The sequence below is a fragment of the Eptesicus fuscus genome, chromosome 11 (genome assembly GCF_027574615.1).
Source record: "Eptesicus fuscus isolate TK198812 chromosome 11, DD_ASM_mEF_20220401, whole genome shotgun sequence".
Lineage (NCBI taxonomy): Eukaryota > Metazoa > Chordata > Mammalia > Chiroptera > Vespertilionidae > Eptesicus > Eptesicus fuscus.
The window spans coordinates 70274485-70562842 of NC_072483.1; the positions used below are offsets into that span (position 1 = coordinate 70274485).

Below are 288358 nucleotides of genomic sequence, written 5' to 3' on the forward strand. Positions count from 1 at the left end.
TAATGCCTATTTTAAAACTCCTTCTCTCATTGTCCAGAAAAAAGAAAACCAGGGGTGTGTACACATAGAATTGAATGAGAAGAAAAACAAATAATTGAATTGATATACTTTAAATGTCAGCCTGAGTCAAATGATCCGTTACTAACTGAATTTCTTTTTACCTCCCTACTTCAAATAACTTATTGTTTGCCTGAATTGAAGCCAGTTTATTTGTGCAGAGATAGTCAAGGTCTAAGAAAAAGTGATTCCACATATAAATAAGTAGAAGAGAGCTGATAGCAGAATACATGTTAAAGTTGTACAATGTATGTATTTGCATAAACTCTTGAGTTAGCATTCATTTTATATGAATTGTTCATTTTTTTTAAACATCGTATGTCCAGAAAGTCCCCAAATAATGCCAGTTGTAACCAAACCATGTTTATGAATCTCTCTTTTGTATTTCTTTATATTAAGGAGTTTGTTTATATTCAATTGATTTTAATAACATTAGTTTATAGTGGTTCTCAAGTAAAATATAATTTTCAGCAAAAAGCTTAAACTGTGTTTCTTGGGGGTTTGACAGAGTTTCCTCCTTAGTTCTTTAAGTAAATGGTCAAGAAGCATAATCTTTTGCCGGCAAAAAGCTTTTCTTGTTTACTAATTGGCATGAATGAGTAGGTTAAAGAAAAAAATATATAAATATGATTTCAAAAGTACTATTTTCATTATAGTATGCTAATAAAGTTCCATTATCTAAACAAGTATTTAAGGGTTTATATTTAACATAAAAATACATTATCTGTCACTTTAGACATCTTTAAAATATTCAAAGATCTTTTGAAAGTACAAAATAAATGTTTGGGATGTAAGTCTGCTTTAGACAATGATAGAAGAAAGAAAAGTTAGTTTCCCAAACTTAACAGTCTCATTATGTAGTAAATCATTAATTATGTTTATGGTCATTTTGGCTTCTTACAGCATTTCATTGCAATTACACGTTGTATTTCAGAAGGGGGGAAAAAAGGTTGTTACAGTATTTTTCATAAATTGGTTCTCTAACCAAATAATTATTTCTCTTTTAAAAATGGTTTAAAAATTGTATGAGTTCATGTTATTCCTATATAGTATCGTTAGTTTTTCATCATAAACAATTGTAATTTCAAAAGCTCTTTTAATGATCATAAATCAACATAGCTATTACATAGTAAGGTATTTAATGGCTAAAATATTGAATAGCTGTAACTTGAAGGTTTATATAGGTATTTGGAGTTAGAATGAGTGGAGACCACTTAACAAATGCTGTATTGAAGGCTTCCAAGTAAAAAGCATTTTACATTTCTTTGGAGTCATGGCTTTCATGCATAAAAAATAAAACAGTTTTGATATTTAACTCACATTCCCAATGCAGCCAAAACCATAAACATGATCTCCTCTGAATTCCCCCTGAAAGAGGTTCATCATCTCTACAAAATGTTTAATTCTAGGGATCTGGAGTTTTGCAGGACTTAACTGAGTGTCTTCCTCTCTTTCTCCCTCCCTCTCCCAGTCTCCAGGAGAATGAAAGTTTCCTCATGGTTTGTACTCAGCTCTCACATCCCCTTGTGGTGGGTGTCATGCCTGGTCAAGGCTGGGAAGAAACCTTTGACATCTTAAACATGTGCTGCTTGGCACTTAGTAGGTGCTTGAGAAATGTTTGTTAGAACTGAACTAAACTTTAGGTATAGTACCAAAGTTTCAAAAAAGTCTTGCTCCCTTGAGACCCCCAACCTTTCTTTCTTGTCCTTTTCCATCTCAGTGACTCCAAAAGACTTTTCCTATGGCTTGCTCTCATCCTTCTGATTCATCAAGATTTGAGCTCTGTGGCCATGTTTCCCATTCAGGTTGAAAGGCCTAACAAGAGTCCTGCTTCTTTGCAAAGAAATCGCATCAAAGCCTTCACACTAAAGGATGAAATCTCCAACAGGGCCCCCTGGGAGCTTTAGGAAGCCCAGCAAATGTTCTTGTGGGTTGCTATAAGTCAGGTAATAATCTTATGGTTGGGAACATTCTTGTTTGTTTGTTTGTGTCTGGCAAAGGTGAGCATTTCATCAGGCAAAGCTTTGGTTACTTATTACTACCAATATTAGACTTGGTTGTGGGAATATTGATTGATCACATCTTGTTACACTTAATTATTTTTGAGACTACTATTTTTGGAGACAGGTGCAATCCCTAGGTTTGAATGCAGTTGAGTCATCTAGTAATGTGAGTTGAGTGTGAACAATGAAAGAAGGGAAGAATTTATAATTCATTTCATCGCCTACTCTAGGAGGTGATGAAATAAAGCATTCTCTTCTCATGGAGTACACAAGGTTAATTCCAGTGCCTAGTTTCCTCGTGGTAGGAATGATTCAAGCTGAGTAAATTATTTCCCATTTAATAATATTAAAATGTTAATGCTAAATGGATACTATAAATGATTAATATTAAATTATTAACTATTAAATGATTCTTAATGAAATATTACTTAAGAGTAATATTTCATGATAATAACTGCCTACCTACTATATGTCAGATACTATACTCTAATGCTCTTCAAAATTCATTCCATTTTTAGAAGAATCACATAACAACTACAGTTCACAGATGAGGAAACCATATCTCAGAAAGGTTAGGTAACTTACCCAAAGACACACAGCTAGTAGAAGACCTGTCACAAATTAAACCAGGGATGTCTGTCTTGAAAACCCTGATTCTGGCAACGACACTGGGGGCTCCTTTTTATTGATTAAAAGAAAAAAAAAGATTGAAGTCCATCTAACTTAGCTAAAAATTCTGGCAGAATGTCTAGAAAAAGGCAGAGTGGGTTCACCTCATTCTCACCCTCTCTCCAGTCTTCCATGCATTCTCTTTATCATTGCTTATTTGCCCACAGGTCAAAGGCCCTTTTCTCATTACTTTGGTGAAAGTGGCCCTCCACTTAGCAGTGAAAACTCTGGGAGACTTGGTGCTATTTTAAAATGTCTTTAGAAATTAGAAATACCTTTAAAAGTCAACCTTAATTCAACTTAGCATTTAAAACATTCTTTGCAGCTCAAGTTGTTGTTATAGATATTGTACAAAAAGAAAAATTTGCAAATTATTTAATATGTTTCTTAAGCTTATGAGCATATATATTTTGATATGTCTCTTAATGGATTCAAGAAGACCTCAAATTCTTACAGCAGTTGGGGGAGGAGGACTTTTTAAAATCAAGAGTCAAGCTAATTTATCTTAAAAGTAGGTGATTTAGGTACTTCTTGAAAGTGTGGTATTCTGTTGCATGCTTATGACTTCACTGGACAACTGATTTGTAGTAAATGCTCTCAAATGTTTGAAAAGTCCTGAGAGTTTCCCAATAAAGTGGGAGGTTCTGCATTTGATGGTGCACCAGGGCCACCATCATATTTTCATTGTTACCCTATTTTTAGAAATAAAAAATAATATGTGTGTTAGATTAGAACACTTGTCCCCCAGGTAGTCAGAATGGACAGAAGAATTTTCACCAGCTCATTTCTGATCTTTGCCCAGAAATGCTTTCAAGAGGAAGTTGTAGTTCAGTTTTTCCGAGTTAGCATTTCCTGCCTCGTGGTTCCCCAGATTATAGGGCTGCTCTAAAGCCTAAAAAGGGATATGGAAAGGAAAATCGGAAGAAAAAAGGGGATGTCACTGAATGTACCCTAGCAAACGAGCCTTGCTTTCAGGCAGCTGTGGCTGGGAAGCCTTTGTTTAATATTCAGAGCGTATATGGGGGCGGGGAGGGGGGTGGATGGTACATGTTTTAGAAATTTTATTGTTTTTAAGGAGGCAGGCAGTCAATTTTCCATTTCAACCACACATACATGCAAAACTCAGGTTCTTGCAAAGAGGCAACCAGCTACTATTGTTTAAAATGTTTTAAACGGAATTCAGATGGCTCTTTTCTCTTCTGAGTCTGTGTGCCAAATGACAGAAACCAATACTCATCTTCCTTTCCCCTGAAACCCAGGAGGGCACATGAAAGAACCGAGAAATGCATTCCTTAAAGGAATCCGGGCATTTACTTTAAATAATTTATATACGCACATACATATACTAGTATATCCCCCGTGTGCATTTCCCCCCTTTTTACTCGTGTGAAAGCAGCAGTTACAGTAACTGAAATCCACATCCTCAGACTGTGACATTTCAGCAGGATTTGTACGGAGAAGCCAAAATGCCTGGAGCTGCGCAAGCTGTCTCTCTCTCTCTCTTGTCCACGGGTTCACAGCTACTGCCCAGCGCCTCGCGGAGCGCGCTCCGGGAAAAGTTGCCCATCTTGTTAGCCCGGGTCTGAGTTTGCACGAGTGAGTCACGGAGGAGACACGCTGTGCTACGGAGGCCAGTGACCTGAAATCGTGGCCCCAATCTGCTCTTTCGTCCGCACCGACTTGCACCCCTCCCTTGTTATCTAGGATTCCTTTTTTTGGGGGGGCAGCAAGTACTCAGGCAACCCCTGGGATGTTGACTAAGAGCTTCTCCTTGAAATATTTTTTCCGATTCCGTAATCCGTTGGCTAGAAGCGCGACAGGACAGGCCTACCCGGTTCTCTCCTCCGCCGCCAGCCACTACACCTAGCGGAGGCTGGGTGCGCCAGCAATGGGCGGGTAGATGAAAAGATACCGCACCCAGCACACCTCCTTTCTCCTCGCTGCGGGATGCCGGTTGCACGTTGCGGTCTTTGTCCGCTCGCCCTTGAGCGGGGGCCGCGCACTCCCGAGGACGGCCGGCAGGTGGCGCAGTAGGTTCACGATGAGCTGCTGCCAGGGAAAGGCCTCTGGCACCTCCCGGAGGTCGCCCTCCCTCTGGGACCCAGGCTCTGGAGGAAAAGCCGGCCCAATCCCGGAGGGAGCGAGAGGAGGCGCGGCCTGGGAGAAAGGAAGGAGGGAGGCCTCTTCTGAGATCGCGAGCCCTGCAAACGCCTGGAGAAATGCACCGAGCCGCGTTGGGGTCCAATTCCCGAGCTACTTTGCTGTCTGAGGACGGCGCTCAGGTGGCTGCGCCTGCGGCCAGGGTTTGGGGGACAGATCAGGGCCAAGTGGCGCCTGCGCCCCCGGAGAGTCGACAGTGACACCGGGGCACCTCGGCAGGGGCAGATGAGCAGATATCTGCGGGTCCCGCTGCCCACCAGCGTCTCCTGGGGCAGGGAGAACTGTCGGGCGGACCACAGAGTTGCCGCAGCCGCTCCGGGCAGCTTCCGAGTTCCCATTTGCGAAGTCCGGTCGGCGGTGGGCCACCACGTTCCCGCCTAAGCCCTTTGCTTCGATGACCTGCGTCTGGGACTTGCTAGGTCGGGTTCCAGGGACTCCCCCCGGGAAACACACAGTTGGCTCCCTGCCGGCAGGGCCACATCCCGGAGCGCCTGGCCGCGGTGGGGAGTCAGGACCGGGGTGAGACCTTAGGCGTGAGCGCCGGGAGGGGGCCACAGGGGCTTCTCCGTCGCTAGAAAGTCATTCGTTCCGCTCCAGAGCGGAGACAATGACTGAGCCCAGGCGCTGCACTAGACGATGGGGACCGACTAGGTCGCTCTCCAGGCATCTAGGGGGTCTGGGGAATGGGATCAATCAAGCCACGAAATCCCCTCCGAAGAGCATTTCATAAGGAGATGCGCAATACAGACACGAAGTAGGGCAGGGCAGCAGAGGGAGGCTGTGCCCGGCTCTGGAGTGCGTGTGCAGCCCCAGCCCCGGCGCACGGGACCAAAACGCTTCGACCCGCAGGAAAGAGCAACAGCAAAGAGGCAGGCCAACTTTATACTTATTTTATTACAATAAAAGGACCTTTGCCTCCTCAAACCGTCCTAGGGGGAAGAGGGGATTGCCAACCTTCCCTAGGGCTCCCCCCCGTCTCCCTCCCCCCCAACCAATTCAGAGACTTTCTAAGCTCCCTCCCCGGCCCAGGGGCTGGATCCCAGAGGTGAAGTCTGGGGACCCCGTCGCCTCCCTCGGCGGGGGTGGGGACCCACGCAAACCTTGCCCCCTCAAGCCCCGGGAGCCCCGAGGGGCGGGCACTCAAGGCGGGCTCGGCTCCGTGGGGGCGGGGCCAGGCCGCCGGGGCTACGCCACTATTGGCCGCGGGCCCCGGACTGGCGGGTGGGCGTCACGGGCCGGGCCCACCCCCTTGGCAATGTCTTCAGCCTGCTGCACTCCTAACTTAAGCATTTATTCCACTGGGATAGAAGCGGTAGGAGCAGCGTTGGCACCGGCGAACCATGGCTGGGATTTTCTATTTCGTCCTCTTTTCGTTTCTCTTTGGGATTTGCAACGCTGTCACCGGTTCCAGGGTGTACCCCGCGAACGAAGGTAAGAGTGGGGCGGCTTTTCTGCTGTCGGGGACAGAGAGGGGACGATCCGCGGGTGAATTTTTCCTCGGGAGCGTGAGGCCGGCGGGTGTTGGGGGCGGGGGGTGCAGGGGGGGACGGGGGTCCCCGTGTGAGCGGTGCTCACAGACCCGAGAGAAAGGAGCAGGGGAGAGGGGGTCCGCCAAGAGGAGAGGCGCGGGGCGGTCAAGTATCCTGACCCGGGCGGTGACCCGAGCTTGCGGCGAGACTGCCCAAGTTTGTAGCAAAAGGACAAAGTTTGTCAGCATCCGCGAGGCCAGTTCGAAGCGCCCCGAGGGGCTACACGGGAGCCAAGGCTGGGATTAAAAATAATAATTCTGTGGCCCACGCCCTCACTACCACCACTCCCCCCACCCAGCCCCAGCCGATGGGGCAACGGAAGCCTGGAGCCGGGTCAGGGCTTGGTGCTCCCGGGTTCCTAGGGAAGCCGTGCGAGCAGTGGTTTCTGCAAAGTTTCCCGAGCCCTGCGCTTCCCGGGACCGGGCTGCGGAGCCTCCTCTGCGCAGCAGTGGCGGTGCGGCTCGCCGGCCGCCTGTGACCTGGTTTCTAGCATCCGGCGTCAGTCACCTCTCCTCCCGCTGCGCTCCGCTCCCCGGGGTGCGATCGCGGGTCTAAGGGGCCCACGCTCCTCAGATCACCCCGCAGACCTGGGCAACCCGCCGGCAAGTTAAACGTACTCGAGTGTTTGCTTTTTGCCCCAGAACTGTGCACGGGGCTAGTTTGGGGAGAACGTGCGGGGGACCCACTGGACCCGTCTCGGCGCTCAGTGTTCGACGCGTCTGTTCGGGCATGCTAGAAGGATTGTGTGTGTCTGTGTCGGGGAGGTGGGGGTCGATCATTTAGTTTCTGGCGATCTCAGAGAGAAGCGAGTTGAGTGTGCCTGTATGCGTGCGTGTATGTGCATAGGTGCACGCGCGCGAGGACAAATGCGTGTTTGTGGCGCGTGGGTGCCCGCATGTCGGTGGAGGATTGTGTTTCTGTGCGCGAGTGCCCTGATGGTGTGCGCGTGTGTTCCGGCGAATGCGTTCATCTAGCCTTGCATCTGTCTCGCCTACTCTTTCACCCCTCCCTACCCCTTACCTCCCCCATTCCATCCATCCATTCATCCATCCATCCATCCAGCCAGCCAGCTCTTTATTCGTCCATCTCTCCGGATCCGTCCCTCCATCCCTGTGCAATCTATCATTTTTCCTGTTCCGAAGGAGGGAGCCAAAACCCAACTTAGCCTTGGCTGGCCAGCCGGTACCCAGAGTTCGCCAGACGAAGGCTTGGATAGATTCACACACCTGCCGGCAGACACTGCTTGCGAGAAAAGGGGCGCTCTCTCACCCTCCCTCTCTCCTCTCTCCTCCCTCCTTCCGACGTGGCTCCAGGTGCCACCGCGGCCCCTGCGGCTCCTTGGTCCCCAGGGTCGATTCTCTTCTCCGAAGCTGGATCCCGCGTCCCGCTGGCTACTTGGCGCGCTTGTTAGGACGTCCCCTAAGACTCACTGCACCAGATGCAGAGAATTTCTTTTTACCCATTTCTTGCTTTTTCTTTTGGAAGCAAAACTTGGGAGCCCTAGACACAAAAAGGTGCTGATGGAGCGATAGGCTGATGTAGAAGGGGGGGGGGGGGAGTCACCTCCCTCTCGAACCCCTCCTCCCCCTTAAAAATGAATTCATTTTGTTGCTTTTTATTCCCATCACGTTTCCTTTTCTCCCTTTTACCCTCCCTTTCTACTCCCTCCCTTTTTTTGTAAATTGGGTCTTATTGTTCCCTTTGTGTCCCTAATCCACCTTACATAAATCCAAATGGATGTAGCGGGCTTTTCTCTAGGGACCCAGAGGAGAGAATGAGGCCGGTGGTGGGGGCTCAACTCTGGGCGGGAGAGACCCAGGGAAGGCCCTACACTTTAAAATAATTAACAGATCCCAGGAATTCAGGCTTTTGGGGGAAACCTGGAGAAAGAGAGGCAGATTTTAACTCCTTGACTTCGAGGTGAAATGAGAGGGGAAGTGGTCAGAATACAGAGGCCTGGGGGTGAGATTGAGAGTTGGGGTGCCCAAGAGCAAAGGGAAAGGCTTCCTCTTCCCACCCCTCCCCCAGCCTGAAGAGCCAGCCTCACCGATCAAATTAATAACCCAGTGGTTCCTTTGAGTGGTTCCTTTCGACCCGCAGGCCTGCGGATCTCGGTGGGAAAGAGAACGTGGAGAGAGAGGTTAGGAATTGACTGCGCCCTTTTCAATGTCTTTCTAGGTGCCTAGGCCTGCTCCATCCTGGGCGGGGTTCAGCAGCTCCTAGCCGAGCTCCCGATTCCTAATCTTTGATGCACACGCTTAGGTGTAACACTAGCACATGAACTCTTCTGCATACCTAAAATTCAAACCAGTGACTTCCTCTTGGGTGGAGGAGGAGTCTCTGATTGTCCTCTAAAAGACCTGGGGAAGAGAATCATTCAGTTCATTTGCATTCTAATTCTACGCGTCTGCCATCTCTCCCACCCCCACCCCCCTTTGAAACTTTGATATTTAAAAAAGCAGCAGCGGATACCACTACCAAGGCCGATTTATTTGGTGGTGGTGGTGGTGGTGGGGAAGTGGTCGGGGGGAGAGAGCCTTTTCCTGACCCTCTGAGCACTCTCAGATAGAATTCACTTGTGGCTCTGTCACCATGATGGTGAGTTATGCGGTCATCTGAAACTTGTAAAAACAAATAACTCCAGTAGACACCAGACAGAGATGAATGCAGATTTTGCTCTGGAGTGCAACTGCCCTACATAGATATATTTATTTTTTGAATTGTACTTGAGATTCTCTATTCATCCTTTTTAGAAAATGAATCAACTGAGTCCTGGGATGGAATTTTAAATGCTCAGCAAGTTAAATAAATAAGAACTTGCAGATTTAAAGAGGGGAGAAGATCAAGTGAGTAATGATTATTTACATAAGTGAGACCAAGTTTAGGTTTGATCAGAGTTGGATATGCGCACCCTCAGCACATATGGAAACGCTCAGGCAAATGGTTTTTGTAGTATTGGCTTTTGCAATTGGAAATTAATCTATTTTTCTTTCTTTTTTGTAGTTACCTTATTGGATTCCAGATCCGTTCAGGGAGAACTTGGGTGGATAGCGAGCCCTCTGGAAGGAGGGGTAAGTTCCGAGTGGCTCTCTGCTCCGAAGGGTAAAAAAGGAGTGATTAGCAACTTTCTGAAAGTCCTAATGGCTTGATTCTTGTTGATTGTGGTGAGGGGGTCAGATTTCCGCCATGGCCTATGAAGTGAATTACGCTTTGTTGCAGAAATCCTATACTCCCCTTGGATAGGTCTGTCATGGTAGAACTAGAAACCAAAAGGGCAGAAAGGGTTTTCAAAATTAGGAGATCAGTGGAGGCATCAACGTAGATGCCTGTTTAAAACTAGCATACCATCAAAAAAGGCAATCTGGGCATCTAATTAGAATTGATGTCTACGTCACTGTGATGGCCATGAAGTCCTGACAGGGTTCATGTTAGAGCAACTGTTCTGTTTCCAGGTGAGGAAAATGAATAAGTAAAGATACTAGGGAGAAAACCCTGCTCATTGTCCCAGTCACAGGTTCAGTTCTGTGCACAAGCTGCAGGAGCTCCTTACCTTGCTGTCAGCACCACCTTAAGGCAGCTGCTGCCCTCTTGCACACTGAAAGCCTTAGGAACTCGTGCCCCCTGCACAGTACATGCAGCAAGCATCAAAGCTTGAGCATCATTGGGGCTAAATGTGAAAAGTTTAAGTATTTGGAGTCTTGGATTTTTGGTGCTGGGGAGGCTGCATTATAAGCATGAGAGAGAATGCACTGCTCATTTCTTCTAGGATTTGCCATCACTGCCTTCATTGGAAGATTAAGAGACTAGAAGTAGGTCAATGGACACATTCTCTTACCTCGACCTTACCCCTTAATAGCAGGTCAAAATGAATTCATTTTGGGGGGGAGAGGGGAAACAGTACAATATGTATCTCTCGTTTCTGCCAAATTGAGATAATTCTCAGGTTTTTAAAAAATTAAGCATATCAGCCCACCTCTACATTCTTGATAATCTATGACTAAGTCAAATAATCAAAAACAATAGAGATGAAAGGAAGATTGAGTCTTTACCAGGCAAAAATTGTAATGCCAGCACCCACTCTGGTGCTTCAACCATTGCATGAGCAATAAAAGATGAAAAGAAAATAAAGATGCATAGAAACTGTTATAGAAGATGGGTTTCAAAAATAAGATAAGAAACAATCATGAAAATGGAGAATTTTAGGATTTTTCCAAAGCAGTTCTCATAATCCATTTAAATGAAACGGAGATTGCCCTGCCTTCCTGTTTTTCTGCCTGAACTTGACTGTAGTTAGTTGGGTCTCTGCTGAAAAATTCCAGTCTGCCCTCAAAACCATTTTTTTAAAGGGAGGGAGAATGATTGGCAGGCTTCTGGCAGTGTAGACAGGCTGTATTCACCGCTGATTGCAGGCAATTGCCCTCATCCTTTGAATGCGAAGAAAGGTACAGCTTTATCTTGTGAGAGTCAGACTCTTGTTAATCCTATACCCTGGAAAGGTCACTGATTCAGGAAGACTTTCCCATGCTACACTAGAGCTATTGCTCTGTAGGTTGAATGTATTAGAACTGTCTGCTCGATTGAGGATAGAAGGTATCACTACTTGCATTAAAAATTTTTAATGAGCCTTATTTTTCTTACTGGTTGCTCTTAAGCTTGAAGAGAGAATGCATCAAGTATGACTTTGGATCTGACTTGTTAACACTAAATATACATGGACCTATTAAAAGCAAGGAGTGACACTTTTTTTTTTTTTTGTACAGTCTATGGTCTATCTAGTTTCTGGAAAGCTTTTACGGCAATTTAATATGCTGTAGACTCCACACCCACCCCCATTCCCCGAATTGCTGAAAAAGCACCTGGTCACTTTTTCTCGACACAAAACTTTTCTTGGTTGTCTTGAAGTCTTTTGAAAAAATAATATTATGCATACTGATTATTGTATAAACCCAGACTTTTATGGGCTGAGTGAAAATAGTTTTTTTCTTTCCTTAAATATTATGTGTGTAGTATTGTAAGTATTATTGTGAGGGGTTAGAAATGAAATTTTACTTGTGCATAAGAGAAATAGTCTTTCCAAAATACATACCAGGTAGTAGCCATTGAGATATATTAGGTACCAAATTATAAAATGTAATTAATCTCTAGATTTTGTATTTGAAGAGGACTTTATCAGTCTTAGAATGATGGATGAATTGGAAGTCTACTGAGTAGGAATAGATTGGCTTCAAAAGTTCTTTTTAGCTGAGGGGGAAAAAGTATATTTGAGTCTTTTGATTATTTTGAAACATCTTTGCTGGAAACTTTGGATTACAGTTTTGTCCAATAATGACCTTTATTTATTGTTGCTGCTGCTGTTATTTATTTTTTACTTTTTAAAAGAAAGCTTATTTGACAATGCAGTCAGGAACAACTTTCTTGTTTTTCCATCAGAACAACTAAACTAAACATGAAAATAACGGAAAATGATGGCTCCTGATGGCAACATTAGAGCAAAAACCTAATTTCTTGGCGGTGCTCATTTAAAGGAGTATATTGAGTTTCTGACATTGATTGTAAAATACAAAACTAAGGGGAGATTTGTCATTGTTCTGGTGAATTGATCAGTGTGTTTAGACAATCAAGTTCAGGCTGGAGAATTCACATTGCATCTGAATTATCCTGTATGAATTTTGTGGAGCTATCCCTATGTACTTTCATTTACATTGATAAATGTGTTTTTCCATATTTTCTTTGTTCTGAGATGAGAAACATGCTGAGTAGGTTTTTGTTTTGTTTTTGAAGATGGGGATCTATTTTTGCATTTACATGAATTTCCCCAAATAAGTAAATTACTGGTGATTTATTAGTTAGTGGGTAAAAAGAAATTTTAATAACCACAGGGTACTTATCCCTCCCAGTTCCCACTTTCATAATGGTAGTAGATGAAAGGGATAGAGAATTTTATGCATTATGGCCCTTCACATAGTAACATTTCCATCCATTAACAGTTTTTCCATGCACAGATGGGAAACCCGTTAAAAGATACAGTATGATTCTATGTACTCTCTTTTTTGGATGGAAGTTTAAGTGGAGCTATTATACAACATACATTTCTTAAACTATTTGTTCTTTTAATTATATTCATGTGTTAGATATTTAAGCTGACTTATACCAGAACTACATAAATGTACCACTGCAGATATTAATGAAGAGCTTTGTAGGACCCCCAAAACCATCTTGCTTCTTTTAGGATTATTTTTTTAAAGTACGGCGAGAGTAAAATGACCACTTTAGTCATAGTGAATTCAGACTGTCCCACTATGAGAATCTTTGTTAAGAAGTAGATTGCAACTCTACCATCCTTTTTAAATTTCTTGAGCTTTTAATCACAAATACTACTTACTATTATGCTTTCAATACCCTTAGAGTATTTGGAAGCAAAGTATGTATGCACTCTTGTTTACTTATGTGCACATGTTTTAAAAATAAGAACAATATAAACATTTAATTGAATGCACGCGCTTGAAAAGTGTCCTACCATTACAAATGACAGCGTATTTGAGAAATCCAACCAGGAAGTTTACTCTCTATCTTCCCTGGATTACCAAAACCAGAATGGTGAGATTTTCTTTCCCCCTTTAAAGAGTAGTGACAGTGCCAAAAGAAAAGAAAAAAAAATCCACTGACATTTTTTTAGGTATTAGAGAGCAAAGTTCTGACAGGAGCACCACTAATTAACTGATAATTGTCTTCCTTTGGCAAGCTTTCCTCTTCCTGCTCTTAATTTGCAGGTCTCTGTTCAGTTGTTGAAACAATACACATACTAGTTTTTCATTTATGAGTAAATTTGAACTGTTGCCACTTGAAATTGTAGCTGTTGTAATAGGTGAAATTGAGGTTGTTAGACCACCACAAGGAACTGCTGAGAACTCCTAAGTAATAAATCCACCATTGCCTCTGGATTAAAGCAAAGGAATGAAACAATTTAAAAAAGCAAAAATACTCCTGCAATAAAATACTGCCTTATCTTCTCCATAACCGGCTTTATCCGTGAGGACTGGTGCTCAGTAGTTTTCTTATTGGAAAAAAAATAATAATAATTGAAGTTGTATGAGAGTAAAATAGGGTTGACAGATCCTGGTGTGATGAAATGTTGTGATTGATCCGTTTTCTTCGGATCTTTGCAGTGGGAGGAAGTGAGTATTATGGATGAAAAAAATACACCCATCCGAACCTACCAAGTGTGCAACGTGATGGAACCCAGCCAGAATAACTGGCTCCGAACTGACTGGATCACCCGAGAAGGGGCTCAAAGGGTGTACATTGAGATCAAGTTCACCTTGAGGGACTGCAATAGTCTTCCAGGCGTCATGGGGACTTGCAAGGAGACGTTTAACCTGTACTACTATGAATCGGACAGCGACAAAGAGCGTTTTATCCGAGAGAGCCAGTTTGCCAAGATCGACACCATCGCCGCTGATGAGAGCTTCACCCAAGTGGACATCGGCGACCGAATCATGAAGCTGAACACTGAGGTCCGAGATGTAGGGCCACTGAGCAAAAAGGGGTTTTACCTGGCTTTTCAGGATGTGGGCGCCTGCATTGCGCTGGTGTCCGTCCGCGTGTTCTATAAGAAGTGTCCGCTCACGGTGCGCAATCTGGCCCAGTTTCCAGACACCATCACAGGGGCTGATACGTCTTCTCTGGTGGAAGTCCGCGGCTCCTGTGTCAACAACTCAGAGGAGAAGGATGTGCCAAAAATGTACTGCGGGGCAGATGGTGAATGGCTGGTACCCATTGGCAACTGCCTCTGCAATGCTGGGCATGAAGAGCGGAATGGAGAATGCCAAGGTAAGACGAGCCATATTGTACTTTTCATTAGGGCTCAGTGCACATAATTAAATCAGAGATGCGACTGAATGGAGTAGAGCCAGTAATTAGCAGCCCCTGTGGGATGTGGTGGGACAGAGGGGTCTAATGAGTAAGTGCTGTAGCTCCAGGTGGCAAGGCTGGGCCGGTTCTGAGCCTGACAATGTAAATGATGCTGCCATAATCAGCAGAAGGCCAAACATATTTGCTATCGGGCACTTAGATCTGAACTGGCTTGATGTGCCCTCGGAAATGTAAATGATCAAGCTGAAGAAATGAGATGGATTGATCCTTCTTTAAAGAGGCTGGACAGATGTTCACTCCATAGTACCGACTTGGTAAAAATGGTAACTATCTGGTTATGTGTATATGTACATAAACAATTTACATGCGAAATATGAATTGTGTTTTGCAAATCTCTGAAGCTGTGTGGGGAATGTCCAGTGTCCCCTGCCTTTTAGAGTGACAGTGTTTCAAGTGCATTTGTTCCACTGAGCATCCATCAACAGGGTCCCTAAGAGAAATTAATCTTGATGAAAGACCTTTCTTTCCCCCAGGAGGTGATAAGGAACTAGCAAGAGTCTTCTTATTTCATCTGTGGTCAGAGGCGATATTAAATTGTGATCCATTTGGTTATTGAGTGTTTGAAGAAATCTCGATGTTTTTATCATGTTAATTTCTATGCAGCAGAGTACTAAAGTGTGTTTTTTTTTTCCTCACCTAAAATACAGTGTATGCAATTCCTTCTTCCCTTATGTCCCCTTTTCTGTTAGAATACTGAGGATTTTGTAAAGTTTTTATTTCTCTTAAAAAAGCATTGTTTCTGAGTAAGGGATGAGAGTAATTCATTTGTATATGGATTGCTCATGTCACGTGTAGCTTAAGGCTTCAAAAAAATCAGTTATCCAAGGATTTTATTTTTGCTTGGTATTTATTTTTAGTGGTTATCAATAGTTTGCTGCTGCCAATCTCATTATGATTAGTACTAAACAGTGTAACTCTGGTCCCATCTAGGCAACAGATCAGATTAATCTTTTCTCGGGGGGATTGTTGCGCTGTAGACTGGATTGCCCATGGTTCACCTGATTTGGTGATTAAAGAGCCTGAAATAACTGCCTGCCAAACAATTTGTCTGGCATTTCAACCATCTTAATGACACGGTGGGATTAACTATGTATGGGGCAATCCACTCGACGGACTGGAAATCAACTATAATAACCTAGAAAAATTACAGTTTTGATAATTTGGTGTCATAGAGTTATGATTTCATAGTTTATACATTTCTAAAGTGTCATTCTTGATTTGCTTGCAGTTATTTTTCGGAGTAGCTAACAATGAATGTCTTTTAACTTCATTGTAAATAAAGCAGAATAAAGGCTGACTACCATTTCTGTTGACCTAGCGTGAAAAGGTAAATTTTTAAACTAGAAAATTTGTAAGTTGGAATTTAAAGGCATATTTTGCCATTTTGTTTGCTGTTGGCTTAGCAACTATAAGATAACCTGTACCAAAGTGAAACCTTGAAGTATATTTTAATACCAATTTTAGAAAGTATGAGTACATTGTTATTGGCATGTGAATTATAATAATCATAGAAGGAATAGTGAAATGAACTGGGTGATGACACCACATCACATTTTAGAGTAAATTTTTCTGCTTTCTCTATTTTTCTAAGACAGAATATGCACATCTTCACATGCCAAGATTTTTATATATATTTAAAGTATATATTGTCTTCCGTTTCCTGCTCAAATGGTCACATGGCTGGCATTAGAATCTCTCTGTATTAATGTCATTGATTTTCAATTGTCACAGAGCCCAATAACTCATCCGTTGCTTCATTGTGAAACTCCTTGACAGTTTTACAACCCAAATTAGAAGGAAAAGAGAAAAAGATGGAGGGGGAAATGAATGTAAAGTCAATTGAACATGTTAGTGGTTTGTTTTATGGAAATAATCTTGGGACTCTAGTTAATCATGTAGTTCATGGAAGGGGAGGGGCTCCAAGTTTTAGGTCTAGTCCATTTCTGAGCAAACTGTTCTTAACACAGGATCAGATATTTAATGGAATGGGAAGATTGGCTGAGCCATTTTTGAGAATCTTTGGTATTTCCACACCTGCTCCCCATGTATTTCCTTTGCTAATCATAAAGTGACTAACTTGCCCTAGCTGGTTTGGCTCAGTGGATAGAACATCGGCCTGCAGACTGGAGGGTCCCAGGTTCCAATTCCAGTCAAGGGCACGTGCCCGGGGTTGCAGGTTTGATCCCCAGTAGGGGGCATGCAAGAGGCAGCTGATCAATGATTCTCTCTCATCATTGATGTTTCTATCTCTCCCTCTCCCTACCTCTCTAAAATCAATAAAAAAATATATTTTTAAAAGTTTAAAGAAATAAAGTGATTAACTCTTTAAGAAGATATTTTTTTTGCATGAAATCTTGCACTTTGTGCTTTTTTTGTTTTTGATTCTACCAGTAAGAATCTCTGATGAATTTAGGAAGAAAGGAAAAACTTGAATGACAAAGGATTCTTAAGATTCCAAACTTGAGTGAGACTTTTTAAAGACTGCCAAAGTCTTAGGAGTAATAAAAATGATTGTCTCCATCCTTGACATCAGAGAAACATCCAAGTGGAGCTGAAGGAACATCAAGACAAGGAAATGTGTCTCAATTTGGTCACTTAGCTGTATGACCTTGAGCATGATTTTTAGTATGGTTTGTTTATCTATAAAATGGGTTGATAATAATTATACTATCTTCCTGACTTGCCCTGAGGACATGGTGTTGTTAGATTGGTAAAAATCACCTTGTAGATCATATAGTATGGAAACTGATGTAAATGCCAGCATTTTTGTTAATCCTTCTGCTCTTCCCAAGTCATAGCTGATGACTTTTAAAGGTGTTGAGCTGAAGTAGTAAAAGGGTATTCATCTCCCAGTCACTCTTGGAAGTCAAGGCTAAAAAGAGAAAGCATTGCCCTTGCCCTAACAAAGAATAATGTCCATTTTCACACTTCATATTGCAAATGATATTTGGAGAATGTCAGGTTTTGTTGTTGTTGTTTTGTTGTTATTGTTTTTCCTTGAAGGAAAGAGAACTTTCCTTTGAGTGAGAGAAAAGTGATTAGGGGGTGGGCCAAGAAAGAGGAGGTGTGAAGAGAGCTTAAGAAAGGATATAATGGAGAATTGGCAAGGCTTCAGAACTCTGGCAGCAGGTTCCTCCCCAATTGTCTTTCCAATGGGTATATTGTGGCAGCACAAATAGAAGACCAGGTGAAAGGTCACCTACTTCCTCATCCATCTTCCTCAGGGTCTGAGAGGTCAGAGTGAAGATTGATTAAGATCTTAAATGTTTGACAAAGGATCCCTGGCCAAAAATGGGCCGGGCGGGTGGGGGCCTGGGGTGTGCTGTTGTTTAAATCTAACCCTGGTCATCTGCCGCCGGAGTCCTCAAGGGACTGGGGGCAGAACTACACTTCCTCTTAGAGTTCTTACTTCCAAGCGGTACATGCTAATGGAGACGTGAAGAGCTGCCTCAAAAGTGTCCAGTGGCAGGGTGATGGTGGGCTTGCCCTCTGAAGCAGCCGCAAGTTCATTGTGCTCTTGAATACCATTTTCTGAAATGATTTGGCTCAGTCTCAGCAGGACAACAAAGAGAGTTAGTCACTCATCTGCCCTCTTCAGGAGAAGGGCACAGTGGTTTGAACTTGCCTAGTGATTGGGTGCAGGGGATGAGAAAATATTCGAGTTAGTCTAGTCACCCGTCCACCTCACATGGTCAGAAAAAGAAATAAAATCACATCAGACACCCCCTTTCCCCAACACCCACAGCCATTCCCCTCGGCAAAGAAATCTGCCAGATGTTTCACAGGGCTGTTTTCCTTCCTTCAGAAATATTAAGCAGAAGGCAGACAGGAAAGGATTCTTTATGAACTTATTTTTTGCTTAATTGAAAAGCTGAAAAATGAAAGTCACAGATTTACTCTTTGTGAAATATTAATAAGCAATATTTTCAGAGAATACACAGAAAAATAAAACTAATAAAAAGAAAACTTCCTTAGAGTCATTCTTAAGGACAAGGAAGTGGTCACAACTGTGACAAAATTCAGCCAGGTAGAAATCAAGCCTTGCTGAAATACACAATTTTGCATAAGTTGTTTGGGGTTATATATCTCTAGGACCTATATTATATGTCATTACATACATATGATGCCTTCATATCAGCAAAAGGTATCTTGTTAAAAGCTCTTTTGAGAAAGAACAGGACAAATGCTTTGATGGTTGTGAAATAGAAATATTTCAAATTTGTCCTCTGAAAAGAGAGCACTGTGTTACAAAAAAAATCATGATGACTTTGTTGTCCTAAGAACCTTAGGAGAAAGAAGTACTGAAAAGGAAGCATTTAAAATATAATTCAGAAGAGACACTGTTTTCTTTTTCTTTTGAATCGTGTCTTTAAGAATCAATTGCTTGAATCACATGGCTGCCTTTATCCTGGCTTTGAAGCATGGCTGTGGCTATGATCATTGAAAGATGCAATTCTTTATATACGAGAAGAATAGAGTTTAATTATTGTCTTTCTTTCTGTTGTGCTTTTTTATTTCTCTATCTTCATGTGACCAGGCTTCTTTTTTAGTGTGAATGAGGCAATGGTCTCTATTTTGGTTTCACCAAAGCATCACGCAGGCATTATCTCAGTTAGGGATTTTTGACTATGCTATTTAGGATTTGATGATTTATTTTAGTCTAACTGAGCTTCCCTGTACCTTTCAAAAAACGAATTCAGACAAAATTCTTTTTTTAACACATGATGCTTTAGGAAAAAGACTGATTAAATGGCTTTCCAGCTACCACTGTGCAAAACAGAGGCAGTTGCGATATGTTTGACTTTCACATCATTGAACTTTGCTACTTAAGGGTGTGTTTTTTTTAAGTTGATGAATTTAACATTACCAAAGAACTGCATACTTAACTCTTACTCAGACTTTTTAAAGTTCTTTTTGTTAATCCTCACCTGAGGATATTTTTCCATTGATCTTTTAGAGAGAGTAGAAGAGAGGGAAAGACAGAGAGAAATATCAATGTGAGAGAAACACATAGATTGGTTTGCCTCCTGCATGCACCCTGACCAGGGTTGGGGGTCAGGGTACGTGCCCTTGACCAGAATCACACCCGGGACCCTTTGGTCTGAAGGTCGATGCTCTATCCACTGAGCCAAGCCGGCTATGGCTTACTCAAACTTTTTATGGGTTACCACTTTTTACAATTTGACAAGGAACCCAAATATATCTTTATACATTTATTTAAAAAAAACAAAACAAGTGGAATTATTCTCTTAGTTGTCTTGTTTTTAGGATGCTTGACTATCACATTAGAGGATATAACTTTCCTTCATTCTTCATAATTGATGATTAAAATTCTATAGAATTTTAACTTTTCACTTATTGGTAGATGTTTAGGTTGTCTTAGTTTTTCCTGGTAATATTTTTAAACAAACACTTTAATTTGAAAATCATATCTTTATATTTGTGTTAAGATGTTGAATGGTTAAGCTTGCTTTGTTATTTTTCTGGCTTTATCCTGGGCAAGTGAATTCAGTAAAACTGTATCCTGAGACTGTAAGTGGAGGAGTGCAGTCCATTATAACTAGAGAAGTAACACCAGTGACTATTATGGAACATACTGGGGGCTCATGAAATGTTCATCGAATGAATGAATAAATAAATGCATAAGGAATTGTGGCCTGTTTCATATTAAACATTTATTTGGTGGAGTAATGTTTCATGGAGTCAACATGATATATCAGAATCTTTGCATGTGACTAATGTATTCAAGAGGTCCTTGTTTATCATTCCTACTTCAATTGGGTCTTAAGTATTGACTAGTACATCATGTTTATGAATCCTCTCTGCCTGAACGAACGTTCAGAAATCTCTGCAACATATGTGTGAACGTCTAGTTATTTTAGTACAAAATGGCTATGCCCTGCCTTTTTGTTTGAGACTTGAGTTTAGTTTCTAGTTGCGCTACTTACCCAGATGTATGGTCATGGATATTTACAAGCCCCCTGATCTCAAGTTCACATTAGCAAATTGATGGTAATAGCATGTGATTATTTATGACACACACATATAAACATGTATGCATAGAGTGAAGGGTTAGCCCAGTGCCTAGAATCATTAAATGCTTAGTACATGGAAATAATTATTGTGAATTTTATTTGTTATATAGAAATGTGGTGACAATATGGACTATATGATCAGTGTCTGTTCAACAAGAAAAGCAGTTTATTTAGGTGCAGAATAGAGGAGTTTTGTGTTTTGGAGGAGCAATAGTGACATATACTAGAAAGCAAGGGTAGGGGATGGTATAAAATGACTAATCTTGTCTATATTGATTCTCTCTTCCCCAAGTAATTGCAGTAGTGCAGTGGTTCTCAAAGTGTGTTCCAGCTGGGTTCCCCAAATCCCTTTCATGGGGTTTGCAAGGTGAAAACTTTCTTAACAATAATAAGATGTTATCTGCCCTTTTGCTTTCCTTCTCTCATGAGCAGGTTTTCCAGAGGCCTACCCAATGTGTGATATCAAATTGAATACAGAAGCAAATATGAGAATCTAGCTGTCTACTATTAAGCCAGGGAATAGATTTGTAAAGAAAGGAAGAAAGAAAATAATACCATTCTTGTCACTAATTTCTTTTGTTCTGGGAAATATAATTATTTTTTCATTAAAATGTTATTTGTGTTCTCATATAATGGGTTTATTATCAGTATTTTTATATCAATTAATAAATAATTATTTGCAGATATTTTCAGTTTCAACTTACAATACTACATATCTATAACTTTAACTCACATAAACAAAAGCTCTTTGGCCTCCTCAACTTATTTAAGAGTGTAAAGGGGTTTCAAGATCCAAAAATTTGAGAACCACAGCAGTGGTCCATCAGCCTGTTAGTTTCTCTGGCAGGTAATAAAGTGCGCTACAGTCTTGCTGCAAACACATTAAAAATTGAAATGAAATAAGAAAGCTCTGAAATCTGTTTCCAAATCTGAGAGATTTAGGTAGCTTAGAAAAGTGGTGTTTTATTTATTCAACCTTTTTGATGTTTCTATAAAATTAGACAGCAATTTATAGCTCCTGGCTTTTTAAAAACTGTTTATCTGTGTCCAATAACATGGCTCAGTTCTCTCTTTAGTTTTTTTGTGCTTGTGAGAAGGAATGATTATAGAAGGTCCCAGCTGTCTCCAAGACCCTGAGAGACTGTATCTTTTTCACTTAGGGCATAAAACCTTTCTCATATCTCCTTGCAGCTGGTACCTCAGAGCTGTTTTGGGGAGGAGAGCAGGTGAGGTCACTGGGTCCCATGATCTGGAGGGTAATTAATAGTCCCATGACTAAATGGACATTTTATAAATATTCAGGTCTATTTTGGCTTCCTGAGAACAACCGTGTTGGTACCCCTTACAACTCTCTTTGGAGACACCAAGCGTTTTCTGGGTGAATGCTGGTCCTCAGCTGTCTGCCTAGGGTTGCTTTTCCAGGCAGCAGATTCCTCATTTGCATATTCTGTATTCGCCCTCATGCAAAACAGCACACCCATTTCTCCCTTTCACAATGGTGCTGAGAGCTTCCTTTGGAAACTCCAGCCAAAATCTCCTTCTGTTTATGCAGAACCCAATGATTTAGATGCCATGCAAATTAATTCGGTTTTGATTTGAATGCTTCCAGAGATTGCGGGGGGGGGGGGGGGGGGGTTGTAGAGAGTGGACTATTTGCACAGGGCTCTTTGTGTAAACCCTACCCGCCCTCTACAGCCCTGATGTGGCTGGCTGTCACTCCCCAGCCCCTTGCCCCATGCAAAACAACCAGACTCCCGCTGCTCATTTTATTTTGACCTTTGGAAAGAAACCTAGCAGTTGGTGAATCCCTTGGCTTGCCTGTTTAGTGACAGCTTCAGCTGGAATCTTGATGTTCTTTCTGAGGTGGGAGGGAGGAGATGACACTATTCAGATTATGCTAGGAATGTTTAGAAGTGTCCCAACAAAGGGCTTAAAAAAACATTGTAAAGTAAAAAGATCAAATTCTTTGCAAAAGAATTGTCAGATCTCAGGAAGTTCCGAAAATAGGCTTTAGGTTACTAGCGGGCTTGAATACATTTCTTGATATAAGAAACTTTCAAATCTGTAGAGATTTTTTATGAGTTTATTTGAGCCAAATTGATGACAATTGCTGGGAAGCAAAAGCTCAACACAATGAGAGAAATGCTCTGGAGAATGGCAGTTCTGCAGCTTATTTTATACATTAGAATCAGAGGAGGCAATCTAAGGAGGGTTACATGAAATTCATTGGTGGTAGATTAAGGGAGCGGGAGAAAGCAAAGTGGGGAATCTCTGGGATTAAATTAAAAGGCAAAATAAAGAAACATACTTCTTACATTGGTAGGTACAGGATAGTTAATCATTAACATTTACAGCACATAGAGATAGTATATTCAGAACAAGATAACAATGAGCAGTTCTGTGGTCTGGTACTATGGATGTGCCCTGAAGGATCTGAAAAAGGAGGTTTCAAAAGTATGTTATCTTAGATGCAAAAAAAATGCAATAGACAGGCCCACGTAAGGTAAATTAAAGATTAGTCTTTGTTAAGGAAGCTATAGGCCTAGAATATAATTACCTGATATGACCTGCTTTTAATTAGGGATTTTTATGTTCAGACCTATGTGGTTACCCCTTAGCTTGTCAGGTTTAGTAGGTGGTGCCTCCTTTTCCCCCCACACATTCCTTCAACAAATATATATTGAAAGTGTAGAATCTACAAACCGTCATTGGTATTTTCACCATTGGTTTCTACATCTACGGAGGAACACATCCGTCTTCATAACTAGAATCACCATTGAAATCCTTTATTTTCACTTATATACCAGACGAATGTCTTTAAAAGGTATGTTACTGTAATTATGTTCCTTATTCCATATGTGCATTCACTTCAAATTGAATTCCTGTCTTCCCCTCCCACCCAGTGTTTCCAAATTTCCTTTAACCTTTGCTTTATTCCCCTAAAGTAGAAACGCAAGCACACTGCATATCTTACCCAACAAACATCACTCTCTGCTTGAAAACAGAAGACCTTGATCATATGTATTCTATAAACTAGAAGAAGAAGACTTTGCATGAAATGTTTTTGAAGTTCAATTAGTTTTGAGTTCAAGCTAATTTCACAGGGCAGAAAATGGGCATAGCCAGACTTCGAGTGTAATTAAGTGGAGGCAGGGTCAGGAAAGACAACATCTAAATGTGGAAGAGCTTTTGTTTAGCTCCACATGGTCTGACAAAGTTTGATGATGCTGTTCAAAGTCCATTTGGGATGGATTATTAGGATTAAAGAACAGCAGAAGGCTCTGTACTTGGTACATTCTCTGGTGTCATTAGTGGATGAGAAAATTCAGCTGCTTATCTGGCTCTTGTTTCTGAGGATGGATTTAAACAGACCCACACTTCTTAAAGGTGATCCTACTAACCTCTTCTTAATAAGTTACAGATCTCAAATTGCTCAAAATCCTTAAAATACCATTTGAAGTAAGTTGATTGATAATTATCATTTCCCCTATGTGTGCAGATATTTTCCTCAGCAGTACAAAGCTATGGTACAGTTTCTTAATTACCCAGATAATCCTATTTGCTTGTATTTTTAAACTATGAAGTGCTGGGTAATTATTCAATTCTTAATAGAAGGCAAATGGCAATGTAAACAATAATTAGGATGTGAGACAGACTAATGCGCTTCAAAGCAAATTGGATTTTTTTTCATACTGTTCAGCATGAAGTCCCATAAAGCTAACAATTTAGAAGCAAGGCAAAAAAGGTGCCATTTTGTCCATATTTTATGCCGTTATCTCTTCATGGCTTGTTTCTGTGAATAGCAGTTTGCCCCAATGAGGCTGGCTGTGCCCAAGCCAAATGTTTCGCTAACAATTGCCTCCCTGCTGTTTGACATTTGGCTGTCTTCTCCCAGGGCTCCAGATTGGTCCTTTGTCTGCTTCAGATCCCAGGGGTCAGAGGTTAACAGAATACTGATTTCCTCCCATAATACCATGGCAGGTAAATATGGGCCAACTTCAGGATCAGTTAAGACACAGCTCAGACAGGAATGCTTTTCTCCAGAGCCTTTGTCCTTAAGAACTTCCCTGATTTAAGACGCCAAGTTTCCCAGCTCTTGCTTCCCACCATAGATCCTTCATTATGAGCACTGCCTTTCCTTTTATGGGGCTTTTTCATTCACAACTAACAATATATCCCCAGAAACACATGGCCTGAAAATTATGAACAAATCATTGCTTTTGATTAATTAATTTTACCAACTTAAGATTGTAATACTTTACAATTTTTATCTAGTTAATTATGTCTTGTAGTCTTATCTGTACTGTATGTTTTATTGGGGAAATAAACTGATAACAAAAGCGTAGACAAAGATAGTTTAAATAATGGTGCTATTACCTCCCCTCCCCTTTTTTTCTTGTCTAGCCTTCATGGTGTGTTGCCAGTTAGAGGTATAATTAAACGAGCAATCGATTTTATTTTCCATTTTCATCATTTATGGATATGTCCAAGCATTCATCAATATCAATGTTATTAATGTTTTACATTAGTTAATTATATCAGTCTTAATTTTTTTCTCCTAAGATTAATGTAACTCAGTAGGCTCCTTTCTAATTGGTTATGATGCACATGTAGCCTTTAAAAGTTTAAAATATATTTCAAACTCTCAGACATCTTGTTATCATCAACTAATTTTAAGCCACTTTTCTATATATTAGCTCTCCCATTTCTATTTGGCCAACCTCGTTCACATTGCACTGTGAACTTGATGCTTAGATTCATTTGTTTTCAGTTTTTAAGTGTTTGAAAAAGACCTCCCCACTTTGAAAAAACAGTTCCCTTTTCAAGTGTCCAGCTTGGCAATGACTGAAGCAGCCCCCAGGCAAATTACCATGTTAAAAGAACAGATCAATACCATTCTGGCTCCTCCACCCTTCTTGCTCTCTTCCAAGTGGGAAGAGTTTTGAAGAACCCTAGGAGGCCCTTGACAGATGTGCCAGGAGACTTCAAGAGGGTTGTCAATTGCCAAGTGGGGAACATTGACAGTTTGATCTAGTGCCCAGACAGATTCTCCGCTGGCCATTTGAAAATGGATGCAAGAGGAATTGACAGCTTCAAGAAAGCTCAAGCAGTTCATGTAATTATGGAGAGGATTAGAAGAAAAGTGTTGGGAGAAATAAGAGATCAATACTAGGGCACGAGTTGACTGAACTCATCTTTAGCTGTTAGAGCACTCCATTTTGTAACATTTAGCCTGTGCATAGAGAAGAATATTTTATAGGTTTTTTTTTTTTAACTGTTATATAAGCCTATGCATAAGAAAAAAAAAAAAAGCAACTCCTCTGATTTTTGAGAGAGGACTTGTAGGTAATTAACAGTATAATGCTTCCAGTACTTAAGATGTGAAGGTGCTAATTAACTAATGGAGAAAACTGAGATTTCATTACTCTGTGTCTCTAACTGAGGTGTCAGCAAAGAAGTGCAGGTGAAAGTAATATTTGAACATTCAGGTTTCCATTTATTGCATTTTCTTAAGGAACTACCTCTGTTTTTTGTATTCTAGAGTCTAAATTTAGCAATATTGAAGGACTACATTAAAACAATATAAAAGTGTGTTGATTTTTAAGGAAAGGACCTCATGTTGATAGAGAACAGAATATTATGTACATGAATGAAAGGAAAACATGTTTTAAAAAAGGGTCTGAAACACAACCTGAGGGTCTCAAATGGTCTTACTTTTAGGAAGTTATATTCCACAGGGCAAAAATGGTGACTGTACCCAGTTAAAACAAGCCCAAGTACATAATTTATTCTAACCTTCATGAAGGATTCTGGGATTCTCATTCACAAAATGTTGTAGCTATAACTATTTTAATAATTTTTAAATGGGTACTTGATAATAGCCAGAGCTCTGCACGATGATTTTAGCAATTATACTGAAACTCTTTTTGAAAGTTCATCATTAGATCTTTCTTTTTTTCTCCTAGAGAAATATAAAGTAATTTATTGAAGAAAAGTAATGTCTGTCCTTATAAAGATCACAGCTATTATTGCAACTTTTAAAAATATAGTAAAAAGAACCCCTTTCCCAAAAAGTGGATTGTTGACATCTATAGATAATGATTGAAAAACACAAACCTAGTGAGTTTTCCAATGTTTTCCATTATACCTTCCAGCTAGTTATCACTGATCTACAGGAAAGCTATTGATTTTTGTATGTTTATCTTGCATCCAATATCTTTATTGAACTGCCTTGTGAATACTAATAGGTTTGCAGTTAATTCTCCAGGGTTCTCTAGAGAACTAATATGTTTGACTGCAAGCAATTATTGTTTCTCGCCTTCTAAAAATTAGACCTCTTATTTCTGATTTTTATCTTATAACATTTGTCAGAATTTTCAGACTAGCAATAAATAATAGTGTAGGTTGTGAGCACCTTTATTTTATGTCCAATTTCAGTGGACATAATTTAAGTGTGCTATGAGATATTACCAAGTTTTAAACATTTCTCAGATAGAACAAATTTTGAATTTTGTTAAATTACTACAAGTATTTCTTTTACTTTGTGACCTTTGTGACTTGTTGCCATTACATGATTTAATATATTAATAGATTTTTCTAATAATTAACCCTAAAGTCTGTTTGCATTTGTGGGGGTGGAGAGGAACTTATAAGATGGCGGTGAGTTTTGATAAGTAGATTATTGAGTTCCATTTGTTAATTGGAAATTATAATTAGGAGCCAGAGCTTTGGAATATAACTGAATTTTAATCTCAGTTTTTTCACTAACAGTGTGATTGGGCTAGTTACTTAACTTTAGTACTTTGGCTTTCTACTCTGTAACATGGGAATATGATACCTACTCCATAGGTATAGTTAGGATTAAATAAGATAATATATGTAAGTTCCACCTAGAAATTGAATTTATTAAGTGCTCAGTAAAATATAGTTTTTATTATTTTGTTTTGAAACATATAAATATCCAAATAATATTAATTTACATATTCTCTTTTTAACTCTATCCCTTTCTCTCTCCACTCCTATTTTTATCAAGTTTTAATATAATAGTCAATTTGTAAAATCAATTATGATAGTTTTCCATTTTTAATTAACATTGTAGAAAGTCCATGTGCCTGTGAACTAGCTTTTCTCTGTAAGTTTGAAAGATTTCATCATTAAAACTGACTCTGGACTGTGCATTTTTGATTTGGGTGCTTTTCTGTATGTTTGCTAGACTTCAGTAAAAAATGCACCATAGAAAGGAAACCTTGTTCAGTTGCTTTCCAAGTCACACAAATGGCTTTTTAGCCCAGAATAGTAGACATTTGCTTTGACTTTGATTTGGGCCATTCCTAGCCTCTGCTGACTTTAGGGTAAAAAGCAAAGATGCCACATTGCTGTCATGCATAATTACATTATTGAGATTTCTCATTATCTGTGTAGACCTTAATTTAACCATACAAGTCAAAGGTAATGGGAGCATTAGACCTGGAGTTAGTGCATAGGCATGGTTGAGCTATCATCCCTTAAGCATGAGCCTGGCTGTTAATGAGAATCCAGTTGAGAAAATATTTAATATTCCATCAGGGAAAGCTGCATTCCACTGCAGAGGGAATGTGGAACAGGCTTCAGAACTGCAGTGCTTTGCTCTCTTTCTCTCTTTTTAATGAGAGAGAAAGAGAGAACATGGAATGATAGGTCCACGTTTGTAGAAATATCTGGGGCAACTTTGACATAATAATTTGTAAATGTTTTCTATTGGTTTAGAGAATAGACAAGTTTTAATTTTCATTTCAAATTATTCTGTGGGCCATATCGGACAGAACGAAGACCAGAGGGCAGATATTGCCTCAAGATAAGGAAGAACTCTCCGATATTTTGAACTAGGCGTGAGTGGAGTGAGATGCCTTTTGAGATGATGAGTTCCATATCTCTGAGGCCAGTGTTCACCCTGCCTAATGACCCTGGGGAATCTAACAGCATCCCTGCAGTAAGATATCTCAAAAGGAGCACCCTTGTTATTTTGGGCAGGACAATTCTTTCTTTAGTAATATTTCCCAAATACTCTGAGTCTGTCCTGTGCACAGTGGACAAGCACATTGCAAGGCTAGTCCCAGGGCCCTAAATTCCTGTGGCATCCTCCAGCTCCTATGACAGGCTAACACCTCTCCTTTTTCCAAATGCCTCAGGAATTGATACTAATCTCAATTGTAAACTTCTAGTCTAGACAAACTGTAAGATCACTTGCAACTCTAAGATGAATATCTGGTACTCTATTTTAAATATTTTATATTTTCTGTAGGTAGGTAATCTAGGTCTAGGATCTTCTAGCCTAGAAAAGATGTAGAAGTTCTTCAAACAATCCCAGCTACCAACCTCTCTACTTTTTATTTTCTTTAAGTCTAAGTGTACACCATAGCATCTCAAAAATGATTTCATGTTTCCCAATAGACACCGGTTAAAGGAGATGGGGAATGTCTTTTAGAAGAAATTATTAATATTTTATAAAAGTATCTCTAGTGATCATCAACTAAGTGCTCTTGGCTTTAATTTCTTTAGTCCTAAAACAGCCTTATAAGGTAGGTCCTGTTATACCCGTTTTACAGTTGGGAAAATTGAGGCATGGAAAGGTGCTTCAGGCCATGTAGATTATTTAGTATGCTTAAAACCAGAGAGACTGGCTCCAGCCTCAGCATCTACCAACTCTATACTGTACTTTCTCTAGGGAAGAATTGTTAGGAAGAAAAAAAATCTCTCCCCAGAGTGTAATACTGAGCAAATTATTCATATTTTAACTCTGTATCAGAGCAGAGAAGGAGGTTACAAGCATAAACCCAAGTTTACAAAAGACAGCATCAGCGCGTTCTAATAAAAGGACAGCCCAACCCCAGATGATAACTTTTTGATTTCATAATGCGGTGCAATAAATCCAAGGAAGTTTAGGAGGAAAATCAATCTAAAAAGCATTAACTTTAATAATCTATTATGTTGTACAAGTGTTTTTAAGCTGATTCAGTTAGAGTATTTAGTTGCAAATGTGTGCAGAAAAAATGGCAATGAAATCATTGAGAAGGCAATTCATTTATGTAAAAAGAGAGAAGGGGAAAAACATGGGGTCAACAATTACAATTGGTGGGATATATTCATTCCTTTAGGACCCACACATCCATCCTACCCTTTCTCCACTGTGTTGCTACCTTGTAGCTTCAGTGGAAATGGCTCACTTTTCAGCACCTAAAACATTACGTTCTGAATTGTTAAATTATATTAAATACAAAATATTCTTCTTCATTTTTTAAAATCCTAAACCATTAGGTTTTCTGTTGACTGCCACACAACCCTACTTAATAAAGGTCATTACTTTAACTTGACAATTACTACTTTTCTTTATACAGATGTTGCATGTAGGAAACATAATGTGTTTGCCCAGGCTGAGTAGTTACCCTTACAAAGTATATCTTTATAGTCCTATAAACAATGGAAACATCTTGGAGGCTATTTGTCCTTCTTTCTCAGCCTGATGGCAGGGTGTGCTAGTTTGGGTTCTGTTGCTGATCGAGGCAAAATCACAGGTCCTATACTGAGGTTTTGTGAAGTGGGGGACGTCTCTCTTCTTAGAGTTGGAAGGGACGTAGGACTTCTTTATTTATAGTTCATGCTTTTCATTTCACATATGAGGAAACTGAGGCTCAAATCGATAAAGTATAAAATAAATGAATAATGACTGATGCCTGAATCTGGAATTTTAGAGTCTTGCTTTCTTGCTCATGCTAAAGGGAAAGAAGCCCAGAAAAAAATGTAGATGCCAAGGCAAAGTAGTGTATGCATGTCTTTGAGGTTGGCCTTGGAGAATCATATTCCATGTAACTCAAACCTACTCAATGTGGTCCTTAATTGCAATCCTTAGGGCTTCAGTAAACTGTAACCCGCCCACCCCCTTTTAGACTTGAAATTCCTGAATATACTGTGTCTCTTTCTGTAGATATCAACACAATCCTAGGTCTTCATATCTTTCTATGCACTATTCCATTTACAAACAGTTTGTAACCTAAGGGAGTGAACAGCCATCTAAAAATGTTTATAATATGTGATAAATAAAATAAGCTTAGATGAGGACCTGGAGGAGGGAGATGCTAAGTCCCATTGGGGATGAGATATGAAGGAAGATTTTTGGAAAATTAAACAGTATTGAAGAATAGCTGATTTCAGCAGTAAATAATTCTTGTGGTATGAAACCTACCACTGGAGACAGTGGCCCGTGGCATATAGAGGATGTGTGAGAGGGAAAGTCTGAGAAATTTCTAAAGCTTCAGGCTTGGTTCATCCACTCTTAGATTAAGGAAATCTTGGAGGATGAGGTAATTTCGAAAGGATGGTGGTTTGGCATGGAAAGGATGAAGGATTAGTTTAGTTTATAGTTGCTAAATGTAGAATATATGAATGACTGAGGGTACTGGTCTAGGAAAGGAGGATAATCATATTCTTATTTGCTTCTCGGTTCTGAATTTGACTTTGTGGAGAAGTAAGTTTTGAGATGCTTTAGTATGATACGCTGGGAAGTATCTTAGTCTGCTCAGGCTGCCCTAACAGACTACTACAGACTGGGTGACTTACATAGAAATGTATTTTCTCACAGTCCTGGAAGCCAGGAGTCCAAGATTGAGGTTCCATAGGGTTGGTTTTTGGTAAAGTTTCTTTTCCTGGATGTAGACAGTTGCTTTCACACTGGCCTTTTCTGTGCATGTGTGTGGTGAGGGAGAGACCACTGGTGCTGGTGTCTCTTTCTCTTCTTATAAGGGCACCACTCCTATAGGATTAGGGCCCCACCCTTATAACCTCATTTAACCTTAATTACTTCCCTAAAGGCCCTATTTTCAAATACAGTCACCTTTGGGGTTTGGCTTTCAACATATGAATTTGCAGGGGGCACAATTCATTCCATCACAAAAGATAAAAAATGCATTGCTTTGTTTTACAAGACATGTGCCCATGTGGCAGGTCATTAAGACAGCCTTTGTATCAAACATAGTCTTCATGTCTTACAGTGTGTCTGCCTGTGTGGACTTCTCAAGAAGACAGTGTGACTTGGTGGCCTAGAGCTTGGGCCCTGGTGACCAGGGCTCTTTAGGGCCCTTCTAGGAGTGTGGATCTTGTACAAATTACTTAATGCCTCTACTCACTAGTCACTTGTATTCCTCATGGCATGGGAACATGGTGTTAAGCCATGTTCAAGGGGACTTATGAATCATGGTTATCTAGTTAAGGAAAAAACAAAACACACACAAGAAAACACACACCAAGAAAGTCATGTTGTTTGTAAAAAAAATGTAGTAATGTAAACAAGTAAAAAGATAAGCAAAGTCATCTATAATATCACCACATGAGAGCCATGCTTATCCTTTGGTTTCCGTATTTCCAGGCTTCCTTTGATGTATACACAAACACACACACACACACACACACACACACACACACACAGTATTGATCATGCAGCATGATCATAAACTCTTTCCAGATCAAGAAACATAACTTCATAACATTATTTTTAATGGCACAGAGTTTTCTGTTGCTTGGATATACCACTTTTTTTTCCCAGCTACCCTCTGTGATTGAACATTTAGGTTGCTTTCAGCTTGATGCTTTTAATAATATTGCCCTGAGTATTCTCACAGCAAAATCTTAAAATATAGCCTTCATTATTTTCAAATGATTGCTGAGTTGAAAGGTACTCGATTTTAAAGGCTTTGATACTCAGTTTTGAGATACATTCTTACCAAAGCCTGAAACAATGAGGAATAGCTCACCTCTAGTGACATTACATGTAATTTTCTTGCAATGCTCATTAGTGACATGAATTCCAAAGTGGAGCTAGATTTACTCATTTGCCCTTGCCTGTGAGAAAAACGTAAGGATTTTGCCAACGAAACCTCTATTTTCATTCTAAAAATCAATTAAGTTTTATGCTTGCTTAAAACAAATGTAGGATTTTTTGGCTACCTGTGACAACTATGGACAGCTACCCTGTAATATAAAGAATAGCTTTTAATATACAGGATTTTATGGTTTAGTCCCTTGATGAAAATTATTTCCTCTAAATTTACTGTAAGGTTTTCCTTTCCATATCAAAGGAGCATCACTGCTCTTAAAACCCAGAGAAACACTGCCTTTCAAAAAGACATTGTTAAAGTGAGCATGATGAGGCTGATTGCTTTATATAATTGCTTAGACACTGTTGTCTTACAATTTTACAGAATGCCTTAGGGTTTCACCAACTGGAAGGGAAAATGACTTCATGGACTATGCATGAACTTTAAAATTCCTACATGCACACAAACCAGGAGATTAAATCCCTGTAGGGTTGGCTACTTCTTCTTTATGGGTTAAATGCATTGATTGCTGTGTAATCAATTGTTTCTGTGACCCAATCATCGATACTAGCATTCATCTCCCAGGACCACTTATTCACTATGGAATAGTAATTATCTAATTGGGTGATTTTGTGCACCTTCCCCTTTTTAAAACAAATTAAACATTTTGCAAATTATTTTCCCAGTTGCATGGACAGAATATGGTAAAATGCGTTATCCTTTCTTTCCCACCTCTCTCTACTTTTTGCCTCCCTCTTTGTCAGTGAAAGAATCCTGCACACCTTGGTGCTAATCTGGAAGACCTTGTCATTTGGAAATAGGGTAGTCTCCATGAAGAGTGAAACCATGGATGTGTTTGCTTGAACTTAAAACATTCTTTCTGCCTCTGTCACTCATCTCTTAGCAGTACAGAAAATAAAATCCTACTCTTTAAATTTTTTTTTCCTATTAAATAAATAAACACATTACTCATTAAACTAATTCTGTTCATTGTAGACCATTGGGGAAATGCAGAGAAAGAAATATGTTCACACACAAATTGAACCTGAAGTCACATTTGGGAACATCATGACACATATTCCCTAGCTTCTTGATCCACAGGCCTAAGTACAGACTGATTCTACTGTCCTTGCGTGGCGGGGTTGGCCTTTTCCTTTCCACCACCACTGCCGACCGAGGAAATGGTTCATTGGTAACCTCAGGATCAGCTACTTGCCTGGTAGGGATTGGCTTTGCTGTTGTAGACTGCATTCCTGTCTTGCTAGGGGTGAATATTGGTATCTACATACCCATGGAGTTACAGCTTCCCACACACATTATTGGCCCAGACACTACAACTACTTCTGTCTCTCTTTCCAGCTCAGCATTCCAATTCCCACTGGGACCACCTCCTTTGGCTGTAACTCCGACATCTGTGAATGAACTTGCCCTTCCCTTCCCCTAGGCTCCTGCATCTTTTCCTCAGTCCCACAGAGTCTTGTTCTGAATGAGCAGGAATTTCAATGTGGGTCACCTCAGTGACTTCTAGTCCAGTACTTTCTTAGGACCCCCTCACTGCTCTGTTCTCTGCCTTCTAGCTGGAATCCCTAAGACGATGTCACAAATCAAGACTTCATTTCCAACATCATTTGGGATCCTGATTTGGCCCTACGTCAGTCTCTTTAGCTCTAGTCCTCCAGATTCGGATTACTTCCTATCTCCCTCTGTTACCTATGTCAGTGAGGTTTGCACATGCCTGGTTAGCCAACCCATCCAAGATAAGCAATACGCTTCATGCCATGGAAAGTGTTTAAGCAGAAACTAGAGGGAGTCTTTAGTAAGACAAGCTTCAGCTATATCCCTCTCTGCCATGGCCTTTGAGTACATTTGTGAACTGCTGTCATCATTCATTCATGAATTTATTTATTCACTCCTTTATTTATTTTAATAACAACTAAGTCTCAGTCTCAGTTAAAGGCTCTGAGAATTCCGAAGGCAACAAAGTAGGACCACCTTCAGATGGAGGTTGGCAGCTAAATCCAAGAATGCTGGAGACCTACCATATGCTTATTCTCTGAATGACACTAAAGCTCCAAATACTTCTTTTAATGCTGCATTCAAAGCAATTAAAAGTTACTCATGCAATCATTCATTGTTCTTGACTAAAACAATGTTTCATGGCATGATTTATTTCATTTATCAACAACTTTGTCTATTAATTATTTGACTTCCAAAAATTAAATCCACCTTAACATAAAAAATTGCCCAGGACTAAGCACATTTGAAAATAAGGTATTATATATTTTGAAGAAGCCAGTTCCCAAAAGTTCCTATGTTATAGTAATCATGTAAAGCCATCGAAGTGCCCACTTTCACGGATCATTTGCATGGAAGTCTCTGTAATTGTTCTTTGAAAAAAAGTCATGTACTTCAGATTCATGCAGACTTTTGTGTAAGTATAATTACTGCTCAGCCAAACTGAGGGCTGGGCATGTAGCTAGCACAAAATGAGTAATTTATTGAATTGAACTAAGAGCCCAAAACATACTGGACTGAAATAGACATCTGAGTAGGGTGATAGGTCTTCTAGTCTAAGACACAAATGAAAATGTCCTTAGGGATACAAGTCTACCTGTAATTTATTTCGACATTATTCTTGTGTGTAATGTTATTTTTGGCATGTTAATGTATTGTCAAAAAATTCCAATCTAGTGACATGACAAAAGCTATATTTCATTTTGGAATGTAGAAAGTGTGAAAATCAATTGCATTATATATCAATGACATGCAATAAAGATAACCAGTATATTCTTGGTAATGTTACTTTTTTAGACTGATTAACCGCCTAGAGCTATTAGATGAATTAATAGAGTTTTATTCTTACTATTATTATCAGTTGGTTTTGCTAAAGGGAGATAAAGACTCAATGCTCTTTTTTTTTTTTTCTAAAAAGAAAGTGATTTGCCAGAATCCACATAATTCTGATGATTAACTGCTTTTCTTGGCACTTGACTAAACCCATGAGTTTCTGTTGGCAAATAAAATAAGTGCTGAAAGTTGAAGTCACTTTCTGATTTAGTAAATAAACCAACAGAAAAAATCAGCCTCTATGGCATTCTTTAAATTTATGACCTATCCAGTATTGTAAGAGATGGTGACAAATACTAGTTTCTTACTGAAAATGCATGATATATTCCATGAGTGTGCTACAAAAATCAATGGGGTGCTTACAAATAAACAAAACTATAGTGACATTTTCTTTTTCCATTTGCTTATTCATTCATTCCTATGATCACACATGGAGTACCAGGACAGAATAAAACTGTGTGTACTATATTGTTTCGGACACTATAGGGGATGCAGAGGTAAATAAAATATAGAACTTAGATTCTGGTATTAAACTGCCATGTAGTATTGTATAGGTCATTCACTGAATAAGGGTATCCAACTAAAGTGGGAAGTGCAGTCTAAAGTACAGCAATGGCATGGGTTCTAATGTTTACCTAAATGTTTGTTCTACCACTTTAGGCAAGAAGGAGAAAGATAAGGAAAGCCTCAGAGTAAAGTTGATTTGACTGTTCTATTTAAAGGATGATTGGATTTATTTATTTAAACAAAGAAGAAAATAACAAATCAATTGTTTGAAGAGCAAAACACAAAAAAAGTTCCCTTGATTTGACATGATTGATGTTTTAGTACCTTGTGGATAGGTGATTTAGAATAGTAAATAAATGATGGTGTGTTTATTTTGTTCAACGCATGGTTGTTATCTCTCTCTCTCTCTCTGTGTGTCTCTCTCTGTGTGTGTGTGTGTGTGTGTGTGTGTGTAAGAATGACATAATATAAGTTGGTGGAAGATTATTGCTTTCTGGGCTTTTCTCTCTCTGATGATAACCCCAGTGGTTCCAAATATGAGTTTTCTATGTTAGAATCATTTGGGATACTTGCTGCAAATACACATTTTTAAGGTCATGTCCCCAAAATTTTGAGTTTTGAGTTTGTGATTTGAATTTTTAACAGATGATTCTGGTTAATTTAAGCTGAGAATAGCATTTGGACACCACTGGTGCACTTGCCTGCTGCTCATACCACTAAGACTGACTCTGGATGACACAGAACTAATAGTGATTAGCTGGTTCCCTTGCTAAATATAAAATCCAAGGGAGAAAATAGTGCTGCTTGTTTCTTTTTTTAAAAAAAAATTCAATTTAAGATTTAATGAATTCTAAGAAAAAGGAATTTAAGTATGTGTCTATTTAAATGCAATTTTGAGATGCAGAAAAAATTTTTTTAACTTGGTTGAAAAAGAAAGACCTGTGGATCTGAGAAAGCACAATGTCACACTCATATGGACCAATCAGGATAATCCAGATAGACAGAATTTAGCCAATATCACATTTTTTTGGTTGGATGCTATGAATAGTTTAATTTTCTGTAAAAAAAAAAAAAAAATAGATCATGTAGATGCTTAAGTGAAGAGCAGATCTGTCTACTGAAGAGGTGTGAGTAATTTATCTCTTTTCTACCTGAACTGTTTCTTGGGGGACAGGGGAGACAAGTGGTTGGAATACAACTACACGAAGTGAAAGGCTGTTCAGTTTGGTTATAAGGATAAAATTATCAACCAAATGTGGCAAACCTAGTAGAACAAAGAAGGATAAAAAAGTTATCAACTATTGACATTTTTAGACAAGCCACAAATTGATTTTGGATTCCAGGAATAATCATAGCCTAGAGGTTGTTTGTTATCTTCCTTCTAAAAGGGTAGAGAAATTCACATAACCCCACCCACAGCAACCAGACCAAGGAAGAAGAGGATTTCTAGCTATCAAGCACCTGCATTGCATTTTTTGAGGGGGGTTGGGGGAGGGAAATCCTTCCTAGGTGCCACTGTTAGAACTGGCAGCATTTGCAGATGAAGAGTTGGAATTTTCTGGAGTTAGTGTAGCATTTTGGTTAAAAAGAAAACTTGTTTAGAGCAAGGCTGGATGTGGATTAGCCAAGAAGACCAACAAAAGGGAATAGAATCAGGGCCATCACCAGAGCTGGGACCAGGGCAGAGGCAGTTTCCAAAACCACTTGTGGGTAACTGGACCACCAATGATTGGTTTATTAGTTAGCGGTCTGTTTTTGCACACACTCATGCTTTAGTAAACAAGATACCATTTATTCTCCCAGTGGGCCATTCTCAAATTCTTTTAGTTATCCTTGTAAAGATTTAAAATTTAAAAAGATCCATGCTATTATCCTTCAAGAGAAGTAGTTATATTGACATTTGCAATAGCATCTCTGCTTATCCAGGTTGGGCAGCCTAAATAATCACCAGTAGAGAACAGTAGGTGCCCTAACTAGCTCTTCTTATATGTATATTTTACTTACTAGATATGAAGCACATGGGGCTGTAGAGATGTGGGAACAGGGTAGGGTCTCACTCAGGGCTTTGCACCCACTCCTCTTGTGTGGCTCTGCTAGCTCCCTCACAGCATGTCCCCTAGTTGACCAAGAATTGGCAGTTGCCATGACATAGTCCTGTAGTAGAAGCTATTCTGGTTTTCATAGGGGACAGATTATTGCTCCAGTCTTTACAACCCCAGTACTACCTCACAGGAATATTTTTGGCAGTGTAATCACAAAACTGAATGTCAGAATGTCTGAAATCATACTGATTTTTTTTAGAAGAGGCACAATCCTTGCTGGTACCATCCTTGTCACATACGTTTTGAAACTTCATAAACTGGAACTTGTTCAGTGTGGTACAATATTTGTCTCAGAAGCTGTGTTGATGTAGGAGTCACAGATGGGAGTAGGGCTTCGTCATTTTTCCTTTGGGGGGGGGCATACCTTTGAATTTATGCTTTGAACACATCAGCTTTCCTTCTCCCTCAAAGTCATCAGCCCCGTTAGTCAAGAGCACTTCTGTATCCTATATTGACACACATGGGAAAAGTTCGAGGGGGTGGTCATGACAACTGCCTCCATTTCCTCTTTCAAGGATTAGTAAAGAGCTGCAGACAAAAATAGAGAAACCAAATCAAAAGAAAATAGACTAGACTTGTGATTTGTTGTAACATAGTTTCAACAACAACAACAACAACAAAAGCCCATGTTTAGAGATGTAGAGCTGCCATGATAGCATACATAGTGGGTTGATTATAATGCATGCACATCTAAAATGTAACTTTCTCATAGTTCCCATGCCAAGGCCATTGTGTGGCTCACATGAAATGTACTAGGCAACTTTGGTATGACTGCTTTCCCTTCCACTCTGTTCTCCTGGAAGCTCATAAAATGGCTCAGAAATGTTGGCTCCTTGAGCAGGAACTGGAAGTTAATAAACTGCCTTTATAACAAACGAGAAGGGCTTTGGTTAATTCACGTGCCTACTTATCAAATTAAAGTGGCCAACAATCAGAAAGACTGTTAAATCTCAGCTGATCAGTTTTTCTCATCTTTTCATAGGCTATATTTAGATATTTCTGTGACAATTGATCCCATGTGTGAAATTTCTCTTACAAACATCTTAATGTGTTTGGTTTGTCTTAGTCGATCCTCTGGAAAGAGCACTGGCCATCCCCTTGATAAAGGACAAGGATCAATGATGCAGCTGGTGGCCCTTGCTCCAGACACATTTTCCCTGGGAAATTCTGCACATGGCATCTCCTCATTAATTCCTCCTTTCATTCAGCTAACATTTGTCTGCAAAGACTCTGCTTCCCAGAGAGAAAAATCCAGCTGTGAACTTTGCACAAACACAAGATTCCGTTTGGGTTTGGACCAGTATAGGTATATGCACATAGATGGATGTAACTGTTATGCAATTGGTATTACTTTTCTTCTTGTGCATCAATGAAGAAAAATGATATCATTCAGCATCAGCCCTGAGTTAGAAGGCCAGTGTGACTCTGTACAGGAAGTAGATTTTCATATTTTACTTTTTTATCATGGTTCAGTCTTGAATGAAAATGTCTTTTGTTTTCCTATGTCTATTTGTGGTTACTCTGAAATTTCTGCCTAAGGACTGCCAGGAATTTTGTTAAAATTATACAATACAAAGGTTATTTGAAAGAGGTTTTTTGAGTCCCAGGCATACTAGCTCCTTAAGCTCAGAAAGCACACATGACTTTTGCAAGCAGAAACAGGTCTAATGCTTTGAAGAATGTAAGAAATGATCTGCATTTCAGAGGCACTGAAGTGGTTAATCTACTCATCTATACTAGAGTAATAAGCTCCCAGTATAAATATCTTTTAACTGGATTTTGGTGTTCTAATCTGACCTCAGAGAGAAAGTTTATTAACATCACTGTTCTAATGTTGTGGTTTCAGTACCAATCAGTTAGAAGCCTTGTTGGCCTTTCCTAGTAATAATTCTTGCTTGCTTTTGCTTCCTAAGTGCTCTTGAAACATATTAGAAGCAACTGAAGCAGTTGTACCCTAACTGATATTTTTAAAATAATATTTTTATTGAGATATAATGGACATAACATTATATTATTTTTAGATGTACATCATAATGATTTTGATATTTGCATGTATCACAAAATGTGATATCTAGTTAACACCGGATTCTTTTATTAACTTGAATGTCTCTGGGTACATGGGGCTGGTTATGTGACTCTAAATTAGCCTTAATATGTTCATCCCTAGGCCCTTGAGGTGTCAATTCTGTCTTCAGCTGCTTATATAGCTGGTATTTGAAGGACTTCCACAGGGAACTTGGGGTGGGAGGGTGATCACAGAATCACCTGTATCAGAGCACGAGGGAGCAGTGGAGTCTGGGCTGATTGTAGAAGGTGCTGTGATTTGGACAACCAAGAGAGCTGCCTTCCTGCAGATTGCAGTAACCTGCTGCAGTCCCCTTCCTGGCTACGGATCCACCCAGTGAAGCAGGAGAATAGAGCTCCTCCTATCCCCCATTCATCCAAGTCTTACTCATGGAGCCCTCAGTCCACAGCTTTAAGAATTCCTCGCCTAGCAGTGTTTGCTGGTGGTTGCTCTGATCCTGAGAAGAATGCTGGGGGTCCAGGGACCCCTTATCCCTGCCCCTGGGCCTCCCGCAGGGTTCTGCTGTGTGGCAGAGCTACCACCAGTGGCATGCTGGGCACAGGTATTCGCCCATCCCTACGCTCACCAGCCCACCCGCTGCTGTGTTGTTCCAGCCTAGAATTTGCTTCCAGCTGTGCTCAAATGTTTCATGCTAGAGAATGTGAACTGCCATCTCCTCTGTAATGCATAATGCTGAACGCGAAGGCAGTTAAAAGGGATCAGGCCTTTCTCTTCCCGGTTCTGATGCATGAGTCAGTCTCCTGGCCTTAATGTTGACACAGATCCCTAATAACGAGTAACAGCTGATGGCGACTTGCTGAGACATGTACAATAAGGAAAGAACTTCCGTATTACAAGATGTGGGCTTTGTCCCAATTTTTTCTGAAGAGGAAACAAAATAAAAAGAGGGAGGGAGAGAGAACCTGGTGCTAATAACCAGTTTGTGCAACAGTGTTCCTTTTTTCAAACCTAATGAGGTCCGATTCCCACAAGTATTTTGATTTATTGCCTGCTCCTACGGGCCTGTTTGCTTTGGATGTTTATTATTTTGATATTCAGTTAACATAACACTTGAAATCATTTCACTTTCTGAATCCGTTTTTCTCCCTTTTTATGAGTCGTTTGGTGGTAGGTCGGATTTCCTCCTGTGAAAACAGCACTCACGTTAAAACACCTTTTCTGTTTCCAGCCTTCTGTCTTCACCCAGAGGAAAATATACCAGTAGGTTTGCCCCAATGATGGAACAAAAGGTTGTTTGATTTGGGTCTAAAAGCTCCGTGTATTGTACCTAGAAACCTTTCCAGTTTCATGAGTCACGTTTAGTGACATGACTGTAGAGTTATGAAAAGTTAGGGTATATCCTTCAGTGCCATCTCAATTTTTCCTTTTAAAGACATTGTGTGATGACCTATGGGATAATTTTGAGTCGGAGATCTGACACCAGGGGCCATGGCAAAACATTAGGTCAAAATAATTAACTCTGCCTGCGGAATAATCAGCTCCCTCTCTGCCCAAATCCAAACCATCTTGGAAGCTTGTTTTAGAGGATAGGCATTCTCTGTTGGTACAAGTCAGCGTGTTTAGATGTGAGAAGGGTTGGCAGCCCTTAGGGAGGGGTGACTCTTTCCCAGAAGTCACAGTTCCTGGTGGAAAGAGGGAGCCATTGACTCAGTTTCTGCCCTGAGTTCTGTGGATGGTGGGGCCACCTTCACCCTCACAGGACAAAATAAGTTTCCTCCCCTCCCCGCCCTCCCCCCCACACCCCCCCACCCCCGTGGCCAATGTCTGTCCTTTCCTTTTTTCCTTAAGAGCCTCAACATTTCAGTGTGCTCATCGATTAACATTTTTAAAATCATTTCCCCTGTATTCAACAATGTAATAGACAGTAATTATAGAAAATTTAGAAAGTATAGTGTATTGCTGTGAGGAGCATTACCCATAATCCTACTGCTCAGAGAGAACCACTATTACTATGTTGGGTATATTCACGAGGTTTGGCTTTCTTTTTTTTTCTCTCTGTCTTTGTGCGTGTGTGTGCGCGCGCGCGCGCGCGCGTGTGTGTGTGTGTGTGTGTGTGTGTGTGTGTGTGTTTCTTTCATAAGGATAGATTTTTTTTTCAATGCTCTGTGCTTTTAATTTATTTGAGCCTGCAAATGCTAATTTGATTCTTTATCTGGTTGTATCAGAGAGGCCTATCTGACAGAGGCTAAGAGTGAGCATACCTTTAGTTGTGTGAGCATTTGCAAACTATTTTACATTCTTAGATGTAGCAGATTTGGTGATGGCACAGGACCAGGCGGCCAGCAGAAAGAAGGAAAGTTATGCAGGTGGCCCTCAGAGGGACAGGAGCTAGTGCAGTGGTCGGCAAACTCATTAGTCAACAGAGCCAAATATCAACAGTACAACGATTGAAATGTCTTTTGAGAGCCAAATTTTTTAAACTTAAACTTCTTCTAATGGCACTTCTTCAAAATAGACTCGCCCAGGCCATGGTATTTTGTGGAAGAGCCACACTCAAGGGTCCAAAGAGCCGCCTGTGGCTCGTGAGCCGCAGTTTGCCGACCACGGAGCTAGTGGAATGGGAGCAGCACTGGCTTTGGCATCAGATCAGGTTCCTGCTTTGATAGCTGAGTCACCTGCTAGAAGCTCAGTTTCCTAATGTGGGAAATGGGAGAGCTGCTTTTATGGGTTGTATTGATGACTCAGTTCATAAATGAAGCACTGTTTATGCAAATGATTTGCAATCAAGCAAGGCAAGAATCAGATAATGTTATTATAATGAAAAAGGTATTGAGATTGGGCCTTGGTGATTCAAAGGGAGTAAGGGAAAAGCGAACAAAGGTGGCTGGGTGTTGTAGGTGGGTAAGCAGGTAGAATGTTTAGTTGGCTGTTTGATTTTGTTGTCGTTGTTGCTAATAAATCTAATGGTAAATGTGTACTTTCTGTTGAGGTGGTTATCCAACCTGGGATTAGGATTATTTTATTTGCTATTTTATGCTGGTCCTATCTTCTTTTGTCTGTGTATTTTTAACTCAATGAGTACATTCTCCTGTAAAGCTAATATATTTGCTCTCTCATCTAAGAGACCGTTATCAGACTTTTATTAGGGATTACTGGCCTTCCTATCAGGAATCTCACTGCATTTACCCAGGAGTGACCAGGACAGGCCAAGCTCTGTTTTAAACAACAGATAAGGTTTGTATAGTGTGTGTGGAAAGGGAGGGGAGGGGAAATAGGGACTAGTTGGGTCGGGGTGGGGCTTGGGAAAGATATATAAACACCTTTAATATGTGAAAGAATTCCTTTGTCTCTGCTCATGAGCCTAGGAATTGGGGGGGGGGGGTAGAACATTAAAAGAAGGGGTTTGCAGGGCAGCACAGTGAGCTCTGGAGACCCATTGTCTCAGTTCAGTTACTTAGCAATGCCACGGGGTGAGTTCCTTCATCATTTAGTGCTTCAATTTTCTCTTCTATGAAATGGTAATAACAGTATCTATGTCATAAGGCTGTTGTGGGATAAATATAAGCCATTCATATTTTGTGTTGAATCTTTTTAAAAATGTATTTTTATTAATTTCAGAGAGGAAGGGAGAGGGAGAGAGAGATAGAAACATCAATGAAGAGAGAGAATCATTGACAGGCTGCCTCCTGCATACCTCACACTGGGGATCGAGCCTGCAACCCAGGCATATGGCCTGACTGGGAATTGAACCATGACCTCTGAGTTCATAGGTCGATGCTTACCACTGAACCATGCCAGCTGGGCCTGTGTTGAATCTTTATGAGGGATTTGAGGGGGTCCTAAGAAAGCATGGGCTTCCAGGTTCTGAACATACCTGAGGGTTGAGCACACCCCGGTGGACCTCTTCTGTTGGGGTAGGGAGGCCAGCATACCAGGCTGTAAATGTCTGAGTGCGAATGAGGATGGAGTCTCAGGTCAGACTATGACCCCCTCAGTCTTGTGGGGCTGAACATTGTCCTGGAGATGGTGAAGGTCTATTCAAGGCTTCCTTTGAGGATTATATCTGTTCATTGCAGCCACCTCTCCCCAGGGTCCTGGTTTTGTATTTCTCCTTTTCTGTTCCTTTCTTAAGTTTTTCTGGGAGAGTCTGGGCAGGTGTGCAGGTGGGCATGCTCATTGATCAGAAACACTTGTCATTAAAGAGTAGAATGTCTTTATTAATAAGAATCCTCTGAACCATGAGAAAATGGGGATGTTTAATTTACCCGATTGCCTCATTATTCTAGCTTATTCTCTTACACTGTCTTGGTTTAAATACTGTCTATTAAACACATTAACCTTGTGTTTTCACTGATCAACTCTACTTTCCTCAGTTTCTTTAGCTTAGTACAGAGATAATGTGTTTCCTTATTCATAAGTTTGTTTTAAGTATTTAGTAAGATTATGTTTGTAAAGTGCAAAGCCATAATCATTCAATATATATTAGCTGTATTTATATTTAGAATGTGATAAACACCAACTTGACTCTCACTTTGGCCATTTAACTAGTTGGAAGCTTTGTTGAAACACCATTTGTCATGTAAAAAATAAAGTGGGAAAAACAGTGTGTCATTCAGAGTTGTGAAGAGGATCATATACTATGTCAGCACTATGGGGACACGGCAACTAAAAGTACTCGATCGGTGCAACAACGTGGATGGACCTAGAAGGCATTATGCCAAGTGAAATAAGTCAGACAGAGAAAGACAAATACCATATGATTTCACTTATATGTGGAATCTAAAGAACAAAATAAATGAACAAATGAAACAAAAACAAACTCATAGATACAGAAAACAAATTGATGATCACCAGATGGGAGAGGGTTGACCAGATGGATGAAAAAAGGTGAAAGAGATTAAGAAGTACAAATTGCCAGTTATAAAAATAGTCATGGGGATGTAAAGTACAGCATAGAGAATATAGTCAATAATATTGTGATAACTATGTATAGTGTCAGGTGGGTACTTGACTTATCGGGGTGATCGCTTCATAAGGTGTATAAATATCTAATCACTACTTTGTATACTTGAAACTAATAGTGTACATCATCTACAACTGGAAAACAAATTAACTTTTTAAATTACCCCAACAAATCAATAAAATAAAATATACACTTTAGGTTGTAAAATAATAAAATAAAATAATAGAAGTACTCAATAGGTTTTTCTTCTTTATTTACTCCTAGCAACGTCTTTTCGGGGAATCTGAATGTCAGGAAGAAACACTTCTAAGTAGAGGTGATAGGCTCCATGCTTATGTCTCCTGGCGAGGACCTCCGGGCAGCCTGTAGCAGTGTATTTTGAGTACTACACCCAGTACTTGTGGCACTGTCTCATTATTCCTCACATAATGTCGCATTTCAGTGAAGAAGCTACAACTGAGAGTTCAGTGTCACTTCTCACTTTGAAGTGGCAGCCCTATCATTCAATGAAGCCTATCTGACTTCTGGTCGTGTGCCTAACCACTGGGAAGCTCTGCCTCCACTGATGAAACACTGGAAAGGTGCCCCTGAGCATCCCCACTGTCGGAACTAATGAAACTAAATAAAAGACATATCCCTTTCTCACCTCCCTTATCTTGTTTCACTGGGAAGGTAATTTACGGAGCAAAGATAACTTGTTTTCCTCCACAGCTCCGATATCCAGACCGCGAGTCAGAGAATTAACCTTTTAAGTTAATATATGTATTGTACATTGAGTCTAGTGCTAGTTTTCATCCATCTAAATGGTAAGTTGCACGCAGCATAATGGATGTCCTTTCTGTGTGCACATTGCAGGGATGGATGGCTAGAAGCTGCTGTGCCCCGAGGCCATTGTGAATGCCACGTTACTTGACAGATTGGTCTGGTTTACATCATCAATTTTTACCACATTCTTTTATGAAATAGAAATTTCTATCATGAGCATGTAATTTGGTGTGAGTATTGAAAATAGTAAGCTCTTTCAGAAGGCTATAACTACATATTTATAGACTTAGGAAATGTAACTCCCCCTTTTTTTGTTTATTTCTAGTACTTAATCCAGGTAACTGAGACAGTAGATAGGACACTTTTGGCAACTTAAACAGTTATAAAAATACGATTATCATTTGGAAAACTTAATTTCATGTCTCTGAATTAGGGAACACATACTTTAAATATGAGCATGTTCATTTGAACTCATTGGTGATAGTCATTCAAATGCGATCAGATCAAATCTAGGTTTTAGGTGCTAGTTAAGATCACTTTTGTGACAACTGATTCAGTTTGTGTTTAGTAATCTGAGTTGACACTTGAGATGTTGAAAATATTAAGAATTCCCAGTATGTGTTTGTTATATAATTTATTTCCCCAGCTTAAATAAAGCCATTGTGATATGTTTAATATTTATGTAGTTGGTTAAGCATTTGGGAAATTCTGAAAGGTCACTTTGTAGGACTATACTTCATTGTCTTTTCTAGTTTGCCCTTTCATTTAGCACAGGCTTCATTAGGGATGACAACTGTACTTTGCAGGTAACATTTGTTCTAATGTGATACTGGCTATATAAGGCTCAATATATATATAACATCTTAGAGACCTACAGAGATTTAACATGGATTAGCTGTTGCCCTGCATTCTCATCCTTACTCTCATTTTAACAAAAAAAACCTGAAAAGATAGGCAAGCATTGGAGGAATAATATCATACATTTAACTTACCACTTGTCTTATTGATTGCATATAGGTGATTATGCTTTCTCAAGTTTCCTTTTTTTCTTCTTCTTCTTTCATTCAGAAGTCTGGCATTAAAGTGCACTCAGGCTGAATTTGATGGCTTTAATACTTATCTGTTGTGGAGCACTGGTGCTAAGGAGCAGCGCTAGCATCTGACACAGGAGTGGCCAGAAGTCTGCTCCGGAGTCTCCTTGCATCTGACCTTCAGCTCATCACTTCATAAACATTTCCTTGCCCTCTCTGCAAGTCAGACATTGCTTTGGTGCCTCAGTTTTCTCAATTGAAATATATATTTCTTCCCTCCCCCTCCAAAACATTTTTAACCACTTGGCATTTTATATATATTTAGTTTTTTGTTTCTCTTCACTCCCCTCTCTGTCCCACCACCAATTTAACTAGGAGTTTTGATTTTTCCCTAGTACCTAGAACACTGACACTAGGACTAAGTACTTAAAAAATATTTATCAAATAAAGAAGTCAATTGATAATAGTCCTTACTTCTTAGAATTGTTGAGAATCGACTAAAGTAATAAAAAGTGTACATAGTCCCAATAGTTACTTGCTATTCATATTACCCAAGCAATCAGCCAGTGTTTCTGTAAGTGTTAGAGGCCTGTTGGTGATACTAGGGTTCTCAAATTGTAGGTGGTGATAGATAGTTAAAATTTTAATAATTAAGATTTATTTTTTACTATCTTTAACTTATGGCAAGAGATATTGGCTTGTGAGTTAAGATATCAGGAACATGAAAGGTAAAACATATAAAAATACAACACAAGTCAATGAAATGTGGGAGACTCTGCTACTGCCTTGTTCTAGGGTGGGTGTTTATTGGGTTTAAATCCCTGTAATAAGTTTTGTGGTAACAGCAATCTGTTATCTGGATATTTCTAGACTAGAGGCCCGGTGCACAAAATTTATGCACGGGAGGGGGGGGGTCCCCTCAGCCCAGTCTGCACCCTCTCCAATCTGGGACTCCTCGGGGTATGTCCGAATGCCGACAGTCAGACATCCCTCTCACAATCCTGGACCGCTGGCTCCTAATAGCTTACTTGCCTGCCTGCCTGGTTGCCTCTAACTGCCTCTCCCCGCTCCCCACCAGCCTGGTTGCCCCCACCCCCTGCCAGACTGGTCGCCCCACGCAGCCTGCTGTTCAGTTGTTTGGTCGTTCCTCACTAACCCCCCTGCTGGCCTGGTCATAGGCAGCCATCTTGTGAGGGTGTGAGGGTTAATTTGCATATTAGGTCTTTATTATATAGGATTGGTTATTGCATAGGTATTATTAGCTAACTTTTTGACTCATTGTGATTCATCTCATGGACCAAAACTACAGTTTAACTTCCATCTATATCACTCCCCTGGTACTGTTCTGTACGGCTGGCAACATCTTTGACATGGATTATCCAAGTGTCTGCCTGAGTTTCATTCTCCTTGATATTCTCTTTGACAGTTTGAAATTCTGATATCCCTTGGTTTTCTTCATGAACTTTCCTGGTCCTTCCATGGTGAATATAGATTTTGATTTGTGCCATTGCTCACTGATACTCTCAGGTGCCTCACCCATGTAGTGGGCATAACTGGCAATGTTCAGGTCAAAAGCAAATGATGAGGGTTAAATGAGATCACATAGTTAAAGTACCTGGCCAAGTGCCTGGTGGTGGTCAGCAAATGCTAGTCCCCTTCTTACTCTCTGTTCTCTTGTCTATTCTGCCTTTTTAATTTTTTTTTCTCCAACTGCCTTTGAAGTATGGTGTTTCCAAGATTGCTGATTTTTTTCTGAATCTGCAGCTCATCTACTCTTATAACTCTTGTGCCCTTTACAGATGTTTTCCAAACCTCTGTCTCTGCTCATGATGACCTCCAGACCTGCATTTCCAATTACTTCCTAAATATCTCAACTTAACTATCTCAGATTCAATGACTGCCTAACTGCCCTCACCACTTTTTTCCCTAACCAACTCTTCTTCCTCTAGTCCCTATCTTGGTTGTAGTATCTCTACTTTCTCAGGCATTTGGTCTGGAAACCTTAAGGCCAGTTTCAATTCCACTTTTTCTATATTCAGAAACATCTAATCATTGATTTGCTCTTGGGTAGAGCTTTCTTCATTTTCTCATAGAGCGGAAAGTTTGAAAGTGAAGTTGGCTGCTTGAACTTAGGTTAAGCAATAGCTAGTTGATTGACATTCACATTCACAATAATGGGTCACAGAATGTGAAGGGTTAAAAATATGGAAGGAATTTTTGCAAGATGTCCCTGGATTAGCAGTGTATAGACCAGCTCAAACCTTGCTGTGTATAGAATAACTAGTCTTTTACAATCTCTATTTTCCAAATAAATGCAAATATTACAGTGGTTAATGAAATGCAAATATGCTTTAAAGAGTTATTGAATTATATTAGCCATTTGTCATTGTATAATTTTCCAAGTAATGCATACTAAAAATGCAAGCATTGAGGGGGGTTTCATCAAAATATTGTGATATTGTATTATGAAACCTGGGTTTCAAGAACAATTGACTTTCATTTGTTCAGAGTCACCAATGCAGAGGGGGAAAACATATTACAATTGAGCTTTCAAAAATAAGATTCTTGGGGAGAGAAACTGTAACAAAAAGTCTTGAAACACTTTACTAGTAAGTTTAGGACTGCCACTATCTAAAGAGAAATCTATTATATTCAAGATAAGATAATGGGCTCTGAGTGAGTGTATGTGTGTTTGTGTGTAGCATAAGTCTTGTCCTCTGTGTTTACCAGTTGCTTGCTAGAAAATAAGGAAAATAAATACATGTGCAAATAAACAGAAAGATAGAAGAAGTGCTATGTACGCAAACATTAATTTCAGTTCTGATTCTCTAGTGTAGTAATGCTTGATAGAAGAGGTGGTGGCTGGTTTTAGGCTTTGAAGAGAGGTTAAGATTTTATTACTCCAAAATGATTGAAAATGTGTGAATGATCCAAGTGAAAACAAATGGTAGCCCATCTGGTTTGATTGAAGTGTAGGACATTTGAGGGGCAAGTTGGGACTAGACATGAGGATCTTTAGTTTCTCTATGTTTCTGTTTGAATTTTATGATGTACAAATGGGGGCCTTTGAAAGATTTTAAACACAGGCATAATGCAATTAGCATGAGCATCCTATTTTCCTTAGGACACAAAATGGGTATTTACAAATTAACCTTATATGTAGATAATGGCCAGTAAAGAGGAATGGGAGCAGAAACTGCAGAGGCAGAAAAAAAGATCTTGACCCAAGAGCTGGAACTCTAGGCTGTGCAGAGGTGATCTGCTTTTGTTGAGTTTAGAATGTTCACTTTGCCTAGCATTTGAAAGGTTACAGTGGTTTTTCTACCTCTAAGCACAGGCCTTTTAATATTCTTTTATCATTAAACCTTGGAAGTCTCCCTTCCTAGGGGATAGTTAGTGGTAGGATTAAATTGGAGTAGCAGTTGCCAACAGCATTAGTACCATCCAAGACCACAGTATCCTCAGTGGGATGTCTTTACAGCTGGAGCAGCTGGAGCAGAAATAAGTTCTTTTGGGTTGGCCTGAAGAGCTGAAGAAAAGGAAATGCATTTTCTCAATGTCAGTGTCCTTTTCTCTTCTCCACCTCTCTCTTTCCCTCAGTCTTGCTGTGAATCACCATCTCTTTTCTACCTCACAGTGCCTTGGGATTAATGTCAGCTCTGTTGTTTGTGACTCAAGGTTCACACACATCTCAAGTATGATAAGGAAATCTGGGTTTCCTTTGTGGCCATAGGACCCTAGTAATTTTATTATTCTAGTATTCTCAAACCATGGATCATATTTTGTTATACTTTGTCCCCTTTGATGCTTTAAAAAAAAAATTTAAACATTTAAAGGCACCATAGCTGTTACACTGCACTATGTTTTGTTTCAAACATATGCCTGCTTTGTTAGTAAAAGAACCTGTGCCAAGAGAATTGTATGTGGGAGGGTGTGACTAACTTAGCAAAGGGACTTATCTCTTATCCTATCAGCCTGAGCTCTCAAGTCTGCCTTTGATATGACTTATTCTTTCCCTTCCAGCCCCACCCCCTCCAACTTTCACTGCTAACTTTCCTTCCCAAATGTTTCATATCTAAATATTTTAGCTTTTCAAACCTTTTCTGCTCTCTAGATTCATTTGCTTTTGGGTGATCTGAACCACTGGTTTCCTACTCTTCTAATGACAAGTACTCAAATGTAAAAGCATTAAGATTCTGTGTCCCTACTCCTCCTACCCCTTATGTATTGCATTCTCATCAGGCCTTCTTGCCTGCCTGTGTTAGGATTGTCCTGTTTCCCTTCTGGCAACTTTCAGCAAAGTCTGCAATGTTCCCAGATTGTTTGAGGTTGAAATCTAAGTCCCAAAGGTCAAGAACCATAGAAACAGGAAAGTGAACCAGAAATGATCATTGTAAAACTCGGATCATAGCCAAGGGTGGTCCCAGTTGCCTCCTGTGTCCCGACTTCTAGAGATGGTCATCAAAGTTTAGATGTTAAAGTTAACTGTCATCTTTTATCCATCAATTTACTTACTCTACAAATATGTATTGAGTGGCTACCATTACAAGATAACTATACTCAGTGCTAGAGATTTCACAGTAAACAGAATAGGCACCTTTGCTGCTGCTCTTGAGCTAGGAATGTATTTTACAGGGGAGAAGGCCAATAAACTCTAAAAACACCATTCATTACTGAGTTACAGTTGTGTAGAAGGAAGGAAAAAAGAGGGTCTGTAAGAGAGGATCATTTCTAATTCCGTTTCTGCATTTCTTACAAGTTGGAGAGGAGGATCATTTTGCACTGCAGGTTAAGGACTGAGCTCTATGACCACAGGAGCAATCAAAAGAAGATCAGGAAAGGAACCAGGTCAGAAAAATTGACTCTCACTTTTCAGTGTTCCTGGAAACCAACTAGCTAGCTACCTGCAGTCTCTTAATTAGGTCCAAGTTGGCTCTGTGAGGAAACAAGAAAGTAAAAGCCTCACTCAAGTAACAACAGAGCACTGCCCACACCAACAGCTCCCTCATGTCAACTCAAAACCTAATAACTCTTCATTTATTTATATTGCTGTTGACAAATTCTTGTCCACTGTGCTCTCAGTTCCGGTTTGAATCACACTCAGGAATCTGGCCGCTTGGCTGGCTCCCTTGAGTCAGTGGCTGCTGTTATGCAGCTCTTATCTAGGTGTGGCCCATTGCAAGTGGTCAGAACTCAGGGCTCGGTCATCAGCCTGGCAATGCTGTTGTGTTAGCAGAGGTGGGAGGTGTCCTATAATTAGCAGTGGACACTTCTTGGCTTGGTCTACTCAGGTGGATCTAGACTTGACTCATTTTGAAGGACAGAGCCATGGGGAAAATAAAAATGTGCTCCTTATGTCACTTGTTTGGTATCTTAAGTCCACTTAAAGGGACATCTAGGCCGGGAAAAAGCAAAGTTAGTCCTTTATGTCACTCACTTGGAATCCAACCACTGATCTCAGCTCCACTGCCTCCACTGTGGTCCAGGGGACCATCATCTGGCCCATCTCTTTCAACAGCACCTAACTGGTCACCCTACTTCCATTAGAACTTCCTACCATTATGCTTGACTAGCAGCCAAAATGGTCTTTTGAAAAATCTCTAGCAAATTCCATTGCCACATTGAGTTTAAACCCTATATCTTCTTCCTACACTGTGGACCCTGCTGGCTGCTTTAAGCTCAGCCTTGGTATTGATCTTCAAACATTCCCCAGAGACAGCACTGTTCTTTCTGTCCCTCTAATGCATGTTCATCCCAGGGCCTTCATCACTTTCTCTTTTACTTAAAAATGCTTTTCCTATGTAAAAGCATTTTTGCCGTCCCTTTCTTAGCTCAGGGCCCAACTCATGTGTCATCTATGAAAGGCCTTTCTTAAGCACCTGCTCTATGCCCTTTCCCATCCCCACCCTCAATCCCTTTCACATCACTGCTTTTGCTCCCCTGTTAAATTATATCCCTGCCACTAAAGCGTGTACTCTTCAAAAGCAGAGACCTTGTCAGTCATCCCCTCCCTATGCCAGGCATATGTAGGTGCTTAACAAGACATGTGGAATGAGGGAACACCATGGAGAAAAGGCATTTCTTTGGTTCTCTTTTTTGATTTTGTAAGTGGCAAAAAGAACATAGGAGCACGCAGAAATCTCTGCTATGACAGATAGGAGGAAGTTCAATGAAAAGTTTGCAGTTATGAATTTATTGGGGGGGGGATTCTTTAGGTAGACCCATAACTCATTCCCTGTTCATGGTTCCATGGCCGGTAAGAGGCTGAGCTCAGATTCTCAGTTCCCCAATGAGCTCACACAAGTCCTGGAAGGAGAGGCACAACTTCTGGACTAATCTGCTGAATATCATTGGAACCAAACTCCAAATGACTTTAGTGGTTATTAAAACACCTTTGGCTAATTCAGAATCATTGAGTCTGCCAGATTCTGGGAAGAGTAGAGGCTTAGAATTTTAGAGATTTAAAAAGAGATTTTATAAATTATTTAGTCTGTTGTCCTGCGAAGAGTCTGAGGCTTGGAGGCCTTCAGTTGGGAAATGCTGGGCCTGGAATCCAGGTTCATGTCCCACAGAGCCTGGCCCCTGGGCAGGCCCGCACTTGGTCCATTTCCTGCACCTACATATGTGTGCTATGGATTAATGGTTGTGGTTTTGACATACCAAGTGTAACCTTGACATAGCCTTGAGGAAAAATGCTTCATTTTGTTCATAGAGATGATCATCCACCTGCCAAATGGTTTTCTCCCCCTGGGAGAAGTATTTATGACTTCATTCCCTCCCTTCCACCACCCGCCCCCTTTTTTTTTATTTCAAATCCAAACCTCTTTCAGAATGATCCAGCCTCAGGGCTAGGGAAAAAAGTTTCCCATTCTAATAAATAAAATGCAGGTTTTCTCATGGTCTCAGCTTTCCTGACATAGAAATGATCTACTTTTGATGGCTGGCTGAAAGTATTTTTTAATGATTTTCACCTGCTTTGTTATGTACAGCAAGGAAGAGTAATTAGCACAGAGATTAAACCATTTTCCTAAATCCAGGGAGGCTACATCTTGTAAATGGAATCCTAGGAAAAGTTTTCTATTTTCCATGTTGTTTAGATTATTTCTGAAAGTTGGTCCAGAAGTTTGTTTTGGATGAGTAAAGATTGTTGTACATCTGAGATGAATTTAGGATATGTGAATGATTCACGGGATTTTTGTTTTTGATAATAAGCCTGGTTTGTTCTGCTTTCTTTAAATGGGTCAGCTCCCACTGCCATCCCATCCATATTTTACAAAGGGGAATCATTCCACTCTTTCTTTCTTTGTGCCCCACACTGTGGGAACATGTCAGCATCCCGGTCTTGTTTTTGTTTTTAAGAATATCAATTTTCATCACGATTGCTCGTGTTTGATACCTGGGATGAGATACAGACAAACGAGCAGATTACGACTTGATATTTCCCCTGGCATCCTTGTTTGTGATTTATAATTTATACCTGGAAAAGATTTACCGGCCTAACTGATAATCCTTCCCAACAAAAGATAAACACACTTAAAGTCACTGGTGTGAAGTCAGATGCACTTGAAAGGGGCGAGGAATTCACCTGCAAGCACTTTTGGCACCTTGCCCTTTCCCATGAATTCAAACTGATGACAGAGAAAGCTGAGGCTGCCAAAGCTCTTTCGCCAGGAGAACCTCCCAGAGCTGCTGGGGGGGGGGGGGGGGGGGGAGGGGGGGGAGAATCAGCCCGACCTGCCCAACAGTAAGGAGGACCTAGAGACTGGCCCTTTGTGTTTTGTAAGACATCAAATGGAAGCAAGGAAATTGTCCCAGTGCTGTGGAGTTCAGATCTGTAAATGCACAGCTCTCCTCACTTCCCATGTGTCCAGGTGGTCCTGGTGAAAACTCACAGGTACGCCATGACAAGTTGCCAGGCCAGCCTTGTCAAGGTGGGTGTACATGAGCATTCCATGTCACACGGCATGTTTCTGCTAGCAAGTAAAACTGCTTTCTTGGGACAATGATTTATCAGCCGGACATGTTCAGAATGCATTAAAAAGGTTATCAAATCTCCCTAGCTTTCGGAGGAGTATAACTGAGTCAGTGGGAGAGGGTATGTTGTGACTAGCACTGGTGTATATAATAATGACGTTCTCAATGTCATCTCAGGCATTTGGTCTTGCAGGTTCTTGCTCTGATCTCTCAGATTGCCTCTACCTCACCAAAAACAGACGGTGCAAATTTCCCATAAATTTCACTCGGTCTAGACTAGGACTCTTCAGGGAGCTCTTGGGGAATTTTTATTTTGTTCTCTCAGACATAAGCAGTGTTGGGATAGTCAAACACATGTAATATCAAATGCTGGCAGATAGCTCTATAAAATCATTAACCCACTATATGAAATTCCAAAAACAGATGTTTAACCTGGTCACACCCATTAAAATAAGTCACTTTTTAAAATCATGAGTATTCAGAAACACCTATTTCAAAGAATTCTTAGTAAATATTATTCAAAAGGTAAACAGTGAAGGGACCCCTGATCACAAAACTCAGCAGAGAATCATATTGTGCTGCTAATAATAACTGCAACGTTGGGGAATTCAGTCTTGTAAAGATTTTTTTTTTTTTTTAGATGTTCAGGCCCCATCAACATAACAAAAAAGAAGAGGGGGCATTGAGCAGTTATTACTGCAGTTGCTTCAGCTGCATAAATCATGATTTGTGACAACTCAGGCTATAAAGTCATCGGGATGACAATGACTAGCAATGCAGCCGGAGTTAATCAAATAATTATTTAACACTTGTCTCTCTTGGTCTGGCCCCAGCTCCAGAACATATTTCATTCTCTCCCAGTCTTTCTTACAACCTTTAATTTTTAATAGAGAAACTGAGGAAGTATAGGATGTACTTAGAGTTAAGAAGAGAAACTCCAATTGAGCTGGGATCTCCCTAAAAAGAGGGTCCTTCTCTATATCAGCTTGGTCAGTATCCGGAGTGGCCACCACAGTGATTTGCTCCTGGTCAGCAATCACTATCTGTTATTTTAACTTCTGGTTGGAACCAGCTTCCTGGCTAAACTCTTTTTCCTCGGGAGTTTTCCACTCAGGGATCACCTACTCTGTCAGATGCTGGTTTTCTAGTTAGTTCCTTCTACAAGCAGACAGGCTGGGTTAGGTGTGTAGGATAGATCCCCATAATTGTAGGCAAGAGAGAACTCCTTAAGATGTCATGGTGAGCAATGGTCTGCTCCCTCCCTGAAGGCAACAGCTTCGCATTCCCCAGACTCTCAAGGCTTAGTATGTGCTCAGTAAGTACTATCATTATTACTATTATTAGTTTGTAAAAGCTTAATAAATGTTTGCTAAAATATGAATGACTGAATGAATGCATGAATGCATACGCCTCCTAATAGACAAACTTTTTACGTAACGATGCTAATTGCCTAGACTCTAAGGTTAAATTCAGATGGGGTAGTGCGAGGAATAAAATAGAACAGCTGCTTCCTTTGTTCAGTGCTCTGGCCTGTTATTTGCAATCAGTAGATGTGTAAAGAACCAGTAGTCTTTATGTACCCCAAGCATCAAAGGGTGAAGAAGAAAATAACGACTCATCAAAAAGCCTGTCCCTCTCAGAAATGTCAGAGACAATCACGTTTGGTGTGAATGGTGAGGATTTCATGTCATCTCTTTAGTTGAGATTCTATCAGGGTTGAGGACTGATAGTTATAGGGCAGCATACACTTAAATCTTTCAAAAGTATTCCCATATATTTTCAGTAATTTTATATTAAATTCAAGGCAGGGATTAGGTGTTTTTTAAAACATGACTAAATACTTTCTGCATTTAATTCATCTAAAAGCGTTCATTTTTCTTTATTTTTTTTCTTTGTATTGTGGTCATTTGTGATTTTTTTTCACATGCGTTTCCTTTCCTAATGTTAACTTTAACATATTCAAAAGGCAGAAAAACTTAAAAATTTTGTCATAACCTTAAAAATATTAATGTAAGTCATTCAATCAAGTTCTACTCAATCTACTCAGATTTATATCTTCAATAGGATCGATCAACTGAGAAAAAAAATCAAACCAGTATTTCTTTAATCTCAGAGTTTACCAAAGAAAGTCATGATCATTGATATGTGATATTTAGTATGAGATAAAGAGAACAAATACCCACAGCATATGTAGCACTCTGAGAATAGATTGTTTCCCTGAATTAATTGTTTTCCAAGGCAACTTTGAAATCCATGATTTATGTAAAATTTTTTTATGTAGCAAATTTTCAATCTCCTAAGTGGGAGAATGAGGATTAGAGTAAAAATCAGGAATCTTTATTTAACAAACAACATATTTTTAAAAACACATGTTGTTATTACAGTTTGCTGCCTTCTATTTTAAAATTGTCACCTTTATCAAATTGAAATAACTTATTTATTTCCAGCAATGATCTATTGTGATTCATTACAAATTCATATTTGTCCCATTTTAGGGAAAATTGTAATGATCACGCTAAATAAAAGTCCCTAACCATACTGTGGTCAAACCGGGTAGGGGCTTTAGATCAGAGTGGATTATATCTTTTTCAAAGATACTGACGCCCTTCACTTGTCCTATCAGTCAGTTACTTACATCTAAATTTGGAAGCATAATTGCCTTAAAAAGTCCCCCATGAGGAAGAACCCCAGGCTTACCAGCCGAAAATTGGAGGTACAAAGATTAGAGCTGGCAACATTCATTCCCGTTGGTACCTTTATGCCTGTAGGGAAGAAGACTGCTTTTAAGCAGAATGTCTGACAGTGGAATTAAACCTTATTAATATGCTGAGTCTGCTACTTGCTTTGCTTCTCTTCCATGTTTTATTGAACTTTTTTCTATTCTGTAACTTCTACTGTTTAAGTTGACTCTCTCCAGATTCACCAAAGAGAAATAGCTCCTCTGATAATTAGATTGTCTATTTTCAAGGCAAGCAGGGAAAATAATAAGTTATTTCTCCATTGCGTTCTTTTTGTTTGTGTTCAATAATTTTTATGGAGTTAATTTAAATTTAGCAGGCTTTACATGAACTGCTTCGGGAGGATTTACTGCATCTTATGTGAAAACTGTCGGCATCTGACATTTTAGAATTACCCACCTATTTATGGGATTATACTGCATTCAGTTCTTGAAAGAGCAAGTCAATTTTAGGCATAGATTTTTTTGGAGGTGTCATTTTTTTTTTACCTCTGCCTGGCTTTGTGAAAGCTAGCTCTGAGGTAAGAGAGGACACAGTGGGAAGAGATGGAGTGTAGAGGATAGTAGAATTGAACTGTGGCTTGCTCAAGGAGATGGTTTGCATCATAAACTGTTGGTGGAAAGAAGAAACCTTGAAAATGCAACCCAATAATTTACTTAATTTAGAAATGTGTTCACATATTTTTAAAATTAAAATAAAATTTTACTTGATACCTAGCCTGTCTATGGTCCTTGGAGGACTTATTAAAAGATCAATTGCTGGGCCCCCATCCAAGTCATTTCATGTGTACTGAGGTCTGAGAATGCCTGCTACTCTGACTAGGAGCTTAACATCCTCATCTTCACTCCGGTGACTCTTTTTTTAAAATTATTATTAACTGATGTCCCAAACTAGAGCTTAGGCCACACCAAGGATGACCTAAGAGCCCCGTTATGTCTTTCAAAGTACTTCAATACTTCTGATTTGGGATAGGGAGTAAACCTAGGTCCACTGGCAAAGGTTAAGGCAACATATGTCCACATGAGTAACAAATGCAAAGTATTTCAACTACTATTTTAGTTCCATAATCTTAGTGGCTCAGAAACAACAATCAGTGTCATTCTTTTATTTCATAGATGAAAACAATTAAAGTTTAGGATTCCCAGGAAAGGAAAAATGTAATGCTAAAATTAATTATAATTTATAATTGCAAAAATTTGAAGTGCCTAAGAGAAGTTACTCCCAAAATGGACTAGAATGTCCCCCAAATCAGGCTACATCATTTAATCAAGAAAATCTACTTAAAGGTGGATTTACTTTTTATAGTACTGACTCAAATCAGTTTTCCAGAGAGATGGCTGATGGAAAGTTGACTCTTTCGCAGCAATGGTAAGAAAGCACTCTTTATTAAACTTTGTCATTAAAAACTCGGGGGTGGGGGGGGTGGGCACTGTAGGGTAACAGAGATCCAGGAACCTTGGATTCCAAACTTGATCCTCTGGTTTAGAAGAAAGGGTGGGCAAGTCATTTACCTTGAAAATGAATATGTTGGACTAGATCAAATGTCAGTAAGTATGGCCCCCAGGCTTGCCACCTGTTTTTTGTATGGTCTCAGAGCTAAGGATGTTTTTTTATAGATGACATTTGCAATCAATTTGATAATAGGAAATACTTTCTTTCAACCCCAATTAAGTGAAATGTTATCTCTCCAATTGGAATTCCATTTTCTCATTAGTAAATCTGTATTATATAAATAAATAAATAAACCAACTGTACTTAATTACTATTATATTTTAAATTCCATCAATACATTTTTTGGTAAATGTTAGACTTTTATCTTCTTTCTTTTTTTTTTTATATATTTTTTATTGATTTTTTACAGAGAGGAAGAGAGAGGGATAGAGAGTTAGAAACATCGACGAGAGAGAAACACCGATCAGCTGCCTCCTGCACACCCCCCACTGGGGACGTGCCCGCAACCAAGGTACATGCCCCTGACCGGAATCGAACCTGGGACCCCTCAGTCCGCAGGCCGACGCTCTATCCACTGAGCCAAACCGGTCCCGGCTTATCTTCTTTCTTTTAATCTTTATTGTTGAAAGTATTACATAGGCCTTCCTTTCCCCCTCCGCCCCCCCCATTAACCTCTTCCAGCCTTCTCCCTATTAGACTTTTATCTTGTTATGCAAATACCTTCTTAATATCGTGGGTCTTACTCTTGGACTGCAAAGCCTAAATTATTTACTATCTGGCTCTTTACAGAAATATTTGTGGCCCCTGGATTAGGTGATCCTTAAGGTCCCTTAAAAACCCGATTTTTATTTTTTCTCAAGGCATCAATAAAACCAGTTATGGAATGTGAATGACTGGGACAATGTGGTTTTCCCAGTGTTTGACCCTGTTTTGCTATTTGTGAATGGGATAGAAACAGGTGGACCCAAAGCAGAGCCTCATTTCCCTTCAGCAATTGTCTATCTTTAACCTGTAGGATTCAAAAGCAATTGAAGAGGTCTGTAAACATAGTAGTTCAAGCTGCACAGCCTGGGGTAGTAAAGCAACCCTCCCTCTCTTGGGCAACTCTGCAACCTCTCTGCCTCAGTTTTCCCATCTGTTCTATGGGGAATGTTTGTTAATGTTCACAGCTTCCCCAAAGGTGGCTGAGGATCCCACATTTTTACAAAAAAACCTCAAAACAGAAACCCTCTGACAGAGTGTCTTCTTTTCCCAGAACTTATTCTTACATCATTTGTAAAATAAACAGTCTAGCAGGTGAACAATTAATCAGAACTAATTCAGCTACAGCCATTAAGTGACTTTGGTATTTCCAAAATAGATTCCTAAGCATACTGAAAATGCTGTACATCAGAACTCCAAAGGCAGAGCTCCCATAGTGCCTGTCCATTCACTTGAGGTTGGAGGGAACAAAGGCCAGGGCCAACTGCTTCCTGAGGACAAGTTTGCCAGAATGGCTCAAATTTCCCCTGGAGAGCCACTGTTGGAATTTCAGCTTTGACTTCAGGAGAATCTGTATTAAAATGCAAATTTGTTACCTAGGAATGTTAATTGTTAACCCATTAATACCTATTTGTTAGCACTTGAACTCAAACTAGCCTTTTTTAAAATATATATATATATATTTTTATTGATTTTTACAGAGAGGAAGAGAGAGGGATAGAGAGTTAGAAACATGGATGAGAGAGAAACATCAATCAGCTGCTTCCTGCACATCCCCTACTGGGGATGTGCCCGCAACCAAGGTACATACCCTTGACCTAAATCAAACTTGGGACCCTTCAGTCTGCAGGCCGAGGCTCTATCCACTGAGCCAAACCAGTTAGGGCTCAAACGAGCCTTTGCTTTTCAAATTAGCTAGAGCTGAGAGCAGTACTTGAATAGAAGCAATTCTCAGCCTGAGGTGGGCTCAGGGTGAGTTTTGAAGGTCCTTGAGTTCTGGGGACACATCCCCATCAATGTGAGCATCATCATTTGCAAGAGTGCCTAGGTACACGTGTGTGCACAAACACACACAAGCCCAGAGGCGACTTAATAGTCTGGACTGTGGGCCGGATTGCCCGAAAGAAATATAGTGCACCCCACGCTGATAATTTTAAATGTTTTAGTAGCCACATTAGAAAATGTAAAATGAAAAAGGTAATATTAAATCTCATGGTATTTTATTTAACTCACCATAGTATCCAAATACAAACTAAATTTGTCTAAAAACAGACTATAAAGATAATCAGGTACTATCAATCTTTCTGTATTTCTTTCAAAAGGAGAAAAGTGACCCTAACATCTATATAGGGTATGTTTCAAGAGTAAGTTTAACTAGTTCCTTAAGTTGGTCCTTACATCTCATGTAAGTAAGTCATCTATGCACCAAGAAATCCTGAAGATACTATATAAACTTAGGAATATTTTTTATTTATTTTTTTAACCAAAAGTAATTATGTTTAAGTATTCCACAAAGAAACTTCTACAGAAGACCATCCTAAAATACAGGGTGGGGCAAAATTAGGTTTACAATGGTTCATATGAAAAATAATACAATAATTAAGAAATAATAATACAAGAATGAACTCTGTTTAGAATAGGCACAACTATAAACCTACTTTTGTCCCACACTGTACAACTGCCTGAGGGTAGTGGGTGAACTAATGAGAGAAAATAATTTTTCTTTCTCCTCCTCATCCTCATTTAGCTTTTTCTTTTATTTAAAGTCAGCAGAAAGAACGAATTAAGGCAAAACTAAAGAAAATGGATTCAAAGTTTGCCTTGTACATGTGAACATATCTTCCCACGGTGGCATATTTGAAAGGCCAAGTACAACCATCTCATCTAGTGAACCTTCCCCAGCAAAGGGGCAGAAGGATGGTGTCTCTTGGGTGTGCACTTTGGCTCGCTACAAGCTTGCTTGCCAAAGCATTATCATTCAAAAATTTGGTGTAACTGTTCTCACCCACCAGAGAATGAGAGAAAATCATAGCATGTGTCAATGCTTGCTGTACCAAAGATATCTTTCACTGGGATTTTCTTTACAATGAAAGATGTACTAAAATTTTTAAGATGCAAAGAAGTGGTGAATAAATATGGGATGTACTTACACATTTGTGCACCAAATGCTGGAGGGCTGTGAACCAACCACTCAGAGCAAAAAAAAAAAAAAAAAAAAATGTACTGAGCCATCAGTTTAGTAGGTCATTTTGAACGTAGACAGCAAAATGTCTGTGTGCATGAAAAACTACTACTATATTTTCAGAGATCCTTTCTAAGAATCCTGAAATATTAATAACATGGTCTTAATGTACTTGAAGACAAAAGAATGTGGCAAGGGTTGCTGAGAATAGCACAATGACAATTTGGTATTTTCAGCTTGTGCTTATAAAAGCAAGAGGAAAAGAAAATAAAAATAGTCAGTGTGTTTAAAGAACAGCAGCCTTCAATTTTACAAATAGGTATAAAACCATATTCTCCAATTGAATTCACATATACATATTCTTGATAACACACTACTAGTAATACTAGCTTCAAGGAAATGTAGAAAAAAATATATAAAAATCCAAACTAGTTTTTTCTTAAATTAATATGTCCATAGGACTAATTTTTGAACTTTAAGAAATTAAAGACATCCTCCACTTTGATTTTTTTATGAACTATGGATTTTATTTTTTGATTGGATGTAGTCTTCCTGGAATGGAAGTTGAAGAATTAGCAATGCTCCCCACCTCTTTTTTTCTTACAAGCTTTTGAATGAGCCATGTGTCCCATTGCAATGAATCAGTCACAGGCCAATTTTCATTGTCAATCTTTCACTGCCATTGTGAGTTTTAAGATTTTGATGCCTGGTGAAATGGGGGTGCACAAGGATTAGTCAGGAACAGGGAGAGTTTTCCTCCAACATCCAGATGTGAAATAATAAAAGCAATGCATGCCTTCTTGGCCGTCCTCGCAGCCCGTGACAGGTTGCCTTTGTGGGCTGTGGCTGAGTGAGTGACAGACAGGACCCAGTGGGTTTGTCCCAAGTTCAGGGACTTGTGGTGTTTGATGTGGGACGGACAAGCCAGTGCTTCTTTCTGCCAAACCTGGAGTTTCTGATTTTAATCCAAACCCTAGGGCCATCATAAGCATGACCAAAAGCACCTTGCATCTTGAACCCTATCTAATTATGTGGACTGTATAAACTCGAGACACATAAATCTCAGTCACTGGAGCAACTTGTTTTTCTAAGATGCTCCGGTCCAGTGAGAGATGAAAGCAAATAAGGGAGAGATTGATCTCCGAGCGCTTTTATGGTCGGTGCGCCACACGTCATAAACTTCTGGCTCGTTAAAGGAAATTCCATAAACAACTTTAGTTAATAGCGACGAAGGAACTGTGTGCCTTTCTAGAGCTTCTGCTAAACTCCCTTTCCACTTGTGATTACAAGAGCACGATTAAGGAAATACCAACAGGATGTGCAAGAGGGAGGAACAGCCTTCAACTGGAAGCCACACGGGTGCTTGATGGATGAGTAATGAGACAAGGGAATGAGGCCATCTCTGCTCAGAGAATCAAGCAGTTTTGTGGACCTCTTTGTCTCTACTCATTGGAATAAAATCTGCTAGCTTGCTGTCATGGTTGGTCTCTTTTGGTGGGTCAGGCTGATGGAAACTTACCTGATGGGTTCTTCTCCCAACTGGTATTCTTGATAGTATAGAAACATCCTAAGGAGGCGATAAATGAAAAGAATTCAGAGTGGATCACATTGGAAAGATTGTGGGTAACTGTCACTTTTATTTTTTTAACCTCTGGTCTTTGAAATAGCTTTATGTTTAATGGCCTTGTCACTGTGGGTTTAATACTGATGGTGTTGGTCAATTTTTATTTGAGATTGAGACAGATTTGGGAGGTGATCGTGAAGGGCATAGGGAGAAAAAAGGGGAGCATGGCTCTATTAATTATTTTTTATTGTGAGGTTTCCCAGAATTAGTGGGTTTTTCCACATTAGTGAAAGCAGTCTTCGGTGTCAGTGTGATGATGTTTGTAAAGATGAAGTCATGGAAAGTGTGTCAGGTGCATAAGGAACTATATGGCCCATGTTCTCTGCACCAGCCCCTTGGTGGTGGTGGTGGTGGCGGGGGAGGCGGGGAGGAGTGAGTTTGTGGAGAGAGGGAGGGGAGTGTTGAAAACCTGGGGAGGGTTTTATTAATTTGAAAATAAACACAAACTATCTTCTGATCTTAAAAAAATTTTAACATGTTTTATTTCCAGAATCTACCATTGGTAGTATCTAGAACTTTCCCCTGAAATTGTGACTCAAGTCTGAACAACTCTTCTTTTCTTTTGTGCTCAGTTGTTTTTGTGGGTCTTTTCCCTTTGGTCCTCTCTGTAGCTGTAATTAGGAAATAATCAGCAACCCATTTTTTTGTTGGCACTTGGCTACACTTCCAACTGGTTGGTTCAAGACCATGCTCTCAGATTTCATAGCATGTGGCAAAGAGTGCAGGCTTTGGGGGCAGGGCATTTGGGGTCAAAGCTGGCCCCTGACATTTACCAGATGCATGGTCAGGCACTGGCAATTTACTGCTCAAAGCTGGTATTCCTCATTTCGAAGGTAAGGCTAATAAGAGTACCTATGGAAAAGAGGCGTCGTGGGATTGAACATTGTGCATATAAGCAGGGTCCCAGCACACAGGAAACACTGGGGAAACTTTAGCTGTGATTTTATTGATACTACCATTTTTAAGAACATTTTTTTTTCCCATGGGGCTCCTCTGCCCTCTGCCCAGAAATGTTAATGTCCCTTAAAGAGTGACTGTCATCCATGCACGTTTTTGGTTGCTTTATCTACATCTCGAGCCAGGCGATCACTAGTGATTAGCAAAAATGTCTCCCTTCTTCAGAATCAAGGAGGTGATGCTATGCTTTGCTATATTAGCAGCGGTTTACATTGGTTTGTTTTTCTTCTTTCCTGTAGCCTGCAAAATTGGATATTACAAAGCCCTCTCCACAGATGCCACCTGTGCCAAGTGCCCACCCCACAGCTACTCTGTCTGGGAAGGAGCCATATCCTGCACCTGTGATCGAGGCTTTTTCAGAGCCGACAGTGATGCTGCCTCCATGCCCTGCACCCGTAAGTTGTGTGATTGTCTCTCGTTTATATAATAGCAACAGCTTTCATTCCCACCTAGCGGGGCATTGCCAGGTCTTCTCCCAGGATAACTGTGCAGGGGGCAAATTACATCAAACAGCTTCTTTTCTTAATCATAGCAGGGGAAATGATTATGAAAAGAAAGGATCTTTCTCACTGTGCTGTTGCCTTCAAAATGCACAGCTGCCAACAGACGACTTTGCAGAGCAGAGATTGAGCATTCAGGGGTCGTCTGACAGTGTAATTAGAGATGAGGTTGGAATTTATAAATGGCTTTACTGGCTCATGGAGGACTCAAGGAGAAGCTTGACAGTGGCAGGGAAGCGGGTATAGGGCAGGGCTCCGAGCATGGGATCCCCTGCGGACAAGAGGTTTCAGTTCTGTGTGATACTGATGTCATAGCTTGCGTTGTCATTGCTCTTCATCCTTCTTTCCTCAGAGTTTTGTATTCATAGCAGTTAGGCTTGGGTCCTAACAAATGCTTGTTTAACGCTAGGCACTCAGTAAATGCTGGGCTAATGAATGGATGGGATTGGCACCTCGGTATGCTGGGGAGTAGAGAAATCTTTTCTCACACTTTTATATAGGCAGTGTTCCCAGGTGTGGGCCTTCCTTCTGTGTACACTCTGGGCTTCTCAGACCCTGCAATGGCTGTGACCTCGACCAGAACAGGGAGTGGTGTGCCCAGGTATTCCACCCGTGTGCTTCCACTGCATGAGTCTGTCTGTGTGCGGAGGGACACACCTGGGGGGCTGGCACACAGGCTTTCCTCAGGTCTTGGCTTTGTTTCCAAGCCTGCCACTTAGTAGCCGAGTGACTGATTGTTTAGCCTCTTAAGTCTCACTCTCCTCATCTGTGGAATGGCGTCAATAGTAAATAGTACCTCCCTCACGGTTGTTGGTACTGAACACTCTCATGTTGTTTACTTACTATGTAAAATACATAAATGATGCTACTCCATATAATTTAGCTTTTACTGCCATTATGAATTATTTTGTTTCTTAACTGCTATAAATTCCATCTTGGCTGCCTGGAGCCACCGTCACTCAAATAAAAGTACTTTCTCATCGGGGTGGGCAGTAAGGCCAGCTGTTTGGCCATTGTCCAGCCCAGGCACTGCCTTTGAAAGGTAGGGGAACAATTTCAGGTCCAGCCCAAATTTGTACGAAAACTGCCATACTCTCCTGAGTTCCTGTTATAACCAGAGACAATGCAACAATAGCAACAACAACCACTTATAATTATGCCCAGGTAATGTAGCAGGCACTTTCAATAAACCTTATCACAGGGCTGATATTATAATACATCTATAAGATAGGGATTATTTTAATTTCCTAGAGGAGGTAACTGCCAGCTCGGAGATGTTAAGGAACATGCCCAAGACTCCACCCAGCCTGGTGGAAGGGCTGGACAACCAGAAGACTCCCATCACCCCCATTTACGGGGAGGCCCTCTTGCCAGCTACCTAAAGTCCAGCTCTAATTTCCACAGGGAAGGAATACATGAGGGCCATTCTTAGGTGTAAGTATACATGGGCAAAGATGTCCTTGTTGTCTTCTTTTTCTGTTCCTTCCATGGACTAAGTATTTTCTCTGAATGGGCATATACATTTGATATGCTTAAGTCCAAGCCTCTTTTTCTTTTCCCAATCTAAATATTCTTATGCTCCATTGTGTGATTGATTTAATAGTGACTCTCTTCCTTTATCCACACCCACAATCAATTGTGGGATTTTAGAGAATGAGAGCAAACTTAAAGAGAAATATTGTGGGCTGACAGTATGATAATTATCCTTAATTTGGATCAAGGAGTCCACTACCTATCTTCCCTACAGATAATGCCTTCTCTAGGTTGGGGTTTGATTATGTTATGAACTTCACAAAATTCATCTTTGATGGCAAGGTGGATGGGCTCTTCCTCCCAGGTATTTGTAGTCTTAGGATGCTGACCTGTTAGCTAGCATTCTAGGGAACCATGGGCGAATCCCTTAATCACTGCAGCTTGCTATATGGAAGTTCAGGGAGATCCTAGTCATTGCCACATGCCTGAGCTACTAAAATGTTTGCTGGGGGAGAGAAGAGTTCAACCAAAGAACTTATATGCATACTGGTGGCCCAGTGCACGATATTCATGCATGGAGGGGGGGGTTCCCTCAGCCCATCCTGCACCTTCTCCAATCGGGGACCCCCTTTGGGGATGTCCAAATGCCGGTTTAGGCCCAATCCCTGTGCTGGCACCCAGGACTGTGGGGCGGGCAGCTTGTCCCTCTCCTGGGCCAGAGGCGCAGGTGCAGCTGCTGCCACCCAGGACCCTGGAGCGGGTGGCTTGTCCCTCTCCCAGGCTGAAGCCTGGCTGGTCCCCATTCCTCTCTCCCCAGTGTTGAATGTCTGAGCCATTATGGCATGATGGCATGAGGGCGTGATGACTATTTGCATATTAGGTCTTTATTATATAGGATATGTATAACCCATGGACACAGATAATAGTGGGGCGAAGGCCCGGGAAGAGGATGGAAGTGGGGAAGACAGGGGTCAATGAGGAAAAAAAAAATAGAACCTCTGTAATCTTTCAACAATAAAGGTAAATTTATTCTTTTCTTTATTGTTGAAAGAATTACAGATGTCCCCTTTGTTGTTGTTATCCCATTGATCTCCTCCACCCCGCATCCACCCCTTGCAGGCCTTTACCACCCTATTGTCTGAGTCCATATGCATATAAGTTAGTCAAAGTGTAAGTGTGGTAGGTGAGCCCTTGGAATTTTATGTTTCTGTAGGAATAAATTGTTAGCTTTATCTTGAAGATGCAAATGAGAAAAAGCAAATATTGATTCTTAGCCTACGGGTGAACCAAAATGTTTAAAAACTAAAGTAGCTCTTGTATTTTTCAGAGATAGTTTTCAATAACATAAGAGAGGAAGACTGGTGGTTTTTTGTATCATTAATAAAATGCCTGTTAAAATACCAAAGCAACATGTGATCTTTTTCTCCTGATCCACTCTCTTGTAACTCCTACACTTCACTAACCCAAACGTGCAGGATTATTTCTAATGCTTATTGCATCTCTCCGAGCCATGTTAGGAAGAAACACAGTGCTGATCTTAACACCACCAACTTGTGGGTTTATTTACCCTCTCCAATCCCCAGTTTACTCATCTGTAAAATGGAGTTCTTACTATCTACCGGTGGGGTGGTTTTAAACATTAAATAAGAAAATATTTGTACTGGTCTGGCACCTGGTAGGGATCTAACAAATGGTGGCCCTCTTCTTTTATGGCAGCTGGTCACTTCCTCCCCCAAGCTTCCTCCATAGCAGATTGCCAACAACTGTCCATGCCTCTGTGATGATTTTCTCACTGACTGCACAATTAAATGACCCAACAGCCTCACAGCACTCCAGAATTTCAGGAGTAGGACTCAGCATCAGTATTTTTAGAAGTTGTCCCCATCATTCTACTATACAGACAAGGTTGAAACCACTTCTCTACAGAGTTGAATTTTTAAGTCCTTTTTAAAAAAAAAAATTAAATTCAATGAACATTTACTGCATAAGACTCATAAGACCTCCTTTGAGATAGGGATAATCTGGGAGGTCACTATATGTTGCTAACAGGTATACTAGTAAGTTAAGCAGCAAAATTAGAATCTATTCTCTTCCTGATGAATACAGGGGACCTGCACTGTCCAATTAATAGCCCCTAGTTGCACATGGCTATTTAAATTTAGAGTCAATCACATTCAGTTTAAAATTCAGTTTCTAATTTAGGTTTGCCACATTTCAAGAGCTCAATAGACACATGTGGCCAGTGGCCACCATACTGAGCAGCATGCCTGAGTCACTGAGTTATTTCTGTCATCTCAGAAAGTTCTGTGGGACAGTCAGTGCTGCAGCAGACATTTCAATAGAGAGGAGACAGTGGGAATTTCTCAGAGAACCTCTTGTTCAAATAACCCACAGGATAAAGCCCTCCCCCCCACCCCCAGCTTTATCAGATTCTCTTGACAAGATCTGGGGATGTGGGAAGGAGCCTAAACATCAGGGATCCTTTCAAACAGATTCCAGCCACTAATGAGTCCTTACCAGTTGGTTAAGCCAGGTGACAAACCCAATTCCCTTGTGCTGACAGCCATGGCAATCAGGCACCTTCTTTGTTCATGCTGCTGCCTTTAACCCCCGCATTCTTATGCAGCCCTGCATTTACTGATCACTCACTGTGACGGCACACTAATGAAGAAATAAAACACACGGATTGAGACTCATTCTTTCAGCCACAGAGAGACTCTGCTCTATTGGCTCATAAAATCAAGTTTTTGTTCACTTGGAGCATGACTAGACCAGGTGAACACATGCGGCATTGGCTAATTTAGCAGGAAACGCCTAAGAAGTTCTGCACACCATACATTGCTAGAGAACTTGAGAGAATTTAATGATAAAATAAACTTTATCTTTGGGGAGATTTCCCACGGAGCCTCTGGGTGGGTTAAATCAGTGTCTGCCTGAGAGATAGACAACGTTTCAATGGAGGAGTCATCTGAATATTTTCAAGATAATCCGCACCTGTTAGAACAATACCTTTTCAATGTTGATGTGCATGGAAAGCACCTGGTGATCAGCAGATGTCAGGCCTGACATTCTGCTTTTCTAACAAGTTCCCAGACGCTGCTGAGGCTGCTGGTCTGTGGACCACTTTTCCATTCTAAGAGTTAGATCCTCCCTGATGGATGGCAGGAGACAAGGGACCCTCTCTTCCATGCCTGTAAATTTCAGGGCTGCTCTTCCGCTCAGTGGTGACTCTCTGAAGATATTTCCAGGGTTCTGAACATTCTTCCTTAATGGAAATCAAATACTTCATTTATCTCCCACATGAAGAAAATCCATCTGGTATGGAGTTGCATAATCCAATACACTCACTGTGGAGCTTCTTTTGTTTGTGTTTTCTTCTGGAGTCCCCACTAGGTTACTGTCAATGGGAATGGTCACCTGGGACACGTGGACCAGTCGAAAAAGGCAATGGGGCTTTTGGTGACATTGCTAGCAAGGCCGACACCCAGACATTGATAGACACAAGGATGTCATTTAAGTTGATGAAGGGATTTTGATTTCATAAATCATTTTTTAGGAGAAATTTCAGTGTGATTTTAATTAATGAAGTTAATGTTCTTTAACTCTGCAGATAACCAGCCCTTCCCCTTCAGATCTTGTTCACTTTCCCTTTTCTTTTCCCTGTCATCAGGAATGTTGTCTGGCGATCCCAGTGTTGGGGATGTCAGCTGCATGCCTATGCAGGAGGACTGAGTGCCTTTTGTCACTTAGTCTCTTGTTCAGTGATTATAGTGAGAAAGGTCTTCCTGCCCCCTTCCCCGCAGGAGGCTGAACCAATATTACACGTAAAGTAACTTTCCAACCCTTTATTGTGTCTTAAAATGTACCTGGGAAAAAATGCCTCGTAGAAGAAGTAAATGGGTTTTGTGTATCTAGAAAGAAATAGCTAATTTGTTATTTTGGCAACTTTACTTCTGAGCACCATTACCAGAGTGGTTTTGCGTATTTTTCAATTGGAAATCTGCTCTTGCGCTGCTGGGTACTCCTTATTTAACTTGTTTGATGAAACTTATTTGAGCCCTGTGATCGGGAGCACTCTGTAAATAAGAGATTATTATTTTAGATTGCCAACTTAAAGGGCCTTCACAAATCTGTCTCCAAGTAAACGGCCTTGAATAATTCAGTCAGCTGTGCCAAACAAACAAAGAGTGGGTGATTGATACTTAGACGTAGCCTAAAATATTCCAAAATTGCAGCTTTTAGGACAATTTATACTGGAGTTGCTTAGAGCTAATGAGGGCAAATTTACCAAGATCTATGACGAAAGATCTTGATTTGAAAAAGCTTTTTGCAGGTTTAGGTTATCAAGCAATTGAATAGCCTAGCTCTGAACAGCAAACATCACTTACTTTGTCTCTACATTTGCCTTTTTAAATTGAATTTAGTGTGCCAATGTATTTCCTTCAGAAAGTGTATTGTTTTAAAATTACCATTTCAGTTCTATTACTCAAAGCCTTCATTTCTAATGCTTTCTGACAGTTATCAACATAATGAACCATAATGAAATGATGAGCAATCTTCAGTGCAAACCCAGTGTGGATCCCAGTGGTTCTGTGACTGTGTTGTTAAAATTTGAATGCAAATTAAAATAACATCGTCCTTACTTGTTCCCAAGGTCAGGAGAAGAGAGACTTTTTTTTTAAGTGCTTTAATTTTGGAAATCTCACAAGCATTTTCAAACAAACCCTTGAAGGTATGATGTTCAGTTTAATTCTTTACTCCAAAGATTTCCATGCTTAACAGTCTGGCTGAGGGATTTTGGGAGGGATGTCTAGCATGTGGCTTTGATGTTTAAAACCATAGGATAAAAGGCAGTCTTCAGTTTCAAGTAAACTCCTTTTTTTCTTCTACCCAAGAACATATTTCTTTTTTGCTTTAAAGATGGAAGTAACTAATAATGTGAAGGGGAAGGGCATTCTAAGAAACTGATTAATGAGAGTGCAGTTAGATCTAGTGAAAGACTGGTTCGTAGAAGAATGAGAGTATAGGCTGATTCCCAAAGTTTTGTTAGTGAAAGTGTTTCAGAGGATCTATTGATTGATCTCTAACCATTCCATGTTGTATCATCCATGTAATCAATCATTGTTGTGAACATACTTTTATGAAAATTCTTGTCTCTAAGATTTTCAGGAAATTTGTTATTTCATGTTGATCAAATTGGCAATATACGAGTGTAGTTTCATACTACATTTCATTTGTCATAAGTCTGAAACTTAAATTGAGACATCAGCTCTCCTACTGCTAGATTACATGACAGAGTTCTGCTGCCTGTTAGCCAGTGTCTGTCCCCTGGACCTTTCAAACCGACCAAAGCAACCAAAGATGTTTTGATGATTTGGATGCAGCCTTCGCCGACCCATTCCATTTCCAGGCTGCTCCTTTAGTGAAATATCAGTTGTTCAAGGTCCGACATCAGCTAGTGAGTGAGCCACACCCTTGTCTCTTCTTTCTGAATTACCTTTCAGCATTTTGAATACTAATGAGAAAATACATCTAGAGAACCCAAGAACACAATTCTTATCCAATGACAATTTAGAATATAGATGAAAAGATCACCTGGTGTGCTAAGTGAAAGGAACTAGATGACCCAAAGCTGATGATCACTTGCCATTTGGTTATTTGCAAAATTTTGTAAAACTTTAATACAGATCAGGTATCATCTCATTGAATTAGTTGCTTTAAAGCAGTGGTATTGTAGTATGGTCTTTAACTCCCAACCTACTTCTCATTCTATAGGGGTTAATAGTACAATGTGGATTCAGCTGGAAAGTGCATAGGTGTGAGGAACACTAATGTATGCCCAAGTGAAAGGCTTAAATCTGCCAATGCCAGTTAGCCAGGTTTTTACATTTTTTTTCCACCACCATGAATAATTAAGAATGGCTTATTATCCGCCGAGCCCTGTCATTTCTGGATAACATTTTTTACACTATTCATAGAAGTCATAGAGCAGTTGTGCACAGCATGCTTCTATGAAACAGGGTCAATTATACATTTTCCTGAGATTCCCTGGGGTGAGAGCTGGCTACCTTCTTTGCTATCAGCATTTTGGTTTTCCTCTCATAGTTGATTTTTGTTCCACATGCTCTTTACAGCTCAGCAGAAGCTGAATAGGGAGACTCCTATTGCATAGATATCATTGCCCCCCACTCTCCTGTGACCATCCACCCAGGGAAAGACCTTTAACATAGATTCCCAATTGCATTCCTCTGTGGAAGTTAGGAACCAGGTAGAGAGGACAACCCAGCTAAGACAACAGCACCATCCAGAAAACAATGCCAGCAGTTGCCAGCATCAAAGTCAGGGAAGCTAGAGAAATGTTACTTGGGGTGAATTGAGAAAGTTGGGAGCGTTCCAGCTTGTTCTACAAAGAATTCATAGTTATGATTCCTTTTTTCCTTGCATTGTTTAAATCCTTGTGACAGTGGTTGTTTTAGCCCTGGAATCAGGGTTTCTGATCATAACTTTGTACTATTGGTTGTTAATTTTGGCAAGTTGGTTAATTTAGTTTCCAGTTGCTATGGCTAGTAAATACTTTTCTGTCAGATTTTATTATGGGGCTAAAATAAAATAAAGGATAAAAAGGTGCTTCCCAAGAAATTAGAATTAGTTCACAGGCTAGTTAATTCTAAATCAAAATACTTATGATTTAAATATATGTTACTTTTCTTCGTCTTTCATATTGTAGCTTCCTCTTGGATAACTTGGAGTTTTATAGAGTACTCCAGCCATGAACTAATCACCTTAAAAAAAAAAAAAGCAAAATTACTTCACCAATTAACCTAGAAAAGGAAAGACACAAAGGTTCCTACAATGGAGAATGGGAAAATACATAAACTAGAAAAATACATGGTGGCAAATTTTCAACAAGGAGTTACCTCTGTAGGAAGCCAAGAGTATTTCATGGCAGCAGTCATTGATCGATGGGTCCAAATGGTTCTGTGTTTTAATAATAGGCAGTTTTGCTTTGGCACACTGTTAAAACACAAACTGCTGTGATAAAAGGTTATGCTCTGTTCATATATCTCAGATGAGGTGTCCCTGAACAGCAGTCTTAATGTAAACTAACCCACGGCAGCAGGGCTGAGAGAAAGCAATTAGTGGGGGCAACATATACAACTGTCAGGGGGGAATGCATGGGCTTTATTTCAGTAAAAAACATATATACCCATTTACTCTGCCTTATAACCTGTCACTCAGCTGGGGAGAGATTAACAAAGGCTTATATGAAGGGTTGGAGGGTTTTACAGCTAAGGCTGAAGTATCAGTAGACAGCCCAAAAGTTGTACATGATTAATGAAGACTTAGGAAATTGAACTCAAGACCCAAGGTGCCTCTTCCTCAGAAGATGTGTCTTGGTTGCCTTGGCATTTTAGTAGGGTGACAGTAGGGCTTAAATAAATTGATCATTTAAGAGTTAGGTTTCTGCCCATACTCTGGGGGGATGTTTCTTTCCACATCCAGAATTAATTTCATGGCTCAGGCATTGAATTTTAAAATGATGATTAAAAATCAATTAAGTATTAAAAAGTCACCAATAGCTCTATATGAACCCAGCTACATTTGCTAGCCTTAGTTACAGACTTGGTTTTTTTTAAACCTTTTTATTTTATCAGCTTTTGTGATATATGCAAGTGCTAGGGAGGCATAGCATCTTTCATTCATTTATTCGTCAGATACTTAGTGAGCATCTACTATATGTTTGGCATCTTTGGAAGGACTAAATCAGATGAGAAACTATTTTCTGTTCTCATAGAGCTTCTGTTATAATGGAAATATAAATAATGAACAAGGAAATTTAAAATTCTCACAGTAAGGAAAACGCAAAAGATGACATAGTAGGGTAAAATGAAAGAAAGAGAGAATTTTACTTTGCATAGAGTAGTCAGGAATGAGGAGGGTGAGTTAAAGAGAATTCCAGGCAGAGCTACCAAATCTAAAGTACTCGAGTTGCATGTTTAAAGTTTTTCTAACAATGTGAGTTTTAAACTTGACTTATTCTTCCCTTGGTCCTGGAATCTGTTCATACTTTAATTTCAGTTGTTATAAGAAATAGGAATTTAAGGTTTATATGTCACATTGTCCCAACCTACTTCTAAATGCAATTATTATTACAGATTTCTACCATTTGCTAAAGTTCCAGTTACTCCTATAAGAATGAAAAAGTGCATATATCCTCACCTGTGAGTTCGGGGTGGAATACATAGGTTGCAGCTGTCCTGACCTAGACTTTCCATGGAACGGTTCACACCAAAGTCCTAGTTCACATCAGAGGCACTTAGGACTTTAGGTTCAGTGCTGGCTGATTCTTTCTGAATTGAAGGCTCATATAGATTTCTTGTGGATATGTAAACATTAGGTTGTCCTAAATGGGGCTCCTTTAAATCCTCTATAAGCCAGCACATGTGTTCTAGAAACTATTCAAAAATTATACTTCAATCTAATACATGGGAAGAAAGAACTAAGATTTGTGGGATTACTGGAATTTTCTTTCATACTTGGCATGTTGCCCTTTTTACATGTCACGTTCACTTATTTTCTGTAGGTAGTATGGGGTTCATTTCTGAATGCTTGCTTTTCCCAGAGGAGAGCACATGATAGGTTAAGGAAGATCAAAATTCTTTTATGATCTGACATGATGTAACATGATATTATATGATAGGGCTTTGCTTCTGCTGTAATTTGGCTATAGTTTTTTCTGGACTTCATACTGTCAAACTGCTGTCAACTGAATGCAAGTTGACATCCCACTAGAAAATCATAATTTCCCATTGTGGCACCTTACACCAGTGCCTACTGTGTGATATAGCAAGTATTTCACACCAGTGAAGTGAATAGACATTCATTAAATTTATTCACGGTGGTAAGAAATGCAGGGCCCATTTCTTTCAGAGCAATGAGAAACTCAAAAAATAGGCCACAATATTCTGCATATTTTATTGCTTTTTTAGTCAATGAAAGTAGGTGTAACTTGGCATTTAGAAGCCAGAGTTGTTATCTGGGCTGTATAAATGTTAAATCCGAGGTTCTTGGACTGAGCTCATCTGATAGGTTCCAGGTATGCTTGAAGCCCCTAGAATTAGGTGCAAAATTATGGATTCCTGTGAGCGTCTTCCTGGGAAGAGGGTGCATTTCTCCCATCAAATTCTCTGGGGCGGGGGTCGCAGGCAAAGTATGACCTGCAGGCAAAATTCAACTGTCCCGTTTTTGCACATGGAATGTTCTTGGAACGCAGCCACACCGTTTGTTTAGGTATTGTCAATGGCTGCTTTTGAAGTACAGTGGCTGGACTGAGTAGTTGCTACAGAGGCCATGTAGCCCATAAAACCTGAAATATTGACTACCTGGCCCTCTACAGAGAAAGTCTGTTGGGCACTGCTCTAAAGGATTCTCAAGTTCAGGGCTATTGCATTTCACTTTTGGTCCTGATAGTACAGCTATTATCTATTCCACTAAATTATATTTAAAGTGTGAAGGGCTCTTTAAACATGAGAAGTTTAAAATAGTTTACATACTATCCCCGTTCCTGGATGCAGGGAGAGAATCTTCAGCTTATATGTGAATTCCAAGGGGTTCTATAAATAAAGTAAAATATGTAAAGGAAGGACATTTGTTTTTCCTTAAATACACTTCAATTATTGATTGATTTGTATTTTAAAATGTCTTAATTTTGGTGATAAAAATAAAAGAACTATAGCTCTATAAAGGCTAATAAGGAATATGCCAGCTGACTTCTTAAAATGCTAAAATTGACCTCAGAGATAAAGTTTTTCATAACTTCATGCCTGAATATAGCATGACCTTCAGTCAAGATGGAGAAAGGAAAGTCATACTAACCAATCCCAAATGAATACAACTTTAATTGATGGAGCCTGCATTTTTAAAATTTTATTATTGATTTTTAGAGAAAGAGAAAGAAATACTGACCTGTTGCTCCACCCATTCGTGCATTCATTGGTTGTCTCCTGTGTGTGCCCCAACAGGGGATCAAACTCACAACCTTGATGTATTGGATGGTGCTCCAAGCAGGCCAGGGGTAAAGCCCACATTTTAAATTCCCAGCCACATTGGTTGAGTGGTTGGTTAGGGAGCTCTAAATACAAGAGAGGATGGAATGCCTGCCCTTACATCCTCCCGGTGCTCACATAATCCCCATTTAGCTTCCTTTAGTTTCTTTCTTTCTCCCAGCTTCCCTTCCTTCAACTATCCAGTGAAGTGTCAAAATTAACCGATTTTTGTTTTCTTTTTCTTCTAGAATAGGAGACAAATACTGGACTTTCAATATATATATTTATTGAATAAATGAATGACCCTACAATCCCTCTCAAAAGAAGTAATCACTAATAATATATTAGTTTTTCAAAGTGTTTTTAAATTATAGAAAAGAAGAAACTGAATTAAACTAATTACATTGAGATACTCCTTTACAGGGCTTAATGTTCATGAATCTGTACGTGAAAAGCTGACTAATACTACTTTAGCTCAGAGAAAGCTGTATTAATTCACACATTTAAAAACACACTGGAGATAGTTAGGCATAAATACATTTGAGGATTTTGTTAGCCTTCCGTGCAGTCATTCACTTATTCTTCGACTCGTCAAATATTTATTGAGTTTGCTCTGAACTACGAATCATGGTAGACACCAGGAAATGAAGACATCAGTTCTTCTCTGGGGGAGCATATAGACTCATGATAAGTGTCGTATTAGCAAACCATGTTCCAAACAAAATAGAAAATAGAAATAAAGACCTGAACTGTGGAGCAATACCATATGCAGATTGCTATCAGCCCTACATTCAGGCCAGTTCTGGGTAGCTTTAGAAAGCATAAAACCCTACTATTTACAATGACCCACAAGCTGCCTGATGCTGGTGTCTGCTCAGTGGACACGTTGGCAATACAAAGACTAGAAAATTAAAACAAATGCCACCTTTATTCCTCTCTGTGATACATCTTGTATTTGTAATTGGAGACTTATTTGCAGGTGGATATATTTCTGATGAGAAAGTCTGGTACCTTTCAGAAATATAATTGTTCCTAAATATCCAGATATAATACTTACATGAACAAAAGGGAAGATAATCTAAAAGTTATGATTTTTCCTTTCTGGATCGTTTGTATTTACTCAGAGAATTCATGTAACTTAGAAGGCCTGTTTCCTTTTTAGACATTTCTACAGGTGATTGTTTTAAGGTGCTGCTAAGTATTGACTTTAGACTGTATTAAAATCCCTACTTTTTTCTTTTGTCTTGAGAAGAGAATTCTTTCTTTTCTGAAGAAGAGATGACCCCTCCTTTAAATGGAAACACACTTCATATGTTATTATTATTTAAATGGCAAAAGGTAAAAAAGAAAAAAGAATCCTACAAAAAATATAACCGCCATTATGATTTTAATTTATAAGGTATTCTTCCTTTCCCAGTTCCTATGCAGGCCAATGTTATAATCATACTGGGTGGACATTTCTATATTCTCTCCCCCCCGCCTCAATTCTGTGTTGTAGTCTAATTTCTAAGCTGCAACTATCTATACTAATAAAAGGGTAATATGCTAGTTAGACTGGGAGACCTTCTGTATGTCCTTCGGACAAAGCATGGTGGCGGGGCCAAGGCAGAGGTGGTTAGGGGTGATCAAGCCAGGAGGGGAGGGCAGTTGGGGGTGAGCAGGCCAGCGGGGGGGCAGTTGGGGGCAATCCGGCCAGCAAGGGGGGCAGTTGAGGGCGATCCGGCCTGCAAGGGGGGGCGCAGTTGGGGGTGAGCAAGCCAGCAGGGGGGCAATTGGGGGCGAGCAGGCTAGCAGGGGGAGCAGTTGGGGGTGATCATGCCAGCAAGGGGGGACAATTGAGGGCGAGCAGGCAGGCAGGCAGAGTGGTTAGGGGTGATCAGGAAGGCAGGCAGGTGAGTGGTTAGGAGCCAGCAGTCCCCGGATTGCGAGAGGGATGTCCGACTGACGGTTTATTGGGCCTAAACTGGCAGTTGGACATCCCCTGAGGAGTCCCAGATTGGAGAGGGTGCAGGCCAGGCTGAGGGACACCTCCACCCCTGTGCACGAATTTCATGCACTGGGCCTCTAATGCTCATATAACCATCATTCCATATGGCAGCAAAACATAAAACATGTTCAGTACCATTCACCAGACCATTCATGGAGAAAACATTGAACTTGAATTGGCCTAATTTTTCTTCTTTCCTTGAGCATCTACCCAAGTATTCTTCCCAAAGGAAGAAGGTTGTTCTGGGCTGGCTACTACTAGTTTTCCTGCCAGCCCTCCAATTAGAAATCCTGAAGCATTTTTTTTTTTTCCCACGTGGCTGTGTTATATCTCTGAGGCCTGTGACCATTTAGTTTTCTGCTCCATTTCTTCTCTGTTTAGACACTGCCATGCCCCATCCTACATACTAATTACTGACTTTTTGCTTCTGTGGTGCTTGGTTCATTGTGTCACATTTTCCCATGTGAAAGTGGACCAGGAACCTTGGCAAGAGAGGTTAATGGATTTAAGAGTCACTCTCATTTAACCCTAGAACCTTGCAGCACAATGAGAACCAGTGGCTGACCTATTTTATAAACCAAGCTGTGGTTAGCTTCAGATGCAAATTAGTAAGGATTTCACCACGGTGGCAAGCTTCTATAGAACCTGAAAAGGACTGACGATACACACTCCCTCTTCCTACCTTTACATCTCAAACTTTGGTTGAAACTGCTGATTTTGTTGTTCTTATACCTTAAATGGGGGCCATATTGTGGAGTGGAAATAACCCCAAAGTGGAGTTAGTACTTATGGATGTTAGATTCTGCCACTAATTAGATTGCACAAACTTTCCATATTAGGTTCACTTCCTGGATCTCAATTTCCTCATCTTTACTAGTAAGATGAAGTCATTTGACCAAATGATCTTTACCATCCTATCTGGCTCTAGGAGTCTGTGATTTTAAAGAGTTCTATTTGTTTATTCAGAAACCATTTATTTGACCCTGTTATTTTCCAAAGGACTCTTAATACAAATTTGAAAATGTAATCAAGAAGAACACTGTTATTTTATTTCTGGATATTTCTGTGGGGTAATCTTACCTTTAACACAAATTTTGCCACATTGTTTTCCCTGTAAGGTTCACAGAACAGGCAAGGGAGCAGAAGACATCATAATTAGTCTCAAGGGGAACATAGGGAGGGCACACTTACCTTGTTAAAATAAAGTCTTCAATTAAGCTGTACAAAGAGAAAAGGAGACTGAATTGGCCTTATTCAGTATTATCACCAAAATTCTTTAGCTCTTCATCACCATTAGCTAAATAGTACTGAATATAACTCCTTGTATGTAGATTACATGCAACTCTATCTCAGAGGCTACTTTGGAACAGTACATTCTATTGTGGTCCTCGAGATAAACTTCTCCTGACTTCACGCAGGCCTCCAGGTAACTTTCCTCAAAGCAGTCATTACAGATAAAATAGAAGTAGAATAGATACAGTGAGCAAGAAATCCCAAACTTTCATTAAAACCCACTTTTGGCTCTTTTCTTAGAGGATCACAACGTGAAAGGAGAAGGAAAAGAGAGGGCTTTCTGACTGTCACATTGAATAAATATTTTTGATTAGAGTGCGGAGATGTCTTTTAAACCTTTGGAACCAGCTCAGACCAGGAAAATTACCTCTCATGTCTCCCACACTTATTTTTCTTCTTGAATTCTTTTGTGTCGTAACTTCTTGGCCTATAAAAACTAATCTACAGCAAGAGAGTCATCATTGTTCTATAGTCTTATCTATTATCATTGTTGTTGTTAAATCACCACTATCTGTTGGGATCAGTTGTTCTATTCCATCACCACCATTCATATTTCAGAAACTCTTGCATGTCCATTGGAATGAATACAGGTTCTCCCCCCGCCCCCCTATCTAAAAGTTGAGAGTTTCTGTGAAACCTTTCGTAAGCTGAAATGGCACATCACCTTAGGGCACGTCTTGCTAAGGGATGCACAAAGTAAATCAAGATAAAGCACAGATGCTGACAGACACAGTTCAAAGCTAAGGCAGCTTGATGCTTCAATGCTGAGTTCCTGGGGAAGGAGGTTGGCGTGCAGGGTGCACGCTGCTTCTATAACAGCTTGCTGCAAAACAAATGCAAAACACTATTTTCACCATTTTTTCATAAGTGCAAAAATCATTTTTGGATTTCTTTGCATTGGTGTAAACAGGCACTAATGTAGGTCTTTCGTAAAAGCAAAGCCTTGGCAGCCCTGGTCAATTCAAGGGCTGAATGTGTGGTTGGGTGCCTTTGTGCATTATCTGCCTCAAGCTGGGATGTTTCAACCACAGGACCTTCCTTCAACATCTTTGCAACCAGGTTTAACCAGTTCCAACTAATTACCCAATAAACAATTTAATCTTCCTCTATAGTGATGATACACTCAACTTATGAATCACCATTTATCTTCAGAAGTGGTATATATCTCTCTTAATTTAGCAGAGTCCCACAACAGCTCTGGATAGGGACACTGGAATACTTCTCACTAGAGATCAATTAGTATAGACATATTTTACCTAACTATTGAGTGCACTTACTGAAACATGCATTTAAGAGAAAAGTGCAGGAAGAGGTGATAGGATTGTGGGCTCTGGGAACTAGAATTGCATTTGCATACCCATTTTTCAGATGATAAGATCGAGACTGGGTAAGTTGTGATATTTTCCTGCCACTTCAGAGAGGAAGCCTGTACTTGGAGCTCATTTGATGTAGAGTGGCCTTATATCTCAGAGTGGCAGGCATTGCCACATTTGTTTGCACACAAATGAAAATGACACTCACACCTACAGTTTTCTATCCTATTGTTATTTTTTTTTTTTTTAAATATATTTTATTGATTTTTCACAGAGAGGAAGGGAGAGGGACAGAGAGCTAGAAACATCGATGAGAGACATCGACCAGCTGCCTCCTGCACACCCCCCACCAGGGGATGTGCCCACAACCAATGTACATGCCCTTGACCGGAATCGAACCTGGGACCTTCCAGTCCGCAGACCGATGCTCTATCCACTGAGCCAAACCGGTTTCGGCATCTATTGTTATTTTAAAAGATCTTTTTGCTAACTTGATTTCCTTTTTGCATTATTTGCCAAATGGGCCCATCTACCTGTTGAAGTTGCAGAAAACAGTAGAAACTGAGAGATTCCAAAAGGATCTTACAGTTCTTGGTGTGATGGTATGTTTTTTCTCTTTCTCCAGGCCCACCATCTGCTCCCCTAAACTTGATTTCAAATGTCAACGAGACTTCAGTGAACTTGGAATGGAGCAGTCCTCAGAACACGGGCGGCCGCCAGGACATTTCCTACAATGTGGTGTGCAAGAAATGTGGAGCTGGTGATTCTAGCAAGTGCCGACCCTGTGGCAGTGGGGTCCACTACACCCCACAGCAGAATGGCCTGAAGACCACCAAAGTCTCCATCACTGACCTCCTGGCTCATACCAATTACACATTTGAAATCTGGGCGGTGAATGGAGTGTCCAAGTATAACCCTAGCCCGGATCAGTCAGTGTCTGTCACCGTGACAACCAACCAAGCAGGTAGGAAGCAGATCCACCTTATTATATGATCTAAATGTGCACAGTATAGAGAAGGGGCTTGTGTTGATATCCATGAATGATATTAAAGTTCCACAATTAAAAGTAGAACTACATGGACCTAATTATAAACCTGTGAGCTGTGTTATAATACGAAAGACTCTTAGATGAACATTTATTCATTCAACAAATAAATTTGTGGACATTAACTGCATAACATACCCTGTACTAGGAGGAAGAGATTAAATTAAGACCAAGGCAGTGATTGAAACCAAACCAGATAACAGTCCGGTGAGCTGGGTCACTCCATGCTAGACTTCTCTTTTAAGGGATTTGGGCTGGCCATTTTAATCACAAGATCCATGGTTGGACATTAGAGCATTTACAGATTATTTAGGATTATAAAATTGATTTTTACTAATCTGTATTGGTACATTTATATTTGCTGTAGTATATTTATATTTTCTGTTCATGCTGCGTGAATTGCAGAACTATTACAAAATCTTGAATATCAGATATTTAAAAATGCAAAGTAGAATCTAGAATTCTAGGCTCCAGCCCCCGACCCACTCATCCCCATTCCTCCCCTGAAGAAGTTTCCATGCATCCTCATGCTAATTTTCCATTCTGGATTTCTGCCACATGTTTTCCATTGCCAGCTCCCTGTTACTTATTTCTGGAGAGTTAAAGGGAGCAGGAAAAAAACTGTAGTTTATCCTTTAGTGAGGCTCTTAAGAACAACAAACTTTGCCGGCAAAGCATTATAAATTGCCCACAATCCTATCACCTCTTCCTGCACTTTTCTCTTAAATGCATGTTTCAGTAAGTGCACTCAATAGTTAGGTAAAATATGTCTGTACTAATTGATCTCTAGTGAGAAGTATTCCAGTGTCCCTATCCAAAGCCATTATTTTTCCACTTTCCCCTGAACTCTCTAGAATAAATAAAAAGTTAAGACTTGGGGGAGATTTTGAACTGGAGCTGGAAAGGCAAATCTTCCCCAAAGGCAGCTTCAGTGATACAAAGGTGGCTGGTCTTTTAAAATATGTGGTATGAACCCATCTCCGGTTATGCTTTTGTCTTGTATTTCTGCACTTCCGGGTTGTGAATGCTATTTGTGGTCATTGGTTTTATTTTCCTATAAAAACTAGAATGATTTAGGACAGGGGTCGGCAAACCGCGGCTCACGAGCCACATGCGACTCTTTGGCCCCTTGAGTGTGGCCACAAAATACCACGGCCTGGGCGAGTCTATTTTGAAGAAGTGGCGTTAGAAGAAGTTTAAGTTTAAAAAATTTGGCTCTCAAAAGAAATTTCAGTCTTTGTACTGTTGATATTTGGCTCTGTTGACTAATGAGTTTGCCGACCACTGATTTAGGAGGTTCTGATGGCATCACAAGTACTCTGTGACGTCCAGTCTTTGATTAGTGCTCTTTCTGGGAGAATGCCCTGGAAAAGCCGCATGTTGATCCTGGGAAATGCATTGATGTCACTGGTGTGTCTGAGTTAGAAGGAGCCAACGAGGTGCAGAGTGATCTTTGCACACCCTGGAGAGTCTGATTTGTGAGCCAATCGATATCCTTATGTTCAGCCCTGAAGCACCTTTCCGGCTTTTCTCAAAACACATCACCGCTTCGTGTTCTTCACTGAATTAGAGCTAGGAATGGAGGCTTTGAGGCCTTAGTGTACAGGTGAAGTCATTCTCTTTGGCAGAGAACAGCCTCTGGGAGATGTGCTGAGGACAGGCTTGGCTCCCACAGATTTTGTGGGGAGACGTCTATGACTCTCTGTACACCTAAGGATTCAAGCCAAAGGATTATGTCAACCCCCGCCAGGCCAGAAGGGGCAAGGAGTGGGACGAAGACAGGCTAAAGAGGCTCCCCCTACAATGAAGGAAGAAAACTGTCAAAGTTGGACTAAAAATGTAGGTGTAATTCTTTTAGATCTAAGAGAAAGGTGGACAGGGAATTCCTCTGACACAGTGAGGTTGTTTTCCCTGCCATGGTGAGCAGTCCTGGCAGGAGGTTTGCTGAATAGGACAAAATTCCAGCTCCTTATTTTAATTTTCATGAAGGGTGATGCTGGGAAGCTGTTCAAAATTAAAAATAAATCTTTCAATAAGGAGACCTCCTATGTGGCCAGCCAGAAAGCTTTTGCTTAGCCGCGTTGTATATGTGCACAGCCCTGCCTCATTATCCTACCATAATTTGGGGCTCACTAATTCAAAATCATTGGGGTAGTTTATCTTTGATTAACAAACCCTTTCTTCATAGTAGGGCAGATTAAAATGTAGGCCAAAATTCTGGGTGAATGTAGCAACCATAAACGCTATCAAAGCTCTCCTAAGCATATTTGCACATACACAATTATATTCTAATTGCAACCATTTCTATTATTTCATTAAATTAAATTCCTAAGGAACCTCTATAGGCAATGATGTCTCACTCTATGAGGAATACACAGAATCAATGAATGTTAGCATTTACAACCTGGAGGCCACAAAGTTTTATGGCTCTCAATTTTGCTCAGTTTTCACAGGGTTCTTTCTCTCATCAGTAACATATTTAAAGAACAAACACAAAACCCTCTAGAGTTCCTGGTTTTATCATCACCACCTCTGAGACCACAGATGAACAGCTCCGTGAAGGTGAAATGACTCATCCAAGCTAATGTCAGAGCCAGTGACACTTGAAACCAGGGAGAGCTCCCTTCCTTTTAAATTATTACATAATTAATAGCACTCATATATTCTGCTTGGCATTCTCCCCATTTGTGAGAGCAGACTCGGCGAGGAGGTGTAGCTGTAACTGGGCTTTGATCCTTTAGTTGTAGAATGTGGTGTGAATGGGCTGGTCTTCTCACATGGCTATTTAAACTATTCTAACCTACATCTTACTGTGGAGTCTTAGGGGCTATTGACACCTTTTTCCCTCCCCTCCTGAGTTCAAAACTAATTGACCCAGAAGACAAGACAAAGGGAACTCAGAATCTCAGCTTTGCTGCTGATCAAGTGATGGAAGAATGTCAGCTTTATATCTGTGGTCAAAAGGGATAGCTAGCTCTAGTAACACTTACCCAGTGTCACCCCCAGACACTCCAGCCCAGCTGGCCAATTGTAGGCTCCCTTCCATATAAAGCTTGCACCCCTAAGTTTGCCCAAATGGTCACTTTGGGCAGTTAGGCAGTTTTGAGAGAGCAGAGTGGGTGGAGCTGAGACATAGTTCTTCTCCCAAATTCTCTTCATGAGATAAGTCACCCCACTCCCACCTCTATGCCAGGACCAGTGAGGGAGAGGTGGGGAGAGGATGGTGGGTGGTAGCTCCAACTGAAGTTGCCCCGTACAAAAACAAGGATAATGGATGTTCTCCTTAGAATGCCTTTTCAACATTACAGACCAAAAGGGACAGAGTGAGATTCCCCTTGAAAACTCTTATTTCCTTTCCTTCACTTTCTATCCTCTGGCAACTGCTCTGCCTTTTGTTTAGAAGGAGATGGCTCTGATGTTTATGAAAAATGGATAAGCAGACTGCTGGGTGATTTGTTTTCTAGATGGCTTTCCTTTGGTTTACTTTTACTTAAGTGGACCATCTCAGGCAAATAAATACAGCATGTGTCACTAGGAGAGAGAAATGCTGTATAAATGAAATAAGCTTTTCCTGGCCGAGCAACAGAACTGTGAATATTTTTGCTAAAATGCTGTGATGGCTGCCAGCAGATCTTAATATCAGTGAGCCTGGTTTTACTGTGCACCCCCAGACTCCCACACCCACCTTCCAGCTATGGGGCTGGACCATTCTCTAGGTTGTGTTATTTTAAGTCCTTATGAAATCCTATGGCTGATAATCTATACTAACCCCAAATTGTACCCAAGGGGAGTGATTTTTGAGTTTTATTTTGCATGTGACACTGTTCCAGATATTTCACAGTGAAATACATCTGCTAATCTCTCTTCAGCACAGCTGTGGTGTCCTAGTGACCAACATCTTGAAAACTCTGAGTTCACAGGAGTTCAGATAGTTGATGGATTATATAATTATTTGAACCTAGCTGATCTCTAAGATCTTTTCCAATCCTAAAATTCTGTGATTCCAAGGACATAGCCATGAGCTATGAGCATGAAGAAGTGGGGCTTATTTCTCTCTGATGTTCAGAAACTGGCTCTAAAGGCAATTTCAAGAGTGGGAAAAATTCCAAAAATGCTTCAGCAGAATTATCAGAATACATCTGAATCCTGCCTTCCCTTCACCCCTTTAAGCCTCACCCTGCCAGACAAAGTATTTACTTCGAAGGGCAAAACAGTAAGCTAGTTGGACCCCCACTATAGCTATTCCAGGCCCCTCTTCAGACATTTGGCAATGTCTGGGGACATTTCCGGTTGTCTCAACTGGGAGCAGGGCAGGTGCTATTGTATCTAGTGGGTAAAGGCCAGGGATGCTACTAAACATCCTAAAATGCACAGGACTGCCTCCACAGTAAATCATTATCTGGTTCGAAATTTCTGTAGTGTCAAGACTCAGAAACTCTGCTCTGGTGACATGTGTGAAAAAACAGAACTTGTGACTTCATAGCAGTACCCACCTTATAAGGGTTCTATGGTCAACCTGCCTTAGCTTGTTCCCATTGCTCTGGGCTGGGGAACCTCATGCTCTCGCATTGTTCTCAGAGGATAGGTAGTTAGAGAAGGCCCTTTGGGGCTTCTTGTGGAGAATCCCGGTTGCTTTGCCCTCGGATGAACTGGTGCTGCTTGTTAGACTGGCCTTGTTCGCTGGGAAGACAATTTTTAAAAACTGCCAGGAAACGCCTCACCAACAATCAAGTGGCAGGACACCTTCTCGTGACGCCAGCACCACACATAGTAGATGTTTGTTGGTTAACACATTTATTTACAGTAATAACAATCAGTGAACTCTGTCGAGGAGTGAGAAATTTAATGTAACCAAAATAATGAGTAAAGAAAAGAAAATAACTAAGAACAAGAGGCATACTGTCTTTTATTGCTCAACTGGTAAGTTCCCATTCTCTCCTTCTCTGCCACCTTTTAATTAGACCTATTATGTTATTTGAGTGATATAATGGAGAACAGTGGGAATTCTCATCCCTACTGGGTATAATTGCTACCTGCCTTCCAGATAGTAACAGGAAAGCTTCAAGGAGATGGTGGGAGAAAAGGAAGCATCTTAGAGCAACCAGTTAGGTAATGTGCTCTAGGCATGGTGGCCCAGGGTAAGGAAGGACTATTGTGTAATTATGCCTAAGGGTAGAAAGGAACATGAAAGATGCCAGGAAGTCCAGTTTGGCCTGATTTGAAAGGCATTGGAGCACAAAGTCAGACCATAATGGTTCTGGTGTGACGGACAGTGCTTACGTGGGCCTAAGGTGTGGTTTGAGATCACAACAAACAGAAAGAGACACTCCTGGTGATCTTGAGAATGGAAATGGGATATTAAACCCAAATGAGCTGTGGCTAGGACCAAGGCTTTTCTGTAAGCTTGAAAAGGAAAGGGTGGGGGGGGAAGCTCTGTTGATATTTTTGAGGCACAAATCTCCAGTTTCTGTTAGTGCCCTAGAGTGGGGTTGGTGAACTATGGCCTAGAGGCCAAATCTTGATCCTCCACCTGGTGTTGTGCAACTCACTAAGAATTGTCTATTTCCAACATGTTGAAAATAATCAAAGGTAGAGTAACATTTTGTGACATTTTGCAATTATATAAAATTCAAATTTCAGTGTCCATAAAGTTTTATTGGAACAAAGCCCACTAATGTGTGTTGTCTAAGGCTGCTTTTATAGGATAACCACAGACTTGAGTAACTTCAAGAGATTGAGTGGCCTTCACAGGGAACATACAGGGTGGGGCAAAAGTGGGTTTACAGCTGATCATACAGAAAATAATACAATGATCAATAACTAATGATACAAGAATAAACACTGTGTTTTACCTACTCACAACTATAAGCCTACTTTTGCCACACTCTGTATTAACCATCTCACTCTTCATAGAAGAAGCTTGCTGACCCCTGCTCTGGAATACTAAACAAGAAAGAGGAACAGTGAGAAAGGAGGTTGAAAAGACGGCGATGCCCTTGCTGGTGTGGCTCAGTTGGTTGGGTGTCATCCCCTGCACCAAAAGGTTGCCTATTTGATTCCCGGTCAGGGCACATGCCCAGCTTTGCAAGCTCCATCCTAGGTGGGGTTATGCAGGAGGCAGCTGATCGATGTTTTTCGCTTGCATCGATCTCTCTCTCTCTCCTTTCTTCTCTCTAAAAAGGTATAAAATGTTTTCTTCTTCTTCTTCTTCTTCTTCTTCTTCTTCTTCTTCTTCTTCTTCTTCTTCTTCTTCTTCTTCTTCTTCTTCTTCTTCTTCTTTAAGAAAAGATGGTGAAATGTTGGTATATGTTGGAACCGGCTCAGCAAAGGATATGGTGGACCAACATTTAGCTTAATCTCACAGCTGAAAAATTTTTGATATTTGGCAAGATCCCTTCTGTTTTAAAGGCTTTGAAAATATGAACAAGATTTCACAAAAATAATTAGATTTTCAATATGCCTTTGCTTTCTTGTACTGCACATCTTCTCCCAGTGACGCTTGGGTTAAGTGCACACTGTGTAGAACATGCTTATATCCTCAGGAGGCAGTGTTCGGGTTCTCTTGAAAATGTGCATTCTTGGCACTCACTGTTGATGGTTCCTACATGTTGGCAGCAATTTTCTTTTTAAGTAATAATATGTGCTGCTCTTTCCCATGTCTCCTCACCAAGATGATTCCTGGTTTGCCTTTGATCTCAAATGAATCATGTTATATTTTCTTACTTCCAAGAAATTTAAAGGCAAAACACATGATGAAACTAGTGAAATCTGTAAGTCAGAAATCTTTCCAAAGACATTTTAAAATCTTTCAAATAAATCGTACAGCAATTGCATTGAGAAGGTTTGTTGAAAAGTTGTTTGCACATCCTCAGAACAGCTGACTCTCCAACAACACAGGTTTCAACTGCATGGGTCCACTTATATGAGGGTTTTTTGTGTTTTTTTTTCAGTAAATACTGTAGAGATATTTTCTCTTTCTTATGATTTTCTTAATAACATTTTCTTTTTTTCTAGCTTACTGTACTGTAAGAATATAGTATTTAATACGAATAACATACAAAATATATGTTAATCAACTATTTATGTTATTGATAAGACTTCCAATAAATAGTAGGCTCTTAGTTACTTTTGGGAAGTCAAAAGTTACAACTGGATGTTTTATTGCAGGGGAGAGCTCAGTGCCCCTAAGCTCCCCCACATTGTTCAAGGGTCAACTGTAGTTAGTATGTCATTGTTGGGACAAGTCTCTAAAGTAGAAGCTGGTTTGAAAGTCCTTTCTGTGCCTGAGTAAACACACAATGGCTTCAGGGAAACCAGCCTGTGGATGTTCCCATCGAAAACTCTGATCCAGCCAAGGGCTCCTCATGTTGTTCACCACGCCTAGGAAATGTTCAATTTTAAAAAACATGTTCAATTTTTTAAAGGGAGTAGTCTCTTGATTCTAACTTTATACATAAACCAATTTTATGTTTATGGAATATTGTTACTACCCTCTCATTGTTATGCAGGCTCATTCATTATGAAAATAATTAAGAATACTATAAACCTGTTCATATACAATGATACAGGCTTCTGGTGTGTGGCACCAGGATTCGTGAATTTGTATTCAGGATGGGTACCACACATCCTGGTAAGGAGAAATAAATCAAAGCCTTCCAAAAGAACCTACTAAATTATCCAGCTTCAAGGTTGACTGAGCAGCATAGACAAATGTCTATAGAACCTAGTGGTAATTATTGCATATGAATAAAAAATGGGTTGCATTTCTTTTTAAGATGAGAATATTTCACTGTAGAAAAATGAAAGTTGTATTTATACACCCAGGACTGAGAACACTATTTTTCCTGACTTCTTCTCCTTCCCTCCTACAGAAATATGCACACAGGTTCATTTGTGAGAAGGAAAAATTCATTCAACAGCATTCACTCTAAACACTTGACAGTCTAATTCTTATTTGCGTTTTATTTCTGAGTTGTGCTTGTTACTTTGAATGCTACTGCCAACTTTTACACCCTCTGGGGAAGCCATCAAGGGATTTGAAAAAAGCAGTGCCCAACTGAGATGAGAAATGAACAGGGTAGGGCGAGCAAAGATTTTAGATGGACTTCTGAATTGTCTAGCTGTCGCTCCAACTGGCTAAATTAATTACTGTCTCCTCAGAGGAGTCAGAGGAGACTCTGGACTCCAGTTCACAATGGAGCATCAATAAAAAGATCCAGAGAAACTTTATCAAAGCTTCCATTAACCCCCTACTGATGTCTTTAAAGAGTTTTTTCCTTGAAACACCAGGAAAACCCAAGAGCCATGCTGCAGGACTAATCCTGCATTGAGAGATCTGAAATCTACAGGAACTAATTAATATTCTTGTCCATGTCATCCTGATAGACAGAGCTTTCTCTGAATTTCAGCGTTCATGTGCTGTTTTCATGTGGGTTGCCCAATAAGGGAGCATCCCACATATTGTATTTAGGTAAAGACTTGTGTGTGATTTTTTTTGTTTGTTTGTTTTGTTTTTTAGGTTTTACATTTTAATCTGTCAAGATAAGTAAGGTTTAGCTCTATCCATCAGCATTTAAAATATCTCTTTTTAAATGTCTTTCCCCAGTGTCTACATTTTGCCCCAACACACACACACACACACATACACACCCCTTTTTCATTACTGTCTTTGTCAGAAGAATGAAGTTTTCATAGGCTGTCTCAAAACTGAAATAACAGAAAAAAGAGAGATGATGGCAGACATCAGTGTGGTCTCATGCCTAGTGAACACTGTGGCTTTCATTGGGAAATGTTACTAATGATTTGGTCCCACACATAAAGGTCCAGAGTGCTGGACAGTCAGGAAAATGTCTGCCGATCACTGAAGAACCACATCTTGTATTCAATTCCTTCTTTCTCTATTCTGATAAATGGGTCCGTCGGCCCTAATGAACTTTACTGTGGCATTCCTGAAGGATCTTTTGTTGTTGTTGTTATGACAAAGCACAAGGACTCCCTTCTAAAACACAATCTATTTAAATTATCTTATGGGTGAAGTGGCAGTGATTTGAAATATTTGTTCTCTTTTGCTATCACTCTTGGAAGGAGAGGGGGGCAGAAGAAGAGGAAGGGTGGACTGCTTCCTTTTGCCTGGCGTCTTCCAAATGATCATCTATGTACATGAGTTTCTCAGGCAGTTTGGTCCTCACTGTCAAAAAGGTTGTGGATAGATTATTAAAAACATCTTACCTAGGAAACTTTTGTCAGTGACTAGTGCATACAAAGAAGACTTACATATGTCACTTCAGCTTCTCAGTGGGTGCTAAATTAGGGACCTGCCACCAACAGGCTCATTGTGCATAACAAGCTTGGACAAGGTCCATCCATTAGAACAAACTCTGAAAGGGGCAAGATCACAATGACTCCCTGGAGAGTTGGTATTGTCTAGATAACTTACTGCAAGCTGTAAATCTGCCTCCTGAATCAACCCTATTTTTTTTTTTTTAGCATAATAAGTGTTTATTTTGAGCATAGTAAGTGTGAAGGTAGATGAGCACAGAGCTTCCTCCATGTTACTTTATCAAAGCCAGGGTCACAACGTACAAACAATCACTGATTTTGAATATGCAACAGACTGAGAGCTTAATCAAGTGTTCCTTCCACTCTCCAAGATAATCAGGGACTTTTTAAAATCTGATATTTGCAGAAAACCCTAAGAGTTGCTGGGGGAGCCCCTCCTTGTGTGGGATTCCCCTGAGTCTGGTCCTGGTCCTGCAGGAGAGTGTGATTTGAGGAAACTTCTAGGAAGATGCTTTTGGAGGCTTGGGGATTCTTGGAGCTAACATCATTTCATTTCTCCCCATTTAAAATAGGAGCAGAATTGTGATTACAGTATGTAATTGGGATTCTTGTTTCTTTGTTTGACATTGAAAGCAAGGAATCGAATAGAGCCAAATATCTCCCTTGTGAAAAGTGAGAGTATCTTTTTCTAACCAGGAACAGTGGCCATAGAATTTAAAAACCACACATTGAGTCTGTCTCTGTTTTGCTTTTTAGATAGAGAGCAAGCAGACAACTCTGGTGGGGGGTGATGGGGGATTGGCAGGTGGAGGGATTGAGCAAAAAGGAAATAAGAAAGAGAAAGAATTCATGGGCACCCAAACACTGTGGCGATTGCAGGGGTGGGGGTGGATGGAGGTGGATAGGATATATGGTGAGAATAAATGGTGTTGGGAAAAAAATAAACACGTATTATTTTCACAGACCTTATTGTAGACATCAATGCTGAGTAGTCAGCTAATTCACGTGTGGCTCTAAGAGGCTGATAATATAGTTAAGGAATCTTTATGTAATAAAAAGTGTATTTCTTAGGAAGAATGATAGATGCAAAGACCTTTAAATCTCATTATTAACTCTTCAAGGGTATGACTTTAATTGTCCATATTCTTTGGATGGTGGCTTTTTCTCCTTCTCCCCACCTCTTTTTGTTTCAGAACACACACTGAATTCTTTCATAAAACTGCCCATTGTGTGCTGAAGCCCTTCTCCAGTGTCCTTCTTGGAGATCATACTAGGGGGCTATTTCTAAGTGAAATGTTGTTCTAATGAAATCCTTCCAGTATTTACAGATTGACTCCTGGGTGGAGCCAATAATACTGAATTTCACACTTCAACAAGTTGTGTTAAAGAAAGGTCCCTGTGAGATGCTGTGAACCTTCTAGTTAAAAAAAAAAACACAAAAAACAAGTTTGTTTTTCTAGTCCTAAAAAGTTATCACTTTCCTAATACGTTCTTTGTTATTCTTCAGGACTATGAAAGTCATCTTGAATTCTCAAGCACAGATCCAGTTGGAGACATCTATTGGCCTTCATACTATTTTAAAATTTAATAGCTCTGGTGTTTCAGCCTTGGTCTCATAATGCCTGTAGGAGTTTAAACTATCTGGCACATACAGTTTATGTATCTGGCTGATACCCCAAAATTTTAAAAAAATTAATCCTATGGTTGCAGATTCCCAAGCTTAAAATCCCTTCTCATAAATTATGCTCCTTCTCCTAACCTCTGTCATAGCTTTTAAGAGAATTGCCAAAAAGATAGAGTTTCAAATAGGAGGCTTGCAAGAGTATCATTTCATGGCCACATTTTTGAGAGCATAGCATGTGGTGACCATTTGTATATGAAGCATTTTCAAAATGTGCTGGTTGTAATTTAACCCAAAGGTCTTTGAATCTCTTCTCTCCACTTACAAGTCACTTCTTTGTGTTTGTCTACATAGCAAGCAAGAAACTGGACAGGAAATAATTGGCTACAAATAAAATGAAGGCTTCCTTAGGTAGTACTAAAAACCAGCTTCTCAGCATTCTATGGTTCCTGGATATTGTCCCCTAAATATTTTGATACCTTGTGTTCAGAACTTTCGATGACGTCTATGCAGTGAAACCAAATGGATTGAAATGGAGAGTCTTAACCTTTTGCACTTGGATGTCGAGTTTGACTCGACATGGTTAGCATTAGAATAAAGGAATCGAGAAAAAATCAGGCGAGTGCAAAGGGTTAATGCTTCACTAGAATGGCCTCCTCTCTATCTATCTCTGTCTCTATCTCTATCTCTATGTCAATCTCTATCTCTATCTCTCTATCTCTTTATCTCTCTCATCTCTCCTACTTGCAACATTCTATTAAACATCTATGGCCATCCCTTTTTTAGCCTTTGTTCTTTAAGCCAAACAAAATTTGAACTGGGAAAAATTCGGAGTCGTATAGAACACATAGATTTGCAACTAAAATTATATTAGAATGTTCCCTCTGCCTATCTCACCCTGTGGGTGATCATCTGCAGCCTATAATTTTATGCTTTTTACTCTTTGTCAGACATTTTTTATTTCTATCTCCCCCACTCTCTATTCTGTCTATGCATTTCAAAATGAAATAAGAAAAAACAAAGATGAATTACTAAAATGTAGTTTCAGAGATAAAAATCTCACCAGCTGGTGAAAATGCTTACAAGTTAAGGAGCTTAGATGATCAATTTATGGATACCGCAACTTTTTTTGAGCCACTGATGTGGTCCTTTTAAACAACCATTAGGAAAAACAGGTATCCTGTTCCAACTGTATATATGATGGGGAATTGGATGGCTCAGGAGATGACTAATGGGACTCTGGACCTTTCTGTCTTTAGGTCACCTCCTTGAATCTGGACTCCATCATAAGTGGTCCAAGGCCCGTCCATCTGGCAGCCATTGAGTGGCTATGGTAATGCACTTGGTCTTGGTCCAGGTCTTAGTCGACAGGTGTTCACATCATAAGTGACACTAATTGACTTCCTAGCCTTTCAACTTGGAAGACGACGGTGGACCATCACTGTGTCAGTGATGGAAGGGGTTATTCATTTCATACTCAGACTCCATTGAAAGCCAAGGAACTCATCACCTTGAGCTGGCACCAACCTGGCACCTTGCAAATATTGTACTTGTCTCTCATAGGTTCCATTAGCCTCATAAATAGAATAAAAAAAATTGAAATCTAATTTCAAAAGGCTTTCAATAACTTGGAATGGCTAATGCTGCTTTTCTGAGGTTACATAAGCATCGTAGATTGAGGCTTTTCTTTTCATTTTGTGTTATAGTGATTAGATGCCTTCTATGAAAACTATATGTAAGGGGGAAAAAAGAAAATTGGATTCTGGCTTCTATGATAATATCAGTCAGGCTATCTGCTTTTATTTTTTAATTTTTTTTCTTTGTTTGTTTTGGGGTTGGTTATGAGTGATATGCTCTTTGATGAAGAATTTAATAAGGCCATTTTCAATGCCCTTGTAAAATGGCGACCGCTGTGAAAAACTAACTTTGAGACTCTTTTGTTAACATGAATTTCAAAGCATGGAATTCAAGGAACTTTGGTTGTTCCAGGTCTGTGAATCCAGAGTAAGTTACCATTTATTCACTCTCACTTGGGGACATGACCTGAGGGTGACTTGCTTGACTTGGGGGAGATTTTTGGTAGTGTATTAGTAGTGGTAATATTTTGCCCCCTCAAGTTTCCTACGGTTATTTAATGGCATCTTATAAAACTACATAAATGATTCGGGTGTCCCTGTAGCAAGTGGCAAAATCACACTTGCATTAGTTATCACAGTTAAAAAGTCAAGATGACAACAGCCACGTTGGAGATATTTATTGAAGCAGATAGGCTCCTTTAGTGGCATGATCAATGTCTCACCTCTTTCTGAAAGGCTTTTTCAGGGGTAGGAAATTGTAATGAACAAGGTTTTTTATTGGTCCATTTCTGGAGCAGGCTTTTAAGCATTTCTGCCTGTAAATGAAGCAACCTGAGTGTGGAAAGTAAAAGGCAAGAGATTTAGTGGGTGCATCTATCATCCTGGCTTTTAGTGTATGTGATTAATACATCTTTAATTGGGGGCTGATCTAGACGCTTTGGGTGTCAGAAAGCTAAATGTTACAGCATTGTCTCACGGTTCCTCACGCAGCAGGACGATTAGCAGCTGTCTGAGTAACAAAGAGAACCTGAAGCCCACAGCACAGCTTTTATTTTCCAGATTTGGAATGCCTGAAGCTCTCCAGTGGAGTCGACAGCTAGAGGAACAGAAGCCTTAATTCACAGCCGCTAATCCTTTTCCTCTCTCTGTGCTATATTTCTGCTAAAGAGAACCTTTCCTTTACACCAAACTTACTCTAGATTATTTTGGAGGGCATTGTTGATCACGGAGGGGTTTACTTTGCCCAGACATCTTCATCCTGTCTAACCAAGACACCTACCAAATAATTTCAATTAAGAGTCTACACTAGATAGATTACAACATACTGAGGCGTATTGAGAAGATTCCTCTTCCTATGTTTATTTCATTTTTCTGTTGTTGCTGGCTTTGCTCCATCCATTTTCTTATCTTAAAGCACTTGTCTTTCTCAGGCTAATTCTTATAAATTGCCTTCCAGTGGAAAGACTTGTTTTCCTGTTTGCTTGGAACCGGCATTCTTATTTAACAGGAAATACACACTGGGTCCTGCCATGTTTCTGTTGGCAAGTGCTGGGCTCTCCTTGTTAGAACCTGCCAACAAATTTCTTAGCAAGCAAATAGAAAGTAAAACAAGCGGCTCTCAGACAAAACAGAAGACACACTTGAACTGCATCAGAGACACTTGGGTGCTTCTTAAGTCATTCTCAGTTCATTCTGGGGGACGTGGGTCTTGGTTTTGAGATGGACTGTCACTCACTTGTAATTCTACAAGTAATGGTATGACTGTACATGCAGTAATGCTAATTCAAGATAGTAGCTATTTTAAAAAGTAAAACAGTCCTTTAAGTAAGGAATTTTCTTTACTACAGAGAGCAAGGGTTACTGTATGGCTCAGGTATCAAGCATAGTGATTAAATAGTTGCCCCCCACAGCCTTAATTTACAAAAACTTAGATCATTCATGATACCTTTAGATCTATACCTATGGTGTTAACTAAAGATTTTTGTCTTTCTAAAATAACTTGAATACTTCACCTTTAGTATTCTTAGTTAATATTTGTATTTGTTTTTAATAGTTTTAGTGTGAAATACATACACATAGGAAAAATCAGGTTCATGTGTACAGTCAGTAAATTATTGCAAGGCAAACTTCGGGTCAAAGAATATAACATTGCTTACCTTTCATTGCTTCCTACTTTTTCTCTAACATCAAATACTATTATTTTATTTTATAATTGAATTTTTCAGTTTTAGATTATTCCCTTTTTAGCTCTTTAGGTAGTTCTAATGTGAACAGTGATCATGTCTAATTTACCTCTAGGTTTCCAGCAACTAAGAATATACATAGATAGATCTGTACCCAACACATTGCAGACTCAGGTTGCTCTGTTACTGATGCTGCTGTTGATGCCGTGGGAGAACAAGGCCTTTGACATTCAAGTCTCTAACTTCTTACCAGTGAGAGGCGAGACTAAGAGAGTAGAGGCTTTTTTATAGATTAGTGGTTGAAAATGTGGGTTCTAGGACCTGACTTTTGAATTCACCACTTAGAAGCTGTAATTTGGGACAAACTATACAAACTCTCTATACTTTATTTTTCTAATCTATAAAATGGAAATAATAATAGTATCTGCCTCATAGTTTTTTTGTGTGTGAGGATTATATAGATTAATCCATGCAAGGTATTTATCACAATGCTTGGCATGCAATAATTACTCAGTAAGTGCTAATTCAGTATGTGTGTTATCATAGACATGTGATATATGGAAGGAGGATCACATGCTTTTCAGTCAAGCAGACGAATTTAAAACTGAAATTCTATAGCTTTGGTTAAATTATTTAATTTCTGTGAATTTCCAGGTATGAAATCAAACGTGATAATTATAACTACTTCAGAGAGCTGCAAGGATTAAATGATTTTAAGGATGTGAAAGTGCCATGCAGAGGAAGCCAACAGCATCTTTTTGCTCATTCTTCTCTGTTTAGCTCTGATTCCCATGGCCCAAATTTTCAACCGCGTAAACTATTAACTGTGCAATGAAGACTAAGTGAACTCTCTTCTGAAAAGAAAACTCAACCACCATTTTGAGAACCCCACAGTCTTTACCCATTTAACATTAAAGCAAGCACAGCTCAGTATTTCAGCCCAGTGTTGTGTGATTCTGTTACAGTCCTTCATGTTAGCACACCTGTGGCTATGATTGTGTCCCTGCAAAGCTGCACAGTTGGCTCCTGCATTGCTGACCTCAGGGGCAGTACTCACCAGTGTGTCACAAAGGAGTGGATATCTGCTCACTGTGAATGCCCAGGAGCTGGAGTTTCTAAGAGGGAACCTGGAGTCCATTCAGGCAGCTTTAAACTGAAGCTCAATCTTCTGTAGGCCCCAATACTAGTATATTTTAGTTAGTTATTATATGAAAATGTCACTATAAGAACATGCTTCTTTTTTGCTGACTGGGCTTCACTTTACTTGAATGGGTCTTTGTTGTAACTCCAACTGTCAGTTAGTAGGTTAATGCAATAGGAAATTATTTCTTGATCAACTTGTATACAGTTAGTGGTGCTGAGGGGAGGGTCAGTGAGGGGCTTCCAAGATGGGACTGGGCACCAGCTGGCAGATTGTGGGCTAAAGAAAATGGAGGGTCCCAAGGGAGTTATGTTTATGCATCAGGACTAGAAGAAAATTAATCTCTTCAACCCACATTCCGTGGCCCAGAACTCATTCACATAAACTGCCCTGCATGCTAAGGGGTCTGGGAAATGTAGTCCTTGCCTGAGGAGCTCCATCCCAGGTAATAGTCTTTATGGGAAGGGAACTCACATCTTTGGACAGTTAGTTACATAGGTCAGCCCCCAACACCTTCAACTTCCTGATGCAAACACTTAACCTAATGGCTACGAAGAACATTATTTAAAATTAGAGGCCTGGTGCACAAAATTCGTGCATGGGGGGCTGGGGGTCGGGTCCCTCAGCCCAGCCTGTGTACTCTCACAGTCCGGGACCCCTTGGGGAATGTAGCAGTGCACCAAGCAGCAGGCGGCCAGGGAGGAACCCGAATTGGGGCTGGGCACCATGCCACTAGTGCTCATCCTGGCCCGCTGCACCTGCTGCCACAGAGTCAGGAGAGGCTCCCACTGTGGTAGCTGTGCTCGGCAGCTGTGAACCCAGTTTCTGGCTGAGCGGCGCTCCTTCTGTGGGAGCGCACTGACCACCAGGGGGCAGCTCCTGTGTTGAGCGTCTGCCCCCTGGTGGTCAGTGCGCATCATAGAGACCGGTTGTTCCGGTCATTCTGCCGTAAAGGTCGCTTAGGCTTTTATTATATAAATGTGGTTAATAGTTCTCTATGAAGGATTTATCTGAAACTATCTGCCACCCAATTCTCAGGAAAAATCAGTAAAGTAAGAGTGTCATTTAAGTGATTTGTAGTCTTACTCTTGAATCACTTAATTAAAGCATCCTTAGTGTTCCAAAATCAGATTCCAAATGTCATTGGGAACATGGGTCTGTTGTATCCTTCAGTAAGTGTTACTGTGGCCTGCTTTTATTATAGTATTTGTTTAAAACAGACCATATGTGTTGACCTTGGATATCACTGTGTGGGGAAAAAAGCACCCATACACCTTTAGTATAAGCTTAATTAATATTAATATTCCTGCATTTAAATATACATGAACTTCATTTAATTCAGAGCCTTCTAAAAATTTCAATTGAGAATTTGGTTCTATGTCTTTTGTTGAAGGAAAATAATTCCATACCGATTTTGGAACAATCAAGTTTTTCTGTACTTGCTGTTGATTGGTTGGTTGGCTTTAAAACCAATTTTAATTCTTGACTATGAGAAAATGTGCTTAGTTGTTTATTAATGATACATCAGTTGGAAACTGTGGGTGCAAAGCTGAGATTTTACAACATCAGTGACATATCCAAAGGAGGTGGATGGGGATTGAGTCATTTAATGCTTTTTACCTAAAAAATAGCAGAGGGCTATTGAACGTAGTGCAAAGTAGATCGTGTGTATAGGAAAGCCCTCTGTACACTGGGGAGTACCACAAAATACTGCAGTGAAAAAAATTGACTCCTTGCTCTTTGGTACCATAGGTAGTGCAAAGCCCAGAGAAATCCTTCCCTCCCTTTGGTGGGATATGGAAGAAAGCAATTAATATTAGCACCCAGAGTTCTTAGCATCTCTGTGACGGCAAAACCCTTCATCACAAGGATATCATTAGTGCTCTGAAGCATTTAATTTGGATGCTTGACAGAATTTTAAAATGCACAAACCTTTGATAAAGAGCAAATCCGAACTGTGGCGTTGAAATGAGAAAGAAAGAGGGAACAAAAACCACCTTAAGCTCCGAGTAATTAAATTTAAATATGCTATTTGCATTAAGCAGGGAGAAGTATAAACTGTGGGCTTATTTTTCCTATCAGTGGAAGACCCCCTCCAATAAACATCATCTCTTGAAATTCGGGTCCCAGGGAGGGGACATAACCCTGCTGTGGTTAAGAAGTCATCTTCCCTCCAAACCTTGGCCATTGTGTACGGCTGACATCCATGCTTTAGGTTTCTTGACTTCTCTAAAGGGCTTTTTTCACCCTTCCTTGCCCACAGGCCAGACACCTTTCTTTGCATCTGTTCCCTTCCTTCCTTATTCCCTCCACCCACCTAATCTGAGCCAGTAGTGAAATGCAGTCTAACTGTTTCAGCTAATTCACCCCTCCCCAGATGCCCCAAACTGTTGTGAATTCTCTGCTTGTGATGCTGGCCCCCCCCAAAAAAATAGTTTTATAGCCCAGAAGTGGCGGTTTGAAGTGCATCTGTCATCCCTTTCTTTTCTCCGTATCTCTTCCTCTTCACCATTCCACTTGGGTGTCACAGGGACCAAACTGCTGCAGTAAAATGACTTGTAGGTGTTTAATGGCAAGTCATTGAGGAAGTGAATAAAAGAAAATTACAGCGTTCACACCAGTGGGGAGCAAGGAGAACTGCTGAGCTTTTTAACCAAAGAAAGTTAAATTTACCATTTTCTTAAAAGGAGCCACCTCTGTTTGACATCAAAGCATATCCTGTAATTCTTCCTTGGGAAACGTACCACTGTTCGAAAGTCATGATCCAGCCCCTAATCTGTGCTGTTTCTGTTTATCGAAAGCACACACGGAGATAAAACCCGCATGTGCCTTCTGGATGCATTGTGGTCTGCTCTCAAACCAAACGGAACCACAGGCACACGGCAAATGGGGATTCCATTTGGAAAGCCTCCTCTGCTTCTCAGGGATATGTCGAATTTTGAATACGGAATCGTTTGGGGGAAGGGGAGTTTATCTTGGCATAGAAAGCTCAGATCATTTGACCTCCAAGCTTTTATGATTTTTTTTCTTTTACCCTCTTAGGTTTTGCTTCATCTTTAAAAATGATATTTTACTTATTTCCAATAGGTGGGTGGAGATAGTCTGTTTCCCATGCTTAATCTTGCTGCCCTTCCCCTGACTGCAGAGGGCTCTTTAGTCTATTACCCTGACACTTCAACAATAATGTCCTTTGGGTGGAATAGCTAATGGCTTCTCCTGGCAGTGACTGACTGAGCCTACATTAGTGCATCTTTGGAGAAACTTTGGTGTCACAGAATTCTCAAACAAGGGATGCTTGTGGCTCTTTCTGGATTTAAGATTATGATTTGAGAGTGGGGGAATCCCAACACCACTGCACCTTCACGGTTAGGAAGTCAAGAGAACTATTTGCACGTGCTCGCCAGATACAGAGAAGACATACTGAGTGGATATCAACACTGCACTCATCCAAAAAGAGTGGTGCCTCAAAATGCTACCTATAACAGGTGCAGTGAAGCGAGTTTTAATGTAAACTTACATTTGAATGACATTTTACAGGCTGTGTGTTCAAAACAAGTTCAGAAGCATCGTAGGTCCCATCGAAAACAGGCTCCAGTTATAATCAGAATCGTCATTCACTTCCCTCCTAATTGTCAATATCTTAGTTAACCTAAATAGAAAAACCAGATTCATCAAAGCTCACCTGAAACAAGTGCAGATACAAAGTTGTTTTAGGGATGACTTACTTCTGGTACTTTAGACTTAGAAAACCTTTTTCCTGTCCACAAAGAATATTTTAGATTTAGTTCACTTTTATGCACTTGACAAATTTATTGAGCACCTACTATGTGCCAGACATGATCTTAGATAGTGGGAATGTAGAGATGAACAAGGGCAAGCCCGCTCCGTATGGAAGGTACATTCGAACAGCTCACATGCTTCTATCTGGAAGGAAAGGGGTTTTATAAATGGAAGAACTGAGGCAAGGAAATTTGAGCGACTTGCCCAAGATGGCAACTAGTAAATATCAAACCTGGAATTTTCCCCAAAATCCTTTAAACATTGATCGCTTGTTCCAAACAAATGAGTAAAGAATACTTTAAGTATATGGATCAGATATGTTTTCATCTGCAGCTCATTCCTTATGTCCTGGATGAGTGCTCTGCCCTCACAGCACCAGGGTGCTAGTGATTTCCTGAAAATTCTAGTCATGTTTGCAGAAGCGCACCTCTGCTCAGCCCTCCTTTTTGCTTTTCTGCCACTGTTTGTCCCTGCGAATCTTGAGCATACTCCCCAACCTTTTTCTAAACCTTTCCAGGGTTCTTTCTGCAAGCCACACTGCATTTCTCCCTCTTCTAGTTTCTTGTCTCGGTCACTGTTTTCATTCAGCCAAGGGTAGACATCTATGGGCCAATGGAAGTTCTGCTTCAAAACCTTGAAAATTAGGAGCTTAACTGAATTAAATCATAAACATTTTTTTAAAAAGCTCTCCTTCGGTAGTTCTTGTCTCTGTGATTTTTACATTTATCACTCACCTTTCTTTAGCCACACTATTGTCAACAAGCATGACCACCTTTTCTTGTTATGTGTTATGTCAAAATTCTAGCCGTTAAAGAAGGCCTGTTTATGTCCACAAGCACAAAAGTTTCCTAATAGCAAACATCTATGTTATGAAGGAAGTCTGGGTAAATAGAAATGCCTTTCAATCTAAGATGCATCTCTCTCTTTCAGTAAGGATAGTTACCTCAGTCCTCAGCTTCTTCTTGGCTTTTCCTCTGATGCTGACGCAGGTACATTACATGTCTATAGCACCCACCTCTTTCTTCTCCTCATCACCATGAGAGGATGTGGATAAAAAGAGGGTTCGAAGGAACGGTCTCCTCTTGAGGTCTAGAAAACGGGTCCTCTGAGTTGACATTAAAGAATGTCTTCTCTCTGAGGCTATTGTAAAAAAATTTCCATCTGTGGTTTTGTTTTTTCTTTTTCAGTTAGGAAGAGTTGAAAAGATAAGATGGTACTTAATTTGATAAGAAACATTGTATTTGATACCACTTTGCTTGCCCTTCCCCTTCTTTGCCCTGTTCCATTGGTGCTCCTTAAGTATGTGCTTAGTGGGTGAGTCGGTGCTGTGGAAAAAAAGTGTGTCTATAAGGTCTCAGAATGTAAATCAGAGAAATGAGAGGCAAGCAGGACCTCTCCTCTGCTTGGTCTTTTCATGTTGACCAAAATTCCCACTATGAATTAGAATCGCTCTGTTGAATTAAGGCATTTATTTGTCAAAGCCCACACTGAATCACATATCTGGGATAAATGTTCAATCTGTTACTCTATCAGTCTATTATTTCTTCTTCTAGTCCTGTTAGCAAAGGGCAGAGCCCTGGCATACTGGGGCTCAGGATCCAGAGCATTTCTAAATTGAGTAGGGTTGGCAGAGTTTACCGAAGCGTGGCAGCATACCATCAGTGGCATCAGAGACGATTTTAGGGAAGACCCAGATGGAACCTTACATATATTGAATTGCCCTGTGTGAAAGTTAGTTTTTTTTTAAATGTCTTATTCCCTAGCTTATCTCTTTTGGCAAAGCATGGAGAGGCAAGAGTTGATAGTATTATTTAGTTGATAGTATTATTTTACTAAAATGTTATTTTCATTTTTATGGTTACTTGCCATTATTGCAAGTGATAACAGTAATGGCATTTTTCCTTTCAAAATATTTCCTTTCAAAGTAGTATAGTGTGTCAATTTAAGAAAAAATATGATTTAAATCATAGTACAAGATACAGAGGTTTGTGGCAGCAGTGAATTATATGGGTGACATGAGAAAACTAATTATTGGGAACCACTGGAGTAGGGAAATGCCATTGAGAAATGCCATTGCCAAAGGCCTCTGCTAAGGAAGCAAGCCACAGGCAGTCATCACTGGTAGGGTGATGGCTTCCAGATGTAGAGTTGGAGGCTGCCTTAGAAGCCTAGAAAGAAGGCAAGGCAAGGGGAGAGCCCTTACGTGGCTTATAATGTGGAGCATATCCCCGTTTTCTCTTCTCTCCGAAGAGGCAGTGTGGTGGGGCCCAGCTTTTGCCCAACTGGTGTTCTTCTTATCAGAGAAGGTAAGAAGTACTCTTCCCCAGGGAGAGGGGCTGCCATATTATCCTCCAATGCAGTGGCTTGTTTGAAGTACGTTTCTCAGTAGGACCTGCTCAGGGATTGCTTTTGTCACTGGCCCGATAAAAATGCTCTTCTGAAAAACATCTGTTCAGCAAGAACCTGGACTTCACAGCCACAGGACATAATCCTTTCTGTGAATTAGAGCTATTTATTCGACTTTCCCCTTTAACCCCATTTTCATCCGTTTATACGACAGCGAGTCACCGTGCATACACTCTGTGCATATGAATTTTCCAAGTAGGGCTGCATTAGAAATAGTCTGTTAGTTAATGCGGTCATATTGTTAACTCCCTGCCTGGAGTTTGTGGAGCGCCTCGGTTGAATTCATATTGTCTTTGAATGGGCACCGGGCACCCCTGCTCCAACTTCTGAAATGGAAATCAGACTCATCTCCCACATACAGCCGCTGAGTGATAGCCCAGCTAGAGGAACCATCTTAGTTAATCAGTGCACTCCAAGGGCTGCCAGGCAATTCTTTTCCGAGAAATCTGTTGATTATCGGGGTTTGACCCAGATCATTGCTGAGAGAAAGTTCATTTTGTAACTTCATGATTTTCTTCCCTCCTGCTTTCTTTCTAATGGCCTTGCTTTTCTATTTCATTTCCCAATCCTGAACATCAGAGATTAAAGAGCCCCTTTTTATGGAGTGTATGCTAAAGTGCTCTGTTAGGCAATATATTCATTACCTGGAGTGAAATGGCTTTTCACAGCCAGGCAGCCTTCTTAGCTTCCCTGCTAACTCTATATTTAAGAAAGTCACTCCTTGGGTTTTGCTGCGCAATGGCTCTGTGTCAACTAGTAAAGAAAGAGAAAGAGCGTGTGTGTGTGTGTGTGTGTGTGTGTGTGTGTGTATGTGTGTTAGGGAAGGGGAGCTTTAATACAGCTAATGAGCACATTTCCGTTTTTCATTTTCTTCAGATGTTCAGTGGCTTCCATATGTCTGCTGGGTCCAGTTGGGCATGAGTAACCTTGGGTTTGCCTTTGATGGAGGACATGTGAATCCACTGCATCTTTCACTAGTGTTTATGCCTGAGATCCAATCTGGAATTGCTTTGGAAGAGGAGGGGGAAGAGGAGGGCCAGAAAGAGGAGGAGGAGAAGCATAGTATATGTGTGACTGTCACTGCACCCTTAACAGAGATGCTGGGCTGTCAAATGACCACCTATCTCTGAGAGATGCTCCCTGCTGGACTGTGCCATCAATATGTCTGTCAGATATGGTCAAGTGGGTTTGAAGCTAGTCCCCGTTCCCTTTTCAGTTACTATTTTTTTCTCAAGTTAGGGTTTGGAGAGTGTGTGTGTGAGTGAGAGAGAGAGAGAGAGAGAGAGTGTGTGTGTGTGTGTGTGTGTGTGTCAGAGAAGAACATTAGAAAGACCCAACACTATGTTGTTGCTTCTCAGTGGCCATTTTGATGTTTTCACTATTTGGGAATAAAAAAAGATTATACATTAAATTTAGGAAGACCCCAATTCTCTGGTTCTACAGACCAGCTTCATTAGATAAGGTTGCTGACTTCATGACTGCTTGACTGCTTCCTCTGCTCCCTGAGATGGCACATTAGTACCATTGTCAGCCACAGTGGAGCTTAACAGCTGGCTGGAGCTGTGGCCCAACAGTGGAGAAGCAAGCATTAGTCAGATTGGTTTTATACATCTCAAATGTATCCTCCTCCCCACCCCCGACAACACACGGAGTGGAGGGCTGCTTTTGTGTCTTTCTCAGTGGAAAGGTTTGCTACTCAGTAGGCAAAAGCAATATTTCAACTCTCATAAAGTCGTTGCAGAATGTCATGTATGTCCAGAGAGAACATCATTGCTTTATTCGTGTTCTTCATTATTTGCATGGTTGTGTTCAAACTGGAAACTTTCACTGTAATTAAGCAGTATTTTTATTTATATTGGAAAGTATGTAAATTGTTTGCCTGTGGCATTCCCCTCAGCTCCCTTGGAAGAGTTGCAAATCCTCTTGCTGGTATAAAATTAAAGACCAGTAAGATGATACTCGAGTAGGAGATGCAGTTTCAGTGAGCTTAAAGGGAAATCTTCCAAAGGCTTTCAAAGGCTTCCAGAAAATCAGAAGCAGACAGCATTCTCTATACCTGCAGCCTTTTAAGAAGAATGGTTACAGGTGCTGTGGACGTGACGTTGTAGGCCCGTGGACTACCAGGCTTTTACTTTCAGAGATTATTTTTCTAGGACAAACCATGCACAAAGGGATACTGGAGAGAACCATTAAAATGGTGTATGGTATACTTTTGTTCAGGGGAAGAGCGAAATGGGGTTTGGGAGGAAGACAAGACAATCCTTTATACTTTTCTTAAGTAAAATGAAATTACTGACTGATGCCACTAATTTTTTTCCCCTGAAATAAACTGGTTTTTATTTTTCTTTTCTTTTGTTTTTCTCAATAGCACCATCATCCATTGCTTTGGTCCAGGCTAAAGAAGTTACCAGATACAGTGTTGCCCTGGCTTGGCTGGAACCAGATAGACCCAATGGAGTGATCTTAGAGTATGAAGTCAAGTATTATGAGAAGGTATTAATTGAATGAGCAAAGTTCTGCCCTCCCTTTTTTCTTTTCTTTTCCTCCTTCCCTCCCTTTCTCCTTTTTTTTTTTTTTTTTTGCATCTGGTTTTGGCCAATTATAAATCCTGAAATGCCGGTGAATCTCAAAGTCAAATGCATTTTGCTCATAATTAAATCCAATTATGAATTTTATGTATTAAGTTGGTTATCTTCAAAAACAGAAAAAAAGTACATTGCATTCTAATGTAACTATAATGTTTTCTTTCTAGTAATAGAAATCAAAACAGCTAGTTCTAATCTGTAACCTTCTATCAGGAGAGTGACTCATAAAAGATGAAATGATGATCTGCTTAAGTAGATCACTGCTATTCAGAATCAAGGTGTGGCTTTTGATGACTTTTAATAGAAAACCAGGGAAGAAAAATTATATTCTTCTGACTCTTAAAGTTATAGAAAGACATTATTTTTACAAATAGCTTTTCTCCCTTAAAGGACAAAATTCTGAAGAGAGCTATTTGCATTCGAAGTTGTCTAGAAAAATGAGCAATTGTCTTCTCTTTTTAAGGATAATCATTTATTGGCTTCCTTATTAAAAGCAGAAAAAGGGGCAGGGTTGTTGTTGTTGTTGTTGTTTTTTTTTTCATTGAAACCAGATTACAACATTTTTGACATTTTCTAGACAGAAAAGTAGAAAAAGACAAGGGACTTTCTTACAGTTATTTCTGTTAAATTGCTGTGTGTGGAGTGAGAAAAGCCATCAACCATCACCTAATTATCTTTTCTAAAAAAGATCATGAATAAAGATCTGAATGTGCTCAGTGTCAACAATGATCATACAACAACTCTACATTTCTTTCAACAGCTAGAAGTAACAATAGAACTTCTAACATTGAAGAGAATATAGTGTTTAGAGAGTTAATCAAACTCCGTTTTCTTTCAGATTCTGAGTAGATTGGCATGGCTCCTTTAATTTTGTGCCTAGATAAGTGGAGGATTTCTTTTGCCATCTTCCTCTATTTTATCTTTCCACAATGTAGGATCAGAATGAGCGAAGCTATCGCATTGTCCGGACAGCTGCCAGGAACACTGATATCAAAGGTCTGAATCCTCTGACTTCCTATGTTTTCCATGTCCGGGCCAGGACAGCAGCTGGCTATGGAGATTTCAGTGAGCCCCTGGAGGTCACAACCAACACAGGTAAGAAGTTCTGAGGTTCTTTTGACCATGCAAGGCAAATCCTATTACAGGGAAAGCCAAGGTGCTGTGCATCATTTTTGGTTAGGCAAACATTTTGTTGCAATGAACAATGCCTGTAACTTGGAAAACCTCATGCTATTTAGAGAAGAGCATTTTAAAATAATATTATTTGGCCTGTTTTTTTCATGTGATTGGAAAAAAAAAATGTCTGTTTTCTTTTGTTTGTTTTCAGCAATCTATAAACCATGAGAAATGAGATTGCTGAGCCAATTGAGAGTTGCATAGCTAGGAAATTTTCCTCCTGGGAAGACTGGAAAAGGGGCCATTTTTTTTCCCTTTCCTATTTATTTCTAGGAATCTTTTTAAATCAAGTCAGACCATTTTTTGTATGTGTGTATGTTTTTAAGCACATTTGGACAAATATATCAACTCTTTCAACATTGTGAGTTGGACCAACTGGTTAAGTAAAAAATATTAACAGAGGGTGTACCCATCAGTAAGCAGGTTACATAAGATATCTCCACATCCATAATTAACTAACCAAAATTGAGCCCACTTTATAAGGAGATGGTGGAGCAGAATTTTTAACATCAGTTCTAGAAAGTAATTATATTCACAAATTATTTTTTTAAAAAAAGAACGAAAACAAAAGCAGAGGAGAAAGTACTCCAGAATTAAATTGGTAGGGGTTTGACATCCTTTGGGATTATCCTAGAAGCCTTCAAGGAGGAAGTGGCCTTTAAACTAGACACCAATAGGAAGATTTTTGATAGTTTTGGGAGGTGTGGGAGGGAGAGGAACATTCAAAATTGCTTGTCCTTTCTGAAATTTCCCACTAAGGAATGCATCAGATTTTTATGTAAGAGTTAGGAGTAAGAGTAGAAAGGAAAAGAAGAAGAAGAAAGAAAAGAAAGGAAAAAAAAAAAACCACACCTTCCTGGTGATGTTTACCACAGGATTTAATAAGAATCTTTTGGTTGAATTTTTTCATGCAATTATGAAAAGAATGCCCTTGTCTCATTAAGGCTGCCTTAGAAAACGCTGTTGCATGAATACTTAACGAAGGGCAAAGAGGCTGTGAGCATTCTAAATGGCTTCAGACATTTGAAACTTGTGACCCAGTCAGCAGTGCCTCCCTCTTAGGACCTTCCCAAAGGTGATCCTTGTGTGACTGTCTTTACCAGTGCCTTCTCGGATCATTGGAGACGGGGCCAACTCCACCGTCCTTCTGGTCTCCGTAGCTGGCAGTGTGGTGCTAGTGGTCATTCTCATCGCAGCTTTTGTCATCAGCAGGAGGTAAGCACTTAAGCCACTCACTGAACCACCCTCCCTTCCCAGTTTTTGTGAGGGAGCTTTTTGTCCCCTCCACACAAAGCTGAGGCTTTGATTAGCATTATAAACACAACATTTGCATCTCAAGCCCCATTCTCTTTGCTTTGATCTCCCCACACCCCTCCTGGAGCTGCCTACTGTACCCTGGTGGGAGCTCTCAGAGTTGAGAGCCTGGAAAGACCCAACTAATTCCAGGAAAGCAAGCTGGCGGGAGACTTCTGGATACTCTAAGCTGTAAGGTGTTACATTTATATGTCTCTTAAACTTGGACTTACTGCCAAAGGCAAAAAAGAGAAAGCCATATGAACCTTGGGACCAAAATTTGTACTCTGCCATTTGTCAGCTAAATTACTTAACCACTTTGAGTCTTGGTTTTCCTTTTATTAAACAGTGGTAATGATATCTGCTTCAAAGAGTTATTGATGGAGACATTTGATAGACAAAGTAGATAATATGGCACACAGTAGGTGCCTCAGCATTTCCAGACAGTATCCATTGAGTACATTGTAGGCCTAGCATTATTCTTGGAAATAAATATAGAACAGTTGATTACTTAGTCTCTGTAACTTTACAATCTAACTTGAAACTTTAAAAACATAATCTAGAAAAGAAAGAACTAAAAATGGTTTGGCGGCATATTCCTTTGAACCAGTTTTTCTTACTGCTGTTGCCTCCATCTACTTATAAACACTGCGTGGAGCCTCTGGAGGAAAAGGGGTGGTGGGGGGACAGCTGCTCTTCTTCAACCTGTGCCCACATCTGGGCCTTCTCTATCTCCTGTGAGCAAAGCTGCCCCTTCTCTGATCTCATCCCTGTACCAACCACCATCTCACAAGGTGAGGCTTTGGGGAAAACAAACAAACAAACCCACAAAAAATGCACAACCTAAGAATGTCAAAATGATCCTCTTAAACATAAACCTTTCATGTTATGGGAGAGGAAAATGATACACAGAAAGATGCAGTACTTGTCCAGAGTCATGACACTGGCCTAGTGGCAGAGCTTCTCTGGGACCCCAGGAGCCATGCCAGGCTCTCAGGCCACTAGGCATTATCTCTCCCTGCCTCTTCTGTTGGTGATCTCCCTGATGTCACAAATATGCCTCTGGCTATTTCCAAATATGCCTTTAGGGAAGTGACCATGCCTTTCCCTCGCTTTGGTGATACATTATAATTAAGGTGATGACCATATAGCTTACTTTGCCTGGATATGGTCCCAGTTGCCACATGTATTTATTAATATCACTCTCCAAAATGTCTATTAGATAGAGATCAATTTTGGTCACTTTAACATAGTATAGAACAACTCCTCATGGTGTGTGGGAACCTACATTTGTCATCCTGCTAGTTCTTGTTGGTGCAAAGTCTGAACTAGATAAGTTTGATCAGAGTATCTCGTTCCATCCTGAAGAAGTGAAATCTACCACAGACTCTCATCCTTGTTGCTATAATGTACATATCCATGTATACATGTCTGATCCATTCTATGTGATAGTACGTCTTGGCCTTCGGAAACTTCAACTGGCCGGAACAGAACGTGAATTTCCAGTGTGCTTTGCTTCCCTGGCATTGATTTTGGAAGTAAATCAAGATGGACTGCTTTCTTGTCCATTGCCATTTGATTCTGTGTATGTATATACCTGCCAGGCATATAAACACTTGGGGAATGGTATGCATTAATATATATCCATCTGATAGTGGGAAACGGGGGGTCAGATGGGGGAGAATAAAAATTACAGAACGTTGCTTTCATTATTACATATTTCTGCATTTGAAAATTTCACAGTATATATAAACAACTTTTGTTATCAGAAAATGTAGATGTTTAAAAGTCTAAAAATAGAAAACCATTATTAATTACCTTAACTTCTAAAAAATATTTGGTTGAAATCCAGTACCATGTGATTCTCAGAACCATTTGAGACAGCTCATGTTTCCAGAAAGTGGGTCTCTTCTTGTGTCTCACCTTCTCTCTGGTATTGGTTGGAAGCATTTTCTAGTTGTAGTTCAAATTTCTTTGAGATTTACATTAAAAAAAAAATTAAGTTGCCCTGAATATAGCAGTCAAACCAGAGTCATAAGTCACCTCGTTATAAGTTTCTCTTGGATGTTCTTCTGCTTGGATGAAAAGGAAGGGAAATGTAATGCAGGAAGACAAGTTTATTAAAAGCCATAGCTCTAGAAAATAGCATCGCAAGCCTGATGACTTAATTTCCTCTCGGCTTTTATTGATCACTTTATTATTTAAGGCAGGATTGATAGCAGGATGCATCGGATTTCCAATTATGAGTCCCCACCTTAGAGAATTGAGCCTGTCGAGTTACCCAGCGATGATTCCTGTCCCTTCTTCCCCATTTAAAAAAAAAGAAGAAGTCACTTCCCTAGGCTGATAAACACTGCTTGGTGATTGGTCCTCAATGGATCATTTTTTAGAAAATGAAATGTCAACCCCTTGCCCTCCTATTGATTCTGCTTTAGTGTCGGCCATAAAGCTGTCATGGGGAAGGCTGCCGGGAGCCAGGTAGCGACAGCTTTTGCTGGGGCGGATGCACACTCAGCTGATTCTTCTTCACACGCAGGCATGTGCTTTGTCATGTTCCTCGGCAAATGTTGAAGTGGGACAAGAACAGGTGAAGAGAGAAGAGACAGGTCTTGCGGATAAAAGTCTGGCCCATGCTTTTAGTGAGAGTGCAAGTGAAAGATGGTAAATGGTACCCCCAAAGTCACACTGCTCTGTACACTGCAGCCAGCAGTCCAGGAAAGCAAAGATGAGACACCCTCCCCTGGAAAGTGATGGGGCTGCTTCTGGCTTCTTAGAGCCGCATAATAATGATGGCAGGATGGATGCTAGAGAGACCCCCTACAGAGTGATGCCCTTCCACCTGAACCCAACACTGCTGATGGCATCTGAGGGTTTTAAGATGGGCAGGGACCCACAGGGCGAGAGAAAGTCTGTTTGGTGCTAATTTGTCCTTTAACAAAGAGGAAACGGCCTCAGGCTCACAGCTGGTATCTTACTAGATTTTTTTTTTTTTACTAGTAATTGTGTCATTTATTTCATCACATTGGGATTATGCTAAGAAGCCTGAGCTTTAGGCAAGCCAAAGTAAGCTTCAATTTTTTTTTTTTTTTTTTTAATGAAAAGATCCACGTTTTTCTTTTGGCTAACTTGGATGTGTAAACATTTAGAGATCTTATTGATAGAGTCCAGCTACTAAGTTTGTAAACTTTATATATTTAAAATGATATGTTAGCCGAAACCGGTTTGGCTCAGTGGATAGAGCGTCGGCCTGCGGACTCAAGGGTCCCAGGTTCTATTCCGGTCAAGGGCATGTACCTTGGTTGCAGGCACATCCCCAGTAGGGGGTGTGCAGGAGGCAGCTGATCGATGTTTCTCTCTTATCGATGTTTCTAACTCTCTATTCCCTCTCTCTTCCTCTCTGTAAAAAATCAATAAAATATATTTTAAAAAATAAATAAATAAAATAAAATGATATGTTATACAAAGTACGTTGACCACGATATACTGTATGTTTTTACTGCCCACATTATGTTAAGCAAATTAACTTACCTTTTTCATAGGCGTCTTTGATTAGTATCATCCTCATCACTCCAGTGATATTTTAAGGATTCTGTCAGCTTTTTGGAGAAGACAATTGTACTTGCTAACTGGGTTGTTTATAAAGTGCAGCAGTTCTTGCCAAAACTGGTTTGGCTCAGTGGATAGAGCGTCGGCCTGCAGACTGAAAGGTCCCAGGTTCGATTCCGGTCAAGGGCATGTACCTTGGTTGCGGGCACATCCCCAGTAGGGGTTGTGCAAGAGGCAGCTGATCGATGTTTCTCTATCATCGATGTTTCTAACTCTCTATCCCTCTCTCTTCCTCTCTGTAAAAAATCAATTAAAATAAAATAAAATAAAATAAAATAAAGTGCAGCAGTTCTTGTACACCCCATGGGATGCTGTCCCTAGACTGCAAACCACAAATGCACATTCTCTTAGCAGACAGCCTCGTTTCCCCATTTGCCTATACGTACATATTTGTAAACTCTACAGTGCAACCACTTTATTGCTTTTTGAAGTGATTTTTGAAAAGACTATTAACAGTGACATTATAAAATGCAATGGTGAGGTCAGAACCTTTAGGATGAATGATGAAATGTGTTAAATTTTTCTTGACACACCACCCCCCCCCCTTTATATTAATGATTTAATTGGGTTTCTTCCAGAAACATCACAAATAGTATTAATTTGGGTTGCTTTAGGCTAGTGTGTCTTCCCCAAATAGTACTTTATTGTTCGAGTATGAAAATCCCTTTTAAGAAAGGACCAGAACACAGGATGACTCTTTTCTAAGATCAGAGATAAGTACTGGTGGATAATTGAGCATAACTGCTTTGATACTGACCTTCTGATGATTGCAAGTGAGTCTGGGTTTCCATTTATATTAGGGTTATAAAGTACCCCTTTTATCTGAATTAAGAAAAAGAAGTGAATTGACTTTAAGAAAAAATAAATGAAGTGTCTATGACAAAATATATGGGTGAGTTACACCAATGTTTCTTGTTTAGGAAACTGAGGAATTCTACCACTGCCATCTCGTATATCAGGAACTTGAGGACTAGAGAGGCAGTTAAACAATTAACTGAACCAAGGTCACACAGCTGGTTAGTTGCTTGATCCAGACAGAAATCCATTTCTAATGTCTTCTTAACTAGAAATTTGACCTACATCAAAAGCTAACATCGACAGTTCTATCATACCAAAATTGTAAGAGTCTGTCAGTGATGTTGGTAATAGTTGTAATCTGTGAATTAATGTCAAGTCTAATGCATACTATAAAGTCAGACATTGCAAGTTGGTTTTGTCTTCTTAGGAAGGTTAAGATTTTTCACTTTGAAGCCAACTGTTCAAGTAGTGCTAAACCAGTTACCATTCAGTCTGTATCTGCCTTTCCCTGGTGTCCTCATTGGAATATTATGATCACGTAGGAATGAATACATTTAAATGGTAGCCTAAATTGGCTCTGATGAAGCCATGTAAATTCATACAATTAGGGGGCAGATGGTACTGCAGGAACATTTCAAAACAACCTTCCTGCAGTCGTACGGTTCAATTCCAACCATTTTAAATGTTGCTTGTGAAGAACGTTTAGCCATCATTTGGTTCAAGAACAATGACAACTTAAGGAAGAGGATAAAGAAGGATGGCTTCTCTGAATCATCATGAGTGATGCCACTGAATGCTAGAAAGGGTTCTCCTGGACCCGGCTAGTTATAACTTTGCCTTATCTTCAATCTGCACGTTAGCTGAATACATTACTTACCCTTTACTAATTAGTTTTGGAACAGTGAACTACATCAATCAAATCCATCCACTTGGTCAGGGAAGTTAGTATTTTAATAAAAGCTGGGTTTTAGCTGGGCCCCTGCTCTCTCCCCTCCACTGTTTTGTTTGTTTTATTGAGGATAGTCAAGGTGCCAGGAACAACGCATTGGTTGGGAAGGCAGCGCAGGAACTCCTGCTGATCCTCAACAAAGTCTTTTAATACCCTTATTGTGCCTCTCTTTGACAGAAGGAGGGCTTAGCTCCTTGGCTTTCAAAGTTTCACCTGCAGAGGGGATGCTTTTCTGTGACTCCTGCGGTTGAAAGTTTCCATGTTTCCTTCTGGAGCATTCGCTTACCAACCACTCTCCTCCTTGCCCTTTTTTAATCAGCTTGCCCACATCTTAATAATTAGAAATTCTTCAACAAAGGTTTCCTTCTGCCATTCTGGTGATCTGCCTCGGAGATCAGTACGGAGTTAGCACATCTTGGGTCAGCCAGCCTGTGATTTCCTCCAGGCTGGCTGACCCAATAATACACTTCAGTGGGTTTGCTTTCTTAGGACAATAAAGGCCACATTGTCCTACCCTGAGACAAGGAGAAAGGGTCATCAAGTGACAAAGGTAGAGCAGGACCGAGGCATTTGAGTTTTCAAGGTATTATTAAAAAACTAATAGGCTACAATTAGCCTTTGAACAGTAATTCCAGTGTTTCTTTTCCAGCATTCCCTGTACTTTTGTAGGGTCCTCTCCTCCGAGTCACACTGCGAAGTAAAGAAGTTTTGCCTCTAATTTAATTCCCCCTCCAGGTGTAGGAGTCTGAGAAAAGGATGGACATGTCAGCCTTATAATTAATGATCCCTGCCATTTTGCATTTCCTCCGGCTTTGCATGTATTTAATGAATGTGCTAGATATGAAACAGATAACCCCACCCCTGGGCAGCTTGAGGCCCCTTGTTTCTATATGAACTCAGTTGGTACCAAAGCTCTCCTGCTCTATGCATTTCCCCTCCCCTGCCTCTTTTTAAAGGAGAAACGTTCCAATCAGTATTGGAGATCTAAAGTGGTTTAAAAGATATACTTGTAATTTTAGATAATGCTTTTAGGAGCTCTGATAAGATACAATCTCTGAGGCTGGCAGGATCCTATCACTTCCTTGGGACATAGCCACAAGGAGTTTCCCTGACATGAAATGTTGTTTTCATGGTCCCTGACTTAACACTCCTGTTTCCTTTAAAAGGGGAAGGGTGGGGAGAGGTTTGGAAGGGACTACATCTTTCTTCCTAATGTTTGGTTGCAGCATACTTAAACTTGTTTAGTTTCCTTGATGAAGAAGTGGATTTTGAGAGCAGAGTGGAATACAATTTAAGTGGATTTACTGATATAAAATGTAAAATTACTTATATTTAACTCTCATGTCATCGTATAACTTCATCTGCACTATGAGAAGTATGTGAAGTGTGAGCCGGATCAGGGCAGGCACATTCCAGTACTTGCTGAGAGGGTCATGGGTGAATCTCTTCTTGGCTGCCCCCATTCCCTCGTCTGTTCAGTGGGACTGAGTGTGTGTCTGTCTGCCTGATTACTTTCATAGAGTTATGGTGAAGATGCAACTAAATAGTGGATGTGAAGGCTGTTCCAAAAGTAAACTACAAACTAAAAAGGCAAGCTATTATTTGAGACTTAACTCTCGTAACTGGGTCTCTGTTTACTAAGCTGCTTCCTGCTTTGCAAACAGTTAGGGGAGGAGTAATGAGAGCACTTTGAAAAGTTAAATACAGTGCAACAGTGCAAGGTGTTATTATTTGCAAGGGAATTACACACACTGAGGGACATCTGTTGGCTCTGAGGGGCTGACTGTGGAGCTGGCTCCTGCATTACTGACAATGAGGAGAGGAATGCGGGTGAGAGGCCTGGAACATGTGACCATGATAGGGCTGCCTCTGTCCTTGCCTGGGCTGGTAGGTTCTCCCTTTACATGATCATCTGCCTTCTCTACTTGTTCACAGTCAGGAATTGGTTACCAGATTCCAACAGGACCTTCAGGGAACCTTTGTCACCTCAGAGCTTCAGTTTCCTCATATGAGAAAATACAAGATGATTATAAACTCCAATGTCAACTTGACATTTTTGACAGAAACATAAATGTACACATTGTATGCATTAATTTGGTCTCAACTTCTCAAACTGTAAAGAGCTGTAATAGCAACTGAGTTAATTTTTCAATTTCTTTATGTGATATTTATACACATATATATGCACACACATCCTATATAATAAAAGCCTAATATGCTAGGTATCCAACCTTTCGTTTGACCAGTCACTATGACGCACACTGACCACTAGGGGGCAGATGCTCTGACAGGTAGGTTAGCTTACTGCTGGGGTCCGGCCAATCGGGACTGGGCGAGAGGGGTCAGACACACCCTGGAGCCCTCCCACGGTCCCTCCCCAGTCCCGATCCTGCACCAATAGGATCCCTCAGCTTGGCCTGTGTCCTCTCGCAATCCAGGATCCCTCAGGGGATGTCGGAGAGTTGGCTTCCGCCCAATCCCCACAGGCCTGGCCGAGGGACCCCACTGAAGCACGAATCTGTACACTGGGCCTCTAGTACATATATAATGTATTAAGACTACTGGCTTAAGTTTTATGTATAACAAAGATTTCTGATCCCCAAAACTTTATAACAAAGCAGATCTCACTCCTAGAGGATATTTGGAAAAATAGTGAATGCCAACTGCAAGGCCATACACCATTTTTTGGAAAGAGAATTAAACTACAAATGGAAACTTCTCATTTTCACTTTGCAAATTTTCTACAAACTCTTGAGGAATGTAATCTAGTACAAAGAAAATATTTACTCTTGAAAGTTCCAATAATAATTGAGGATTTTGTATGCAGCAGCTGAAACCAATAACCACAAGACTATTGCTTTAAGAATATCATATAATATGATAATGAGTTACCTATCACATACTGAACATTATTACTATTTGATTTATGCAACATTCTTCCATGGAAACTATTTTAATTTAGAATACATATGTGGAACTTAGCCAATAAATTTATAATCTATCTTCAATAATATACATTTCTTTGAGAATTTGAAGTTGTAATTTTTTATAAAATATTTGCTTTATCACCTGAATTTAATATAGTGGTTAGGAGCAGAGGCTCTGCACTCTGACTGCTTGTGCTAGAAACCATGATTCACTAACAAGATGACAGGTTATTCACCTTGTTAGTTCACTCCCATAAACCTCAGTTTTCTCATCTGTGAAATGTGTGTAGTGTATCTGCCTGACATATTATGGTATCAAAAACTTATGTTCTTTCAGCTTTTGAAATTTGTTTTCTATTTTAATATTTTTTAATAGACGGAGTAAATACAGTAAAGCCAAGCAAGAAGCAGATGAAGAGAAACATTTGAATCAAGGTACAAAACATTGGATTAGAAATCATTTTAGTTTTAGACCATGTCTCCTGTTTTCAGTTTAGAAATATCTGAATAATATTCACATAGCTATTCCTATTATATTCCTTTTATATAATTAGCTAAATAATATACTTTGGGGTATCAAACTGAAACAGGTGAATGGGGATTCTTAAATTAAAGATGGGGGCTGGGGAAATTCCTTTAGAGTCTTTTTTTTCCTCCCCTTTTTCCCCCATCTTTTATCCTCCACTCTGAAAAGGTATTGGTCTAGCTGGCTTATTTTTGTAGTTGGATGTCAATCAACTGGTAACATTTTTTTTTCACATTCGAAGGTAACAATCTTGGAGAAGGAATAAGGAATTGAGCTGTAATTGCTATGCCTCCTCCCACGCTCCCCCCATATGTAGAATTCAGGACCATCCAACAGCCACATGTGCCAAAACCGGTTTGGCTCAGTGGATGAGCGTCAGCCTGCGGACTGAAAGGTCCCAGGTTCGATTCCGGTCAAGGGCATGTACCTTGGTTGTGGGCACATCCCCAGTAGGGGGTGTGCAAGAGGCAGCTGATCGATGTTTCTCTCTCATCGATGTTTCTAACTCTCTATCCCTCTCTCTTCCTCTCTGTAAAAAATCAATAAAATATATTAAAAAAAAAAAACAAGTGGCAAAAAAAAAAAAAAGCAACAGCCACATGTACTGTTGGATACTTGAAAAGTAGCTAGTGTGAAAGAGGAAGTAAATTGTAAATTTTATTGCATTTTAACTAATTTACATTTAGATAGCAACATGTGCTAATAGGTCCCCTATTAGACAGCACCAGGAGGTAAAAGGAAGAGAGAGAGACTAGCAGTAGGAAGAATAATCTTGAGAAAGATTTTCTTGGGTGGAGTATCTAAAGTTCTAAAGGCTATGTGGGGCTTGACAACTTTTTATTATTCACCTTGTTTTCTTTCTAAAACACTTTTTAATTTGCATGATGTATATATTTTTAAAAACAAAAATGTAAGTTTTCTGTGATAAGGACAAGACTGACAGGCCCCAAAAATCAAAGGGATTGGGACATTCATTGTCTTATACCCTCTGAGTGCCCCAAAGCTCCAGGAGCTCAGGCAGGGGAAGGAGAGGTGTGAATGCCAGCAGAAAGTTCCCAGGAATTATAGTGCATCCCCCAGCGGTTCCAGAGGTCACATTCTGAACTTTTTTGCATGTAGCTGTGGGATATGGCTAAATTACACTTTCTGGTATTCAAACCATTCACAGTTAGGCTACATTTCCTCAGCTAAAGCTTCCAGGTGAACTTCAATGTCTTTACTTTTTCCCAAAACAGAAAAAAAGTGGAGCTCCAATACAGAGGCTATATTCTCAAATCAATTTGCTGAGATTATCCCTCTTGTCCATTTTAACCTAGGTTTAATCTTAAACTTTGTTAATTGTTGGTCACATCTTTAATTAGTCCAGATATTGGGCAAAAGGGTGACACCATGTAGACAAGACCAGTTGAAAAAGAAAGTTCTTATTATCTCACTAAAGGAGGATAGCTGGAGATGGTGGGTAGGATACGGACAACTGATGAGGAAACAATATTCAGCTAACACATTCCAAATTTCCTTATAGAGACTCATTTTCTCCCTGGGATGAGTTGTTTTTTAAAAAATTTGTCCTTGAAGTGTGAAGATATTTCAGGAAGTCAGGAGAGCCGCAGCCTCTTAAGTAGTTAACAATTCTTTGTTTACCCACTAATGACAACCAGAGCAAGAATTTAAACATTGTCATATGTCTACACCAAGTCTATTTTATTGTGCTAAGAAAACGTTGCCTGTGCTAAGTATTTGTAGACTTAAGTTTATTAGTGGCTCCTGAGAAGTGTTTGGTCACTCTATCATGTGTCTGTTACTTAGGTGTTAGAACTTACGTGGATCCCTTTACATACGAGGATCCCAACCAAGCAGTTCGAGAATTTGCCAAAGAAATTGATGCATCCTGCATTAAGATAGAAAAAGTCATAGGAGTTGGTAAGTGTCTGTCTAATAAACCTGTTTTCTTTGTGGATATTAAATATCCACATATGATTATGTAAATGCATGTGGGTGTATTGTGTGTACATGTCTATGTGTAAATATCTGTGAACGTGACATTTCCTGGCTTTATGTAAAACACGAACACTGTGCCTGGCGGGTAATAAGCACTCAGCAAATGTTTGCCATTACTCTTTCATCCTGAATGTGTTTCTGGTCCACAGTCAATTCTTTTTCTCTCCCAAAGGTGAATTTGGTGAAGTCTGCAGTGGGCGTCTCAAAGTGCCTGGCAAGAGAGAGATCTGTGTGGCCATTAAGACGCTGAAAGCCGGTTATACAGACAAACAGAGGAGAGACTTCCTGAGTGAGGCCAGCATCATGGGACAGTTTGACCACCCGAATATAATTCACATGGAAGGCGTCGTCACCAAATGTATGCGGGTCACTCCCTTTACAAAGCCAAGTTAGAAGTTCCTGGCAAATTAAACACACATTTCTTTCCAGGGAAATGACAGATGGAGCAGCCCCACTGATTGCTAATAGGAGGAAATCAGTGCAGGACAAGTCATTAATCTTGCAGTCAGCTCTAAATGGGTCTATGGTTTAGGCTGATACCACTGGTTCCAAGGCAGCTTGTGTGAGATTTTAGGGAAATTAATATTGCAGATTTTGGGTATGCCTTGCCATCTTTCAGATCTTTGCTAGACCCAACTGACTGTCACAAGGTAGGCACCAGCAGATGGTAAGCACAATAAATTTTAAGTACTTTTCATATAAAACACAACAAAAACCTCGCCACACCTTGTGCTTGAGGCTTCAGTTCCAGATGCGGGGAGTGGATCTTGGGAATCTTTATTAGGCTGGGGGATTTGCTTGTCTGCTCTGCCTGATTTATGGCTGCTGCAGTTCAGCACCCAGTTACAGTAACACCTGGTTGAACTTTCCTTTTTTAGTCCATTAGCATTCCCTGAGCCTGCGAACCACGCTTCATTTAAAACACAACACAGCTCCACAGATGTATTTTACAAAGCAAACCCTGAATGCGTTGGTGAGGCTGGCTAAGACCAACTTATAAAATGCCACATGGACAACGCAGCCCAAGTGGTTATTACTGAAGGTGGCTCTGTTCCAGGAGCCGTAGTACCTCCTACAGTTCCTACAAGTCAAGGATCCTGTAAGCCTGGGGCTGTGTCTCCAGGAAGCCCAGGGTGCCTCTTACTTGATTCGAGGTGCCTGTGAAATGCATCCTCGGACATCGTGTACAGAGTGGCTGTTCCAACAGGTTGAAGGGAAGAAGGAAGGGTTGGTTAAAGATTAAACATTGGACATTAGACCTGAGGCCGAGGGGGAGGTCTGACACAGGGCATAAAATCTTTAAGAAGAGAAAAAGAGGTTACTAAAAAAGTGGGGAAGTATACACTAGTTCAGAGGTCCCCACACTTAAATATGCATCAGAATCCTGAAAAACGTGTCAAATCAGTTTCCTGAACCTCATCCTCAGGGCAAGTAAGGTCCATGAGTTCAAATTTCAAGCTGTAAGGTAAGCCAAAGGTGCATGCAGTTCCTGGGACCACACTTCCAAAACCTACGTTTGGCCTAGTGACCTAAGATTTACACGCTGGCTAAGCAGGTGGCCTTGACTCTTTCCTCAATATTTCAGTTTCCTCGTCTGTAAAATAGAGTTAACATAGAACTTGCCTCACAAGGTTATTTTGGATGAATTATTTAGGGTAGTTAGCATAATGCTTGTCACATAAAAAACAAAACAAACTCTAAACGTTAGCTGGTGTTATTATGTCTTAAGAAGTGCATCTTTCCCCATCTTCAGAATTCTTCAGAAAAAGGAACTTTAGGGAGAAGGATATACAGTTTTTCCAACTAAGGTGAAGGCTATAATTAGCATAGAATAGCTCTATTTGCTTTTTAAGATTAGTTTTACAGACAGGATATTTTTCTGTTGCCTGTGGCCTTAGGGGCTGCCCAGAGTCCTTCACTACTTTAATTAAAAGATAACATTCCGTCTAAATACTTCTGCAGGTCCAGTTTCTCAAAAGGAGGCTCTGTTCAGCTTGGGGTGTTTTTCCTGCGGCAGACAGTGATTTTCACAGCACCTCTGTAGAAGAGAGAAGAAACAGGGGATCTTTGTGTGAAAGTCCCACCGTGCCTCTAAAACCCACAGCTATTACAGCTGTAACTGTTATAAACGACTGGGTGCATTTGCATAATGCAGTTGTCACTGAATTAAAATGATTTAAAATTTCCACCAGAGGCGCTGTCCCCTCCCCCCACCTCTCCCCTAGCCACCCGCATCCCCCTCTGTTCCAGAGAAGGACCCGCCTCCACCCATGAGCCCAGCCTAGGCCAATTTTATAAGCCCCTTTGCTTCTGCAGATAGTCATCTTTATTTCTCTTGTAGAGCTCATAAAGATTCTGACAAATGGATACTGTTAATAAGCAGAAAAAGGAATGTAGAAAAATTGTGAAGATGGTGCCAACAGTCGGACCAGGGAGGTGTGAGGGTGAAAAGGTGGCCTGGAAGAGTGTGAATTCATTACCAGCAGTTACTTGAGTAACTTTTTAAATTGACAAGGAGACTATAAATTCTCTCTGCTACCCCCCTGTCTTTTGGATCCTCCACTCTCTTCTCCGCACCTCCAGAGGGTCTGGTGAAATGGAAGTAGGTGTTAACCCTCCACCAGGAGGGTCACCCTTTCTCCTGAGTTGACAAAGTATCTTTTGATTGAGGCAGGTTAATTAAAACTCATTTAGATGCATTTGTGTCTGTCTGGAAGACTGTGATCACAGATGTAGAGGGTAAATGAAGCTAAGAACTAAGAGCTTCCTTTTAAATTGATGACGAGTGGAGAGGTGGACAGGGACCACCCTCACCCTCTCCAGCCAAGGAGAGAGCCTGGAAGTGGTTTGACTCATCCTTCAGTCTTCACCACCATTCCTGCTTTTTCTGCCAGCTTTCCTTCATCACTTGAAAATAAAATCTCCAGGGTATTGGTTTCTAATCCAAAATTTTTGCTTCGGAAAGATTTCTTAGGACATCAAAAACACAATCAAAAAACAAATTGATAAACTGTACTTCGTTGAAATTAAAAATGTCTGTTCTTCAAAACTATTGCCTGTGAAACAATGACGTGTCCTTTTCCCCTCACCAGAATAGTCTATTCTGATAGGGGTTCTGGGTGGGAAATGTATTTGTATAGAATAATTTTGGGTGCTTTTCAGCGGTGACATATCCCAGCCCATTTTCCCTAAGTCCAAACAGTCCACAATTACATCAACGAAAGTGTGAATATTTTTTATTTATTATCAAACTAACATTTTATTTTCCTCTCAGGGAATTTTTTATGTTCTCTTTGCTCTAAACCTCCCCTTAGTAAAATATTGAGGATTTATGCCCCCCTCTTCCCACTCCCACAAATCCCCTTTAGAAAAAAGGAATTTCAGACCTTGAGTCCATTGCCAGCGATTAAGAAACTAAAGAATGGTTCTAATTTCCTAAGGTCCTCAGAAAGAAAACTAAAGTGAAATAAAAATGGTGTTTTCCTACTTCCCCAAACCTTAAAATGATTTTGACTTCTTTGCCAAAAAGAGAGAAAGAGAGGATGGAGTGGGGAGCAAGAATGTTCTAGTACTGAATTAAGATTGCTGTCTAGGATGAAATAATTTAATGAACTTTTTCTGTGATTTTGTTGTTGCTGAGGTTGGTGGCTTAAAGAAACAAATAGAGTAAGTTTATTTATAGAAAGGGGAAGATACAACCCCTAATCTGAGCAAGGCGAAGAAAGAAGTGAATATTGTTCATGCTTGATCTTTAAGATGTGTCTGAGCAATGAAGTCATCAACATAGCTACTGCTTTCTGAAACTTGAGTTTCTCCAAATAAGTAAAAAAAAAAAAAAAAGTTTCTCTGTCCATTGATTCCTTTAGCATCACACAAGTGGTTCTTCTGGGGACAAAATTAATTAATTATCCTAAAGATTTTTTGTTTTCCGCCTTTAAACAGGCCTGCTCATTTATCTTCTTCCCCTTTGGCTTGAGAGAGCAATTATCCATTCATGTACTCCCTGGGTACCAGAGGCCACTTTAGTTAAAGACCTTGTCAACAAGCCACGCAAAGGGTTAACCTTCCAGATGGAACTTAAACCTACTCGTCTTTTTAATATTTCATTCCTAGCTCTCCACAGCTGAGGCATAAGCTTGGCTTGTTTTAATTAAATTAGATCACACAAGACAGGTGTCTTGGCAGTAAAATTGTGCACAGCCCATTTTTATCTCATTAACTGCAGTGCTCATCAAGGGTTTGTGTTTTTCTTTCTCAAAACTCTAGGTAAACCAGTGATGATCATAACAGAGTACATGGAGAATGGCTCTTTGGATGCATTCCTCAGGGTATGTGACTGCTTTATATTAAACCCAAGAATGTTGGTATTCAGAAAACTCTTACAGACTCCTTGCATCCATTGTATTTGGTGGCATTTCTTAATTGGGCAAAGGAAGAAGGGGAGAAATAGAGAATGATGTGATTTTTAAAGACTATTAGATAATCCATGTATTTGATTTATTCTTGTATTGTGGTACTGTTTGAGTCTTAGATTCCTTACAGTTGGATAACTTCCATCTGTCACAGGAAGCAAACCCAGCTTCTCGGATATACCCACTTTACTAGTGAATTAGTGACTTTGGTCAAAAAGGCCCAGAAATAATGTTGAATTTGAATGCATATTGTATACAGCCATCAAAAAGATTCAAATAGAAATGCTTGGCCTAAAGCTAATGAGATTGTTCCCAATTCCTTTATATGCAGAAGAATGACGGCAGATTCACAGTCATTCAGCTGGTGGGCATGCTTCGTGGCATTGGGTCTGGGATGAAGTACTTATCTGATATGAGCTATGTGCATCGAGATCTGGCTGCACGGAACATTCTGGTAAATAGCAACTTGGTCTGCAAAGTGTCCGATTTTGGCATGTCCCGAGTACTTGAGGATGATCCGGAAGCAGCTTATACCACAAGGGTAAGGAGGATTTGCAACCTCTGGGTTTTCACTCTGATGAAACTATTCCACTCTTCTTGCTTTGATGCTTAAGCCCTTTGTGATTATAATAGGTTCATCATCCTTCAGAGCCATGCATCCAGTTTTGTACCATGTTTCCTAGACAGGGATTTTGAAACAACCTCTATATGTGCAACCACTTTACAAAGCCACAAAGTAGCCCTTCACTTATTGTATTCTTTTTACACTTAATTTTTCTTCCCTTTCCTCCCTCCTTCCTACCCTTCCTTCTTTCTTTATGGTTTTTTTTTCAGGTTTTCTATTTGGTTCTTTTTTATTGTTAAAAATAACCTTATTTTAAACAGCACAGAGCAATGTTTCTAGTTGGTTGGCTACCAGCTCTGAGAGTGTATATACAGGATTTATAAAGCATTTACACTATGCAACGTTTTCCAGTATCTAATGGCCTTCATTTTACTACTGGTAGATAAGCCAGGATTAGAGGGCAGTTAAGAGTTATCAGTATACAGTTAATGGCTGTGCTATCTTAGCTGGGCCATCAGAATATAAGATACTAATGGAATAAGCACAGAATCATAAAAGTTATTGGCCATTAGGGCTGACACTGTTAAAATCAACATGAAGCAGACAGTTACCAGGCATTTAAAGCTCACATTTTACATCTGCAATCCTAAGCATTGGACTGTTTTTGTTGTTGTCTGGTTGCTTATTGTTTTTTTCTTGTATTGTTCAGTTTCTTTGGTTCTAGTTTTGATTCTTACACATATCTTCTTTTGAATTCCAAGTGCATTCATTTAGGAAATAATGCATCTTTGTGAATACTGGAGATCTTTTATTTTGTCCCGGTAGTTAGAGAGAGAGAAATTAGGGGAGCCTTCTAGAATGCTACATTTACATAGATAAAACCTTAGCCAAATATTTAAGGAAGGCAGAGGCAGCACAAGTGTCCTGTATGTCACATGTTTAAATGCGATACACTAAGTTTTCAGAGTAAACGACAGTGAATCAGTGCAATTGCCAGTACAATATATTGTCCTGTTTATAGTAACTCTAATAAAGCAAACTTTTAAATGATGGCCTCTTGAACAGCCTAAGGGTATGAATTCAAGTTTAATTAATTTCCCTGGATGGAACCCTAGGAAATATGAAGCTCTATTAAAAAAAGACATTTGGGGCAAAGGGGAGGGGATAAAGCATTTTTAACTTTCCTGGGCACAATTGCTTTACCAATTTTGCAGGTGTTTTCTTTTTTAATTAGATGGTAACCAAAATCCTGCCCTCACTTTATTAAAGTCAATAATGGCTCTAGCATCTGCCATTATTTGGCTTCCTCCAAGAGCCCATTCAGTGTTCTCTTCTAGCTGTGTTGGGCATGTTTCTCATGCTGTGTAAGAGTAGGATGAGAATGTGAATGATAAAAATTTTCATTTTAACTTCTTAGTTCATGATTTTAGGAACAAAATTATATATTGCCTTTGTGCTGCTGGGTGACAGAATTTAACAAGAAGTCAAAAGGAATATCAGCTGCACATCCATTGCTATGCCATAGCTAACACATATCTCCTAAAAGCTGAGATTCCTTTTCCTCCACAACTTTGCCTCGAGCAGAGTGTAGATAATAGGTAGGCTTTTTAAAAATAATTAAACCGATTACTTGTTCACTTCCCCGTGACAAAAGAAAACATCTGAGGAAAACTGTCTCTACATGAAAGACTTTAGTTAAGATAAACAAATCTCTTGTTATTGTTTGGAGAGCTATCTCAGGAATGCTTTTGTCCTGCTTGGCAAACATTAAAGACATTCAGAATCACAAATGGCACATCAGTAATGTACTTTGGGAATAACTTATGGCTTGAATGTTCATAGGGTGGCAAGATTCCTATCCGGTGGACTGCGCCAGAAGCAATTGCCTATCGTAAATTCACATCAGCAAGTGATGTATGGAGCTACGGAATCGTTATGTGGGAAGTGATGTCGTATGGAGAGAGACCCTATTGGGATATGTCCAATCAAGATGTGAGTCTTTATGTTCTGAAATATATGCCTTAGCATTGAGATTCAGGAAGTTTCGCATTAGTGTATGATGGAGTGTGTGTTGAGCTTGAAATGATACATTAAACTCAGGATTCTTAATACAAATGTGTCTAGTAATATAGTTAAACCTTATGGTGGTAGATTTCAAGGACCAAAATTACCATAGCCCTAAGTGTTATCGTTTGGGAGATGGATCAGATAGATTTAGATAGATGCATCGAGTCGTGACAAGGAGCAATATTTGAACTTGGATAATTTCCAAATTCATACTGAAACAAAATTAAACTTTGAATTTGAAGAAAATGCAAGGATATATGAAAAACACACATTTCACATGTGATCAAATTGACATGAAAGGTTTATTGCGAGAAAACTAGTGAATATTTTAAAGCTGACAGAGTTGTAATTAGAGCTTGCCCCTTGAGGACTCTAAAATAAAGCTTCACTAAATGACCCTTTGTAAATTATGCACATCCCTTTAAATGTACCATCTGGACTACTTCGTAAGGGAGTATCCACAATGCCTGCAATTTTAGTAAAGCATTCAATAATGACACTAATAAGATTCCAGAGTAATAGAATTTAATTACAAACATCTCCAGTGAGAAAGGACCAAAAAAAAAAAAAAAGAAAGAAAGAAAGGAAAAAAACCCTTCAGCAGTGGGTTCCCAGAACACGTATTTGCTAATTCTGGAAAGGTTTTAGTTCTGGGGTTGGAAATCAGATCACAATAAAATGAACACTCTTTGAACTTTAAAAATTATTTTAATATATGAGGTAAAATATTAGCACAGAGTTTATAGATGCATGGTATTCAATATCAACAGAAATTATATTTTAGGAAAAGTCATCTTTTAAAACATTCTCTCTGAGGTGGAATGTTACCTGACCATCTGCCGTGTCCTGAAACACAAGGACTTGTGCAGCCTTGACAATTCAATGAAGAACTAGGTGTACTTAAGAAGCAGGATGCTGTTGCCTTATCAATAAAAGGATGTTCAGTGTAATAGAGAAGCTAATGAACTCCATGTCTAGTGGGGCAAAAAGAATTCTCTAACCAGATTAAGAGGAATGGTCGTGTTGACATTGGATTATCTGTAAATTGTAAAGGAAGGTTGGTAGCAGATGGGAGGAAAGACAGCAGCTAGCATAACTGGTAATCACAAGCTGGAAAAGGCTGTAGAGGTGAAGGGTGTACAATCTATTGTTTGATGTAACTATGCTATGCGTATACCTTCAAGTACCTTTCCTATGGCAATGTTTAATTTGGGGTTAGAGATTTTTAGAGGGACAAGGACAAACAACCTAAGTGAGCAAGTGATGTGTGTATTTACTTATTTAATTATTTTATATTTAAACTTTCCCCTTTTTTTCAATTGAGAGTCATGGCCAAATGCTCATAACAGCAGATTATCTAAAGATGTTAGTTTCCCTGCTCTATGTACTTTTAGAATCTGTAGTTTTGATAGTTTCTATATTATCCTATATAATAAAGAGCTAATATGCTAATTAAACCAAACATCGGAAAGACTGTCCAGATTACCTTCCTGACGAAGCCCGGGCTGCGAGCACCGAGGCAGCCAGGGCTACTAGGGCCGAGGCAGCTGGGGCTGCGAGGGCTGAGCCCCTTGCACGAATTTTGTGCATCGGGCCTCTAGTATTAAAATAATTTTGGTTGTTTTAAATTTTTAGTTGTCTGGCTTTATCCCTGAAAAATCATCTGAAGCTGTTTCTCTCTGCAAATAACATTGATCTAGCACTCATGTGTATTTGTGTTGGTGTTGGATTCTGAGTAGAACAGGAATCAATAGGAAATATAACTGGAAAATTACTTTTATGAGTAGAATTTGGCATATGGTGAATGAGTCAAAGTAGCTGTTGAAAATATGTCAAACTTATCAAGATTTTTGTTGGTTTTAATCCTCTGCCCTCCAAAACATTCAGCAGTAAACTGAGAAAATATGCTTTGCTAACCCACAAGTCATCTTGCAAGCTGGCAGTGGATAGGGAGCTAATGAAGGAGTATTAAACAGTCTGGGGGATTATAAGAAATTGTGTTATCCCGGCATTAGCCCAATGTTGCTTGCATTGTCATCAGTTCAATATAAAATGTTTTCCTCAAATCTAGAGTCAACACCATGCACATGGAAAGATAAAAGAAAGTGAGGGAATCAAGCTGACCTAATGTGATTATTGGAAATAAGTAGAATAATGTTCAGTAAGGTAGCATATAGAAGTCTACTTTAGGAGAACTAAATAAATACTAATACAACAGGATGTTGTCAAAAATACATGGGGAAAAAAGGATCACAGGATTTAACAAATCACCAGTTGATTGAAACAGTGTGCTGGTTAAAAAGACAAGAAGTCATATCGGTATGTAGAAACTGGACCTAACTGAACTGACCATGTTATGTTGAAGGCTAATTGTTCAGCAGTAAATAGACCTACCGCAGGGTGAATGCAGTGTGATCATTGAGATAGCTACAGCCACTGGTCGTTTCCTTAGCAACTATTGCTTTGGTAGGAGAAGGGCTGGAGTGGAAAGATTGATTTGAAACAAATAAAACTTTTTAAAAAATCCCCTAACAGGCAAAAGCACCTCCAGAATCTCATAGGATGCCCATAAACAAAGTTTATGAGTCGCCAAGAAATTATGAAGTAATTCCCCTCTTTAAATTTGGCATGAGTCATGCTGTATTGCATTACTGGGATTTATGCCATGAAGAAGGGGGGTTTAGAGAAAAGTCAATAAGAAAAATAAGTAATACCTGTGAAGACAGATTAGGAAAATTAGAATTAGAAAAAAGACTGTTGAATGATTTATTTATGTCTCACTAGACAGCGAGACCACTCTGAGTAGTAAGACAAGTATCATCTACATTTTAATTTTTTTCCTTACATGTGCCAGTGACCCCTTTAACATAGAAATGCCCTCAAAGAAGATGAAAAATGTTTTTGCTGTCACTTTTTAAAAAATATACCACACCTTTAACAGGATCAAATGACAGCCAACTAAGATGAAGAAAGAGGTACAGAATTGGCATAATGGTGTATTTTGGTCTCCCAAAAGTAGAAAAGGCTGGGCATCTAGAAAGATCTGAGAAGTGTGCTATTTCAGAGGTTGGCAGTGTCTTCTGGATTGGGAGGTCAGGGAGGTGGTCTCTGATTTTGACCCATTAGCTGTCTGAGCAAGAAGATACAGGCTTAAAATGATGTCAAGGGACTTGCATTTTGAAGGCAGCTATTAATACTTCCTAAGGAAGGTCTTTAACAAGGTTAGGGTCTCTTTTTCCTAAGAGTATTTTGCAGACGCTTGGGAGCAGAGTGGAGAAAGTCATTGCCCTGTGATTTCTGAGGGTCACACCAACACCATTTACTGATCTAATTGGATTCTAATCACCGGAACATTGATGCATCTTCACTTGAGAGCTTCAGGTTGGCTTGGCCTGCCATTTGAGAACACCTCATAGCAACAGCAGGCTTGCCTACCCGATTGCCAGCAATAGGCAGGTCCAGCTTGGCTTCTGTGAAAGAATTGGAGGTGTTCCCATGCTCAAGCTTGCTGGCAGCTTAATGTACAGGGAACTTGCCTATCAGGAGGGTGAACAGCTAACAGCTTGCCTGGCAGCTTAACATGTCATCCTGTTTTCTTCAATAGGTGATTAAAGCCATTGAGGAAGGCTATCGGCTACCCCCTCCAATGGACTGTCCCATCTCACTCCACCAGCTGATGCTAGACTGCTGGCAGAAGGAGAGGAGTGACAGGCCTAAATTTGGCCAGATTGTCAACATGTTGGACAAACTCATCCGCAACCCCAGCAGCTTGAAGAGGACGGGAACAGAGAGCTCCAGGTGAGCCATGCTTACTTAATAGTGATGTATGAAAGAATACATTAGAGATGGCAGGCAAGTGGTGACTCACGTTAATTCCTGCCTCTTAGTAAGAGGTCACTTCATAGCTCTCTGCAACTTGGGTGGTTTCTTTCTCAATTAGTGAAGTATTTATGGTAGTTCACTTCACCATTTTGAAGAGCCAAATATCTGTCAGGCCTCAAGGAATAGTTAGAAAAATAAATTAAAAACAACAACACAGCAACAGCTACTAAAGTGCTTCTTTTATGATGCTGGACATGGACATTTTGAAAGAGAGATGAAATGTACTTTTGGAAGACATTCAGGTTGCTAGATGCCATCTTTTGAAAAGGGAAAGGAATATTGTGCTTGTAAAAAGTAAGGATTAGAGGACAGCTCTTTGTGCATTGCAATTTTAAGTTGAATTATAAAGTGTTGATTGTCACAAGAGATGCCTTAGGTTTCAGTTCTTGAAGTTTTTCTTTTATGAGTCTTTCAAGAGTAGCAGGAAACAGGACCAAGATAGAAACTGATCAAGTTACAAAGCATGCAGACCACTGATTGTACCACCTGTAAAAGAGATAGTTATTTCATTGGGAAAAGGCAATTGAAGTATATCAGTCCAGAGAGAAGATAAAGATACTGCAAGTTCTATAGTTCAATGGGACCTTTTTTTTCACGGGGTTGAGCTTTACTGGCTTACGGTTCAGGATACCTAGCTACCAGCTCCATCGAAAAAGGTATAGACCATCATCCGTTAAATGACTTAAGAGACAGGCACAATAAGACCAAATGATTCAGGCATGCATGAGGTGAGGCACCTATTCATTTCCAAGTCTGAATTTCTCAATAGTGTCTCTTTCATCAAAAACTGGAGGACATTTTCTCCAGATATGCAAGCCCTTCCTGTCTTGACCAGCATTATGATGTTCTCTAGTCTTTCTCCTGAAACCCTAGCCTAAATGTTGCAGATGAAAAGGACTACACTTATTATTATAATGCATGAAAAAAATAATTTGGAGCAAACAGCAGAGGTACCTTCTGTTCTCTTGTAGGCTTTCAGATCCTTTAGCATTGGCCACTATACAAAGAGCTCAGTGGTCAAGCTCTTCTGCAAAAACATCCAGCTGAATTCACATCTTCCTCCTGCCAATTGGTAGCTATGTGACCTAAAACAAATCTAACATTTCTGGGCTAGTTTCTGTTCTTCTGTTCACTGAGAGGGTGAAAACAGATGGCTCTAAAGCCAGGTTTCCATGTAGCTGGCTTCTCCTATTTCTACGTTAACCTCAGCTTTTACTTCTCCAGCTCCAGAGCCCATGTGTTATGTCTGAGAGTGCTGAGGCCAGTGCTTGGAACTTCTGATAGCGTAAACTATTTAACTATTGATATTCTATAATGTGTGCTTAGCACCGAAGTTCAGGAAAAAATGAGTTATTGAATACACTTTTCTCGATGCTAATTTTTTTTTCACTGATGGTACTTGAATAGCTTTGATGCTTATCACCGCTTGCTGATAATGGGGTATAGTATAACATGATATGTTACTGAGCACAAAATTAGGCAAATGTCATGGTGTTCCATAGAGAGCACAAAGACTTCCAGAACATGCTTAAGAGTATCTGTTGGAGTGTATTGATATGGAGTGAGGATATTTTCATCCTAAGGTCATTTTGACCTTCTCAGGCACCTAGAGTTTACACGTTGCCTTTTAATGTTCTTGGCGTAAAGTTAGAAGCAAATGTTGCTCCTTGTTTGATATGAATATTTAAATTGCTAAACATTCATCACTGATGTATAAAATTCTGAGTGTTAATATTTGTTATTGACTCGAAATTGGGGGAATAATTAAAGCTTGATTATTCTTGCCATAAGAATATGTAAGCTTTTACTTATAAAAGTGGATATAATTGAAACAATGGACACAAAAGGAAGGTCACAAAGACAAGCTAATATCTGGGCTCAGAACTAACTGATAAAACAAGTCTTTGTTAAAATATTTACATAAAAAAGAAGTAATGCAAATAAAATTAACTGGTAAAATTAAAATAAAGAATGGAATTCGATTAAGTCTGCTATGTAGAAAATGAATGAAGGCATTATTTTGACTTAATTTTGTTTTTACAAGAAAATAATGTTTTTTGGTGAAAATTCAGTCATGATGATATACTTCTGATTTAAACACTTGTATTCAAACAACATAGTCTCAGAATGAAAGTCATGTCAAACTAAGGTGAAATTCATTCCATAATTTCTAGAGAAAATGGAACGTTAAGAAAATAAAACTTAAGTAGCAGTATTGCTATAGAGGTAATTATAGTAAGGGTGGTATAGAATACCCTGTGGAGGTCCACCTTGTGATTATTATGTATTTTGATGATGAAGATAACTACAAGTCTGTTACCAAATACTTTCCATTAATAGGTGATTTATTATATATCAATACTATGAAGAATGGCAGGATTCCTGCCTTGAACTATAGTTGTTCTTAACAATGACCTCATATCAAACACCTGGCCTGAGAAATGTGTTAACTAATAACTAAGTTAATAAAATGTTCTCATATTTTGTGGAAATGATTATTTAGGAGCCCCTGCAAGGGAATACAGAAGCACATTCCACAGGCTAAACAGTGATCAAAGTGGCCATTCTTCCTTCCAGTCTTGGCACGCGTGCTGGTCAGGCATGGGTTGATTAAAGGGGATTAACTCCCTGCTGTCCCAAGTTTTTTCGAATCTACCGAGACTGCCTGTAAACCTGGCTCAAAGCACGTTAGACTTGAACTCTTGCTGCATTCTCCTTCCATCAAGTCTGGCAGATTGAAGCTCAGTTTTCCTTACTCATACTTCACTAGGGTTTCCATAGTTGCTGCACTAAAGTCTATAGTATTCAGTGCTGGCAGGGACTGGACTCTTTCTGCAAAGACAATCAATTTCAGCCACAAGGGCTCCCCCAATCTTTACCCCAGGCTAGAGTGTTAAAAAACACACAACAGCTATGATTATTAATGCACTAAGAGGTTCACATGAAACAAATGTGGGCCATGAAATTAAGAACAAATAGGGCGATTGATACTTTTTTTAGAAGCTTTGTAAAATTGGGAGCAAAAATAATCACAGTGGCATTTGATGAGGGTTACTCTTGGTGTTTCAGTTCCTCTTGTCTGTCTCAGGCAATTTGACTTCTGAGTCTTGCTGTCTCACTGATAGCTCTGTCTACAATTTCTTGTTCCATTTCCAGACCCAACACTGCCTTGTTGGATCCAAGCTCTCCTGAATTCTCCGCCGTGGTATCAGTGGGCGACTGGCTGCAGGCCATTAAAATGGACCGGTATAAGGATAATTTCACGGCTGCTGGTTATACCACACTAGAGGCTGTGGTGCACATGAACCAGGAGTAAGTACTCAGCGATGTAACACAAAAGGGTAAATCTAGATTTAATAGTATTTTCCTGTTTTTGCTTTGAGCTGCATAATCATCCTACCCATTTAAAATACACACACACACAAAGCTGGAATGCCTTTCATTTGATTGAGTCTAATTTTACACAGCCTTTATAAAGCACCTACATTGTTGCATTAAATTGCTTAATTAAGCATCTTAATACACCTGCCTTGTTGTGCTGTATGAATTGTGGCTGATTCAGATGTGTGTCTGCATGAAGCCCAGAAGAGAGGTTCTCAGCCCTCATAACGTTACTTTCCCTCTGTTTTCTCCCCCCCCCTCAATCCCCCCTGTACAGCGACCTGGCACGAATCGGCATCACAGCTGTCACCCACCAGAATAAGATTTTGAGCAGCGTCCAGGCGATGCGAACCCAAATGCAGCAGATACACGGCAGGATGGTTCCCGTCTGAGCCAGTACTGAATAAACTCAAAACTCTTGAAATTAGTTTACCTCATCCATGCACTTTAATTGAAGAACTGCACTTTTTTTACTTCGTCTTCGCCCTATGAAATTAACAAAAACAAAAACAAAAAACCTATCTGCAGTGTTGCTTGGTGTACAGAATGCTGGAAAATGGGGCTTCCAGAAATGACCAGTGTCATTTGAATTCGACCTGGAACAAATTGTTTCTCAGAAGTACTCGGTCCATCGCCAGTTTGTAAAATACATGTACCTGTGCAAATAGGACTCCGCCTCTGAGTTTTGATGCTGTACCTGCTGCCAGACACTGGGCTTCTCAGAGACATCCTGATCCTCTCTCCATTTGGAATTACAACCGTAGTATTTTGTTTGTGGCATAAATGACAGTCCTCCTTCTTTCACTGGAATGAAGGCCATGCCCAGGAACATTGCCGAAGGACTCACTTGTAGCTATTAAGGCTTGGTTCATGTCAGAGGGAAGAACGCAGGTGAAAACCAGGTGGCTCATCAGTGCTGTTCCTCAAAGCTCAGGCCACCTGGTGGATTGTGATGCCATGAGGGGATGAAAAAGAAAAGGAAAGTGGATTTAAAAATAATAATAATAAACCCCAAGCACCCTACATCCCTGACTGGACAAATGATGTCTGTTTCTTTGGGCCTGAGGCTGTGCCATATAGTCGTATTTTGGGACTCTACAAACTTACCGTAACTACCTTACGGATAGTGGACTGTGACAATCTTGAATAGGGAATTTTCACACTTCCCTTCTTTAAAGAAGCAAACCCAAATCTCCAAGGTAAGGCAAAAACAAAATGAAAAAAAAAAGTAGTAAATTCTTCTCCGATGAAAACATTGTTTTTTGAAACTTAATCTTATTTGAAACATTGAGTAGAAAATAAGTTTTCAGTTCTACCAGGTAGTTTGCGGTTCTTCCAATATTTCAATCCTCTCTTCACAATGGGAGAGAAGACCAAAACCAATATGGCTTCCCTACTGTTCTTCCAGGAAGCAGTGAAATAAGAGCCATATATGATCAGGTACAAGAGGATGGACCCATACTGCTGTGCTTTCTCTTATACAGGGTTCCTCTGGCTGTTTGGTGCCCACATATTTATTGAACTTCTGGGTACCAGGCAGTAACCTCAAACCTTGAGAATCTTTTCCATTAGTCTTATTTTTATGTCCTGCTCATAGTCCTTTTATCAAGAAGAGTAGCCAGGGAGGATGTACCTAGATGTCAGTGGTGAGACATGGAACTCACCTTGAGTTCCTCATTATCAGAAAGTAACCTAATAAAAAACGTGTAAGATGCTTCTATTTTAATACTAACATTTTCTTCTTAAAACATATAAAATAAATGACTTTCTTCATTCCTAGAAGCCAACAACCTAACTTTTTTTTGACTAGACAAATTTTAACTTTTTTTTTTACTTCCATTGTTATCACTATTAAACAACAGCTTGGCTGATTTTAATAACCTATTTCCCTCTCCTTAGTTTTATCCTGAAAGCTATTTCTTATAGAGCAAAGAATGTTAAATTTGATGCTGTCAAATCATGACAGTTGAGTACAAAACCTTTTGCAACATGAGTTATGAAAGCTTTTCTGTTCAGAAAAAATAGAAATTTGTTGTTTAAACTGCTTCAACAATTTTTATTTCATCACCACTTTTGCTAAAGTCTGAGAGTTCTGGATATTCATGTTAAAAGTTGACAAATGTATATAATGCAGATGGGGGGTTGTTTGCTTTTCAAAAAGTTTATATATATATATATTTATATATATATATATATATATATATATATATTTAGCAAAGCTGTTGAGTATTTTATATTCAACTAGAAGCCTGATTCATGTACTGGTGGGGTCCCTTGTCCTGGCCTGCGGGGATTGAGCTGAAACTGATCTCTGCGTCTAGGGTACAGGTGAAGCAGATTCGGGGCCGACAGTGCCCCAGCAGCAACCTAACCCATGGCCAATTCCTTGAAGAATCAGGCTCCCTCCTCTACTGGTCAGAGCATCTGCCCCCTGGTGGTCATTGTACATAATAGCTACTGGCTGAATGGTCAGAAGGTCACTTAGATATATATATATATATACTTGCAGACTGATTCAAATAAGACAGCATTATGGCATTATCTTATAAGTAAAAAGGGAACATTACCTTGCCCTGGCCAGTTTGGCTAAGTGGATAAAGCATCAGCCTGTGGACCAAAGGGTCCCGGGTTTGATTCTGGTCAAGGGGATGTACCTTGGTTGCAAGCTCCTCCCCAACAGCCTGGGCCCTGGTTGGGGCTTTTGCAGGAGGCAACCAAGTAATGTGTTTCTCTCACATCGATGTTTCTCTCTGTCTTTCCCTCTCTCTTCCACTCTCCCTAAAAATCAATGGAAAAAATATCCTTGGGTGAGGATTAACAACAGCAACAACAAAATAGACCAGAGAGAGAAGAAGAGAACATTACCTTGCATATATTGAATAATTAAAACATTTTGCTTTCTTAAATTCAAGAACTTAAGACCTGAAGTATTTTTCTAAACATTGAACATACTCAAAGCAGAATATTTTAAAGGAGAGAATGTCAATTCTAATATATTCTATGCTGGTGTCATTTTACTTCCTCAGTAGGTATCTCTTTAAATAAAATCATTGGGCAGGGATTGAAAGAAAGGTCTATGAGACTTTCATTCAAAGGTTGCCTTCTGAATCTTAATTTTGATACATGAAGGATTTAGAATGCAGGCCAATGGAAAAGCCAACGGAGGACTTTCCAAGTGTCTAAAATCATATCCAGTAGCAATAAGAGTGTTAATGTCAGGACTTCCACAAAGTTACACATTTTATAAGAGTGATGTGAGCACAATAGAAAGGTTGCGTTGTTTCCTAGGGTGTGGAGCCAGACTCTGGCATGCAGACAGCTATGGATTCTAAAGCCAACTGAGATGTTGAGACTGGGAAATTCACTCCACGTTTCTTTCTAACTCAGTTCCTCCACCTGTAAATTACAGATAATGATACTTTAATAATAACTCCTTTCCTAACATGTGCTATTGTAAGTGTATATGAAATACTCTTACGTGGGACACACTGAACTTCACATAAGAGAAGTGTACCAAGTGTTATTCATCCAGCTCTCACTGTGAATCCAAATGTTTTATTGTGACACATCAGAGTGGAGTGAAATGAAGTTTAGTGGTAGGGAGCCACGCAGATGAAGCTTCTTCACTTTATATGGTTTTATAGTGTTTGGGGGTAAACGTATATCTACACAAAAAGTGGTAGACCTATTAAATTATTCCTGTGTTATATAGCCTTAGAAATTCATGGAATTTGTTTCTTTTATAGTGGAAAGAGTGAAATGCACAAGTAAGACTCCTTTGCAATGAAAGGAACTGGATACTAATGGCACTTTGATGTCTTCATGATTGACTCAAAGGAACAGTGCTTTGTTTATTTAGTCACAATGAAAGTCACATTTTTTACCAATGATCCCACATGGACCACATGCTTTGTCTGGTCTCTGTTCTAGCAATTTCCCTTGATAAAGGAGTTGCCTGAATTCAAAGGAGAAAAGAAGGTTTATTTTTCTGCACTCTTTCTGGCATCAAGTAGACATGAGCCTTCACCTTCCCACACTTCTCACTTCAAACATCCAATCCTTTTCACATACACAGTGTCCCCAAATAGCCCACTTAATATTATAAATATATTTATATAATACATATTTATATCTAGGTGTTGAGAAGAAGGGGTTGGCAAACTGAAAGGAGACATGTGTTTTGGGAACTACACTTTCTCCTAAGAATGGAATTTCTATTAGCAAAATATCATCCTCTACAAAATGTTTGCATATCCATATGGTGTTGGTTGTACTGCATCAGAGTCTTAAGATCATATTCATGTTCTCCTTTTCTTTCACATAAATGCATGCCTGCCTGATGAAATCCCTTCATATTCAGGTTGCAAAGATACATTTGATAGATTTACTGATTTTTCAGAGAAGAAACAGTAGGAAAAAGCAGACCTGGTCCTTTTTCTTTCTTTTTTTCCCATAACTGTCAAAATTATATTGACAAATGGTTTCTTAAAGACCTTGGTAATTATACCCTTACCCACATTTATAGTTTTTAATTGCTTAAGAAGTAATTTCTATACTATTTTATAAGAAAACTTTATTTCTCTCTTTCCAAACAGACTCAAGTATTTTCTACAAGTTTAAATAATGGTCATCTACTCAAAGAAACTAAATTTTATTTATCTCCTTCACACAATAAAAAATATATACATATACAAGCAAATAAATCAATGGTTTAATAAAATAAGCAAATTTGCCTGTAAAGATAGATTTTGGCCTTAAACCTTGGTCCTCACTTGAGGCCAACTGCCAAGCATGGACACTGGGGTGGGAGATATAGTCCAAGAAGCAATCTTGACAGTCAGTTGTTGCAAAGACAAGGAAATAGCTTCCTTTTGTTTGAATGGATTATTTGGCAAATGAGGAGCCTCAGTGATTTAATTATATTGTGCCCGCTTTGTTCAATTCTAGATGATGGGTCATCTGTAGCAAATTAGTTCTTGGTGAGCTTGAGCCCCCAAGACCACTGTCACTGTTGCACTGAACCTCACACTGTGCCCATGGCCCCAGGTTCCCTCTCTCTGTCTATTCCATGCATATTGTATTGATCTTTTACTAATTAAATAACCTCATTCATTATAAGTCACTTTCTTTTCAAGAAAAGCATCCAGTACTTTTAATTTCTGAGTTTGCATTTTTTCAATTGTATTGTTGACTACTGACCGATTAGCATGTTTCCAAATACTTAATGTTCCCAAGACATACAGTTTCCCACTTTGGAAAGACTAGATGCCAGTATCCAGGTTTTTACAGTACTACAGTTTGCCTTTCACATCCTTCACCAACACTTAGTCCTCGTCATCTTGCACTACTGAACCATACAAGTCATTTCAAAGAGGGGTTGTTCACACACTGCTATAGACATAGACTGTGTGGGCTTCTCTTCCCAGTGTTGCCACTTCAGCATTTATAATTATGAGAAGGTAGCGTAGCCTTTCTTTGCTATAATGTCCTCATCAATGTAATAGAAATAAGAACTGTATCTTCCTCCAAGTAGTTCTAATTAAGCTGCAAATGCACATAACTTTTTGGTTGTCATAGTTGCCATTTTTTTCATAAGAAGAAATAAGATTTCATGATCTCCCTCCTGGACTACTTCAGAGCCCTACCAACTTCCATATACCTACATTCTTTCTTACAATATTGGTTGACAACTGGCTGGCTGACAACTTTCTCTAAAGTCTTGTTCTTTTTTTTTCTACAGGGAGTAGATTCTGCTATCTTGGCCTCACAGCCCTTCCTGTTGATTACAAAGCCCACAGAGGAAAACAGAACACACCCTTCTTGGTTCCTTAGAAATGTGTTTCTTCTACTTCTACTATGCCAGTTCTGGAGCAAAGACACTAATGAAACAGCACCCAATACTGAAATGAATAAATCTATGACTTTCAAATCCCCTTTCCAGTGAAAGAAGCAGCAAACATTCACGGTTCGGCATCTGTTCTCCAGTTGCACTGAGGAATGTACTGTCTCAAAGCACCAGCTCTGCAGAACCCTTGTTCCCAAACTCCTTGTGGTTTTATTTATATCTATTTCCATATCTCATTGCTGTACGTCACTGCTGCATTGGTGTGGCAGCAAGTGACCAAAGGCAACAGGTTTTATTATGGACACCAGGTCAGGTGCCACCACACAACACAAAGCCAGTTCCCATGAACTGCCTATGATATGCATTGCTGAAGTAACATTTTACCCAGGGTGTGCCATTGCAGTGATATAAATATATTTTTTCCTAGACTAAATATGAGCGGACTATCTGTTTTGATGTGTGTAGATAGGTGTGAATGTATGTGGATGCGTGTGGATGTGTGTGTGTGTGTGTGTGTGTGTGTGTGTGTGTGTGTAACCTCATGCTTAGAACTGCCTGTGAATGTCGTGGAATGCTACACCTGAAGAGTTCTGGTTTTCCACCAGTTCTGAGATGAAGAGCCACACAAGATAGTGGACTGGAGACCATGCCCATTCCCTTAGAAGGAAACCCAGAAATGTTAAATGTCTGTATTTATGTTGTATTTTATAGCTGCCACACTAACCTTAATAAGTAATTATACAGCTTTGGGCAGAACATTTTCACCTTAGTGGTGGAGTAATCTTAGAATATAAATATAAACTCATTCAAGTGACAATCCATCATCGAAGTCACGAATTCTGATTGAACTCCTCATCTGAATCACCAGTTCCTTGATGGAGAGAGAGAGAAGGGGATGGAATTTGTCTGGTAACCCTAAATGGAATACAAGTAGCCTTTGTTTTCCTGCATAAATGAACTTGATGAATGCGAACAAATATATGCAATTCATATACTTTTGGAGATGAACATAGACATGTGTGTCAGCTTTGAAATGATGTGTCCTGGATTAATACTTTGTCTCCCAATGTCACAGAAAAATGTATGCCGGTGACTCTTGAGGTTAGCATAGATGGGATTAAATGGCCTCAAGCAATTTCAGGTTCCCAATTACATGGAAAGTTCTACAATTATTAATATAGAGCTAACTCCTATGGCCCACAAAAGTGCATCAGCCTTCTAGAATCTGAGGTCCACTGTGCAAAGATTCTGTTTTGATATGATATGTATACCAAACTCCAGCCAACATACTGCCATGTTTCATAATTGAGTGGCTGCCTTGCTTATTTTAAGCTATGGTTGCAGAAACTGTGGCCATTTATATAAGCTATAACATCAAATCAGGGAAAAATGGGAAACAAAAGATTCTGAACCCTATATTGTTGAATAAGTAAAAAAAAAAATCATCAAATATTTATTGCATTCTGACAGGGTGTATGGCATTGTATTCTCAGAACTATGCCAGAGTGACAAAGTTAATTCACCCCTTTTTGGGGACCTTAATATATTTTTAAAGGGATGTGCCTATGCATTAATGCCTGAAAATTATGTATAAAGAAATGAGGTTGAATCTCTGAGCAAGTCACCTTTCCCCAGAGGTAAGGACAGGAGGCCAGCTTTAGGGGCTGAGGCTAGCCCCATGAGTTAGTGCTGACCTAGTGAGCTCAGATCTACCATTAGGAAGCATTAAGCTGATCCCCTGCACCAAATCAAGTAGCTTCACCATGTGTCCACTGGCCCAAAATTATTTTTAACAATTTTATGAATAAAATGTTCTGGTGTGTTTTAAAAAGTTATTTTAAAGAAAGGCTGTGCTCACTACACTGCTGGTATGTGTGTGTTTTGAGAGCTCTTGTATTCAATCTGTGAAGGATATGTATATTAATCCATACACGCTTATAGCCTCAATATTTGTCTGAAGACACTTAAATTCTGACCAGTAAAGCAAAGTTCTAGAAGCAATATTTCACTTATTTAACATTCTCCAAACAACATCAAGCATTGATACACACTGAAGAGTGTATTTATTTTTTTTATCACTCCAAGTATGTTGGAATATGCAAGGACTGTGGTTAAAATTAGAATGTATAAGGCATATTATAATTTAGTTCATACTGAAAAATAAATTAACAGAACATTGCTTGGTTCATACATGTTCCAAAATTTGAGCAATCTCTTGAGTTAGACATAGACTTTCTATTTTGTTTTAATTTGTCAAGGTATTTTCTTCCCTTCATAAAACTTAGGTACACATAACTTATGTCATTTATTTATGGTCTTTTATACCTAGTTTGTAAAATTGTAAAATAGCAAACTAAATGCAAAGAGTTTGCATTTGAAAACAATAAAGTAGTTGCCATATTCAAACCTGGAATCTAGTTGTCTCTTCAATACTTTTTGGCTTAGATATGGTGGTTCTCATTTAATTAGTTGTTGGTTGTCATTTGGTTAAAACACAAAATCTTAGTAGTTACTGAGAGGATAAACAGCATTAACTTCTAAAGGGTCCTCACCCTTGACAACAACACATTAGCAAATCCGACTTAGATTCTGTGAGATCCTGTGTCCCATTGTAATAGGACTGACTTTTGGTTGGAATTCAGGCTCCACCTTTTACAGATCATGCAGTCTAGGGCAAGTTTCTTAACTTCTCTGTGCCCATTTTCTTTTTTGTAGAATGATGATAAAGACTAAACATGTTTAAAAATTAGCACAGTGTCTAACATCTAGCCAGAATTCAGCAAATGGTAGCTATTTTCAGGAGCCTTCTTGATCATATAAAATGTCTTCTCTAATATTCCCAGTTCTTTACCCTCTCAAACATCTTTGCTGTTGATCCAGGTGACCAGCTACCCATTTTTACCATAGGCTTTTATTCTGGATCATTGGGTCCTTAAATTCTGGAGGATGCATTAGAACTCCAAGAGTCCCTAAAACATGGTGCAAATGTGAATGATTATATGTATATTTGTGTTTTAATGGGGAGAAAGATCATAAATTTCATTAAGTCCCAAATTGGTCTGGGATACAAAAATATTAAGGCCACAGTCTTAAGGATGAATGTTCTCCTCATGAATGCTCTCCTCATTAAATAAACTATCAATTGACTAAGCCCCTGTTAATTGAAAATGAGATTCAAGACATAATAATTTATTAACTGAAGCCTTTAAGAGCAGCTGGCTTTAGAGAGTAGGGCCATGCTGTTCATTATTACCAACAGTGCTTTGAAATGAAAATAATCTTGATATGTCTTGTTATTTCCTACTTAAACACTTCTCTACAATCAACAATTTTAATATATAAAGTAGTTGACAACATATTTGTGATTTGAAAGAGACTGGGTTTGACATTCTCCCCCCCCCCCACACACACACACACTTTTTATTAAGATATAAAATCAACTGTATTAGGATTCTCCAGATAAATAGAACCAATAGGAAATATATCAATATCTCTCTGTATATGGAGACATATGTATATATTATGATACATAATATGTGTATGAGGAATTGGCTCATACAATTTCATAGGCTGAGAAGTATCATGATCTGCAGGCTGGACACCTAAAAAGCTAGTGGTGTAATTTAGTCCCAAGTCCAAAGACCTGAGACCCAACCAAGCCAATGCCCCAATGGCATAACTTGCAGTCCCAGTGCAGGAGAAGATGAGATGTTCCAGATCAACAGTGAGGCAGCGAAAAAGCTTGGGGATGCACTCAACTTCTACAGAAGCCTTTCCCTGACCTACCTTAGGTGCATGGTCCTCCTTGAATTAATGATACAGACAGGCTAGCTGCTCAACTGTTTTAGTTCTTCCTGTTCACACAAGACTATATTTCCCAGCCTTCAAACCCTTAAGTTAGGCCCTTGTGATAGGTTTCTGGCTAATAAGATAAAAGAGGTAGAGATTCAAGCCCCTTCCAAGCTTGGCCATAAAGCCTTCAACACAATCGTTCACTTTCTCTTCCCCTTATGTGATGGCCTGAGAGGCCACCTGCTCAACATGGTAGCCTCACAGGGAAGGACTTTGGATCCCTGAGGCACTGCTTGGAAAGATGACAGAAGATGCTCTGGACCTTTATCAGGCTGTGATGTGAGCTAGAAATAAACCTTTAGTATGTATGTTAAATGCTCTGAATCTGGAGTCATTCATTACAGAAGCTGAAAACAAAGGAATGCCTCTTTTCTCTGCATATATCTCTATTCAGGGCATCAACAAACTGGATGATGCCCATTGCAGTGGGCAGGGCAATGTACTGAGGCCACTGTTCCAGTTTGCTGATGATGCTACCACACATGCCATGGATAGCAGGTATATACAGCAGTGGATAGTTTTCTAAACACCACTTGCCCATTCCATTGTTAGGTGGCTTACTTTTGACTGATTTATCTCGATTATTTTTGTTAAGCTCTAGTGAAATGAACTATAACTTAAGTACAATATTCATCTTACACGCTGTGTTTTGTGAGAATTAATTTCCAAAGTCTACTTTTCCCTAAAAGCAGAGTGTAATCTATTATTACTAAGATACCACCACCTAATATGGAGTGAACGAAGAAGTAGTGATTTTCTTTAATTATCATTTTTGTGTTCTCAGCATAAAAGCCACGGACAGCACTTCTCAGATGCCATTCCTCATTTTGATGACAGCCTGTGACAAAGAGAGGCTAGTCATTAACTAAATAGAAACAAAAGATGGGTCCAAAGACAAGAGAAAAATGAAGTGAAGTAGAGGTTGAACATGATGTAACAAAGTGCACAGACTTCCATGTGAACCCTGCCTTGGCTACTCATTACCCGTGTGTCCATGGGCAAATTGCCTAATCTTCCTGAAACTCAGTTTACTCATCTTTAAAATGGGAGCAAGACCTACTTTGTCAGGGTCTTCTGAGACTACAATATAATCAAGTCTATGGAAAGCTGGAGCTGCAAACACAGATGTTTACATGGGCCAGTTAGGCTATGTGAATAAGTGATACTGTCCAAATGTAACCCAATAGAGTGGGTATTTAGCTAACGTTAGGTTGATAAAATATTAATGAGTATTAGTCAGTGAATGGTAGGTTGTGGCCAGGAGGGTTCTATGGTCACATAAGATGGAAAACAGTGGTTCATTCCATTATACACTCTTGGATTTTAATACAGCACATTAGTACATTAAAGGTTCTGGGAAGCTCTATTGTTAAAACAAACAAACAAAACAAAAAACAATTTCACTAGTTTAACCTAACATTTCCCAAATATATTGGAAGATAAAATCCTTTAAACATACATGGAATAAAAGTCTCTGAAACACATTTTGGACATTCCTTTGGGGTTTCAAATAGAAAACTAAAGGAGACAGAGGCAAACAAATGTCTCCTATATTGCATAACTTTCAGCTCAAGTTCCTGAATCCCAGTCACAGTGCACCTACATTCTAAGGCATATGCCACGCACAGTAGCAAGTCCTCATTCAATGTCATTTCATTATAATGTTGATGAGAAAAAAAAATTAAATCCCGGCTGGTGCCATTGTCTGCGTGGAGTTTGCACATTCTCCCCCAAAGAGCACTGGCTTCTTTACCCCTTTGACTGTCAAATTAAAAAAATGACAACAGCCAACACAACAATAGCCATCCAGTGTGAATGCCCTGTCTTGAACCATAAGTATATAGGTTATGTAATAGAGTTGCATCTTATTGGTCACCTCTCATAATAAGGTTGTGTCTGATTGGTTAATTATTGGTACCAGAACTCCTTCTGTACAAGTATAGGCACCTGGGGACTCTGGTTTCCTCCCACATCCCAAAGATGCACACATGAGGTGAATTTTGTGTTTAAATTGTCCCAGTCTCTGAGTGTGAGGGTGTGTGCGAGTGGCCCTGCGATAGAAGGGTATCCTGTCCAGGGTGGGGTCTCATGTTGCACCCTGAATTTCCAGGATAGTCTGTGGCCACCCTAGACCCTGAATTGGAATAAGCAGGTTTGAAATTCATTATCTTACATGTCTCTATTCATCTTTCTTAGATGTATGTAAAGTTCACATTAATTTCAATGTTTAATATTAGAAGTGTTTTAGATCTTTATTTAGAAGTTTGCTGATGTTTTGTGATCAGAAATATGCTGTAGAATTTAACTCTTGTTTATATCAATTTGCCTGTGGCAACATTGGTTTAGTTATATGTCATCACTTAAAGTCACAGTTTCCAAGAACCTAATGATAATGTTAAGTGAAGACTTAGAGGTTTACAGCTGCTTGGAGATTTGCATTTTCTAGGTTTGCAGTTGCTTAGAGATTTGCGTTTTCTCCATCGTGGTCTAGTGGCTTCAGTACTGGTTGGGGATAAAGCATGTGAAGTGTGGAGAATGGGTTGGAGAAATTATGCTACTAGAGACTATGAATATCAAGTCCTGATATCAGAGCCCCAATAGGAGGTTTAAATCATGAACTGAACCATGTGAGCCAAAATCATGACCTGGGCTAAGATGTCTGAATTCTTCCAGTCATGGTAAAGAACAAAATGGATTTTGACAATAAAAAAATGCAGAGCACACTTCCATCGACAACTTAATTAAGACTTGTAGCAATATTGTGGGCTTTGGCCTCAGTTATTTTACCCTTTCCTTTTGGAGGAAGTGCCTTGAGCCATCAACTGTTTGCAGTTGAATGGGTAATAGACCCCTGACATATCTTGTTTCTGACAATCTCCCTGGACATAATTCTTTGTTTACAGCACTGCTGTAGAAAACTTGATGAATACTTAGAAGAAACTAGAATTAGGACCTAAGGATCTAGTTAAAATCAACTTAGTAGAACATAGACATTGCTTTGTGTAGAGTTGGAAAATATAGCCATGAGAGAAAGTAGCTTTAACATACACCCAGAGAAACTATATATTATACACATAATATGTTAGAGGCAATTATGGCCTAGTAATCTGCAGTGTATCACTACCTAGCAATCAGATTGACGTATTCTAATGAGACCCATGTTGTTTGTAATCAGACTGGCATTGCTTATTCAGATCTCTATTCCATAAGATGCACTTTTAAATGGCTCAGATTGCACCAGATGCTATAAGAAATAGCATTCCATTTTATTCCATTACCAGCATTTTTCCCTCTTCCAATTAGCATAATTTAAAATCAGCCAGAGGCAAATGTGAGGGGCTGAAAAGCTGCAAAAAAGTTCAAGAAATACTTGATAGAAAAATGCAAGTAAACACACATGCACAACATTTTTTTGTGTGTGTAGGCAAGGGAACATTACAATTAATAGAGTTCTTATTCTCTTAAAATGCTCAGAATTTATTTATGGGACTTATTGAAATATTAGAATCACTCAGGGGGCTAATTGCCCTGTAGTTTCTTTTTGCTTATCTAGTGACTGACATAATAGAATCACCACCTCATTTACCATTCAGTTAAGGTTTAATTGAGTTCATCTTTTTTCCCCCCTTCAAAATGGCCAGGAATTTAAGAATCAAAATAAATGATAATTTGTAAAATGAGAAGATCCTCATAAATTGCCTCTTTAAAAGTTAGGTTCTGGTTGTTTATAAAACATCTGAAATTAAAACCTGAGCTAACATAATATATACTTTTCCCTGATGTAATCTACCATGATGTTACATTAGGTTCTCTTCCTAATAGCACCTAACAGACTTGAATTGAGGACCCAGGTTCTGTATGTAATTTGAGTAGGACTGATCCATGCTCAGCTGTCATTACTTACCCTAATGGGTCTGAACCAGAGTAAACCATCGACACACAATGACTGGTTCATAGGAGGTCCAATCAGAGAGAAATTTGAGACGTATTTTTCCATAGAATAGGACGCAATCTTTCTGGAACCCTAACTCACCCCCAAATGAACAAAAGACATAATTTCCTCTGGTAGCCATTCTGGGTTCATGAGAAAAGTCATCCTTAAGATGAAGGTGACACACATAGGTAAAGAGAATCTCAAAGAAACAGAGCAGGACCCAGTGGTGTCCTGGAGGCATCTTGTACCAAACGAGCTCATGAGAGTGGACTGTTAAATGTTCAAGAATCTTGTGAGTTGGTTAACTACATCATAGTGGTAGCTAGAATATGGCCATGGTAGGAGTATTTAAAATCACAGTAATGTGCCGAAACCAGTTTGGCTCAGTGGATAGAGCGTCGGCCTGCGGACTCAAGGGTCCCAGGTTTGATTCCGGTCAAGGGCATGTACCTTGGTTGCGGGCACATCCCCAGTAGGGGGTGTGCAAGAGGCAGCTGATCGATGTTTCTCTCTCATCGATGTTTCTAACTCTCTATCCCTCTCTCTTCCTCTCTGTAAAATATATTAAAAAAATAATTAAAAAATCACAGTAATATGCAAACACTTCTTTTTCTCCTCCTCCTTCTCCTCCTCCTCCTCTTCCTCCTCCTCCTCCTCCTCCTCCTCCTCCTCCTCCTCCTTCTTCTTCTTCTTCTTCTTCTTCTTCTTCTTCTTCTTCTTCTTCTTCTTCTTCTCTCCCACAGAATGGGTTGTTAAAAATTTACTGCTTTTCTGCTTGCCTCCAATTTAACTGTCTGAAATTTGTCTTCCTTCTGACTTTTCATATCAGAAGTCCAAAAGTCTCCTTCATTGTTAAGTATATTTGATCCAGATGATTTTCTATTGCTATTAACCGAAAGCATATTCAACATGGCCTGAAAAGTTATCCATAATAACAAGGGCTAACACTTATTGAGCCTTTACTGATGACCAAGAACTTTGCTAAGTATAAATTCACCCAATCTTAAACCATTCACCTCTACAAAAAAAAAAAGTATTTTTATTTCTCATTCACACATGAAGAAACTAAACTATAAAGTCTACTTGTCCAAGTTTCAAAGAGACCTACTTCTAGTTTTCCAAATGCACCAAGCCTTTTCATGTGTCGATGCCCTTACCTATGCTGTTTCCTCTTTCTATAGACTGGGTCTACCTAGTTAACACCTACCCATCCTTCAGGATCCCGAATTAGTGTTTTATGGAAGTCTTCATATTTTTAGTCTGAGCCAGTGACTCCTCACTTCATTCTGTGCCTACCTTGCTTAGAGTGCTTTTAACAGTGCAGAGTCCTTATTAGTTTTTGTTGGTGCCCATCAAAGTAGACCATAAGATCAATAGAATTTTAGAAATCAAGATTTTCTTTAAAAAATTCTTCCTGTCTATACCTTTATGTCTAGTACCGTGGCTGCCATGGTAGTTGTCCAAGCAATGCTGACTAAATTATTTGAAGAAATGAATGAATTCCTATAATTTGTCCTTACGGCATTGAAATTCAAGGAAATAATACTTTGTCATTACCCTTAGCACATATTCTTATACTAAATGCATGAATTATCATAAAATTATAAAAACTCCTGTCTTCTTCCTTCTTCACTTTTCTCATCTTCACTATTAGACAGAAGAATGTGTTGAGGGATAAAAAGAAGATATTCAACTTTGGTGTCAAATAAATGGGTTATAAATTCTAATTTCATAATTTGTTGACTGGGTCATCTTAGGTAAATTGTATGCTCTCCTATATGTGAAATAAGAATGATGTATAACATTTAAGATTACTGTGTGAAAGTAAATAGTTGGTATAAATGGCCAGATGCACAGTGATAGGCCTTTAAGAAGTGGTAATCTTTATCTTCATGTCCTATAACCTTAGCCATATTTTGCTTTTATTTTTCCTGAGAACTATCACCTAAAATTTAGTGTCTTATCTCTATTTACTTTGTTTGGATATTACAAATTACTACTTTATCTTACTAATCCTAATTATAAGTAACAATGGCCACAAACATTACTATGTGTCATGGTAGATTGAAAGCTAAAGTTTTCTTTAAGCTGAGACTATCAATTATGGGTTTGTAAAAATTTCATATTTTTAAGATCAGGCTATTATTTGTCTTTGGATCCCTCCCATTTTTTTTACAGTAAATCAGAATGTAACAAACCATGACTGTGAGAGAAAACCATGACTGGACTGATGTATACTTTGTCATGTTTTGTATTTTATTTTGAAAGAAATACTTCGGGGAAAAAAAGGTGTTGATTTTAGCAACTTGAACTAAGTAACTCTTGTGCTACATATGGTATTAAGATTGAACACAACTCTTGTGAATGTCATGTCTGAGCCTTTTGGCCAAATCATTTGTGATGGGAGGTGATTTTGCCCTTTATGAAAGGTTAACCACTGTCAATCATACTGAAAGAAGAAAGTTCTAGGGCTGGACATGAGCTGACCCTAGGATTGGTGTAGAGGCAATTTTTATTCCATGGGGCTTCAGGTGGGAAAATGAAAGTAGTCCTGGACTTTATGCAAGGGCAGCTCATTCTCACCACTGGAAATACACGGGTATTTCCAGTGGTGAGAATGAGCTGCCCCTGCATAAAGAGGCATGCTGGAAGACAGGGTGGGTATTGGCCTACCAAGGAGATCCAAAGTAGAATCTGGGCATGTGGGATGGGAGCAGTTGTGAGTTATTTTCTATAACCCTAAACTTCAGTTAAGCTTGTGTAAACCACATCCTCCCTAATCCTTTCCCAGGTGTGATATGTGGAATAGGGTTAAGCAGTAAGCTCATAATAAGATCAGGGAGGAGGCAGTGGGGACCTGTAATGAAGAATAACTATCCAGAAGAGGAGTGCTATCATGAGGATCAGCAGCAGCACAGAAGATCCAAGGAATACATGGGAGGCAGGATGCTGGGAAATGCTCAGAAAACTTCGAGGAGGTGATTTGCCAGGAGTTGGCTGGAAAGAGTTCAGATTGTAATAGTCTAGACATGAAAAGAAAATGTAACATTATGTTGTAGCCAAAGGCAGGTGAGGTTGGTGACTTGTCTTATTTAATTCCCACCACAATCAGGTTGCAACTATTACTACTCCAATTTTATAGCTATAGCTATAAAACTGAGAATTAAATAGATTAAGCACTTGCTCAAATTTTAGCTGCTTGTAAAATGGCTGTGCTGAGATTTGTACCATATCCGTTGTCCACCAAAGATGAGGTTCTTCCTATAAAACCATCATGCCTCTTGAAGCAATGAAATGTGTCAACTGGAGAAGAATGTGTGTCTCTGGTTAATTTCCTGTGACAATTCCACAAAGCAGACTTGTGAAAGGATTACTTTCCATTTGTTTCAGCAGTTCTTTTTTGGTGTAAAAAAAAAACCCCATCATTATTGTTATCTGTCCAAATGTCTTGATGGAGGAGTGGGATGTAAGGGAAATCCATGTCTTCACGAGAACCAGTAACATTTCACATCTTAAGTAAGACTTTTAATTCTCTGGTCGATAGCCTGAAATTGATTTTCTCCTAGCTATAGACCAATGTGATAGAAAATCTACTTAGTGTAATAGGCACTCTATCCTGGATGCTGTTGGAAAAGAATATTGTACAGTTTAGAAGATGTTAGATCTAGCCTGAACTCTGCCACAAAGAGCTTTGCTCATGATTCCTCATTCTAAAACTGGAACTTGGGCTTTCTAATCTCTAATATCTTTCAGCTCTGAAATCTAATGTATGCTTTATTTTTTTTGGTTCCTAGGTATAAGTTTCTGAATGCAAGAATGTTCATACACAGATACAGAAAAGAAAGTCAAGTCTAATATTTAGAGATTTGCCCTGGTGTGACTGTAGTCATTGTTATAATAGTTAAGTACATACTTCCTTGCTAGTTGGCACATGGCTTCTGTTCTGAAGCACCCTGAGTGGCTCCTTTTACCCCAACTGTTCTAATTATCCCCCATGCAACCCCATAATCACCAAGTCAAGTTTTTTTTTTTTTTTTTTGTATGGTTTAAACATAATTTCACATATATAAAGTAACAATAATTCTAAATAAAGACTTGGGCCATAAAAAAGACACTGAGGACAGAAAAAAAGAGAAAGGAAGAGAGATATTGAGAGAGAGAAAGAGAAAGAGAGATGCTACCACTTTCACTAGGGATAATAAGGTCAACCTGAAAATTTGATACCATACTAGACATGCATGGTCTCCTGTGTCATTCACTGTCTTCTTTCTTTTTTTCCTCCTTCTCTTTAATCCAAGAGTTAAAGGGAAAAAATTTCTGTATTCAGATTGGTCCTGAATCTTTTACTTAGGACTGTGAATAGAACAGAGCTTTGAATAGTTAGATATCTTTCATTAACAAATTAGATTTCCAGTACTTTGAGAATGGAAACACATAGAAAGAAGAAGAAAAAAAAAATCTTGTGTTAAAAGTGCTTCTTTTATTCATCCCTGTATTTAAAAATGAAGAAAACGTCTTGGATGGTAAAGAGGATGACACATTCACAATGCAAGATCTTTTACAGATTCACAGTCAGTGTTCATACAAACGGTAATCTAATAATGCTATACTACATTTAAGGACTATAGTAGCTTGTACATTTCTCGATATTTTAAAAGGTTTGCCCAGTCACCCTTCATGCCCTTCTGATCCAAGCATTGTTTGTACTCTTGCTTAATGGGAATTTAGGTGGACTAGAGTTGAGATCTTGGATACTAATATATACCTACTATAGTGTGGTTTTCCTTCTTATAAGTCAGTGGCATTGTTCAACAAGGCCTCCCCAAATGGCAAACACATGGCTCTGAGTTTTGGTTCTGATTGACATGAGTAACTTTCAGAAAGCTCTCTGAAGTTCTTTGAGGATCCATTGCTATTATTGACAGAGATTAGTATTTGATTGCTTTGAAGCCCACTTATCTTCCTTAGCTGATTGAAGATGTTGCTGATGTACTTTTTTAATTAGTTTGTGAAGTGGGTGGAGTTGGAGCAAAGTCAATTTCATCTTGCTAAGATTCAATCAATGCTAGCAGACTGAATGACTGTAGTTTATTCAGCTGATTGACCATGGGCTTCTTTAGAAGTTGTTTTCTCTTATTTTCAATTTTGATGATTAAAAAATGATTTAATTACAGAAGTCACCTCCATGTTGCTTAGTATTTTGGCATGAAATTTACTCCACTTTTCCACCTCATGTATAACTTGTAAGGTACACAATACAGGTTTACAGAATTCAATAATAGTTGCTGTTACACATTATAAATAAGACAACACAGTTTTCTCCTTTGATTTTTCATTCCTTTTCTGCACAAATACTGCACAGAAAAAGATTTAAGGAAAGAAAAGATTGCTCCAACCTTTGCAAAAATATTTACAGTTTACTAACTTTTGCTGCAATTTACTTTGTTTTTATGATGCATGTTTTACAAATCCTTTCACTGGTTAAACTTTTCTTACTGAAGTAATGAATAGAAAAATGGTGGTTCCCATTTATTTGGAGAATTATTATGACTGCTTGCCTGAGCATCAAGCTGAAATGCATACAAAACCATTTCACATCCCAAACAACAACCAACCAAATTTTGTTTCTGTCAAAATAATAGAAACAAATGGTTCCAAAGCAGAAATGCTGCTAGTAAACATTTTCATCAGAATCAGCACTGTGGCTATTAAAATTCATCCAAATTAAGTGTTTATTTTTTAGACAAATGCCTTCTTTGTAAAATATTTGCCAGCAAAGATAACACTAGCCCTGTGGGGTAAGTTTACTTATATGAAAGTCCTATGATTCATGAGAGCTTAATTATATAATTATGTACAGAAAACTTTAGTAAACTTCTCTCTAAAAAAAAAAGTTAAGTCTGCATTTTTAAGATTGTAGTAAAACTTGTTCTGAAGTTTTATTCCCAAATGCTATATTTTTAAAGGAATTATACAGTGTGACTCATGGAGAACATGGGGAGGTCACTATTAGTCAAATGTACTAAGATATCCCAGTTGAGCCCCAAACCATATGCAGGTCCTTGTTTCATTTTGATTGGTCTGGTCCTAAAGTATCAGAGGGGATAGAGAGGGTGGATAAACATTGAAAAGGATGGATTGATGTCTACCCCAGTGGCTTAGCCTGAGGGACTGATTTTGAGACTAGAAAGAAGGGTATAAGTTTGCTATTGCCACATAAAATCTGTTCATAAACCACACTAAAAAGCCACATACATCTCAGGCTTCCATGTACATCACATATACTAATATCCTTTTGGATAAAAACGAGTTACGTGGCCGAGCTCAAGATCAAGATTAGGGAAATACATTCTGCCAACCATGAGGTCAAAGCAAGTTACATGGCTAAGACCAACATCAATGAGGGGTGGGGAGTGAGTAAAATACTTCCTGAACAATATTGTAATCTACCACAAGAGGTGAAGCCAGAAAGTAAAGAATATGTGTATGTGAAATATTCATGAGTCAGTGTCCAAACAGTGCTATAGAACAGCGATTTTCAACGATGTGCCATGAGAATTTTTAAAACATGCGATTTCTGACTAGAGTAGTAAACTTCTCTCTTAAAAAGTTGTTAAGCCTGCATTTTTAAGGTGGTAGTTAAACTTGTTCTGAAGAGGAATTGACCTCTTTTCCCTTAGATAATCAAATTAAAAAATGACAACAGCCAACACAACAATAGCCATGTGGTGTGAATGAATCAAAATTATACTTTGTTTTAACAGATCGCCAAAAAATTATTTTTTGGTGTGGCACAGAATTTTAGAAGTTTATGTGTGCCACGAGAAGAAAATGGTTAAAAATTGCTGCTATAGACTGTAGTGCAGCTTTGCCATTCCTGAGGTTAAGAGTGGCCATCAGTGGAGAACTGATGAGCATGAGGGAACAGTATTCCTCCAGGGGCCTCTTGCCTATAGTCAGTGGCCAGGTACCTTGGTAAGATGTTGGAGGAGTGGAACAGGAGTGTACTGAGCACACGTCAGATGCTACTACCCCTGAGAAGTCTAAGAAATATATGGAGGCAAGGACTTTCAGGGGGCTCAACTCCTGAATAAGTAGGAGAATTGGTATAGATTAATGTATATATGTTGCCTTTGGACATCATTGTTTCATAAGTAGGAGAGATTAGATTCATGTTCTAGCTCCTTCCAAAATAAAGCCCAAATGAGTCTTATATTGTGAAGATGGAAAGAACATATTTGGCCTGAAACTGCATGTTCATGAATAGAATGACCTACAGAACTTACATTTAAACATATAGTGGAATGAATATGTGCACCCAGTTGTGTGTTCAGTCAATAATTAAACAAACAAAAGAACATGGAAACCATTTGAAAATATTCAATGTGGTTTTGCCATTTTATCCTGAAAAGCCATGATTCCTACCTGCTCCTCCATCTGTACCCTTTCCCTACTGACACAGGCATAGGGACACTATGACATTATAGTGGTTACCAGCATGAGCATGGGACTTGAGTATGGCAGACCGCTAACCTCTTACCAAAACCATTTCCTCTTCTTCTGGAATACACAGCTTGATTACATTTTGCAAGTTCCTTGCAGGTCATTGTGACCACATGACTAGTGAGGATGGGAACCTAGAAGTCCTAACCTTCTGGAAGTGACTGAGGTAAGCAGAGTTGTGAAGCATGATCTGATGGCCATGGTGGCCTTTTAGATGAAGGCGCATAATAAACTCTGCTTATCGACTTGTTTTCTTAGACTTGTTCTCAGGGTCAGGTGAGTGGTGACTTGGCTGTAGGCGGGGGGATCTTATCAGCAGCACGTGGAGTTTGTTGGTCTCCCCAAATGCCCCTGAAGGAGGTGCGGGGGTTTCAGGAGACACTCTGGAGGCAGTGGGTAGTGTCACAGTCATAAGAAAAACTGTTGGCAGACTCCACAGCACTCTGGAAGTCTTACTCAGATTCTTGTTTGCTGAGTACTAACTGTCTGCCCTATTACTACATCAAAGTCCCTAATATCCTTAGGATTTAAAATAGTGGGGCCAACAAAACGTGGCTTTACTCCTGGTCTCTGCTTGATCAGGAAGGGAAAATTGAGTTAAGACTCAACACTTTATACTTAGCTGCTTCTTTTTCCGTATCTTTTCTTAAATTAATCTCAAAAGGCTAAAATCATTTTCCTGAGTCTTCAATGATGATTAAGCACAAGTGAGTTGATTCAACTTTGGGAATGGCTCTGGAAGCCAGCTCGTGCTTCCTCACCTCTAGCAGAAGAGGCTGATGGAAGGGCTGTGGACCTGCGGCAGGACCATGGAGCCAATCATCCTCTCTCCCACCGAAGTGCTCCGTAGACCCCTCAAGGCACTCAATCATGCTCTGCGTTTCCTAGTCTATGAAATCTCTCCGGAGTGCCTTGCGGAATAAATAATTACTGGTTGCAAAGCATGAAATCCAAAGTGCTATGGAAACAGAAAAACAGAACGACCTTGTTGGTTGCTCAACTCCAGTACTTGGCAGAGCAGCTCTTGAAACACGACCCCACACAGGAATCAGCCAGGTTAGGCTGAGAAGTGATCTCAACTTGGGGAACAGTGACTTGCCCAGCCTTGTCCCTGACTCTACCTCCCTGACACCCATCCATCCTCCTTTCCCTTTCCTGGTCCAGCGAAGAGGAAAATAGATCTGATTAAAACATGCTTACATTGGTGTGGTTTAATTTCATGCATTTATTCTTTCACTTATCCCTTTAACACATTTATTGATTACCTGCTCCATTTGGGCTCTGTACTTGACCTACGTACAAAGTCAGAGGGTCCCAGCTTGAGCCTAAGCTGCATGAATAGGTCAAGGGCAGTGTGTACACCTATCTGAGCAATTGAGAGAACACGTGGGGTAGGCTCCTCAGGAGACTTTTCACTAGAGCCTTTGAGAAACCTTGGGAATGGAGCAGGGGAGGGAGCAGGACAAGCTTTGACCTCTGTTTCCAGCTTAGACTTTGTTGCCTCTGGACAGGATTTTAATAATATTATATATTTTGTATGATATATTTCAGCAATATACACATATTCAGTAACATGGATTTCTGTAAAATGAATATCTGGTTTTCAGTAACATCTGAAAGGTCATTCTTTGTGAGATATCATGGCCAGGAAGCACTGCTTTTCATGGCATACCTATGTATTTGATACTTGGAGCAGTTCACTTTTTCATCTGCATAACTCAACAAAATCACCTTCAATAATAATAATGTAATCACCATCATCACCATTTTATTTTTCATTCTTTAATTAATATCCAGGAAAATATTTAGTATAGGAACTGCAATTTGCAATTTTCACTACCTAACAAAACTTATAATTTGCACTATATGTCATTGTTTTTAAATTTCAAACACAAAGAGCCCAAGTGACCATATGGAATGATGAAGTTGCAGGAACTCAAGTTCTGTCTTTTCACTTGTAGAGTCACTGTGCTGTAATTATTTTGAACCCACTGTTTAAAGGCAGGAATATGTCGTTCTTGAGGAACTTAAGACAAAAACTGCACCCAGAGCGAGCGTTACTGATTTCAAACAATTCCTTATTCTTCAAATGAAATTGTAGTTGAGTCTTATTTGGAGACTGGCTGCATAACTAGGAGATCTTTGAATGAACTTCCTTGTAGAATACTGTGTTTATTAAAGGATAAGGAATGGCACTTGCTAATTTGAAGCATATATTACTTTTGCTGATGTTGTTTCATTATTAGAACTTAGTCATCACTGCTGGAGGCATTTAGAACTTTGATCAACTAAAGATGATTTTCTGGGAGTAGTTTATCTTTGTTAGGATTGCCAGGTGTAGTGATAGCAACAAGCAGATCAACATTTAGTTGGTTTATTATTTTAAATCTCTGCAGACATTGCAGCCAATGTTGCCTTCACCTAAGGGGGGCCACTCCCTTTTTCCTACCATTCCTGCTCTACTACTACTTTGAGGAATTCCAGAACAAAACAAAATGCTAACAGAAAGAAGATTCTTTCCCACGTGTTCACAGACCACTGTTCAGTTTTCCTACTGAGAGTGTTTCAACAGTGGTTGGCAGGGGATAACCATAGTGGACAGGGAAATTGATACCCAGAGGGAAGTGCAGATATGTCCACAGACCTTGGCAGGTCCACGATGCCTCCCAGACAGAGCAACACTATTGGAAATTCCCAGAAATACCTCCAGGTAGAGGGGCTGCTTTGCAGAGGTAGGACCCTGGGCCAGCATGTTAGGGCAAGAGCCAGCACTCCTAGGTACAGCCAAGGGGGTGGGACAGAAAGAAGTGCTGCTTTCAGAGAGTACACAGTCCAAGTAGGGCAAAAATCCAATAATAAACATTGTTACATAGTATAATATAATTTATTTTAGTATGCTGTATAATCTGATAAGCAGAAGCTAGGCAAATGTGTACAGGATGTTTGGGAAAGTTTCCTGGGAGAAATGATACCTGAACTGACTCTTAGAAGAAGAGCAGGAGATAGTGATCTTTAAGACTTAATTTTTTTTCTGTTGTGGCTGCATTGTAGATAAGATATCTGGGGTGGAGGTGCTCCCAAAGATCCCTTTAAATTAAACAAGATTATAATACCAAAGATTTATTGAGCATTCGAAGTGTGCCAGGTAGAGTGCTCAGTGAATTATCTATCATCTACTTTAATCTCAATGCAGTCCTATGGCATAGGTATCATTCTGACCTCACTTACCTAGGGGTTGGGGAAGGAGGGGAGATGAGGCTTTAAACAGCCAAACAATTTGCCAAAACAAACTACTAAGTGAGAGAGATAGGATTTGAATACAGTCTAACTTCAAGTCTAGGATTTAATCTTGCAATCATCTCCTGAAAACAAGCACAGGAAGACATCTGGGTAATTGTTCACTTGAAGCCCATGTTTTCCCCTCCCCCTAAGCTGTATGCAAGACTGGTCTGGCTCTTCTGTGCCTGCACCTGCCAATGTATTCCTCTGAGCTGTGGTTGCCCAAGACAAGGATCGTCACCGGTGTCCACCCTGATGGGTAGGGTGCAGGCTTTGTGTTCGAATTCCTTCTCTGCTACTTCCTGGCATTATGATCTTGAGTAAGTCATCTATCCTTTCTGAGCTCAGTTTCCTCATCCATAACACAGGGCTGCTAAGCCCTAGGTCTCCGAATTATTCTTGAGGTCAAATGAAAGCAGGTGAAAGAGCACCTGGCTCGTAGTAGGTGCTTCTTCACGGGGCTGCCTGACATGTCAGTATTAACTAGGCAGAGCATATCACTACCTGTTTCTGAAGGAAATTTAACTGGCATTCAATTTTTTTCTTCCACAGTGACACATTTTGAATCCTAAGTAAAAGACCCCAGGATTGCTATTTATTTTAAAAAACAAACACCTGTCATTGCTCAAATTAGAAACACTTGCAGAACCACGCTACAAAATATTTATAAATTCACAAATGTGTTTTAATTGCTGCTAAGTAAAATGAATTCAGCTGCAATTTTTCACTTTCTAAAAAAGATGACTTCATTTCTTTTTCCCTATCCTAATTACAACTGTTGAATATTGAATTTACGCAGCCAATTGTACAGTATTTGTGAGAAAGGGAAGTTTGGAGGTTGGAAGGAAAGAAGATGACGGTATTGGAAAGGCATGACATAATGTAAAAGAGGCACTCATATTTCAGTTGAAAATGAGGTGGAGAGAGTACATTTCTATTTTGCCCCCTAGCTCCTACCCACAGTGGGAAATTCATTACCTGATTTGTAAGCTGCGTTTTTTTGTTTGAGTTAAAATGTAAATCTAAAGATAACCATGCTTTTTCTTATTATTTATGTTTCTTTATGGAGTCCAGGGGAAAATAATAATAGTTTTATTTAAAAGAATAAATACTGTAGTCTACTTCCATTATGTACACCTGACCCAATTTCTTACTAGACTTTTAAATATTAAGGTCATGAGTGTTATCTTGATCTAATTTATCATAATTACTTGGTGGGAGAGCACTAAACCAAGAACCACTTAGGTCAAAGTCCACTTCCAAAAACGTTTTGTTTGATGTTTGAGAACTTTCAAGTAAATATATATATATTTTAAAAATTGGTTAATTTCACACAAGAAATTTGGATTTTTGCTTGCTCTGACAAAAAGGGAATATCAAGCCACTGTTCCCACTGTGTGCGAATGGCAGTGGTTCTCCAAGTGTGGTTACTATATCAGCAGCATCAGCAGCATCTAGAAATTTGGTGGAAATGCCAATTCATAAGCCCTCCCAGACCTACTAGGTCAGAAACTCTGGGGGTAGGTCCACTAATCTGGATTTTAAGCCCTTCCAGGTCGGTCTGAAGCACACTAGATGTAAGAATCTCTGCCCTAGGCAGCAACCTGCCAGGGTTCCTTGATTGTAGGCATCTTCCCACCAGCTTTGGATGTTCTACCTTGCCATGGACCCTGGTGAGGACATGAGTGTGTACACCTACTCACTTGGCCCAACCTTCATAGGAACAATTTCCTAACCAGTTCCTGGGGCCAGCCAGCTTCTTGGGTGTGTGACCTGGATAGTTACAGGGCCAACTCTCAGAAGAGGTCAAGATTGGTTTAATGCTCTGCTGTTCTGTCTTGGAATTTTCAATAATTTTATCTTTTAATTTGTATTTTGTAAGTGAAGTGTGATGTGACAATTGGAGCATGTGTGTGAGTAGAGGAGACACACAAGTTAGCAGCATGCATGGGCTCAGGCTAATGGGAATGGAGGGGTAGTAAGTAGTATGCACACTGTGTAGTTGGTCTGGCTGCTCCATGCACAGGTGCATGCCTGGGGCCGTCCCAGGCTCCAAGGATGTTCAGGCGATTGATAGAATTCACACGCAGGCAGTTTCATTAGATGCAACCAGGATAGGAACTACTGGTGCCCAGGAAAACTTTGTAAATAGCAACAAAATAATAGTGTACACATGGACATTTCAATAAGGGACATCAAGGAGTCAGAATTCTTCAGAGTTTGGAATCTTTGGGTTAAAACCTGCTGCACCATTGGGGAAATATCCACAGGCTTGAAATAAAAATGTAAATTAAAAAATTATTACACTCGATAGGAAAGAATACTATTTTCACATGAAACTTTGGATTAGCTAACTATTAACAGGAAAGCAGTTTTAAGACCATTTTTTTTTTGTGTGTGTATGTGGTTGAAGATACAGTGATATAATGCATAAACAGGTATCTGAATTATACACAAATCATGAAGCCATTTCTGGTTTCTTGTATGACTTTACAAGTTACATAAAATGCCATAAGAAGCATTAAAATTTCATTTAATAAGTTTACTCTTAAAAATAAATTCAGACTTACACAAAACTGATTTGTATCCAGTTAAATCTTTTTGGAAAAATTATTTCTTAAAAAATTATTTCTTAAGTATCATCAACTTTGAATGTACTAAGGTTTATATTTCAAAATAACATCAAAAATTTATCCCAATATTGGTACAGCCTAGGAAATTCTCTTAATGGCTATAGGAACATTTGCATCAGTATAAATAAAAATCCTTCTCGAAGTTAAAAATAAAAAAAATTGCTATCTGTCACTTGCAAGAGTGATTGTTTTCAATTATATTGCTTGAAAATGAAGTTGCTAAAAGTATAAATTTGATTGATCTAACAAACAGGCAGAAAATAGAGCCAGGAAAACCTTATAATCAGTCAAAATATCATATTAGTGTTTATTATTAATAAAGTGTTAACTTTATTAGTATTACTTTTATAAAATTTTATAATTTTTTTGTAATTTGTAAGCTTATGTTCATACTTCTGTGTTACTGTTGCCCCTACTACATTTTGTAATAGAAAAATATTTTCAAAAATAAAAGTGTTGCATTTTAGTATCTTAAACAGCATTTCTTCCCTGCTTTTAGAACAAGAGGTCTTGAGTTTTCATTTTGCACAGGTCCCCCAAATTATTTAGCTAGTCTTTCCTGTGACATCTGAGGTATTGAGATCCAGTTTCAATACTCAGCTCTGGGATAATCTGTAAGACATTGTGTTTTCAGAGTGCTGAAGGCAAAAATGGTGCTAAGACGGTTACAGAAGAAATAACACTTAAGACACATGGTAAATAGGAGTAATATAGAAACTCTGGATCCTGAATGGATAGAAAACTATAAAGGAAATAGGGGGAGAGGGGAGTGATGAAGGTTACATATGGACCTGATATTAGATGATGCCACTGAACCAACATTTAATTTATTGTAATAATTGTATTGTGGTTATATAAGAGAATGTCTTGCTCTTAGAAAATGCATGAGATTTTTAGGAGTAAGGTGTTATGATGATCCCTAACTGGTTAGACAAAAGAGAGGGTGTGTGTGGATGGGAGTGTAGCCTCAAAACAAGCAATGTGGCCAAATGTTAACACTTGATGAATCTAGCTAAAATGTATGCAGGTATGTATTGTATCAATTCAATTTTTGAAGGTTTGAAAATTTTCAAGTAAAAAAAAAATTGGTGAAAATAAGTGATAGTGTACAAGGGGACTTTCTATAAAGTTGGCAATGTTGCATATTTAGACATGGGTGATGTCAACTTAAGAAACATACAAACCTGTAAAGAATTTTTGTGACTTTATTTAAGCCAAACTGGACAATTGTGGGGAAGCAAAATCTCAACACATTGAGATAATGCTTCAGAGAATGTTAGTTTTGCATCTTATTGTATACATTATAATCAAAAGAGAAGATGTAAGTGGGTTACATGAAATTCATTGGTGATAGATTAGGGAGGTGAAGAAAACAAAGGGGGGCAGGCTCTAGGATTGGATAAAAAATAAAATGATACATCTTTTAGATAGGTGGGTACGGGATAGTTAATAGTCAACATTAACACAATAATAACAGTGAGAGGACTTACAGTCTCTGCTCTGGTGTATTGGTTGTGCCCTGAGGGGTCTGGAAAAAGGGAAGTTACCTTGACTTTCCAAAGGAATCTACAGTAATAATAGATGAATATGCAAATTGTCCGGGACACCGTCATGTCACGACCAATCAGGATGGGGGCAGGGCCGTGGCAGAGAGCTCTCAACAGGCCTGCGCCAGGGGTCCGAAGGGCACAGAGAGGAAGGGAGAACAGATAGGCAGTTAGGGGGATCAGGCCAGGAGGGGAGAGCAGATAGGGGGATCAGGCTGGCAGGGGAGAGCAGTTAGGAAGTTAGGGGGATCAGGCTAGGAGGGGAGAGCAGTTAGGCAGTTAGGGGGATCAGGCCAGGAGGGGAGAGCAGTAGGGGTATCAGGCAGGCAGGCAGGTGAGCGGTTAGGAGCCAGTGGTTCCAGATTGTGAGAGGGATCCCGGATTGGAGAGGGTGCAGGCTGGGCTGAGGGACCCCTCCCCCATGCACAAATTTTGTGCACCAGGCCTCTAGTGTTATATAAATGCAAAAGACAATACTCAGTTAAGGTAAAGATTGACTTTTTCCGGGAAGATCCTAACCTAGGGCATGACTAGCTGATCTAAATTGCTTTTAGTTAAAAAGGTTTAATTTCAGGCCATCCTTTGTGGTTACTTTAGGTCTCTGAGTTTGCAAGGCCACCATGCAGGCCTTCCCTGAGCTTGTTGGCTTAGCATGTGGCTCCTTTTTGTCCATGTGGTTATTGTAAGAATGTATTCAATTTTTAATAATTCACCCAGCAATTCATCTATGTACTATTTTATCAATTAAAATGTTTTAAGATGATGCTTTATAATGGATCAAGAAATACCCAAATGTAACGTATTGTACTGCTGAGTGATCTTAGGCTCAGTGCTCAGTGTTTTCTGAAGGGTGAGAGTTTTGCCAATTAATCAGATGATCACATGTTTTTGTTGGTTTTTCACATCAGGTTCCAAATTGTATATCAAAATTTACATTGGAACTTCGTTATGGAAGAGAAGCAGGAATAACATGAGAAAACTTAATTGGTGACGACTTTCCCAGGGGTAGGACTGGGTATTGCACAGCTTGAAACTGATACAATTTTGAAGGCCCTCCTTAAGGAAAAGAATACAAAAATTAGTCCTGAAAGTAAATATTAATTTAGAAAGAGCCTCAGGAAGTCAAGGCTCAGACTCTTGAGTGTCTTGGCCTTCATGAGAAATTTGCCTCTGGTGTATTGTTCATTATTTTAAGATGGGACAAAGGAAAAACTAAAATTATTCTTGTTTTGATTGTTTCTATTTCAATCATTACCACATTTACTATATTCCTGTTGCTTCTTTGGGGCACTTCCAGTGACAAACCACGTTTCTTTTTGTGATTAAGGGATGACACCTTCTCCATTTGCTTCTAAACAGCTGGAAGAGAAGCACTAGGTCATAGAATAATATGATGGAAAAGAGAGAATTAGAGTAGATGCTCTGACCTCCTATCTAAAATTGCATAAAACAATACACACCCTACCATCATTGCCAAGTTCAAAGCCTCGTACATGTGCCAGGGACCATGTAACAGCTCATGAGTGACCAAATCAAGCTTTACATAGTCCTCCCAATGGCTTTCTGAGATGGGGAATTATTATTCACATTTTCTACCTGAAAACATTTTTTTCTGAGCTCAACCAGAGGGTAGCATGTGAGCCAGAATTTTAGAGTTCTGTGACCCTGAGACTTACACTCTACATATACTGCACTAGCCAGGTAGGACAACTTATTTCACAAGATGGACATACCAATGATTGCTATCTCAAGGTCAGCAGTATATTGTCTGCTTTTCATGCTTCTGATAAAAGAGATAAAATACAGAATAGCTGAATTTGAAAGTGGAGAATGTGTAGGGCAAGAGGGTACAAAGAATAAGCTCAAGGTAACTGCATGGCTTAGGCTCTTGCTTCTAATGAGATCAGTTCTTCTTAGCTCCTGTAAACTCTTCAGGGTGCTAAAAGGAAAAATAAGAAAATGGTATGTTTTATGAATAGAAAAAAGCATCTGGCTGATGTACATTTGTGTGTTTTTTTTCACCTTAATATTCAAAACTTAAGTCACTAAATTAATGCAATTTCCTAGTTCCTTTTCCTAATTAAATTATTGTTCTCTTATACCAGTCAACTAAGCTTATCAAGAGAGTTTAGAGGCATAAACATTTTGGTTATTTGAAGCGACTTATTTTGCTCTATTTAGAGGGGTTTTATGAAACATATGCTGTAAAGGCAATCAACTTCTCTCTCTCCTCTCTTTCTCTTTAAGGAACTGACAAACATAAATAAATAAACCTCAAGATTTCCCTTATAAATGAACATATCCAGATTCAGATGTTTTTCTGTGAGAAATCATATGGAAAACTTATGCACTCTTCCTGCTTTGTATAAACTCCAAATCAGCATCAATCAGCTCTTCTTGATTTGATATCAATCCCCAGAAATGGGACTGGCAAGGTTTAACAGGTTTCAGGACCAGCTTAAAAGGGACAATCACTGGTGGATAAGAAACAGTTTGTCTTTTGAAGGCAGCATCTGAGAACACTTGGTAAAATCAGGCACCCTCGGTTCTCATTAGGGCCGTTCTTTCCCACTTGAAAGGCCTCTGCCTTCATTTAGTGACACTGTCCACGGACTGGTTTTCTGCAGTACACAAAACATACATGTTTTCCTTATAGGTCTTGTAAACACATCTTGTATTTCTGTATAAAAACAAGTTTACTGATGCTGAGACAAGCTGAGTTCCCATGTCCACTTGTGTTTGAATCCCTGGGCTATGACTGAGTTATCTGGAAGGGACCATGGAATCATGCTGGCAGCTAGTTCAGACCTGATTCTTTAGAGTTAAAACTTCTTTCTAATAACTCAATACACAGAGCACATAGTAAGTCCTTCACCTTTTGGTAATTTTTTTTTTTAACCAGGGAGTAGTGGACAGATTTTCAGTTTTTGTCTGAATTCTAGTGTTATAAATAAATGTAGTATTTAATTTCTCTCCCACTCTCTCTTTTTGGGAGGACTGCAGCTCATGTTCATTGGGAGTAGAAAACAAAATCCTTTTGGATTGCCACTCTGAGCCACATTTATGACAGGCAGGACAAAGCTTCTTGATTGTCCTTCCATGTGTCTCCTGGAGGACACTTTAAGCTATTTTTGGGTAATTGGACAAGACACTTCCCCGTCCAGTGCAGAGCCAAGGTTCCTTGCAGGTCACTCAAGAACTTTTTGGGGTAGGATGTGTGTTTTCTCCCAAGATGCTGCTGATAGTGAAATGACTCTATGCAATACTGCATTATCTTCCTTTACAACTATTCGGTCAATGCAATGATGGTAGTTGATAACATAAACAGAAGAAATTTACACTAATTTTAGTAAAAATCATGGACTTTACATGAGCCTATAGTTTCTCCCCAACCAAATCCAGTTATTATTCAACGAACAGTTGTTCAATATACCAACATGAAGAACATTGACCTAAAGATTGACTGAAATCTTGAACCAATGACCAACCAACCTCATCAGAGGTAACAATGAGTAGTGATAGGTGCTAAACATTGAGTACAAGAAGCAGATGTTGGGAGCAGAGAAGACCGAAGCTTATAAATAAACAGTGACTAATTAACTCTACGTGATTGAGTGTAGGCCACCTGGCTATTTTCGAGGTTATGAAATGGAGCGGAAGGGAAGTAAAAGGATGTATTCCACAAACCAAAAAGCTAAGCACAGAATTTTATTTAGCAGCCCATCTTATAGATGACAGACTGTGCTTGGAAGTTACACAGAGACACCAGGAGCTGGATGGAATATAAGTGACAGAATGGCCCATACAACTGTGCTTGCCACTGTCCTGACTTGTTCCTAAACATGTAAATAAGTACATGGTGACTAGTGACAGCAAAAATAAATATCTCTTTGGAGTCTTAGACTACTCCTAGTGGAAGGAGCATTGAAGATTACCTAATACAATGATCCCCCTCTCACCTCAACATTTATAGAAGCAGAACAGGGATACAAGAAGTGTTCTATCTAAGGTCACATGTTAGGTGAGTAGCAGACTAAATGAAGACCCACATCCTCTTATATTTTTTAGAATCCAAAAATCCAGGTATGCAAAAACTCAACAGAAATGAAAATGGTAAACATCTATACCCAAAGCCTCAGACACAAAGCCCAATATGAATATTTGTGCAAGTATGCTGACACTGGCTTTTCCCCAGGATTACATCCTGATAGATTTAATACAGATACATGATTATATGAAAGAAATTATATAAGAAAAATGGGAAAATGCATGGTGTTGGTATAGTCCTTTGTAACATTCTGGAATTTTCAACTTAGATTCTAGCAATGGAAACGTAATGAGAAAAGCTATAAATTTCCAAAAAGGAGCCTTTAAAAAAATGTTTGTAGTCATAACACTGAAAATGAGAGAACTAGTTCTGTAGAAGCTACTAAAAATGTGGTCAATTAAAAAACACATTTTCCAGGAAATAGGAAAACTAGATCTCATTACCAATGTAGGTTGATAGGGTCAGTTGGATACTGGTTAGGTGATCTTGTAGGAAAGCACTGTGTGTGATATTCACTCTGGACAGAAAGGTAAATTGCTCTGTATATAATGTATTCCTTACTGTAGTACCTCTCTCACTCATCTTACATTATTATTATTATTATTATTATTATTATTATTATTATTATTATTTTAAAGTGCTGGCTTCTGTCCTACCTCCAAAATGACAGAAATACTTTTACATTCATGCTAACACTTTTCTTATCACATAATGATACATTGGTTTGTTTTTTTTTGTTTTTTAATTAATTGTTGGGCAGATTCATTCAGAAAATGTAGAATGACCGAGTTAGGAATTGATGGAGTCATTGAATAGGTGAAAGTTAGTACTGCAAAGTACTACTTAGAAAGTAGTGTTAACATTATCTGGTTTTCTAGGAGTTTTATTTAGTAAACTGTTGACCAAATATATATAATTGATCAGATACTAATGAAAATAAGGGGATTCAAAGATTTGTCCTCAAATGCTTTTTTCTTCTGTTTTACCTATAAATACTAAGAGGTAATAAATAAGAGCAAATAAAAATTGACAATGACAAGCAATCAGAGAACTTCTGATGAAAAATGTCCCTTTGAACTCGAAGTAAAGGTAAGTTTGATTGTGTACTAACAATCAAATTTTATGCACATGTGCTTTATCACATGGATCCATGACAATTGTGTTTCCACAAGCAAGAGTTTATAACTATTATAAATTTATACGTCTAGTTTGTCAGTATTTTATCTTTTTTCAAACCTATTTTTTCTAACTACTCATTTTTAGTTATTCTTCCAGCAAGAAAGAAATGAAGCAGAAAAAAAATGTTGCATTAAATAGAATGGTGAGCCGAAACTGGTTTGGCTCAGTGGATAGAGCGTCGGCCTGCGGACTCAAGGGTCCCAGGTTCGATTCTGGTCAAGGGCATGTACCTTGGTTGCAGGCACATCCCCAGTAGGGGGTGTGCAAGAGGCAGCTGATCGATGTTTCTCTCTCATCGATGTTTCTAACTCTCTATCCCTCTCTCTTCCTCTCTGTAAAAAAATCAATAAAATATATTTAAAAAAATAAAATAAATAGAATGGTGAGATCCAATTCAACTTAGCAAGTACACATTAAATCACCACTACTAGCAAGGCCCTGGGTTAAATTCTTGAATGTACCAGGAATATTGAGTCTAGTCATTTTTATATATTTTATTTATGCAAGTCTTGGGGTTTTGACTCTGGAAATGTCCACATTCTAACAGCTTCCTCGCTTTAATTCCATCAAGAAAAAGTAGCCCTGAGAAAAGTCATTGGTCTATTCCAGAGGTTCTGTGGCTCCTGCTGGAATATATTGTGGTATCAGCAGCCTGCTTCTCCAGCAAAGAGGGGTGCTGATGGGCTTCACTGACTCACACCACACTAAACATGAATCTCTCTTGTCATGGAAAATAAAATATGAAACAAAGTTTACATTGAAAATATTATTGAAGAAAAAGTTTTAAACTGCTGCCCCTCACCATGTAAATGTTATCCATATGTTTAATGTTTACCTGAGATAATTGTTCCAAACATTCTCAAAGAGAGAATTATATTGTGACTATGGAACAATTAGAAACTCAAAGTTGAAACATCAAGGTGCTAATGCAGGTAGGAATGATGTGAATAAAAAAGAAGGGAATAGAGAGTACTGGGCATGAGAGAGAAAGTGGAGTCTACATTAAGATTTTTTGGCCAAGATTATTTCAAAAGCCTTCCAAGTAGTTTTCCTTCTTTCTATGCCACTCTCTCCAACTTCTTCTAGCCTGTCAAGTTATCTCCCTTTAAAACTCTTTTATTTATTTTTATTTTTTAAATACTGTTGACATTCAATATTATATTAGTTTCAGGTGTATAGCATAGGGGTTAGACATTTATATAGCTTATGAAGTGATCCTCCTCATAAGTATAGTCCACACCTGACACTATACCTATAAAACTTTTAAAATTCTACATTGCTTACAATCTTGTACACCCCCAATACATAAAGTGCAAACACTTTCTTTACAACACTCCCATGCATGTTCTCATAACATCAGTTTTTCCATTCTTACCTCCACACTTCTGTAAAACTCATCTCTTCCCCATTACACTATGTACATATAGAGGCTATCTGCTTTAAAAGAATGGATAACCAAGGAACTGGATTCAGAATCAGGTTGACTCATTTGCTGGCTGGTTCCTCAGCACCATCTTTCTTGCTACTCCTCTCTCCATCCTCTCAGCCTTGGCAGTTTTCAGAATAAATCCTTGAAAATCTGAAATTCTATCCTCTCATCATTTCCATTGTTAATTTGCCCATGAAAGGTTCAGCCTCAAAATTAGATATGCAAGAGCAAGTTTGACCTTCTGGTGTTTAGATACTTGTGTAACCTCATCATAGTCTAGATTGTCAACATATTTGGAGACATAGTGTATTTGTTAGGAATCTTCTTTAGATGGCAAGCCTGGGTATGTGAGACAATTTATAGGCACATTGCCTTGCTGGGGCAATCCAGTTCTGCTCCTTAAAAAATACCACAAACATACACCTGAATCAACATAGCCGATTCCTGGCAAATAGGGTGTTGCTCCAAAGTAGATGATTCACTCTCTATTAACCACTTACTCACTACTTCTTCTGAAATAGGAGTCAGGTCTACTATTAGCTTGAAACCACCAAGAATGGAGAAAAGGAAAGAGAGATGTTAAAGGAGTAAGTGTAATCTTTCTTAAGGCACAGATTCTTTAGAACTTAGAATAGGAGAGGGAATTATAGATACAGAGTAGGAAGATAGTGTTTTTATTTTTATTTTTTAAATCTATTTTTATTGATTTCAGAGAGGAAGGAAGAGGGAGAGAGAGATAGAAACATCCATGATGAGAGAGAATCATGGATCGGCTGCCTCCTGCAAGTCCCCCACGAGGGATCAAGCCCACAACCCGGGCATGTGCCCTTGACTAGAATCGAACCTGGGATCTTTCTGTTCACAGGCTGACGCTCTATCCACTGAGCTAAACTGGCTAGGGCGGAAGATAGTGTTTTTAATGAAATTATAAAATAAAAACCCAACATGAGAAAATAAAACTTTTTGCAAAGGAAGATGATGAGATACTCTACTACAACATAACAGTTAAAATGACTAAAATAATATGGGATGCTGGTGAGGATGTGGAGCAACTAGAACTCTCATACATTGCAGTTGGAAATGCAAAATGGTGCAGCCACTTTGGAAAACCATTTTCAGTTTCTCATAATGCTAAATATACTGTACACTTACCATATGATTCAGCATCCATTCTTACGTATTTACCCAAGTGAGATTAAAAACTGGTACCTAAATGTTTAAACGTGCTCAATTCATCATTAGCAAAAACTGAGAAAAAAACCCCAAATGTTTTCAGTGAGTGTGTAAACAATCCATAGTACATCAATGTAATGGAAAACCAGTCAGAAATAAAATGAATGAGCTACTGCCACATGGTACAACTTGGCTGGCTCTCAAAGGCATTATGCCCAGAGAGAAAAGGCAGTTTTGAAAGATTACATACTACATGATTCTTTTTATATAAAAGTCTCAAAAAGACAAAATGATAGTTACAGAAAACGAAACAGAGATTACCAATGGGTTGAGGTGGGGGAAGGGTGACCATTAAGGAATAGCATGAGGGAATGCTGGGGTGTACTGAAACTGTTCAACATCCTATTTATTAGTGTTTACATGAATCTAACTACACGTGTGACATTTCAGAGACCTGTGCATCCAAAGAAATCAATTTTACTATATGTTAATTTAAAAATGAAATTTTAAAAAGAGGTAAGAAAATGGTCAGAAGAGAACATAAAAGAGGTAAGAAAATGGTCAGAAGAGAATATCTAACTCAAACCAGTCTTTCTTTAAAACTTAAGAATAGCCCTGGCCACTGTGGCTCAGTTGGTTGAGTATCCTTCCATGCACAAAGAGGTCTCAGGTTCCATTCCCAGTCAAGGCACCCCTGTTTACCCATTAAAATATGGCATTATTGGAGAAATAATGTACATTTGATACCTTAAAAAAAACTTAAGAATAATTTTTACAAAAGAAACTAGTACAAAAAATTTCTTTCCATCTGCACATAGAAGTCACAGAAACTACTAAATACCTACCAGATAAGCTGTTAGGAATTTATCATTTTATTTTTTAAGTTTGAATAAAACTAGTTTTTTCATCTGCCAAATGGAGACTTACATGAAGAATTCATGTTATGATAGAAACCACAGAGAAGCCACATTCCCCTCCTTCCCTCGCATATTCATTGCCTGTAAGAGAGGCCTTATGAAAATGTGGGCCTATAAAAAAATATTTCCGGAGGAAAGTTGAAAGTTTAAATCAACATGTTATCTTTGGAAATGATATCTGCTGAAGAAAAACCATTGACTTCTTTAATAGGCAAGTTTCTCCCTTACCTTTTATGGTTGTGAGGCTGGTGGCTCTAAACAGACACCAGAGCAAAGTAAAGCAAGCTCTCATTTTATTTATTTATTTTTTACTTCTCTCTTTGGTATTAGCTGTTCATGCCTATCATTCTGAGAATTTATGGGCTTAATCAGCAATTAAGAGACACAGATTTGTTGCTTACCTGGTGAGATATGATTTTATGTAACTATGCATTTCAAATACTCATCAATCCCCATAATAAGGTAATTTCCTTTATCATTTTTCTACAGCACCATCCTTTTCACTGTGTGTATGGATGTGGTTTTATAATTAGGCTTCAGATTTACCAGATCTTTATTTTACATTCTTAATACCAACAGTATACCTCAGTATCTATTTTCCCCTTTGTAATTTTTCTTCTTAACATGAAGGGGTCTTGGTTTATGAAAATAACTTAATTTGTTGCAATCTGATGCTTTCGGACAGGGCTAGGCATTTCACAGTTCTCATGGCTGTACCTCATCTTCTGAAATCTATTGTCTCTACTCATGGGTGATCTCTAAAGACAGCTACCATATTTATAAACACAATGCAGCAGAGCAAAACAAATATCTGTGGCAGAATAGAAGGGCCTAGAACAGGAGTCAATAAACTGCTACCTGTGGCTTGGCTTCCTGTTTTGTAAATAAAGTTCTATTGGAACATAGCCACATTCATTTGTTTGTATATTATCACTATATATTTCATGGTTGGGTGGAGGCACACGCACCTGAAAATACTTATTATCTGGCTCTTTCTATGTGTGCCGAGCTCTAGACAGAATTTTTTTCAACCAGTGGTTCATTTTTGTTACAACAGATTTTAGCTTAAACATTTTAAAACTTAAAATTATATGTAAATAAAATCTCAGTTCATTTATTTTTAAGTATCTTGGGAGCATGTTAAATGGAATTTGAAAGTAAGTATTGGAAAAACTCATTGAGATGCTCCTTATCAAATCCTGAATGTGAAAGAGCTAGGGCTGGGTCTCCACAGTGAAATCCATGTGTGGTATTCAAAGTTCCCCGCTACGCTTCATTTTGCTAAAATGATAGAAAAATCACAAGAAAAAAATGGCCATATGTGTAATGAGAGACTATGCTAGTTAACACTTAACCTGGAAGATAGATATATCTTCTTAAATCTTAGCATATCTTAAAAAAAACACAAAAGACACCCTTCCACTTCTGAGGCATTGAGGCATAAATTAAAGATGATTAACAAGAGGAATCTGGGGCATTCAAAGTAGTCACTCAGAGGAGTTAAGTCTTCAGGATTTCCTTTGTTTGCGTGGATTTGTATAATAGCCAACAGAAAAAACACACACAATACAAATGGAACCAGTTTACCCATCCTTGTCTATTTGGGATTATGAATGGATTATACTGACTTTAATATCCAATTTTTATTGCAGTAAAACCTTACCTGTCAGGAGTCTAAGTCTCCCAGGTTTGTTTATAAAGTTCATACATCAATCCTGGGCATTGCTGTCCCACCAACCTGCAATACTAGTGCCAGTTCCTTGCAGCCCAAACCTGAATGACTGTGAACTTGCCCTGTTGAAGCAATACTTACCTCTGTCATTGTGTTGCTGCTGCTGTGTTATATGTGATATTTGGGAGACCTACCACTGCTCTTCATAGGAGGGTAGCTGCCTATGTCTCCTTCTCCAACCTATGATGCACACACTACTAGGGTGGCTGTGCTAGGCTGGGCTCCAGAACCACCACCTGTACACTGTACCAGGATCACTGTTTTTCTCTCTCCCTACGATCCTCAGGCCTTACTTAACATTTTATCTGACTGATGTTTTCACACCCAACCTCTAGGTGAGGTCACTCCTATGTCCTTTCATGCCTTTCTTATAATCTGGCCCCAGTCAGAGTTACTATAAGCTACTAGGGATGCATATTTGAATCTCTAATAAGAACACAATGCAGTCTTGTGTCTCCCCCAGGAAGACACCTTTGCACCTATGTAAATTAGAGGCAAGCAGGCTCTTTGAAGGAGGGATCCAACTAATGCTATTGTCATCAAAATCCAAGCCTTAAACACCATTGAATTCTTTAGGGTAGGAGTTGGCCTATGACCACCATATTTGAGCCCCAAATTTTCTCCAACCACTCCTCAATGAAGTCAAGTGCTGTTGTTGAACTCAGTTGTGGAGGCTGAGAAACACCAAAAGTTTACTTTTGAAATGTGCAATTATTAAAGCTAAGAACTTCTTCAAAATGTAGTCCCAGAACCAGCTATAATAGAATCATCTGGACACTCTAAAAATACTGATTTCTACCAAGTTTCCCAACAAACAGGTGGACCTGGGAACTTGTTAGTGAGCAAGTGTAGCACTAAACAGTAAGCTTATACTGTAGATATATTTATGTTTTATTAGCAATTTTCTGTACATGTGCATGTTTGCTGAAAAAAATTGCATATAATTAATTTATAATAACACACTTGATACTGTTCAGCCAATTTTTAAAGCTATTTCCACAAGGGATCTCTCTTGACCTTAGACTGATCATTTTGAGATGTTCCACCAAGGGGAGTATCTTGAAGTGAAGCTCAATACCAGATACAGAATGTGGCAAAAGTAAGTTTTTAGTTGTGAGTACACAAAACACAGTTTATTCTTGTATTATTATTATTAATTAATTATAGTATCATTTTTCATACAAACAATTGTAAACCTACTTTTCAAACACTTACATGTTTTAAAAATATTCACCTATGAGTACATTCTTCAGGTTTTATACAATGATTAATGCCTATAGATACTGTGTAAGAGGCTCACTGCTACACAGAAAGATTGCCTGTAGTAGTAAACAAAACTGAAAATAGTACTTTTCTGAAAAATCATTATTTAAAAGTAGTAGGATCTTGGGTTGTTTCCATATCTTGACTGCTATGAATAATGCTGCTAGGAACACAGGGGTGCATATATTCTTTAGAATTGGTATTTCTGGATTCTTAGGATATATTCCCAGAAGTGTGATCACTGGATCAAAAGGCTGTTCCATTTTTTGAGGAAACTCAGTATGGTTTTTCTCAGTAAAGGAGCAGATAAAAAAGCTGTGATACACAATGGAATAGTATAAAGCTGTAAAAAAAAAAAAAAAGGGAAAATCTTCCCTTTTTCAACATTATTATTATCTATAATAATGTCAACAATAAAAAAATGTAGTGGGCCGAAAGCTGAATATATAGACAATTTTAATCCCATAGTCTAATCCTATCGTCAATGCCATAGTCTTTCTGTTTTTCTGTTTATTTGGAAGGAGGAAGTTAGGGGGTTGATGTTGGTTCTCAAAGCCAGTGACATTGAAAGTGAAAAGGAAAGTTTGGAAATCATGTCCTTGTCAAAAGAAAGGTTTAAGAAGATCCACTGACCACAAACTGTGGGCCAGGGTCCTGGGAAATTCGTCTTCTTCAGTGTGAGGTCTACTCATACATGAATACAGAGGTTGACAAATCTTCAGATATCAGGGGGACCTGGTGTTAACCAACTAAGAAGGTGGAAATTAGCATAAAGCTTACCCCGCCCCCCTCAGTTTTTACCATATTGTGGTCTTGGTAGAGAGAGCATTGAGCACTGGTCTAGTGAAAAGTGTAAATTTATATTCATAAATATTATAAATATTTAAATGTATAATATTTATTCCATGAATTGATCACCTACCAAAGAGCAGCTTTAAGACAGACTGTCTATTTACTATGTTCTGTTATAGTATTCATTCTTAATTGTTTTTGATGTTATTTTTCTTTTCCTCACTCCATCACATCACATTCTTTCTCTTTTTTTCTCTCTTTCTCTCCTCCTTTTTTCCTCATTTGTCACTCTTGTATAGCTTTGTGCCTGAAACTAGGTCATGAGACTGTCAAGATGTCAGCTTCAAATTTAGTTATCAATTTTCTGTCTTTAAACCACTATACTTTGGGGATGATTTGCTCTTCTTTGTGGTTAGATGGAACAATTTTAATACCCTTTCTATGGCACAGGAGTTTTTCTGTATACCTGCTTAGAGGGCTTCTTATGGGTTATAGTGCATTGGTATTCACACATTACAGGATGTGAGTTGGCTTAAAACCTTCAGGTCAAGGGAGAGAGAGAGAGAGAGAGAGAGAGAGAGAGAGAGAGAGAGAGAGAGAGAGAGACTTTATAAAGGGAACATGAAGTTAATTTTTGTCACCACATTTATAAACCAGTTCCACTAACCAAATACAGCCTACTTCTTACAAATGCAATTATGGTTATACCTCATTGAGGGAAAAGGTTTTAAAATATTGAAAATAAAATGAGTCACAGAAAACTCAAATGTCCTCCCCGAGGAACAAATAGTAGAATCTGGTGTTCATTAAAATACTTGAATGTTAATGGAAGAGAAAAATGTAAGCCCTGTGTCTCCATTTCTTTGGACTAAGACACTGTGGTTTCTCAGCTTTCCCAAGGCCTGGCCAACTTAGGATCTGGTGAGACTCTTTGGAGACAGGAAATGTGAGGTTGGATATAGAGTACAAATGGGTGAGATGGGGCTTCCTTGCGGGCTGCCGGGCACTGTGCATCCCTCCATAAGGAGTACTCTTAGGCACAAGGAGCCCACTCCCTGTGCTGGTTCCTCTCTGTTGCCAGAGATCTCACTAAACCAAAGGAGGGGAAAAGGCCTGTAACACCAGGCCAAGTATGGAGACTTTAGAGGATCTATGGTTTTCAAAGTGCAGACAAGGAAGATGTGAAAATCAAAAGCATCATAAAAGTAAGCCTCCCACCTCCCTTCTCCTATCCCCCATACACTGGCCTGCTTGCTCTCACCTCCAGCTAGATCTTTAACCAAAGCAGGACAGTCCAAGATCCCTGCCTCATTTTTTTTCAGTTAAATTAGCCTATGAGTTAACATTCTACATTGAGAGTCCTTTTGGTGACAGAGTTCCCTCCCTTTTTACATCTTAATTTCATTTTTAATGCAAATAACTCCTGGAAGATCAAAAGATTGTCAGCTATTAATGCTTCAGAATAATCAGATTGCCTTCCCTATCATTCCTGGATGCAACCAGCTGTGCTAAGGAAATCAGATCACTGCAGGCTATGATGGGGATGTGTCAGGAGAGAACCCTGGGTAGAGGGAGGGCATAGGAAGTCTATGTGGGTAAGAAAATTTGAGGCTTAGGGAAGTATGTTGGTTCTGGATATCTAGAAATGTGTGGCATGGAGTATAAAGGTAGGTGGGAAGCTGTTCAGGTCAATACTAAATTATTTGAAATGTTTGCCCCTGGCCATGGCAGGGAGGAAAGCTCCCAGCCTGATGGCCTCCAGGAAAACTGCTGGGAGAGTTGTAGGAAAGACAGCCAACAGGCAGATTTCTGACTTGCTAATTAGGTGAATAGCAGTGATAACTTCATTATGTGTTCCTTGAAATTTTTCTGCCTGTTCTGTATCTTTTTAAACTGATATATATACATATATATATATATACACATATATATATATATACATATATATACACACACACATATATGTGTATATATATATATATATACACACACATATATGTATATATATATATATACACATATATGTGTGTGTATATATATGTGTATATATATATATACATATATACATACATATATGTGTGTGTGTATATATATGTGTATATATATATATATATGTATATACATATATATATATATACCCTATCTAATAAAAGTAATATGCAAATTGACCATCACTCCAACATACAAGATGGCTGCCCCCATGTGGACAAAAGATGATCGCCACAAGATGGCCAGCAGGGGAGGGCAGTTGGGAGGGACCAGGCCTGTAAGGGAGGGCAGTTGGGGGACCCAGGCCTGCAGGGGAGAGCAGTTAGGGGTGACCAGGCCTTCAGGGGAGGGCAGTTAGGGGCAATCAGGCTGGAAGAGGAGTGGTTAGGGAGCGATCAGGCTGGCAGGCAGAAGCAGTTAGGGGCAATCAGGAAGGCATGCAGGCAAGCAGTTGGGAGCCAGCAGCCCTGGATTGTGAGAGGAATGTCAGACTGCCCTTGAGGGGTCCCAGATTGGAGAGGGTGCAGGCTGGGCTAAGGAACAACCCCCCCCCCCCATGCACGAATTTCGTGCACCGGGCCTCTAGTATATATATATGCCACATTTTGACACATATGTGCAAATAAATGTTAGCTATCATTATTAATAGTATACATTTTAAAAATCATAGACGATCTCTTATCGTTTATAAAATTTAATTAATTAACTAGTTTATATTTTTGAGCAGGTAACATATGAAGAGACTATATAAGCTCAAGAGTTAATTGGGAGAGAAGTTCTATATAAATAAACTGTTTACTCTTTTAATATAGAAATAGCAACAGAAGTCTAGTTGTTATTACAATAAGTTTTGCAAAAAGGGAGTCATCCTATAATGACACTATCTTCTTTCTCTCTCTCTCTCTCTCTCTCTCTCTCTCTTTCTCTTTTTACAAACTATTTAGTAGACATGGCTCAATGTCAGTAAATAGAAGCACATGTTATTTTTAAAGGCTGAAAAGCATTTTGTTATGTGAAGTCACATATTTAACAAGTAGATATTTGATATATTCTTAGGCTATTTCTACTTTTAAAACACTCCTTTTGTAAACACTGCTGTAATAACTTCTAGGTTTCTATACTTTTGTCCTAAAACCTTGGTAGTGGGCTAAAATTTTCTAAATATTATATCAAAGACAAAATCCTGGAAAAACAGTCAAATTTTTCTATCCTTCCTCCCCCCAAAAATTATACTACTGAAAAAATTAGAAACAAACTCAATCTTATAAATAATTTTAAATGATAAATGACAAATTGGGAACTTTTTGCAATATAAGTAGTAACATTATATATCTTCAATATATAAATAGAATTCATGAATCAAAAATATGATTATCTTAATAGAAATATGGGAAAAGGCCTTTCACATGTAAGCAATAAAAAAATCAAATGGCTGTTAATAAGATGCCTTCTTTTTGCCAAAGATAAAACTTTTTAAGATTGTTTTTAAAATAATTCTTAGGGTCAGTGAGGGAATAGAGAAATACATGTTTTAACTTATTTTGTCCTTTTGTCTTCCTATAGGTTTTCCAAATGATTGTATCTATCCTTGTCTTTAATCACATATATTCCAACTACTCCCAATTATGTATATTTTTTTCCCCTGGGCTTCAGATTCATATGCACATCTGTCTACATGAGCTTTCCATTTCATTACCTGAAAAATATCTAAAATTTCACTTAGCCAAACAGTACTTTTAATTTTCTTAAGCCTGGTCCTCTCCGAGTCTTTATTTATTCAGGGATTCATGTCTCAGAGTAGAATTATTCCAGATACCTCCCTTTATCGCTCCACACTCAGGATAACAAGTCATATAAGCGCCATCTCCAAGTATATTGTTAGTTCCATCACTTCTCTTTACATCCATCAAGACAGCATTAGTCCAAGTTGCCATTCACTTTGTTCCTACTTCCTAATTGTTCCTTTCAACTCCTTCGCATACTCACTAATTTTGTACTCAGCAGTCAGAACTATACTTCTCAAATGTAAAAAGGTCATGCTTCTTCCAAGCTTGAACTGTCAATGCCTTTTCATTACTCTTCTATTAAATTCAAACATTTGGGGCCTAGATGAGCATGTACCAGGTACATAATAAATGTTTATTGAGTAAATGCACATATTCAATATGCATTGAATATTCACAGACCCTCCATGGTGTGGCTACTACCCCCTGCTGGAGCCTTACTTCCAGGCAGTCTTTTGCCCTCTGCCCTTCTCTTGCTCCCTCCACTTCTACCTTCCCTCAAAGTATTCAAATGTGCCAAGTCCTTGTCTGTGTCAGGAACTTTTTCTTGGAATGCCTTTGCCCTCTCTCAGAGGGCTGCCTCCTCCTGGTCATTCAGGGCTTAGCACATAGGTGCTACCTCCTACCTCCCCTGTGAGGCCTTCCCTGAACACTTAGTCTAGAATAGATTCACTCTGTGATTCTCTCATGCCACCCTACATTGTTTACCTGCACATGACCTATCAGAGTTTGTATTTATATATCCAACTGTAAAATAATTTGATCATGAGGCCTCTAGAACAGTGACAACAACTGTGTTTGGCTTATGATTATATTCTTCATACCTCCCATAATAGTGGAAATTGTAAGCCAAGAAAGAAGGGGGAAAATCATATGGACTAATATATAGTAGATTTTGAAAACTTGCTTTATTCCAGGCACTCTGCCTTGAAAGACATAATACACATAAATATTGGTAAATCAGGTATGGGATTATAAAGGGTCTGATGCTTGGTGAGCTGCAGTGATATGTATAAGCATACATTCTCTCATTGAATTCTCCCGATGTCAGATTTGAGAAATCTTGGTAGGGATTAAAAAGCTCGAGTAACTGCCAGAGTCTGGACCCAAACCGAGGTCCATCTGACCCAATAACCATCTTTCTGTCTCTAATTAGGAGTGCTTTTGTATCATACCATTTGCAGAGGAGCCTCCAGCCTTGGAGGGCTGACCTTGACCTCTGACACCAGCCAATTAAAGCAGGACTTTCTAGTCTTTTCCCCAGACTTGGGAGTTGGATGGGGAATAGACATAGCTATCCCTCAAAGAAAGAAGAGCTAAAATGAAGTCACTCCCATTTTCTCTCCTGACATTGTCTACAACTAGAGTGACCCTCCATCTGGTTTGCCAGAGCAGTCTCAGTTTACTCCAGTTGTATCATTATTAATAGCAAGTGTCCCCGTGTGGCTAATAAGTCACTCTGTCTATAACTACCTTGTATGGCTTGTGGCTGGTTTTTTAGCTTCCAATCCCTGCATTCCTCATCATTTATGTCAGTGATTTTCTCTCTGTGCTCTAACACATCAGCTCTTTCAGATAGTGGCTGACTTGTGTGGTTACCAGATTCCCTGCCCTGCTAACGCATCTTTGAGCTAGCTCAGAACCCAGCCATGGCACCAGGACCTGAGGCTCAGCATCTATTGCCCTGCCCTACTCCACACACAGCAAGCACTGCGCCTGTGCACTCATGGATAAGAGGGCTCATCACAGCTTCCAGCAGCCACTTCAATCCCTATCATCTTTCATCTAGGTTCTTCCACAGTTGACTGGCTTCCAAGATGCATCGGAAACTTCAGGAAGAGCAAATGCAGCCCTCCACACTCCCTTGCCTGTGGGGGCTGCTTTGAGTCTTCTGTGGGGCTGATTTATTTTGCTCTCTCAAGCCCTTACTGAGAGGGCATGTGTCCTTGCCTTGCATCTCTGCTTCCAGTATTCCCTGCTCAAACCCCTGCTTAGTTTGTGGTTTTTGAAATGATAATGAGCTGCTGCTTTTCTCCCCTAGTTTGTAGATTCTTGTTTTAACAGAGTGAACAGTGTGTCTCTTGATTTATCATCTTAGGAAGATGAATGCCACGTGTCATAACAGTATAACATCATCTTGCCTGCCTCTGTGCGGATAGATGCGGGGCAGGCTGGATTTATTTTTCGCTGCATTCCATCAGGCACACAACACCATGTAGAAAATGTCAGTTTATTGCAGCTCAAGGTGAATTTCTTTCTCCTGGAGGCAATGACACAAAAGTTCCCCAGGGGGCAGCCCCTAGCAGACCCCGCTTGATTGTATTTTTCCATAAATGAGCTTTCAGGGCAGCAGCAGGCTCTGGCGTGCTAGAGCTGGCTGGACGGTGATGGGATTGGATAATGTCCCCCCACGCTCCAGTCCACGGCCGGGCAGGACTGATTGCATTATCTAGAGTGAGCTCGACCCAGAAAAAAAGTGAAGTGCTTGACTTTCAGGCGTTTCTTTTAACAGAGGAGAGCAGAAGGTGGTTTCATTGAAAGAGGGGGGCGTGACAGCTGACTATTCGGTTCATGGTCTATTCTACAGGACTTCATTTTTTCTTCTCATCCGTCTACTTGCATTAGTTCAGGACGCTGCGCCCGGCGTGCACTTGCCAGGACGTGGGTCCTCCGTGGGTGGGAGGCCGGCCACATGGAAGAAGGGGCAGTGGAAGCCAAGGCAGAGGTGGTTTCTAACTAGCACTCATTGGAAACCGAAGGGTTATAGGAGGTAAGCAAAGAAGCCTGGAAAATAATTTCAGAATGTCTGAAAGTATTACTTTTCTAGCCATTCCACTCCTTTGTTGTCATTTCTTCTATTTCTAACCAGACTTGCCAGAGGAATGATCTCTAAGTCTTGGTTAACTAAAGTATAAAAGGAGTCCAGAACTTCCTAAGTCAAATATAATTTGAAAAGGAGAAACCTTTCCAGTGTGGATGCATGATATTTAACTGGTAGCAATGTATAATATTTAGGGATATTCACTGGTGTTAACGTAAAAACAAATTCAAACCTGTAAATAATTTTTGTGAGTTTATTTGAACCGAACTGTAGACAATTGCAGGGTAGCAAAACCTCAACATATTGGGATAATGCTCCAGAGAATGGCGGGTTTTTACCTTGTTTTTATAAATTACCATCAAAGGAAGGGCCGTAAGTGGGTTACATGAAATCCACTGGTGATAGATTAGGGAGGTGGGAGAAAGCAGAGCAGAGAAACCTCTGGGATTGGATAAAAAGTGAAATGATGGACACATGCTTCTTTTACATAGGGGGATACAGGATTCTTAACAGTCGACAGTTAATATAACAAAAAATACCAGTGAGGGAATTTGTGGTCTCCACCCTGGTGCCATTTGTTGTGCCCTCGGGGTCCCGAAAAAGGCTCAGTAAAAATCAGAAGTTGGTCTTTGTCAGGGAAAATACTGGCCTAGGAAATGACTACCTACTATAAACTGCTTTTAGTTAAAATTTTTAATTTCAGACCACCCTTTGTGGTAACTTTAGGTCTTTGAGTTTGCAAAACCGCCATGCAGGCCTTCCCTGAACTAGTCAGGTTAGCATGTGGTCTTTTTGATTTTTTAAAATTTTTTGTCCATATTGGGAAAGATTAGATTTCTAAAGTAAGTCTTGAAAACATACTAGAACTAGCAACCAAGGCATCTAGTCCTTTGAATAAGGCATTGGGATGCTTGGTGGCCCTTCTCTCTCATCCCCTCACCTGAGTAAGTCTTATAGCAGAGAGCTCCTTGGCACCTAGGTACCTGCTTCATGGTCCTACAGTGTCAATGATCAGCTGATGAGTGAGGCCAGCTCATCCTCATTCCTCAACTTAGAGTCGCCAATGGCAATTCTTCTAGGGGTCAGGCAGGCAGAGTGTGGACATGAGTGACATGAATGAAGAGGGTCCATGAACCAAGGGTCCTGGTCACCCCGCTCTGCTCTTTACTGCGGCATAACTCCTGAAGAGCAAGGGGCAGCTCTGAGTTTGTGTGAAAATACTTAGGAAGACTGTCTCTCCTAACTTCTTTTGAGGCTCCTTCCCTTTAGACAGGATGGTGGCTCTTTCTTGGCTGAAACTCAAAGAAACCTCCAGAATGAATGAGGAAGCACTTTACATCACTTTGCAACCCGCAGCTTGTCTCTCCTGGTTGTATGAGTTTATTGTATTATTTTTAGAATGTTTACTTAAACAGTGTGCAGAGCTGTCCAAGCAGGATATCTGAGTCTTCTACTAGAACACCTCGATGTCTTCTATCACTGGCGTCCAGTGGCAGGAGGCTAAAAATAGCCCACGGAGCCCTCTCCTCCACCACAAGGATTGTTTATGTGCCAGAAGAAGAGAGAAAACAGAAACTCTCCCTTCATCCCTCTCCCCGAATTCCTTCTGAAAATGAGTAAATGATTTGCTCAAGAAATTAAAGTTATTTGACTTAAAAAGGGTGTGACACTTTCAGTCTGTTTCTGCAAAGTTGAAGGTAAAGTGCATGTTCTGATCATGGCATAGACTTGCTCTAAAATTTTAGCAGCTTAGCATTGCCTGGATGGTGGGCTCAGATGTCTTGCATTTGGTATTGAAGTCTCTTTTTAATCATCTCCCCGCCCTGGTTTTCCAACATTATCCACAACTGTTTCAGAGCTTTCAGATCCAGACTCATCTCTTCAATGTTCCCCAATGCCCTTGGTGTTTGCCTGCCCCATTAATCACAGTATTCTCTCTTCCAAAATGCCGGTGTCTTCCTATAAATTGATCTGGTCCTGCTCCTCTTTCCAGGAATGGCACCAAAGTGCCCTCCTGGAGAAGCCTGTGCTGACTGCCACAGTCTGGCAAGCTTTCCAGGCTCCTGCAGTATGCCTAGTCCACACCAGTTGGCTGTTTTTGACACTTCATAAGAGAGCTTACATGATTATCTTCTCATGTGTGCATTTCATTTTCTTAGTACCTTGAAAACTTCTGGGAATAGTAACCATAGGTCGAGTCTCTGTATCCTCTCCAGCGATTGACAAATAGTAGCTGCCTAATTGGTATATAATGATTGATTTAGAGGTTTTTGCTCTATTCCCACAGGATGAGTTGAACACTCTTGTTATCCCTACTGGGACCATCCTACACAGGGGCAGAGGTCTCCAGGGTTTTTGTAAAGTAGTGTTTAATAAACACTCCTCCCCCTAAAATGCTAGCAGGGGGGAGGTGGTGAGTGTTGAGAGGAGGAAGGTCACCTCTGTGGTTTTAAAAAAGAAAATGCTTTGTACAATGTTCTTATTGAGGCACAAGACCCTTGACCATATTAAAGGTGCTGAGAAATCTTGCCATAAAGAAAGCTTTTTTATTTTGTTGAACCCACCATTTCCCAAATTAATTTTACCATAGAACTCTTTTTTTCCCCACTGAGAAGTAATAACATTTAGCATCTAGAAACACTAGATGTCTGAGTCAGTTCAGGCTGCTCTAACAAAATAGCATAGGCTGGGTGGCTACAACAACAGAAATTTATTTATCAGAGTTCTGGAGGCAGAAAGTCTGAGATCAGAGTGCCAGCAAGCTTGGTTTTTTTGTTCAGGGCTCTCTTTTTGGCTTGTAGATGGACGATTTCTTGCTATAATTTCACATGGCAGATTGAGAAAGAGATAGGGAGAGAGAAAATTCTCTGTTTTTTTCTTCCTCTTTTTATGAAAACACGAATCCCTCTCTCATGAACTCATTTAATTCTGATTACCTCCCAAAGCCCAAAATTAGGGGTTTGGGCTTCAACATAGAAATTTGTCGAACATTTGTTTAACATTTAGTTGAACATAAATTTGCTCAACACTTAGTCCATGACATAAAGATTCTGTTGAGCACAATTTGAGTGTGTCTTCGTCCTCTCTAGCTTCCAACCTACCTTCCCTCAAAGCATCACTTTCATTGAGTTTTTCTAATCTGTGACTCTGGTTTAATCTATTGGGTATCTGGATTCTACTACATCATGAAGTGTTGATTATATTGCCCAATTTTTACCATCGATAAGCTTCTCCACTTCCTGCTGCTCTGTTTTGCATTCTTTATAGGTAAGCCTGAATGAGGACCAGGAAAATTAGTCAATAACCACTAAACTTAACTGTCAAGTTTTTATGCCTCTACTACTAGCTTGTTGTATGAATATTTTAGAGATAGCCTAGTCTAGCCAGATTTTTTTAAACACACAAATTAATTAAGAAGTTGAAAAGTAAGTAATGTACTCACCAATTGGAGCAAAGTTGAACTAAATCCAAGCCTTCTGGCTTTCAGATAAGGGGACTTCTCCATACACATTCCTGACTTCTTAATCATGTATAATCTCTTAAATCTTATGTTTTCTTTAATCTCTGGAAATCATCTGAGATTAACCCAAACAAAAAAGAAAGTTATATCATATTTGTTGACTTTTCTGGGTTCCATAATATGAGACTCTTCAATTCTTCCTTGCATGGCAAGCTTTCCAGTCTGGTCATCTTCCTCTGAGTGCTTTCAAATCAATGTCCTTAAAAATGTGGCCCTCCAGACACAGTTCTCCAAATGTGTCCTGACTTTACAAAGTGAAGAGGGGCTCTCTCTGACCCCTAATTGAGGCATGCATCTTCTTGCTGTGCAAGAAGGTGTTAAGATTCTCAGTGGTCCTGGATATTTTTCTTGAATTATGCTCTTTCCTGCCTCCTGACCTGGATGCAGTCTCTTAGAAAACTTTCTAGACCAACCTCTCTTGGCTCCTACCCCCTCCTCAAAGTCATGCTGTCTTCCTATTTTCTCTCTAAATGTTCAGCATTTAGGGAATATTCTTTGTACACCCTTGTAATGCTCGGTGTAGGTTTCTACCACTTGTCTCTGTAAGTCATCTCTCTCTTTCTCTCTCTCACAACAATAATGATTGCAGTGGTGAGCATTTGTGTATCGATTGACATGTCACAAGGCACTTACAGACACACTGGTCATCTGACTCCCTTCAGCCTTGTACAGGAGTTGGCAAGTACTAGCTCCCTTCTTATTTTCAGATGAGGACAGTGAATCTTAGCTAGTTACCTAAATTGCTCAAGGTCTAATAAACAGTGCCACAGAGTTTTCTGATTCAGAGGTTTGCTGCTTCAAACTTTTCCCATTCACTGCTAAGATAAAGTTTGTGTGAGTAGAGAGAAAAATTTGAAAACACCTAATCATATGCAATAGGCTTTCGATTTTGAAGTTTTCAGAGAGAGAGGCAGGCAGCCCCTTTACACGTCCTCTCTGGTATGCTGTTGGAGAAGGATTTGCTCATCCTGGAAAGTACTTGGATTTCAGATATTTTTGTTCTCGTCACCTCTCCTTCATTTTGTCTCATTTCCGTATTTTCAAATTCCATTTTTTTATTTGATGAGTAAATTAGTTTTATATATACAATCAATATTTTAAAAATCAATTGTGAGACCTTCATTGAAAATGAAAACAATTTCATATGGCATGTGTTCTAGCATTTTCTACCACTGAGCAGAGCATTTTCTACCACTTAGCTGATGTCAACTAAGCAGGAGGTAAAATAATTTGAGCATAAGTTGAGGAGCTAATTGATAATATTTAGTAAAAAAAATAAACATGAGGTCACACTATTTTGCCTCACTACTCTATTGCAGTAGACAGATGAATCAAATTCAGCAACTGCTTTCTGAGTCCCCACTTTGGACCTGTGTCATGCTAGGGATTTGAGAGAAAGGAGTCAACAGTACAGGCAAGATTCCTAATCTCATGGAGGTCACATTCTAAATGTGAATACAGACAGTGCAAATGTAAACCAATTATATACTTCAGGTAGTGATAAATACTAGGAGAAAACCACACAGAAAAATGTGACGGGGCACAGCTTGAGGGCAGGATAGTACAGTGTGGTCACAAAGGTTTCCCTGTAGGGAATGGCATGTGAGTTGAAATTTGAATGGTAAGAAATAAGCAGCCAAATAAAAGTTGGGGGCTGATTGTTCTGGGCAAAGAACAAGAAAACCACGAGGGGGGGAAGAAGCCTTGTTGGAGGCTTAAAATGAAGGCCGATGAGACTAGTGTACCATGAGTGGGGAGAACAAGAACAGGAAACTGCATGTTTACACGGGGACCCTGTAGATGAAGGGAGCCATTGGAGGGTTTAATGCAGATGAATAATGTAATTTGAGCTACATTTTATAAACATCACACTACCTGCTCTGTGTGCAAAGGGGATTATTGGAAGGAAAGAATGGCAGTAGTGAGGTTATTATATTAATATTAATCCGGGTGAGAGATGATGGTAGGTTGCACCAGGTATTAAGGATGATAGAGATATAGATTTAGGACATATATTTGAGGTGAAAATGATCCGATAAACTAATGGGTTTGACATGGAGGTGAGGAGAAAATGAAATCAAGGATAACTTCTAGGTGATAAATAGAAATTCGCTGGAGCTGTGCAGAGTTGCTGGCAGAGCTTGGGGTGAACCCCAGCATCACTGATCTGGCCCAGGGCATCCATGCTGGGGAGCTGCATGAATGGGAATGTCTCAGACATTTTAAATGAATACTTTACATGCCTTCTTCAAAATGAATATATTATTTCATTGCAAAGTGTGAACCTGGAACATCCAGAGGAACATAGTTTTAATTTAAAAGCAAAACATCTTTTAATGTTTGAAATATATAATATTCAATGCATACAATGACTCATGTAATATGAGTTGCCTCTCATTGGTGGTGCTCACCCAGATGTTTCTCCAGGGCAGGAGATTAAGCTTCTTGACAATTAAGCCCAGTTCTAACAGGGGTGGGAAAGGAGCTTATCTGATGTTAGCTCCTCCCCACCCAGGAGTAGTTAGAGGATAACTAATTTGTTGACAGTGTGTCATAAAGTATTGGAAAAACATCATTCTCCTCTGAGTGTTTCTGAGTGTTATTTTGACATGACTTTCTCTAAGGCTTTTTTCATCAGGGTTTTAGTAACTGTTATGATATCTTAAGAATTGAAGAGAAGGAATTTCTTCTAGAGAATATACCAAGAAGGACTTGTTCTCCTGCTCCTTGCCTAGCTATACTTATTAATCAGGATCCTTGGGAAAATGTCTTGCACATTTAACAGATTTTTGAAGATTTTTAATGAAGGGACTAGTGGCAGAGAGCCAGGCAATGATGCTCAAGCACTCAGAGACATGAAATGGTGGTGAGATCTTATAGGTCTACAGAAGCAAGTGCTACTAAAGCTTGAATGGAACCAGAGGTATGAAAGAAGGGTCATTCAAAAGAAGCTATAGTGACCACAGCCACCAGGACTAAACCCCAGTGATGAGGGGTCAGGGATAAAATATTTCCACTTTTCTCCTCTTGCTCTCCCACTGTCTGCTGGGATCTGTCATTGGCTGATCCCCAAAAAGAAATCAGAAGATCGAGGATCTGGGCCCAGCCTCCTGGGACACAGGGCAGGGCAGAGAAGGACAGAGAATGGATTTGGGAGTGAAACTCCATTTGTCCCCATAGAATCCTTTTGGTTCTATGATTTCATAATTATACTCATTCTTATATTAGTTGTTTTATGTCCCACCTTTTACATGCTGTGCACAATACAGTAGAAATAATAGTTGCAATCACTATAGAGATACCAGTAGTAGTTAGCTATTGATTCTGAGGGGCCTGACACTATCATTTTGCTAAAGGTGTGCAAAACTTTGTTTCTAAATATACAGGTTGAAAGAAATACAATAACAACAACAACAACATAAAAACCAGATTGAATTCCAAACCACATTGTCAGAGTATTTTTGTCAGAGCTAGTGAGCAGTTAACATGAAAATACTTACAAAAAAGGTATGGGACCTGTCACTGTTTCTCTTTTACTTCTTTGGCACTAGAGAAATATTTCAGGGATTGGATCTGCAAGGATTTGGTGCGAGTGAGGAAAATGGAGTGAATGGAACTTGGCCCAGATCTTGAACTAAGAATTCCACCCCACATTGCTTAATCTTTATCCCTATTTAGCTACTAGATGTTAACATAAAACCTCCCAGCTTCTTCTCTCTTATCTGAACCTTACTGTGGTTGCTAAACAAATTGTGGTTCTATTCTACATCCCCTGTAATACTTTGAAAACTACACAATATGAGGCCTAATGAAGGTGGCATGCCTCTGAATGAGTTAGAACTGAAAAATATGACTACATCGAAAGTCTTTAGAAGGCAAGATTTTAATGGCTGAATAATATGCTGAAACAGAGGAGTAATTTCTTCTTGAATGCTAGGATGAATTATTTATGCTTTGACAACATTATGTGTCTCTAAAGCAGCTTTTAGTTATTCGCCACTTCTGGGCTACAGCTGATCCTGCTGCCCATTCTTGTAATTACATTAACCTCTTGACTTTACATGACAAGCTTTTCCTGTGCACTGTGATCAATAGCCTATAACTACACTTCTTTAATAGGACCATAGTTACACCTCAGTTCAGATACAATTAACTTTTATCCCCCTTTTCTCTTTGGTGGGACATGGAATAAAATTTCTTATTTTAACATCCAAAACAAAGGACTCACGTTGAAAAAAATGCAGATCTTATGAAAAGATATGATTATGATGATAAATAGGTCAGTTGAAAATCCATTTCTGCCAACACATAGGATTAGAAACCCTGGGAGAAACAGTGAATTTCAAAGCCCTAAATATGTGTGGTGGGCCTTTAAATCTCTGCTTTGATAAACTTTTTACTTTCGGTGGGATTAAAGGCACTGTGGACCACCTACTTTCCTATTCGAGGTATAACAATTAATTATACGGTGTATATGTAAATAGAAAAGGCATTATGTTAAATGCTGAAACACCTTCAAGGTCAGCTAGTTAAACCCTACTCTCTGACAAAGAAAAACTGAGAGAGGTATAAACCAGTGGTGTGTCAGAGCCTGTCAGCTAAAGAAAGTAGATTTTGTGTGTTCAGTCATGTTGGTAGCTTTAAATCAGCCATTGTTGGAGTATTTACACCATGGAAATTGGCAAATGTTACAAACCAGTGCTTTTGCCCCCAAAGAGCTAGTTAACATTTACCTGTATATCATTGTGTGTGTAAGCACATGCATATGTATGTATATGTACTGTATATACATTCATACATACATGTGTGCAACACATATATATGTAATTATGTGCTATATTATATAGACATTCTATTTATATTTCTCATAGGAAATAGCCTCATAAAACTTTCCCAGATATTTTTGTGTTAACATTATAATACCATAGTGTATTACTTTATAATATACGAAGACACATTAACACAAATGCATACATCTACAATAGGCATACACACAGACTTGCAAGGACTTGTATTTTAGATTAGACTTCAAATTGTGCCAAAGACCTGGGAGACTCCAGGTCACTTAGAGAAACTCAAAGAAAAAGTCATGACAATCTACTCTACAAAGATAGGCACGATGGTCCAGGCTACAATCAGACATGTTTGAAACACTAAGGGTTTTGGACGTGAACTGAATTAATTTTTCCTCTAATTCTATGCTGTAAAAGAGCAAAGTCTGTTACTGTCTTCTGTACTATATTATCAGAGCAATATATCTTAGAAATAATAAAATAAAACTCCCCATTACCAAAAGCAATAACTTAGGACCCATTCAATGTCCCCTATAGATAATGCATCTGGTTTAAAATCACCTTAAGAAATAACTGGTGGCTGATGAAATCCTGTCAGACTACTCTAATTTTCTTTTATGACAGTGTCAGATTTGCTCTATTGCAGGAACATAGCATAGATGCTTGATGTCTACACATATTACATGGTCAGCAAATTTAACATGAAAAGATAATATCTCAAGTGGGTTCAGATTTAGCAGGAGGGAATTAGAGTGCAGCTACCACCAGGAAAAACAAAACAAAACAAAACTACAAATAGAAAATTTACCATGTCCCAGGACTTGGGCAGCCCCTGCTCCAGTGTGAGAATGGAAGTACATCCATTAACATGTACTGCAGTGTTAATAAAAGATTCACAAACCTGTGCCCAGTCCTTGACCCATTGAATTACTAGTAAATTTCCCAAAGTGACTCTTATACATACTCAAAATTGGAAATTACCACTATTGGGGTATAGTTACCAAATGAGGAAAGATTAAAAAATAGGAAGCCTCTGACATGTGCTGAAGTTAAACTAGAAGAACATGTTTTACTTTCTGGTAAAGGAAGGAAGACATGAAAGACACCAAAACATGGGGGTGGGGGGAGGGTGGGAGGGAGGCACTTCCTCCTCACACTCTTGCCTCTCTGTGTCCTCCTTCTCTGAGGCTCACCAGGCTCCAAGTTAGTATGGGAGCAGGACTTTTCAGATATAATTTCTGGCAATGTGTTGTAATGGAAGAAGCTTTGCTCTTGGACACATGAAATCAGTGTGGAATACCCCATTCTTTGGTGTGGCCTTGATAAGTTGTTGACTTCTTATGAGCTAGCTCAATTTGCTTTATTGGTAATATAGAAATAATCATATTGGTTTTCTATATATCATAGAATTGTTCTGAGAACTAGAATAAATATATGCAATGATTAACCCCAAGTGATTATGTACAGGGTCATGTCAAGGTTGCCATGACTTAGCTGTGGGACTATGTCACTTGTTCTTAAAAGGGTTTTATAGGGAATCTTGGTTTGTGGTCAAGGGTCTAAAGGTCTGGGTAAGAAGTACCAGAACTGGGAGATAAAAGGAGTAATGAAGAAAGCATTAGCAATGGTAGTTTTAAAGACACTTGTAATTATAGCTAACCATTTTCTATTACTTACCATGATAAACACTTTCATAATTTCATTTTCTTCCTTTTAATATTTTATTAGGTACTATGTCCTTTGAGTATGTGCTATAATAATCACCATTTTCAAAAGAAAAAAAAAATGAATGAGTTCACGATTTACCCAGAGTATCATGGCTTGTAGATGAAAGAGTCTGATTTGAATCCAGAGCTTTAACCATCAAAATTAATAGGAGATTTAGGTTAGCAATGGGATTAGATTAAACCAGTGGCAGCTGTTACAACTATACATCTTGAACTGTAGGACCAGATACCCGCAAAGGTCAGGAAAGATGGAGAATGAGCAATAAAACTGCTTTTCTTGCTTCCCCTAATGCACCAGAAACTATAGAATAGGGAGGGTGGGTTGTTAATGCTCAGTAAATCTAAATTAACCCAATTTTCTTTTCATGGATGGTTTGTAGAAACTTGATTAAACTAACTAACAATAGTAATTACAGAACCGGCTTCTCTAGGGGGTTTTAAAAGTGTTGGCTATTTTATGGTTAGAGTTGTAAATGCTACATGTTTCAAAGGTGAGAAGGAAGATGGGATAGATCATGTTCTTGAGTCTTTCTGATTCATTAAGTTTATTTTAGTTTAGTTCAATGGGGAATAGCCATTTTTTTTTGGTGAGGACATAGTACCTAATAAAATATTAAAAGTTCACACTCCTCATTAAACTTTAGGGATGATCTTTTTTTCTTCCTTTTTATGGGTGGTCTATAGGATCCAGTGGAACAATAGTCTCCAGACTTATAAGAATGGGGCACACACATTGCAAAAGCATTTTGCCTTTCCAATGGGTTTAAATCACACAGAAACACAATCTGGACCCTTTCATGTAGATGGAGCTACAGGGCCTGATAGTCTACAAAACAGCACTTTGCCGAAAGGATCCAGATTCTTTCAGGTCCAATACAAATTCTCTTCAAACATCTGGATCCATTTCCAATGAAAAACTTGTGGGTTAATGAAATTGCCAGATGTGACTACTTGCCAAAATATCGAAATGCTTTTGTTAGTGAACCCCTACTTTAGAGGTGCTTTTGATAGGGGTTGAATTACCATTCTGATCTTATTCTTCTAAACAAATTAACATGTGAAAGCTTGGCAGGCAGATATCACTATTTGAACAATTTACACCAGAAGGGGTTCTTTGCTCTTCATAGGTAAGTAGATAAAACCCTGATTTCAAAGTGCCTTTCTCATCTTCACAACTAGTTACACTCTATTCTCGTATAGACATTATTTATGCTCTTCACAATGCATCCTGTGCCCTAATACACCTTTTGATCATTAATGTATGAATCATAAGAAAAATCTACTTTGGATATCTAAATTCAGAGGTGTCTATCTTTATTCTTATTTCTCTACCTTCGTTTCAATTGTGAACATTGTGAAACAATTTCTCTCTGCTCTGGAGAGGCAAATATTTCCTTCCTGAAGGGTGAATCACTCCGAAAATAATAAATCCTCCTCTGTTTAATGTTACAATTCCTTCCTTAATGGGGACATGTGACCCCGGTAACCTCTCTTCCCATTCTCAAAGTACACCCTCAAACCCAAATAAATAACTTTTCCCATCAAAGAGCACAGAAACAAAATGCTTTTGGAGCAACAATGGTGGCAGTGCTTTGAGACTTACTGTACTGAGGGACTTCAACACAGCAATCCCTCTAAAACCAAGCAAGATATTAAGACAACGATGCAGACAGATTAGCAGCAACAGACTCTGAAAGCAGGTTTCTTTAAAGATCCAAGAGCTGTCCTGAATGGTCATAGAGGAGGCTGAACAATAGATGGGATTTCAAGGAACCAGGAAATTCCTTATTTTGATCCCTAGTGAGAAAAAAAGAAAGAGAGTAGCAGGTAATGACAGATGACCTGAAGATGAGGGAAGGAGATGGTAATACAGCCCTGCCTGCTGTAAGAAAGAGGTTTGTCTGTCCTGGAAACCAGAGCAGGCTGCTTTCCTGGGGTGGGTGGAGTAGCCCTTTTTTTGTCACACTAAGAAGGTTTACTTGTCTTTGAAGCAAATATGCATAAATTATATCTTGTTGTTTAGATGAACTCCCACAGTTCCAGGGATAGGAGTCTCTTCTTTTAGGATGAAGTTGATACCAGGTTATAAAACAAAACTCGAATAAAACAAGCAAAGGCCTGTTATTCAGGAAAGAGAAGCTGGAAGGCTAGGTCTTAGCCAGCGTTTGGCAGTCTTGACTCAAGGGTCAAGATAATTTGTGGTTTGCAGTACAGTGTAGCTCTACAAAGTTTAGCCTTGTATAATGGAGAAAGCACAGGCCAGAGAATCAGGGAACCTGTTTCCTGTACACCCTAGGTATGTATCCTCAACTGAAAACTGTTATGTTTGGATCCTGGGGTCTTACATTTGTTTCTCTTATTCTTTATTCCATTCATTTTCTTTAAAATTTTCTGATAGGTGGAATGTTTATTTTTAGCTCTATCACCAGTGTTACCCTCTTTTGCTGTGCTGTTGGTTTTTGTGTTTGTTTGGGTTGGAGGTTGACTAGAAGCATATTTTTTTAGATGAAATCTCTAGTGGCAGTGATCACCCATTCTATTCTGCTACACAGTTTCCTAACACATAAAAAGCAGAGGATTGTGTGAATTTTCCTGTTCTTAGTTTGATACTTAATCCTCCATAGGACGGATTTTCCAGAAAGAAAAAACAATCTTGATACGATTCATCACTTAACCCTGGTATCTACTTTGCTACCTTCAGTCATTAATCTAGCTTAAACTGAAGGTCCAAACATTTCTCCAGTCTCCAATCTGGTATTCAAGACGGTAACACCAATCTTACTTTATTCTTTTTAGATCTAAAGTATTTAGAGATTTACAGACAAAAAAAAAAAAAAAGAATTCAAGATTAAATCCACTGCGTTTTTTTCTTCCTTACCTCAGATCAAAGCAGCTCATCCTCTCATTTATTGTCTCTGTGTTTCTCTTCTTTTCAGAGATACTTCTTCCAGACTCGAAAATGGAAGTTTTCTTTTCATAGTTTTAAAATGCTAAATGCTCCTTGGAGGACTTCATATAAAGAACAAGTCATCTTTCTTTAGATACATGAATAATCATTTTCTATTCAGACAGCTGTCTCAAAAGACCTTGCTATTGCATACCTTGTAAGTTGAAGAAATAACATTTCCTCAAAAATAAATGACCAAAGCCACTCCAGAAAGCAGCAAACTTCAAACAAGTTGGTAATTTGTAGACCCCTCTGACATCCCAAGTGCATAATGGATTTGCAAAGACATTGAAGATTAAGTAAATCGACTACAAAGTCACAACTCTATTTAAACATGTTTTCCTTTAAGACCTTTATTTTTTGGAAAATATATTTGCTGATAAATGTTCCCTAAGAAGCCACTGTGGTTTTCAACTCTGTCCCTGGTAGTCCATCTATCCAATAGATGCAGTTGATAAAATCCACAGGCTGAAAGCCAAACTTAGCCCTTGTGGGTCATAGAGTCTTATTAAAAAAAACAACTTCAGATATTCTGTGAGGTTTCTTAGAATAACATTCTGGAAAGGGTATTTTCTGCTTGCGTTGTAGGCATTAGAAAAAAATCCGGAGTGCATCCAGAAGTGAACCATTTGAGGCTTCTGTTCCGGTGATGGGGCCATTTTATTGAGTACCGTCACCCGCATTGAATTTATGGCCACCAGCAGACAGCCGGGGACTGTAAATCCTGAGGCCTGCTTATTAGAACCCAAGCACATTTGACAATGCACATAATTAATGATCATTTGCTAAAAGTATTTTTGGGGATTTTATTCAAACAAAGTAAAAAAGAAACACATTAAATATTAGTCCTGTTATATATTATGGGACATTATATCCATTTGTGTGCCCATAAATCATTTAGCTATGAATACTTAAGAAGAGCAAGAAAGTGATACCCTATGTACACTCTGAGATAATATTGTCTTAGTATTTGATTACAGGCATGGTGTCCTTAATGGACAGATTCATGCTCCCTATCCAATGTCCAGTGGAACTGGGGCACTAAGAAATAGCAATGGGAGGATGGTAGACCAGGATTAAGCAGAGTTCGGGAGTGTGACATTGGTGATGAAATAAGACTTTTACTGGCCTTGTCAGAAAACTCTGTTTCCTTTATTGGATTCTTTTCCAGTGATTGGTTTTGTTGCCCTAATGTGGGTGTTGTGGGTGTAAATGTGTGTTTGTTTCTGTATACTTTTGTGGGGAAGGTATTAAAACAATATAGCCTGGTTTGACTATCTTTTTATTGGGTCAAAGAAAGAGAGAAGGGCAAAGAGAAGGGCAGTGGTTACTTCTGTGAGACTGACTATTAAAAAAATAGGAGATTTACTTTTTAAAAACAGCTACAAAAAAATCATTGCAATTTGAGTTAAACCAGAGCCAAATCTTAGTCTCTATACACAAAGTAAAGGAGAAAATTAAAATAAAATAAAAAAGGGGGAGGGAGAAAACACAAAGAAATATTGCCTGGGAAATTCAGATACCCAATGCAGGCTTTGTGGAATGATGAGAGACTCGGGGGCTTATTTTAGGTGCTGACTACCATGGAAATGCCATGTGATTTGGGACAAATCACTTAAACTTTCTGGCCTCAGAGCACAATTCTAAAAAAATGAAGGAAAATCAATTATTAACATCTCTAAGGACTTCTTAATTGCAAATATTTAGGATTCCAAGGGGATAGTTTAAGGAAACACACAATCTCACACACAAAAAAATTGTGGGTTTTTTTGCCCAAACGATCCATAAAATTGTTTTACATCTATGGTTTAGTAGACGTGCTGTGTCTGGTTGCCACTGTATATCATTCCTAGGTGCAAAGTCTAAGCATTTACTGCCTTCTTGGGGGAAAAAATATCTAAAAGAAAATTACTTAAGGTCACACAAACAAACTGTGGAAGAGCTTTTTAACAATCTTTTTTTTTTTTAATATTTTATTGATTTTTTTACAGAGAGGAAGGGAGAGAGATAGAGAGTTAGAAACATCGATGAGAGAGAAACATCGATCAGCTGCCTCCTGCACACCCCCTACTGGGGATGTGCCCGCAACCAAGGTACATGCCCTTGACCGGAATCGAACCCGGGACCCTTGAGTCTGCAGGCCAACGCTCTATCCACTGAGCCAAACCTGTTTCGGCTAACAATCTTTTAAATATTTGAACTGAGTGCAAATTTTGAAAGTTTGCCTGAAAAAAGAAAATTATTTCAAATATTTGTTGAGACAGGTTAGTGCATATAACATTGATAAGCATATTGACTTCTTTGGAGATTGTTGTTGATATATATATTTTTTTTTTTAGTTTCTGGATGCCACTAGTAGAAAATTTGGAACTCAGGACTGCTAACTTAAGTGTTAATTGTATCCATCACAAGTTCATTGATTTGTGGTGATTTAGACATAATAGTCTAAATGAAATTTATGAGAGTTAAGCTATACCATTTCTAAATTTAAAAGTTGTCACAAATAAATAAGGTAACTGCCACTGCCCCTCAGTGAAGTATTAATTAAGGATGAGGTAAGGGGTTGAGTACTAAAGCTCTTCTTCACTCTTATTTCTAAAATTTAGGCCTTCATTTGGGTTAGAAATATTCTTTTACTTTTGTGGCTGTCCAGAGTCCACACTAAATAGGATGTGGGAGAAGATGACAAATGCATTTCAAATCAACACACACCCATGATTATGAGATCTTGAATCCACTTTAACTTATTAAATGAAAATTTTAACCAGTGAACTTAGATGAAAAGACTTACTTCCCTGGAAAACAGCATCCTTGAAATCGATATTCTGCCAACATGTCTTATTTATGTTCAGCCAAGTTGAATAAAAAAATATCAGCTAATCAAACATTGTGTTTCGAGTTATAAGAGATTCTTTGGGGTGGAGGAGGGGCACTGGCTCTGACCCTCAGCAGAAGTTGGCAGATGAACCAACAGCTGAGCCTTTTCTTCTCTAGGGCAGCATTAAGGTTTTAGTTCCCAATTGCACCTGCATGCAAGCCAAGGAGGAGAAAAGGCACAATGTGTTTTAAGTAATGCAACCCAAACCATTTGGGGCAGTTAGAAATTTACAAGAGAAGGCAGCCAGAAAATTTCTTTGCTGGTGCAGTTGGAAAAAAGCCATCTTCCAACCTTTGTTAGTCTGTTTCCATCTCTTAGACACCAAAAGGCATTTAAAAAACTGGAACTCAGTGTGATGACTAGAACAGGCAGAAATGTTAACATCTGTCAAATGTGGGTGGTGGGTATATGGCTATTTGTTACCTTAATCTCTTTCTGAATGTAAAAAAACAATATTCATAATTAAATAAAGTGAGTATGAGTTTGGATCTCAGGCTTGGGCTTTAAATCCCTATTACCTTATTTTCTAGCTATGGTGGCCTTAGAACAGTTATTTAACTTCTCAGAGTCCCAGCTCCCTCATTAACATAATATGAATAATACCCACCAGTTGGGTTGATTTGAGGATCCCAGGTAATGTATATACCGCCTGACCAGTGGCTGGTTTGTCCATTCATAGTGGCTGGTGCCCAATTTTAAATCAAAACTCAGCTGAGAAAGCGATCTCCAGGGAAAATTTCTTGAAAGTCATACATTGCATCTGTTCTTCCAGATCTTTATATTTACCTCTGGATTAAGTCGGATCATCAGAGATCAGTGTCTCTGCACTGTATCATTCATACTGGGATCCTGTCAAGATGTTTATGCTCCATTGTCCTTAGGAAAGATGGCATGGGCTTTCAGTGGGGGACACTGTTCAAATACTCACAAACTTCTGCTCCCTGTCAGTGTGCTATGATGTGGTTCACTGCATGACACTCTACTCTTCAGTGCCCCTAGGGGAGACATTCTTTTCTGATATTAACATCTCAAATAATCATTTCTCCTGAAAGACTTCTTTTTTTTTTCTCTTAAAACACTATGAATTGGCCTGGCCCTGGTGGCTCAGTGGTTGAGTGTCAACCTGTGAACCAGGAGGTCACTGATTGATTTCTGGTCAGGGCTCATGCCTGAGTTACAGGCTTGATCCCCAGTAGGGGGCATGCAGGAGGCAGCTAATCAATGATTTTCTCGCATCATTGATGTTTCTCTCTCTCCCTTTCTGTTCCTCTCTGAAATCAATAAAAACATATTTTAAAAAAAACAACACTATAAATTGTTAAAATGATTGGGTTTATCCTTTGAGGCTGGTAGCTAAGAGTTTGTGAGCCAAATCAGATCTGCCCAGAGCAGTAGTAAGGGTCATTATGGTATGAAGCTTTGTGTTCACCTTATTCCAAAACCAGTTGTTCCATCTATATTGATGGCCATGGGCAAATTGAATTGGGAATACAGGTCTTTTACTCCAGGTTCCTTAGGGCTCATTAAATGCGAGTGTTAGTGACTAGTGCCACCTGTCTGAGTCTCAGAGCCTCCATCAGCAATATTAACTCAGTAAACCTTGATGGAATTCTAATCTCATCTAAGAGCATCTCTGACATGAAACTATATACATTTGCCCTATGACCATGAGAGTAAGTCTGTGCTGGTTTGTAAGTGCTCCTTTGCTATGATTGCAAATTCCCAGAAAGTCTTGATTAAATATATTAAAATAGAAGTTGCATAATTTCATTAACGCAAAGGGGCAATATTAACAATTTTTTTAAAGCTGAAAAGATAAAGTGTAAAATGAATCCAGAAGCTAAAGACTGAAATGTTGAGAGATTTAGAATTAATGCTCAGCATATAAATACACTCAGGCATCCCAAGCCCATTTAACGTGACCATAACCAAGACTTAGGACAAAGGTAGATTTTAAGTATCTTGAGACCAAAGATAAGTACACATTCCAAGCGAGGAAAATAACATGCACCAAGAGGAGGAAAAACATTTATGATTCTACTGAGAAAAATAATCAGCAGTCATCTGATGAGGTCAGGACAATAAACACCTAGTCTAACAATAATGACCTGAATCACCGTGAAAATTAGCCACTTACTTCTAGTACTTCAGGGACTGCACAATTACCATAGCTGGCATCATTTAAAAAAACATTTCAAATAGAGGCTCACAAAATGTTTTCTGTTAAGAACCCTCTTGGCATGTAAATTAAAGTCCCTGAGCTACCTCCCATATTGTAAATGTAAGTGTCCCTTTGGAATACCCTCTTTTTGCTCTATATGGGTGGGGAAGCTTGGAGACTTAGAAAATCCCTGGGCAACTGTGCACAGAAGGTCTCCAGGGGTTCTAGAACCATTTCAGGGAAAATGTTTTTTTGTTTTTGTTTTTAAAGGAAACAATTTGAGACATGCCTTCATGAAAGAGAATTTATATAAAGTATAGTAATGTGATTCAAAATTATGATCAGTATGCAAATTCAAGATGAGAGAGGTTACTGGGAATGTTATGGGAACAGATGACACAGCAATTCTAATTCTCAGGTGGCCTAGTTAAAAAGAAGGAGATGAGAAATTGACACTAAAGGTGGGAAGTCCATGGACTTCTCTGGTTTGTTGAAAGCTCTGGATATTGAGGGGGGAAAAATGATTTCTATAGAATGCACAAAAATATTCCTGGATGGATGGAGGTGGGCGAGGGAGACGGAGTTTGAAATGGGTACATCTGTAATAATGTCAACAATAAAAATAAACTAAAAAAGTATTCCTGTTCTGTCCAGCTTTATCTTCCCCTTGAATAAACTTCTCTCTCTCCTCTCCTATTCAAATTGTATTCTTCCCTTAACCTCCTTTTCAAAAGCAAACATTTTCTATGAACTTAACCTCCCTCTTCCCTGCTTATGCAAGATTCTAATAATCACTCTATCCTTGAGCTCAAACAACCTTGTAGGTTGCTATACTCAAATGCTTAACTAACTTACTGTTGGTCTGGGTGTGTACAAGTCTGCTTTTGTTCTTTGCTCCTCAACTAAATTGTAAGCACCCAAGAGGGCAGAAAGTGTGCCTTACATTTGTCTGTGCCCACCTTCTATGCCATTAGCCTGTCTACATACTTCAAACAAAGCAGGCACCTTGACCATCATGACATATTAACGAAGCTCCCTGCAAAATGAGTTCATTCAGAGAGAATCTCAATAATATAAAGGCTGAAGGAGAATATATCTGAGATGAATGTGAGTTAGAGCTGTGGTTTGAGTTTTAGAACCCAATAGAAGCAACCCTACTCTGAACTGCCAGTTTGGAAGCACTGTGGATGCAGAGTTGTCTTTATGATAAAAATTTAGTTATGGGAGGAAATTGTGGTGAGTAATAGCTTATGATCAATGGTTGTAAAATATAAACATTTAGATTAGATAAACATTGCGTGCTTAATATCTGCTAGGCACTACCACATTTCATCCTCAGAGACACCCAGCCAAGGTGTTATTAGTGCTAATTCACAAATGAGGGATATAGGCTAGAAGCAAAGATTCCAGCAGAGAGTTCAGGGAGAGTAGGTGGTGGTAGAACATAGAGGGGAAGTGGGACTCTTTACTTCAGCTCCATCGGGTCACAACTCCCTCCTGGGTGCTAATTGTTTCAAGAGTAGAGCTAGTCTATGTTTTCAAGTTGCTATAATGAAAAGGGGTATAAATTGAACTCTAAGAGATTCTTTCTCATGCCACATGATCATGAGTTGTAATATTGATCAAAAACAAATATCTGAAAATAAGTACTGATACATTTTAAAATAACAAAAACCAAACAAACTTATAGACTCAGGAATTAAAGAAAATTCTATTCATCTCTCTATGTTCTTCCTAAATCAAATAAAATATATATGAATATTATTTATGGTGAATAGAACCATTAGAAAGAGTCTTTCAAGTCTACTTGTAGTGGATTATTATTTTCTTTTTTTCCGTTTAATTAAAGAACTCCCTTTCTGGTTTTTGTAAGTCTGTTACATGACTCTTGTTGGAAGGCTGGGTCACTACTTCATTTTGAATCTATCTAATTTGTCACCATGCTTTGGAAGGCAGATGGAAAGAAGGGCAGCGACGTGGGCTCAGTCAGTCTAATCTGCTCACCCAGGAGATTGAACATGAAGGGGGTGATCTTGCTCAGAGATGGTGTAGCCCAGCAGAGTGGTAGGCTACAGCTCTGTCGCCACTGGAGTCTGCATTCAGTGGCGTCAGAGCTGTCCTGCAGCAGTGGTGACAATACTCTTCCCAGATTATTTCTCATTCCTAGACCCCCTTGCCTCCTTTCTGTTTTCTGATCCTGATTTTTTTTAACTTCTCCTTTCCATTAATTTAGCAGTTATCCTTCCAAATCACTAGGACTTAAATTAACTCAAGTGGTGGCTAGGCTTGCAACTAATACTCATTTACATGATAGTACAATAGGAAAAAAAACATACCATACAAACCATAGTACTAATGGGAATGATTAAGTTCATCTTTATGTCTCTAATTTATACCAGGGACATGTGGATGGTTTTCAAAACACGGTGATTCACCAAGCAAACATATTCCTATAGGTGTGCAGGGTTAATGACCAATGTCAAAATAGATGCAATACTTGATGTCGGGACGAATGTTTAGCCTGGAGATGCTGGTTGTTTCCCAGGTGGAGCCCAGGAACACAAGGTGCACAAAATTGGGAGGCAGAGAGACTCAGTACGAAGAGCAAGAGCTTTGAAGTCATTTCCACCTGCACTAACAGCTGTGTGATCCCTACAATTACCCAGTGCCTTCAAGGTTTAGTATCCTCCTGTGTATATGCACTTCTTCTCACTGGGGACAAATGCATATACTCTTCGAGTTGTAATAAGAGTTCATGAGTCCAAAGTACATGGTAGATATTGAATGAATGTTAGTCAAGCCTTTTCCTCTTTTGTTACAACGTCTGCTCATTCCTGTATGTGGTGGAAACTTGTCCATATGGAAGGGATAATAAAGAAGTAGATGACTCAAGAAGGCAAAGGCCGGAGGAAAAATTACATATACATATGTGTGTCTCTGTGTGGCTACTGGCATATTTAGATATTTATAATTTTGATAATGAGTGATCCAAGAGGTCCATGACATGAAATACCTTATAGTTTTGATAAAGTATATGAATGTTTGACCAGCATTCTGCAAAGGTGGTGAAAAGAGCAAATCACTTAGCCTGTGAGAAAACCCTGCTTGCTGACTTCCCGGCATTAGTATTTCAGCTAGTTGCCATTGTCCTCTAACTCCTATGTATTGTGCACTCAGGAGGTGATTGGATTTTGGTTTCTGTGTGGGGAAGCACCTCCAGAGGGTAATTCAAGGCAAGTGAGAGTGAAAAGTGCAAGAATAAGAATATTTGTTTTTTCTATTGGAACAGACATCTGAGAGAGTTGAATGCGACCTCAGCAATGACTTGGACCTGTAGTGGGGGAAGTTCCACATTTATTCTACACTGGAATAAGGCATAAAACTACATGCAAACATTTTAACACTTGTTAAATCACCTCAACGTTGTTTCTCTGGTGGTAGACTATTAAAAGGCTGAGAGGTCATTTTAAATTTGTATTTACATTTCATTGCAGTTTATGTTGGGACTCATTCACTGTAGTAGTAGTTGGAAATCTCTTGGTTGGCAAAAGTTCATGAATAGCAGTATTTTTACCCCCTGTCTGTGGGTGGAATTTAGTATAAAGCTTAAGGTGTCAGTATTTTACAAGGAAAACAATCTAACTATATAATAATTAACTGTCCCCCAAAGAATTTTCAACAACAGTGTTTGCAATGAAAATCATCAAATTGAAGAGCAATGGAGCACCCCAACTTGTCTCTCTAGTTAGATTAGATGATGATTTTAAATTAACATTCTAAATTGAGTTTTTAATTCCATGGACCTTTATGCACATGGTTTTCAGAAAGTTAGCTATTATTGGATCAACAAACCATGGTACAAACCATAAACTGGGGGTAGGGAATATATGGAGGGCAGGGACGGGGATGAGAGGGTCATTCAGCTGGTCACCACTTCAGGAAAGTCTTTGGCTTGGAATATGTGACATGTCGGTACTGAGGGAGTTAAGATAACATATCTCCTAGCTGTGCTCCTCCACCGTGGGAGGCTCAGGTCTGTGAAGGAGTGTTTGACAGAGAAAATAAAGGCAAGAAGAGTTATGAAGGCTCATTAGAAAAATATCTGTAACTCTTAGTGAATTTCAGTTTGAACTGATAGCAAGTGCTTGAAAATACAGCTTCAGTCCTTTATTAGGATTTCATGTGATATTGTGTTTTAAGGAATGTGCAACCATTATGCTGTCTCTTTCTGGTGGATGAAAAATGTTTCCTCCACAGTCCCCACAATTAAAATTATATCGCTTTATTTCCTCTCTCTGAAGAACACATTCTTTTTAAAGGTGATTTATTGTTCAGGCACCTCCTTTCTGTGATTTCTTCCTCTGATGATGAGGTGACTCAGAATATCATCCTGTAGACACATAGCAAAGCTCAGTAGCACAAAAAATAACAGTGTCATTAACCTCCTTAACACTGGAGATAAATTAACACTAATAAGTTAGGTACCAGAGTGGCAGTTGACTTGACAGAATGAAATTCACCAGCCTACAGTGAGGGGAGCCCAGTTACCATGCTGTATTCCCGGGCCCTGTGTGGATGCAAGGGCTGGCGAGCTTCTTATTCCTGTCTTCACCATGTTCAAAGTGCACTGAATTAAAGTCTAGCTGATCCAGGGCTCCCTCAACCCTCTGCTGCTGGCCTTGCTGATGGAAACCAGCGGCTCCGTTATTAATTTAAGTCTCCACGGATCAAATGACTATTCTCGTCTCATTTCATGGCAGAAGATCATGACAGCTTCATGGTAGATATATGGGCCAGGGAGAGAGTGAACTCTGCCTCACTGGAACACGGTGTGTCTAGATATTTAAATGATGTGCTGTGAGGAGAAATAGGCCAGAATGAGTGTCTTGAGAGAAGCAAACTGGGGGAAAAAAACCCCACAACAACCTAAAGATAGAAATTAAATCTAAAATGACTTGGTTATCTAGAGGTCTCCCAGGTGACCTTTGGCCAGCTATGGAAACGCATTTTAAGTTTTCATTTGTTAATTGAACATAAATGAATATGGTGATAATTAATGTTTTTACTGCTTATTAATTAGGAAATTGTATCCTGTGTAAGCTCCCAGAAAGATGATATATGAGGCATGACTAAGTTGCAGAGCCACCGTGAATTGATTGTGGTCTCACACGTGGAAATATAACTGTGTTAATCATTTTGCTTTATTATTAGCGAGGCTTTTAATAAATTGACAGTTTGTCCAATTGTTCCGTTGGTGCTTGGATGAACTGCAGGTATGCACAGAGGTGACGCTCTTTGCTGCTTTGTAACATTGCTGGCAGGCCGAGACAGTGTGCAGCCTATGGCTCACAGAAGGTCTGCTTCTGAAGAGGCTTTGTCCATGGCATGTGAAGGAGGTTTCCAGGTTTGTGCCTTTATCCTGTTGCCAAAACATCTGGTTCAGTTTTGGGGAAATATTTGTAGTTATTTTTCCATCCGGATTTAATTACTGCCCCTGAAACATTAATGGCTGCCCTGCTGGCCTAATGGATTTTATCTGTGCGCCCTCATAGCTGTGAAGTGTAACTGACAAACCAGAGCCCTGCGTTGCTGTGAATTTCACAGGATGGCCACAATCTGAAGTACTGAGGATTGACAGAATTCAAAGGATGGAGAGATATCAGATTTGTGAGACAGGAATTTTAATTTGCAAAGAAGATCACTTTTGCTACTTAAACCATTTAACATTCATTGATAAAATAATTTACTGTATTCCAAAGTTAATTCCTTAAATAAGATAGATATGTTGATATTAATCATAGAAGTATATGTTTTCATGTTGAAACTATTGTAATCTCTAGTCTATTTAGTGGAAAAAGTTTGATTGATTGTGCTTTTTAATCTTTCAAACAACAGGTTATATAAAATAGAAGATGAAGAAGAAGTTACTATTTATTGCTTTCTATATAGCAGGCAATGTCTAATCTCATTTACATCATTCCAATAATGTGAGGTGGGTATTATGATGATACATGTTAGAGACAAGGAAATTAAGGCTCAGTGAGATTGTGTAAATTGACCAAGGTCATACAGTGAATAAAAGGCAGGTAGAATAAGGGTTAAAGCAGAAGTATGTTTGAATTCATTCTCTTAGCTATAATGCTAGTAATGTACCCTTATTGTTTCTTTATCTAACATCTGTTAAACACTTACTAAGTTCCAGGCAAGGTACTTGGTGCTGGGGGAATAGAATTGGAACAAGATGAGGTCCTGGTGCTTCCAGAGGGGTTGGCAAGGCCAACAGGGTCTCTTGGGCATCACATAAAGGCTAGACTATCCTGGTGCAACCCTACCATGCTTTCTGCCATCTGAAAGTTTCATCTCAATTTAACTATGAGTATTAATATTGTCAAAACAAATAAAACATATCTTTAAAAAATGTAAGAAAGTAGTAGTTTATCACCAACCAATATTTAGGAGAAAGGTTGCATGTTTTAGTGGCTGAGATTACTGATTTCGGAATCAACAGAATTTGCATCTGAGTCCCTGCTCATGCTTCAATCTGGAAGTTGTTTCAGCTTTTGGACCCACCCTTTTCTCATCTGTAAATGGTGATGATGCCGTCTTTTTCACTGGGTCTCTTTGACCACCAGATGAGATTATTATAATGTGGTATAGTGTTTGGCACATAGTTACATCTTAAATATATAATTGCTGCTGTTATTGGGGGGAAAAAATCATAGGAACTAACCTCCTCTCCATGTGTTCACTTCAACCTGGTGCGTCTCATGTATTTCAACCTGTCAATTGGCTCTCGGGAAGCATAGAAAGCTCCAGGGATGAGGCAGCTTAGTAACTCACATCAGCTCAGTGTATCTCCCTGCTGGTTGGAGTTCTATCTTCAACTTGCTCTGTCTCTATTCCTGGATTGTTCACTCATGCTGCAGGGGGAAAATCTCTTGATTTCTGGTATTTTTTGTTTGTTTGTTTTGCTTATCTTTTAGGTATTACTGCCTGATTCTTTTACTCACTTCTTTCTCTGAAAGTATACTCCCATTTGGTTTCCCAGAAAAAGAATACCTTTGACTTGTTTTAATCATGACCATAACTTGCTCCCATGATAGCTGCTGCTGCCTATACCCTAAAATAACAAGATGAGGTTATGTTTGACTGGAGTTGGGGCATGTGTGATCAGGCCAGTTAGTATGAAAATGTTAATTTTTGGAGAAGACATGTCAATATGCTGCGGGAAAATTTTTTGAATTATATTGTACCAATGTAAAAATAATGCACCCCCCAGGGGTTTTAACTAAAGGGGATAGCCACAGAATTGAGAAAAAAGTTTGCATCATGGAAAGAGCACAAGTATCAGTATGCAATACTTTATTTTTTAAAGCTGTTAGATTTATAGAAAATTGAGCAGAAAGTACAGAGGTCCCATATAATCTCTCTCCTAAGGTCCAAAATTTACCCTTATATTCACATGTCCACATTGTTAATAACTTCCCCTACAATTGGCATTAGTGTGATATAGTTGTTAGAACTGATGAGCCAAGTCCAATAACTTATTATTAACTAAGGTTCACAGTTTCCAATAGGGCTCACTCTTTGTGTTGTATACTTCTAAGGGTTTTGACAAATGCTTAATGTCATTTGTCAATGAGAACATAAGTTTTGAACTCATTTGAATAAATGTCTAGAAGTACTATTAGTGGATCACATGGCAAAACTATGTTTAGTTTTGTAAGAGACTACCAAACTGTCTTCCAAAGTGTCCATATCATTTTGCATTTCCATCAGTAATGGATGAGAGTGTTTATTGTTCCACATCTTAGTCAGCATTTGGTGTTGCCAGCATTTCGGACCTTAGTCATTCTAATAGGTATCCTAATTTGCAACTTCCTAATGACATATGTTGTTGAACACCTTTTCATATGCTTATCTTATTTACTATCTGTATGTCATCTTCAGTGAGGTGTCGCAGATATTTTATTCACTTTAAAATTAGGTTGTTTGTTTTCTGATTATTGCTGAAATTTAAGAGTTCTTTGTGTATTTCAGATGATTCTTTATCATAAGTGTTTTTTTCAAATATTTTCTTCAAGTCTGTGACTTGTTTTTGTTTTTTGTTGTTGTTCTTTTAACAGTGTCTTTTGCAGAAGTTTTACGTTTTAATAAAGTCTAACTTGTCAATTTTCTCTTTCCTGGCACATGCTTTTGGTGTTACACCTGAAAAGTGATTGTCAAATCCAAAGATTCACTTCTGTTCCATCTTCTACATGTTTATAGTTTTGTGTTTTACATTTAGGTCTAGAACCCATTTGAATTAATTTTTTTAATGTTTAAAAATTTTAAGTAATTTCACTACTGAAAGTGTTTGAGAGTCATTGAGATGAAAAACTTTAGAATAGCTGCCCCAAATACTGGTGAGTTGCTATTTTTTTCTCTTTAATGTGAAGCTATATTTCAACACAAATGAAATATATTTACATTTTGGTTATAAATATTTTTGGAAAAATAGAGTAAAAATGCTTAGATCTATGACATAACCTTAATTCATTCTACTCCCAGTGAGGGATGGGTGGCTCAACTCATACTCAAATTCATAATCACCAGTATTATCTGTAATAATGCCCAGTATTTAAAAAAAATAGTGTCAGGATTCTAAGTAGTCTCTGTGAATGATTCTAAGCAGTTAGAAATATTGAGTGGCTGCTAGAATATCATACTTGTACAAGTGCTCAGTGATTTTAAAGAATTAGAACATTGGTATAATTCCCCTCACATCCTCTGTGTTCATGCTGATGAAAAATTCTGTTATTTTTGGCTGCACAGCCCCAAGGCCAATGGGGATTCTATGTAGCACACAGAACATGGTAGCATAGTTTTGGGATTTAGAAAGTCTGAAAAAGTCAGAATTCCTTCTTATTTGTTTGTTAAGCTGTAGTGAACTATACACAGTGCTTCTCAAACTTTAATGTACAGTTGAGTCACTTGGAGATTTTGTTAAAATGTGAATTCTAATTTGGTAACTCTGAGGTTGAGCCTGAGATTCCATGTTTCTCACCAGGACTGACTTGTCCATTAGACACAATCTTAGGGGTCCAAGACAATGTTTTAATTTCTCTTAAAATATGAAGAGAAAAACTAAACTTTAGGTTGAAGAAAAAATTGTAATATATAATATTAATATAATCATAAAAGTATACTTTTCTTTTTAATTGAGAAAGAGACCCAGGAAGACAAAAGCATCTATGTGATTTTTGTCACAATGAGGCCCTGTTTTAACCAGCTCCTAAGTGATAGCAGGACAGCTGGTCTAGGAAGTACACTTGAATAATAAGGTTTTATCAGGCTCTCTTGCAGGGGACAGTGAGAAGACTATCTAAAACCATGTGGCATATCTGAGGTTCTCTACTTATTAAAGTCTATACGAACATGTAAGGCTCCCATACCTGAACATTTCAACAGAGAATGCACTTCTGCCAGATCTCATGGCATTGACTTTCCTGAAGGTTGGTGACTTTTCTCTTTTGAATGGGCTCCCCAAATACTGGGTCCCATGTCTATAGTCCACTAAATCTTCCCACTGCTATTGTTGGCTTTGGTAGGTTTTCTTCAATGTGCGCATTCTCTATGTTATGGGGAGATATGTCCAAAGCAGTCTTTGAAATCTTTTTGCTATTTACTCAGGATTTCTTCTGTTTCTACCAAGAGAGCAAAGCCATTTACCTCCCCTGTTCTGTTAGCCCTTAACCGTGTCTTCAATTAAACAAATATTTGTTAAGAATTTATTCTATGCCTTCACATGATCCTTGGCTTCAAGTTGCTCTCTTAACTTTCTTTTACTTGAGCACTAGGAACTTCTAACAAAACAAAAAGTACCAACTAACTCACCAGCCAACAAAACTGGCCAAATAAATCTCACCTACAGGAAATGCAGCATCACTTTTCCATTCTTCTATTCCATTGGTTCTCAAAGTGTACTCCCTAGACCAGCAGGATCAATATAACCTGGAAAATTGTTAGAAAAAAACACACACAACAAGCTATAGGATCTCATCTCAGACCTATTGAATCAGAAATTCTGGAGGTGGGGCATCAATATGACTTTTAACAACCCCCAGGTAATTCTGAAGGAAAGTAATGTTTGAGAACCATAGTTCTTAGACATTTGCTTTTAACTAAGCTACAAAATAGAATTACCTGGAGAGCTTTAAAAAACATGGGCCTGGGCTCCCATCCAGACATTCTGATTCAATTAGTTTGTTGTGGGGCCTGAGCATGGATAGTTTAAAAAAGTTTCTCAGATGATTCTAATGTATAGCCAGGGTGGAGAACCACTGTACCATCTGTTTCTTCACATTGAATTCTTCAATAACATGTGTGTGTAAATGTGTGTCTCTGTGTGTGTGTCCTAAATTTTTGCTTAAATAAATCTCAGTCTTAGAAAACTACCTGTCACAGAGATTGTTCTAAAATAATCTAGACCTGGTTAGCAAACTATGGCCCTGGGCCACCTCCAGTCCTGAGACTGTCTTTGAGCTAAGAATTATTTTTTAAATCCTTAAAGGATTGTTAAGAAAATAAAGACAATTATGCAACATAGAGCACATGTGGCCCAGTCAACCTAAATATTTACAATTTGGTCCTTTGCAGAATGTTTTGCTAACCCTCCTAGGAGATGCACCAGGGGTTTATAAAATAGTTTTAAAAGCAAGTATAACACACAATAGCTACAGTATAAGACTATTTTCGACTTCAATGATGCCTCACACAAGGAGTTGGAACTCCTCTAATCATTAACACATTTGGTAGGTGGAAGGAAGAGGAAGGCCATTTTAAGGAAGGCCTCTGGGTAAGGAGAATCCAGACTCCAGGGAACTCAAATTCAAGCACTCCCCTCAAACTCAGAATGCAGCATTCCTGACATTGTTGGGCTCCTGGTGCACTCCTCATATAGAACTCTATCCTCCATTGAGTCACAGGGCTTTGCAACCAGGGTTGCACTTTACTTTAAAGGATGTATCTGGAGCATTCTTTTGAGGTAGGTTGCAAGGCAGCCTATCTCAAAGTCTGTCCTAAAGCAGGTGGTGTCCTAAGGGAGGCCTTTCCTAAAGCTGATGTTTGTCTTCACTGCCCCACCCTCCACTCACTCCTCATTTCCCTCTGTGGAGCACTGAGAACCTCCTTGAAATGACTTCTTGTGTTTTTATTACCTGTCTCTCCCTGCTGCAATATAAGACCCATGTGTGTAGGAACCTTGTCTATCGTATGCAACCCACATCTCCAGCACAGAGCACAGGACTTCAGTATAGAGTAGGCATTGCACAGAATGTTTTCAGAATGACACTTCATAACTGCTACTATTGTTTGAAATGCAATGAAAATAAACAAAAGGTTAAGTTGAATATACTCAGGAATTGAGTGTAACTAAGAAGAACAGTTTTTTATAACTTCTTAATATGCTCAAGTTCTAGTTTGATAAGTAAACATTAAATGTATTATAATGTCAAGAATCCAAAATGTTTATTATTGCTTGATTAGATGCAGATAGGGGCAGAATCATGGATGAAACCTTATAAAAATACAGAACTACAGAATTCCCCATCAACACAGACAGCTGTTTATTTATGGGATTTTTATTGGCATTCCCTTCATTGATATCCCTGTAGTTTATACAGTTGATTGTGCATAATATAATTATGGAGATTTGTTGCCACTGTAGTCACCTGCATATTTTTACATTGTTTAAAGTGAGAGGGAGTCAAACAATCTTCTAAGAATAATTCCTATCCATGATTAAAGACTTCCCAAAGTAGATCTGAGTTTACAGAACCAATTGCTGAAGAAGAGTACCCAAATTCTTTTAATATAATATGTAAACGTGATAAGCTTTGGTGGTTTGGCATACTTTGAGTTCTTGCTCTCGATTCTTCTGGGAAATGAGAAGTCACTCATGTCACTTCATTTGGGGAGAGCTATTCATTGCAGATAATCCTACTGTCACTCGATTAGCCAAACATCACCATTTTTACTTTTTAAATTAGTTGAAATTCTCTGGTGAAAATCAGTCCCTGTCGAAAATCCATCCAATCATCTAGCAAAAATTGGACTGCCTTCTGAGTTCAAGGTGCTGTGGCAGGCTCACTGATAAACAATAGACAAATAAGAAATGATCTGGTTCTCCTAACACCTATAATTTGGCAGAAGAGCTGCCATCCCCCAAGTTTACAAAGAGACCTTGAAGCAAGGGACTTGAAACATGGACAACAGAAAAATAATAACACAGGCACTTATTATTAAAAAAACAAGAAAAAAACATAAGATATCTAATCATCTTTGTCCTACCTGTAAGTATTTTTCTTTATGTAATAAAAGGGAAACTGAATAAAGCCCTGAGCAAGCTCTGAAAACTTTTGTTAGAAAGCTTGATAAAGAGCACTCTCAATATCCTTCTGGAAACACTCAATATCCTCCTGGAAACAGTAAATGGTGCCTAAACCTCACATTTTACAGAAGCAGGTACAGAAAAAAATTGAACTTGCCCTATATGACAGCCTGGAAGCAACTGTTCTATGGGGATTTCAGTTTCCTTTCAGCTGTGATAATTGGCAATAGCTGAACAATTGAGGAGTCACATGTTTGATGAAATCAGCAAAATAGCTATTGATTTCTCATGTTTGGTTCCTGTTATTTCAGCTATCAAAACAGAGGAATCTAATCTATTTCATAGTTGGCAGCTATAACTATGGCCAAAATGTATTTGATTGGGAAATATTAAACACAGTTTAAGTGTTGAGCTCAATAGATCTAGTCTATTAATGACAGCTTGGGATAGGAGATTGCAGTCCTGATTAAAGCAGCCCAACATTTCAATTTCCAAGTATCTTCCAGTCCCACTAGAAATGACAAGTGAGTGGTCTTTTTTTAGTTTCCATCACTTTTAATTACAGAAATCTCTGCAAAGTGAACTTGAAGAAGCACCATAGCTTTTCTTCTCTTTATATTCCTGATATGATTTTCTCCATCATTAGTTCTATAGTCCTATAGACAAGTTATCATTGAATTTAGAGAAAAAATACTTGCGTACATGAATCCCCTGGTGATAAGATACCTAATGATACAGAATTCTATCTAGAAAACTATGTATTTTACTTGGATTTTTCTAATCGAAATTCATTCCAAGCATGATTTTGAAATGTTGCATCTTTAACTTAACCAAAAGTTGATCTTAGCCAATGGTCTAGTTTTAACAATAGAAAGAATTTGCCACCTGAAAATAATTTTAACAGGCTTCAAACTGAGCACTGTTTTTCTTTACCTAAAGTGTGAGTCACACCACCATCCTGTTTTCTCCCTCACTTTGGGGAGTTAATGTTTTACAGAAGTTATAGGGATGGATTGATTTGCTTAGGTGTTGGTTTTGCTTTGATGTGCAACAGACAGATGCTGTTGACATTGGAAAGACAAGGCAGCCTCCTCTGTCTCCTAAGGAGCCTCGAAACTCATTTCACAACTCATTCGTTAGAAAACAAAGCCCCTCTCAAAGGAGGCCAGTACTCCATAACCCTTGTATGCAGGGTAGAGTAACCCTGCATCTCTGGGGAGACAGATAAAACTCAACCTCTGAACCTCAAAGAAGGCTTTTGTGCTCTGAGAGAGCAAGTATGACAGTTGGTGAACCAAAGAGGCGTGGGCATTTGAAGGAATAAGGTTAACTGAAAATTGCCTTTTTGTTGGAGGGGATGGATTTGTTCTTTTTGTCCTTCTCCTTTAAAGTATTTCTAAAGGGAAGTACGTTTCCAGCTCAATCACATTTGAAAACTAATATACAGCAAATTCTAAAAAGGACATTAGAAATCTCATGCCCACTATGTGAGAGTTCTGGGACCGTACTTTAGAAAGGAACTACACTAGTTCAGCAGAAAGTGGTCTTAGCTTGAGCCACAGTCAGTAGTTGAAGATCCATGCTGATCCTTTGAATGTTTGGAAAATCTATAGCAGAGGTAACAGCTTGATTTTAGCCAACTTCAAACCTCTGCATGGAGACAGCAACTAGCTTTGTCTTCTCTTTCAGTCAAGATGGTGGTCAAAGATCTCTAGTTATTCAAACCCTGGGGTTATTATCATAAGGGCCACAAAATTACATTAATAAAAATAACAGTCCCTCAGGTCAGGTGAACAAATTCTCGTATGTGCTGTCATTCAAAGAACAACCTGGTATGTTCTTCTTTGGACATGTAGGATTTATTGAGAACAATTTAGAACATCTCAAAAGCAATAGCAGCATAAGAACAAAACAAAACTGATTGACGTTTACCTGAGAAACAGGACAGTCAATATTACTTAATCTTTCCCGTGAGCACCTGGATTTAACTTCCTGTATAGTCCACTGTGGTTTCTTAACCCTAATCTTCCCTACTCTGAACCTTGACTTTGTCTTTTAACAGCTCTCTCAGTATTGAAAGACTTTTAAAAAATCTTAACTTTATCTCTGGTAACTCACATTCTACTGCTATTCACGTATAACATGATATGGATGGCACTTTAGAATTATAAATAAAAAAGTTCAAAATCCATGTTACTCTGGCCTCTTTTTCTTTTTGTGGGAGTAATATAACCTCAGAGAGTTGATGCCTGCATGAAAATGAGAGAATACTGCATAGCAAGTGCTTATCTGGTCTTTGATTCATATCAAACACTCCATAAATAAGAATAATTACTAACTCACTAAGTAATATACATATCAAGTAACCTCTTCTTTGGACAATGAATGAGTCCTATCTGAGTAACTTGCCAGCTTCTACTCCAGGGCTTTGAATCATATTTTTGCTTGATGAACTTCCAATATGCTTGCCTGGTTCTTGCACAGAACAGCTGTCTTGGATACTGCCTTCCTATTCCTTATGCTCCCTTGGTCTTGGAAAGGTCCAGCCTCAATTTTTAGTAAATCTAGCTTGGAAATGCTGTGGTCTTGAAATGTTTTACAAATCTTCACCATTCTAACTGCTCTAATGAAGAGAAAAATGGTAATTGAAATGAGACTAATTATATTGTCAATTACCTGCCTCCTCACAAAGGTAATTGAAATCCCCCTAATTATGGTGTCTGTGTGTCTAGATGCTTTGTACTGAGGAATTATTAATGGAAAGCAGCTTTAGATGAAGTAATAGGAAATCTTGAAAAATGATTTAGAGAAAATTGGTTCTAAAGCGTTCATTCTTTTCAAAGCAAAGATGTTATATATTCAATCCAGCAATGAAGTCATCAAGGAGGAAAGAAAATCAGTTCAGCATTTTTCCTTTACTATAAAGTTCAGTTTTAAAGACAATAGAATGATAGGAAACCTTGACCTTGACCTTGATTTTTATTTACTATATCATTGTTTTAGAAAAATCTTCCTTTGGGCCCAGGGGTTCTTTTTTGCTTTGAAGGAGCAGGTGTTTAGAGGGTCTCAAGGTAAATATAGAAACTGGGATTTGCAGATGAGGCTCAAAAATGTACACAAAATTAAATATATACATCAAACAAATGACTTCCTTTGAGTGCCCACTAGGAAGAGACTTTATTGAAGTGGCTTCAGGGTGAGTAGGGAAGGCAGTTTAGATTCCGGAAAAAAAAGTTATAATGATGAAATCCTTAGAGTTCTCACTGTTAGAAAAGTGGTTTCCTATTTTAGGCAAAGTATGTTCTTAGAAACAAGGCCTCTATACTTGTTTCAATTTTTTAGTGGAAGAGTTTCCTTGGAGCTATAAGGTCATATTGATGATTACATTATATTTGTATTGAAATAATTTTTAAACTTTTTCTAGCACCACATCTGCTAGCTCATCCGTTTTGCAGAACACCAGAAGTTAGGCAGGAAATAAAAGGTAACCTTGTCTGAGATGTGAAGAAAGAGCGAGCAGAAAGATGAAGGGGCTTGACCAACATGACCAAACTTGTTGAATAGAGTCTTGGCCCTTCTTCTCTTTGTTCTCTGTGATTAAGCAGGGGCCTGGTTGGGAAAAATAACATTATTCTTATTAATCTCGTGAATCTGCAATATAAAATATGCCTGTCTCTTTTCCTGTCCAGCTAAGTTCCATAAATGTGGCAGATTGTGACTTTTGAGCATCTCTTTTTAGTTATATATACATAAGAAACATTGGAAGACATTGAAGGTTCGATATTATGCTGGCTTTGCAGTCATCATGAAAGAGCTTTTATTGGCCTCTTTAGGGGGAACCAACCATGGGAGAAGGACAGGTCTGGAATGCAATTTAAATCTAGCCCCCAAGTCTGGTGGATTTTGAGGGAACTGCTGGTATTTTGCTCAGTGTGTGACTAAGGCTAGTCTCTTTCTGTGGTGCCCACCAAACTCTGTACCCTCTAACCCTACTTGGTGCTCATGTTTCAAAGATAATGTGTTTAAACACCTCTAGCTGTGGGAGTCTGAGGGGTGGAGCAGCATTATGGTCTGTGCACATCTGGAAAGGAGTAGATGGTGGCTTTGTATCAGGTGGTAAGGAGACATTGGCTCTGTTTTCAATAGCAACACTGTGTGACAGCAATAGCTGAAAAGTGTGCCTCTGTTCAATAGGTGGCATAGTGTAATCATTTTAGTGGATTAGAATTAGCACATTTTTGGTGTAAAGTAAACATGGTAGAAAACATCAAGTTGCAAAACATAAATAAAATTGATTTATTTAAAGAGAAAATGTTAATAATCTGACGTTTAGATTTATAGTACACCACAGTTGCCTCTCTAGGAGGCATTTAGAGATAGGACTCTATATTGGACTGAGCAAGTACCCTCCTTGGTTATTTGAGTAGTGAGTGGAGAGCCATAGAGAGGTACTAGATTTATAGAGGGTAGGAGAAGAATATGTAAATTTTGGGGGGAAAAAGCAAAATATGCACTGCCTTTGTTCCTCAAACTGGAGATGTGGGTCATGCTGATAATAATAATAATTAACTAGCTTTGTTTCAGGAATTCCTAAACTGCTACATGATCATATTCTAAGGCTTGATAAGAAATGGCAAGTTTCTCATCTTCTTTGTAATGGGCCTAATCAATGAGGTGGGAAATATTAGTTAATAATTTCTCCTCCTCCATCTGTTCATTATCCCCCAATTAAACATATTTTTATAAAGCTAGACTAAAAAGAACCAAGATTTAAAATGAAAGAAAATGTGCATACTCATAATCACTGGGTATGTGTGGGCTGGGAAGAAGGAAGAGGAGGAACAATACTTGAAAATGTGTCCTCAGGCTTTCTAGAAACTTTTGACTGGTTCAAAATTTAACTAATAAAACAATTCAATGAGAGAGGGCTCCAAAAATAGAACATGTGTTTTTTAGGTGTTTCTCTCTCTCTCTCTCTCTCTCTTGCTCCTTTTGGTATAGACCAGAGATGGTTTCTGATGGCACAGGAAATTGGGTGGGTGGAATAGCAAAGTCGTGTCATGATGGAATTTGACTGAGGAACTTTTCACTCTCCCATCAACTGAGTACCTCCCATTAGCAGAGTCATCCCTCAACCTGATTTTATTCCTACTGTACATTCAATTCCTCTCAAGCATCTATGTTGCACTTCTCCTAGTTTCAGGCTCTGTTCATCCGTCCAGTTACTGATACATCATTTATTAAATTCCTTCTGTGTTCTCAGGGCACACAAAAAAAAGAAATTATAAATGTACCCTTTTAGAAACTAACAGTCTTCTTAAGTATCTCCAGTCTCAATTCATTATTAGAAGCCTATGACATATACTGTTTGTTGGTTAACTCAACAGCTGTTCCCAATGTCCTCTTCACTTTCCATCTTCCCATATAGCCAGAAGTGAGCATGCAGCATTATTCTGACCAATGAGATATAAAAATAACCTAGTTGGGGGGAGGGGATTGTTCTAGAGTCTAGAACTAGACTGTGTATTTCTTGATTAAAGGCACAAAAGTGGCTGATACTTACCTTTCACTTTTCTGTTCTAGAATAAGTTGAGATACCTGTCACTAGGGAAGTCATCTTAACATTATGAATTGATTAACAAGAAGAAAAATCCAGGAGAATCAGGAAGTTACAGGCTGTCTGAACTAACTATTATCAATTACTTCAAGATTTCTTGTTATTTATTTAAGGCCCTGTAAACCAGACGAAGTTCGAGGGGCTCATGGTCAAGTTGACTGGGCTGGACATTTTGATGGATTTTCCATCTTCATCTATAACAGCTCAATCATTTTTAACCTAACACTATAGCAGGTTATTAGACTATTATCACTGCTCTTGGCTACCAGGAGACTTGGGTCTCCCAAGCACTTTTGGTATAATTATCTTTTCCCCATTTGTAACTATTGAAAAAGGGTTTAATCAAGAAAATGATGAAAACAAAACAAGTCAGAGTGTAGAATTCTACAGAAACCCAGCTTTGAATGAGATTGTATGTTAAAGTTCCTGGCACATAGCAGGTGCTCAACAAACACTGAATCCTTTCCCTTTCTTTCATTGGAGTTGAGGCTGCTCATTGTAAGCAACTGAAGACTAGTCATGGGATCAGATGGGTGGCACAGACTCTGGGGCAAAAGCACCCATTGATTTACATTAATTTGGCCTAAAGAAAATTGTTCAAAGGATCCCCTTTTCCATTTATAAGCCCTTTTCCTCCCACATATTCCTTTGTTCTGGTGTTGTAGAAAGAACCCAAGACCATGAGTTAGGAGAACTGTGTCTTAGTCTTGGATCTACTGTTAATTCGCCCTGTAAACTTGAACAGGTCATATCAGTTCACAGTACATCGGTCCCTGCTGCAGCCTGAGACACAGAGATAGACAAAGAGGTGTGGTTCCTCCCATTGGAAAACTTCAGTGTAGTTAGGAAAAAGAAATACATGAACAAAGAATTTCATTCCAATATGATTTATGCTTTGATGGAGATACACATAGGCTGAAAGGGCCCTGGGTTTAGCCTGGAGGTTGTAGGAGGTGATGCTGGGTGATAGTACTGGTTGATGACTAAAATATAGCTGGGTGAATGAGGTTTGAAGGCTGCCCTAGGAGTGAAAGGAGCATAAGCAAAGAGCATTTTCTCCCATGTAAATTGATAGCTTTGGGTTGGTGATTCACAAGGTCTCTTCTAGCTTCAACATGTTATTCTATAGTTGCTTGTCTGTTTTTTGGAAACAGATGGATTTATTTTCCCAAGAGCTATCAACTAAGAATCAAAAGAAAGAATAGAAAGAAAGAATCTATGTTGGTAGATCTGAGCACAATAATTTCCACATGTCTTCTTTTAGATTTCAAATTTCATTATAGCTAAATGACACTTGCACAATTTCATTCTTTTCCATGAATAAAGCTTTATTAAATACTTAAAATAATATAATGGTTTAGTAGTGGTTATTGCTGTATTTTAGGAGAAACAAAGCTCTTGACAGTGTGGAATATAAATGGTTTATAAACTTAATTTTTTAAAAATGAGTCCTCTAAAGTTAGGAACAAGGGGCACTACAAATTATAAGATCTAAACTTTACTAATTCTGCCTCTGGCTAAGGCAGGGTCAATGCCCTGTAAATTGTACCAGTAGGTCAGGGAAAGGACTGGAGTAGGATCTCTAGAGAATAATGCCTTGTTCCCTGTCATATCACTGATACCTAGAATACCTTTTGTGTATTTTAGGTGCTCAGTAAATATTACAATGAATAGGTGGCTGGGATGATCTACTTCTGTTATCAGCTGCTTGGACCACAAGCAGCGATTATAGATCCAGTGGCAATAACAGAACAAAAGCTAAACTTTACCTCACAATATAAGGCAATTGGGGTAAGCTTTTCAACCCATGGAGACTTGAAACTTTCCTGAACTCTCTTGTTGAATAAGAAGCACTGAATGAAATTCTTTCTTCATTTTATAACCCATGAAGTCTTCTTCCACATACCTTTGGCCTATAGATTAGCAAAGTCAGGCTCAGTAGGTCCAGACAAAAGTAACCTTTGTCAATGTTCAAAAGCATAAATCTAAAAATAGATCACCCTGTTAAAGTTAGTTGCTGACGGAAAGCCCTATATTTCTTATCAAATATAAGTTGTATTTAAGTTTAAGTCTTCAAATGTTACCTTGTTGATTAACTGACCTCTGGTTTAGGCAGGCATTTTTATGCATGAACTTTGTGTGAACCTGAAGAGTCAAAAGAATAATGTGCTACCAGGTGAGGGTTAAGAAAGTGAACTTGCCTGGGTCACTATGGGGATTCCCCAGGGCCATTGAAGAAGGCTCTGCCATGCATTGTCTAATATCATCCAATAAAAGGGAGAATTAGTCTGATGTGTTGTCAGCCCAGCTATAAATTCTTATGCAATAATAAAATAATAGGATGCTATTAATTGAACCATTCTGGTTGCTTCTGAAATAGTATTAAAGTAATATCATTGATTCATATTTTTGACTGCTAATACATTATTTTCTAGAACTATTAACTGCTTTAAAACCAGCGTAGTATAATACAGTGGGAAGATATAGTGAAATATTTCGACTAATTTCAGCAATTAACTTAATTTAAGGCTACTATGCACATTTTAAAATTAAGGATTATGCTTTGGAATAACTCAAAGAAAAAAGTTAAAATGAGACAATGAGTATTTTTGAACTTCATTACTCAGTCTTACAGGTGAAAGTTAGGTCACATTTTTTTTTCAGAAAAAGAAACTTTAGTAGACATTTAAAATGTCAATCTTCCATATATTTTGTACCTTTGAATCAGGCGAACAAAAAAGAAAGTATAAGCATTTATTGAATTTTGACTTTGAGCAGTATAGGGTGCTTAAAACTTACACATATATGGAAACACTTTCACAGGGTTTATGGAACCATGATCTAGATGAAATTGGAACAGGTTTGCTAATCTTCTCTTAGTCCAGAAGTATAATCTTAAAGAAAAAGTACATATAAACCACATTCTAAGAATAGGAAGGTGTAGAGGAGCTTGGCAGGTGACTAAATTTGCCTTCTTGAATGCTATGGAGTTGAGAATATTACTGGTGTCTTGTGTATATCTGTTAAAAAACAATAGCTGAAACTGTTGAATTGAATGTAATATCACTGTAAACAAAATACATTGGTATCAGGACAATTAAAACAGACTAGGAAAGAGAAAAACATTTTCACTCAGTAAAAACTGGAGAAAAGAAAATTTCAGAATTCTGTACAACCAAGAGGTGTACTTTTGTAGGCGTGCTATTGAGAGTGGTTTGGTTTATAGAAGGATTGAGAATAAACTATAATAATAAGAACACACACACACACACACACACACACACACACACACGCGCGCGCGCGCGCGCACGCAGAGGGAAACTATTGTAGGAAAAACTTCTGCTACTGTAGCTGGAAAGAACTGTTCAAACCAAGAGGTCTTAATAACCCCCCTCCTCAGAGCTTACTTACTCTGTCAACCACTCCTGGGAGTCAGGGGACCATAAGCAGGCAGCCTGAAGTGTTTTTGAACATTTTTTTTTTTTGAGAACCCATTAGATCAGAATGGGCAGGTGTGTGTTAGACTCTTTTAGGTTTCAAGGAACAAAGAGAAATTCAGTAATAGGCATTTTTGATGTAATTTATATCTTTAATTTAGGTAAATTATCACTTCAAATCTACTTTTATATTCATAATTTTGTATCCTTTTTTTCTTAAAGAGGGCTCTCATGATCACACAAGCTTCAAGACTCACAAAGCTTAGATCTTTCACTGGGAGAGGCAGAAAACAATCTCATCTGCCAAAAGGCTGTGTCTTTAAAGACAATAGGAAGCAGAACCAGTTGCATAATTTGCCGGACTCATTGCAAAATGCAGACATGGGCTCCTTGTTCAAAGTATATGAAGAGTTTCAAGATGGTGGCAACAGCTTTAAACCATGTGTCCGGCCCTTCCTTGAACAGGACAGGGAGCCTGCATGGGTCCCATAGCCATGAAGTTGGCCCTTACAGGCGGGTGGTACATGGTTACACTGTTATCTCTGGTTTTCTGGTTCTTCCTGATCAATAAGCATTTGAGGCTTCTACTCCCAACAGCAGCCATTATGGTGACAGCTTACGGCTCTTGCTTCTTTCTACCAGCAAATGGACTCAGCTCTGCTCTCTTTCTGACTTCTACCCCCTGGCTGTATATGCATTTTAAAGCTCTATTTCCTCCCGTTTCTCACTTTCAAATTCACCAAGGGAGAGAGTGAGTGAGAGAGGAGAGTTGATTAGGTTCATTAATAGTTATCCAGAATGAAAGCATAAAGCACCCTGTTGGGTAAAATCCTTAAGGGCGGCTGATTCACTGATCACCAGACAGCATATAAATGGCTGCTCATTGTCAGGTGACAATCTTGGTTTAATCAATTTGTGTAAGAGTTGTGGTGTCATACAGGGGGAAATATGATGAATTAGTTGCTTCTAATAAGTCATTTAGGAGCTGTGGGTATGTAGCGATGGAGAGCTTCTCAGTGGGCAGGATGGGTGGAAAGCATTGACCTGTCCAGTCCAACCCAATGTGCTTAAGGTCTAATGCTATGCTCCTGGACAAAATATTTCACTGTATCATATATTGCAGCACAAAAGTCAGCTTTTGCAAGTTAAAAAACATTGTGTTCCCAAATTGGGGTGATGTGAACATTGGAAACACAGAAGGGGAGGCTGGCTCCCTCTGAGAACCCCCGCTCTGCTTCCTTATCAGATTCCAGCCTTCTGTGAAGGCATTTTCAAGTGGGCTGTAATTGCCTGCTGGTATATACTTCAGACCCTCATAAATCTTCACTAGCACAGAAAAGTAAATTTTGTTGTGTTTGAAAAGTCTTTGGAAATGTTGTTGGATAGTGAGAGGGATACAAGATAAGGGGAGGGGTTGCATTCTCAAGGTGAAAGTTACCAGTCTGAGCACATGGTTCCCAGGAGATGGCAGCGAAGGCAGAATCTAGCTGAGGAGCTTTGGGTGCCTGCCCTTTCTGTATACAGCAAGGACACGCGGATGGAATGGCTGGGGCTAGCTGTCTTGTAGATCCTTTTAACTATGGTCTGTCCAGAAGCTGCTGTGGGGTGACAGCATTCTATGCCTCAACGTCCCTGCGGGGTGGACTTTTGTAGATACAGACTTCAAGAATAAAATTTTGATCACAGTAGTATAGGGGTAGTTAAGGGTCTTTGTCTGGAGTCAGACTGTTGGTTCAAATCCAAGCCTTAAGAGTTACATAACACTCTTGTGCTCTCATCTATGAAATGTGGACAATAATCTTCCCTTTCCACAAGGTCTTGTGAGATTAAATGAGAAGCTGAGCATTTCAGCACCATATGTAAATATTTTGGAGCACCTAATAAATCCTGGTTGTTATTTTACATATTCATACTAGATATAATTATGGGTACAGGTGCACACTCATAGGTTTATGTAACTATATATATACACAGCATAGGTAAACAGCATTAAGTCTTCATGCACCATTGGAAAGGGGATACTTTCCTGTAGTTTCTTTAAAAATATGCTCTCCAAAGATGAGCACAGTACACTCACATAGGTGTGAAAAGTGAACTTAGAAGCCAAATGAAAGGTCTTTAAAATGAGGCATCATAGATGGAAGGACTTGAAATTTGACAATCAAAAGGTAAATCAAGTTTATTTTAGGGGAAAAATATTTCGAACCTGCTGAGATTAATTCCTGTGTTCCAAGCATAGGGAGGAAAACAAGCCCAACAAACAGAATGACTGTATTTTAGAGGCAAAAGTGACACGAATTCAGTGAGCAACCAGGCAAGAGGGGAGAATAGAAGTGAGGCACAATCTTTTCTCTGCGATTTATAACTACAGCTCTCTGGATTGTCAATTCGTGCAGGGCATGGACCGTGTCTGTTTCACTCCCTTGAGCTAGATCCTTACACATCACTGCTTGTGGATTAGCATTTAATAAGTGTTTGTGACGATGACTGATGATACGGCCAGTGCACTTGGTAATTTAGGGCAGGCTGTGTCGGTAGTGAGAAGTTTTATTTTCCTTCCTGTGGGGATCCCTTCTCTGCTTGACTTATCTTGTTGATTGTAAGCTCCCTTGGGCAGGAAACTTGTTTGTCTGTATGTTTATTAAGAGGCATTGAACAAATTGCGACAAAATACACAGTGGTAACAGTAAGTAAAATTTTCATGAGATGCTATCAAATGATTCATTAAAAGAAAGAGCCAGGATATTACCACCAACTGCTACATTAACTAGTCATGTCATAACACCATCAAAATGCTAATTAGGTTGTCTGGCATGATTTGTTATTAAAAAATTCAACCCAAAGTTTCCTGTAGTTTTTGAATTTGGGTAGATTTTCCTCTCCTCCTATTTGCTTCAGGGCTTATTGGGTACCATTTATTATTTTTTCTTCATTGGAGAAAAACAAAGCTTTTGTGAATTCCTCTATCACTCTGCCTATGGACCCCCGTCAGAACTGTGAATTGAAATCACTAAAAGAGGATAAAGCATGGTGTTAGAAACGTGCCAGGGGGAAGAGACTGCTCATGTTGTCCTAGCTTGGGCTTCAGCCAGGACTGGCTGGCTGGTGGCTTGCAGCTGGACAAGGCTGGTGGGAGGGGCTAAGACCTAGAGCTGGAGCCATCCACTGGCATAGGCTGGGAGCTGGCAGGAGAATAATAAGGGCAGGCTCATACAGAGAAAGTTCTGTCTTGCAGGCCAAGTCTGATATCTTTGGGTAGAAGTTCCAGAAACAATCAATGATGGACATAAACTCAAGATGAAAACAAAGGGGTGTCCTAGTAAGTAAGAGTCAGTCTCAGAAGGGGCAGATGCACTAAATTATTTTATGTAAGGGGCCATTCAGAACAGGCATCTAAGCAGAAGTCTAGCTATAGAGATGTTGGGGTCCACTGTGGACTGATGATGAAAGAGGAAATGAGGGACCACTTTTCATACCCAGGACACCATGTCATGGCTGAATTGATTGCAAGATGACATGGAACCCTAAAATGTTGGTATCAGCAGGGCCAAAGTCATTGCTTTAGGTTAGGAACTGGTAGCAGGACAGAGTGGTTCTATTGGGGAGAGGAAGATACAGAGACTGACATCCAGCATGGCTCTGCTATGTGGCAGCCAACTCTTCTGCTTAGACTTCTGTCCCCAAATCTCCAAACCTTGAAACTGACCATCATTCCTAAAGGCAGAGACAGGAGAACATAGTGCTAAGAGCACATGTTCTGGAGTGAGATGATTTTTTTTTGATTCTTAACTAGAATTGCCAGATTTAGCAAATGAAAATACAGGGCACCCAGTGAAAGTAGAAATTGAAATAAAAAAATAACTCATTTTTAGTATAACCCTGTCTCAAATATTACATGAGACCATAATTTTTTTATATAAGTATGTCCCATGTAGTTATACTAAAAATTAGTCATTGTTTATTTGAAAGTCTAATTTAACTATGTCATGTATTTTCTCTGGCAATCTGACACCCAACTCTTCTACTTTCTAGCCATAGGAGGTTATCTAATGCCTCACATTTGTCCTCTGTAGAATGGAAATAATCTAACTCACAGGGTTGTTGTGAGGACTGAATGAGTTAATAGAGGCAAACTACTCTGACTAGTGGCTGGCACACAGTAAGTGCTAGGAAATGATTAATTCTGCTTTTTATTACTACTGTTACTATATCTGAGAGTGAGTATGAGTTACTGGTGTCCAGCAGGATCTTTTCATTTTCATGAAGTAATGCAGGGCAAGGCTTTAGCAAAATTATGAAATGTTTTATTTGTTTGTTTATTCCCTACCATATTCCAAAAAAACATTGTATAGTTTTACAATAAAATAACATGTAAAATACTCCCAAAGATAGTTGCCACAAGAAAAAGGATAATCATTAAGAAATTTAGAAATAGATAAAAATAAAAACATCAAGAGATTCTGGTTGGGGACAAAGTTCTATGTGGCAGTTGAGTATAGAGCTAGGTTCTGCGTTTACTAATAGCTCTGGAGTACTTTCCCCTCCTGAGGCCCCACTGCATTTCCTCCTTTTAAAACCCACTCCAGAGAAAGACACTTATATCCTAATAGCAAATTAGTGACTTTCTTTAAGACCATTTCCACTTAAACTCATTGTAGAACAAAAGGGCTTACTCTTTGGTTGGAAAGGACTCCCAGTGTTATTGCTTTGTGGGGTAGAAGAGATTCTTGTTTTGTTTGGTGTGAGTTTTAGGGCTGAGAGATCTCCAGCCAGAGCCATGGTCCTTGACCTTGTCTGCCTAGTAGGTTCACCTGGGAAGGTTTTAAAACTCCCAAAGTTCAGGCATGAACTTAACAACAATTTCCTCCGGATCTTTGGGGGCAGTACCCAGTCACAGCCTTTTTTAAAGAACCCCAGCTTACCCAGCTTGGGCAGCCAAGGCTGACAGCATCGAGCTAGTGGCATATGACTCTGCAAGCACTTTATATGAAAAGACTTATGAGACAACCATGCAATCCAGGAAATAACTATAATAACTATGATTTACAGATTCTCACTAAATGTCTGTTTTGTACATATATTTCTAACCTTTATGACATTGGGAAGTAGGTATTTTTATGCACATTTTACAACAAGGAAAGTGAAGATTAAATAACACAGTAAGTAAATGAATCCAACATCAATTGGATGCCTGACTCCCAAGCCAGAGCCCTTTCTAATAAGCCATGTTGTAGAAAAAGTAAGATCTGCTCCTTTGGAGACCATTGAGTATCCATCCTTTCCTTGGGCCTTATTTTCATCAGTGCCTTGTTGTTCTATTAAATATCAGTGCCTGGTGGTCATTAGGCCTGTTTCATGGAAACTTGTAGGGAGAGAGCTCTGTGGCTGGCCTTCATCCTAACATTTCCAGTTCCCCATGGGGCCTCAGCCTCTCCCACAGTAGATGAATCAGCCAGAGTAGAAGAGCAGACACATATATTTGGGCCTTGTTGGACAAACCTGTCTGAAGACAGACTTGTGAATGGTGTGCCAGGGTCCTCTGGCTATAATTAAATGGGGCTTTGCCTGACAGGTTTAGCCAGTCAAGCAGGACTTGCCTGTGCCTGTGCCAATGACAAAGCTTGAATGAAAAGCAGGAGCAGAATCATTTCAGCTCTTCTCATCAGATACTAGGTAACTATTTTACCAGGAAAGTCTTCTTTGCTAGGAGTTCAACGCCATTACATTTTATTATTATCCCATGCATGGAAGAAATTGCCAGGTGGATCCAGTAAGCCTACTAAAACTCTGACTTTCAAGTTTGTATATATGTACAAGTGTATGCATTCATGTCTTTTTTCATTCATTGTTCATTTATTCATTTGTCTACCTATTCATTCATTTGATACACAGCCAATGTTTATCAAGTGTTTGCAGTAGAGCAGGTCCTATGCTAGGCTCTGGATATTCATTTGTAAGCAAGACAAAAATGGCCCTGTGGTCATGGAACCAGTAGAGTGGGGATGGTGGGAGAGCCCCTCGGTAAACAAATAAATTATATGTTTTACTGACATAATTACCCATTGTGCTGGAGGCTATTAAAGAAAAAGAAAATGGGTGTTATGAACAAGGAGAGATTAACTTTTCGATGGATAGAAGGATAAACAAGTCGGGCTATGTCTGGGAAGTCTTCTCTGAGAAAGTTATCTTTGAGCTAAGATATAATTTTGCAATTAAAAATTTTTTTTCATCATATTGTTATTGAATATTTTTCTAAATTCTGGTTTCCCTTTAATCAAAAATATCAACTGTTCAAACATTTTATCCCAGTCTTTCTACTTGTTTTTTACATGTAGATTATTGAGCTAAGGGTTACAGATTAGCTATTCAGAAAAATAAAGCCCCAGCATTTCACCAAGGATCATTGCAGATTTAATCACCCTATTTATTTGTACAAACCACCTGTTTGTCATCATTATTTCCTTATTTTAGGGATGCACTTTATCATTTGCAGAGCATTTTCACATATATTACCCAGTGGATCTTCACCAACAGCCATGTAGGGCATAAAGAGCATCTTATCTCTGTAAGAGTGAGAAACAGGGTTCTGGAGAATCAATGTCTTGTCCAAGGTCACAGGCTAGTGAGTATCAAAGAGAAGAGATGAACCAATGAGTTTTTACTCCTAGGACAGAAATCTTTCATGCATAGTGGGGGATTCTGAAATTTTCTCCTCCTCAACCCCTGCCCTTCTCCACACCCTACTTTTCCAAAACACACAAGTTTTCTTTCTGATTTAGAGCATTTAGGGAAAACTTAGAGGCTTAATTTCTCCTGTGCATTATCATGGATCCAGGAGAATCTACCTGGCTCCAGTTCTAGATCTAGCTCTCCAACTTACAGTTAATAGATAAACAAGTAGATAATTAATATATGTATTAAAAATATATGTATCAGTTGCCTACTGTGTATGAGTTGCTGCTTTAGGCACTGGTAATACATTGCTGAGCAAATAGACAAGAATCTCCACCTCCACTGTGTTTACATTCTCACAGGAGAGGCAATCAATAAGTAAATAAGTAAGTAATTGTATATCCTATATAATAAAATCCCAGCGACCAAAATGGCGGAACAACCAGAACAACCAGAGACCAGAACTACTGGCCCCTCACCCAGGCCGGCCCCGCCCCCCAGTGGGGATCCCCACCCAATTGGGGGCATGGCCAGCCTGAAAACCCCCATCGACCCTTGCTCTGGCTGGCACTCACCAAAGGGAACCCCCACCCTGGTCAGAGGTGTGGCCGGCCTTCAAACCACCCATGAACCCAGCCCTGCCCCCCAGCAGAGACCTCCACCCTGATAGTGGGCATGGCCCCTCGCCCAGGCCAGCCCCACCCCCCAGTGGAGACCCCTGCCTCAATCGGGGGCCCCATCAGGGCAGGCCATCCAGCCCCCACCAGTGCACCAGGCCTCTATCCTATATAATAAAAGGGTAATATGCAAATTGACCCTAACAGCAGAAGGACCAGAACAACCTCTGGACCAGTCACTATGTGGCACACTGACCACCTCTTGGTCCCTTTCCCTGGCCAGCAGGCTCCGATTGCCTGATGGCGAACGGGGAGCCGGGGTTGGGTGGCCGGGGATGCGGGTGGTGCCAGGCCAAGGCCCCCGCCCCGCCAGTCTCCCAATACACAGAGGGCAACCCCCGGCGGGGGCAGGGCCAGCGAGTGGGCAGGAACAGCCGACCTCTTGGTCCCTTCCCGTGGCCATCAGGCACCGATCACCCGATGGCGAATGGGGAACTGGAGGTGGGTGGCAGCAGGGGGCAGGGCCAGCTGCAGGCAACTGGAGAAGATAGCCCTGATCGCAGGCCAGGCCTAGGGACCATACCCGCACACGAATTTCATGTGCCGGGCCTCTAGCATAAATGTATATATATAGTCAGATGGTGTGCTGTGGAGAAAAATAAAACAGGGAAGAGAATTTGGGAGTGCTGGTGGGAGGGTGTTGAAATTTTAAGTAAGATGGTCAGGAATGGAGAATGGGCTGTTATTGTAGTCATGATGTCACCTGGGGGAAGGACATTCTAGGCACAAGGAACACAGGCTAAGCTGCTGGCCAGAGCTCAGAACTCATTCGATGCATACCACCCTTGAATTTAAACTGTTTTCCAAAGGCACAATATTAAAAGTGATGGTTAGACACAGTTCAAATCATACTTTTAAGGCTTAGGTTTTATATTCAATTTCATTTTGGGTTAAATACCCTATTGTGGGCTGTCCAGAAAGCCAAACCACCATGAATAATGTTTCCATGGGAAAATGTTTTCTGAGCTTCAACCTGCTGACTTACAAATGAACTGAGGAGCAGAGCTGGTTAGTAAGTTGAGAGCTGGCTGTATTAATTAAGGGGCAATTCTCCTACCACGTCTCCCTCTTTCGGCTAGAATAGAACGCTATTGACGAAGCCGCTCTGACATTCTTTCTCTGTCCTTATCCTCCCTCTAGTCTCTTTGGTTCCAACCTGTATTTTCCATTTCCCCCTCAGGGCTTCTCTTTTTGCCCTTAGATCTTTGAATAATCCTTCTTGAAGCCATATTGAAAGCCCTTGATTCCCTTATTCTTCTCCTTCAGAAGAGCTGCCGTCTATCTCACCTTAATTGTAGTGTCTCGGAGATTTCCCAAGGCTTTTTTCCATGCACATGGATTTATTTGTATTATTTCACTGTCTGCTTCTGGCAATTGCAGTGCATTTAGTGCCAGTAATGAGCATTGCACCTGGAAAATTCTGAGCACCTCACAAATAGATTAATGAATATATGTTGTATGTTTTTATAAAATTAATGACTACCTGTTCTCCATTAAATGGTGAATTCTTAAAGATGCTTTTCTCTGTAGGAAGGCTCCACTGTCTGCTTGAAATTGACTGTATGTGTTCATAAAAATAATCAGCCAGTCTGACTTTCTTTTTCTCCTTCCACTCTGCGTCCCATTCCTTAAAGGCTGGGTGGATGAATAACAGCTTCACATCTCCAGAGAGGCACAGTGGGGATTTATAAACCTGCAGGATCAGAGGAACAAATGAAAGGGAAGTGGGTTTTGCTGTACTTGTATGCTGGGAAGACTATTTGGAATTATTCTGTGAATTTGCCATTGGGGTTTGCCTGGGTCTGCATAGAAGAAATATATATAGTTTGGTTATGTACATACTTAGACATACCCAAACTAGTGGATAATATTTTCTTTATTCTCCTTTTATTTAAACAGTTAGGAAACCAGTTAGGTCAGACACTCTATTGTGGGCTGCCCAGAAAGCAAAACCTAGAGAATAATAATAGTTAACAGGTTATGAGCACTTGCTATGTACTAAGCACTGTGTTTCCTATGAATTAGCTATTTTCTTCACAGTATATACTGAGACAGAGTGATTAGGTAACTTGCCAAAAATCACCCAATTAGTAGAGTCAAGATTTGACCCAAGGCGGTCTGATTGTAGGGACACAACTTTTTATTTTTTAGTTTTGTTTTTCATTTAAATTCTTTATTGTTTAAAGTATTACATATGTCTCCTTTTTTCCCCATTGACATCTCCCCAGCATTCCCTCCCCCCCAGAACATGCCCTCACCTCCCTACTGTCTGTGTCCAGGGGTTATACTTATATGCATGCATACAAGTCCTTTGGTTGTTCTCCTACCCCCACCCCTCAACCCTTTCCTGCCTTCCCTCTGAGGTTTGACCGACTGTTCGATGCTTCTATGTCTCTGATCTATTTTTGTTCATCAGTTTATACAGTTCACTATATTCCACAAATGAGTGAGATCATGTGATATTTATCTTTCTCTGACTGGCTTGTTTTGCTTAGCATAATGCTCTCCAGGTCCATCCATGCTGTTGCAAATAGTGAGAGTTCCTTCTTTTTTTATAGCAGCATAGTATTCCATTGTGTAGATGTACCACTGTTTTTTAATCCACTCATCTGCTGATGGGCGTTTAGGCTGTTTCCAAATCTTAGCTATTGTAAGTTATGCTGCTATGAACATAGGGGTGCATATATCCTTTCTGATTGGTATTTCTGATTTCTTGGGATATATTCCTAGAAGTGGGATCACTGGGTCAAATGGGAGTTTCATTTTTAGTTTTTTGAGGAAACTCCATATTGTTTTCCACAGTGACTGCACCAGTCTGCATTCCCAGAGGGTTCCTTTTTCTCCGCATCCTTGTCAGCACTTGTTGTTTGTTGATTTGTTGATGATAGCCATTCTGACAGGTGTGAGACGGTACCTCATTGTCGTTTTGATTTGTATCTCTGGGATGATTAGTGACTTTGAGCATGTTTTCATATGCCTCTTAACCTTCTGTATGTCCTTTATCGCAAAGTGTCTATTTAGGTCCTTTGCCCATTTTTTGATTGAATTGTTTATCTTCCCTTTGTTAAGTTGTACGAGTTCTGTAAGGACTCAACTTTTAACCACCATCCACCACCAATGACCATGGAAGATAAAGGAAAACAGATTTCCCCATTTTTTTCTTTTTCCCTTTTTGACTCTAGATGGTAATTCAACCCCAAAGTACTTTGGTAGATCACAGATGAAAGCAAGGTGCTGGTTCTTCTACTAGCATGCATCCAAATTCCCTGGAGGACTTGTGAAAACACACTCTGTTTTGGATTTGATAGGAACTAACAATTTCCCAGGTGGTGTTGATGCTGCTGAATGGGGGAGCACACTTTGAGAAACCCTGGTTAGGTACTCCCCCCAGACCCCCATAGATTAGTAGCATTCATAATTCTAAGTTTGCATTTCATAACATTTTGCTGCTTTCAAACACTGTGTCTGTATTGTCTCAGTTCCTCTCAACAGTGCTTGGCTTTACCTTGGACTATGTCACCTCCATTGCAAGGATGGGTAAATAAAGGTTCGGTGACAGCAAGTGACACATTCCTCATTATATAGCAAGTTAGTGGCAGAGCTAAGACTTAAGCATTTTTTATTTTATTTTATTCTACCCTTGTTAATGCTCTAGAGAGAGTCCAACTGTCCATCCCCAGCAAGCAGCTCACAAACTGGTTTGTTCACTTTTCAACCCGAGCTTGTTACAGGAATGAATGAGCTCGGGGAAATCATCTCCGGCTCAAAAGGAGAAACTGTGTCCCCAGAGGCAGGCGCATAGCTGAGCACAAAGGAAGGCGGGCCCGTTTGTCTCCGAAAACAAGATCTCGACACTTACATCCAAATTAAAGGTCTCTGAACTTGAGTTGGGATGGCTAATATTTCTCTTTCCTTCCCGGTTTGCTGAGCTTATAAATATCAATTATAAGGCTGAGTAAATTACAGGGATGTTGAACTTTGAATTGTTGTAGCACTTTAAAGTGTCTATATGGGGATAATAAGGAGATTGTGAAAATCTGCTGAAGGAAATCTCACACATATTTATAGATAATTAATACAGTGAGCGGAAACTGAAAATCAGCACTGAATTCTTTAAAGCAGTAATTTAAAAATGCATTATGGCAACACATTAAGTTAGCAGATATTCAACAAGGATAGGCGAAAATTATTAAGCTAATTAAAAGTAATAAAAACAAGGTGTTCAGCATACAACTTTGAAATTAGAAAGAAAAAACCATCCTTCGTTTATTCTTACTACTCCTGCACGTCACAGATGGTAATTAATACATTGATAAAGTTACTGAGTTTTTATAAGTAAAGATTGTCCTATAAAAATACATTCCCTGGAGAAGCACAAAAGAAGTACAAGGAGTGGTTTCTGCGTAACTCTAGATGCTTTAGCAGGCCCTGGTGAGCACACGTGTGCTTTCTCTTTCTCACCGCCGGATGAATGATGGTCATTTCAGGAACTTGATCTTGGAAAACTTTCTCCAATATATCTGATCCCACTTGGCTTTCAGATCCTGTGGCCTCTTTCCTGATCTCTGGGCTCTCTTCCACTTCAAGTCACAGGACAGCAATTTTTGGGACCGTTTCTTAGGCTTCTTTGCACGTTTAGCTCTTGTTCTCTGCATGGAACCACTATTGCTGTGAAAGGGTACTGTACACTGTAAGTGGGAAGCTGAAATCGCTGTGCGAATAGAAATAGACACCTCCTTGTGGTGGATGCTTCGGTTAAGTGGGTTCAGCTCTCAGGGTTGATACATTTCTTTGGGGAAAGATGAAAAAGAATGGGAGGAAAATGTAGAAGGTAATAAATTAGAGAATAAAAAAAAGTTCACACGCAACAGAATAATATACATATGTCCAGACCTCTTTTTGTTTGTTTGTTTGTTTATTGGTTATTGAGGAGGAAGTGGTGGCAACAGGAGGGAATTAGCCAGACTCCAAATTAACCATACCTGTGTCTGCCAGCAGGATTAAACAGATTATTAAATGCTTCTGGAAGAAATCCTGGGGGTGTTTATTGCAGCACAGGACTTTGCAATTTCAAATTAAAGCTGGCTTATGATTATTAATGCTGGTAGAGGGCCCTTGTAAACTTTAACACTGAGCAAATTGGGGGTGTGCACAGTTAATGGGGGCAAAGGCCAAAGCTTATCACAGAAAGCACTGTCCTGCTTATCAAAAAAAGAGGGCTCAAGTAAAATAAAAACTAATAAGAAAAAGTCTATCAAAAAATTATAATTTGTTGCTAATTCTACACAATTACAGAAAGATTAGGTTAAAGGTATACCGGTAAGCTTTGGGTCTTCTATACTAAACTAGTTTGATTATTTTAGCTCACTAGAATCTATAAAACTCTTTATGAACTCCACCTTTCCTAAAAATAGGGAGAAAAATCATCCTAAAGAGCAATTTGATCTAACACTTAAATGAAGATGTTTTAACATTGCAAGTTATTTGGTTGATGATTATGCAAATTCTAGCTATGATTTCTATAACCTTTGTTCAAAACTTCTAAATAGGTGAGAATGTCTTTGGAAAGCTAGCACACTTTTATCAGCAAGGTCACACTCGGAATTTTAGGAGGACAAGTAAAAAATGACTTCCTCAAGCAAAGGGGATCCTTGTAGGTCATCAGAATGAATTGTTTGAAAGCTTCAAAGCAGCCTTGGTTCTCATTACTGGAGCCTGCCTTTTTCAAGAAATGCCCTTTTTCAATTATTTTCACTTTTCATTAGAAGTCTTAGCAGTCGTTGCTCACCTCATTAAGTTCACTAAGATGCTATGCATTTAATTTCCATGTTATAATTTGTAGCAAATTGTTTGCCATTAAACCCAGCTTTTTGAATCTTAGGATTTCTGAAGATTTCTGCTGCCCTTCCCCCATAGTAACCAGTTACCTTTGGGAAGATTGAAGAAATTAATATAATTTGTAATTTAACTAGCCTTGATTGCTGGAATTTTGTTCTGAAAGGTTGTCCAGGCCATCGTGCCTTCCAAGTGTTGGAGAAGTCATTACCAGATGCCTTCTGGAAACACATTCCTCCTGCTTGTAAAATGTCCCTCCTGATCCAGCCTCCACTTCCATTACTCAATGATCAGCTGGCTAATTGAACACTTTTCGAAGATTTTTCTAATTCACAGCCGAATGTTCCTCTTCTAATTTATATTAAGGAATGTTTTCCTTATGCGGTGAGCGCACATTCCAGGTATTTGTAGCTTTTATCATTTTGCCCCTCAGCTATTGCCCAGTCAGGTTGCTTGATTTGACTCCTTTAATCTTTTCTCATCAGTCAGTCACTTCCAATCCTTCCATTTCTTTAATCATCTCCTTTGAACTCAGTCCAAGTTTTTGGGGTACTCAGGTACCCAAAGACGCAATGCAGTAGTCTGGGTGTGGTCTCACCACAATCACAGGCAGCTAAGAGAGGGGGAAGGGCAGAAGAATCTTGAGTGCATCTTAAACTTGTTCTAATTTGCATTTCAAAAATAGTTCTTCTTTTCCACCCTCTATCAGTGTGCCTGCCTCTTTTCCTTCTTTTCTCCTTCCGTGTACTGCATTCAAAGATAGGGTTTTACTATCCCCACGGGTCACGTCACAGACAGATCATTCCCACCTTACAAAATTGGTGGCATCCTGGACCGCAAGCAAGGTTGGGCTTCTGTGAAGTCTCTACACAATGTACATAGCACTAGCATATGCAGACTCTGAAAGTTCAGATGAATTGTATTTCCCCCCTGTCTTCCCATCAGCCTACAGAGCCTGAAAGGATACATGTGGTGGACTGATCACCAACGGTCTGGCAAACATCAAAACGCTGTTGAACACTGTTGTTAGATCACGGCGTTTTCTGAGCTGCATTAGTAAACGTCCAAGTACAACATTAGTCTCAGATTGAAGTAAACCCCAAGGCTTTCAACGGCGGTAAGCAGCACAGATATGGGAAGGGGGCCCCGGGCATTGCTGTGACTGGGAGGAGGGGGACGCTGCACATTGTCACGTCACTAATCCCACATCACCGGTGGGCCTGAGGTTATACATAAAGTTAGGGAACATAAAAATATCACTCCAGCCAAAGACAGGGCGCCATACATTGTCATTTAGGTTGAAGCTTAAGAATTTTGTCATTCATTAGAATTGAAAATTGACCTTGTGCTAGGTACAAGAGCAGACCCCTCAGCTGTACATCCTGGGATTCTATTAAATTCACCGCACTTTCCCAGCAAAGGGTTACTTACTGTATGTAGCTTTAGACCCTTCATTCATGGATGGACTAAGTTTTTCCATTTTCACAGCTCAACCTCTTTACTGGTAATAAATTGCTCTGAGTTGGGATCCTGAGGCTGTCAATTTGCACTTTCCCGTTGTATCTGCTCTTGTCTCCCTTTACGAAAGTGTAGCACCGTGACAGGAGATTAATATTGAAAGAGAACTCTCCCCACTCCGTTACATTTTACTTGCCCACTTCTGGCTCTTATTTCTTTCTCTGAGACTTATTTTCATTTGGCAAAAGCCTCCAGGTTAATGTAACAAAGGATTTCGCCCTGAGCTTACGTGCGTTTCCTGCCCATGGGTGACCTGTTCTTCTACCAATTATTTGTCACTGAGTGGTTCTGAATGTTGATCTTGCTTCTTTTCCTTAAGAGGCAACATTGTGCCTTCAGGTCAATATCCCTCCTAACCACAACAGAATGTAAGCCTCATTCTCAGACAGAAAGCAATGCATTTGTTCAAAGATGAAGAAAACATAAAAGGGGATGAGGCTGAGGATGGAGACAGTTTCTGGGCGTTCACAGGTAAGCTGATACTTTGAGATTCTCGGAGATTAGTGTTCTATCAAACAGCAGAACATCTTTGGCAAGAAGAAACCTAAGGGATTAATGGTGGGGTTGGGGAGGGGGAGCTAACTGCCAGAGTATGGGGGACAGATGTGTACAGAGGGTGTAAAATCATTCTTCTTAGAGCTGGGAAAAAAGTTTAGACATTCTGGGGATTGAGCCAGCTAAATTTTATTTTAAGCCTTCCAAATCAGAAGATTACAACAAGCACGGACAAGTTTAATTATAGTAGATGGAAGGTTATAAAGCACACACATTTATACCCGAGTGTGCACACACAAACACAGGAGTTCTGTTTTTTGTTTTGCTTTTTGGTGAATGCATGTTAGTACTAATTGCTTAGGGGGAAAGATTTGTTGCAGCAATAGCAGAATTCTCTGGCATATGCTATAAACAATGTGAAAATAATCAAAAGAGAAGTTAACTTTGACACTAACCTGACACCTTGAAGAGAGCAAATGAGACAATAAAAACAGCATTGGAGAGTACATATGGATCCTGGTTGATTCTTTAAACATGAGTATTGTGTTGCCCATATATGTGCATGCATGTGTGTGTGTGTGTGTGTGTGCGTGTGTGTGTGTGTGTGCATTGAAAAATTCAGTCATGAGGTAGAAAAATAAGTGTAGCTGCAATAAAATGCATTTGAGGTTAATACAACAGAATGTTTTTAGGAATAATATGAAGTCTGACATAAGAATGTAAGTTGCAAAGCTGAAATAGGGTGGTGTCTTTTTGGTTCTCTGTATAATATAACAGACCCATTGATTTATTTTTTGTTATTCTCCACAATTCTCTGCATTGGGTATACTCAGTTGGGCAGCTCTATGGCAACTCATGGCATCAGCTGAGGTCACTCATATTCAGCTGGGAGCACACCTGGGGCTGGGAAGTCCAAGACAGACTCCCTAGAATGCCTGGAGCTCTGGTGGGGACAATGGGAGGTCTGGGACCTCTTCATCTCTAAGTGGTCTCTCTGGGTAACTGCCCCTTTGCATAGTGACTCAGAGCTTGCACAGATGAAAAGCAGGGCTAGGTTGGGTCTGGCACAATGTCACTTCCTCCTCATTCTATTGATGAAAGTAAGTCACCAGGCCAGCCCAGATTCAAGGGGAGGGAAAATAGAGCCCATCGTTCAATGGACGGCGCGGGGGGTGGGGTGGGGTGGGAAGGGGGGCAGGTACAGGCAGTATTGGAGTTGGTGGCCACCATTTTGTAGACAGTTGACCTCAGTCTTGTAAACATATTGGGTCAAAAGGTCGGGGTCACAAATCTGAAATCTGCTCCAGTTTCCAAATAAATACTGTCTTCATGCACAAAACAGAGTTGTAGTTTCAATTCAACTCACGGGCAAGCACAAAATTCTTCATGTCAGGTTTGAGCTGAGAAGTGTAATTAGGTACCTTCGTAGGTTTACATTTCCATGTAACTGGAATGCTTCCTTCAACTTCAGAGTCAGTGGGCTGGGGGGTCATGGAATTTCTACCTTGTTGATAACCTTGCCTTGTACCTTTCTCCTATTGACAATTAGTCAGAGGGATTTAAATAATTTTAATTCCTTTTTCCATTTTTGCTCAATGTGTGGCAGCCAGATTAACCAACCATTTGAGGAAGACAAAATACTATAATGACCACTGTTCCATGTTTTAGTTATTTATTATCAGGATTACAATGAAAGAGAAAAGCCTTACACTACTGCCTGGTTTACTTAGATCTTTTGTTTTTATTTTATTTTGTATATACTTAAATTTTTAGTTAAGTAATATAAAATTAATAAGACTACTTGGTTTTAAGATGAAGTTATCAGGCTGTTGGTTTGGCTATGTTCTGCTCAAGATTTATAGTGCTTTTGGGAAATTTATCTTCCATTAATTCAATACATATGTATTGTCTGCCATGAACACTATAGTGTAGTTTTTCAAAGGTACAAATGTTCTATGAAGGAGTTGAGTCATTTGGATATGTCTTTTTGATACCAACCCAAATAGGAATCATGATCCTGCAGAATCATCGAAAAAGATAACAAAATAAATATGTTTTAAAAACTTGATCCAGCTACTAAAAAAATGAATCAACAAAAAATAAATATATCCTATGGCAAATACAAATGTTGTCTCAGTGTGTTCTCAGCAGTTAAAAATGAATTTTTTTTCCCCATAGAAGCCATAGATTTTTCCTAGGGACTGAAGAAAAGACAAAAAAATAAAAGATCAAGGGACATGTTAAACATAAGGAAACTATTTATAAACTACAAGTCTATGGCAGCAAATACTTGTAGAGCTGATCTTTTGATAAATACATTACGTTAATGACTAAATTTAATGAAAGATTATTATTGAAAGGTAAAACAACCATGAATTAAAAAATTATATAAATCAACATTAATTTAATCCATTTCAGAATTTTTTTTAAAATTTGTGTTATGGAAAATGAAAGTAAGAATGAGCATAGAGGGTAAAATAATTATTTTTATTTTACTGATTAACCTTTACAAAAACAATAATATAGAAAACAATGTTTTCTGTAGTCATTTAAAAATACTAAAATTTTATTACAGTTCTAAATAGTTTTCCCTAATAAGCAAACATACCTCAACATTTTAAAAGGTGCATTCATCTTTATCAGGGGTCAGCAAACTAGAGCTCACAGGTCAAGTCTATCCTGCCACACCCATTCATTTGGTTATTGTCTATGCCTTTTATGTAACAACAGACTAGCCATGACAAAACCCCAGACCACAGGCCTTCTTAGCTGACCTCCAACAGAAAAAGTTTGCCAACCCCTGACCTTGAATATATAACTATTTTAAACTTTTATAGTGTTGTAAAGATAAAGAAGACCTTGACTATTAAAGGTCATGGTATGAATGATTCCTCTACTTTATTGCAGTAACTATTCTCTTCTACTAGATTTTATTCTATGTTATAGTGCAAGGTTTTCAAAAAGAATTGTTAGCATTGGAACTCTCCCTATTCCACTCCAAGTAAATCTTACCTGGTTTTACTTGTCTATGCAATACAGGGGTTAAAATAGTAATCTGCACACCTCTGTCTCTCCTAATGATTCTGTGATAGAACATACTATGATAGCTTCAACTTTGTCTGGGTAGCCCAAAAATAACCTCTGTATATAAAACAAAGATGGAGGTTGAGGTGCAACGGAAGTTGTGATGTTTAAGGTGGGGGTGGAACTCTGGCACGTTCATTGTTTTTAAGCAGTTCTTTCTCCAATAAAGTCCATGAAGTTTCCTGAAGAAACTCTTGGATAACTTCTGGGCTACATGAATAAAATTATAGAATGTCAGAGCTAAAAGGAAGCAGAGCAATTGTTTTTTCTTTACAGAAGAAGAAATCAAAGGCCAATGAATTTGAATGCTTTAGGCCAGGGACTACACCAGTTATTGACAGAACTAAAAGGTAAGACCAGAACCAAGTGACCTTATTTGTAATCCACGCTGCCCCTGTCCTTTCCTGCAGACAATGATGCAGGGGTTAGTCTCATTTGGTGACATGGTAATTCCAAGACCCGCAATATCTTCTTCTAACACACTCTAATAGGTTCCTTAATAGTGTTAAGCAGTGACCTCGGAAGAAAGAGAGAATGAGACTCAGATGGGAAAAGATAGCCACATTTCAAAATAGAAGAAATAAAATGTGGATCACTGAAAGTGAAATTTAATGGAAAGTTTTTTTTTTAAATAAACTGATGACACTGCCAAGTATTTTTGCCCTACAAATGATATTTTAAGATTTCATAGACCAAGGGTACATTAGACCATTTGCATTTGTGTTTACAATTTTTTTTTTCTTATTTCAGATTAAGGGAGGTGGTATAGAGCAACAATAATTACAGTAAGAGACAGAAAGAAAGAAAAAGAGAGAGTATTGACGGAATGAACTATAAAGCTATAAAATTAATTTAGAAGAGGAAGTGAAGAATCATTTACTTATCTTAAATTATAAGGAGATTTAGGTAGACAGAAATGAATTACTAAAGCAGGAATTTAGCAGGGCACTAAGGTTAACAGCTTGAGCCTTATGACAAAGGTTATGGGATGTCCAATGAGGACAATGACCATGAGCATCTAGTTAATATCATTTTCAATTTATGGCAGGGGTTAGAAAATCTATTTTGGCCTGAGATTTCCCCAGCCTCACAAAATAGATTTCGGTTGATTACACTTTTAATAATATTATTACTACTCATTGATAAAAGCTAGAAGTGAATTAGGCCATTATCCATTACAACCTGTTATATCTTTTAAGTGGATGAAGTTGTTCAAGTACCACCAAAGATCTATTAGTAATTACTGAACAGTTGATGCCCATGTCCCCTTACTTTAATGGCACTATCAATTTTATAGATGAAAGTTTGAATGAAAACTTTAAGAAACTTAAGTTGTAGGCACCCAGCCAAAATGGAATTAGAATACTTCCATTGGTTTGGAAGAGTCAAAGAAAATAATTCATTGGCACTCATACATAGCTCTGTCTCTCGAGGTACTCATATTTGCATTCTATATTGATTTGATCTTTAAAAAGACGATTGATATTAGAAGTAAAAGAGAATCAAAACACTTCTAGATAGGTAATAGTTTATCTCTGCTTGTAGAGAACATATGTGGACAAAATGTTTCAGCCAAATTCAAACATATTGGAATAAGGATAGTAATAATTTGTAGAGAGGAAAACATTAAACCAAGAATCATGATTCCTGGAGATGAGTCTGGCATTGCCTTTCATTTGTTTTGTGACCTTTGATCTATGTGCTGAATCTACCTAGTCCTGGTTTTACTTGTCTATGCAATACAGGGGTTAAAATAGTAATCTGCACACCTCTGTCTCTCCTAATGATTATGTGATAGAACATACTATGATAACTTCAACTTTGTCTGGATAGCCCAAAAATAACCTTAATTTTTTTGTTGGAAAACTTTACTATTTTTAATTGATTTTTGCTACCCTTAAACATTTTTAATCTCATAGATTTAGGTTGAAATAGACTTTAAATTATCTTGTTCAGAGGTTCTCAAATCTATGCATGTATCCTAATGAACTGGATCACTTATTAAAATAGTGAGTCTTGAACCCTAACCCCAGAATTTCAGATTCAATAGACTTGGAGTAAGCCCTCACATTTGCATTTTTAGTAGGTTCCCAGGTGATGTTGACACACTGGACCAGGCTTCACAATTTTAGAACTATTGGTCTCATTCAAACTCTTTATTTACCAGATCAGAAAACAGGCCTTGCAAAGTTAATTGAATTAGCCATGCTTACTCATCGAGTTAGTGGCTGCACCAAGACCAGAAAAACCTTAGTTTCCCAGATGCTGAGGTCAGAGCCTTTTCCAGGACACCACAATTCCCCACTTTGAATTTGGGTTATATGATACAACATTGAAAAATCCAAATGAATTTATTGCAATTCACACTGCCACTCAGATTAGGATAAAAGAAAAGCAAGTCTTTACGCTTTATGGAGAGGAATTTTTTTTCAGTCAGCAACAAGGGTACAAATACCCAGTAATTTTTATTTTATTTTTTTAATTTGTGGCCTACACCTGAGCAAACGCATGACAGAGAATTAAGGCTGATATAGGGCAAAGAAGGCAAGACTTACTGTGAGTGAAAGGCTTCTGTCACAACAAAGACATTCTAAAAGAAAACAATGCAGATTGTGTCTACTAATATTTTGTAAATATTCTCATGCTTGAAAATAGTTTATTCATAATAAAAACTGAGCAAGTTTTGGTTTCATGAAAGATTGTGGTAGATTTAGAATTTCATCAATTAAAAAAAATTCCCAAGATCCTGATTTTGCGGAGATTAAATTTTATTCTTGAGTTCCCAGAAATAAGCACTAACAATATGGTTTGGGACACAACTGAGACCTCCAATAGACAAAAAGGTGTCCCCAAGTTCATGAAACTCTGGGCTTTTATAGTGCTTTCATTCTTTTCTGGAATCGTCCTTTGCCTCCCCTTTTCTTCCCAGTTTATCTAGCTGCTCATCCTTCAGGCCTAAGCTTAGATGCTATTTGCTGACCCTCCAGGCTTAAGTGCAGGGCATCCTCTAAGAAGGTTGGCAATCATCCCCATGTTCTGGCCCTTGTGGAGTCCCTGCCCTCGAGTGTCCCTGCACCTAGCAATTTGCTCCTAATGAATCTAATATGACAAACGTGGTGGGATGACATTTCTAATGTTAGGTTACCCAAAGACTGGTTTCTGGTTTACTTGTCCTTTTTTGTTGTCATGTCCTGAGCTGCCCTATGGAGCAACATCTATGGCAAGAAACACAGGGGATTCCAGCCAACAGCCAGGAAGAAACTGAAGCCCTCATGGGGTACTGAATCCTTCAACATCTGTGTGAGTGCACATGGAAGCTGGTCCTCTTTCTGCCCAGCCTGAGGATAAGACTTCAGCCCAGCAACTTTGTGAGTGACATTGAGGCAGAGGCAACCAGGTAAGCTGTGTGGAGATTTCTGACCCACAGACACTGTGAACTCCTAAATATTTGCTGTTTTAAGCTGTCAGTTTTGAGGGTAATTTGGAGCACAGCAGTGGTAAACTACTACAAGGACCCATCACATTTATTGAATCTCCCTATAGGTCAGTGGATCATAAATGTTAGATGGTTAGCTCCTAAAAATAGAGATTTCCAAGCCCAACACACAGATAACCTGACTCAATTGGTTTGGAATAAGGCCCAGAAATCTGTGCTTTTAAACTAGGATTCTATGTAATTTCTAAGCATTATAGTCTTAAGACTACACTTTGGAAAACACTCCCTTCCTAATATGGAAGCCACAAGCATCTATGTACAGGGTGGGGCAAAAGGAGGTTTACAGTTGAAAATATGTGAAACACATTTTATTCTTATATCATTATTTATTAATTATTGTGTTATTTCCTATATGAACAACTGTAAAACTACTTTTGCCCCACCATAGCTATATACCCATGTCTGAAACATGGTAGATTAAAAATAAATATAGTTGAATTAATGAATGCATTTGGATGGCTTTACAAAAATTTAGTTGTATGATTAATATGAATAGACAAATTAACTTCTGTGTTCTTAGAACCCTTATGTGGTTATCATAATTTTTCTTAACTGTAGCTGTTTATGCATTTATACATGCAAATTTCCCTTCTCCTTAAGAACAAGGACACTGTCATCCTTTTTACCCATCCACCATGACCTCCTGGCACCCAGCAATATTTCTTGGCATATATTTAATTTTCAACTATATCTGCTTATCTCTCTTCCTTTTATTTGTTGTAAAATAACCTTATAACTATGTATACAGATATATATCAGATAACTATCACAAGCCCATCAACATAACAGTCATCCTAGCATAGCAGAAAGACAACTTTCAAATTATGCCCGGCTTTTTAAATTCCATTTTCTAATAACTGTGAGTGCTCTGGCAAATTATTTACATATTCTGAGTTTTTGCTTTCTTCTCTTTAATTAGTGGCCAATGTTCTTGTTAGATATTAAAGAACTAATATGTCAGAAGTCAGATCTGGTAGATGTTTGGGTCCATATCATTTTCACTGATTTTTAGTATATTCCTTTCCTTTTGCTTATGCTGTTGGTTGAATTGTGTATGCCCAAAATTCATGTGCTAAAGCCCTAATCCTCATAACTCAGAAAGTTACTGTATTTGGAAATAGGTCCTTAAAGAGGTAATTACTACTTTAAAATAAGGCCATTAGTGTGGCTATAATCCAATCTGAATTGTATCTTAATAAGATGAAAAAATTCGGACACCAGGGTTCTATAAACACAGAAGAAAGACTATGTGAGGACATAGCAAGAAGGTGATCATCTGCAAACTAAAAAGAGTGGCCTCAGGAAAAAACAAATTTGCTGCCACCTTGATCTTGGACATCTAATCTCCAGAACTGTGAGAAAATAAATTTATATTATTTAATGACCTCACCCTCTGTATTATTTTATGACAGTCCTAAATACATCCTCTTAATATCATAATATGTTTTCATGCTGCTATTATATGTATAGTCATGATTTTGAATGACTAAATAATAGTCCATTGAGTTGCTATAATTTATACAACAACCTCATTGGATATTTAATATTTTTGTTACTTTGTAGACTGTTCTGTCAGGTCTGGCCCTCCCGCCCCCCCCCTCCTATGATAGTGATGGCGTTCATACCAACAAGCTCACTGTTCTCTTTGTTCTGAACACCAACCCTAACCTGAAACAAGAGACAGCATGTAAACAACTCTACTGCTTCAGCTTTAGGTACAGAGCCAAATTCACTTTCACAGTGGTCTGCTTCTGCACTCAAGCTAGCTTGGGATACTGGGCTCTGCCCAGTGTTCCCTGGTTCTCCTGTCCTTACAACTGGTTTCCTGTCTTGGTCCTTTACCTTGACACTTCTACCTAACGGTTACTTAGATAAATGGTCAAAGAGATAACACCATCAACTGCCCAGACAATTTTAGTTTAACTTCTACTAGTCTGTTTTTGTCTGAACCAGGAATCAGGGACATAGTCAATTATGTTTGGGGGATAAAATCATGTAGACATGCCCGAAAAAGATGGAAGAGGAAAGTGATTGCGCTTGTTTGTTGTGGGGGAGAGTGGGTGACAGTGGTGGGGAAGATGGGTGGGGAAACAGCGCTGCAACTTCTAACACTCCAAGAGTTTTAGAGGTTGGAGTTCCAGGCCATGGAAAACAAAGCCAGAAAAGATTCCATTTCCTCAAAAAGTAGAAAAAAGTTTCAATTGCAACCAGAGGCCTTTGATTATAAATAAAGATAAATATCTGAAAAGAAGGGTGGTGAAACATCATAATATGTTCCTAGAGGGGTTGTTAAGTTACTGTAATGGTTGGTTTTTAAAATACAGAATGTCTCCTCTATTTAGGGTCATTTAAGTATAGTCAACTTGAATCTGAAATGGAGAAAAAAATGCAAGGACTTATTAAGAGCACATCCACCTCTATAATTCCTCCGTCTTCATGAATCAGCAGCCATTTCTCAGTGGGTTTACCAATTGTTAATAGTTGATATTATTTTAGGTTTACATCTTAAACACACTTCAGGCTCCAAGTCTGTGCATACTAAGATTTCTGGTAACAGCTGGATATCCATAATTATAGTTCACTGGGTACAATGCTCATCTGGCAAAATCTGTAAATAAAACTTAGAAAACAAATATCCCATTTATATAAACTGTTTCTGAATATGGGAAATCAATTGCCAAGGGAATAGAGAACTAGCTCTTCTCAATTATTTCTTTCTCTATGTCAGAGGGTAACAATTTATGACTTTCTGCAAGAGTAAAGAAAAAAATTAATATTTAAAGACTTAGATGTAAAGAGTGAAATTTATCTAAAAGTATTTTTCTTTTTTGCTCTTCATATAACTTGAAAAATCGGTCAACTCTACATTGTGGAAACATCATCAGAAAGAAAATGATTTCTTGAAAGCAATTTTCTCCTGGAAGCTGTGCCCTGCAGGTTTGTTTTAGGGAAGCTTCTGGATTAGCTGCCAAAGACTGTGAAGTCTCTCTGTCTTAATGTCTTTTTAAAAAATTGTTTGATGTACTATAGACCAACATGAATAAAATAATATGGGATCCAAAAATAATTTTTTTTGTTCATAAATGAAAACCAATCCACCATATAAGTTCCATTTGAAATAGGCACAATTTATAATTTAGGGTATAAAACAGTTAAAGTTTGCTTTTTAAACACCACACTTTAATAACCCCTCACTACTTTCCATTTTATTCCAAGTATTTATTTGAGAATAGATTTTGATGGAAAATATTTGAAACTGAATGAACCCTTAAACAATTAATGATTTTAATTCTAGTAGAAGTGACACAATATAAGCCCACAAATACACCACAAGAGACATTCCAGTGACTGCTTAGTATTTGTGGTGGTTGAGGAATGAGAGCATGCCTCTCACTCATTCCAGAATAAACAATTACAATGGTCAATCAGGCTAAATTTTGTGCGGTACTCCACTGGTTTAAGAAGAAAGGCAAACATGTTTTCTTCTTTCCTTTGCAATATTTTTACTTTTGCTTTGAGCATGTTTAAACTAATTATTTAAGTACTTAACACAATTTAAACAAAATAAACCAACTAGAAAAAAACGCAATTTGCCTATATTTGTCGCATGTTAGACTTACTGGTATCAGTCACTGTCTGAATGTCCTGTGGCACAAGCAGATATAAAATTTGATTTTTAAATCTCCCAAACCAGATGATTGAATATTTTAGCATATATAAGATTTGATTATTTTGTATCACTTCTTTTGCAGAGTAACTGACATTAGTATGCAAGTAGCCCTGAATATATCTTTATACTTCTATCTTTTCATGTCTTTGGCACTCTATTGCTTACTAGAGGCCTGGTGCAAGAAATTCGTGCACTCAGAGGGTGGTCCCTTAGCCTGGCCTGTGCCTTCTCACAGTCCAGGAGCCCTTGGGGGATGTCAGACTGCTGGCTTAGGCCCGCTCCCCGCAGGGAGCTCACTGACCACCAGGCAAGCTCCTGCGTTGAGTGTCTGTCCCCCTGGTGGTCAGTGTGCGTCATAGTGACCGGTCATTCTGCCTTTCAGTTGATTTGCATGTTAGCCTTTTATTATATAGGATTATTTTACTTTCTTGATTCCACTCTCATATTTAAAAATCTATACATTTTTTTTTTTTTTGTCAATCCTCACCCGATGATATTTTTCCATTGATTTTTTTTTAGAGAGTGGAAGGGAGGGGAAGAGACAGAAAGAGAGAAACATCGATGTGAGAGAGATACATCGATTGGTTGCCTCCCACATGTGCCCTGACCTGGGCTGGGGATCCAACCTGCAGCCAAGGTATGAGGTATGTGCCCTTGACCAGAATAGAACCTGGGACCCTTCAGCCTGTAGGCTGATGCTCTATTCACTGAGCAAATTGGCTAGGTCAAAAGTCTATACACTGACACATTTTCAAAAACATCTAGAAATCTAGAATTGCTCTTGTGAAGTCCCTACTTTTTTTTTTCTTCTATAAAATAAAGCAAAATTAGTCCACCCAAATAAACAAATAACACTTTGCATATATATTAAGCCAGCAGGTCAAGATCTTTGACTTAGGTATTTGCTGTGCATTATGGTAACCATTACCTACATGCAGCTATTGAACACTTGAAATGTGGCTGGTCCAAATTAAGAAATGCTATAACGGTGAATATACTTAGCACAAAAAAGAACTCACTATCTCATACACATTTTTTATTGATATATTAAATTTAATACCCACAAGTTATACAATCCTATACATCCCTCTCCTTTTTCTCTTCAACAAAAAAAGGAAAGAAATAAAAGATAAAATGTACTTTGGTCAAGTAAATTTTGGATACACTACATTAAATAACATCAGTCAGCCTTTCACAGACTGCTGTACACAGTGATTCTCCCAGAGAGGGCGATCTAAAATTCTAACCCTCTTAAATTTACTTGACCATGCACAAAATTCTTTTTGCTTTACACAGATTCTCATAGCACAATCTTTTGATTATGAAATATATTTATATTATAAATTATTTAGAAAATGAGGAAAAGTCAAAAGCAAATAATTTATAATCCCATTACCCAGAGAGGACAAACTAATTAGTATATTGTAGGTACCTTGTGGGTGGGAACTGATGTCTGTCTGCCTTTTCCACACTGTATTTTCAGCACTGTATTTTCTAGCACTGGAACAGAACAGGCATTTAATATTTGCTCATTCATTAATTTTTACCTTTTTGGGTATATTTTCTATGCATACTGTATGTATTAGTATATAGAGCTTATGTTTTGTTTTTAATATCAGAACATATTATTCAGTATTCTTAGAAAACATGATCTATAGTAGATACAGAATAATCCATTATATGGATATATCACAATTTAGAAAAGTGCATCTTACAAATATTCTATGCTCTTTTAAATTTGACTTAAAATTGAAAGTATTGCATTTAAAGTTTTTATTCTTTTAATTACATTTAATATTATTTTGTATTACTTTCATGTGTACAGCATAGTGGTTATGCAATCATATACTTTGCAAAGTTTCCCCTCAGTATTTCCAGTACCCATCTGGCACCATACATAGTTATTACAGTATTATTGACTACATTTCCTATGTTGTACTTTACATCCCATTGTATTTAATGCCAAGTGATTGAACAAAATACCCAAAACTCTTATTTTTCTGGCACTTATTTAAATTATGAGTTTCCAATACTTCATTTCTGAGAGAGAATGGTAGTGTGGCGATAACCGGACAGATGGGATTCAATATTTTTTTCTAACACTTACTAGCTATGTGACTTTCTACAAGTTATGAACCTTCAGTAGTCATTTCCTCTTCTGTGTTAATGGGGGATCAGTAATAGTTTCCCTATAGATTTGTTGTAATGATGAATAAGATTTAATAATTAGGTTGTAATGGTGATTTGTCATACTAAATGACATAATGGGCAAATTGTTCCTGGCACATAGCAAGATCTCACCAATGTGAGCTCACATTCATTCTTTGTCTTCTTTAGATAAAGTAGTATTTTCCAATGCAAGCACTACTCCTAATTGTAAACTAGGAGTTTTCTATTTTAGAAATGTGGAAGAATAGGAAAGAACAGGATGAAAGAAAAGATATATACATATATATATTTCGTATTATTACCAACTCTGGCAGGGAGAGACCAGGCATCAGGTACTGAAAATTTAGCTTACTAACTTCCAGACCAGCACCCATGGTCTGAATGTAATTACAAAGTTCAATTTCATTGAAAGTAGATATTATATCCTTTGGGACTTCATACAACTGAATAGTCTATCAAGACTCTTTTTATTTTATTTTATTGCTTTTTTACAGAGAGGAAGGGAGAGGGATAGAGAGTTAGAAACATCGATGAGAGAGACACATCCATCAGCTACCTCCTGCACATCTCCTACTGGGGATGTGCCTGCAACCAAGGTACATGCCCTTGACCGGAATTGAACCTGGGACCTTTCAGTCCGCAGGCCGACGCTCTATCCACTGAGCCAAACCAGTTAGGGCCTATCAAAACTCTTAACTGAAAATTACATAGCAAGTTCCTCAGTGTTTTAGTATGAGTTTATGATCTGCACACTCATGTTTATAAGCAATGTAACATTCAGATCCTGATGAGACCCTGGAAGTCACTTAATTCAAGATCTACGTTTTAGAGATGAGGAAATGAAGACTCAAAGAGGTCAGGTCACTTGACCAAGGTAAAAGAGCTTAAATGTCAAAGCTTGGATAAGCCTAACGCAGTGTCGTTATTTCACACAGCATCTTGATATATTAGTGTCCAGTCGCCAGTATTTTCTGTTGATAATTTAAATACAAATGCTCAATTTTAATAAGTATAATTTAAATTTACATATACATTTTTGCATGTTCTTTATATTTTATGCTTTTCTATAAGCATTTGCAAGATATTTTGTTGAAGATTTGGTAATTAAATAATCAGCTCTGCATATGAAAATGGGTGGCCTTGGGCCATCTGGTCTTGATTTTAAATTAATCTTAAAAGGGTGAAGATAAATAGGATTCCTGATGAACAGAGATTAGAAAAAGGTCACCATCTTCTGATGTTAAAAAAATAAAATAAAAGATACTCTTTCAATTGATTGTTGATGAACACCTTTAAGTATATTTTGCAAAGTATTTTCATATCTATAGTGTGTCCCCCAAAAATGTATATGCACTTTAAGAACTGATAGCTCGATTTTAAAAAATGAAATGTATTTTAATAAGCACTGCCTTTATAATTATTTAAAGTGTGTGTATACAGTTTTTTGAGGACACCCTGTATATCATTTGTTGCTTGTTATCCATAAGATACGCATTATTTTCCACATTTAATCTTTGAACAAAACAGGTCTCCAGAAACAGTCCAGTTGTTGGGTTTCAGAAACACAGAAACACATCTTCTCTGTCTATGAAACCCTTTTTACCACTATATATACTTAAGAAGAAGTGAAGCTTAGTCAAATTCATGTCTTTTTGACTTCCAGTTTTTTGACATTTTTAAGTGTGTCATTGCTTTAATACATTTTACTTTTCAAATAAACGTACTGATGTGATAGACCTTTAAAGAGATAAATTGAATATAGACGTGTGGCATATTATCACATTTGTATTATTGCTAAGGTAAGAACTAAGTTTGGTCTCATGCCTTCAAAAGTTCTGATCAAGCAACAGAACATTCCTTTTACATGAATACTTAAAAGTAAATATTTAAAAGTAAAAATTGGAGATCCATCTTTTAAACTTATCAATTAAAATGTAATGCCTTTGTAAATAACCTTTGAACTGTGAGGCAAAATTGTCACCTGGAGTCTGGGTTATATTTACTCTATGGACTTATTTTCTGGAGGACATAATTTATTCTACTATATATCCAGATTCAAATAATAAACATGTGGCATAGGCTACTACTATACTAGCAATTATTTTAAAATAGACCACACTTCCATTTTTTTTAAATCATTTGCTTTGCCAACTTATGTTCAGTCAACATAAAATAAGTTGGACTATGTGACCTTTCAACGAACCATATGATTTAGTTACACATATTAGTTTCAAAAAGATTTACTTTCCCAAAGTCATTCTCTACGTGTAACATTATACAGGTAAGGGAATTTTAATGGACATTAAGCATTTGGAGAAATGCATTATACATAATATTTAAAATAAAATACATTGATTTTCTATGATATATTTTTCAACCAGGTAGAAAGCAGTTTTATGTAGAAGAAAAGAATTTTTATCAACAGAGATGGCTGGAACACAACTCAGTGGGTATGAGCCAAATCTCTCATCTAATTCTGTATATATTAAAATGTTCTACACATTAAAAATTAGTGGCCGGAAAGATTGAATTTTCAGGAAAAAAAGTGTATGAATTGAAAAATCTCTAGTTCAGTAACAAAAATATTTTATTTTTAGAAAAAATATTTTCAGAAAAAAATTAGTAATTTTATAAAAAAATAAGGTAGTTTTAGAAAAAAATGCACATACATATCTCAAGGATTAAACTTGAGTGAAATAAAACATTATGTAAGAAGGTCTTACCGTCACTTCGGGAAAACATCATTTACTTGCCAGTTTTTTTGTGGGTGACCTCAACTCAAAATGAACCCTAATAATTAAGACCTCAGTAAACAAATACCATTCATTTGGTCTAAGACATGGATAAATTAGGATATAAACCATGAATTCAAGACCTCTCTCATCATAATTAATTACATAAACAGTCCACACATATCCAGTCAAGGAACAAAGAGGACTCAAATGTCTGCATAGATTAAAGTATAAATTTCCCCCACAGGTATGGGCTACTTGCCATTGGCAAATAATTTTTAAAGAGTCAGTGAAAGGTAAGATTGGATTTGATCTGTCTTGCCAAACAATACAATGATTCCAACTGCACGTGCTTTTGTATATAGCCCAAGAAGTCAAGTAATAGCAGTAAAAGGGACAACATTTTATTAAAGTAAATACTAAGAAATTATGATATTTTCTGCAGCAAGAACTTGGTTTCTAGAATGTCTTCAAGGGCTTAGATCTGCTATCTAGAGAAAGGAGATAAAATTTTAGAGTGTGGTTTTCAATTATTTTGAGTATACCAAGAGGTTTTCTAAAAATATATTTAAAAAGTTAACAATATAACAGTACTCAGATTTTATTATTGAAAAAATAATAAATAACATGCCAAAAAGCTACTTTGAATTCAGTAATGCTTTTAAATAAATTTATGTTGTAGAATTATTATAGCATCTGTACAAATTGATTAAGAATTATATATATCTATGTATGACATAGTTTTACATATATGATACATACATATATAGTACATAATATCCTATATAATAAAAGGCTAATATGCAAATCGACCGAACAGCAGAACAACCAGTCACTATGACATGCACTCACCATCAGGGGGCAGACACTCAACACAGGAGCTGCCCCCTGGTGGTCAGTGCACACCCACAGGGGGAGCGCCACTCAGCCAGAAGCCGGGCTCATGGCTGGTGAGCACAGTGGTGGTGGTGGGAGCCTTGGGGCAGCGCTAAGGATGTCCAACTGCCGGCTTAGGCCTGCTCCCAGTCAGTTGGACATCCTCCAAGGGCTCCCAGACTGCAAGAGGGCTCAGGCCGGGCTGAGGGACTCCACCCCCCCCCCCCGAGTGCACAAATTTTGTGCACCAGGCCTCTAGTATATCTATAATATGTATAGCTATCTATATAACTGTATATATTTATATGACATATATCATATTCAAATAGTGCATAATCAGGTACTTATGTGAAATATTGTTTATTCAGCAATTCTACATGTGATCTTAAGAAATACATGAATGACTGTCTTGGATAACCTTGAGTCCATTCAAGGTGAGAACCATTGTTTTTGAAGATGCCTTTGTAATGTAACTTAATATATTGGCTTCCTAATTCATGTACAACCTTGTCCTAGGTGCAAATAATGCTTTCTACCTTGTTAATTTCATGGAAGGTATTTTGTTACTGGTTTTAGAAAGTGTTGATGTCTTTCATTAAAGGATTCAGTTTTCACAGAAGAGACAGACGTTCCTTTATACTAAATCTATTTTCACTGTATTTTAAGATGTGCTCCATTTCTATTTCTTAGAAGTTATATTTTCTTTTTAGAAGTACATTGCAAATTTCTGGTTTTCTCAAGATCTTTTAAAATTTTTAGCCTACTTGTTTTTTAGCCTTTTTTGTGTAGCCAATGAGGTTTTTTTTACGACTCCAATTTTGTGTGACTATATGTGTACAAAAGCACTACATTTCTGCAGTAAATATAATTTCCACAAAAGTTATCTTTCTTGACCTCCTTCTCATATTTTCTCTCTAGAGAACCTAGTTTCTTAAGGCTATTGAAAAAGGCTTTCTTAAAATGATTTATTCTATTTTTTCTTACATTTTCTAAAAAAAATTCTTAGCTCTATCTATTTATAAGCATTTTTTAAGTGGAGCCTCTTAACTGAAGTTTAAATACTGAATGTCGGTGTATTCTGATTTTCCCTGAAGAGGAGCCCATAGCTTTTTTTCCACCTCAGCAAATAATGTAGACTTTTAAATAAATAGGTAATCAATGTATATAAGTAAATGTTGTTCTATGGTGACCTTTTAAAGTAAAAAGGATTCTCATATACCTGGAGAGACTTAATTATTACCTGCTTTAAAGGCAGAAGGCCTGATCAATTAAAGTCACAGAATCTTAGAAATCATCTCAGAATTCTAGAAATGGAAAGAACCTTAAATGTTAATTTAATGACATTATTCAATTGATCACTCTTGGAGTCACAAAAAACAAAACAAAACAAAACAAAAAAACACAAACAGTTCTATTCTCTCTTTCCCATGATAGTCTTATAAGAATTTAAACCCCATAAACATCTCTATTCTCTAGCCTAAACATCCAGTCTTATATAATACTAGAGGCCCGGTGCATGAATTCGTGCATGGAGGGGGGTTGTCCCTCAACTCAGCCTGTACCCTCTCCAATATGGGACCCCTCAAGGGATGTCCGACTGCCCGTTTAGGCCCGATCCCTGTGGGCAGTCGGACATCCCTCTCACAATCCAGGACTGCTGGCTCCCAACTGCTTGCCTTCCTGCCTTCCTGATTTCCCCTAACCGCTTCTGCCTGCCAGCTTGATCACCCCCTAACCATTCTGCTGCCAGCCTGTTTGCCCCCAACTTTCCTCCTCTGCCGGCCTGGTCACCCCTAACTGCCCTCTCCTGCAGGGTTGGTCACCTCCAACTGCCCTTCCTTGCAAGCCTGGTCCCTCTCAACTGCCCTCCCTTGCAGGCCTGGTCCTTCTCAACTGCCCTCCCCTGCAGGCCGGGTGCCTCCCAACTGCCCTCTCCTGCTGGCCATCTTGTGGTGGCCATCTTGTGTCCACATGGGGGCAGGATCTTTGACCACATGGGGGCAGCTATATTGTATGTTGCAGTGATGATCAATCTGCATATTACTCTTTTATTAGATAGGATAGAGGCCTGGTACAGGGGTGGGGGCCAGCTGGTTTGCCCTGAAGGGTGTCCTGGATCAGGGTGGGGGTTCCCTTGGGGTGTGGGGCGGCCTGAGCGAGGGGCCTGTGGTGGTTTGCAGGCCAGCTACGACCCCTGGCAACCCAAGCAGAGGCCCTGGTATCTGGCATTTATTTTCCTTCTACAATTGAAACTTTGTAGCCTGGAGCGGAGCCAAGCCTGGGGCTCCCTCCGAGGCCCACAGCCATTTGTGTTGGGGTTATAATTGAAACTTTGTTGCCTTAAGCGGGTGGGCCCAGCCAGGGTGTGCGGAAAGCTTTGCTTCCCCTGTTGCCAGCGGCAACCCTGGCCTGCTCTCTCAAGCTCCATTCTGCTGCCATTTGTTTGAATTTGTTTACCTTCTATAATTGAAACTTTGTAGCTTGAGTGGAGGCTTAAGCCTGGCAAGGGCAGGCAGAAAGCTTGGCTTCCTCTGTTACCTAGGAAACCTTGCTCTCTGTGGCTGTAGGCATCTTAGTTTGGGTTAATTTGCATACTCGCTCTGATTGGATGGTGGGCGTGGCTTGTGGGCGTGACTTGTGGGTGTGTCGGAGGTATGGTCAATTTGCATATTTGTCTATTATTAGGTAGGATGGTAGCTCCCTTAGATCATTAATCACCGTGGACTGAATGAAGCACATTTTTCAGGAGTGGCTGAAGACTAGCAGCTTAGATAAGAACCATCACCTCCCTTATCTAGAAACTAGACCACTATTAATGCAACCCAAGAGAGCATTAAGTTCTATGGCAGACAAATCACATCATCCACTAATTATGATCTTGTTAGCCTCCCCTCCTTTTACTCTGAACTTGTGTAATTTCCCCCCAAATCTGTGTTCTATAAAGCCTTTGGATTTTCTCTTTCCAAGAAAAGAGATATATACTTCATTGCCATATGGGAGTTCTTCTAAGAATGGGGAAGATAATTTTCTATACCACAAGAGGAAGGAGGGATTTCAATTCAATTCCTTTGAACTTGAAACACAGATGATAGGATAAGAATGAGAATTACAGACACTTTGTCTGGTCATCCCTTCAGCCAACTACCTATTTGAATCAATATGTCTTAGATTCTGTCTAAATTAGAATTCTAGAAGTGATAATGCATTAGGTCTTGACTTTAGATTTTATTTTACCCATCTATGAGAAATAATGGTTGTATATTACCCTGAGAATGTAAGTGGTTCTCCGATCAGTCCTGATGATTTAGCACATTCACCCTGCAAAACTCAAATAAATACAATCCCTGTGCCTGAATGATTTGATTTGACATCATAAGTAAGCAAAATGTCTTCATAATTAATTGTACCCTTCACAAACTTCTCCATTTCAGCAGCATATAGGCACAAACATAGATACTTATTTGTGCAAAACTTTCTAGTGTAAATGTGTACATGAATGTATAAATAAATTTTTATAACAGAAAAACTGCATGTTAGCTGTTTCTCCCAATTGTGTATTCAATATTTTTGTGCCACTTATAATTGGATATCTTCTATATTCATGAAAATTCTGTGAAATGGAAACTAAACCTTTGGTGGTGAGCACGCTGTAGTGTATACTGATGTTAAATTATAATGCTGTACACCTGAAATTTATATAATGTTGTAAATCAATGGCACCTCAAGAAAACATTCAACAAAATAATGAAAAAAATAAAATTCTGTAAAGCATATTTGAAAAACATTTACTTTCAAGTGCATTAAAATGTATCTCACTATTGTTATATTTGCGTCATCCACAGCACTATATTTTTATTGCCTGGGATGACTTAATAGTCAATAAAAATAAATGAAAGAAACACAATATCTAATTATTCCACTGTTAAGGAATGTTTGGATCAAGCAAGTATAAATGATTCCCATCAGGAGAAAACATATTTAATGTAAAGGCAAATGCCTAAATTTAGAGAGAGAGACAAATTTATTAACACTTGTAAAAACCCCATTAAAATCCTTCAATTTATGGCAGTGAAGCAAGTTTACATGCTGGAATCACTTGAGATTTCATGTTTAAAGCAGATCAGTTGATGCTTTATGAATTATCTGAGGTCTAAGAGACAGATACTTATAGCATAGTATTACATTTTATAGAGGACCTGATTTTCTTATTCATCTGAGATCTTATTCTACTCATTGCTTTTGACAAGAGGGATTCCAGGGAAATACTTCTCTATAGTGTTACAGGAAGAAATAATATGACAAGAAACTGTAAAGAAAGTCACCTGTCTTTCCTGGCAGTATTGTTAAGAAATTAACATTTATGAGATCAAATAATCCAAACAACAATAAGAACTCTAATATAAAATAAAAAGAAAAGCAGAAGGCTTGGGTATACTAGTAAAAGGTGATTTTGGAATAGAGTTAGCATTTTCTATTTTCTTTGTGTTCCGCAGCAAATTAAAAGAACATACGATGACCCATGATTCGTCATCCTTGCATTAGGAATATTTTAATCAACAGGCAAGACATTTAGTTAAATATTCTGGATAGATAAAGGCAAACTGAAAGTCTATGCAGAAAACTGATAATGCACTTTTGATTAAAAAAATCTTACTATTTAGAATACCTCAAGATATCCAAATATTTGGATGAAAATTCATATTGGTTTTTTGAGGTCTTCCAAAGACCTATTTTTCAAATTCCTGTCGTTAGCAAATTAAGCAGTTGGATTGACTCTATTGGTGTCTAATCATAATGCAGATTGAGGTAGAAAAGTCAGTAATGCTGACCCTTTCTTCCTTTAAAATGTTGATATTCTATTATTATAGATTTAAAAATATATATTCTTATTGATTTCAGAGAGGGAGAGGAAGAGAGAGATAGAAACATCTCTGATGAGAGAGAATCATTGATTGGTTGCCTCCTACATGCCCCCTCTTGGGATCGAGCCCACAACCCGGGCATGTGCCCTGACTGGGAATTCAACCATGACCTCCTGGTTCCTAAATCGATGCTCAACCACTTAGCCACACTGGCCAGGCTATTATTATAGATTTTTTGCATTAATTTTATTTTTTTAAAGCTATCACATTAAAATGCTGTTTATGTTTATTACTGAGGTTTTGGTTCCCCTTAAATTTTGTGCCTAATTTGAGTGCTTTGCTTGCCTCACCTTAACATGTGTATGTACCCACATTTTGGAAGTTGTTATTTATATCTAAGTTTACCCTTTTGTGTTATAGTTGAGAACCATTTCCCTTCCCACACATACATTTTTAGTGGATTTAAAGACAGATAATTATACTACTCAGTTCCAAGCATCTTTTTCATATTTTTAAGGTTAAATCTTCTTCTAAGCTTTGTTCTATGTTGTACTTGTTTTATAAAAATTATGTCAGTACTATTTTTTCCTTGCTTCATTCCCTCGCTGTAGCTAGAGGAAAGGATAACCCAGCATGGTGTCATTGAGGAGCAAGCTCTTGGCAGAGGACTTTGTATGCTAAGTTAAGGTGGTGTGAGTGCATGTGTGTGCACATGTGGGAATAGAGCTCAGCAAACAAATGCTATAAGAATATTGTGCATGTGCACATCGGGATTTGGGAGTAAGACTAATCCTCATTCTGTGAGATGAGATTCCTTGTTTTTATTTATTTTTTTTAAAAATATGTTTTTATTTATTTATTTTTCTAGAGAGAGGAAGGAAAGGTGAGAGATAGAAACATCAATGAAAGAGGAAAATCTTCAATTGGCTGCCTCCTGCACGTCCCCCTACTGGGGATCAAGCTTGCAACCTGGGCATGTGTCCTGACTAGGAATCAAACTGGTGACCTCTTGGTTCCTAAACTGACGGTTAACCACTGAACCACAACCTTCCAGGCAAGACTTCTTGTTTTTAGATACTTAACAACAATAGACGTTTAAAAGGTAAAAAACAAATGGATGTGGTCTTCTCACTCTCTTTTGTCTCCTAGTGCCAGAGATTTAAGAGATAGAAGTTTACTGAATTCAGCAATTGAAAAAAAAAACGGTGGGGGGGAAGAATGAGAGGAAACAGTCTTTGACTATTACCAAAGAATAAAAATTGTGGCCAAAACTCTAAATAATTATTTTACTGCATATGCCTAACCTTTTCCTGTCTTTTTAAGGGAAAATTTGTTCTTCAGTATTCCATAGTCATCCCCATTAAGCCTTATTTTAGTTGTAGCTGACTTTTGGCAATTTACTCCATTACTTTGTATTTCATTCCTCCTACTCCAGGAATCTGGCCTTCCCCCTTTACCCTTTAGAGTTTAATAAGAACCTTCTCTCCGCTGAATGCTTTAGGTCACTGATAGAAATGTTAAACGACCACAGGCTTAGAGCTGACCCTGGAGGAACCGTGGCACCATTTGTTGTGTGTCCCTAGGTTGACACTGATCCATTGATAACCTCTCTCTGGGTTTGACTTTCCAGCTGGTTTTCTACTCACCTCATAACTGAATAGTTCAGACCTTGTTTTTCCACTTAATTGATGTGTGTATTGTGTGGGGCAGAATCAAAGTCCCTGCTAAAACTTAAGATTGATTATATCTCTGACTTCCTTTGGTCGACCAGAACTCCCACAAGGATATCGGACTAGTCAGACTAGACATATTCTTGTCAGTGCCACTCTGGTTTTCTTATCAAAGTGTTTACTATTTCATGTTCTGATAATTTTACCAATATTTTTTTTCTAAGTGTCAAATCCTGCTGAAGTTACAATACAGATCTTAATTATAACCTAAGTTCACAATCCAGAGTAGCTTTTAACTTTCATTTTAAGAAAGAAAGAAACCATTAGTAATTCTTTTAGTGTATTAAGGCAAAATCCATACAGTTTAGGGATAAAGATTTCTGGGAACAAAACAAAGAAATCAGGGCTTTCAAAAGAGCTTTCTGGAATATGTCTATGCCACTTCTCTCTTTGTTTCCTTCTACTCTTTTCCGGGACTTGGTATATACATTTGGACAGTCATTCATGTAAGAAATCACCCCATTTTGAGAGCTATAACTTCATCTTGTTCATTAATGTCTCTGCTTTAGGGTAAAAAGAAAGGGGAACATCAATGTCTACCTGCAGGTATAATAAAAATAGATGTATCACACAGAGATGGATCATTTGTCTAGTTTATAGGGAATTCCTTTGTATGCCCAGGGAATTTAAACATTCACTTGAAAGGAGCAGCCATGGCATTGAGGCTTCTGCTGTTCTTCATTCACCACAAAGCAGTAATTCAATTAATTTATTACTTTGAAAGACTTTGATGCAACAGTGGTGTACATGACCTACTCATGTTGGGAACAGATGAAAATGCTGTGCTGGCAGAAGGCTTCCATCTACTTGATGAGATCTGATACTGTTTAGGATAGTCTAAGGCATAAGAATATGTTGAAAATTCAAACTAAAAAAGGGAACATTTAAAAAATTGGGATAGATAAGATGCATAGCAATTACTGTATATTTGTCAACATAACTGATGGTGAAATAACGAAGCTTCCTTTCTCTTTGGAATGGAAAAGTTTACTTTTTCCTATTTTAAGGGTAAAACTATAGGCTTCCCTTTTAGTTGCTTATACTTATGTGCTTTTGAATAAAAGGTGTCACAAACACATAACTGAAAATGCAGAATGCAAGATAGATGCAGGCTTTCCATGAATATTTTAGATGTGGGAAAAGTCTGCAGACTGATGAATCCTTCATACTTGCTGTATGCTGGGGGTTCTGCTAGAGCCTGGAGGTGACAACTAAAGAGAAAGGAGCCTCCAATCTAATTCTGGGATTGACACCCAGGATAAGGTCCTCCATCATCAATTCCACTGCTGGCCAGGAATTAAACATGGAACACAGCACTGGCTCACTTCAGTACATTCAGCCCCACTCATCCTTTTGTCCAAGCACACCCTCCCTTCCACATGTTGTTAGTGAGCAGGTCTATTTTCTTTATTGGATTATACCTTCCCTCAAGTCATTGTGTTGTGATATGAACTCAATTAAGTATTACAACTAAACAATAAAAGAAAACACACTGAAGAAAAACATGCATGAAGTTCAAAAGCAACTGTGAAACAGTTCAAGCAAAATATAAGGTAAAGGTACAGGGGTGGCTTATATGGGTGGGAAGTCTGTGTGCTGCAACCACAGCTCTAGGCCAACTGAGGGCAGCTAGGGTTGTGCTCACCAAGCCTTATGCCTGTGGTACTGAACCTGCCTGGTTTATAGGCTTCTGCCCACCCTGCCAGGTTTAGATGTTAGTTATATGTTACCCTTAGATATGAACTTTAAATACTTGATTGGCAAAGAGACAAAAACAATCTGCAATTTTTTTTTACAATCTCTAATTCAGGAATCTCAGGGCAGACAGTGTAGGACACAAAAACATCAAAGGACCATGAAAAAGAAGAGAATGTAAGTAGGACTGAGAAAGTATCATTTCTTTAAACCATACTTACTAAAGGCTCCAGTAATTCTGTAGGGAAGAGAAATGAGAAGTAGATATCTGCTTTTCATTTGTAATTTGTTTAATAGATACCAATGACCAGGCTTCTGGTGACTATTTAGTAAACTGATTACAATTCTGGTTCCTAGTGTGGTTCTCATTCTCAATGATGCCTATTATTGTCTTTATGACCTGAGATGGAAAACACCTACAACAATTGTTCTAGAGTATACTTAAGCCCCAAGGACTCTGCATGGTAATTACAATCATGATTCAGGTGGCAGGTAGGGTAAGCCAGGTAAGCCAAATCAAACAGAATGCCTTACATGGCTTGTCCGGAGCAGTGAGTCTTCTGTTCGGTAAGTGGATACTCTGCTAGTTACTCTTCACACAGTCATGGGTGGGAACATGCCTTTGATGCTGTGCCAGGCACTGGTTCAAGTAATCAGGGGATGCTTCATGGAGGCAGTGGATTTTTAACAGAGGGAGCATTAGAAGAACAGGAAGCCACCTCAGGAAGAAAGAAAAAGTCATCCTAAGTGGTTTGTGCTGGAGGCCTACAGAGCAAATTTGGTTATTGTGTGTGTTTGATTTGGCCCGCAGAAAGTTTATGTAACTAGGGAACTGCTATAGTTGATCAAAACATTACTAGCTTAGCACCTGATAGCTTTATTCATTTATGTGTCCTGCCTGGCCCTGAAGAGCTGTTGAGTTTTTGAATCCCACAAGCATCTCCCTTTGGAAGTTTAAATAGAAAAAGACCAATTACATTGAAAGAGAATGGACAGGAACAAACTTGAAGTATATATTGTAGTGTTTAATCATGATGTACTAAACATTTGCGAACCTATGTTTTTTCAGAATGTTTTAGGTTAGTTAACCTTACTGGGTACTATATCATAAAACTTACCCAAAATTATTTCTGGGATGCATAATTTGTGTTCTATAAGCTGAGTATTTAGTAAATATAACCTGAAGAAATACATCCTGTGTGACCTTGAACCCATACTTGTTTGAAACTGTTCCACAAGATCAATCTTTATTGGGGTGGAAGTTAAGGAATGCGTGAAAGAAACCTAAGGGCTAGAGAGTTCGCGGGGGGGGGGGGGGGGGTGGGGGGGGGGCGCGGGGGCGAGTGGGAGGTTTACAATCAGAAAAACCTGATATGCAACTCAGGTATGTAGTATCCTGGTGATTCCAATCTTGCTTTTATTAGTACTTGAGAGTTGAATGTTTAAAACTATCATGGCAGATATTGTTCCTGAAAGAGGGTTTAGAGCACACAGCAGAAATCCCTGTAGTCGAGGAAGAAAGAGTGTTCTGAAGGTAGAGTCCACCCAGGCCTCTACAGCTAGGGAGACTTCTTAAAGCCTGCTATTGAAAATGGGGGGATTTTACATATTGCGCCACGGTATTTTTATGCTTGCGCTTGTATGGAATTTATTGTACTAGTAAATCTGTTACTAGTACAACTGATGTTCTAGGAAGAAATACCCCATTGGGACGGTTCACCCCAGCACCCCACCTGCTCTCTGTGTGGATTGGGGTGAGGAAGGTGTAGGAGTACCCCAATTTGAGAAAATGAGGAGTTGGGGAGACCAAAATGAGAGATGGAAGCTTCTGTACTGGTAGGACTCAATTCTAACGAGGGGAGACCAACGAGCATGCCCAGAGGAAGGCTCTGTTTTCATGGCTGCTCTGTCGCTGGCTTCCCTCCCAGCCACAAACCCTCATGGAGACACAGGATGCAGTCACTGGGACATCCGACACCTGTCCCGAAGAAAGGGCTTCAACATTTACTAAGTAAGTGAGCACAACTTCCGATGTGTTTTAGGTACCAACAAGTTGTCCTTAAAATGTTTGCTCAGTATAGGATGGACATACAACAGCCCCATAAGCATTCACATTCCCCTTTTAGCTGACTTTTTTCAAAAAGCTGTTTTCACTTTCTGCCTAAACCTTCTCGCAGGGTGCTACGGTTAACTATGCACACATGACAGACGATGTGCTCAGACAGACACGAGGAAGAATTAAAGTGAAATGCATGCACTGTTTAAAATAAAATCCTTTATGCCATGAATAAGAAAAACAAAACAGATGGGATTGTGTCTTTGGCCATGCCTCAGAAGACTTTCAAACTCTTCTAAACCACTTAACTTAATAAAGAAATAAGAAAAAAAAAACACATTTAATATTCCAAAAGCAATAAAAGAAAAAAAAATAAACCTAATTCTATAATCACATTGGAATTTGATATCAATAGTTTTAATGTCAGGAACTCACTGATGAAATGACATTACGGTTTATGGGGAATACGTTGAGGGTAGATCATTGAGGGAAAATGACTATCGATTCAAATGTCAAGGAACTGACAAAGTGGCTTTGCGTTGACATATCCCATGCTAAAAGAAAGATCTGGTAAGTGAAACTGTGGTCAAAACTGGGGAAACCTCATATCAAATGGGTTGAAGCATGCCTGCCGTTTCTTTGACACGAGTGTTCAGTTCCTCAAAAAACATTCCAAGCAAACAACTCTTCACACAGCTATTTCTCTTGCCTCGAATGAAAGAGGGGTGCATGTGGTGTAATCACTTGGTTAGCCCAGAGCCACAAGTAAAGTCAACAGTGTTGAGGCTGCTTTCTCAATGGAATGCTTCAATCTGACATCAACAGGAAGGCCCAATCAGTCTTAGATTGGAAGGGCTGGAAACGTTCCCCCCAACTGATTGGGAGGGGGGAGGAGGGAAGAAAGGGAAGGATTTACTCACGACCAGGGGAGCCGAATAAACAAGTGCCATCACAGTTTCCTGCGGGAAAGTGGAAAGATTAGTCTGGTTTATATTGAGATGAGGATGGAGCTTAACACAGGTTGTAGTTGATTCAACAAGAGTGAATCATTGCGCGGCCCCATCTAGATAATCTTTTTAGCCGGCATCTTTCCGAATAACAGAGAAATCCCGAGCTTTCAGGGAGCCCCTGACCGAGTCCGTGGTGAGGCGGTGGAGCTCCAAGACATGCCATCATTCTTGTCACCTCACCGCCACGGTATTTCCACTCACTTCTCACTTTTAAGAAAATAATATGTAAGGTAATATAACAAATCCTCATCAGAAGCGCTTAAATCATGCGTTCGGAAGCTCAGGATCGTTTTCAGGGTCTTGGGAGAACAGTCTCCTTGCTGGATGTCCTTTGGGACCTTTGTTCCTGGAAGCGGGCACTTTGCCAGCGGCTGTAGTGAAGCTTATAAAAAGAGACAAGATAAATGGACTTTTAGTGCAGCATTGTGCCAGACTTTTAATTTTCAGGAAATTATTTTTTTTTGAACCTAGCCGAGAGTCAAGTCAATTTGTGAATTAGCTGAAAGGATGGCTGGATATGTGTGTGTGTGTGTGGGGGGCGGGTGGGGGTAAGGCATTCTGACATTTGAAGTCAGAAAAGCCTGCCACCCAAACAGATTTCTTTGGCAATCAAGATAACTTAACAACCATAAACACATTGTCAGAGGGAAAAATTACATTTTGCTCTAACACAGATCATGTACAGATGACTGGTTTTTCTTTCAAGTCGCAGCACAGAAAGACTGTTTATATATCTCAACTTCTGACCCAGGCAGGCAGGACAATCTTAGAGGTCTGCATAGGAACGGCTGAAGAGCTTTGGGGTATTTCTTTGCTAAGGATGTAGCATAACAGTCATGAGGTGCGTACACACAGCAGATTGCTGAGCGTCAGAATGAAGTTGCTGCCACAGCTAATTTGTGACACGACTTTTTATTATAATCCACAAAAAAGGGCAGCACAAGTGCAGGTTAAAAAATGTATTTCCTTTTGCTTGGTTTATTCGAAACACGACAAGGTTTGTTTCTCTGTTTCTGGGGGTGCTTGTGTCACCCAAAGGATGTTCTAAACTGACATCCAAATATTTTATTGGTATGAGTTCATCAAATTTTCAGTTAATGAGTCCTTCAGATGGTGAACATAAGGTATATTTTTTTTTAAAAAAAAGACAATTGGAAATTGTTAAGAAACTCAAAGTATTATTAGTTATTTACCATTATTACTATGAATATTCTCAAAACCAAACAAACCAAAAAGCATAAGAGAGTTGTGTTTTTTGTTTTTTTTTAACTCACTTGAGACTGGCTCAAAGATGGCAATATTATTTGATGTAGTTGTTTTTATTTAGAGCGGAAGCGAGAGGAAAGGTGCCCCGTTCTCTAGAAATTTGGAATTATTTATTGTAACATGCATATATTGTGTACATATTTGTTGAGCACCTTTGATGTAATGGAAAATGCGTTGGATATTTCTGAGAAAGCTACAAATGGTCCCTGCTGCCAAAAGTTTGTAAACAGCTGGTTGTACAGAAAAGACCCACTTGTGCTCACAGACCCATAAACACACATGGTAACCATTAAATAATAATACAAGACAGTAGTGAAAATAGCAAAAGAGGAAAAGTAAGTGGCAGCGCATTATAAATACCTATTTTCATCACGAATTTGGAAAAATCACAGAAAGGTGGTGTGTATTTTTGTGTGTCTTCTTGGCATGTCTTTATGTAGCTTAAAAATGTATTCCACAAGGCCCCATGAAAGGGGACAAAGGTTTATTGAACTCATGCTGTGTGCCAGGCACATGGCATGCATTCCCTCATATAACTGTCAGAACAATAACTGAAGTAGGTGTTATTATGAATTCCACTGCAGAGACCTGGAAATTGAGCCTCAGATATGAAGCAAGTTATCCAAGTTGCGTCAGCCAGAAAATGGCAACAATGAATTTTTGATTCCATATTTTTATTTTTTAATTGAAATATGACTGACATATAATGTTATCTTAGTTTTAAGTATATAAGTAGGGGCCTGGTGCACAAAAATTTGTGCACTCGGGGAGGTCCCTTAGCCCCACCTGCGCCCTCTTGCAATCCAGGAGCCCTCAGGGGATGTCTGACTGACGGCTTAGGCCCACTCCCTGCGGACATCCCTGTGGGAGGGCACTGACCACCAGGGAGCAGCTCTGGCCCTGCCCCCATTGCCCCGCCCTGCCGCCACTGCCTGTGGCCTCCCTCTGCAGGAGGCAACCTGCGGGCTGATCAGGGGATGGCGCCGGCCTGGGAGTTGCTGGCCCTGTCCCCCAATTGCCCCTCTGCCGCTGCTGGTTGCCGCCACCCCCAATTGCCATCCCCTCTCTCTGCCCACTGGCACCCACCTTGGCTGGCCTGGCGCCACCTGCTCTCTGACTAGTCGTTCCACTGTTCAGTTAATTTGCATATTAGGCTTTTATTATACTAGTATAGGATGCTTGGATATACGTGTATATTGTGAAATGATGACCACAATATGTCTAGTTAACATCCATCACCATACATAGTTACAATTTTTTTTTTCTTAGGATGGGGACTTTAAAGATCTATGCTCTTAACAACATTCAAATCTACAATATAATATTAGTAACTATATTCACCATTCTGTACATTCCATCCTCAAGACACATTTATTTTATAACTGGAAGTTTGTCCCTTTTGACCACTTTCAACCTATTTGCTCAACCCCCACCCCTGAATCCATATTTTTATGATTAAAAATATTCTTTCCACTCTAGCCGGTTTGGCTCAGTGGATAGAGCGTTGACCTGCGGACTGGAGGGTCCCGGGTTTGATTTTGGTCAAGGGCACATGCCTGGGTTGCGGGCTCGATCCCCAGTGGGGGTGTGCAGGAGGCAGCGGATCAATGATGTCTCTCTCATCATTGAAGTCTCTTTCTCTCCCCCGCCTCTCCCTTCCTCTCTGAAATCAATAAAAATATGTTTAAAAAATATTCTTTCCCCCTGAACTAAATTTTATTTTGTTTTTAAATGAGATTTTTGCAGACATAAATTAGAACCTCTGGTGGAGAGAGGGTGGCAGGTTGAGGAACAGGGGATGGAGGGTTACAGATCACTAAGTCCTCAAACTTCCTGACCCTGAATCGCACTTGACTGAGAACCACTGTTCTGCACTCTGCACCAACTGTCTCTGTGACATAGATATTTTGTGCTTCAAGTAAACACAGTTGTCTAAGATGAAAGAAATAGAAAAAAATCCAAATGCATTGCTCCTTGAGCTGAGGTCACTTGACTGAATTCTCTTCTGTTTTCACTACAATTTTTTAGGAATCTACAAATCATTGAGTAAGTAAAAATTCTATTTCTTCCCTGAGGAAAAAAGAGAGGGAAGCTCTCATGAGTAACTGGCACCTGAGGGATGGATGTGGCCTTTCTAAAAGAGAAGTTTCCAGGTAGTTAACTGAAACCTAATGTAGATCTCATAGCCATTCTGGAGCCTTCATTCTCACATTTATTTTTATCTAGGACTATAACGCTCAAAATAAATTTAGTCAGAATTTAGAATGAAAGAAGTTTCTTTATTAGATTTTAAGATGAAAGGAAAGTTAATCGTAGCAAAAAGATTTTCATCTATTTTATAGTATTCTATTGGGATCTAACAGATAATTGGAAAGTAATTCATAGATTCAAAGGATCCTAAGATTGAATGGAAATGTGATTATTTCTACTTGGGGAAAGGGATTCGTAAAATATTTGTGCTCATTATCCTTCCTCTGAGCAGAATAGTACTTAAATCAAGCTCTGTCTGTTCTGTGCAATAGGTTTCTGAAACTGAGATATAGGATTTTACTTTACCTCACTCTATTAAAATGTAAATTTGATAAATTAATTTAGTAATAACAGTAGGTGCTATTTATAAAGCAGTAGCCAAAAGGTTAGGCACTAGACGAATCACTTTATTGCCCTATTTTATTGAGAATTTCATTATTTTATGTTGTCATCCAATATTGATTCCCTTACCTACCTATTTTATGCAAAAGAATATTTCATTTTTATACCACAACATATAATACATAGTTCTTAACATATATTTTATAATACATATTTTACATAATTTATACATCCTATATAATAAAAGTGTAATATGCTAAGTGTCCAACCGATTGGGCGACCATTTGGTCGACTGCTCGACCAGTCGCTATCACGCACACTGACTACCAGGGGGCAGATGCTCCGACCAGTAGGTTAGCTTGCTGCTGGGGTCCAGCTGATCAGGACTGAGTGAGAGGGCCAGACATGCCCTGGAGCCCTCCAGTGATCCCTCCCCAGCCAGTCAGTCCCCATCGGCCTGATCAGGATTGGGTGAGACAGCCTTGATCGGCCCTGATTGCCAGGCAGGCCAAGGGACCCCACCCATGCATGATTTTGTGCACCAGGCCTCTAGTAATATATAAGTATAAATATAAAATAAATTTATAATATCTACATTATAAAAGGCTAGTGTCCCTAATGACTGCAATGACCAGATGGATGATTGGTCACTATGAGGTGCATTGAGCACCTCTTGGTCCCTCCCACCCACCTGTGAACAGCGGCTCCTGTTGGTGGGGTGGGGTGGGTTGGCTTGTGGCTCTCAGTGCAGAAAATTCAAACCAAGTGTGTAGGACTGAGGCAGCAGATCAGGTTTTAAAATAATTGCTTTTGTGACACAAATGTGGAGCTGGAAGAGCGGTCTGGGCTAGGAAATGTCTCTCACGATCACTAGAATGATCACCATATGTTCCTCCCCCAGCTTGCCCAATGTCTCAGTGCTGACTGGAGGAACTGCTGAGAAAAATCAGGTGACTCTCGGCTCCCAGCAGCGGGGCAGGGCGGCTCTTGGTGGCGGTTCACCCCTCCTTCACAATGTCCCACCCAGCAGTGGGGGAGGGGGCAGCCTCCCTCTTTTCCAGCCCCAACACCCTCCGAAACCCTGGGAAGAAGTGCCCACCCACCCAGCCGGGACCAGCACTTCAGGCTTCCCACCCTCGGGAGCCTGCCTTGCCAGTGGCTGCCATTCCCCTCAGCCATCAACCCGCTGGCATGGGAGCAGAGGAGAGGAGGGGGAAAGCTGTTGGTGCAACTCTGTCAGGTTCAGCTGGCCTGCCAGGAAAGCTCTCCCCGTGTGCCCCCCTGCCCCCCTGCCCCGCCTCTGCTGGTGGAACTCGGCCCCTGATGCGCTTTTGTCAGTGTTGCTGCCATCTTGGGAAGGTCAATGCCCGCTGACTGCCAAGGCCTCAGGCAGTAGATGCCCTGTGGACGCCATGACAAAGAGGTCATAGAGGGTCAAGACACTGCCTCTGGTTGAAGCAGGTGCTGTGGGAGCAAAGGGACCCCAAGAAATGGTTAGGTCCAATAGACATCTAACTCCACATGTGGTGTGCGAATTAGTCATTGTTAGAACTGAATGTAGTACTGGTGTGCCCCATTTTAAGCAGACCCCCCAAATTGACTTACCATGTTGATAATTCACTTTACTACAGAAAGAATGCACAAAGATTCTTGAAATAAGCAAAATATTTTGCACCTCATAGTGCGAAACGTTTAAACATCATTTAAAATAATCTCTATGAGTAAAAGGAGTTTATATTAGCAAAATCTAATATACCCAATTCAAAATGTCACTCAGAAATGCATCTACTATGTAAAATCAAAGTATGGTATCTAAGGTTTGGAAAAAGCAACTTTACTCCACCCTACCTGCTCATCCCCTCAGCCTTATGCTTTGCACAAAAGTCTCAATAAAGAGATGGAGCAGCAGGAAAAGTAATGCCTTATGGCACTGAAATTTATCAGTTTCTTCAACAAATATTTATAAAAGTTGTATTAACTTTGTGCCTGTATTATAGAAACACAATACAGCTCGTCCCTATCTTCAAAGGGCTTAAAGTCTCTGTGAGTTCCCAGTAAGGTAAACCCATAAACAGCCAAAGAAGGAGCAGGTTCCAATACAATTCTTATTATAAAAATTACTGAGTAAAAAACTGTCCTCACTCTCCCTCTAGAACAAGAATTAAAAGGAGCAGGTAAATAGAATGAATGAATCCGAACTCCTATGGGGACCCCAACCCTCATGGACTAACACAGGTTTTGTGAGGCCTAAAGTTTACTGAACCTGAAGGACTAATTTTAGGGGGGGGGGGGCGTTTAATAAGGCTCAAAAATGACTTCATTTATAATAAGAAAATAAATTACAAATAACTGTAGGCTTGGGGAATCTGTCCCTTTCTCTTTTAAATCATTTCAGGCAGGTTATCCAAAATGCTGCTGGTGGCAACTCGCTTGCTCTCTCCCAGAACAAACCCAGCCCTCACAGGGGCTCTGAAGCTTCCTTAGCTTTACTATAAAAAACAAAACAAAAAAAAAAACAACACATTTCAACAACACTCCTTTCTGGACAACATTCTTTCTTTGTAATTTTTAAAATTTTATCAAAGTAGTAAATACATAGTTCATAATGTATCTATTTTTTCCCTAATAGGTGTGTAGTGTAGTGGTATATCATTGTTGTTTTTATTCTATTGTGGACACTATTATAGATGTCTCCCATTTCCCCCCTTTTACCCTCCTCCACCCAGCCCCCCCACCTCTGGCCATCACCACACTTTTGTCTATGTCTATCCCCCTCCCCTCTGACCTCTGTCAGTCCCTCCCATCCTATATAATAAAGGCTAATATGCAAATTGACCAAACGGTGGAACAACCAGTAGCTATGACGCACACTGATGACCAGGGGGCAGACGCTCAATGCAGAAGCTGCCCCCTGGTGGTCAGTGAGCTCCCACAGGGGGAGTGCCCCTCAGCCAGAAGCCCTGAGCTGGGCTCACAGCTGGCACGCGCAGCAGCAGTGGCGGGAGCCTCTCCCACTTCCGTAGTAGAGCTAAGGATGTCTGACTGCTGGCTTAGGCCTGCTCCCCCAAGGACATCCCCTGAGGGCTCCTGGACTGTGAGAGGGCACAGGCTGGGCTGAGGGACCCCAGCCATATGCATGTTGGGGGTGACCAGGCGATCAGGGGAGGGCTGTTAGGGGTGATCAGGCAGGCAGGCAGAGGCGGTTAGAGGCCCAGTGCACAAAATTCATGCACGGGGTGGGGAGGGGGGTTTCCTCAGCCCGGCCTGCACCCTCTTGCAATCTGGGACCACTGGCTCCTAACTGCTCACCTGCCTGCCTGCCTGATCGCTCCTCACTGCCCCCCTGCTGGCCTGGTTGCCCCAAAACCCCTGGTGGCCTGGTCACCCCACACAGCCTGTGTTGGGTTATCTGTCCAGTTGTCTCAGTCATGATGGCCCTTGCTTTTTATATATTAGGACTAGAGGCCCTGTGCACGAAATTCGTGCACAGAGGGGGGGTTGTCCCTCAGCCCAGCCCCTGTACCCTCTCCAATCTGGGATCCCTCTCACAATCTAGGACTGCTGGCTCCCAACTGCTTGCCTGCCTGCCTTCCTGATTGCCCCTAACCACTTCTGCCTGCCAGCCTGATCATCCCCTAACCACTCTGCTGCCAGCCTGTTTGCCCCCAACTTCCCTCCTCTGCCAGCCTGGTTACCCCTAACTGCCCTCTCCTGCAGGTTTGATCACCTCCAACTGCCCTCCCTTGAAGGCCTGGTCCTTCTCAACTGCCCTCCCTTGCAGGCCAGGTGCCTCCCAACTGCCCTCTCCTGCTGGCCATCTTGTGGTGGCCATCTTGTGTCCACATGGGGGCAGGATCTTTGACCACATGGGGGCAGCTATATTGTGTGTTGCAGTGATGATCAATCTGTATATTACTCTTTTATTAGATAGGATAGAGGCCTGGTACAGGGCTGGGGGCCAGCTGGTTTGCCCTGAAGGATGTCCCTGATCAGGGTGGGGTTCCCTTGGGGTGTGGGGCGGCCTGAGTGAGGGGCCTGTGGTGGTTTGCAGGCAGGCCACACCCCCTGGCAACGCAAGCAGAGGCCCTGGTATCTGGCATTTATTTTCCTTCTACAATTGAAACTCTGTAGCCTGGAGCAGAGCCAAGCCTGGGGCTCCCTCCGAGGCCCGCAGCCATTTGTGTTGGGGTTACAATTGAAACTTTGTAGCTTAAGCGGGTGGGCCCGGCCAATGTGTGTGGAAAGCTTTGCTTCCCGTTGCCAGCGGCAACCCTGGCCTGCTCTCTCAAGCTCCATTCTGCTGCCATTTGTTTGAATTTGTTTACCTTCTATAATTGAAACTTTGTAGCTTGAGTGGAAGCTTAGGCCTGCAACGGCTAGCAGAAAACTTGGCTTCCTCTGTTACCTAGGAAACCTTGCTCTCTGTGGCTGTAGCCATCTTGGTTTGGGTTAATTTGCATACTCGCTCTGATTGGATGGTGGGCGTGGTTTGTGGGCGTGACTTGTGGGTGTGTCGGAGGTATGGTCAATTTGCATATTTGTCTATTATTAGATAGGATAATATAATATAATATAATATAATATAATATAATATAAACATATAAGACATTTTTATCCACTCCTATTTTATTATTAATATTAATAATAGCAATAACAATTTTGGTCAAGTTTAATCCCCATGAAAGTTTTGTCAGGTAGGTGCTGTGCACATATTACAGATGATGAAACTGAGGCTTAGGGAAATTAAAAGACAAAACTCAATGATCCTGTAGCCTTAGCTTGCATCATCTGGAGGGCTTGTTAAAATAGTGCTGGCTTCCACCTCTACAGTTTCTGTTTTAGCATTATTTTGGAGTCACTTCAGGAAAACTACTGCTCTCTGAACCTAGAGTAAGACATTGTATTTCCAGATACTAGGTGTACCAGTTAATAATAGCAGATTTTGTAATCAAAGAAAACACGATAATTTCAATAGAAACATCAAAAGTGCTTTATTCAAAGTAATGTCCATCGCTAGCTACACATTTCCCCATCTTTCAGGTAATTTGTGGATACTGTCCCAATAGAACTTTTCTTGTTTTGAGGCAAACCATTCAGAGACCCAATTTTCCATTCCTTTGTATGTTTTGAAGTGCTGCTCAGCAAGTTTGTGTGCCATCAATCAGAACAAGTGATAATCTGAAGGAGCAAGGTCTGGTGAATACAGCGGGTGGGTTATTACTTCCCAGGAAAGATCTTTTAACATGTTCTTAACTGGTTTTGAAGTGTGTGATGGTGCGTCATCATGAAGCAAAATTACTTTGCTGTGTCTTCTGGCCCATTCTGGTCATTTTATGATCAAAGCATGGTTCAAATTGATTATTTGTTGTTGCTAGCTATCAGTATTAATGGTTTCACCTGGTTTTAGAAGCTCATAATACACCACACCTTCCTGATCCCACCAAATGCAGAGCATTGTCTTCTTTCCGAAGTGATTTGGCCTTGCAGTCGATGTTGATGGTTGACCTGGATCAACCCATGATTTTGTGCATTTGGGATTCTCAAAATAAATCCACTTTTCATTGCCAGTCACAATTCGATGCAAAAAAGACTTTTGTGCCATTGAAGCAACATTTTACAGATGACTTTTCGGTTTCCCATTTGTCTTTCGTTCAGTTGATGTAGAACCCATTTTCCTTCCTTTAAAATCTTCCCCATTGCTTGTAAACAATCAGAAATTGAGCAATATTTAATCTTTCTGCAAGTTGTTTTTGAGTTTGACACGCATCTTCATCCAACAATGCTTGTAATTGTTGGTTTTCAAACTTTTTTGGTTGACCTGGATGTCTTTGTCTTTCACATCGAAATCATTACTTTTAAAGCACTTAAACCAGTGTTCACAAGTATCTTGAGATGGAACATGCTCACCATAAGCTTCCCAAAGTATTCAGCAGCACTTTTATTCAAAATAATGAATTAAGACTTCCCACAAATTTGAAGCTTGTTGTCAATACAACAAAATAGCACACATATCAAATCACTTATATATCAACATATGTGTAACTCCATCTATTGAAAAAAATCTGCATTATAACCAGTACATCCAGTAGGTGTAGGTGTGTGTGTGTGTGTGTGTGTGTGTGTGTGTGTGTGTGTGTGTGGTGTTACTTGATAACTTAAATCATGGATGTGAGCAAATAAATATTTATTTCCTATTTTTGTTTGAACTTTTTAAATAGAGTTTTAATAGTCTGTTGGCCTATATTCTAGGAAGTTAAGCAGAATGACTTGCAAGCACTTCAGCATGAAAATAAGCAAGCCTGTCTGCAAGTGAGAATACTATTTCGAAGACCTGGGTTCTAGTCCTGGTTGTTCCACTGATTAAGGTTCTCTGGGGATATTATATCTTGCTGTCACAGCATCTTGAATAATTTCTACTCATCCTATGCCTCACAAAATGACTTCCATGATTGATGGCATTGTAATAAAGAGGCTTCTGGGGAAATTTCAGGAAATTGTCAGGGAAAGGTAGCATTCACTGTCCACTAGCTGTTGGAAGGGCTGAAAGGAGATGTGATGGGGCAGAAGCTGCAGATTCAGAGCCATAAACAACTTACAGACAATGGAGTCATTTCACCATGTGGTAGCCCAGTCAACCTTAGCCTCTGGCTGTCGTGGAAAACCTGGGATGAAAAAGCAAAACCAGAAAAATGCTCTGGAAACAAAGAAGAATACATCTTACATCTCACATTTTTTACTAGTAATTTTGTTTTTGGTGGATGCTTGTTGTTGCTCAACTGTCAGAAGCAAACAGGACCAGATTAGGAAGAAAGGAAGCTAAGAAAAAAACCTTTCAAAATGAAGGACCTTTCAAAGACCTTCAAGGGCTTTGGCCATAAGATTCAAAGAATTTTCATATAGTGATTTCTCACATTTCATGCATTTTTTTACATTAGTTTTTTTTTTTTTTTTTCAGAGCCCTGTATGTGGCATGCTGGAACATGTTGAACAGCTAGATCTCCAGGAAGTTGGGGGCCCTATTTGTGGTATTTGATGCTTTGGGTGGTGTAAATACCACCCCTCCCCCACTCCCTGCCAATGACTAATTTCAAACTAACAACCTGATGTCAACTGAGTCATAAAATTCCTGAAATTTTACCAATTGGCTCTGGTATGAGCTGACTCCAGCCTACACCGAAATTACAGAGCGGAAACTCTAATTATCTCTGCTCTGTGTATGCATGTAAGGGGTATAGCTATGTGGTCCTCCCTGAGGGTGCAGAGGTGATCGGGATTGTAGAGCTCCAGGAAGACAGGTTATGGATTCCTTTGGTGCTCTGTTCCTAAGCAGGACTATTCTGATACTACTGAACTTTGTGGTTTAGAATAGAACCCGAACTGTGGAGGTCGCAGGGCACTGCTGGGGGAGATCCTTCTAATACATTAACCCACGCAGGCAAAATTAGTGTGGAATGCAGCCGGCTCTGATGTTTCAGGTGCTGGGACTCTGGACACAAAAGTAGCCATTGTTAGAAGAAGAGATGACACAACCTTTGCAAAGCGGAGAAGCATTTGCCCTGGGGCGAGAAACAATAATAAGGAGATAAGGAGGTGGAGGCACCCTGACATGTCCCAGACCAGACACAAGTTTAAACAGAGCAGGTAGAGAATCCACCAGTACCAGATAATGAAGCAGCCCTGAAAGGACAAAGGACAATAAGGAAAAGGTGGGGATGACTTCAAAGTGATAGCTGCAGGAGGAGGAATGAGGAAGAAAGAAAAGGAACAAAGAGAGGAAGGAGAGAAGGAGCCACAGGAAATTGGCAGAAGAGCCCTTCACCTGTCAAACATGTGGGTGGGTTGTTTCAGGGAGACACAGGTGGGATTGTGCTAGGGGACTGGTTTCACAAAGGGGTAGGAGGAGGAATGTTTTCAAGGGAAATCCATTGTGACACACTGGGAACTTCCTACAAGCAGGCATGAGTATATATATGTTTATATATATATAAGTATTATATACTAATAATTTCACCCCGGCAAGAGCTGACCCTCAAACTATATTTATAGACAAAAGAGCAACAGGTATCATAAAAAATGGAGATACAAAAATTCCAATGTCTGGGATGGAAGTTAACGAAGTGCAAAGTTTATTTATTTATTTTTTTAAAGGGACAAAAGTAGAAATCTCTGCTACTCTTCAGGTCTTTCTGTTTATGATTTGGCCCAAACTTCTAAACCAAAGGGCAGTGGATATTCCTAAAGAAGAAAAAAGAATAACCCAAGTAAGATGTATCTTTGGTTCTATACTGCAAGTAATACATACAGAGATAAAGCAGGATTCCTGGGTAATTTTTGAAACATGGAAGAATAGATGACTTTTGGGGTGCGGGGGCTTGTGCAGGAAACAGACTGCTTTATAAAAGAAGGCTGTTTGCTCCTGAGGGCCAGTGATTCCCATAAGGTTCCTTTTGGACTTGAAGGGAGACAAACAACTAACTAGTAATAAACTTCCTATTTATTTTATTTTTTAATTATTATTATTTTTTTTCTTCATTGTTTAAAGCAGTGGTCGGCAAACTCATCAGTCAACAGAGCCAAATATCAACAGTACAATGATTGAAATTTCTTTTGAAGCCAAATTTTTTAAACTTAAACTATATAGGCAGGTACATTGTTATTAACTTAATTAGGGTACTCCTAAGCTGGCCTTTGCTAAAAACTCAAGGGGCCAAAGAGCCGAATTTGGCTTGGGAGCCTCAGTTTGCCAACCACTGGTTTAAAGTATTACGTATGTCTCCTTTCCCACCCCTCATTGACCCCTCCCCAGCCATTCCCACCCCCCAGGACATGCCCCCACCACCCCAGTGTCCATGTTCATTGGTTATGCTTATATGCATGCATACAAGTCCTTTGGTTGATCTCTTACCCCCTCACCCCAACCCCTGCCTTCCCTCTGAGGTTTGATGGTCTGTTTGATGCTTCTCTGTCTCTGGATCTATTTTTGTTCATCATTTTATGTTGTTCACTAGAGGCCCAGTGCATGAAAATTCATGCACTGGAGGGGGAATACCTCAGCCTGGCCTGCACCCTCTCACAGTCTGGGAGCCCTCAGGAGTGGGAAGTGACCCAGCGATCAGGGAAAGGTGATGCCCCATCACACCTCTGCTGTTGCCACTGCTGGCAGCACAAGTCTTGGCCGACCCTGGTTACCTGAGCCTCAGACAGCCCTGGGCAGCTGGGCAGCTGCCATCTGAGGCTTGCCTGCACCTCAGGCCAGCCCTGGGCGGCTGGGCAGCTGCCATCCGAGGCTTGCCTGCACCTCAGGCCAGCCCTGGGTGGCTGTGGGGCTGAGAGGACTGGGGGACTCCAGAGGCAGGCATGTGGAGTGGCTGGGCCTGCCTGGGGCAGGCCTGGCCTTGCCATGCACCTACCACCCCAGCAGGGCTGAGGGAACTGGGCACTGCCATCTTGTGGCTGTGGGTACCGTCATCTTTGAAGGCAGGGCAGTCAATTAGCATATTCCCTCCTTATTGGCTGTGAGTGCTGCCATCTTTGAGGGTGGGGCAGTCAATTAGCATATTCCCTCCTTATTGGCTGTAGGCACCACCATCTTTGTGATGGCGTGAGGGTCAATTGGCATATTCCTTCTTTATTAGATAGGATTATATTCCACAAATGAGTGAGATCATGTGATATTTATCTTTCTCTGACTGGTCTTATTTCGCTTAGCATAATGCTCTCCAGGTCCATCCATGCTGTTGCAAATGGTAAGAGTTCTTGCTTTTTTACAGCAGTGTAGTATTCCATTGTGTAGATGAACCACCGTTTTTAATCTACTCATCTGCTGATGGGCACTTTGATATTTTCAAATCTTAGCTATTGTAAATCATGTTGCTATGAACATTAGTGTGCATGTATTCTTTATGATAGGTATTTCTGATTTCTTGGGATATATTTCCAGAAGTGGGACTACTGGGTCAAATAAGAGTTCCATTTTTAATTTTTTTAGGAAACTCCATACTGTTTTCCACAGTGGTTGCACCAGTCTGCATTCCCAACAGCAGTGAACTAGGATTCCTTTTTCTCCACATCCTCGCCAGCACTTGTCATTTGTTGATTTGTTGATGATAGCCATTCTGACAGGTGTGAGATGGTACCTCATTGTCATTTTGATTTGCATCTTTCGGATGATTAGTGACTTTGAGCATCTTTTCATATGTTTCTTGGCCTTCTGTATGTCCTCTTTTGAAAAGTGTCTATTTAGGTCCTTTGCCCATTTTTTGGTTGGATTGTTTATCTTTCTTTTGTTAAGTTTTATGAGTTCCCTGTAAATTTTGGAGATTAAACCCTAATCGGAGATAACATTGGCAAACATGTTCTCCCATGCAGTGGGCTTTCTTGTTGTCTTGTTGATGGTTTCTTTTGCTGTGCAAAAGCTTTTTATTTTGATGTAGTCCCATTTGTTTATTTTCTCCTTAGTTTCCATTGCCCTAGGAGCTGTATCAGTGAGGATATTGCTTCGGCATATGTCTGAGATTTTGCTGCCTGTGGATTCCTCTAATATTTTATGGTTTCCCGTCTTAAGTCCTTTATCCATTTTGAGTTTATTTTTGTGTATAGTGTAAGTTGGTGGTCTAGTTTCATTTTTTTGCATGTATCTGACAAATTTTCCGAACACCATTTTTTGAAGAGACTGGCTTAACTCCATTATGTGCTCTTGCCTCCTTTGTCAAATATTAATTGAACATAATGGCTTGGGTTGATTTCTGGGTTCTCTGTTCTGTTCCATTGGTCTATGTCTGTTCTTTTGCTAGTATCAGGCATAAGAGAACAGTTGCAGCTTTGAGAACAGTGGCTTTGTAATATAGCTTGATATCTGGTATTGTGAACCCTCCAACTTTGTACTTTTTTCTCTGGATTGCTGTGGCTATTTGGAGTCTTTTTTTATTCCATATGAATTTTTGGAGAGTTTGTTGTATGTCTGTAAAATATGCTGTTGGTATTTTAATGGGGATTGCATTGAATCTATAATTCGCTTTGGGTAGTATGGACATTTTAATGATGTTTATTCTACCAATCCATGAACATAGTATATTCTTCCATTAGTTTATGTCTTCCTCTATCTATTTTTTCAATGTCCTGTAGTTTCTGCATACAGGTCTTTTACCTCCTTAGTTAAGTTTATTTCTAGATATTCAAACAATCCCATTTACCATAGTAAATGGGATTGTTTTTTTAGTTTCTCTTTCTGTGAATTCATTATTGGTGTTTAAAAAAGCCATGGATTTCTGGGTGTTAATTTTGTATCCTGTTACATTGCCAAATTCACTTATTAAGTCTAGTAATGTTTTGATGGAGACTTTAGGGTTTTCTATGTACAATATCATGTCATCTGTGAATAATGACAGTTTTACTTCTTCTTTTCCAATTTGGATACTTTTTATTTCTTCTTCTTGTATGATCGCTATGGCTAGCACTTCCAGTACTATGTTAAACAGGAGTGGTGAAAGTGGGCATCCCTGTCTTGTTCCTGTTCTTAGGGAACATGGTTTTAGATTTTGCCCATTGAGTGTGATGTTGGCTGTATGTTTGTCATATAAGGCTTTTATTATGTTGAGATATGATCCCTCTATTCCCACTTCCTGAGAGTTTTTGTCAAGAAAGTGTGTTGGATTTTGTCAAATGCTTTTTCTGCATCAATTGATATGATTATGTGATTTTTGTCTCTCAATTTCTTTATGTGATGTATCATGTTTATTGATTGCAGATATTGTACCAGCCTTGCATCGCAGAATAAATCTCATTTGGTTATGGTGTATGATCTTTCTAATGTAATGCTATATCTGATCTGCTAGAATTTTGTTGAGGATTTTAGCATCTATGTTCATCAGGGACATTGGCCTGTAATTCTCTCTCTTTTTTTTTTTTTTTTGTAGTGTCTTTATCTGGTTTTAGAATTAGGTTAATGCTGCCTTCATAGAAAGAGCCTGGGAGTGTGCCTTCCTCTTAAATTTTTTGGAATAGTCTGAGGATAGGTTTTAGTTCTTCTTTGAATGTTTGGTAAAATTCCCCTGTGAAGGCATCTGGTCCAGAGCTTTTGTTTGCTGGATGTTTTTTGATTACTGCTTCAATTTCCTCAATAGTTACCAGCTTATTCAGATTTTTTGATGCTTCATGATTAAGTCTTAGAAGCTTGTCTTTTTCGAAGAATATATCCATTTTGTCTAGGTAGTCCAGTTTGTTGGAATAGAGTTGTTCATAGTATTTTTTATTTATTTATTTTTTACAATCCTTTGTATTTCTATGTGGTCAGTTGTTACTTCACCTCTTTCATTTCTGATTTTGTTTATTTGGGTGTTCTATCTTTGTTTCTTGGTGAGTCTGGCTAGAGGTTCATCAATCTTATTTATCCTTTCAAAGAACCAGCTCTTGGTTTTGTTGATCTTTTGTATTTTTTTTTTTTTGTCTTTATGTCATTTATTTCTTCTCTGATCTTTATTATTTTCTTCCTTCTGTTTACTCTGGGCTTTTCTTGTTGCTCTCTTTATAATTCTTTAAGTTGTAGGGTTAGATAATTTATTACCATTTTTTCTTGTTTTTTGAGGTAAGCCTGTAGAGCTATGAACTTCCCTCTCAGGACTGCTTTCACTGTGTCCTTTAGATTTTGGATTGTTGTGTTTATATTGTCATTTGTTACCAGGATGCTTTTTATTTCTTCTTTTATCTCTTTGGTAGCCCAATCACTGTTTAATAGCATGCTATTTAGTCTCCAAGTGTTTGATTTTTTTCATTGTTTTTTTATTGTAGTTGATTTTTAATTGTATGCCATTGTGATCTGAGAAGATGCTTAATATGATTTCTATCTTCTTGAAATTAAAGAGACTTTGCCTGTGCCCTAATATGTGGTCTATCTTTGAAAATGTCCCATGTGCACTTGAGAAGAATGTATATTCTGTAGCTTTGGGGTGAAATGTTCTGAAGATGTCAATTCATTCCATCTGATCTAGTGAGTCATTTAGGATTGCTATTTCTTTGCTGATTATTTGTCTAGAGGATTTATCCAGTGGTGTCAATAGGGTATTAAAGTCCCCTACTATGATTGTATTGCTGTCAATCTCTCCCTTGATATCCTCTAGAAGTTTTTTTTTTATGTATTTGGGTGCTCCTGTATTGGGTGCATATTGTTTACCAGAGTTATGTCTTGTTGTTGAATTGCTCCCTTTAGTATTATGATGTAGCCCTCCTTATCTATTGTTATGGCCTTTACTTTGAGGCCTATTTTGTCAGATATAAGTATTGCTACCCCAGCTTATTTTTCATTTCCATTTTCCTGGAAAAAAAGTTTCCATCCCTTTACTATCAGTCTGTGTGAGTCCTTTGTTCTGAGGTGGGTCTCTTGTAGACAGCAAATATATGGGTCATGTTTTCTTATCAAAAGACACAGCTACCCTATGTCTTTAGATTGGAGCATTTAATCCACTTACATTTAAGTTTATTATTGATAGGTACTTGTTTGTCACCATTTTAATTCTTTATGCCTGTGTTTCTTCTTCCCTTTCTATTTCTTCTTTTTATAGCAGTCCCTTTAGCATTTCTTACATTGCTGGCTTGGTGGTAATAAACTCCCTTTTCCCTTTTTTGTCTGTGAAGCTCCTGATTTCACCTTCAATTTTGAATGATATCCTTGCTGGGTATGGTATTCTTGGATTCAGTCCCTTGCTTTGAATCACTGTGTATATTTCATTCCATTTCCTTTCTGACCTGATGTGTTTCTGTTGAGAAATCAGTTGATACTCTAATGGGAGATCTCTTATAGGTAACTTTCTGTCTCTCTCTGGCATCTTTTAAGATTCTTACTTTGTCGTTGATGTTTGCCAATTTAATTATGATGTGTCTTGGTGTTGGTCTTTTGGGGTTTATCTTGTTTGGGACTCTGTGTGCTTCCTGGACTTCTGTGAGTTTTTTCTTCCCAAATCAGGGAAGTTTTCTGTCATTAATTGCTCTGTTTTCTCTCCTTCTGGCACCCCTAATATGCAGATGTTGTTTCATTTTATGTTGTCCCAAAGTTCCTCTGGGCTCTCCTCCTGTTTTTTAAGGTTTTTTTTCCCCAGTTGCTGCTCTGCTTGGGTGTTTTTCCTACCTTGTATTCTAACTTGCTGATGCAGTCCTCAGCTTCTTCTAGTCTACTATTGATACTTTCCATTATGTTATTTATTGCAGCAATATCATTCTTCATTTCTTCTTGGTTCTTCTTCACTTCCTCTTGGTTCTTACACATGTTATTGAATTTGTCTTCCATCCTATTCAATGTCCTTATAACCATTGCTCTAAATTCTTTCTCTGACAAATTGGTTGCCTCCATTTTGTTTATTTCCTTTTCTGGTGATTCCTCCTCTTCTTTCATATTGGTGTTGTTTCTTCATTTCGTGTTTTTGCTATTCCTTTGTGGTTGTTTCTATGTATTAGATCAAACTTCTATGTCACTCAGCTTTTTTTTTGAGTTTGTCTTATATAGTAGATGTTTTGTGGGACACAGGGATACAATATCTCCAGTTTTCTGGGATGGGTAATATAAAGATGCCCCCTATTTGGGATATTTGGGTTCTCCGGGTGTAGTTGTTTCTTGAGTGTTATTGTCCCATTCGTGGATGGAGTCTCCTCTCAGGTGTCTGGTTATGTGGCTCACTGTCTACATCATTGACCCAACAGCACAAAATACAACTCGACAAGATACAACACAAAGGGAACAAAACACAAATGTACTAGTACTCATGACACTGATAACCTCAATAAAAGTGACCACCAGAGAAAAGAGAATTAGGAGAGAGAAAAGGGAGCAAAAATGATATTGAGAAAAAGAAAAAAAAGGTAAGAAAAAAGAAAAAGAAGAAAAAAGAAGGGGAAAGGTATATATGGGGAGGAAACACCACAAGACAAACAAATACACCCAAAAATGCAAACAACAAACACCCAGAAAAGGGGAGGAGGATCTGTATATACAGAAAGTAAGGCTAAGGAATTGAATAAATAGGGGAAGGACCCTGGCTCAGTATAGAGAAGGTAGAAAGAGAAAGAGTGGATAAGAAGAAAAGTAAAAAACAAAATAATAAATAAGAAAAACAAAGATAAAACAAAAAATTTAAAAAATGTATCTATCTATATATTCATCTATTTTTGGAAAAGGAGAATATTGGAGAGAGCAGACATGTTGAGTTTAGTGAGTGAAACTAATTAAACAAATAAGATAAGAAGAGAGCAAGAGAGGAGAGGAAAAACAAAAGTATAACAAAAAATTGCCTAGTGAAGAAAGAGAAAAGAGAAGGGTGCATGGACATGGAGCAGGGGAGAGGAAATAAGATATATGAGTAAGCCAAGAGAGACTGCCATAATAATAACACGTCAATAAAGCTGATAAAGGAGATCAATTTTTAGCAAGGGGTAAAAAGAAAGGAGAGAGAAAAACTAAATTGGGGACAGGAGAAGAGAAACAGGATGAAAACGGGAGAGGTGAGGAAGAAAAGGGTAGAAAAAAATAAAAAAATAAGATAAAATAAAATAATGATAAAAATAAAAATAGAATGAAGAAAATAATACAAAAAATAAAAGATAAAAAATAAAGAAAAAAAATTTAAGTAAAAGATAAAAAATAAAAAAATGAAGTGTCATTCACTTCAGCCGAGTTTTAATGTCACATGGGGGCTGGCTTAAAGACTCCACTCTGCTGTTTTGTCTGCCACTTCTCAGTTTCTTGTTAGGTAGTCAGCACCGTGTTGAAGTTCCCAGCGATCCACCACTCCTCTGTGACTGTCTCCACAGCCTTGGTTGCAAGCAGGCAGGACCAATCTGCCCACTTTCTTTGTTTGCCTGCTGTCAGTCTTAATTACTCAAGCTTCTATTTCTGACATGGGCTTTAGGTAGGGGTGTTGCTGTATTGATTTCTGGGACCAAACGCCCCTTCAATCCAGTCCCCAAGGGCTCCCTGGGGCTATTCATAGTCTTCCTTTCCTCTGCAAAGCTGGAGCCTGGGTGCTGCTGCAATAGATGGGTTGGCTCTTCAGGAGAAAAATGGCTGCTTAGCGTTGGAGGGTCTGGAATATGTCAGTGCCAGATTCCTGGTCACCTCTCCCTGCCCTATTCCTCTCCACAGCCTCACCTCAGCCTCCACAAAACTGCACCTCCACCTGCACCGCAGCCTTGGTGAGAGTTTGTAATAGAAAGATCCTATGAACTGGATTCAGTGAATAAAAGCAAGGAAAATACAGAGGCAAAACAACTGCGACACTGTGAGTTTCTCCCCCACCTCCACAGCCCCCTTCATGGCGCGGCTCGGACAGTCCTTCAGGCTTTCTTTCTGGGCACAGCCTCTCAAGATTGTGGAATTAGATCTAAGTTCTCTGGCTGCCAGCAGCCCTGTGGACCTCCCTTCCACAGTTGAGTGTTACACGTGTCCCCCAAGGAGACATGGACTTGTTGCCATGCAGTTTCCTTCTGATCCTCTCCTCCTGGTGGTTGTGGGTTCAGATCCCCAATCCTACCATTCTCTAGGCATTCTCTGTCCTTTCTACCTGTGGATTGTCTCACCAGCTGTGTTCAATTTGCCAATTCCAGGTGGATGTTATTCGATTTAGTTGTTTCTTCTATTTGCTCTGTGAGAAGGTGCAGGACATTTTCACCTATTCGGCTGCCATTTTGATGAGCCTCCACTTCCTATTTATTTTGCTTCATACAGAAACATGTACCTGTTGAATTTCAAAGGAGATAAATTATAATAAATGTTCAAAGAATAATCCAACATGTGTCTCTAGACCATCTCCCCCTGAAAAGGAGAAAATAAAAATCAGTTTAAACAGGTATGTTCTCAACAAAGATGTTAGGAAATTGATGTGTCTCTCCATTCCCAAACTCATATCGAAAGAAGAATATTTATGGAGTTCATGATAGAAAGAAATCAAATATTTTTAGATGCAAATGCATGTTAACTCAGAAAGAAAACATTAAAAGCCATATAGAAATGTTGCAGACCCAGGTGAGACAGAGCTGAGTTTTACCCAAACCTTGCCTCTAACATTTGCTACTTCGGACAAGTTGCATAAGCTCTCCTGCCTGTCTTTAACAAATTGCTGAAACTGAGCAGATACTGGAGTTCTGTTTGGCATGAAATTGACAAAGCATTCTATAATCAAGGAAGACTCGGTGTCTCTAAATACAAAGTAAATATTTCATTTTAAAATTTAATTAATTCATTTTAAGTACATAAATAATGCATGAATAAATGTTCTGTAAAAAAATTCAAATAATACACAAGTATATAGAGAACAAAATTATCATATATATACTTCCCTCCCCCATCTTATTTCCCTCCACAAAGGTAACCATTGTTCATGGTTTGCTGTGTATCCTTTCTGGTTCTTTTTCTGTTCACTTATGTATACGATCATTTTTATATTTTTACTATTGAAACAATAAAAAGAAGTAAAATTTTTTTTCACTAGTCAACAAATATTCAGTAACCATTTAATATATTTATTTTTAAATGTTTGTCTATACAAAATTTTCATTAAGAGTAACAATATGTAAAAAGGGAGAAGTATTTAATTCTTGGGTCAAAAATTAATATGATTGTGTACTTTAAAAAAAAAACATATATTTTTATTGATTTCAGAGAGGGAGAGAGAGAAGCATCAGTGATGAGAGAGAATCATTGGTCCACTAACTCCTGCACGCTCCACACTCGGGATGGAGCCCAAAACCCGAGCATGTGCTGTGACCTCCTGGTTCATAGGCATGTGCCCTGACTGGAGTAGAACCGTGACCTCCTGGTTCATAGGTTGACTCTCAACCACTGAGCCACACTGGCCAAGCCACATACATATTTTAAAAAAATACAAAACTCTAACAGCAATATAATGAAGAAATAAAATATTATAACAATAATTACATATATGTTTCAATATGTATTTGCTAAAGCATTACCACAATAGAAGACACAAGATAACTGATAGATTCTTATGTCTAAACATGGGTCTATGATAATGCTGCAGGTGGGTTCTTTTGGTATTAACATGTATTGGAGTTTTCAGAAATAGTAAGCAACTTACTAATATTCTGAATAAAAGAAAGTCTAATCTTCCCTCTATCCAATAAATTTCATTTTTGGAAAATTCTGTATGCTTTTGGAACATGCAAATAATAATGTATCTATACACTAAGGTGAGTAAGGATCTGGGCCTCATTAATTGCTGGTAGATTATTACTTATTTGGGACTGTTCTGTTCATTGTTGTCCATCTAGAAACCTTGGTACTGGCCTCAGTAAATGTCAGTCTTGTCCCCCTATCATTCTGACAATCCCAACCAAACTGTTCCTCCAAATGTCTAAATTATTATCTAGAAGCAATAAGAACCATTAAGAACCACTGTCTTGTATCAGTTAAAATCCATTCTTAGAATAATTTTTTAAATTCAAAAAAGATAGAAGGCATGATCTAATAAACCCTTAATTCTACATTAATTACATATCAACAAGTACTAAATGTTGAAAATGCGATTCTATAGGCATACTGATCAGTAAATTTTCACAATTCTAAGATTACATTCCTCATTCTAAATGAACTGTATTTAGCAAGATGTGTATCTGTATGGCCTTGTGTGAAAGAGACTAGAAATAAGAAAGGCTGACCATGAAGAAAGAGAATATAGTATTTCTTACCCAGGGAGAAAAGGAATTGAACTATAAAGGCACTATAGTATTAGCCATTGCTGGGTCAATTAGATAAACTGTAGTCCATGGTTTGGAGGACCCCATACCTAACACTGAACAACGAATGCCTCAGGAAACAGTGAGAGGAATTAAGAGAGGTTGCTGGCCACCTGTTTCTAAGCTGCCCATAATATTTCAGGGTGTGAGGTAGGCCTTCAAGGCAATCCAAGGCACCAAGGACCTGGACTAGGAGTGCCCCTCCCCCCATTTACATGTACTTCAAAGGCTGAACTCCAGTGGCCTTGAAGCTCCCCTTGATGACCAATGTTGGCTGATCACAGATGGACACAGTGAATTAGGAGCACGCAGAGTGATTGGCTCTGAAAGAAAAATCTGGGAGGAGTGATTGGCTTGGGCTTTTACGTGATTGTGGTACAACATGAAACCCAACCATTAAAAAAAAAATACTTTTTTTCTTATAAAATTAAAAAAAATATTTAAAACATGCTGAAATTTCCAAGGTCTCATGAGACAGGCACTTTCATATACTACTCATGAGAGATGATTTGGTAACATGATTAAGAAAATGTATAGGCAGATCTATGGATGGATGGATGGATAGATAGATAGATAGATAGATAGATAGATAGATAGATAGATAGATATAGATAGAAAATGTCATATCTTTTGACCTAGTGGCTACCATTAAGGTTCTATTATAAGCAATATGTACAAAACCAAACAAAAATTCTTGTGTACAGTGATGCCCATTTGGAAATAAGTAAATAGCAAAGACTTGACAACAAAAGAGTCTCCAGCAAGTTGTTTAAGTAACTAAGTATCTGAGGAACAAAGATGCAAAAATAAGCATATATATGTATATATATTAAACTTTTCACAATGGTGTACACTTTCATATATACAATTATTATTTATCTTGTATTGTTTGATGCCAGCTTTTATGTTTGTACATGTAAGTAGATAGGCATGATTGTTTATACACAATATCCTACCTTATAATAGAGAAACATGCAAATTGACCGCACCTCCGCTATGCCCATGATTGGGCCTGCGAGAGGCTGGGGGCAGGACTCCGGGTGGCCTATCTGGCCGTTGAGAAAACCAAGATGGCAGCGCCAAATCCTCTTAGTTCCGGGGTCCTGGGGAGCGATGGCAACCCTAGAGGGGCGTGGTCGGGCACAGCCAGAAGCCTCCCGGGGGTCCCGGGACCCATCGCGACCCGGGGGGGCGTGGCCGGGCACAGCCAGCAGCCTCCCGGGGGTCCCGGGCTCGATCTTGACCCGGGGAGGCGTGGCCGGGCACGGCCAGCAGCCTCCCGGAGGTCCTGGCCTGGATCGCGACGGGGGGGGGGGGGGGGGGGGGCGGGGGAGGGGCGGGGGGGGGGCGGGGGGGGGGCGTGGCCGGGCACGGCCAGCAACCTCCCGGGGGTCCCGGGGCAGATCGCAACCCCGGGTGGCGTGGCCGGGCCCAGCCAGCCGCTCCCCGGGCGGGGTCCCCGGCGATCGCCACCCTCGCCTAAATGGCTGGTGCTGAGAGGGATCAATGGGGCCAGTGGAAGGAGCAGGTGGTAGTTGACCACCGAGGCCATCTGCAGCAGCCGGATGCAGAGCTGGGGTCCACGTTCTCCAGGTTGGCCTCCGTGGGGCCAGTGTCGCACCCATAGTAGCCGAGTGGGCATGCTGGCATAGTAGCCCCAGCATGAGGCCAGCTTCCCACGCCAGGCTGCGGAGGGAGGGAGGGCCTCTGGGCTGGGAGCACTCCCCCACCCCAGTGGACAGGGCACAGAGAGCAAGCAGCAGAGAGCGACTAGAGGTGGTGGGTGTGGTGGCCTGGCTTCCAAGAGGCTGGCTTCAGCTGCTGTGGCC

General features: G+C 39.3%; 1 protein-coding gene across 1 annotated transcript; it reads left to right on the top strand.

Moving 5' to 3' along the window:
- The first annotated feature begins 6202 nt into the window (after positions 1-6202).
- EPHA4 (EPH receptor A4) lies at positions 6203-134684 on the top strand. The gene is made up of 17 exons (XM_008145113.3): positions 6203-6320; positions 9422-9489; positions 13585-14248; positions 64620-64775; positions 81618-81956; positions 106393-106517; positions 107545-107704; positions 108889-109000; positions 117735-117793; positions 119691-119804; positions 120055-120240; positions 124149-124210; positions 124626-124835; positions 126702-126851; positions 130531-130724; positions 133965-134120; positions 134467-134684. The coding sequence occupies exons 1-17, from the start codon at positions 6230-6232 to the stop codon at positions 134579-134581; spliced, it is 2961 nt and encodes a 986-aa protein (XP_008143335.1). The 5' UTR covers positions 6203-6229; the 3' UTR covers positions 134582-134684.
- Positions 134685-288358: the final 153674 nt, after the last annotated feature.

Coding starts and splice junctions, on each gene's coding strand:
- EPHA4 (XM_008145113.3), top strand. CDS start 6,230: ATGGCTGGGATTTTCTATTTCGTCCTCTTTTCGTTTCTCTTTGGGATT. Junction 14,249..64,619: donor GCGGAATGGAGAATGCCAAG/GTAAGACGAGCC, acceptor TCTTTCCTGTAG/CCTGCAAAATTGGATATTAC. Junction 119,805..120,054: donor AGAAAAAGTCATAGGAGTTG/GTAAGTGTCTGT, acceptor TCTCTCCCAAAG/GTGAATTTGGTGAAGTCTGC.